Genomic DNA, 224382 nt, shown 5'->3' on the forward strand with positions numbered 1-224382 from the left:
TTCTGAAAAAAAAAAAAAAAAAAAAAGGAAGAGAAGGGGAGGGAAGGGAAGGGAAGGGAAGGAAAGGGAAAGGAAGGGAAGGGAAGGAAAAGGAAGGGAAGGGAAGGGAAGGGAAGGGAAGGGAAGGGAAGGAAAGGAAAGAGAAAGGAAGGGAAGGGAAGAAAACAAGAGAGGAGGGGAGGGGAGGGAAGGGAAGAGCATAACAGAAATTTGAAATCAAAATGCATTTGTTTTCAAGTTCCATTCCAGATAACAAATATTTGACCAATCAATTAATGCCTGCCTCTTACCACAGTTGAACACAGCACTGAGGTACTCGTAGATCCCTTACTGATTTTCAGAATTGAGTAAAGCAGGTAAGCTCTGAAAAAAGCGTGAACATTTTATCCCCATTGACAATCAAGAAACCACCCAATCTCCTGCCCACCGCCACTCTCAAGACCAGAATAAAATGGGTAGAAATTAGTCCTTTGCAAGCCACACAAGAATCGTGTGTTGTGTCTACAACCCTTGGCAACCTAAATGTGTAGCTCTCCAGCCCTGAATGCCTGGGCAACTTTTCCCCTGAAGCATAACCTAGAAATGCAGGCATGTCAGTTAAAAAGCAAACCAGCTAATGTAAGGGCTAGAGATAAAGAGTTGACATTTTCCAAACTCTCCATTCCCTCCTTGTGTAAAAAGCTCATGCTAGGGGCGCCTGGGTGGCGCAGTCGGTTAAGCGTCCGACTTCAGCCAGGTCACGATCTCGCGGTCCGGGAGTTCGAGCCCCGCGTCAGGCTCTGGGCTGATGGCTCAGAGCCTGGAGCCTGTTTCCGATTCTGTGTCTCCCTCTCTCTCTGCCCCTCCCCCGTTCATGCTCTGTCTCTCTCTGTCCCAAAAATAAATAAACGTTGAAAAAAAAATTAAAAAAAAAAAAAAAAAAAAAAAGCTCATGCTAGTTCTGAGGTGGGGTGACCCCGATCAGTACAACAGAGTGATGGCTGATCCCCCAAAGGTTCTGTGCAGTGCAGTGTCCTGGCAGCCTTCCTTTGAGACTCTGAAACTGATACCATGTTCTCGGGCCATACTTTAAATGTACACTATGGTCCTCTATAAGCCACCAGCACTCTGCACTGGGACGAAGCAAACACCTTCGAAGTGCGTTTTGAGTCAGAACCGTCATCTTTCCCCCGAGGACCTGACGGAGTAACTTAGCCCGTAATATTATATACGAAGCTTTGGAAAAGGGAGTCATGTTTTAGAGGTTGGCTTAGCCAACTCTAACTGACGGTACTCCTGAGCTTAAGGGAAGGGAAAATATTCCTTGGCAATTTCTACTTCTACATATCCCTGTTCCCCTTAAAAAAAAAAAAAAAAAAAATGAAGAAGGATGCAGGAGGATTTGTTTCAGATTTCCCTTTTCCTTACTTTCAGAGGAAACTGAAGTGTCCAGGCATCGTGTGATTCACTGACAAAACCTCAGCCCCATCTAGATTTCACCAGGATCCTAACTTTTTTAACCGGTGAGACTGCGCGGGAGTGTGCTCCAGTCTATGCAAATACACCCATTCCACCGTTTTCCTTGTGGTTGCTCTTTAAAGCCCTACGCTTCAGGAAAGGAGAGAGGAGAAGTCAAATGCCTTTTTAATGTGCGTGTCCCTGCAGAAACACAACGTGTGGGTGAGGTAATGAATCGTGGTGGGGGCTGGAGTCGGCATACACAGTGCAGCGAGGAAATAAATTAAGTTCATCTCCCTGGTCCTTCAGTGCCCACCGTCCTGCTCCAAGGGTTCTAAGCAACCGGCTAAAGCAATGAGGTACGAAGGAGCAGCATCCCCAGGGGCTCGTCCGAGTGTCTTCCTTCCCAACTACAGGAGGATGAACACGTGCAAAGCACGGCACACACAGGGCAGCATCCGGGGGAGCCCAGCCATCTACACCAATGAGGTCTTGAGGCAGGACAACACTTGAGGCTCGGAAGGCACGTCTCAAGGAGGGCCGCGGGGTAAGGCCGTCCTGACAGAGGCTCCGGTGTCATGGATGTTACTCCGGTCGGTCTTTGTTCCCACAGAGTCCACCGAAGGGAGGGCAAGTACTGGTGTCCTCTTGGCTCTCCTTCCCCTTTTTCACAGTCGTGTGAGGTCTTCTGGAGAATTCCCACCCCCTTCCCTTGCCGGAGGCCCCTCGGCTGGTTCTATTTTGGTATCAAGTCCAAAAGTGGAATTTAGCCTTCCAGGGGAATAGTCATTTCTTTTTAAATCTGCAAGGAAAGCAATTAAGACAGTTATAGGGGGACCCTCGAGAAGGTAGTGTTCACACAGATGGATTGAACTTCAGGTCTGGCCACGTGCTCAGAAAGGACCCTGCCTCCTCAGGTCACAGATACGTGAAACTCACACCCTCCACCATGTCCAAACCACCCCCCCTCCCGCCGTGTCCACGTGTCAATCTAACTCCCCAGTGCTGTCGTAGGTTTGCGTTCACTGGGGCAAGTGAAGAAAGATTTGGTTGCTGGATTCAATATGCAGCACCCTAGAAGGCACGGCCTGGATGGAGTTAAGCGAGGCCAACCTGGAAACAGGGCATTTTCACTGCTGAATGGTGTGCAGGACCAGGGAGCTCAGCCAAAAAGGTAGATTTGAGATTTCAGTGCTCGGTGTTCTACGACAAAGCTGTGTGTAGGTTTGATGCTGCCTGGGAAGGCTTCATCCAGTTACTGGATCCTATGCTCCCTAGAGCCTCCTTCTTCCATTTGAAAAAGAAATTATTGGGGCGCCTCGGTGGCTCAGGCGGTTGAGCATCCGACTTCGGCTCAGGTCATGATCTCACGGTGTGTGAGTTCGAGCCCCGCGTCAAGCTCTGTGCTGACAGCTTGGAGGAGCCTGGAGCCTGCTTCCGATTCTGGGTCTCCCTCTCTCTCTGCCCCTCCCCCACTCGTGCTCTGTCTCAAAAATAAATGTTAAAAAAAAAAAAAGAAAAGGAAATTATCAAAAGAAAGCACTGATAGGAGTGTAATCTTGGGGAGAAGCTTATGGAGAAGGGTGGGCTTTTGGTGTTTATGTAGCATTTACTGCTGTATTGATTAAGATTAACCTTAAATATGTACTCCTTACTTTCCTTTTTAATGTTATATGGGGATTATCTGGACATAAAATGAATACGTATTTTAGTTTATTGATAACCAGCACTTATGGAACATATGCGTATATTACTTTGATTCTCACATCAATTTTATGAGCTATGTGCTATTATACTCAGTTTATGGATGAGAAAATCAAGGCCCAAGGTCACATAGCTAGTAAAAAGCATTACTGGAATATGAGCTCAACCTATCTGGCTCTGAATTCTATGCTCTTACATACTATCTTAAATTACTTTTCCTTTAAAAAAAAAAAATAAATCATAATCAAGGCCAAAGAAAAATCACCTGTAATTCTATTTCCCTAACTAAGACTTTTTTATACTCATATTACCAAATGTCTGAATACATGAGGGTACTCCTTATTTCCACTGAAATGTGTTAACTAAGGTTTTGAAAGAAAACAAATATTAAGCCTAGAATTGGAAGAATTACTGAATGACTCAAAACCCACCATGGTGGGTTTAAAAAAAAAAACAATCTCAACCTTAATCATGCAGAAGAGCCAACTGGACTCAAGGACAGAAGCAGTGAGTTACGTCTCTGGTCTCCTGTTCTCTTAGCCGATCAGATGCAGTCCCTGTGTCTGCCAGAGAGAGGAGGCCACTGGGGAGCGTGGCCACCATGCTGTGAACTGATCTCTTTGCTCAAGTCTGCCGTGTGGCAGACAGAATCCCAGGCAGCTACAAGATGAGAGTGAGAGCCCCCCTCCCTGCTGTTCCAGTCTGATCTCTCCCCCCACCCAACCATCCATCACCCCTGGCTGCCAGGCTATTTCCCACTGGAACTAGAAGCCTGATCCCAATCCCAGTCTTCTGCCATGCCATGCCATGCCTACACGAGCTTCTCAACCTCCTACCTCTATCTCCAATGAGATTACAAGTTGCCCTTCTTTGTTGTAAATTGACACCTACTCCACCCTAAGCTACGATGGATGATGATGATCTTTTACCAATTTCCAATTCAGGGCATGCTCACTTATTCTAAGGCAGAAAGGACTACTCTGCTTAAAATATGTGAGATGGCAGTCTAAGGACAAGTTTGGTATGACCTAAGGAAAAGAGGGAACAAGCTGAGACAGACATGAAGCATCCCTTCTGAGATCAAAGAAAAGAATTCGACAGAGTAGGACTGCCAGTCTGGAGGACACAGACCTCCTGCTGCTTGCTTTTCTGTTAAGAATATTTTTCTATGGAGACTATGTCAGTTTTGGACAAAGTGTGCCATATTATCAAATCAAATTTTTAAAAATACACATTGCAATATATGTTTAACGTGGCCGGTTTTTGTAGTGAAAAGCACTATTTTAATTGACAGCTGTTGTTTCCCTAGATACTCCACGGTCCCGAGCGTCCAATGGGTAAATAAGGATTGAAATCCTGTGGACACCACACAGGACTCAAAGAGGGAGGGGCTGGGGGAGACCTGCCTCAGTTCAATTTTACCCCAATTAAGTTGGTAAACCTTTCCCCTTGGAGAGACTGTGACAAGTATTGGGCCCAATGTTGTTTTATCACATTTTGGCAGAACCTGAAGTAAATCCCTGTCCTTTTAATCCCTTCAGAGACTTGAAAAATTTGCAGTCAGAAAGTCAGGACTCGACTGTGAATGAGATAAAAATGTGATTGAGATTTTCAACTCCATCCCAGGTTACAAAGGATGTTGTTCTAGGAGAGATTTACTAAGAGAGAAATAGAATTGTTCGGAGCATACCCGGGAGTTTGAGCTTCCGGCAGCAGGAGTTGCAACGATGTTTTGCAATGAAGTTTCTAATTGCATCTTCCCCTAAATTGGCTGGTCCAAACACCATTCCTCTTGATCTAGAGGAAATATCAGAATATCAATGAGATCACAGTGAAGGAAAAGGGCTCAGCTAGGATTCTCTGAGATACCGAACAGTATCCCGTAGTAACCCAGTAAACTTGAAGGAGCCAACAAAGAATAGAGCACTTTGGGGAAGCAACAATGTTAGGTTTGCAAATTTAAAATTCAAATGCACTTAAATCTTTGTACCCAACTCCAAGACCTACTGTGAAACTCATTTCAACGCTAATCTGATAGAAGAAGAGTGAATTTTCTACGTACAGCATTAAAACAAAATACAGTGACACCCTTTTTTAATGCCTATGGGGTGAGAGTGAGTGACATTCATGACCAAATGTTCTACTCAAATACTCGAAAGGTGAGGTACAAAGTAAAATAAACGTACTATGGGAACACACCTTCTGAAAAGATCCAAAAACATTGTTTCAAACCCAAATGCTTTGCTGAAAATAGTTGATATCCTCAAAAATAAATGCCTGACAAGACCCTACTTCCAGCACTCACGGCACTTCGGACAGATGGATTTTATCCTGCAAACTGCTATAGCTGGGCTCTTTGTGGAAAGACAAGACCACGGGAGGCACTGACTTTGTGGAAGTAAACTACGTACGCTAATTGTAGGTGACAAAATTACAGACAGAACCAGCGTAGATGAGGCACCTTCTGAATACTCCATAGAGCAGATCCCTGGCAGATTCCAGCCTCAAAGTTTGTCCATGATAAGGTCACAGACAACGATTTCTTTAGGTGGATGCTCTGCACACCGTGAAATAGAGTACACCAGGAGCACATCCAAAGCAACTTTAGGGAAGCTAACACTTTAATGACATGCAGAGTGGAAACGGCACATTTTAAAATCTGAACTCAATTACCACTCTTAAATACCACGTCTTAAGGAAAAAAGAAAAGCAAACTATCACAAAAGGAAACAATAAACTGCGCTTCTAAGGAATGTGGTTTTTCAAAAAGGGACGTGGTGTAAAAAAACTTTTTTTTCCATCTGAGTATTGAAACATTTATCTCAATTTCCACTTCCTTTTGGCAGAACAACAGTAGCTGCTCTGAAGATGTGCCAAGCTCAGAATGAGGGCTGATGTCAGTTTGATCTCAGATTGCCTCGTTGCTCTGAGGCTGGGAGGTGGGGGAAATCTCTTGGGAAGACAACGTGAACAGACACCCAGGATTAACTTTCCTGGTCACTCGATCACCCTCACAAAGTGCGGCTCTGGTGGTATTTACCCGGCTGCGTAAGCTACCTCTAGTTAACTATTCCTCTTTTTCAGTACATCTGGTGAAATCAAATGTGGGAGAAAAAAAAAAGAAAAAGTAGAATCGCTCGATATTTTGCACCAAATCTCTTACGATGCCAATAGAGTGAAAAATGAAAGTGTTATTTCAGTCATTCCTCGTATATTCTGTCAAGCGGGACCCTGTTGGGAATACTTCATTCTTGGATTCCTTACTGCCATTCCTTTCCTCCCAGGAAAGCAGAACACACCCCCGCCCACTTAGGGATGTAACATTGATTCTCAGATAAAAGCTTTAAGCTAAACAATTTCCCTCGATGAGCTTTGTGAAAGTTAATGCAAAAGAATCAAAGTTACTCTAAAATGCCTGTATGAGGGGTCTGGCCACTCTCTGTACAGAGGAGAGGGAAAGGGGGTCGTAGAAACATTCACATGCATCTGTTGCATGTACAATTCTACCGCATGCCGACAGCCTTGAGGTCTTGGCAAAGTTTAAAGACAGCAGCAACAACAACAAACTGTTTTCCAGATCTTTCACAGCCCAGCAAAAGCAAGTGGTAGTTTGGTTCCACAAGCGAGAGAATGCCAATTAGCACCATGTACACACAGATTTAGTAAAGAACATCTAATGACCACCGTCGTCATTTCAGACTTGTCAAATGCCCCAAGCCATCAAGGCAGTGAGTAGAAAACAATCCCTAACTGCCAATGACTGAGGCAGCCTCCAGCGAGGCTTGGTGACCCCAGGAAGCACACCAAGTGGCCAGACAGGCTTCGGGGGAGAAGCCCCCTGACTGTGCCCTCACATGCGCAAGTCTGGCGAGAGAGCAGAGACAAGAGGCACTCTAGAGTAGAAGCCGTACCCCAAAAAATCTTCTCCTTTGGTAGAGGGTTTTCCCCTTTCATTGGCCCCTCATCCTCGTAGGCAAGTTAAGCGTCTTCACCAGGCTTTAGCTTTCTCACTTGGGAACGGGAAGGAGGACGCCTACTTCCAAGGTTGTTGTGAAGGGCAAAGCAAGCGTCACGTGAAGGCACTTGCTTCCACAGGCACTTCTCAAACTTCCAGTTCCACCAAGTCGCCTGCAGATCTTGTCAAGGTTCAGACTCTGATTCGGTAGCTCTAGGGAGGGTCGTGAGGGTTTGCATGTCTGACCACCACCCAGGTGCTGCTGTCACTGGGCTGTGGCAGGTTGGTCACACAAGGCGCTCAAAAACGTGTGCCTCGTTGAACCAATTACACGCGACCTGCCACCACTGTGAGAAAATAGTTACCTTCACCAGGAAAACCCACTGCACCCAAAATGAGGTAACCCCACCAAACCAGGCAGGCTACAGTGACACCATCCGATCAGTTTCCAAAGGTCCTACCTTCAAGTCATAAACAATAGAGTCTGCCGTAAGACAAGAGGTCCCTACCCTTGGTTGCCCAGCAGAATCACATAGGTGACTTCTCAAAAAATACAAACATCAGGACTCCATCCCCATAAATTTTGATTTGATACTCATTGTGAGAAGCATTTTTTTTTTTTTTTTTTTAGTTTCCTAGGTGACCTTAATAGAAACCGAGACCCCCTGGCCTACAGAATGCAATTAAATACTCAACTGTCAAGTGGGATAATGTAAGCTTCTTAAATTCTAGAAGATGGAAATATTCAGGTCACTTTAAATGACATACATATCAAGGTCAAAAATGTAATAGATGATGAAGTATACATAAACTTGGTTCATTCTTTATGCAAAAAGTTTTTCACTGCAAACTTATCAAGGAAGTACTATGTATGTACAAGGTCCGTACTCTAAACCCTTGGGCACACGGTGCTATGGAAGAAATAATATCTGCTAAAATAAAAAATAATAAAGGCTTTATCTGTACCCTAAAGGTTACAATATGCATTCTATGCTCAAATATCATAGAAACTGTATGCATAGGAGCATTATGGATGACCTTTATCTTCTCTAACTCACCTAGTCCAAAGAAATAGCTAAAACACTTTTAGATGAACCTCTTGGCATAGATGCCTACACATGAGAATATATTTAGAGTAAATAGTTGAGGGGGAAAAAAATAGCGCATTAAAGCAACGAATGTTTACAATATGAGTGTTATGGGAGAGAGGTAAAAATTTCAGGTGTTATTGTATGAAGACTGACCACATAGATCATTTCATATCTATTTTCTACAACCCAGGGGCCAAGTACAGACATTTAGGACAACTGAGAGGTCAAGCTACCATATGCTAGCAGTTCTCAAAGTGTCGTCTCCAGGCCAGCAGCATCAGAATCGTCTGGAAACTTGTTACCTTATTTGACCTCCCCCCAAACCCACTGAATCACAACCAGCTCTCCTGGTGATTGATTGTGAGGGAAGCTCATGTTTGGGAAGCACTGTTGTCGGCCATTTTGATCAGTCCTTAACCATTTTGATCAAAGTCCCTTTGATCACCTTTAACAGAAGAATAAAACCTCAGACCCTCCGCTGCCAAACTTTCCCCAAAGCCTACTTCCGGGATCAAATGCCCATGGGAATTCAAAGGACAGGCAGATGACTCATTCTTCTGTGGAATTTAAACTGCATCCCTGAATTTAGTCAGGCAGTCTGATGCTTCATATTTAAGCCCTGTTTTCTTGGCCTCTTGTAGATTTGCTGTGACTGAACAGCACACTCGATGCCTTTCAATTTATAGGCATGTGATCGAAGACGTGAGATGTAGTGACTCCAATGAGAAGACAACAACGAAATCTTTGCTTCTCCTATAACACTAACTGTTTTCATGTCAAAGCCTATAGAAGCTGAACCTACCCATATTTCTCTTTTGTTTGGGCCACCAGAAAACTCAGAGTTAAATTTGCATTGGTTACGGCATTGGTCTTTATATTTTCCATTTATGTGTATTAACTCCAAATTTCATCTTATTTCCATATGTTCTTTTTGTTCCCATTTCCTAAGTTCTGCATTAAAAAAAAAAAATCTTATGGTATTAGACAGAGGTAGATATAGATAGATATATATCCAATACAGATATCCAGCTTCTATGAAAACATAAGCTGCCTCAAAATCTTTCTAGGAGCTAGGCAAGAAATATAAATGTTTAAAAATTATTTTGATAAAACCATATACAATGTGTTAAGTGCGATTTTCAAAATGAGAACATCATAAATTAACTTACTGTTTGTCTTCAGGTTTTATAACAGATGGATCAGTCAAATTTTCCCCAACACCTCCAAAGAAAAAAGAAAATGCATTTAGCAAATGGGGATTTCACTTCCTCAGAAACTCAAGAAAACAATAACCAGAATCTTAATTTCTTTCTTTAAACTTGCATTCACCCTGTAGTAAGTTCAACATTATGTGAATTAAATGTACCATAAAAACTGTCCAGGTGGGCTTGAAAATTTTAGTAAATTCACTGTCTCCCGCAACGCCCTCTGTTATGCTATTATAAACTTTGAGGCCACAAATGAATGTCTTAGCAGTGTGTTCACAGTTACTGATGGTGGTATCCATCATTCATTTACCATTTGTCTATACTAGACATTCTAATTATATTTTCTCTAATTCTCAGCTACCATAAAGGGAAAGCATGAGCATCCTCACAGCCTCATTTTGCCAATGAGTACATTGATGTTCGAGACGATGAAGCAATTTGTCAGAGTCTGCACAGTTCATGAGTGATGATGACAGGATTCGAACTGAGCTAAAGCCTGTGTCCCTCACATGAGGCCACGGTCTCTGTAGGAGGAGTCCGTCAGTGCTCGGCAGGGCACCAGGTGCTGTGTGGTTCTGCAGATACAACCACTGCTCCAACAAAGGCACCCGTTAAATGCCATATACGCAGCATTTATATCCAGTAGAATATACATGCTCCCAAATTCTTGATCTGGATGCTGGTTACACATATGTCTCAGTTGTGAAAATTCCTTGGAAGATACGCTTATGTCGTGTGCACTTTTCTGAAATGGTTTTCTTCAGTAAAATTTACTTTTTAAAAAACTGACACCAAAGCATAAAAGGATAGCATAAGTGTAATTTCGAGCTAACACTGATCAAAACGGCAATTGACACTCAGAGTGACTCTGTTACAAAATGGGTGAGGGGGCGCCTGGGTGGCTCAGATGGTTAAGTGTCCAACTTCGGCTCAGGTCGTGATCTCGTGGTTCATGGGTTCAAGCCCCATGTCGGGCTCTGTGCTGACAGCCCGGAGCCTGGAACCTGCTTCAGATTCTGTGCCTCCCTCTCTCTCTCCCCCTCCCCCACTCACACTCTGTGTCTCTCTCTCTCTCTCTCAAAATAATAAACATTAAAAAAAAATTTTAAAGGGTGACGGAGATGTTTCTGATGGTAGTAATATTTGCCATGCTGGGTATGTTTTACCATATGTTAAATCTTTCACAAGAAAATGTAACCCTTATAGTTTATAGGTCTTTCCTCCAAGAAACTGACTTCCTCAGGAAAATAACCTGTTTTTGCAGTTTCCAAGCATTTTTGTGTCAGGACCCTCTTTGCCAGACTAGGGAAACAAAACGGATTCCCTTCTCAGAATAACGTTTTAAAATGCATAATTTAAATACATAAGATTAGGGGCGCCTGGGTGGCGCAGTCGGTTAAGCGTCCGACTTCAGCCAGGTCACGATCTCGCGGTCCGTGAGTTCGAGCCCCACGTCGGGCTCTGGGCTGATGGCTCAGAGCCTGGAGCCTGTTTCCGATTCTGTGTCTCCCTCTCTCTCTGCCCCTCCCCCGTTCATGCTCTGTCTCTCTCTGTCCCAAAAATAAATAAACGTTGAAAAAAAAAAATAAATACATAAGATTACAGAGGAAACCAATGACACTGAAATACAGTCATCAAAATATCTGTTTAAATTATACTGCAATACATGTGCTTCTTTATTAACACATTAAATAACAGAATCTAGTGCAAGTCTATAACTACCGTAACATCAAGTAATACATAGTAGAACAGTGTTTTGAGATATCTGCCAACATCATAAAGTGCTATGTTAATATCGGTAATTGCGATTGCAAACAGTCATGGGTACTCCTAATACCACTGTGGTTTGTGGTCTCCATTATAATCAAAGGAAATGATGAATTTCAGTTGTAGGTTAGTGAAAATAATAGTGTAATTTGTTGTCTCATCAAAGTTCACAGACCCTCTGAATTTTCTTTAAGAGCCTCTGGCTTAGAATCTCTTTGTACACTGGTTTTGTACAGGGAAAGTAACAGTAAGGCTGAAACTCAGGCTCAAGGGGAAGTGTGTAAAATGTGATTTGCTCGGTCTTTGTTCTTTTTAAAGAAAAAGTCATAGGAAGCTCTTTATACCTTTTCTTATTATAGATACAAGAACGAACAGCCTAGAGAGGCCCTGCTTTTCTAATGATGTAGTACATCAACAGAACAACAGACAGAAAGTGCGAATACCATCAACAGAGACTAAAGGCTACAGATCCCTTTTCATGTTTAAGCTCAGACCTAACTTTAAGCCTGAACCTTTCTAGCAATGACGAAAGCTTTAGGCTGATGGCTGAGGAAACTGTAAATTTAAGCTGGGAATATGCAGAGTACTTAAAGAGGTCATACAGATGGGAGAAAAGGAGGTTTATAGGGGAGAAAACGTCTTATCAAAATCACATCGGCTCCCGTTTACTTTAAACCTTGTTGCGTGTTAGATAGGCAGGAGTCAAAGGGATTGGGTCCCACTCATGGGCTCTGTCGTCTTCTAGTTATGTGACCTGAACACCTTCTCTAATCTCTCTGAATCTCAATGTTCTCATCTGAAAGTGTGCGGAATAATGGGCCTCATCTTATACACTTACTGAGGATTCAGTAAACTATTGTATACAAGCTGCTTAGCAAAGTGACCCAGAGAAAGCTAAAACATGCCAACTGCTATTTTTATTATCTTTTTTCTATCAAGACCTCTTGTGAAGTAAAACTGTATTTTCTTACCACTGGTAAAATCATGTTCTGATTATCTCATTTACCTAATGAATAAATCCCACAAGGAGAATGAGAGTGGAATTTCCACAAACCTTTATAACCCTAAACCCAGTCTGATGATTCAAAGTGTAACTACTAAATACATACTTTGGGGCCTTCCAATGGCAGAAGGAACGTTCTAGTGAGTGAGAAAATATGGAAGAAAGCTAGCCATTTCAACGTCCAAAAATCCCAATCGCACGTGTTTACCGAACTTTAATAGGGTAAATGCCCATGTGCACGTAGTACGCAGCATGGCCTTGTGAGAAACCCAGACATGTACATTCTGATCCCAACCACGTTGGGATACATTGGTGAGCTTCTACATCTTGGAAATAAGTTACCTTCTTTGTAACAGCAGGATTCATTATGACAGTGTTAATGTAAGTGCTTACTCTGGAAAGTGCTTTGCTGAATATAAAAACCTATACTTCCAAAGTTCTTTGAAAAATATAATGAGCTTTAAAAAAAGAATGCTCTAGACCACTGTAATTTGAAGTATCATTGTTTGTCATTGCCATTGCTGGGGATTAAATGTTGGATTTCACATCTAATGATGATGAGGCAGGCCTTCATATGTAGGATTTTTAAATGGAAAGAAACTGGAAAACTACAGTATAATTGCAAGTGATCAGAAATTGGTCAAGCCTTGGGCCACCTGGGTGGCTCAGTCGGCTGGCCGTCTGACTTTGGCTCAGGACATGATCTCACGGTTCATGAGTTTGAGCTCCACATTGGGCTCACTGCTATCAAACCTATCAGCACAGAGCCAGCTTCAGATCCTCTGTCTCCCTCTCTCTTTCCCTCCTCTGCTTGCACTCTCCCAAAAATAAATAAATATTAGAAGGAAGGAAGGAAGGAAAGAAAGAAAGAAAGAAAGAAAGAAAGAAAGAAAGAAAGAAAGAAAAAGAAAAAGAAATTGGTCAAGCCTTTCCTTAGAGTTCAGCATCCAAGCCCAGTGTGGCAACTCCTGGGTTAGTGATTGGCACTCCTTTGGAAGAAAGTAGAAAAAGAAGAGAAAAAGAAAAACTGCCAGAGTGTTCCTCATTCCTTCTTTCTCCCAAAGCAATAGGGAGCCACAGCAAGCTGATGACAATTCACTTCCATTTAAAAAAATTTTTTTTATGTTTATTTATTTTTGAAACAGAGAAACAGAGCATGAGTGGGGAAGGGGCAGAGAGAGAGGGAGACACAGAACCCGAAGCAGACTCCAGGCTCCGAGCTGTCAGCTCGAGTCCACCAATCATGAGATCATGACCTGAGCCGAAGTCAGACACTTAACCAACTGAGCCACCCAGACGCCCTGATTCGCTTCCATTTTAAAAAGCCAAACAGAGATTTGGAGTGCCTGGGTAGCTCAGTCGGTTAAGCGTCCGAATCTTGATTTTCGGCTCAGGTCATGATCTCACGGCTGGTGAGTCATTGGGCTCCATGCTAACAGCACAGAGCCTGCTTGGGATTCTCTGTCTCTGCACACACACTCATGCATACACTCTCTATCAAAAAAAAAAAAAAAAAAACATAAGTAGGAAATAAATAAATAAACAAATAAATAAGTATAAAGAGTCACACAGAGATTACTACTAACAACAATAAATGACATTACTGAGGACTCACTATGTGTCAAGAACTTGCCTCATTTCAGCTCCTTAACATAAGGGATTAACAATGAGTTAAGTGCATGATATTATCTCTCCCATTACAAATGAGGAAAGTGGGACTCAAGGTGGCTGCCCCCTGGTCACACAGCTAATTCATGGTGAAGCCAGGAGTCAGACCCTAACACTGTCGACCTAGGGCTCTTTCTCCAAACTGCTGCCAGTAGGTCTCTCAATCTCTACCCACTCCGAACCCATCTGAACAAGGTACCGTCATCTCTCCAAAGACTACAATACTAACCAATCAAATACGAAACTGAACCAAAAACCATTAAGGTATTCTAAGAATACATATATTCTCCCCATTTCTCCTTTCCAACTTGGTGTGGATTAAATATCGTAATGCATGAAGTCTTTACCCAAGTGCCTGACGGAAAATAAATACTTAATAGATGTCAGCTGCTGGTAGTAGTAATGTAACTGCTTATAGTTACTATTATAGGACTCATATTCTTCCATAAATTCAGGCCTCCCCAACTGACCAAAACTCTCCAATAAGTATCTCAATTTCTTCATGCTTGTTCTATGATGTCCACTCTCCTCTTCTTTGAAGGTCAGTGTTTTGACATCGTTTATTTGGAGTGGCCTAGTTCTGCAATTCACATAATTGCCCAGTAAAAGAATAAAGTTAATTCCATTTCCCCCCCAAGACTATCAACGCAGCATTTGTTCTGTTTAATGTCACTTTGGATTACTTAGAGACATAAAAATCCCCAAACATAAACATCATTAAAGAAAAACCTATTCAAGTGGAATACAAAACACACTAAAGAGTCATCATTAATTCCTTAAAGTTTTTCTTTGGTTGTTTTTTTTTGTTGTTTGTTTGTTTTTGTTTTTTCTTTTTAAACAACTCCACCCAAAACTCAAAGCAGAGACACTCAAATACAGATGAAAACAATCAACCTCTCTTCAACATGAGCTACAAAAGCAGATGCCTTGGGCACCAGCATGCTGAGTTTACATGGATCACGTACTTGCTGGTTTAAAAGCTGAATCATGTTGACTGTTTTAACTTTTGTTTATATTGCTTCCTAAAATATTGTGTTTGAGGGTTAGAAATATAACTCAACTCTGCAAACAGTACAGATCTGAAAAGACAGCAGGACTTATGTGTACTTTAAAAAGTCTATACACATCCTTGAGCACATGGTACAAATTTCAATCAAAATGTATTGGATGTTGCTCACGATGCCTCAGGATTATTTATCTTGACTGTGCCCAGCCTCCAAGCCTGGCTTCCGGTGCAGAATCCCAGGATTGGAGAGGTGGGGAAGTCAGAGAGCACAAGAGGGATAAGCCCAATCTGTTTCAATGAACCATAACATGGTTATGTCCTCTGAAACTCGTAAAGAAACAAAAGACAGTACCATGAGAAGAAAAGAACATAGATGGTCAAAACAGCTTCAGTCTGCATCCTGGCTCCCTCTTTAGGAGCTGTGCAACTTTGCGCAAGTTATTTAAACTTTTTGGGCCTATCAGGTCATGATCTCACAGTTTGTGAGTTCAAGCCCCACGTCAGGCTCTGCGACGGCAGCACAGAGCCTGCTTAGGATTCTCTCTCCCTCTCTGTGCCCTTCCCCACTTATGCTGTCTCTAACTCTCTCAAAATAAATAAGTAAAAACTTAACATTTATAAACCTCCTGGGCCTAAATTCCCCATAATATCTACCTTGAGGTGCTGCTTCTAGGATTAAGTCAGATAACTTCTATGAAATTTCCTGGACTAAATCCCCTATTTAAAACCAAAGCCCCAGTGAGTGAGCCCAAGGACTAAACTTTGACCTTAATACATATTTTGTTCTGTGTCTGCAAGGAAAGCCTGCTGGAAATACTCAGTTTTGTGCTGCAGGATTTTAAGTCACACGGGAGGTTGACAGTGGAGAGACTCGCTGATCAGAGGCTTCCATGAAATATGAGTGTACTGTGTCGCCTCTCTCAGACTGAGTTTGCACTTTCATGAACTGTCATATCAAGGTACACAGCAAAGAGAGCAAGGGAAACTATAAACTACTAAAGCATTGAGCTCAAAATCATGAAAAATGCCCCCAGAAATTACTTTCCTGTGTGTATAAACACACGTCTAAGTGCTGTTGTGAATGTTAAGTCCCAGCCACAAAGCCATAAAACTAGAAAATCTGGTACAAAATTCATTCCCCATTGAGATCAAAGTTTCAGACGTACTTAAATTTTAGGCAGCTAATCACCAGCCTATATTTTTCTCTGGAGCTAAATGGGAAGCAACATAGTAGGGGCTCATGATCACCACTGTCCAAAGTCTCTGAAATAAATGGTCCTACCTCCCTTCAAAGCCAGGTAGGGCAACTCAATACATTGTCCATCCCGGTTCTTGCAAGATTTCTCGGGACCCCTGCCTGGTTTCTCACTCTTTGCACAGTTTCACAAATAATAAATACACTCAGAAAATTGATATCATCTTTCAGTGTTCAAATCAAGGGGAAGAAAGCATACACTATCAGGGAATGTCTCCACATTCCCTGACCTTAACTGTGGCTTTGAGCAAAGAAAGAGCCAGGGTCAAATGTAGCTGACAACGACATGCAGAAAGGATCCCTGGTCAATGGTTCCTGAACTGTGCCTCATGCTTGTTTTATCAAGTCCTCAGCGATCAATCACCTTGCAGATCTAAAACCAGCAGCTCTCCCCGGGTATACTCATAGGTCCAGTGAGAGAAAGCCAACAACAGCTCCTCCAATGTGTTGCTGGGGGCAATTTCATCACCATTGTTATTGTTGTACTTCCGGAACTCTCCCGTCATATACTTCTCAATGGTCAACCACTGGTTAGCCGAATGGCAGTAGATTAAGAAAACTTCCAGAAACCTGTGAGAGTGAAAAGGAGGCCAGTGAGTCCCCACAAGGCAGCAAAGGTGAAACTCACGTTACCAGTCAGCAGCAGGGAAGATTATCTAACTCTCACTCGAGGCAGCCTCAATGAACATGCCCTTGCCTTTCTGTGGCAGGGACAGAATGCAAAGATTGAGAGATTTTCCCATGCCGACCGACCTCTCTTCTCTTTGAGGAAACCTTCCAAATCCCTTATGAGTACTGGACTCAACTTTTTTTCTTGCCATGCTCTATAGAGGTCCTTATAAATGAAACAATAAAACTTGACCATAATCCCCAGCACTGAATTATGATCTGTCTCGCTAACGCAAGCGTCTTGAGACACTCAAGCAAAAGTAACAAGAGTTCATTCTCATAAAGTTCCCTAATTTCTCTAAGATATTAGGGGAAGAAACTGCTTAAAATAGAAAGGTTTTTCCTCCATAATGTTCCCGGACCTTAGTAACGACATCTAGGGTAGCCCTGTTTCATGTAACTGAGAAGTTAGTCATGGTCTCTGCCTGAACTTCTCTCTTCCACTCACATAACTTCAGTGTTTCAGCCAAGATATTCCTGGGACACCTAACTTTCTTTTTACCAGTCTCTGGGACTGTGGAAGGAATAACCCAAAAAGAAGATTGTGGAGAACTACCCTGTGGGTCTGGCATTTCTCATGACTAACAGGGCTCAGAAGAAATTGAGAGAAGTTCCTATTTAAAATGAAGGACTGGGGCGCCCTTATTCCCTATACTCACCTTGGCGTGTAGGGAATGGTTTGTGGTTTCACTTGGTTGAAAGTATAGATAAGCTTTTGAGCAGCTCTTTGTTGTTGAATTTCCTACAAAATTGGGAGCAATGACAAAAACATTAGTTTGCTATCATATGCATGCTGATCAATGATCACAGAAACACTCAAGGCCTCCCCAGTGTGATTTTTAGCCTCATTCAGCTCTGACCGCACTCTATTGCAAAAGGAAAAGCTCTACAAAACAAAAATAATGAAATGCCACCACTTCCAGAACAGAACAGGCTATCCTCTGGGTTGAGGATAACGGTCTCCAATCAGGATGTAGCCAGAACGCCACTCTTTGACCTATCCAGCTGGGCTCTGGGTCTCGGACTTACCCTGAGGCAAAGATGAAGCACAGTACTCTCCTGGAAGATTCTGTGCCATGACCGCACAACCTCAGGTAGAAAGGACTTCACGATGAAAACCTGCCCTGGCCGGAGAACATCATCCTCGGACCAGGTGCTGACGACCCTCATGGCTTTGCGGAGCCCGCCGCCCATCTCCTCTCGGGACAGCACCTGGATCATTGCGGCTCTCCCTCGCTGGGACCAAGAAGACATGCTTTTCCCAAGATTCAAAGGGGAACTCTCCTCCAGCCTGTAGACAGTTACCTCTTCTCCTGCTACAAAAAGAAGTACAGGTGAGAAGTTCAATGGTAGCTCATGTCTGACAGGGACGGCGTCCCAAATAACAACTCAGAATTCATTCCGTTTCCCAATGAACAGAACAGAATGGGAATTTCACCTCTGCAGGAACAAGTACAGAACAGAAGCATGGATTTTGGCCACATTATTGTCTCATAAAGGACAGGGGTAGAGAGAGGGAGGGAGGAGGAAGGGACAAAGCATCAGCTGATATATAAGAATTAAATTGTTCTTATTATAAACTATAACCAGACAAAACGAAAATCAAAGTAGCAGAGCTATGCTTCTTTTGTTAAATACAAATACTTCCAAAGAGATAGTTTAATCCTGTGTTTTCATTACCATCCCCTTTAAAGCCTTATTAGATTTTTTTCCCTAATTCCCCCTTCCATGACATTTTAATACTAAAAATACACTGTGTGTATGTACATGTACTGATACATGCATGTACTGTACGTGTGTGTGTGTGTATATAATGGCATGTACATACAATATATACATAGAAATATACATATATATATATATATATATATATATATATATACATACATACATACATATACAGATATAGAGATAGAGATACCTGTGCTTTATACATAAAAAGAAGTTTCTGCTCCCTTAGGGGTGATATTACCCCCACTGAGAACTCATGGTTTAAACACAGCTAGAGTTAGCACCAAGGTCATATTCCCAGAGCCTCCCCCTCCTTCCTTTGTGCCCTTAGACAAGTTCCTGAAAGCCTCACTTTCCTCAGCAGTAAAATGAAGGTGAAAATAATGCTCACCTCACTGGGTGGCTGTAAAGATTAAATATGTTAACTTCACTAACGTAAACTAGAACCTCAGATACCAACTCAAGCCCACTTAATAGATTTTAGACACAAAATGCTCTTTATAACCGCTAGATAACTTCCACTTTTAATGGAAGCTAATACAGTGTTCCTGTATTAGGAGTCCTAGACTCCACCTAATACAGTGTTTAATGCTTCATAACAGAAGGAACATATTCTAGACACAGTTTCTGCCCAACCTGTGTTTGATTTTCTCCTTATACCTCTGCTTTAAATGCCCATTTTGTTTTGTTTTGTTTGTTGCTAACACGATACTGACTTACCAAGAAAGGAATCTATTTACTCACTCTTGCATTGAATTGCTTACCAAAAAGATATGTCTAGGTAATTCTTATTCAATACTCAATAAATAATTCAAATACTTATTGTTGGTACCCAGATAAATGCCACTGACGGTCTCTTTAGACTTCTAAATACTTAAATACTTAGAGGATTTAGAGCAGAGCTCCTAAGTTGCAGAACTAGCCATGGAGTCACGAGGAAGGAGAAGGCTTTTGCGTCCCTGATCAGAAGCCACCTGATCTGTCCCCATATGAAGAGAACTAAGATCTAGGACAGAGTTGTTACATCGTCAGCTGGCTGGACAGCAAGACTCGTGGTAGTCTTGGCTTAATGCGAGCTTGTTTTTCCTTACTACTTCAGCCTTTAAAAGTGACATTTACTCTCTGAGCTAAGAGCAATTAGTTTACATGAAACAAAACAAACAAAAAAACAATACACAAAGCATTTCCCTTCAGATGCCTGTTAGTTTTTACCGTATTGACATTTATCTCTTTCTTCTGTGTTTATTACACATGGTTGGATGGTTCTTTTCTCTCCTACTTCCAGCCTTACATCAGTGAATGCCAGGTGCAACATTATTGCTTTTTTCCCAACTGCTGTTCATTATCGGTCCCATCCCTACAGCATTAGATTTTGACCCTAGATGCTGGCTAGGCAGTTAACAAGAATTTCCATTTTAGGAAATTAGTCCCACTAAACCGCAACCACTAGCAAAGCAAAATCTTCAGCTAAAACGATGCAAAATGGTTTCTGCTTCTCAGATGTTATGCCTCTGCCCTGGCACGGCCTCAAGAAGGTAGAAATGGCACTCACCAAACAGTTGGATTGGTGTAAATGGTATAGTCTGAGAAAGCCTCATTAAATTATTCCTTTCAATGGCTGCAAACAAAAAGAGATTTACTATTTTAAGTATGCGTCAGTGGATTGAATGCACAGCAAGCCTCCCCCACATCAATCTACTCATATAACACAGAAAATGTTCATTTCAGAGACCCCTCACTTTTGCTTTCATCAAAAATATTATCCACAACCCAGTTTTAAAAAGAAACTATGCCTTCAACAGGAAGTATACCCCAGTCTTACGAACTATATGAGATTACATAACATCGTCCGAGGTAGGGCTATCACTTCCACTCTCCCGAACATCAAATCAGAGACTAATCCATACATATGTGGAACTTTCCTTTAGAGAGCAGTCTGTGGTCTTCCTTCTCTGGTCGGTCTTTTCCAGAGCAAATCTAATGCACAGTGGACTGTGGGGACATCTACTGTTGACTTTGCACAGTTCACCTTCTTTTCCCAGAGAGAACTGAAGACCAGTTTTAATTAGAAGCAAGTGATCTGCATTTTCCTGTTAAGAGCCGTATCCTAACAGATCAGAGTCAATATGAGTTCCAGTATTCTTCACCAGACTTTCTAGAGTTGACAGCTGGAGTCAAAATATTGGATTATTACTGCTGAGTTGAAAGACCCAGTTATAAGAGCCTAGAATGTGGAGTCTGGAATCCACTGAAACACTATTCACTACAGAGGAGAATTTAGGAAAAGGCAGTCTATTAGTGGACCTTGAACACATGACCTTGATATGATAGTAACGGTAACTGTCACACCAATAAACTCTCACTCATGTGCTGAGCTGTGTAAAAAAGACTGTGTAAAAGGCTTGCCTGTGTATCATCTCATCCAATGCTGACAGCAATGACACGCAGAAGACCAACCAATGGCACAAGTCCAGTTGGTTGTTACATCGCTTTGCATTTCAAAGTGTTTCCCTCTTAATTCTTACTAGCCCTTTGGCAGATTGTTCCTCAGGAAGGGCAAGTACAATTACTCCCACTCTGAAAGAAAGACAACTGAAGCACTGTGAAGCAATGTTGCTTATGAGAGTCAAGACCCTTGACATCTTGTTTAATAACATCCTTGTAAGGTGTCTTTGTTGAACTTACTCAGTGGGGTTGGCATTCATTCAGTGGTTATGTTCACTTGAGAGCCAGGGAGGGTATAAAATCCTCCTTCAAAGAGCTAGTTTTAGGCCCCATCCAAAATATGGAGATCTCTGGCTTCGGACTTGTAAGGACTTTTTAAATCTCAAGGTCACCCTTCTCCTTCACCATTTGGAACTTGCAAATACAGACAAAAATGCTTTTTAATTCCATATTCTCTTAAATCCTAACAACTTGTTTTCCCAAGTAAATGGCAAGATAAGAAAGCTGAATGCTCTTCTCATGAGAATGAATAACATCTTGTTGGGAGTCGTATCAATACTTCAAAATTCATCAATACTCCTGTTCATGAGTGCAGAATCACAGACGTTTAGCTCAGTTGATATGTCTAGGTGCACGTGTCCTACCTGAATAATGATGGTGAGGCTCTTGAGGGCTTTTTAAGGAGGCTGAGATTTCTGAAATTGTAGAGAAGATTGGCATTTTAATTACGTGGCTGGTGATAAATACATGCTTATGAATATATTGCCTTCAGAGTTATTATTGAACAGGTTAATCACAATGGCTTCTCAGTCTTTGAGAAAGATGGCCTAATATCCTTTAACCACGTTATTGGGCATGGTATCCTGACAGCTTCCAATCATCAATGTAATATCTCCAAACATGTTTATATAGGGAATTGGAGAAAGACAGGTAATATTAGCCTCAAAGATGTATTTCCTCTGAACCAATTACACCTCTGGGTTGTGGAAGACACTCAGCTGCCCATCACACTTCATGACATCCCCAGAGCACAATTCTCTGAGCTCCCACCAAGACGCAGTGCCCATATAAAGACATTATTAATACCAAGTTATTAGCAGTCCACTTCACTGACCTAAAATGACAACAAACTGATGAAAACAAATTAAGAGGCATACACCAGAAACAAAGAAGTGGGCGGAGAACACGATGCCAAGGGACTTCTTTGTTGGGAACACCTCCCGCAAGTTTAACTGGTTCCCTTCTACCTTCTCAAGTCCTAAATTACAAGGCTCTAGAGAAATCCTTTGCAACAGTTTTGCCATTTCATAAAATTAAAATTAAACTGGAGAACTTCAGTCTCACGGTGGCAACTTCTTTATACCTAGTAGAGTAAGCAGCATAATGAGCCCAATTTCACAGATCTCTCTGGCTTCTTGTTGCTGGATAAGGAAAGGAACAAAAATCCCTTCCTTTGGGGGTGCTTAGTAAAAAGTAACATCAGCAAAGAAAAGACTTTCTTTCTTTCTCAGTTCACTCAATAATAAAAATTAAAAAGTGTTCAGCTGCCACTATAGGTCACGCTGGGCAAGACAGATGTGAATAAGTTATAGCTTCTGCCCTTGAAAAAAGAAACTGAAATACTGAGAGCAAAAGACATGTAAACTATGGTCACAACACGGTTGGCTAATTAACGTAATAGAGGTGTATACAGAGACTTATGGAACCTTCATAGACAAGCAGTGTGATACTCTTTTTTTTTTTTTTTGGGACAGAGAGACAGAGAAGGAATGCAAGTTGGGGAGAGGGGCAGAGGGAGAGAGAGAGCAAATCACACTCAGCACAGAGCCCGATGCGGGCTTGATCCCACAACCCTGAGACCATGACCTGAGCCAAAATCAGAAGTCAGACACTCAAGCGACTGAGCCACCCAGGAGCTCCTCGATGTGATATTCTTTTTTTTTTTATTTAATTTTTAAATTTATTTTGAGAGGGAGAGAGCACACACGAGTGAGGGAGGGACAGAGAGAGAGAGAGAGAGAGAGAGAGAGAGAGAATCCCAAGCAGGCTCCACACTATCAGCACGGGGCCCTTTGCAGGGCTTGAACTCACAAACCATAAGGCAATGACCTGGGCTGAAACCAAGTCAGACACTTAACTGACTGAGCCACCCAGGCATGCCAATGTGATATTCTTCAAGAGTATGGACATCTGAATCTGAGAAAGCTGAGTTTCAGTTCTGGCTCCACCATTTAAGGAACTGTGGGAAGGAACTGTTCACATTCATTCAAAACATATTTATTCCACACCTACCATGTGCTTGAGAGAGGAGCAATAAAAACAAAAACAAAAACAAAAACAAAAAAAACCAGAAACAAAAACAAAAGAAAAAGAAAAAACAGGTAAAATCTCTGGCTACATTCTAGTAAAAGGAAAATAAATAAACAAGTAAATACATAGTGCATACAGTATTACATATATTCAAGCTACAGGGTTAGAAAGTGTGGGAGACAGGGAGGCTATTATTTTAAGGGTGGCAAAGGCAAGGCCTCTGTGATAAGGTAAAATGTGAGCAGAGACGTGAAGGAAGAGAGGGATAGTCATATGGCAAAACGAAAAATATTCCAGGTAGAGGCGACAGCAAGTGCAAATGCCCAGAGGCAGGACCATAGAGAGTGTGGCCAGAGTGGACTGTGCCAAAAGGAAACGGGTTTGGAGAGTGGGAGGAGGGGCAGCAGATCAGTAGGGCCTTGTAGAGCCTGTTTGGACTTCGAGTTTACAGAGTGTGATGAGATGCCATTGGAGCAGAAGAGTGACTTGATTAGAATCTCAGTTTAAAAGGGTTATTCTGGCTACACTCTGGAAATTGACTGTCAGAGAGCAATAGTTTGGAGGCCATCCTGTAACCCAGGATCAAGAAGAAGAGTGGTACGTGGGGGTAGCAAAGTGATCAGATTCTTGATACACTTTGAGGGATGGGTTGGAAGCGGGGATGTGGGAAAACAGGAGTGAAATATGATGGCGAGACTTTGACCTCAGCAACTGGAAGGACGGAGTTGTCATTTCCAGAGATGAGTGAGGAAGGAGAGGGTACATTTTGCCTGAGATGTCTTCTAGACACTCAAGTGGAGGGATGCATGGGAAGGTGGTCATATTCTATGTGGCAGAAATGTTGACCTAAAGAATGAACTTGAGCCTGGAAATTTGGATGAGGGCCAGGCTGTCGAAAGCACTGAGAAGGACTAAGGAATTTGCAGCCAATCCTGTAGGTAACAGGAAGTCCCTGGAAGCTTCGATATAAGTGACGGTTCATCTTTCAGAAGGTAATTCCAGGGTGAACACGGGAAGGTGCAAAGGGAGAGAAACCACCAGAATGCTAACATGAAATAAAGGGCAAAACTTTTTCACTTCGGAAAATAAATGTTGGAGGCTGTAAGGCAGAAGCAGTGGGGTAGGGCAAAACAGACACCTTCTAAGGATGGGGGGCGGGGGGTGGGGGTAGTACGGAGTTAGAAAACAAAGTTGATGGCTAAGAGGAGTGGGCTGGGAAAGGCAGTATACATGAGTAAGAGGCCCAGTGTGGGCAAAGGATGAGGAAGTGATCGGAAACGCCAGGCAACAAAGTAATACAATTAATAGCCCAGGAAGAACAGCCTCCAAGAAACTTTGAAAATGGATAAAATGGTCAACATCAAATGCTACAAGTTCCATGAAGACTAAAAAAAAAAAAGGTTGTGTGATTTGGCATCTAGAACGCAGCTTCAGTAGAGTGGTGGGGACAGGCACTATGCAGAGCAGATGCTAATGCTTTCTCATTAATTTCGAGGTGGATAGGAGTGGCAGTTTGGAAGCTCGGTAACATCGAGAAAGCAGTTATGGTTTCTTTGGTACAGAAAATGACTTAAATATGTATGCAGTTGAAGGAGAAGGAAGCAACTGCAAGAGCTACTGAAAACCAGAGAAAGTGGGATGGAACAAGGCCGTGGAAGAGAAGGAACCCCATCTGCATCAAGGTCAAGAACATGGAAAGGAGCTTGTAGGCTGTGGTGAAGTTTGAGAACAGCCTTGAGAGTGGGTTTGCTAGGGAGTTGTCTCCCATGACCTAGCCCTACGCAGCCACTTGGGGCACAGAGTCCTACAGGAACCATACGGAAAGGGTATCCACATATAAGATGAATAGCTCTTAATGAGCTATATGTAAAAGCTCATTAATTGACAGGAAGAGTTGTTGAACAGTTGAAATGAGCTCAGTGGAAACACTCTCACTCACAGAGGAAATTGTTAAATCACTGTCAAAAATAGGCAGTTCAAAAGAAAACTTTAAACCATACATCAATCCTGATTTATGTGGAGAAAGACAATCAACTTTCTACTTTTCTACTGAACTTTCTACTTCGTGTAATAGGCAAAATCATAAATAGAACTTCAGGAACTACAAAAATCTCAGCAGGGCAGTGAACTTCACCATGAATAAAATGAAAAATAACATGTTTAAATTACAAAAACTTACTGTCAACTCCATTTGAACTTCTCAACCTGTTTGAAAAATGAAAATTGTTTAGATAATTCTTTAAATCTGTCAATGACCAGAAAAAGGAAAAGTATGTGCAACAGTAACAATGCAGAGTCTATATGTCTATATATATGTATGTGTGTGTGTGTGTATTTTCTTTGAAAGAAGTGTCGTTTGACCCCTATCTCTATCAATAGAGAAATGGTTTGCAACCCTACGATTATTTTCATAGAAAAATGAATACCACATATGTGTGTGATTCATTTACTGCACACGCTCTAAGCTAACCAATATAAGACTTCACTGTGTTTGTGTTGTTCTGGATCAATTAAACTAAAGGGTTCCTGAACTATGCAAAGCAGATGCCTACAAATGAGTCTGTGAGTGTCTCCGGACAAGCCTACAAATCAGTTTCATTAGCCCACGTGGCCTCTAAATGTTCATGGACTGAAATTAACTCTCTGTAAATTGTTACTTGCCCTGCTCAAGTGCACAAGTGGCCACAGGCAAGTCTGAATAGACGCATTCAAAGAATATCTCCAGTATTGAAGGTCCTTAGGGAAGAAAGTACAATTACAATTATTGTTTAATTTCATGCTGCAATAACCCAGTACTCTGCATGAGCACAAACTACTGAACCTCTGGGAGGAGAAAGTCGTGTGCACTTGGAGTCTAGAGGCAGACTTGCACAAAGAGACCTTGATGGCAGTTCCAGAAAAAAAGGCCATCTCAAATAGCGCTGGCTGAAAACTGCAAGTCACATTCCAGTGCTTAGGATCAACTGGCCTTCACACGTTAGATGGTTTAGAATTCTGTTCCCCCAGCTGTACAGACAATTTGATGATGTAACTAGAGAAGTCCAGAAAACACTACAAATGAAATACAATAATTTTGCTTGGCTGGTTTTCAAACTTTATTTCTCGGAATAAATAAAACTCCAGGAAAATACTCAAGCCTACACCCATGTGACTTCTCTATCTCCTCTCTCTCTCTCTCTCTCTCTCTTTCTCTCTCTCTCTCTCCCGACCCCTATCTTCCCTTTGCTACGTCTCCATCCTTCTCAAAGAGTTACTGCTTTGATAGACACTTAGGATGTTCATGAGAAACCAAAAATAAAAATGATAAACCTCATAAACTAAAATTAACAATCTGAAAAAAAAAATCTAAAGAGAAAACTACCAGGTTTTCAGTCTTTTTCTTTAGGCCAGACAGATTTGTCCTTACTCTTGAACGCAAATTTCACAATCTTATCTGTCAGAGAAGTTAGGATACTCATTATTCTGCGTGTGCTTTTTTTGACACTGAAAAGGCAAATGTTTAATCTGCTGTGGTAATATGTGTTTCATTATATTCTTAAAAGGCACTGAGGTGAGATCTTAGTGCCAGAAATGGGAAAACTTGAGAATAAGTGATTTTCCTTCTTGCTACCAAGAGAAAAATACTATCATTGCAAACACGTTTTTCCCCCTCTTTTCCTGACCCGATGAAACCTTTGTTCCCAATCATGTTAAAGAAAAAAGAAGCCAAAGATGCTTTAAAAACATACATTTAGAAATACTCACAGGGATTTCCTATTGAAGCTGGTGCTCCTGGAGTTCCACAAGGAGTTTTTGCTCAGATCCTGAGTGGAAGGGAAAGGTCATTGCACATTCACCCAGCATTCTCCTACCCCAAGCTTCTGATAATACATTTGCAATACACATGCCTTGGAGGGCATAGTTCTTTACCGCCCCCCCCCATTCTCTAGCTCAATACTTCCCTTTTCTGGATGCACTAAATTCAAGTTAGAAAGATGCATAATGTTAGCACAATATCTGAATAACTCAATGTGTTGACTGACTTAAGCAGAATGAAATTATGTTTGTGGGGACATCGTAGAGAGAACGTAATGTATTAAAGGTTTTCACAGGAATGAGAGTGAATAGTCAATGACGTGGAAGAAGGAGCGAAGGTTGAAGTTGACAAGAAACGTCAGTCATTACATCATTATGTCTTCTATCAGGATATTATTGTTTCAGTTGATGATTATTTAGAATAACATTACCTTGAATTTAATCATTCTATTTTCTACTTAGATTCATCTATTACTTCTTGAAACCTGGTACGCTCCAGGCATTACTCTAGGTGTTTCCACTGGTGTTATTTTTGTTATCCACTGCCAATAATCTCATAAGAATGGCATTAACCCCATTTTAGAGACATAGCTAACAGAGCTCAGAGGTTAATTAATATACGTAGCTCTGAAACCCAGGAAGTAGCAAAGTAGGATTTGATATGGCAGACATGTTCTTGCCTCCAATCACCTACCTCCAAGCAGTCTTACATTTTATTTTCAAAACCTTCTACAAATTACATTCATGAGCTCATTAGCATACATTCCTACAGGTATTGTGGATACGGTTCCCAAGTTCATAGAAATAACATGCAAACCAAGAGCAAAATTAGATTTCTTGCATTAGTCTAACGAGATCACACTTCCCACATGGTGGATGGTAGTAAAACAGAAACATATCTGCAGATGTGAGAAACACAAGACCACAATCAGAGAACCTCAGTGTTGGAGAAAGACAAAGGGCCCTTTACCCCTCAACACCCAAATCCCCCCCCCACCCCCGCCCCAACACATCTGCAAAAATGTTTGCTCAGCCTGGTTGACTAACCACACTCAGTAAGGAACTTACTGCTTCCAGAAATAAACCATTCCATCCTTAGAAAGCTCCAATTGCTAAAAATTCCTCCTCAGAGTGGGCTGAAATCTGCCTCCCGGTACCTTCTATATGTTGACTCTAGCTCCACCTTTTAAAGCGTATTGAAAATACCTTATTTTTCTTCCACGTGGCAACATTCATGTATTTCAAAACAATTACAAAAATTCCTGAATTATTTATCTTTCATGTTAAAAACGCCCCGGATAAATTACTGGATGGACAGATATATTGAATGGAGAAGAAGGAAAGAATGGCAGGGGTTGGGGGCAGAGTGAACAACCTGAGCATATATTCAAAGCAAAGATTTAAATGTAATACCAGTAAAAAGAGGAAGCCAATTATGGGGCATAAAGGTAAAACAGACACAGTCAAGGAGTTAGAGAGCGTGTGCACACATTTTTTTAAATATCGAATAAGATGTTTTTACCTCTTGAGACTGCTTTAGATAATCACTGATTTGTACAGCATGCCGTTCAATTTCTTTAGTTTTCATTTTCTGATATATAGGGGGTTCTAGACCTTGTTAAAAGGAAGAAAAAAATAGAGAATACATCAAAATGTGTTACATTCAAATTACATCCCTAAATAGAAAGATCTGAACATAGTACGTTCATCTAAATTTGAACATGTTTTTTTTTCTCTATTTAGCAAGTGTTACCAAGATTCTTTTGTCCCTTTTTTCTCAAATGGTTGAAAGCTATATATTCTACAGTATTTCTATTTGTCAGTAGTTTCTTTTACATTTATAATAATGTATGCTCTCTATCAAAGTCAAGAATTAAATGATCCATGACTTGTCCTCCTACAAAATAAAACCTTTAGCAATTTGTTTTAAAACTCACCTTCTCCTGTGCCCTATTGTCCATGCTTTATTTAAAACACATGGAATTTTCATTCCAAATTGTTAGGAATCCTTCCTTAACAACTGCATCAAGCATCATAGTAGGCTACTTAAAAAAATAAAATGAAACAAAAACAAAAGATAGCAAAGAATGCCAGCAGATAGGTTTAATTATCATCTCTCTCTTAAAAACACATTACAAGGATCATTATTGTCATTATGTTTTACACTGATACCTGCAGAGTCACTGGCATATAGTAGGTATCCAATAATAATTTAATTATTGGATTGGATTAATTCTGAGAATAATGCTTGGGAGTCCCTCGCTAAATGTAGGGGAAAACAGTTGTAATTTTCTCCCCTAATGATTTTATGCTGAAAATACACAAACACACACACACACACACACACACACACACACACACACACAGTACAAAAAACCCATTGGAAAAAAATCATAAAATGTCATACGTGATATTTTTGTAATATCATAAAATTATGATCAATATGGTTTCAATGTATTAGAATACATTAAAATTAAAATACCTATAGGAAAAGTTAAAAATAGACTTTTCATTTTCATAGCTAAATTCCTCAGAACTTTTCTTTTTGTATTTAACGAGAGCTTGTATTTAAAGAGAGCTGACAGGGTATCACCCAACCCTCAATTTTTTTTTAATTCTTTTTCAATTAATGCTTAACACGGACACATTTCAAAAAAAAAAGAAAAGATTCTTAATTCAGATTAACCAAATCTCAGTAAACGTCAGATTAACTAGACACACGGACTCAGCCTATTTCCCTACATCTTGTCTTCCTTTCTGATCACTGGACTCGAGATTCTTTTCCAGAACCCTCCTGCTACCTGCATCTTTCTCTAGTTGAAATTCAATGGAAATAACTTAAATAACTTGGGGAGGGGAGTGAGTGGAATGGGTGGGGGCTGGGGGTGATCCCAAGGTTCAGACTTCCGGCTGTAATAAAAGTAAGCCCTGGGGAGGTAGTGTGTAGTGTGGTGACGGTAGTTAACAATACTGTATTGTGTATTTGAAAGTTGCTGAGAGAAGAGATCTTAAAAAGTTCTCATTACAAGGAAAACAAGTGTAACTATGTAAAGTAATATTAATTCAACTTGTTGTAGTGAACATTTCACAATATATATGTATGCCAAATCATCACATTGTACACATAAAACGAATACAATGTTACATAGGTCAATTACATCTGAATGAAAAAAGAACTTGAATAATTTAAGAAAGATATATAATAATTTAAATATCGGTTAGACTATTCATAAAAAGTATAATATATAATAAATATAAAATATTTTATTTTGCATACTACATATATAATATCAAGTAAGATACATATATAATATCAAATATATATATATTTTTTGAGTCATATCTGTAGATGAAGGGAGTTCTGAATAATTTCTAATATGTCTTTCAGCTGGAGTCCACTTGATTCTCAGTGAGTTAGTAGACAATTGAGTATTTTAAAATATAAACCAAGGTTTCTCATCCACTAGTATTTGGGGTTGGATGATTCCTTGTCAGGAGCAGAGAGACTGTCCCATGCATTGTAGGATTTTTAGCAGCATCCCTGGCCTCTACCCACCAGATGTCAAGAGTACCTGCACCTTCCTTACTGGTGACAACCAAAAATATCCTTAGACATTGTCAAATGTCCCAGGGAAGAGAGGTAGGAGGTATAGAAAATAGCCCCATGGTTGAAAACAACTAACCATAGGACAAAGCAAGGTTTTTAAAGAAGCATAATAACAAAGATTTCAAGACAGTATCTATTTGTACCTTAAGTTTAGTCTTTCAAGTAATTTTAAATCTGTATGGGGGCGCCTGGGTGGCGCAGTCGGTTAAGCGTCCGACTTCAGCCAGGTCACGATCTTGCGGTCCGTGAGATCGAGCCCCGCGTCGGGCTCTGGGCTGATGGCTCAGAGCCTGGAGCCTGTTTCCGATTCTGTGTCTCCCTCTCTCTCTGCCCCTCCCCCGTTCATGCTCTGTCTCTCTCTGTCCCAAAAATAAATAAACGTTGAAAAAAAAAAAATTTAAATCTGTATGAGTCCTGGGTCACATGGTTCCTTCTGTTTAAAAATTAGTAAAAGGGAGTGTGAGGAAGGTGGTAGCAGAGTAGGAGGACCCTAGGCTCGCCTCTTCCCACGGACACAACTAGATAACTACCAAATCACCCTAAATACCCCAGAAATTGACCCGAAGACCATCAGAACAAACTCCATAACTAAAGGTGCAGAAGATGCCACATCAAAGAAGATATTTGCACACCCATGTTCGTAACAGCATTATTCACAGTAGCTAAGAGGTGGGAACAACCCACGTGTCCATTGATGGATGAATGGATAAACAAAATATGGGTAACAACTGCATGTCATCTTGCCATGGTAGCCATGGAGGTGCCCCACAAAGATCTTGGGAGCCCTGTGTTGAACACGACAGAGCTACAACATGGTGGGACCCGGGTCCCTGCATCCCTACACGGAAGGCTGCCTGTCAAACATTAGCACCGGGCTTTGCTTAAAAAAGAATAAACCTCAGGGGCGCCTGGGTGGCGCAGTCGGTTAGGCGTCCGACTTCAGCCAGGTCACGATCTCGCGGTCCGTGAGTTCGAGCCCCGCATCAGGCTCTGGGCTGATGGCTCAGAGCCTGGAGCCTGTTTCCGATTCTGTGTCTCCCTCTCTCTCTGCCCCTCCCCCGTTCATGCTCTGTCTCTCTCTGTCCCAAAAATGAATAAACGTTGAAAAAAAATTAAAAAAAAAAAAAAAAAAAAAGAATAAACCTCAAATGTGTGAAAGAATTAATAAGGCTCTCTTATTGTGTAATGCAAGAAGTTCCAAGTTCTGATCATTGCTACCAATTCTGTTCATAATCTGCCCTCATTTTACCTGTCCAGCCTTATTTCACATTCTCTGCCTGCCTCATAGTTTTCATTTGTAGCCTGTTGATTCATCTTTTCTCCTCTACAAACACCATTAAGAGATACTTGCCCATGGACTAAATGCTGTATGACAGGAATAATAATAAGTCATCCCACTGAGTTCTGTGCAAGGGTCCATATCAACCTCTCATGAACCTGAAGAATTTATAACATTAGACAACCCCCACTCCATACAGCAGACTGAAGTACAGTCTTTGAGCCAGGTTTAACAGCTCTGAGTATGAGACTATCTACTCCTTAATTTTTCTTTTCTGGATCGCAACAACTATTCCATTAAATGAATGGAAATTTTGTCCTTTTCATAAAAGTTAAAAATCACAAAGAGCTATTCTCCTAAATGGGTGTTGCCACCCTCTCATTCTCTCATCTCCACTTAGAAGAACATTAGGGACCACCACTGGTCTGCAGGTAGTATGAGGAAACTCCTACTAGAGTCAAGACTGTTACATACTTATCTGACTATATTTGGACACCGTAAGCCAGTTCTTGCCGCACTCCTCTTCTTCTGAGACGTTACTTTCTCCTGGCTCGGAATTCAACTGGTCGTTTGGGGAGCAGGTATCGACCATTATGACCTGGAGGGAAAGACACTTGTTGGAACATAGTGACATTAATCTGAAAACACTTTGATTCATTAATGTGACTCAGAGAGGTACTATGGTGAGCAGCAGTGGTTGTTAACATTGGCTTCACATTTTAGAATCACCTGGAAATCTTTGAAAACTCCTATCAGCCATGCTGGCAGGACATAAGCACCCATGTAATTACTATTTGTGGCCATGACAGAGAACTGGGGCGGGGGGGGGGGGGGGGGGAGGGCAGCAGTTGTCAAACTTGAGTGTAAATCAGAATCACTCAAGCCTATGCTAAACCACAGATCACTGGGTCCTACCTCCAAGATCTGTGATTCAGTAGGTCTAGAGGGAGAAAGAATTTGAATGTCTGATAAGTTTCCAGGTAACGCTAATACTGCTGATAGGAGACCACAATTTGAGAACCACTGGCACAGAGCAAAAAAATAATAAATAAAATAAAATAATAAAATAAAACAAAATAAAATAAAATAAGGCTTGGATCTAAAAAGAGCTTGTGTTGGAACACTAGATTTGTCACTTAGCAGTTTTGTGAACCTGAAGGGTGCCTGGCTGGCTCAGTCAGTAGAGAGTCCATTACATGAACTTGGACAAATGTCTGTGAGTCCCATTCCCTTTGTCATTAAAATAACAAGTAGCCAAGAGGCGCCTGGGTGGCTCAGTCGGTTAAGCATCTGACTTCGGCTCAGGTCATGATCTCATGGTTCATAGTTTCGAGCCCCACATCAGGCTCTGTGCTGACAGCTCAGAGCCTGGAGCCTGCTTCAGTTTCTATGTCTCCCTCTCTCTCTGCCCCTCCCCTGCTCATGCTCTGTCTCATTCTCTCTCTCCCTCTCCCTCCCTCTCTCTCTCTCTGTCAAAAATAAATAAAACATTTAAAATAAATTAAAAAAAAAAAAATAACAGGTAGCCAACAATAGTGGCTGCCTTATGTACTAACCAGAGACAGAGAAGAAATGAGGTATATTGACAAAATACAAAGAAATAAACAAATGCAAGTTATTAGTACCTGAGCCCAGTTGCAATTTCCAGTTAAATTCTGGTCATTTTAATCATTGCAAAAAATAAATCTACCAAATTCATATTTCATAAGATTCCAGCAACTCATAGCATTTTCCCTGAAAGAAGAGTCATCTTTACCAAGCTAAGTCTCTCCCTGCAAAAGGTAATTTTACATAATTGTCTTTATACTTATCTCTTTGCTTTAGCTTCTCATTCTAAAAAGAGCCTAGGTGCTTTTAAAAATGCATCCAGATTATTATACAGAAAAATGAGGCAGAACATTAAGATCAGGAAAGGTGAAGTCCTATGGAATGCTAACTCAGAAGTAAGACTTCCTAATAATAAAAAGATTCACTAATAAAATGTGAAAATGTGAACATAACATATTGGAATTTGTGGGATATAGTTAAAACAATGGTTAAAGGGGATTTTATACCACTAAGTACCTGTATTAAAAGACAGTCTCAAATCAATGACCAAAGCTTCTTTCTTAACAAACTAGGGGGGAAAAAAAAGCAAATTACACCCAAATTAAACAGAACAAAAATAATAATAAAGAGCAGAAATCAATGGAATAGTAGTCAGAGACAATCAATGAAAACAAGAACTGGTTCTTTGAAAAGATCAATAAAGCAGATAAACCAGTAGCCAGACTGATCATGAAATGAAAAGAGAAAAACACAAATTTCAAATATGACAAATGAGAGAAGCGATGTCACTACGGACCTCCTAGACAATAAAGGGATAATGAAAAAATATTATAATACTATAATGCCAATAAATTCAACAACTTAGATGAGATGGACAAATTCCTTGAAAGAGACAAACAAATAAAGCAAACTCCAGATGAATCAGATAGCCTGAATAGCCCTCTATAACAGAAATTGAATTTGTAGCTAAAATCTTTCCCACAAAGATGGTTTCATTGGTTAATTCTACCAAATAATAAAAGTTGAAATAGTATCAATTCTATACAAACTCACCTAGAAAACTGAAGAGAGAATACTTCCCAACTCAGTCAGTAAGCCCAGCATCACCCTGATACCAAAACCAAAGACATTACAAGAAAAGAGACCTAGAGACAAATATTCTTCAAGAATACAGATGCAAGAAAATCTTATTAAGATTTTAGCAAAATATAGCATACAAAAAAGATAATACATCATGATCAAGCAGGGTTCATCACAGCCAGGTTGATTTAATATTCTAAATAGTAATTCTATGTTATAAAATTAATCAATATAATTAATTATATTAACATAATAAGAAGGTAAAACCATCTGTTTATATAAATAGGTGCAGAAAAAGCACTTGACAAACGCTGAGATCTACTAACATAAAAATTCTCAGAAAACAAGGTGCAGAAGGGAATTCGTTAACTTGATAAAGGGCATCTACATAAAAAGCTACAGCTAACACTGTATGTACTAATAAAAGCCAAATGTTTTCCCACTAAGAGCAGAGACAAGGAATGGACTCTGCTTTTACCACTTTTATTCAGTCTATAACTAGAGATTCTAGCCAGTGTAATAAGGCACGAAAAATAAATAAAACACATCCTGATTTGAAAGAAAAGTAAAACAATCTTCATTTGTACACAACGTGATCATTTATATAGAAAAGTCTGCAGAAGCAACAAATCTACTCAAATTAATAAGCTTAGCAAGATTGTAAGATAAAATAAATATTTTAAAAGTATATTTGTATATACCACCACCAAATAATCAGAAATTATTTTTTATAATTTCATTAATAATAAAATAAAAAATATTAAGTACTTATGGATACATTTTAAAAAATATGTGCAAGAACTGTACACCCAAAACTATAAAATGCTGCCAAGAGAGATTAAGGAATATCTAAGTAAATAGACATATCATGCTCATAGATCAGAAAAGTCATTACTGTTAAGATGCCAATTCTCCCCAAGATGATTCACAGAAATTCTACTCTCCCCAACAAGTTTCTCTGTAAAAATTGTCAAGCTGATTCTAAGTATATGTGGAAATACAAAGAAACTAGAATAGCCAACAAACAAACAAACAAAACCTTTGAAAAGGAAGAAAAACTTCAGCAGACCTATACTATATGATTTCAATATTTAATATAAAATTATAGTATTCAATATACTATAATATTATCATAAAGATAGACATATAGGTAAATGGAACAGAATATATCCAGAAATAGATCTACACATATTATGAACACACATGGCCAATTAATTTTTGACAAAGGTGTCAAGGCAACCCAATAGGAAAAATATAATCTTTTTACCCGAAAATACTAGAAAAAATTGATATTCGCGTTCAAGGAAGGAAGGGAAGAAAGAAGAGACAAAGAAAGAAAGGGGGGGAGAAAAAGGAAAAAAGGGAGGAACCTCAATCCTTACCTATCACCATATACAAAAATTAACTCAAAGTGGGCTAGAACTTAATATAAGAGCAAAAACTATGAAACTTCTAGAAGAAAACATGAGAGAAAATCTTAGTGATCTTGGGTTTTGCAAATTTTCTTAAACATGATGCAAAAAGTATGGACTGAAAAAAACAAGCAAGAGACTTCATTAAAATAAAAAATGTATGCACTTCAAAGTACATTTATGAAAAAGCAAAAGGCAAGCCACCAAGAGAAAATATTTATAAAACATATATCCAACAACGGGCTTATATCTAGAAAAAAACTCTGACAACTGAATAATAAGACAACCCAATTTTTTTTCAGTGAACTCTACGTCCAAGGTGGGGCTTGAACTCATGACCCCCCAAGATCAAGAGTTGCATGCTCTACTGACTGAGCCAGCCAGGTGCCCCTCAACAATCCAATTTTTTTTTTTTTAATTTTTTTTTTCAACGTTTATTTATTTTTGGGACAGAGAGAGACAGAGCATGAACGGGAGAGGGGCAGAGAGAGAGGGAGACACAGAATCAGAAACAGGCTCCAGGCTCTGAGCCATCAGCCCAGAGCCCGACGCGGGGCTCGAACTCACGGACCGCAAGATCGTGACCTGGCTGAAGTCGGACGCTTAACCGACTGCGCCACCCAGGCGCCCCAACAATCCAATTTTTTAAGTAGCATATTTAAACAGACAGGTGACCAAAAAAAGATATACGGATGTCAAATAAGCATGTGGAAAGATACTTTGCAGCACTAGTCGCCACAGAAATGCAAATGAAATCACTGTAAGATACCATTACACAGCCACCATGACGGCTAAAATTAAAAAGACGGGGCATACTAAGGATTGGTGAGAATGTGCCCCACCGAAACACTCATAAACTACTCCTCAGAAACTGGTGGGAATGTAAAATGGCACAGCCACTTGGAAAAGCAGTTTGGAAGTTTCTTCTAAAATTAAACAAATACTCACCATATGACTCTGACATTCCACTCCTAAATATTTACCAAAGAGAAACTGAGACATATGTCCACACAAAGACTTGTGCACAAATGTTCATAACAGCTTTGTTTGGAATAGCCAAAAACTGAAAATAACACAAGTGTCCTTCAGCATGTGAGCTGATAAATGAGCTGTGGCATTTCCACTCTGATGACTCTTAAATCTTCACTCCTTCCAGTACAGTGCTATTTTCTAGCGTGCCTGGCACTTTACAATAAAGAGAAACCAAAAAAAGATAGGCTACTACCTCTGCTGCCAATAACATGAAAGACACTTACTGGCACCTGTAGCCCTTGTGTTTTCTTCTTTTTCTTTGACAACCTCCTATCCTTGATTAGCATTTTTGTCCTGATCCATGCTGACTGCCTGATCTCTGAGGATCTTGAAAGATCTGTAAAGGAAAGCATTTGCATGAAAAAGTTTAAGAAGATTGTACAGGGAGCCATTTGGTTTTACCGACAGCTGAGAATGGGGAGAATGAGAATGTAGTTAAAGATCATCGACCTTTAAAACATAATAGCCATGAACACAATTTAATAGTTTATTTTTTAACAAAAATAAAATCACTTACTTTTAATCCTACAGATCTTCAGTTTCTCCTCCTTGTGGAATCTCAAACTATGACTCCGAGTGAAGGGCCTATCTCTGCGGAAAGGATTGATCCAAAAGGATGTGTTTGGCGGCAGCCATGGTCCCACTTCTGAGCAATCGCTACTCTGGGCCAAGCTTGATGAGTTATCAGACAGGGATCTGACCCGGATCTGCTTCTGGCATTGGTCATTCTCCTCACCGCTACAAGTGGAGGCCAAGCAGGTTTGCCATTTTTTCTTGATGCTAAACACACCAGTTTCATCACCTTCTGAAAATGCCCAGTTCACATATCCACCTCCAACTTGCATGCTTTCGGCTTGAGAAGGGAGGGAGGTCACTTGCGTGGGTGCTGGTGTGCAAATCAAAGTGGGTAGAACTTGCTCCCCCTTGTCTTCTCTGGCTGGTGTGTGAGCAATTGACTCGTACTGTTCCTTGGGTTCAGCCACTGAGCCCTGAGCTGAGATACCTGGGGTCTGCCAAGTCAGATGAACAGGGACCTCATTCTGGGCGACCTGTTCAGTTGCCATCACATCTATACCTGCTTCCATAGATGGTCTGAACAGGGGCAAGTCAATTTCCTCAGAAAAAGGAACTTGCTTTAGATAAGAGGGGACCAGAAGAAACTGGCCATGCTTTGGGTGTGTTTGTGTGTAAAGGGACACTCCAGAAGCAACTACACTAGTTTCTGTGTCTTGCTTTTCCTGCTCATCTCTTACATTTGAAGCCTTTCTCTGAATGTCTGTAATCTCAAGAAGGGGTCCCCTCTGTACTCTTAGGGTGTGCTGACCTCTGGCCAGGCTCCGCAGCAAAGAAGGAGGCATGCTATAATACTGATATTTCTTCTCCCCAGAGATCTCCATGCTGCCTAGAACCCCTGCACAGATGACATTGCTCCAGCTGTGGGGAAGTTTTCTGCAAGTAGAATGCTTTCTGTTGGCCAGGAGAGCCTCATCCTCTTGTAAGGTGTCAACAGCAGAAAGGACTTTTAGGGTATCCACCGTTAGGGCAGAGAGGTCCTGCAGGTGCCCCACTTGGCTGTCCAAGGACAGTAAGGAGTCCTTTATAAAAGACACTTTTTCGTTCATTTCTTTCAGCTGGAAGTACATCTCTGTAACCCTGATGGTAAAGGGAGGGAGAAAACCAATAAACGCATTAAGCTAAGAAGAACTTTCCTTGTTCTTCTCCCATCCTACGGCCAGCCTTAGGAGGCTCCTCAGCCTAAGCTGCTTCCCCAAGTTAGGTGAGTCTTCTGCCTTCTCATCCCAGGTGATCTCCCCCCCTCCTATAATTCCCACTATCTCCCCAATGAGGAAACACTACAAATCTGTATTTCTAGCCCTTATTTCTAACATTTCAGAACCACATTTCCAGCTAGTTATCCCTCCAATTGTTCTATCCATCAGCCCTATTGTATTCATTAATATATTCATTAATTTGCATGACAAACATCTGAATATCTCCTACTGACAAGCCCTATGTTACTTCGGATACAGAAAAAAGATCTTGAGGAAGAAGCCAGAATGAGAGGAACAGAATAATCAAGTGTGTAATTAGAAAAAAAAATTATAGATCTTAAACAACAACAACAATGAAAATCCAAGTCTACAGTTCAAATAGGCTTCCCAAGCTGCAAGCAAAACCCATTCTAAGAGACCTACATTCAGAGAAAGCCTCAGCCAAATTTTTAAAATTATTTTGAAAACTTTAACCCAACATTATGATGTCTAGCCGTGGATTCATGTAAAAGCAGCACAAGACATTTTCAGCTGAAGAGTCAAAAGTAAATTGCAAATAGAATCTAATTAAATGTATGAATTGACTTAGAGGCAGAGAGAACGAATGAAGGAAATGTTGGTTAGTATTATCTGTATATTTATAAATACCTCCAAATGGGGATGGGTTTTACTCTGTGCCCCCAGAAAGAGATATGTTGATGTCCTAATGTCCCAGTAACTTGTAGATTGGGACTTTATTTGGAAACATGGTCTTTACAGAGATAATCAAGTTGAATTGAGGTCATTACAGTAGGCCCTAAGCCACTATGGCTGGTGTCCGTATAAAAGGGAAATCTGGACACAGTGAGAAGATGATGTGAATATACACAGGGAGAAAGCCACCTTAGGACTTCAGTGATGCATCTACAAGCCCAGGAATACCAAGGATTGACAGTAAACACCAGAAGCTAGAAGAGGCAAGGAAGGACTCTCCACTAGAGGCATCAGAGCTAGCATGGCCCTACCCCTACCAACTTCTTGATTTTGGACTTGTAACCTCCAGAGTGGTGAGACAACAAATTTCTGCTGTTATAAGACACCCAATTTTTGGTACTTCATTATGGCAGCTTAGGAAACTACTTACATCTTTCTAAGCTTAACAATTAATACAATAAATTACAAAATGTATCAGACTTGGTTACAAAAAATAAACTCCTACACATAAAAATATAACACTTTAAAATAAATGGTAAGTTGGAGATTATTCTAACAAATATGATGAGGTGTTTGTATCCTTCAATAAATCAAAACTTTTACGAATTGTTATGGAGAAAAAATTAAGAAGAATCCAAAGGATGTGAACAGACAATTCACAAAAGACAAAATATAAAAGATAAGGAAATATGGTAAAATATTCACACTCATTAGGTATGCAGAGAAATGGAAATGAAAACAACGATGAGCTCATGTACACTGTAACAACATTTTTTTAGCCTCGCAAATGATTAAAATAACTCTATGGGGACAAGGATGCCACACTGGGCCAATTAGGCAATGTACATAAAGAGGCTATAATTTCACTGTGCTAAAGGTGATAGAGATATTCTTTACATTACGAGATAGAATATCATGCAGCTGTTAAAATCATGTTTACATTGTTAATAGTAATTTCCTTTGGCTATTTCTGATGGTAGGCATGGGGATGGGATGTTGCTATGTTCTGTTGTACACTTTTAAATTTGATATAAACACTTTGTAAGTCAAGCGAAAGTAAATGTAAAATTATGTTTATACATAACGTTTTTACTTATTGAAGAACCGTTTTGGATGTGTAAGGGGGGAAGGGAGTAAAATACAAACTTGTATGATTTTATTTATTTACTTACTTACTTATTTATTTACTTATTTATTTATTTATTTATTTTAAGTTTCTTTGTTTTTGAGAGACAGAGCGTGAGGTGGGGGAGGGGCAAAGAGAGAGGGAGACCCAGAATCCGAAGCAGGCTCCAGCCTCTGAGCTGTCAGCACAGAGCCCGATGTGAGGCTCCCTCGAATTGCAAGATCATGACCTGAGCCAAAGTCGGTCACTTAACTGACTGAGCCACCCAGGTGCCCCCAAACTTGTATAATTTTAACTAAAAAAAAAAAAAAAAAGTATATATACACATACATACACACATACATATATGACAAAATGGAAAAAAGAACAACATTTTCAGAGTGGGCTCTGGCTTATGACATATTTTCTTTCTTTTCTTTCCCCGTTTTATTCTTTTATTTGGATAAGCGAATATTCTGAGCAAATTCCCTATAATGAAAATCTTTGATAAACAGAAATAAAATAGTGGTGCTTGAGTGGCTCAGTTGGCTAAGTGTCTGACCCCTGATATTGGCTTAGGTCATGATCTCATGGTCATGAGATCAAGTCCCATGTCAGCCTCCATACTGGGCATGGAGCCTCCTTAAGATTCTCTCTCTCCCTCTGTCCTTCCCTGACTCATAATCAATCTCTCTCTCTCTCTCAATCTCAATCAATCAATAAAGTTAAAGAAAAAAAAAAAAACCAGCAAGGGAGGGAATCTTATCCAATTTCATGGCTGACATGACCATATGCATGAATTAAAAATGATCCCCAGGAGGGACACCTGGGTGGCTCAGCCACTTAAGCATCTGACTCTTGATCTCAGCTCAGGTCATGATCTCATGATTCATGAGATCAATTCCTGCACCTGTTATCAGCACAGAGCCTGCCTGGGATTCTCTCTCTCTCTCTCTCTCTACCTCTCTCTCTCTCTCTCTCTCTCTCTCTCCCTGCATCTTTCTCTCTCTCCTTCTCAAAATAAATAAATAAACTTAAAAAAAAATGATCCCCAGTCTTATGTGGGGACTGGAAGAAGCAGTGATTATACTATGGAGAATTTAGCATTCGGGTGCAACAAGCACTTGCCAAAATAGTGTGAGACTTTCCCTGTCTAGAATGTACCTCAAGTCACATGGATCGAGACATCCTCCACTTCTTTCTGGGAGCTTGGCAGATAGGAATTAAACAATAAAGAGGGTGGTATTTTCTGTGTTTATTATATGTGGGTGGACCCCTCTCTTTCTTACTTCTGCCATAGAATTCAAATTCTGTAACTCAATAGAGGCTTAATAAATGCTTCCTGACCCTCTGGAGCCTGCAAAACTAGAATTGGCAGGGATGATGACGGAAAGAGCACAAAATATATGTATATCCCTTTCCAAATATGCTTAATTAGAGCCTCTCCATCTAGTGCACTGTTTCATCTAATTCAAAAACAGTACAGTCTGAACAGCAGTAATGGAGGCTCATTAAGTTCCATTAGCAGCAGTCCCATCGAATGGATACAATAGAAGCCAGCAACTATTCACAGCAACAGGTAACATGCTACAATAGAGACCTGTTAGACAAATAACCTGGTCGCCCTCACGTCGGGTCCTCTTGCTTTTATGGGCACTGTTTACTTCAAAGCATTATGTCCTGTGAAACATATTTTGATTATATTCCTCAGCCACCAACTGCATTAATTTAATCTAAACTTTCAGTCGTTCTTACGTGTAACATAAATTCTTATAAGTTTCGTTTCCCCTGTGCAAGGGTTTTTTTTTTTTAATATAAAATTTATTGCCAAATTTTTTCCCATACAACACCCAGTGCTCATCCCAACAGGTGCCCTCCTCAGTGCCCATCACCCACCCTCCCCTGCCTCCCACCCCCCATCAACCCTCAGTTTATTCTCAGTTTTTAAAAGTCTCTTATGGTTTGGCTCTCTCCCTCTCTAACTTTTTATTTTTTTCCTTCCCCAAGGGAAGGCCGGTATGGTTATTGTTTAACTGTGGGTCTTTGAACAAGATGTTTTAAAATAAGGTTATAAGAAGTATAATTATAACCATCATGATAATCGTTAATATTCGCTGAGTGCTCACTATGTGCCAGGCACTTTACAAAGACTCTACATAATTATTTTATTTAATCTGCATAACAACCCTATAATGTAGGCATTACTTTTATCCTTTTCATAAAAGAGGTTGAGCCGGTCAAATGGTTGGGGATAGAGGGAGGCTTCAAACCCAGACGGCCTGACTCCACATCCAGTGGCATTAACCCCTGCACTCTGGCACCTCTGGGCAACTCATCGGGGATCTAGACAAAGTTCTCACAGGGGCCTCTGAGGCCTAGGAAGGGTTAAACAAATTACACCAAAGTTTCCCACGCTGGGAGGTATTCACAAATGTTCCTCAGTAAGGTTTCACAGCAAAATAATGACAGGACCTGCTTAAGTGATAACTCTACTGAGTCACAATGTGACTTGTTTTAAAATGCAGCCCTTCCAGGTAAGATGGTGGAGTCGTAGGAAGGACCCTCTGCTTGCCTTGTGCCTCAAATACAGCTAGCTAAATATCAAATCATTCTGAACACCCAGCAAATCTATCTGAGGAGCAAAAGAGGCCACATCATGGAAGGCAGGAGGGACAGAGACACGATTTGGGGGAGAAAAGAACTGCCAGCGCTGCAGAGGGAAGGGAGTTGCGGTCAGGGACGGGAGATAGAAAGAGAGAGAAAGAGACTAGAACACAGGGCATTGCACCAGAAAAACATGTCCCCATAACCACTGATGGGGAAAGCAAGAGAGGCTGATTATCACAAGTTTTTACAAGGCAGCGGAGCTCAGTCTGAAGTTTGAGAAGTCTGTGGCATGGCCAGGGTGGAGCTCCCCATAACCACTGATGGGGAAACCACTGATGGGGAAACCACTCTGGCAGGAACAGAGGTGCTCCCGTGGAGGAGGGCAGAGGCCCGAAGCAGACAGTGGTTTCTGAGTATCCCCTGGGTCACCCTGGGAGAGAAAGTCCCCCTTCGTCGAGTGCATTTGGGAGAGGCAGCACTGCCTCTCTGGGAACGAAAGAGCCAGGAGGCACCACCGAGCCGCCCTGCTCATCGGCATACGAGCAGAGATGCCTGCCTGACCCGGATGCCGCCTTTTTGCTGCACTTTACCACAGACCCCAAGCCCCTGCATGTTCAAGGAACTGCCCTTCTGGGACAAACCGGCACCTGCCAGGGTGCAGCAAGAGCCCCCCCCTCCCCACCCCATTATCAAGGTGGGTCCCTGCCGTGCCAGGTCTCTAACAGTTGGATTTCTGAAACCCAAGCAGCAAGCCTGAATTAAACACAGGAGCACTGTGCTGCCACATGGGCAGATGGGCTCAGACACAGACAGGGTGAAGGCAGGGATCTGACAGAAGCCTGGGGTAAAAGAGGGGAGATGGTTAAGTCTTCTGGGAGGGATTCCTGAACAGCAGCAGGCACGAACTCCCCTCTGGGGTGAAAGCAGGCTGATGCCACTGTTCACTCCTCCCATCAGCATGGACAGACTTCGGAGACGCAAAACCCACGGTGGAGGCTTGAGCCTTGCTTACGTGAAGCCCCGCCCCCTGCACTCTGCAGGTGCTTCCGAGCTAGGGCAAGTGTGCCCGTGAGGCAGAGCAGCAGCGGGCCCCTCCCCCAGAAGACCAGCACAAACCTCCCACATGCACCAAGTCTACTTGCCAGAAAGTGCTGCAACGTTTCAGCAACAGGGGAAATAGGATCTAGCTTCTTTTAACAAGGAGACCAAAACACACCTAGTTAAAACCTGGAGCACAATGGACAAGGTGGTAATACTTCCTACTGCAGACAAGAAGAAACTCTGCAGAAGACTGACCTGAGGGAAAGAGCAGCCAAAACACAGCAGCAGAGTGCACACAGCATACGCCAAAAACACTTCCTAATGCCCCAGGCCCTGGGCAGTACATGACCTCTCCTTAATATAGCCATTATTTTCAGGAGCAGGAAACATAACAGGCTTTTCTAACACACAGAAGACAGACAAAATGCCAAGATGGAGGAATTCATCCCAAAAGAAAGAACAAGAAGAGGTCATGGCCAGGGATCTAATCAAAACAGATATAAGGAATATGCTTGAGCCAGAATTTAAAACAATCATAAGGATACTAGCCAGCCTTGAAAAAAGCATGGAGAACACCAGGGAGTCCCTTACCACAGAGATAAAAGACCTAAACACTAGTCAGACTGACTGGATGTACTGACAATAAGAATGGAAGAAGCAGAGGAACGAATACAGGATAGAGAAGATACGATTATGGAAAATAATGAAGCTGAAAAGGAGAGGGAAAAAAACAACACTGAATCACAAATGTAGATCTAGGGAACTCAGTGACTCCATTAAGCATAATCGCATTTGTATCATAGCAGTCCCAGAAAAAGAGAGGGAAAAAAAAATCAGGGAAGGAAACAGACATCCAAATCTAGGAGGCAAAAAGAACTCCCATCAAAATCAACAAAAGCAGGCCAACACCAAGATATTTCATAGGAAAATTTTTAAAATACAGAGATAAGGAAAGAATCCTGAAAGCAGCAAAGGAAAAGAAGTCCCTAACCTACAAGGGAAGACAAACCAGGCTTGTCGCAGATCTCACCACAGAAACTTGGTAGGCTAGAACGCAGTGGCAAGATATATTCAATGTGCTGAATGGAAAAATATACAGCCAAGAATACTTTATCCAGCAAGGCTGTCATTCAGAATAGAAGGAGACATAAAAAGAGTTTCCCAGAAAAACAAAAAGTTTGTGACTACTAAACCAGCCCTGCAAGAAATAAAAGCGGGGGGTGGGGAGGGGATGCCAGGATGACTGTTGGTTAAACCTCCAACTCTTGATCTCAGCTCAGGTCATGATCTCATGATTCGTGAGATCGAGCCCCATGCCGGGCTCTACACTGACTGCATGGAGCCTGCTTGGGAATCTCTCTGTGCCTCTTTCCCTGCCCCTACCCTGCTCATGCCTTCTCTCTCTCTCTCAAAATAAAAAAAATAAACTTCAAAGAAATATTAAAGAGGACTCTGAGTGGGAAAGAAAGACAAAAAACAACAAAGACTAGAAAGGAACAGAGAACATCTCCAGAAACACCGACTTTACAGGTAATACAACGGCACCAAATTCATATCTATTAATAATCACTCTGAATGTAAATGCGCTAAGTGCTCCAATCAAAAGAGACAGAGTATCAGAATGGATTAAAAAAAAAGCGCCTACAAAAGACTCATTTTAGACCTAAAGGCACCTGCAGATGGAGAACCAATTTATCACGCTAATCGACGTCAAAAGAAAACTAGAGTAGTGATACTTCTATCTGATGAACTAGATTTTAAACCAAAGACTGGACAAAAGATATGGAAGGGCACTATATCATAATAAAGGGGTCTATCCAACAAGAAGATCTAACCATTGTAAATATTTATGCCCCAACTTGGAAGAACCCAAATACATAAATCAATTAGTAACAAACATAAAGAAACTCATTGATAATAATACAAGAAAATTTGTAAAATACAGAGATAAGGAAAGAATCCTGAGAGCAGCAAGGGAAAAGAAGTCCCTAACCTACAAAGGAAGACAAATCAGGCTTGCAGCAGATCTCACCACAGAAACTTGGTAGGAAAATCTGGGACTTAAGGGAAAATTAGGGACTTTAACACCCCACTTACAGCAATGGACAGATCATCTAGCAGAAAATCAACTAGGAAACAATGGCTTTGAATGACACACTGGACCAGATGGACTTAACAGATATATTCAGAACATTTCCTCCTAAAGCAACAGAATATACATTCGTTCCAAGTGTCCATGGAACATTCTCCAGAATATATCACATACTGACTCACAAATAAGGCTTCAACAAGTACAAAAAGACTGAAATCATGCCTTGCATATTTTCAGACCACAATGCTATGAAACTTAACATGAACCACAAGAAAAAATTTGGAAAGACCAAAAATACATGGAAGTTAAAGAACATCCTACTAAAGAATGAATGGGTTAACCAGGAAAGTAAAGAAGAAATTAAAAAAAAATACATAGAAGCAAACAAAAATGAAAACACAACAGTCCAAATCCTTTGGGATGCAGCAAAAATGGTCATAAGAGGGAATTATATAGCAATACAGGTCCTCCTCAAGAATAAAGAAAAGTCTTAAATTTTAATACTCAACATAACCTTACACATAAAGGAGCCAGAAAAGGAATAGCAAATAAAGTCTAAAGCCACCAGAAGAAGGAAAATATAAATATTTGAGCAGAAATAAATTATATAGAAACACACAAACAAACAAAATAACCAGTAGAACAGATGGATAAAACTAGGAGCTGGTGGTTCTTTGAAGGAATTAATAAAATTGATAAATCCCTAGCAAAATTTATCACAAGAAAAGAGAAAGGACCCAAATAAACAAAATCATGAATGAAAGAGGAGAGATCACAACCAATACCACAGAAATACAAAGAGTTATAGGAGAATACTATGAACCAACAAATTGGGCAATCTAAATTCCTAGAAATATATAAACTATCAAAACTGAAACAGGAAAAAATAGAACATTTGAACAGACCCAAAACCAGCAAAGAAATTGAGTCAACAATCAAAAATCTCCCAACAAACAAAAGTCCAAGGCCACATGGCTTCCCGGAGGAATTCTACCAAACATTTGAAGAAGAGTTAATACCTATTCTTCTCAAATTGTTCCAAAAAATAGAAATAGAAGTAAAACTTCCAAAATCATTCTATGAGGCCAGCATTACTTTGATCCCAAAACCAGACAAAGTTCCCACTAAAAAAGGAGAATTACAGAACAAAGAGGTGAAGATTCTCAACAAGATACTAGCAAATTGAATCCAACAGTACATTAAAAGAATTATTCACCACAATTAAGTGGCATTTATTCCTAGACCACAAGGGTGGTTCAACATTCATAAGTCAGTCAACAGGATACACCACATTAATATTCTGTAAATAGATGCAGAAAAAGCATTTGACAAAATACAGCATCCATTCTTGATAAAAACCCTCAGCAAAATAGGGATAGAGGCAACATACCTCAGCATCATAAAGGGCATATACAAAGACCCACAGCTAATAATATCCTCAGTGGGGAAAAACCGAGATCTTTTCCTCTATGGTCAGGAACAAGACAGGGATGTCCACTCTCACCATTGTTATTTAACACAGTAGTGGAAGTCCTAACTTCAGCAGTCAGACAACAAAAAGAAATAAAAGGCACCTAAATTGGCAAGGAAGAAGTCAAACTCTCACTCTTCACAGATGACATGATACTCTATGTAGACACATGAAAGACTCCTCCAAAAAAAACCTGCTAGAACTGATACATGAATTCAGCAGACACACAGGATATGAAATCAACATACAGAAGTCTGTTGCATTTCTATACACCAATAATGAAGCAACAGAAAGAAAAATCATGGAATGGATCCCATTTACAATTACACCAAAAATCATAAGATACCTAGGAATAAACCTAACCACAGAGGTAAAAGATCTGTACTCTGAAAATCATACAATACTTATGAAAGAAGCTGAAGAACACACAAACAACTGGAAAAATGTTCCATGCTCATAGATTGGAAGAACAAACATAGCTAAAATGTCTATACTACCCAAAGCAATCTACACATTTAATACAATTCCTATCAAACATCACTGGCATTTCTCACAGAGCTAAAGCATACAATCCTAAAATTTGTATGGAACCACAAAAGACCCTGAATAGTCAAAGCAATCCTGAAAAAGAAAGCCAAGCTGGAGGCATCATAATTCCAGATTTCAAGCTACATTACAAAGCTGTAGTGATCAAGACAGGATGGCACTGGCACAACAACAGACACATAGATCAATGGAACAGAATAGAAAACCCAGAATGGACTCACAGCTATAAAGTCATCCAATCTTTGACAAAGCAGGAAAGACTATCCAATGGAAAAAAAGAGAGTCTCTTCAACGAATGGCACCGGGAAGACTGGGGCAACAAGCAGAAGAATGAAATTGGACCACTTTCTTACACCACACACAAAAATGAATTCAAAATGGATGAAAGATGTAAATGTGAGACAGGAAACCATCAAAATCCTAGAGGAGAAAACAGACAGCAACCTCTTTGACATCAACCGTATCAACTTCTTATTAGACACATCTCCTGAGGTAATGGAAGCAAAAGCAAAAACAAACTATTGGGACTTCAAGATAAAAGGCTTCTGCACAGCGAAGGAAACAATCAATAAAATTAAAAGGCAACCTACAGAATGGAGAAGATATTTGCAAATGATATGTCTGACAAAGGGTTAATATCCAAAAATCTACAAAGAACTTATCAAACTTAACACCCAAAAAACAAATAATCCAATTAAGAAATGGCCAGAAGACATGAATAGACATTTTTCTAAAGAAGACATCCAGATGGCTAACAGACACATGAAAAGATGCTCAACATCACTCATCATCAGGGAAATACAAGTCAAAACTACAATGAGCTACCACCTCACACCTGCCAGAATTGCTAAAGTTAACAACACAGGAAATAACAGATGTTGGCAAGGATGTGGAGAAAATGGAACCCTCGAACACTGTTGGTGGGAATGCAAACTGGTGCAGCCACTCTGAAAATTAGTATGAATGTTCCTCAAAAAGTTAAAAATAGAACTACCCTATGACCCAGCAATTGCACTACTAGCTATTCACCCTAAGGATACAAAAATACTGATTTGGAGGGGCTGTGCCCCGATGTTTACAGCAGCATTACCAACAATAGCCAAACTATGGAAGGAGCCCAAATGTGCATCAAACGATGATAGATAATGAAGACGTGGAATATATATACAATGAAATATTACTCAGCCATCAAAAAGAATGAAATTTTGCCATTTGCCATGATGTGGATGGCAAATAAATCAGAGAAAGATAAATACCATACGATTTCACTCATATGTGAAATTTAAGAATCAAAGCAGATGAACATAGAAAAAAAGGAAGGCAAACCATAAGAGACTTTTAACTGTAGAGAACTACTGAGGGTTACTGGAAGGGAGGTGGGCAGGGGATGGGCTAAATGGGTGACAGGCATTAAAGGAGGGTACTTGTGATGAGCACTGGGTATTATACGTAAGTGATGAATCACTGATTTCTACTCCTGAAACCGGTATTACCTTATACAAAATCTAAACAAAAACTTAAAAAAAAAAAAACAAAATAAAATGTAGTATTTCCCAAATATAACATGCTTAATATGGAAAAATACCCAATTAACTAGTACCCCATAGAACAGAGAGAGGGAAGTGCTGGTTTATAGCACTAGGGTCAAAAATAACCAGTTTTCCAGTAAAGGAAGACATAAAACAGCCCTTAATACTTCTCTTTTTCTAGTATCACAACTCACTGAATTCTGTAAGTAGATAGATAGGTGATCTCTTCTTTATGGGTAAGGGCCCATGCAAATCCCCTCCTAATCTCATTTCCTTCCCTCTTCAAACTATTGGCTCGGCTACCTCGGGAAAGTATTCTTCCCTCTCTCCCATACCTCTGTGGCAAGCTCCCCAGGGGCTACCTCAACAAGGCCAGCCATGTAAACAAGGGCTGGTGAGGCAGCTCTGTCAACAGGGAAAATCGGTGGATGATGTTCTGAAAAACCGGGCCTCCATAATCGAATTCTAGAGCCCATGGAAGCCTCTGGAATAGTTTTCAGAAGCCACATACCCATCTAGCTTCTAATCCTTCTCTATGCAAATCTCAAGGGAAATAACCAAGAAGCATATAATGGTACATGATGACTAATGGTGTTACGCTTACTTCCACCTCCACCACCACCACCATCATTGAATTACTTGTTCATAAGTGTCTGCTTCTCAGGTTTTCACGCCATATTCATTTGGCTCACAACACTACCATTTCCTAGTTGTCCCTATTCTCCTCTGATAGATTCTGGCTCGTTTTCTCCATGAGCTCCTATTCCTTGGTCCATTATACAGCTGTCAGGACCCCCCTGATGGAACCACCCTCACCCCCCTGAGTTTCCTTACTTTTCTTGCTTCCTGGGCATACTCACTTCCTCGGTCATGGTTTTATTTTCTCACAAGGGGCAGGTGACTCCCAAATCTCCCTGTCCAGTTCAGTCTTTACCCCAAGACTTCCTACCCTCACATCTAAAACCTCCCAGAAATCTCTGGCTAAATGTGCCGTAAGAATCCACAAAACTGAAACTTGACAAAGCTAAAGCTAAAACTCAACAAAGCTAAAACTCATCACTTGCCCCCTCCCCGTGTCTTTTGCACATTTTTTTTTTCAATCATGGTGGTGCCACCTTTCACCTAATTACCCCCGCTACAGATCTGAGAGTCATCCTCGACTCCACCCTCTCCCTTGGCTGCATGTCCAATCCCTAACTCCCCTCATCAACTGCCCTGTCTAAACGTGTCTTCGTTCATCCCTTCTGCTACAGTCTGAATGTTTGTGTGTCCCTGAGATTCAGGTTGACATTCTAACCCCCAAAGTGATGATATTAGTAGGTAGGGCCTTTGGGAGGTGATTAGGTCAGGAAGGTGGAACCCTCATGAATGGAATTTGTGGCTTTATAAAAGAGAACCCACAGAGCTCCCTCACCCCCGCCACCATGTGAGGATACAACATGGAGTCTACAACCCAGAAGGGGACTGTCACCCATACCGTGCTGGCACGCCGATCTTGGACAGCCTCCAGAACTGTAAGCAGTAACTTTCTGCTGCTTACAAGCCACCCAGCCTATAGTACTTCACTATACAGTCTGAACAGACTGAGACACCTCCTTTCAACCCCATCGTGGCTACTTTGACTAGCCCTTGGGACTCATCCTCCTGCTGCATCAGTCTCTCAAATGGCCTCCATATTTCCAATTCTGACACCTTAAATCCACACTGTAACTGAGGGAATCTGCCTAGAAAGTAAATCTGCCCATATCCGACCACCTAAAAATCCTTCCTTAGTTTATAGTATAAAGTAAGGGACTCTCCATGACCTTGTCCTCATTCATAGCCTAGGGCAGTGAGGTCATCTTATCTATTTATTCCCCTTTGAAGGTTTAAAAGAAAAGATGTATTTATTTTTTTTATATGAAATTTATTGTCAGATTGGTTTCCATACAACACCCAGTGCTCATCCCAACAGGCGCCCTCCTCAATGCCCATCACCCACTTTTCCCTCCCACCCACCCCCCCCCATCGACCCTCAGTTTGTTCTCAGTTTTTAAGAGTCTCTTATGGTTTGGCTCCCTCCCTCTCTAACTTTTTTGTTCTTCCCCTCCCCCATGGTCTTCTGTTAAGATGTATTTTTTTTTAATTTTTTTTTTTACATTTATTTATTTTTGAGAAACAGAGTGAGACAAAGTGTGAGCGGGGTAGGGGCAGAGAGAGAAGGAGACACAGAATCTGAAGCAGGCTCCAGGCTCTGAGCAAGAGGTCAGCACAGAGCCCAACGCGGGGCTCAAACCCACAAACTGTGAGATCATGACCTGAGCCGAAGTCGGAGGCTCAACCGACTGAGCCACCCAGGTGCCCCTGTTAAGATGTATTTAAAAAGAAGTCACATTCATAGCTTTTTAGAGCCTTTCTAAAAATGTTTATTTATTTTTGACACGGAGAGAGACAGAGTGTGAGCAGGGCAGGGGCAGAGAGAGAGGGAGACACAGAATCCGAAGCAGGCTCCAAGGCCCGAGCTGTCAGCATCGATGCCGACACGGGGCTTGAACCCACAAAGTGTGAGATCATGACCTGAGCTGAAGTCAGATGCTTGAGCCATCTGAGCACCCCAGAGCCTGTTTTTACTTGCATCATACCCTTACTATTGACCAGCACTCTGCCACACAGTCCATCATTCCTCAACACCTCTAAGGGCTATATCTGTTTTTGTGTACATCTTGCAAATAAGAAAACAAAGACCCAGAGTAAATTGGCCCAAGTACATAGAGCTAGTAAATAGCAGATGCAGGCCTTCATCCTGGCTCTATAAACTCCTATCTGGGTATGTGTCTCCTGGAAGACTGAGAGCCAGGCTGGCCCATGGAATTCAGTGAGCATATCGATAACGGAGGCAGAATGTGAAGAAGATGAACAAGGTAAGAGAAGGTCATCGAGCTCTGGCCTAAAGATATTATTTAAGGAAAATAAAATTTTGTGGGCTCAAAAACCAATTCTATTTGATATTTTGTTCTCAATATAAAATGTGGTCTGAAATTCAATCAGCCACCTAAGTACATATCTACATAATATGGTATCATTTGAAAAGTGCAGAAAAGGGCATCTGGGTGGCTCAGTTGATTGAGCATCTGACTTCAGCTCACGACATCAGGTCATGATCTCATGGTTTGTGAGTTCTAGCCCCACGCTGGGCTCTGTGCTGACAGCTCGGAGCCTGGAGCCTGCTTCATATTCTATGTCTCCCTCTCTCTGCCCCTCCCCAGCTCACTCTCTGTCTCTATCTCTCAAAAAATTAATAAACATTAAAAAAAAAGTGCAGAAATATCCATAGTGAACCATTTACAGAGTTCTTTGTGTAATTCAATTAAGGATTCACTATCTATCCATTTGGATATCAGAAAAAAATACATGCATTATTAGGTATAACATTTTATTTTGGGGAATCTGGGTGGCTCAGTTGGTTGAGCGTCAACTGAGTTCAGTTCAGTTCAGGTCATGATCTCTCAGTTCGTGAGTTTGAGCCCCGCATCGGGCTCTGTGCTGACTGCTAACAGCCTGAAGCCTGCTTTGGATTCTGTGTCCCCATCTCTCTGCCCCTTCCCCACTCATGTTCTGTTGCTCTCTGTCTCTCAATAAACATTAAAAAAAATATTTTTTAAACATTTTATTTTTTAACTGTTTGTTTAGTTTTTGAGAGAGGGAGAGAGAAAATGAGCAGGGAGGGGCAGACAGAGAGGGAGAGAGAATCCCAAGCAGGCTTCATGCTGTCAGCGCAGAGCTCAACGTGGGGCTTAAACCCACAAACCGTGAGATTGTGACCTGGACCAAAATCAAAAGTCAGATGCTTAACTGACTGAGTCACCCAGGTGCCCCAGGTATAACATTTTATAGCCAGGTCCGTGTATATTTGAAAATGAAGGAATGCCTTTAATTTCTGTCAATTTGCTTCTGGTTACAAAAACAATTCTGTGTTTAAAAAAAAAATGCATATAACAATGCAGTCTTCCATATTTTAACACAATGCCATGTACGCACAATTATCAGTACAGCCATGATGGCTTTGATCCCAGTTTCTGAATATGTTCACTTTCTCCAATACATTTTCTCTTTCCTCAAATCTCTCAGTGGCCTCCTGCACTGACCCCCCAAATCACACATACCCACAGGCACCATCAGATGGTGCCCTGGCCTCGACAGCTGTGTGCCCGCATCCTCCTGAACACTGGCTGTACTCTCTCCAGGTGCCCTGTTTGAGGCAGATGCCCAGGGCCTGCAGTAAACCGTTCCTCGGGGACTGCACTTGAGCAAATCACCTCCTCCCTCCTGTTTCTGCAGCTTCTCCCTTGCTGGTGAATCATTTCCAGGACCAAACGCGTTTATTTTGTTATCTCCATGTGAAAGCAACACAAGAGAACCTCACCTGTCCTCATCTCCCCAGGGCAACCAGGACGCAGCCCTCGACCTTCTCCAGTCCTACCTGCTGCTTATGGACGCACCTTGCTGCCTCAGGCATCTGCATTTGCTGTTCCTTCGATCAGGCGTGCCATCCCACTGGATGTCTCTGCCTGGCCCTCCCCTCTCTGTTCCCCCCTCTGCGACTCCGCAGTGACCTCCCTGCCCCAGACTACCCCAAGGAGTCCAACCCAACCCCCAACTCTGGCAGACCCCTCCCCAACATCATTTTCTATTCCCTTACGCAACTTTATTTTCTTCATCGCTATTTAACTGACATCGAATTACATATTTGTATGTGTTTCCTTGTTTGTTATGTGTCCTCCACCCCCGCCCTCTTACTGGTCTGTCTGCACACACTAGAACACAAGTCCTACAAAGGCAGGGACTCTTGTCTCTTATTCATCATTTATCACTGGTGAATGGAAGAGCGTCTGGAACACACATAGTAGGTCCTCAATGAATACACATCAATTCCATAAATATTATACACTGACAAAAAAAAATTTTAGAGAATCTAAACTTCTGGGTTTTAAAAATACATCTTTCTACTTCTTTGGACATTTTAGTAGAATCAGGCTTGGGGAGCTGGAAAAAACATGTATCTTTTACCTTTCTGAGGTTACTCGGATTCGTTCCTCACAGCTGTAATTCAGTCTTTCCATCTTTTCGTGGAAGTATATTTCCACACACTGTTCTTCAAAGTCATGAAGTCTCTTCAGATCCTCCTCACTCAGGTAGAGTTCTGTGTAAATAAGTATGGCACATTAAAAAAAAAATCATAATTTGCCTTTACCAGGAAGCTGATACTGAGTAGGCGGGGCTTTTCTTCCACTTGTGTTGAAAACTCTATGAACTGGAGCTCGCGCGATAAAACTTTGCTGCTCTATCACACCAAATTCTTAATATTAACGGAGAGGCAGTGTGTAGAAACAAATAGAAACACCAGATTGGATCTTGCTATTTGTTGTATAAATAGGCATGGGAATTTGAACAGGACTCATGTGGAACAGACACTCTGTTCAATATGCTCATAGGTTAGAATGTCTCTACCCATTTACAAAAATCTGCTACATTTATATGCATATGGGTAAAGAATCTGGTTGCCTCCCTCTCCTCTGCCAACTGTTTTGTCTATCAAAATGACAATAAGTAACCTGTAGGTTAAAATCAAGGTTAGATGAAGTCCAAGACTGTTAAATTAATCCAGCAAGTTTAATCCATTAAACTTGTTAAACTTGTTAAATTAATCCATCAAGAAAGTTTCATGTTGTTACACTGAGTTTGTACAACATGGTTTGAACTGCATAAGTTCACTTACACGTGGGTTTTTTTTCTCAGTAAAGAGTAAATACTATTTTTTGGCAAATACTGTAAATGTTTCTCTCCCGTAAGATTTTCTTAATAACCTTTTCCTTTCTCCAGCTTGCTTTATTATAAGTCTCAGTATACAGCACATATAATATCCACGGTATGTGTTAATTAACTATGTTATAAGGCTTCTGGTCAACAATAGGCTATCAGTAAAGTTTGGGGGGAGTCAAAAGTTATATACTGATTTTTGACCATGCAGGGGGCTGACATCCCAACCCCAATGTTGTTCACGGGGAAATGGCACTAAGTTACTCTACTAGAAACAGAAACATTATTGCCAGTCAGTGGCTGAGGCTGTCCACCTTCCTTGACATAATTATAATTAACTCACAAAAAGACACATCGCTTCATGATATTATGAAACAATTCTGTGTCAGACTTTGATGATCACATTCCATCTACCACCTTGGCTCTCACTCTGATCTAACAGAAAAATACATTAGCTCTTGAGCAGGTTTCTAATACTTGGAAAATATATAAATGGTGTCGCAAAAAGGGTAAAAATTGGTGCATTCTCTTCCTTCAGTGGTATCACTTAACTTAGGGAAAAAAATAGAGTTCCCTCAAACTTATTAGAAATGCAAACATCCCATTATTTTCCAATAAAATAGGCAAAAATATTGATTTTATGGCATGAAAGAATCTCTCAGAACTAAAAAAAAAAAAAAATCCAGTATCCTCACTCACAAACTCTAAATGCCTGTTTGCATCAAAGAATCTCTTAAGAATGAGGAACTTTACAGTTGTTATGATTTAATCTTTCTGTGGATTCCTAAGAGCAAACAACCCAAGGACCAATCCCAGTGACAGCTGCAGCCTGCATGTGTGGAGCGTTCTTGTGACTCTCCGCCAGGTGGCACTGCAGCCCCAAATGCAAACGATCTTCAAAACAGGATGGGAAGAAGTTTCAGAAAAATTCAAGAATTTTCCGGAACTCAGAATGAACACACCTCCATGCTTCGGCAAATTTACTTTCGTTATATACCGGAATCACCCTATAAGCCCAGATGAAGGCAAGCCCCAAATGTGGCCAAACCCCAGGCAATTCCAGGATCTCTCAGGTGGTCCACATTCTACTGTTAACTTGCAGCAGGTTCACGGACAGGCCTGGGACGGCTCTCTGTTAGAAGCCTAAAGTTTAGAGTATAGTTAGAAACCTTTAAATTAACTTCATTTGTGCTTTGGCTTCCTTATAAAGGCTGAATCTCTTGGGGGGCAGCGGATGGAAAAGAAAAATAAATCTCCGAAGTGACTCAAGAGGAGAAAAATACTTCACTGAGCCAATTACCAGCAAGAAGAAAAGCATATCATCCTATCAACCTTGTAATGACACCTGTCCTCCTAAAAGCCCATAGAAATGTATAAATAGTGCGCAATCCATTATCTGAAACTCCTGGAACCAAGTGTGTTTTAGAATTCAGAATTTTCCTTTTCTCGATTTAGAAAGGTAATACAGTACATGTACCATAAATGCAGTAAAATACCTAACTGAGGCTAGGGCAGTACCCGAAAATCCAACACATTATTTCTGCAGCAAAATCAATGAATATTCACACTACAAGGGATAAAGACAATAAATGGTTTCACATTAGTTCCATCAGCCTCTTTTATCCCAATGAGTCTCTAACTTAAGAAGGGGAAAAAAAAGCTTTCCATTTTCAGGTGTATTTTGGGTTTAGGGATTGATATAAAGGATTGTGGATTTATGCCACCCATTTCCTTTATATTCAGGGACTATCTAAAAATGGGCATGGCACCAATTGTGAAATTGCTTGAAAGGAACTACCAAAAGATCTGCAAAACCACAATAAGAAATGTTCTATTATAACAGTTAGTGTGACAGTCATATCGTGCAGGTTAAGATACGAATCAGCAGGGGCGCCTGGGTGGCGCAGTCGGTTAAGCGTCCGACTTCAGCCAGGTCATGATCTCGCGGTCCGTGAGTTCGAGCCCCGCGTCAGGCTCTGGGCTGAGGGCTCAGAGCCTGGAGCCTGTTTCCGATTCTGTGTCTCCCTCTCTCTCTGCCCCTCCCCCGTTCATGCTCTGTCTCTCTCTGTCCCAAAAATAAATAAAAACGTGGAAAAAAAAAAATTTAAAAAAAAAAAAAAAAAAAGATACGAATCAGCAAAATTAACCAGGAGATTCTCAAAATATGTAGACTTAAGCACTGCAAAATAAATAAATACATAAATATATAAGAAAAGTAAAGAAAAATATAAAAATGAGAATCCACATTTCTGCATCCTGAATTGTTCTTGAAAAACGAAACATTCATACAGAATCACCTCCATTCTCAGTAGATTAGAGAACCAGAGAATCAGGACTCTGGTTAACAAGTGAAGCTGTCTTATCTCTTCCCCTTACTCCACAAGACCTTTTGTAATCCCTTTCTATGTCAATCCTGTCTTCCACAACAAGGAAATGAGTCTGGGTCACTGTGACTACTCCCTAGGAGTTATTCTAATGCCCTTCCACGTAAGCAGAGAAAACAAGGTTTTCTAGGCGACAGAAAGCCTTTGCACACTTACGGGGAAATTTTGTCCCTACCTATTTCTTTCTTTCGAAGTATCGGTTAATCTTGGCAAACGTACTACAACCACATGATGGAATCAATGTATTTACTCAGATGCAGGTCCTCTATTTACTTAGACCCAAGTCCTTAGCAGACACTCGATCATCAGTGAAGTCCTAGAGCCTTCCATCCTGTGCCCGGAATTTAACTGACAATGTTCCAGCGTGTCTTCACGTTGGATCTCCACTCTTACTCTCATCCTAGTGCCCCACCGATGAAAACTTACTTAATCCAACATCACCCTCGTCTTGGTCATTTGGAGCTCGATGATGGCAAAGACGGCGAAGGAGGAGTCCCACATGGCTCAGCAGGATGAAAGGTGGTGGCAGCCAAGGCTTCTTGTGATAAGTCATGATGTAGCGATAGCGATTGTACTTCCATAGTTTATTGGAAATGGATTTCATATCCACGTAAACATTACTGCAAGTTGTAGTTAAGACAGGGATAACTTTTTAATATGGCATCCTGAAACATCACAGATCCTTTCTCTACTTTCCAACTTTTTGATTGGTTCACCTGACCTTCCCAGCCTTAGCCAATAAAAATAATATCCATTGCCTTTGTGATTCTTCTTCCACCCAAAAAGATACATTAATCACCTTCTACAGTAAAATATGCTAATCAGAATAAACAAAAAATAGGAATGACAATCAGAGAGAAAATGCTAATGTTTTAAATGCAATGAACAGAAACTGAAACTTTACACTATTCTTGGTACACCATCTCTTCTCACATAAGAAGCTCTTTTCAGTCCATAATTCACCATTCACAGTAACTACTGTTAATGTTTCTCTCTATTATCAGCCTTATGAAGAGATTCTCCTCATGTCAAACATGAGAACTGATAGAATAATCCTAGTTAAAACACACCCAAAGGAAAGAATGGTAATGAAGAAGCGACAGGGAAGAAAAATGAATTCACCCTAAAATAATCAATAAGGGCACCTTCTATGTAGAAACTAAACAAAATTACTTAGATTAACTTTACAATGAAGGTAATCCCTTATCAATAGGCTACCTTAGATGATCCCTTTTACATTAATTTTCATATGTAGATACTAGGGTAAATACTGATATTATAGAACTGTCCATGAAGTTGTGGTAGGTGGTACACTTACTCCAAAACACCATATCATCCCTAATTACTTAACTTTAAGTCTATAACACGATAAGTGCAGGGAGAGGACACAATGGAATGTCTATCTTAACATTCTGCTCAGGCTAATATAAAGTTTGGCTTTTATAGAGAAAGATGGCAAAGTGGCACTTGAGTAGGACAGGAGAAATTGGCCAGTAAAAAGACAGGCAGCCCTAAATGTGAGCGATCATAAAAAGAAGGAACCAGAACTATCCTGGAGAAAGCCAGCTCAGAATAAGAGGGAGGGGGAAGCTTCACAGAATCCATAAAGTGGATGATGGAAAGAAAGAAAACTGGGTTTGGCAGAAGAGACTCATAAATATGGAGAACAAACTGAGGGATGCTGGAGGGGCTGTGGGAGGGGGGATGGGCTAAATGGGTAAGGGGCATTAAGGAATCTGCTCCTGAAATCATTGTTTCACTATATGCTAACTAAATTGGATGTGAATTTTTAAAAATAAAAAATAAAATTAAAAAAAAAAGAAAGAAAGAAAACTGGGTTTGCTTTGGTTTTGTGAGAAGGGGGTGGGTACAGAGAGAATCCTAAGCAGGCTCTGTTCTCAGTGCGGAACCCGATGTGGGGCTCAATCTCACGACCATGAGATCATGGCCTGAACTGAAATCAAGAGTCGGACACTTAACTAATTGAGCCATCCAGGTGCCCCAAAAGATAGAAAACTGGGTCTTAACATAGTTCTCAAAGTGTGGTCTGAACCACAGCATTAGCATCACCTGAGGACATGTCAAAAATGTAAATTCATGGGCCCTAGCCCAGAACTACTGAATCAGAAACTCTAGCAGAGACGTAACATCAATCTGTGTCTCAGCAAGCCCTCCAGGTGATTCTCCTGCACCATCAGGTTTGAGAACCACCAGGATTAAATGCCAGTCACTCCAAGTGTAACTACAGCCCGTCCACCAGCAGGTGGCAATCTTCACAGTGTATTTCAGGGTGGTGGGGGGGGGGGGAGGGGTTGTTTGTCTGTTTTTGTTTTTTTGTTTTTTGTTTTTGTTTTTGTTTTTTGTAATTCTTGCTATGAAGAATTTAGAATGGGCACCTGGACAAGTAGTCATATCTGGGGTTTCTCAGCTCATTGGTCCTCAGGCTGTCCATCTCTAGAGAGAGACAACTGTCTATGTGAGGATTTCTCAACCTCTCTTTTGACACCTGCCATTTTTGAGAAGCAAAAATCTCATACCCACTCTAAATATTATTTGAAATGTCATAAATAATAGCTATACTAACTAAACACCAGGATATGTTAGACATTTATAAAATGGTGGGACTAAAAGAGATGACAGTTACATAAGCTTGTAACAAACAGAAAGGTACATCTTCCCATATATTTGCAACAACAGTCATTTTTTTAGTATTCTGATTTATTTTGCTCCCCTCCAGCCCTTTGCTTCCCTATTTTCTTCACTTATATTCCACTACATTGGTTTCTCTTCTTTTATATTGCCCTCTTCAGTGGGGTAATCAATGAATAAAATACTAAGCATACTGCCTGGCATAAACGAGGCATTCAAAAAATACTAGTTTCCTCCCATCACTTCACCTGATTTCTTTTAACCATTGAACAAATATATTTATGCACTCTTTTTGGTACTTGGGAAAATTTTTTCAGCAAAAAAGACAATACGATATCTTGTCCTTGAGGCACTTATATTCCAGTAGACAAAAAAGACAAACAGGAAAAAAAAACATATAAAATATAAAACTTGTATATACACAAGTGGGTACAAAGAAAGAAGAATAAGGGGGACCAGGCAAAGAGATGGCTGAAGGAAAGGGTGGTGCGCTTTCAAATGCCATCCTTAAGTTAGGTCTAATTAAAAAGGGAACATTTGAGCACAGGCTTGAAGGGGGTGAGGGAATGGGTCCCACTGATACCTGAAGGAAGAGCACTCCAGGCAGAGGGAACAGCAACTGCAAACACACCTGTGCTGGTTGAAAACCTATGGGTGTGTATTGGGGGGGGGGGGGGGGCGGGCAGTGTGGTTGGAGGGGAAAGGGTTAAGGGAAGAGTAGTGTGATGTGTGATTTTAAAAGCAGCAGGAAAACCAACTCACCAGGGCTCTCTAGGTCATGGTAGGAATTGTGAAATGGGGAACCATTGAGGGTTTGGAGCAGAGTAGTGACACCATCTGACAGATGTCTTTGAAGAGTCATTAGGGACAACTGTTGATAAAAGTATATAGGAGCCAAAGACAGAAGCAGAGAAATAAGTAGGAGGCTCTCCGGTAGCAGTGGGGTGGTAAGAGGTGGTTGGATTGATGATCTATTTGAAGGCAGAGTCAACAGGAGTCCCTGGCAGTTTAGAGGTAGAGACACAAGTAGCATTAAGAATGACTCCAAGGCTTTTGATCTGAACAACTGGGGAAATGGAGATTTGATGGAAACTTGTGGTCTTCTCCCTAGATTTGAGAAAGATGACAAGTAGAATGAGTACATGCTGGCAAAGAGAGGAGATCAGGTGGACACTTAGAATTTTTAGAATTCTATTATACATCCAACCGGTAGCAGATAAGGGGGCAGTTGGAGCTGTAAGACTGCAGTTCAAGGAAGAGATTCGGGCTGGAGATACAAATTGGAATTTGTCAGCATTACAGGAAACTGACCAAGATCACCAAACGAAATGTAAATAAAAGATGAGCAAGGTCTGGGCCCAGGGAAGTTCCAAGGTTAAAAGGTTGAGGAGAAGGAGATGATCCAGAAAAGTAGACCGAGAAGAAATGAAAAGGGAGAAAGAGGAAGCAAAGAGGAAGACATACTGGAGCCAAGTAACAAAAAGTCATCAAGAAGCCCTCAGTCAGCTTTTAATCTCAGCAACAGTTATTCTTCCACGATTCCGACTTACTACTTTACTACAATGCATGATCTCCTTCCATTCTGCTTTTATTACTCTCTCCATTTATTGTTGTTTTTTTTTTTTTCCTTTTCTTGTGCTCTCTTCCCTTCCTACCAGTAATTTCATGCCCATGTTTTAAAACCATAATGAAAAGGGGGAGAAAATGGCACACACAAAAACCAAAGGTTACATACCCAAAATATGAGAATCTACTCAAAACAACTGCCCCCATTTTGATTTAAATAAAATAACCATATTTAACTAAAATAACCTACTTGAAAAAAGCAATCAACAGGTTCACCATGATGATATACTGCACGAAGAGGTAGACAGCTTGGAGGAACGGAGTAAGAAAAGAACCAGGAGGGCAAGACGGATGGCTTGCACAAACTACAAATAAAGAATTTAACAGAATGAGAGATAAGATGAATCACAGTCCTATGGTTCTACACAAATATTTATCACATTAACTTAGCAGAATACCATAAATTTTTGACATCTTTAAGATCCAGATGAATATTTTCCAGATTGTTTTTTTACTCTGAGTATCTACAAAGGTTTGATTTCTGAACGATGCCAAAATCCCCAACACACCATCTATATCTGAAGCATAGACTTCACCATATATCATCCAGTATGGCTCAAATACAATATCTCGAGCAAGGCTCCAAGATGGCAGTTGCTTTGGTGAAAGAATGGCCTTGCGTGCCACTCCAAAGCTCAGCAGGACGATGGCCATCATGATCACAATGTAGAACATGTTTGCGGTCTGCAAAATAACACAGCACAACCAGAACTTTACCTCTGATTTTAAATTTAGAACAAATCAAACACCAGCAGCATTCATAATCACACCTCCCAGTATTAAGACTGTCTAGTCATTGACCAAAATGCCGTAGTCCATGACTAGCTGGGTTTCCTTTGGCTAAACCATTTCCTTCTCTCTGCCACAACATGTTTCATGTCAATGTCTGTCTAAAAACATAGATGTGTTGAGGGTGAAGAATCTGTGCTTAAACAAAAAATAGGGAGTATTCAAATTGGTCAAAGGAGTCCTTATCCCTAAGGTTATCTTCAGGAATCGATTAGAGACTGAGAAATGGATCAGGTCATGTTCACTTCACTTACTAAATGTACATCAGTTCAACCCTTTTGTTCACTTATTTCATGAGTATTTCATGAGCTCCTCTGAATTTCTTAGCCTCCCTTCCACAAAGCTGGTACCATATGACCTATTCTAACCGATAGCCTGTGGAGTGGCGGTCAGTTATTTTAATTCCTGCCCAGAACAGTTAAAAGCTGTTAAACTTTCTCCATCCCTCTCATTCCCCACCACAGGAGACCTTGGAATCCATGTTATGTTGACATGGCACTGTCACGAGATAAAAGGATTCTGGATCCCTGAGTTATAGGGTAGAGCTCAGCCCCCATGAACACTCATTAAACTTTGCATTAGGGAGAAATAACTTGTGCTGTCACCGAGATGTATCAGTTACCTCAGCACAACCTATCTGATAAGTATCAAAGCCACCAAGACCAGAGAACATTTCTGGTTTAAAAATATAAAGAAAAAAATTTTTTAAATAAAAGTGTAAAGAAAGGAAAATCTGTCTTTGGAGTTCTAGAGGTTCTCCCTCTTCTGTTCTCCTTTGTTCAAGCACTACCCTTCTCTCTCCAGAACTTGACCCTTCCCTGCCAGTGAGTATTCCAGAAGGAAAAGCCAAAGATGATCTGGAGAGTACTTCCTAGAGGGTGGGTCTCAGGTCCCTAAGCCAGTTGGAGAAGGCTAACCCAACTGCACAGCAGGCTCAGATGACAGAGCCGGATGGTCCAGATTTGAAACCTGACTGCCCTACTTATGCCCTGGGGAAATTTACTTAACCTCCATTTCCGTGTATGAAAAATATGGACAACAGTAACAGTGCCTATCTTATAATGTTATTTTGAAGATTAAATGAGTTAATAGGTACAAGTACTTAGAACATAGTGTAGCCCATAACGCGTACTACTTAAGGCTTGGCTGGGGGTGAGGAGATAAAAAGATACATTGAAAGTGTTAGCAGAAAATATTACTGGTGGTAGCCTCACACAAATCTGACCTTCGAGAATCACTGTGCTCAGAGACACATTTGATTCAATCATATCTTCTGGCCATAACCAAAAGGCTAATAAGTGGAGTCTCCTAATCAACCACCCAATATACTCTGCAAGGACATTTGTTAAATATGAGTTTGTGGTTATAAAGAAAGCAGGGACAACATGAGCTCAATGTCTGTGCTTCTATAAACAATTCTAAAGATTAAACTACTGGATGTGAACCATGAAAGTAGGTAAAGTCATTAAAAAGGACCCCAGAACACACAAACAGATCGTACTCACCATTTTTGCAATCATGGTCACATATGGACCTACGTGTTGATTCACGGCAAAGAAGTCCAGGAGCCGTGAGAACCAGAATATGATGTCTATGCAGTAGATGAGTCTTCCCGCTGTGTGCAAAGGAGGGTCGCCCCACCGAAGGCCAAAACCAACTGAAAACAGGCCAATAGCCACAGTTTCTATTAGGTTCCAGTACTCACTAATCCACACCTTCACCTTTTGAGTAAACTTCCCAGGTTCTGAAATACAGACCTAAAAGAAGAAAGAAAGAGGGAAATTTAAAGAATGGAGTGTGACCCAAGGGGTTCATAATACTGTTCTTTGGTACATCAACTGCTAGCTTAGAGAATAATTTGAACCCCACCAAACCTTAGATCACAAGGGTATTTTAGAGCCTTCAGTTATCCTTGGCCAATGAATTATTAAAACTATTCTATAAATGTGTTTTAATGTCACCAGCTATTTGAAAAACAAACCAGAAAAAAACAAAAAAGAATATGTTTTCCTAGCTTTCATTAATCCTAAGCTAACACAGGGGGCCACCAAGACATTTAAAAACTCAGTATTACCGTGGATCTATTACAGCTACCTTTCTGTTTTCATGAGGGAGAGCCAGTACAGAGGAAACTGGTTTGAAACCAAGGAATCCTGTAATTGAGTCCTGCTACCACTACTTAGTGAGTCGTTGACACATCACTAAGAATGCCACACTAGAAGTCACTAGTATAAGAAATTACCCCTGCAAAAGAATATTAGACAAATTCAAACGTAAAGTCATAAACTTATTTTTCCCGAAGCATAAAAAATGGTGGCATTCAGAGGTTTTTCTCCTGAATTGTTTTCTATAAACTCCACGATACTGACTAGCAGGCGATACAGGTATAATTACTAAGAATACATTCACTTAGTATACAGTGTTCATCATATTAGCTCCAGGACAAAATGAATGTATGTGAATGCATATAGATAGAGACACATATACACTGACATGTAAAACAAAGTTATAGCTGCATATGATTATAGTTAAAACTGCATGAATGTTACCTCTGGGTTTTTTTTTAAGCGACTCGCTTGCAAAACCAAAAATGAAAGTTTTGTTTTGTCTTTTGGACTACTTGCCTCAGGGATTCTCAGTTTCAATTTTCAAAGGTGTTTAGGAAAATAATTCAAAAGCCATCAATGAATTCTTTCCTTATTGCACAACTCTGGCCACTTATTTGCCTACTGTAAAATGAGGCTGACAAGGTACAGTAATGGTAGGCTATAAAAATCAATCTAATTAAAAAGAAAAAAACCTTCTGGGAAATCAAACAGTTGGAGGGTCTAACAACAATTAGATAGCCTCACTCTAAGACGGATAAACACACCTGGACGTCTTTAAAAATAACTGCTTTCAAAGAGCAGCAACCAGCAGTAAGTCTTTGGCAAGGATTAAGGGTTGAGATCAGAGATCTTCCCCTAAATACCCTTTCTATCCCAAGAAAATCAGGATCAGCATTGCCTGTCTCGCCCCCACCCTTGCTGTATCTGTCCGTTTTCATCACGAGCCCAAAACACCTCTTCCTAGAGGTGGAGAAGACAAAGGTAGAAGGGACAACTCACCTCCCTGACCTTCTCAATGGCATTGGTGAAGATATAAATGATAACAAGCCACTCTTGCACGCTGGGCTGGGGCTGCATCTCCACCAACACAGTGTAAGTGAACAGCATGAGGAATGCCAAATATGCCATCTATGAGGGGGACACACATTCCCTGGACATGAGTGAGAGTCGTAATGGAGAATGCCAAGTAGACACAAACCAAGCCAAGGAGAGACACAAAGGAACTTCAACATGATAACATGGAAATATAACTTCCGTTTACGCAGAACCTGATTTCAAGGAAAGTACAAGAATGTACAGTTTTCTATGCCAGAATTAATGAAAGCAATGAAGACCGCTGTTCCCAAATGCATGGAATGGGGCACTGTCTCATCTTGTTGGCTCCTGACCAGAATTTCTGGAACCCGGCCCATGCCGACATGGACATCATCAGGCTAACGACAAACCGAGAGAGAATCATACACTTTCCCCTCCCTGTAAGCATAGAAGACACGTGCCCCAAGTACACCAAGGAGCAGTATCAGCAGGTGTCTATTTTCGAATGTAATAAAATGTGACATTAGCTTCTGCTGGGAGTTTTATTTTATGTTGATAAAAACATCCTGGTTAGCGGGAAAGTATCGTCCAACTGTGAGTCCTTGTAGTGAAAGACTGTTCACATTTTTATCTTCAGCACTCAAACTAACACATGGTAGACATTCAAGAAATGCATGTTTCATTTTTAACTATATATATTAAACCTAGATTTCCAATATCTTCAAAAAATTAAGACACACTAAGCACACACATATATAGACACATAGGGACTAATAGCTTTGTAATCTTTTCCAACGTTCTTATTATCTTAAGATATATTCCCAGAAGTAGAATCACTGGGCATACACATTTAAACCCGTGACAATGCTACTAAATTGCCTATCAGAAAGGCTTTACCAGTTTCCATAATCACCAACAATGCATCAGACCGTGCAGTTCTTTTAATGGCTTCAGTGGCAATACATAGTGCTAGCTGATCGACAGATGTATTAAAGTCCCAGATCAATAGCGAGGGACATGTGTGTGTGTGCGTGTGTGTGTGTGTGTGTGTGTGTGCGTGTGTGTGCGCTCATTTTCATTCTCAAGGAAGTGAATCATATTACTTTAACCTGAATCTCTATTTTCAGATCGTTCTGAGCTCTACCTAAGCTTGGTACATTACCCTCCCAGTAGAGTTCTACACAGAGAATGGCCAAAACCCCTTCTAACTACACAGTAGTCATTGTATATACCATGTGTGGTATTTGGGGAAGGCATGGTGGGTATTGCTGCCTATGAGATAAAGAGTTTAGAAAAGCAAGCACATAAGAAAGTTAAGGTAAATTCTGTTAATTCTATATTTCTCAAAGTTTATTCCTCAAAGTCTAAGCATGTTTGATGACCACTTAGACACATAATTTAAATAAATTTGTTCTATCAAGTAATCTTCTTTTTTTTTCCTTTTTGTCATTGGCTTCATGATGACCAAACACTAAATCACCATAGATATTGGTAACATTGCCCCCTGATACTTTCTTTCTTTGCAACTCTTAAAAGATCCAAAAATGTTACATTTTTTCTTCTTCATCATCACATTTATAACAAGATACTGCTTCAGTAAAACACGCACATCATAACCGAGCCATGTGACATCAAGTCAAGAACGTCTGTGTTCACTGCTAACACTGTCCATTATGGGGGGGCAGACCCAGGTGGCTAATTTGTTCCATTTGTTTGTTAACTATGTGTTGTTGCTGTTCTCTTTGCTTAGCTTTACTCCTGTCCCTAAGAGTTCATCGGCTGGAGATTTCCAAGAACAGAAATACTTGAATACTTTTTCCTCAATGACATGACTATGGCTAAAAGTCTCTCAAAGCTACTATCAGAGACTTTGGGATATTTTGTTACACATTCACAAAAAATGGTGAAACCTCATCATTTGAAGGAAGATTTGATTTTTGAAAGCGGAACTATGTACATATTTAATACGTATATGAAATACACGTTTGGATGGGCAAGTAAATATTTTGCAATGTAACACATTTAGATAAGTGTCCTTTTATAATCGCACTTCAAATGTTTTAGAAATACACAATTTGGCCAGGAGCAATTTAAAGTATAAGTAAGCATTAGAAAAATAAATGTTATTAAATAAATGTGAAAAGCACTCATTACATTTAAAGTGCAGTTAATGATTTCTCTGTATCACTACTATCAATATTAAATGTATTATTTATTTATAAAATTAACTTCTGCAATGTCATTGTCCTCCAAGGTGGAGGGGGGTGTCAGAAGAGGAAAATGAAATGAAATGAAATGAAATGAAATGAAGTGAAATGAAATGAAATGAAATGAAATGAAATGAAATGAAGTGAAGTGAAATGAAATGAAATGAAATGAAATAAAATAAAATAAAATAAAATAAAAAAAGTTTTATTATTCTCTCTGTATTTATAATCATATGTGATTGAAGACAAAAAGCAAACACTTTGCATTTTTTGTTCATATTACACATTACACCTACAAATAAAAAATCAACTCAACTGCTTGATTTCTTTGCCCAAGATGAGAAAAGGATCTATAGCCATCACTTAATTCTACAGCCACTACTGTTAATTGGCTGTTCCACAAAGTTTCACAGGCTCAGTCCCAGCAGAGCTAATAGGAAGCGCTCAGGAAAGAAGAAAATTCTTGTTCTTTTACTCCCATAGTAAGAGAGATTTGCTACAACCTGTCCTCACCTCCCTCCAATCTTCTCTCCTACCTCCTCTGTGATTCCCCTCATTTTTTTTTCTTATCGCATTTCTACATTTTATCACAAGTTGGCAAACCAGGCATATCATTATCAAAATCATCATTAACTATTGACCATCATGAAGCCTATTTTTAATTGCTGCAATGAGACCAACCGTATAAAACCAAAACTTGACAATTGGAGCATTGTAGAACTCATAGATTTTCCTGGTCCACGGGAGGCTTTGGGGACCACTCTTTAAATCAAAGTGCTGATTTTCATCTAGTTTCTCATCAGGGCCTCTCTCCAAATCACGGTCTTTCTGCAAAATAAATAATCATTTATTGTCAGAGCCTTAACTAAAATACTGATATTTGCAAACATCCAAAATATATAACTATTTATGAATATAATACATTAGAAATTAATTGGGCACCCACCTGCCAAATTATAATCTTAGTCTTGCGAGGAAAGAAAACTACATGTATTGCATAAATCTCTGACTTTTGGGGAAGGAGCCCAAGAGATCTCTGAAATGCAAGCCAAGCATCCGATAATGAAACCTAGTCAGACCAAGAGTAGTTCCAAGGGTTTAAAAGTGGTCCCTGCTCCTATTCTGCTTAACCTCCTTTGTCAGTATTTTGAAACCTAAAGATATCGTAACATTCCCCTGAAATCATTAACAGATAATACAACTATCTCCATAATAGAGGAAGACAAAATAGACACCTATCGATGATGTATTTCCCAAGTCCTAGGAAAGTTGGGCACAGCATGAGTTTTAGAATTTTGGCTTTGATAGCAGACATGTAGCCCTCATTGATGGCAGGGGTGCTGTGCCTAAAGTCCATGGACTCTCTGAGCTTCCAGGGTTCTTGAATCCTCCTGCAACTATACGCCAGTATTTGTGTTGTACATGCAAATATTTCCAAGGAAAGCATCAAATCTTTCACCAGTTTCTTACAACAGATGTGTCAGTCCAAAGGGGTTAACCCTTGTAGGTGACAAGCAATAATCATCTGTGTGGCAGACAAGGGGATGTATGACCGTGACTACACAGGTGTGCACACAGGATAAAAGCCTTGTAAAAAGTGGGGGGAAAGAACTGAAAAGAAAAGAAAGTATTACTTGTAGCCTGGTTGTTTTGGGGAAGAGGGAACTTAGGAATGGTAAAAGAGAAGCAAAGAGATGTCACCCTACTCCACAAAGCTCTGTGTGGTCCTAATTTTTAAACAGGAAATGCATTCCTTTTGTGACCTTAAAAATATTAAATGAGGGGCGCCTGGGTGGCGCAGTCGGTTAAGCGTCCGACTTCAGCCAGGTCACGATCTTGCGGTCCGTGAGTTCGAGCCCCGCGTCAGGCTCTGGGCTGATGGCTCAGAGCCTGGAGCCTGTTTCCGATTCTGTGTCTCCCTCTCTCTCTGCCCCTCCCCCATTCATGCTCTGTCTCTCTCTCTGTCCCAAAAATAAATAAACATTGAAAAAAAATTAAAAAAAAAAATTAAATGAAAAGAAAGCAATGTTCTCTGATGCTTCTTTGACAAGTACGTTTCTCATCCTATCCACCAAAGATCTCTCTCTAGTTGTCACACCTGCAAGACTGGTATGATTTTACAAGACAAGGAATAAACGAAGTGTTGCTTGAAATGTCCATAAAATTGAGAAAATGTCATTTTTGAGGCTTCTGGCTTCTAGACAGGTTATCTCAGTGTCTGATTGATGGCTGTCATTCACATCACTTTGGGCAATGAAATTGGGGTTGTGACTTAAAAGTATAGGAACTGATCTGGTTCCTAACAGGTTTGGACCAGCCCAGAGTTAAAATAGCTTAGAACCAATAAGAAAAGTCATCATTTACTGTGATTTTAATGACATCAGTACCACTTTAAGAAGACCCCAGAAAGCAATTTAAGTAATGACTTTGTGAGTAAATAATCTCTCTTATTATTTTTTTCTAGGAATTTCTCATTAGGTCTTACTTACTCTTGACAATTTGGTATGTGTTATAAAGCCCTAATTGGGCCTCTCTCTAAGTTGAATTCAAAGACACCCAACTACCATGAGGAAGACAATGTGAGAATATAAATTCAGATTCAGGACTTTCCTTCCCGCACCCTTATAGGAAGGTAAACATAAAAATGTTTCACTTAGCTAACTTTTTTTCTATTCAAATCTCAATATCATCAATCAAATGGTCTCTCTCTCTCTCTCTCTCTCCCCCTTCCTCTCCCCCTTTCCTCTCCCCTCTCCCCTGTCCTCTCTCCCTCCTCTTTCTTTTTCTCTCAAAGGAATCTGCTATCGGCAGGCACACAGGATAAAATTATAACTACAACAATCAACTCTACTAAAATTCATACCTATTTTCCATTATATTACTATCATCTTCCCCACTTAATGATGGTCTGATCAAACACATTATTGTTCAACTTTTGAAAACATTTTTTCATTGTAGTTTATCAACATGTGTAAGAACTCCTCCTTCTCCTTCCAAACCTGCTCCTTTTCCAAATATTCCCATATCCTTTCAAGATGCCCTCGTTTTAACCATCAACTTCTTGGTCGTATTTGCTACCTCCCTTTCATTCATGCCCCATGTTCAAACTCTATTTGATTCTTCACTTAAGATTTCTCTTTTCCTCTCTATGCCCATTGCTACTAACTCTAGCCAAAGCCCGAAATCCTCCTCATCTGGATGGTTACACCAGGCTATGTTCTCCGTTTTCAGCCTATCTTCTTGCCACGTCATCCTCTACGCTGGAGGCAGAATAATTTTCCTAATGGTCAGAGCATCTTGCTACCGTATCACATACATCCACGGGGTCTCCATTACCTACAGAAAAAATACCACATTCCCTCATAGGATATACAAGAGTCTCCATGATCTAGCCTCAATCTACTTTCCCAGCCATACCCACAAATATTTCCTCCTTGTCCCATATCCACTATAACCTGGACTCTAGCCAAGCCAAGGAACATATGATGTTTGACATATGCCTTGCAATTCCTGCCTCTGGGCCCCTACCTACTATCTGCCCTTCCACAGAAATGCTATTTCCACATAAGACCATCTTAACCACTACCTCATTCATGAAGCTGCCACCAATCTCCAATCCTCACTGACTGACACCAGATGAGAAGAATCTTCTTCTTCTAGTTAAGGCATTCTGCCATCTTGCTATAATTTGTTCCTAAGAAAGCTCCTGTCATCAAAAGTCATGCTTTCAAAGGGCTAGCAGCTAGATAAATTAAACTTCTGATGGCAAAGTTATTTTACCTGTAGAGACTTCAGTAAGGACTTTTATAAAACCTCATGAAGCAGATGCAGTGGGTGAATCTACACAGCTTCAGAACAATGGGCTTCCTTTTCCTATTACCGTGGTACTTTCGTTATATTCATTATCACCCACTATTACCACAAGGACAAACTACAAAGACCTGCTAAAAGAGCATCTACCTGTCTTCACTTTTCTCCCAAAATATAGAATACAAATTGTGTTCTTCAACTTATCAAGCATATTATATTTAATCAGCATTGTGAAATCTTACCGTCTCATCAAATGCTGACTCTCTGCTTAGCAAAATTCCAAACACAAAGCAGGTAATCAAAAACTATTGCTATAGTTAAATTCATAGACAAGAGAACATTGTTACTATGATTATAATCCATTCAGAACAGGACAAATTGAAACATTTTTTAAAAAATGCTTTAAATTGAATAATGCTGAGGTATCGCAGGTACTCTGCCTGATTATAAGCCCCATGGTGGCAGAAGCCACCATGCAGTGTCCCCAGAACATTGTATCTTATCTGGCACATGGGAGGTGGCCATTAAATATTAATTTAATTGATAAATTGATATGGCCATGTCCAAAGCATCCAGGTGGGCAATTGTTATAAACAGAACCGCTACAGTACAGCTAAAGTTTAATTTTTCAGGGAATTGTGAGAACGTACCATATTTTTCAACGTTAAGAGTATAGTTAATTGCCACTTAAGGAAGGACTTCCTACTCTAAAAGTTCCCCTTTCAGAATGACTGCTTGGTGGAATGCTCCAGCTATCTACAATGCCTTAAGTGTTTGTGGGAGCTTAGCTTTCCGTGAAACCTGTAAGAGCCAAAAGTGAAGTTACATCCACTTGCAAAGTACTATTTGCTACCAACTGCCAACATATTTATACACTTGTTTATAGATAAGTAGGTGGGTGGATGGATGGATAGATAGATAGATAGATAGGTAGATAAGCAGCTTTCTCCATTGTTCACTTCAATAAACTAACTCAGTGTGAACATATAAATGAGCAAATTCAAACAAAATATCTCACATATGACGACTTCATTCTATTTCTAAAGGTGTTAAGCCAACACTGCATTTCTTATCTTCCCTTAAAAAGACACTTGAAATGGTCTGTGCTTAGTAACCATATCATCCAGCCAGTACAGTCACAATTGCGACAACCTGATTGCCCAGCTTGGCAAGATAATTGCTCATGCATTCATTCCACAGAGGTTAGAATGCACCTGTCATCTTATACTCTGAGAACCCCAGATAAAACATCAGTCTTAGCAAAGTGAGGATGGAAGGAAGGGAGAGAGGGTAGAGGAGAGGAATACATATATACCCAAACAGGCATGAGAGTCAAAATATTTAACAACTGATCTGATAGGGGCATTAACCAATCAGAATGGATGCTCACCCAATCAAAACAGACGTCAGCCATACCCACTAATTATAATTATTTTGAATTTAATACTTATTGAATACATTTTTAGATACTATAACAAATACTTCACAAGTGCAAAAGCATATCCAAAAAAGATGCTAACTAAAGATGCCTCATTAAAATATTAAGTACCACAGAAGACGGTCACTGCACCTACAGTAATAAGTTTATAAGTAATGATCCAAGTTGAGACAAAAAAGCAAAAAATACGTGCACAGACAGAATACTGGGGACTTTCCAATGAAGACAGGTTGCAAGAGCAGTAGCTCAAGTTACTCAGGAAAGCATATACAGCTGGGAACTCATGTAAAATTAGTTGGTCACTGGATATAACAAATGTAAAAAAAATTGTGCAGTGAAACAGTAAAGATAATGCAAATTCTAAACCTGCATCTTAACAAATAAAGATTTTTAAGGATATGAGGCATTCCTCATTGTAACTTTAGAGAAACAGTAACTCTATTTATTCTACTTGTCACAAGGGAAAATGAAAAGTGAAGCAGCCATCAAGGCAGAATAAAGACTTTATTTCCCAAAGAAATGGGATATTTTGCTTAATCATATATGGGAGTTAATTAGACATATCATACATGCTATGCCTGATCATAGATAATATGACTAAGATTGTTAAATAAGTTGTTTCCTAAACAAATTTTGGGAATGTGTACATTTGTGCAGGTGTATGAAAATGTGTACGAATGCATATGAAAGCTTAGTTCCTGGGGATATTGTACTAACCGTATAAGCACTTTCTTTGGCATTGCTGGCGTTCTGGTCACCATAATACCACGCAAACTGGAAGTCCTGGGATTGGGGAACATGTGACATCTCTGCTTTGCTTTTAAATTCCAATGACAAAATGGTGGGTGGAAAAAGAATACTTATGATGATCTTTGAAAGAAAATAAAGCAAAATAAACAGTAAGAGTTACACAAGTCACAAGTATTAGCCAAGTAACAAAATGAAGATTTTCACGTACATATAGTGTCAGACCTATCCCCAATTCAGTTGATAACCTGATTCGACATGTACTTGTTGACTCAATTCCAATTCTAGAAGTGTCTCTCTCAGAAATACTCATAAATACAAGTGCATGTGTATAGGGATGATTGTTGCAGGGTTATGTGTAATAGCAAAAAACCTATGTCAACCTGGGGTACCTGGGTGGCTCAGTCAGTTGAGCGTCTAACTCTTGATTTTGGCTCAGGTCATGATTTCACGATTCATGGGATTGAGCCCCGTGTCGAGCTCTACACTGACAGTACAGAGTTTTCTTGGGATTCTCTCTCTCCCTACCTCGCTCTGCCCCCTCTCCCCTGTCAAGTAAATAAACAAACTTAGAAAAAAGTCTATGTCAACCTAAATATCCATCTCCAAAGGGATAGCTGGTGTAGGACAACCTAAGAGTGGAATATTATGCAATCATTAAAAAGATAAAGGCAATTTTTAATATAATGAAAAGATATCCAAGTTATATTGTTATGTGAATAAAAGAAAACTATATAATAACATATATAGTGTGCTCCCATTACTGTGCAAAAAGAAAATTAAAAATTAAAGAAGATACGTACATACACATATATGCATTTAAAGGCTTAAAAATATGTATACTACACTGTAATTATTTATCCATAGGAGCAGGCAGTGAGAAGTATTATTTTTCAGTAAGCATGAGCATATTGCTTTCATAACCTTTCAATGCCATTAAGTAGTTATCCCGTAAAACACATTAAAATGTATTCATATTATGAAATCAAGAATATAAAAACATACCAAGTGCCACCTTCTGGTGGATTCACCTCACATCCTACACAAATATTTTCTTTGCCAGTAAATCCCAAAGAAGGTATACATCCAGATATCCATAGTTCCTTCATTATTATTGCTATTATTCATGTATTTATGGGCTATTCAAAAGATTTTTTTTATTCAAAAGATTATTTTATGTTCAATTTATATGGCTTTTAAGAATAAATAGTGTAGGAGATATACTAAATGTTGTACAACTCAACTTCTTGAGCACTACTTTTCTTTCAAGCTAAAATCAGGCCTTAGTTCTCTGGGATTCGGTGAACAAAAATACGATTAACCCTGACTGCACACCATTCATGATTAAATAAACTGAAGTCATATCCTGGTCAACTTTCACTGCTGAAATGACTTTTTGTTGTATTTTAAAGCCTGATCTCCTATAAGAAGTTTTTCAGGACCGTCCCAGTTTTGACAGGGTTTTGTTTGTGTGAACAGTATATGCTTTCTCTTCAGATATGGAACCCAAAATACACACAGTCTTCTAGGTCTGGAAACATCATAGTTACCAGGCACAATGATGACATTACACTAATTAATTCCTAACCCACTTCCTGAAAAGACTCCACTTGTCCCTTGCAGGACAACTGCCTCATGAAACACTACTCAAGGATAGCGATATCCCATTCCCAAGGGATCAGTTGGAGCCTATCACCCTATAAGTATTTAAATGAGTTTTCTCTTCCACCAGACCCTATAAGGTCTTCCTCCAGTCTTCATCCACTTGGAATTAGTCTAACCAGGACACCTTACAATTATTTGCAAATGTGTTCTCAAAACTCACAAGCCAAACACTGGGGAATCAGGATCTACACAGGGAGAGCAATTTCCTGCAGCTCAGAGATTTTAAGTAGCTAATTCAGACTTCTTTCTCGACTCACTGTGTTTTGGGGCAAAACATTCAGTCTTGTTTCACTTAGGTCTCTTGGTTGATACAAGGTATATGAGGAGCAAAAATGTTATTAAGTTCTCAGTAAAAAGGATTTCTAGTAAACTAAACTATGTACAGGACACAGCCATGGGGAAAATTACTGCTCAAACTTGCAGCCATCTTACCCCATCTCATTCTCTACACATTTAAAAACAGTTATTGCCAGAGATTGTGTAGCTAGAGGTGGACCCATTCATGTCTCTGCTTCATCATTTCCAAAGTTGAAATCAAAACAGATCAAAGGAGAACTTCTAGAAACAGCTGTTATTTAATATTTTTAAAAGAGGAATCTATGTGAAATAAGTTTTGATTCAATTTTTCTTATTTTTGCAATCTCATTGGTGGAATTGAAATGTGCAAGTTCTTTTATTTATTTTATATATTATGCCTTTTATTTCTTTGTGTTTTCTATAGTGTGTCCAACAAAAACTATTTTTAAGAAAGTCGTCCTATTTGGGACACAAATTTTTAAGAACTGCAGGAAAAATAAAATAATATACAGTCTTAATGTATCTCTTAATTCTCATGTTTTATCCCTTTTAATTCAGTTTCTATAAGCATAAGGACTTTATAAGCTTGACCATAACCTAAAGCTTTAGATTTGATGTCAAAAGTCTCATGTTTTTAGTAGTTAACTAAATTACTCTTGATAATTCAAGATGAGAGGTGAGGCCAAGCTGTAATGGGTAGAAGAATCTGGAAATGGGTGAACAAATGTGTTTGAGGGCAGCTTTATAAAATAAGCATTTAAGGGACACCTGCGTGGCTCAGTCAGGTAAGTGTCCTACTCTTGAATCTCGGCTCAGGTCATGAACTCCCAGTTGGTGAGACAGAGCCCCACATCAGGCTCTGCACTGACAGTGTGGAGCCTGCCTGGGTTCCCTCTGTCCCTCTCTCTCTGCTCCTCCCCCATTCATACTCATTCTCTCCGTCTCTCAAAATAAATAAATAAACTTAAAAAAAAATAAAATAAAATAAGCATTATTCCCTAAAGCATCACATTGGATGAAGAGAACAGAAGTTGTTGGTTTTATTTTTTATTTTTTTTTTTTTTAATTTTTTTTTTTTTTTTTTTTTTAACGTTTATTTATTTTTGAGACAGAGAGAGACAGAGCATGAACGGGGGAGGAGCAGAGAGGGAGACACAGAATCGGAAGCAGGCTCCAGGCTCTGGGCCATCAGCCCAGAGCCCGACGCGGGGCTCGAACTCACGGACCGTGAGATCGTGACCTGAGCCGAAGTCGGACGCTCAACCGACTGAGCCACCCAGGCGCCCCAGTTGTTGGTTTTATTTAGTTTATTGTTGGTTAATATTCTTAAGATGAAAAAAACTTCACTAAAAAGGCTCATTTAGTTCTGTTATAATTATCAGAGGTAATGGAGTTTACTAAGAATGAAATCTTGTATGGGAATGCAAGCTGGTACAGCCACTCTGGAAAACAGTATGGAGGTTCCTCAAAAAACTAAAAATAGAACTACCCTACGACCCAGCAATTGCACTACTAGGCATTTATCCACGGTATACAGGTGTGGTGTTTCAAAGGGACACATGCACCCCCATGTTTGTAGCAGCACAATCAACAATAGCCAAAGTATGGAAAGAGCCCAAATGTCCATCGATGGATGAATGGATAAAGCAGATGTGGTATATATATACAACGGAGTATTACTTGGCAATCAAAAAGAGTGAAATCTTGCCACTTGCAACTGCATGGATGGAACTGGAGGGTATTATGCTAAGTGAAATTAGTCAGAGAAAGACAAAAATCATTTGACTTCACTCATATGAGGACTTTAAGAGACAAAACAGATGAACATAAGGGAAGGGAAGCAAAAATAATATAAAAACAGGGAGGGGGGCAAAACAGAAGAGACTCATAAATCTGGAGAACAAACTGAAGGTTACTGGAGGGGTTGTGGGAGAGAGGATGGGCTAAATGGGTAAGGGGCGCTAAGGAATCTACTCCTGAAATCATTGTCGCACCATATGCTAATTTGGATGTAAATTTTAAAAAATAAAAAAATAAAAATAAAAAAAAAAAAGAGAATGAAATCTTGTATATGTTTGTATATGCTTCCAACTTCTAACCACCTTCACAAGAGAATGCCTTTTGATGGACAGAGCTGGTACAATCATCCCCATTTTTAAAAAAGAAATCGGGAGATAAAGTAGTGTTAGAGGCTCCCCTGGGAAGATCCCGGCTCATCTGTGAGAGCCGAAGATAGTAACTGGCTTTCCTGAATATACTCTTCCACAACAAGGGAAAAATGAAGTCCAGAATACAGACCTTCAGAGTAAACCAATATTAAATTCTATATAGCAAGTAAATACATCTTTTTTTTTTTAAGTATACTTATTTATTAATGAGAGAGAGAATGAATGAGCAGGGGAGGGGCAAGAAGAGAGGGAGAGAGAGAAACCCAAGCACTGACAACACAGAGCCCATCGTGGGGCTCCATCCCACGAACTATGAGGCCATGACCTGAGCCAAAATCAAGAGTTGGATGCTTAACCAACTGGGCCACCCAGGCGCCCCAAATACACCTTTTTCTTTCAATTCAAGTACAGCTGACCCACAAGGTTACATTAGTTTCGGGTGTACAGAACAGAGACTTGAGACCTCTATGCTTGCACTGTGCTCCCCACAAGTGTAGCTACCGTCTGTCTCTACACAACACGACCACAGCACCACTGACCACATTCCTTGTGCTGCGCCGTTCATCCCTGTGGCTTACTCATTCCATAACTAGAAGCCTGTGCCTGCCTCTCCCCTTCACCCATTTTGCCCATCCCCCCAGCCTCCTCCCCTTTGGCAACCACCAGTGCGTTCTCTGTGAGTCAATGTACCTTTAGCCAAGCATGTTTCCTCATTTTCAGGCGCCCAGTCCACATGTCTGTCAGCAGCATCTGGGTGCAAGTATGTGAAACGAAGGGCCGCAACCTTCCAGACACGGCCAGCTTCAGACAGGTGGAATCGCTCCAGTTCTTGAGTTCGCAGGTCAGCAGTTTCATGGCCATTCTTTCATTCTGCTTGAATGCCTTCTCCAACACATCCAGGGCAAGCTGGCCAAACTGTCTGTAATGACACACAGTTAGTGGCAAAAAAAAAAATATATATATATAGGTGAGAGTCCCAGTAACATTCAAAACGATGAGACAGGAGACTCAGGAAAGACCGATGCAAAAGAATGAACAGCAACAGAATAACCTCAGATTGCAGAAGCTATTTGAAAGTGATTGCTGCTCAGATGAATGGTTCTCCCTTTCCAGAATTTGGTTTACACCAGGCATGGCTGAGCTATCTATTCATGGGGAGAAGCCTGTCTACACTACAAACCAGGCTATATATAGCTTGGTTTGGGGCTCTCTGACAAGACCTACTAAAGAATTTTTTTACAGAAAAGACTGTTCAATACTGAACTAGCGATTAAGGAAAATCATGGGGTCACCCTTTTTTTCCTTAACATTTTAGAAAATAAATAGATGACTTGAGTAAGAAGCTAGACTTGGAGACATTTTTGGGGATGTTGTTTACTCTAAGAAGCAGACCCTGCTATTCTCTCGGAATCTTTTTTTTTATTATTTTTAAAAACTGTGTATATATTTTGAGAGAGAGAACAGGGGATGGGCAGAGAGAGAGGGAAAGAGAGAGAATCCCAAGCAGGCTCCGAGCTGTCAGAACAGAGCCTGACTCAGGGCTCAAATTGAGCCTTCCAGGTGCCCCTCTCTGGAACTTTTATTTTATTTTATTTTAAGTTTATTTATTTTGAGAGAGAAAGAGAAAGAGCGAGCAGGAGAGGCGCAGAGAGGGAGAGAGAGAATCCCAAGCAGGCTCCATGCTGTCAGCACAGAGCCTGATGTGGGACTCAAACCCACAAACTGTGAGATCATGACCTGAGCCAAAATCAAAAGTCTGACACTTAATCGACTGAGCTATCCAGGCGCTCCTCTCTGAAACCTAAAAGTCACAATTACACATTAGTTTCCATTAACTCTAGCCCCTCTTCTTTCCTCACTATTATAATGCTTCAGTAATAAAAAAAAAAAAAATCAAAACTATTTCTAACTTTTCTGTCTTTTGCCATCATGCTCTGGTTCTTTGACACACAACACATTTATTTGTTTTCCTGCCTGAAAGGTACTACAAGTAAACAACAAGTTTTCACTTAACTTAGTATCAAAGAGTTTGAGAGTTCAAAATCATTAACTGAACATTCTATGTGAGGAAACTAGAGTCCTGAAATCTGGCCAACTAATCACCCAATTAGTAAACAGCTGGACTAAGACCAAAACCCAGCTCTCCTAATTTGAGGACCAACTCTCGACTCTCTTCTGCTTGTTCCACAAAGCACCCTGAAATACCTAAAGACCCTTATTTACAGGAGAGCCCAGGAAATGCACGGCAACAAGTCCATGCGTCTTACAAGTTCTAAGTTGAGGGAGATAAAAGTGTCTAACCATTCTAAGAACTGTCGATGTTTAGTATGAAGTGAAGAGAGAACTCCTACTTTGAGTAATTTTTCAACTCTTCTGAGGCATCATCCACCATGTTGCTCTCCTTAGCTTCATGGGCCATGGCTCGGTAGAGTTTACAAGCAATCACTGCCTTGACCGTGGCCTCCTCTCCGTGCTGCCAGAAGAACATGGCCATCTTCTGTCTTTTCATTAGCACAGCCCAAACCAGTAGGTCATTGTAAGGGTAAATAAAGCCAGTAGACTCAGGGTCATCTGATATATTTTGCTCTTCTTTTGACTTCTTCCTTGATTTATGAAGGACTACAGACTTTTCCTGTTGGAAAATAAAATATAAATGGAGTCCCAAATACTCAGATGCATGATATTTGACCTAATGAAACATATCAGGTATCCTAAGAATATTTTTTAAATCATTGACAAGAGATGGAAATAACAATGGAGCTTTATAAACCAGAAATCAAAATTTTGGTCTTTTAGGTGATCTATTTCTCATTGTGTCTGACAGATCCAGGGTCTAAAAGCTGAGATACCTTGTGTTTATTTAGCACAACTTAAAACACTACGCCTTTGGGATAGACCCAATAACTATATGACAATTTTTAATTTCCCCAGGAAATAGGTCAAAATAACATACTGGATAAATGAGAACTATTCAATTACTCTAACCTTACTTTATAAATCGATTCATTATCTTTCCCTTAGAAAAATGTCACTAGTATTGACAACACGTATCCAAACTGGTTTTAAGTTTCCTTTCCTTTATTCTGATTATATTCCTCTAGTAATAGTAATATGTAATAATGAAATACTATTCTCTACCTGGTAAGCTAACACTTCACAGCTCATCAGAAATGCCACTCCCTAACTCCCCCATGTGCTTCTATATCACTATGTGCGTATTTCTATTTCAATATTTATCATGCTGCAATACTATATTACTTCGGGGAGAGTGGGATCATTTCTCAGTCATCTTTATATCTTCTCCACCCATCTGCATCCCAAATTCCACCAAGCACCCAAAGTAATGCCTGCTAAATAACAAGATTCAATGATCATTCTTTTTGATAAAAGGGGGTAAGAGAGAAAACTATAAGCTTCCTCTATTTCTATAAATAAAAGGAATTTGTATTCATTGATGGTGATCAAGGGTAATTTTATAAACTATCCATTCATCCTAGGAGCTATGGAAAGCAAACCTCTTTGAGCCAACATAGGAATCATGTATACAGAAACTCGAGCAAAAGCACGTAGCCCCGAGGAAAGTGAACTAAGGGAATGCGAGGAGCAGTGGAATAGCAACGTTGCTCACAGCGCTCAGTTGTTGTTGGAAGAGGCAGTGGCACCCACCTTCCTATGGTACTTGCAAATGGTCTACTGGTGCCTCCCCGTCTCCAACTTTAAATGAAGAAATGGTCTAATCTGCAGGAACAATTTTATTTTCAAGTCTAAAAGTAAATAAGTAGTGGGGCACCTGGCTGATCTCAGGGTTGTGAGTTCAAACCTCACATCGGGCAGAGAGATTACTTTAAAAAAAAGTTTCAGGGGTGTCTGGGTGGCTCAGTTGGTTGAGTGTCCAACTCTTGATCTCAGCTCAGGTCGTGATTCCAGGGTCATGGGATCCAGCCCGTGTCAGGCTCTGTGCTGAGTGTGGAGCCTGCTTGGGATTCTTTCTTTCTCTTTCTCTTTCTCTCTCTCTCCCTCTCTCTCTAAAAAATAAAAAAAAAAATTTTTTTTTAATTTCTAAAACTAAATAAGTGGTACCTTGAATTTGTAAGGCTGGGCGGTTCTAATGAACTGGGAGTGCAGAGTGCTTTCTGCGGATTCCTTTCTATTTCCTGAGGGACGTCTTCGGTGCAGAGGGGGCTGGGAACGGCTTTCAGCAAAACTGGTCACTTGCTGGCATATGTTATTTTGTTTTTCAAACAAAACAAAAAGGGAAATTAATAATATTATTATGGTGACAATGAACATTTCATTTCTAGACAATAATGAAAACAAAATATTATATTGTATCAGGTATCCTACCAAGTATCCAATGGTTCTGTCTCTAGCCCATAATTAGAATTAATTACTCACCCCACAAAAGCCTCTCATGATCACCTCCTTATTAAGCACACTGTTATTTCCTAACGTCTGAGAGAACATACTCTTTTGTTCCCTATTATATATCTGCATTCCTTCTCTATGTGGAAATTCCATTAAAAATCAATGGATGTTCTATACCTGGAATGAGTTCAGAAGAGGCAATAAAGATTCACAGTTCTGATAAGAGAAAGTTCCCACTCACAAACAACTCCAAGGTTAAGTTAGAAAGTTATGGAACTTCTCCAGATATTATGAATCACCACTGCAATTCCAGTGATTAGACCCAATAACAACATAATTTGTTGCTTATCAGCATGAAGCTTTCATCAATGAGAAACCAAAAGAAGCATTCTTAAAGGGGCTGATACAAACTATGGCCTTTGAGCTACTTTATTTATTTATTTATTTATTTATTTATTTATCTATCTATCTATCTATTTAAGTTTACATTCTACAGATATAAATTAGAGAAATGATGGGATCTGGACTTCTAAAAAATACTCAAATTATTATCATTATCATTGTGATACAGAATTAATAGCATTGTCAGTAGTAATCATAATGACTATTATTATTCATACTCTATACCCTCCATATACTAGGAATATGTGCTTTCAGGTGTTACTTTATTTAATCCTTTTGATGAACTTATGAAAGAGATGTTCTATTATTATTCCCATTTTATAGATAAGGAAAATGACACACAGAAAGGTTAAGTTTCTCACTCAAGATTTCACATGGAGCAAAACTAATCCTCTGTCCCAAATCTCTCTGACTCCAAACCATGTGTTTGTAAGTGCTACAATCTAACTTACCATCAGAATTTACTAATAAGTCTACTCCTTCACCAGAAAACAGTCAGAGAAATGGGTAGTAATTTCATAGCATTTCAAAAGGAAAAACCACTAGGGGTACTTGCCTAGCGAGTTCCCTGCTGGGCTACAGCGAGGCCACAGTCAGTCCTCATACCTGTCCCAGGGAACCTCACAGCAAGGAATACTTAGTTCAAGTGAAGGAGCTCATATGTCAAGTGCATCCCTATGCCTTTGAAATCTCAGGGAAGATTATTTTCTCTGTGAGATTTGAGTTTCTTTTTGTTTTGCTCTTTTATTTCTTACAGACAAGTTGGGCTTTCACTTTACCTGATTCTTTATAAATAAAGGTGGCCTCATATTCTGGACTCTTCCTGTGAGCCCACCCCAAACCTCCTTTCTAGTCTCATCCTGCACAACCTGTCAGCACGGCACCAGCAGCAAAGGCCTCCTTGCCACTGCAGAAACATATCCTTGTGTCCACAGCACTGTGCCTGTCACTGCCCCAGAATGCCCCGGACCACCTTTTCTAACACTTCCATTAACCTCTAAGAAGAAAGGCTCTCTTCAGTCTACTGGTTAATAACAGCGATTTTAAGAAACCAGCAATGTTTTCTCTGCTAATCAACCAGGCAGCAACTCTAACTTTGCATTCCTAGACTTTCGAAAACATGATGGAAAATAAAGTATGTACAGTGTGTGTTTTTACCTAGTACACTCTGCATGCATTTTCCAATATAACCCTTACACACCTGTGCCAAGATTGTGGTTTCCAGACTACGGACTACTAGGAGTTCACAGATGTAAGCCCAGTAAGCCTTTCCCTTCTATACTTCCAAAAGGAGAGAAAAGAACTGGTCATCCCCCCCTCAAATCTTTCTCAACACATTACTTCTATGGCAGTACATCACCTATTGTATCCTCTTCCATATTATGGCTAGTTATTCATAAATCTGTTTCCTCTGAGAGTTTCTGAACTCCTGATCTTTATGTCCAACCTAGACCAGCACTGTCATTGACACGTAGCAGAGACTCAGTGAATGTCCATAAACACAGATGTCCGTTTTAGAAGCTATTCCCATCTGAACTTCCGAAGCCATTTTTCGAAACGTGTAACTCCTAGTTATCATCCCCAATTTTTACTCAGGTACTTACCAATTGTGGCACCTTACGTTTTCTGTAGAGGTTGTTGTAGAGGGCTCTGAAACTTTTTCTAGTGTAGCTGCTGCGATAAGCTCCACCAATGAGGTATTCGATGACCAATCCAATGTCGATCAGTGTTATTCTGTAGCCTGAGAGAAGGGCATGCTGAAACAAAACCATGTAATGGACTGTAACTTTCAGTGCCTTTTTTTGGTCTGGTTTGCCATCTGTTAGAACATAACCCAGTCAAGTGCAAAGAGGCAGACTCACGCTTTTCAATCATCTTTACAAATTGATCGATTAATGTGACCAACTATTGATACAGTCTGCTTGTTCAGATGGAAAAACGAATTTGGCCTTAATGTGTTTTTAGTTTCACAGACATCAAATGTGTGCTTATATTTGCTCATTCAACTCTCTTTTTTTTTCTCTCTCTCATGCATACACATACTTTATAATAAAATACACTTAAATATAGTATAAAAGATTGTTTTTAACGGGAAATTATGGATCTACTATAGCAGAAGTCAAATCACTGGAGGTTATCACCAAAATGTGCCAGTTTGACATATTATTTTGAATAAAAGTTACTTAAGAGACAGCCTGTGCCAGAAAACACTCAGACTGACTCTGTCCCCTTGAAAGCAGGAAATAACTCTCCCTGTAAAAGGTACCCTCCCTGTACCACGAGATCAAGAGACATCCTTTTCACCAGAGATGAGAAATTTAGAGTGGAGAAGGCTGAATAAACAACCTTGTTACTTTTTACTAATTTACTCCCCCTGCCAAATTCTGTTTAGAACTCCTTACTAACCGAAGCTCCCAAAGTTAACTTCTCTTTGTCCTGTCAATTCCTCACAGATGTATTGTCTCTTTGTCTGAAAAGTATAAAAACTGCCTGCCTTGGTCATTTCTTGAGGTCTCAATTTCATTATTGGGTCTCTGTGTGCACACAATAAAACTTTGGGTGTTTTTTTTTCCTGCTAATCTGTCTCATGCAAAATTTAATTCTTAGTCCAGCTGGAAGAACCTTGGACTGAGGAAAATTTCTTCCTCCCCCTCAATATACTGAATGTAGGTGACCCAAAATCTTTCACCTCTCCATTGAAATGGCTATAGCCCTCTGCACTCTGTGGACTATATCACGCACAACATGAGAATATGGAAGGAAGCAGAGCAAATAGAAATAAGGAACATGGAACGACAGAACGAAGTAAGATATCAAAACATGAAGCTACCAAAACACATGTAATGGTGAGCAGGAGGGCTAAGCAGCAGATTTCCACGTACATGGGTCTTGGTCTAAATGAAGATTACTTTGACCACTTAAAACCCAGCTTACTACCTCTTCGTAACTGGTACTCTCAACTACCATTCACGGTACATTTTTTAAATTAAAGGATAATTGACAAACACTATCCTATTTGTTTCAGGTACATATCAAAGTGATTTCATATTTTTATACATTATGACATGGTCCCCATGATAAGTCTAGTGATCACCTGTTGCCATAAAAAGTTAGTACCATACCGTTGACTATATTCCCTATGCTGTACATTACATCCCCAGGACGTATTTATTGTATTAATCTCCTTCACCTATTGAGCCCACCATCCAACTCTGGCCCTCTCCAGGAATCAACAATTTGATCTCTGAATCTGCGAGTCTGTTTCTGTTTGATTACTAGAGTCCACATCTAAGTGAAATCACACAGCATTTGTCTTTCTCTATCCAACTTATTTCAACATTTTTAAGGCACACATGGTGCTGAACAAGATCTTTGAAACAAACAGATTATGAACAACATTCACAAAGCTTTGAACAAGAAATAAGGCTTTATATACATATATATATTTGCTTATTTATAAATAAATGCAATAAATAATATAAATATGTATTTACATATTTCACATATGAATGAATGTAAATAATTTCTTTTTCATATCCATAATTTACTTTTTGCAAGGAATACCAAAACTAATGCTCTTAGTTGCTCCTAGTTAAAAGCATATTTAACTTATTCCATTCCTTTTTCTTTCACTTACTGTAATAGAATCAAAGTTCAAGGAAATAATCTACGGAGAATTATTTTGATCCAGCAGAAATCACGCAAACTAAATTTATATCACCACGGACTCTTTTGCTTACGTCTAACTTTGCCAACTACACGTCTTCCTCCGCCAAGGCTCTCCCACCAAGTCAACATAGCCCGAAAGCCTGGACACTCTCCATCAAGAAAACCAGACTTCAGAGAAATGAGGGAAGTACTTTTAAAGTGTGCCAGGGATGGATTTTAATCATGGGGACAAAAAAAAAGAGTCTCTCCTAATTTTCTGCAGATGTGAATAAAAGATCTTGGTGATTAAAAGAGAAGGAATTAGGGGGCGCCTGGGGGGCTCAGTCGGTTAAGTGTCCGACTTCAGCTCAGGTCACCATCTCGCGGTCCGTGAGTTCGAGCTCCGCGTCAGTCTCTGGGCTGATGGCTCAAAGCCTGGAGCCTGCTTCCGATTCTGTGTCTCCCTCTCTCTCTGCCCCTCCCCCATTCATGCTCTGTCTCTCTCTGTCCCCAAAATAAATAAACATTAAAAAAAAATTTTTTTTTTTAAAAAAAGAGAAGGAATTAAGGCATAAAACTCTGTTAAAGTGGGAAGGTTTGGGGGCTCCTGGGTGGCTCAGTCAGTTAAGCATCCAACTTTGGCTCAGGTCATGATCTTGCGGTTCATGAGTTTGGTCCTGCCTGGGCTCTGTGCTGACAGCTCAGAGGCTGGAGCCTGCTTCGGATTCTGTGTCTCCCTCTCTCTCTGCCCCTCCCCCGCTTGTACTCTGTCTCTCTCTCTCTCTCTCTCTCTCTCTCTCTCTCTCTTTCAAAAATAAATAAAACATTAAAAAACAAAAAAGTTGGGAAGGTTTGGTAACTAACAGATGATTTTATTTGAAGTCTGACCCAACTCAGAGTTCAATGCGAACACTACAAGCAGAATATGAGCAAGGGTATAGAGCAGTGTGATTCCTCCTGGCTCCGTAGAACAATGTGTAGGCTTACAAAAGAAGATAGGGACCCCAAGCTATCGCTTATAGTCAAAAACAATAACAAAACAATGCAAAGCACATATTAGTCCTCCGATAAAAACAACTGGACAAGGACAAAATTTCTTTATTTTCAGCAAATATTATCATCATTGGCAATACTGTTGTATCATGTTGAGCTAATGTTCTGATTGAAAGTTTTATATGTCTCCGGTTCATATTTTATCAGAGAAAATAATTATTAGTGCCACTTACTTGGTAGATCAAATCCTTAAAAACATAAAATAAATTATAAGGAAAAAAAACCTTCCGAGTATTGTTTGGTGATGAAATTATTCAGAGGCGGAGGCAAAGAGGGTAGGTAATTCACTAGAAAATCCAAATGTACACTTTACAGGGCAAAATCTGGCAATACCTCAATCACAAAGCTAAGGCAATACACAAAGAAATCTGCCCGCATTCGTAATTAAGTTACCTGCTTTACATCTCGGACGAGATGATGCAAGAGCATATTGGTGGGTCCTTGCTTCTGTCATAAAGAAGAAAAGAAAAAAATGATTCCTTTTAATTACCACGTGCAAGGGGAAAAAATATTTTATTTCAGAATGTACAAATAACCCAGAATACTGACAATTTTCTTCAACCTCTTTAGTAATGAAGCTCACCCCAATTAATTATTAGAAAGGTACTCCCTAAGAGAAGACATAATTAGATTGAAATACTTTTCAAAGCAAGATGTATTTTTTTTTTAATTTTTTTAACGTTTGTTTATTTTGAGAGAGAGAGAGAGAAAGAGACAGAGACAGAGTGTGAGCAGGGAAGGGGCAGGGACAGAGGGAGACACAGAATCTGAAGCAGGCTGCAGGCTCTGAGCGGTCAGCACAGAGCCCGACGCGGGGCTCCAACCCACTAACCGTTGAGACCATGACCTGAACTGAGGTCAGGGGCTTCACAGACTGGGCCACCCAGGTGCCCCCAAGATGTATTTTAAAGAGATATATACGTAGATAGTAAAAACGGAATTAACCTTATTTTTTTCAAGAGATAAAAATAAATTTTAAATAGTTTATAGCTCTCCTTTATCATATATAAACTACACAATTACAAACCCCATCCATCACACAATTACATTCCATCAACAAATACTTATTGAATGCTTACCACACTCAGGCAAGTTTTGAGGGAGTCAGTGAGGAATAGAAGTACTTTCTTCATAGTGTTTACAGTCTAATTGAAGAGAGTGGGGACTTACATGAGAAAATAACCTAAACTACCAAGACTGTGTGTGTTCAAAAAGAGTTGCAAAAAATATGTACCATAAGGTCAGATTTACTGTGGACTGGAATATTCAAAAAGGCAGGCCTTGAATAGGGCTTTGAAGAAAGGGTGAGATTCAAAGGCCAAGAAAGGACATTTCAAGAAGGGTGCTTGGCTTGAGCGAATGGTGTTTTTACAGTGAGTAAGCTGGTCTATGTTCAATAAAGGGTTTGCATAGGAAAGTTGCAGGAACAGACTTTTAACGGTGGCCTTAGGTTGAGATGCCTCCAACAACTCAATAAAAGCAATTTGTCCTTATTCACATTATTGGCTTTAATTATGGTCTTACTGTGGTATTTTCTTAGATGAGTTTATATTTCTATTCAGTGTAATTAATTAAAATAAAAAACACAGAAATGACTATAGGATAAAATAGATTTGGTAAGAATGTTTGCCCTTTGGTTGAGAAATCTCTAATTTATCTTTGTACGTGAATATTCAAGGAGACGAACATTTAATATTCATTTAGCTTAAGCTAAAGCTTAAGCTAATTAATAAATAAAGCCTAAGGGAGGTGGTTGATGGGATGTTCCAATACTCACTGTATTATAGAGCTCTTCCAGTCGGGGGATGGTAAGAAAGCGATGGAGGTTCACTCCATATTCTATTAGGAGCTTCACAAAATCCACTCGATCCATCACCAAAGCATCTAACATTGCTTGCTCCAGTGTGCCAGGCTTCGGAAGGTAGAAATACATAAGAGACATAGAGATAATTAAGAAAGCAGAAACTTGAAAAAGTAGAAATAACTAAAGAATTACATATATTTGATCTCAATACAGACACAACAATCATAAAATACAATCGTAGAAGAAATGTTCAGGACCTGAGTGAAGAAATAATAAAAAGTGAACTTGAAGGCACAAAAGACACCTTAAATAAATCTGTTCTGGTTCCAGAAGACTGATAATTGTAAACATCCCAAATTAATGTGTAGGTTTAATGCAATTCTAATAAAACAAAAACCAAGGTTATTTTTTTGTTGTTGTGTTCACTTGGCATGTTTTCATTTAAACTACACTGGTATCTGAATACAAATGGCAAATTAAAAACACTCATTTAATTTTATTCTGGCCTAAAACTTTATTAAAATTATAGCAAAATAATTTTTCTTAAAGAAATTAATCCACAAGAACACAGAGGTCCAGAGAATAACATTTTGGAAGTCGGAAAGGAGATGGTCAAGTGGTACTTGACTTAGCAGTCCCCAGAATCCCCCAAGGTAAAAGTCCCCAGAAATCGAAACTGGGAAAAGCCAAGAACCAAACAGATCTCTGCCACAAAATCCTGGCAGCTCCAGGATGACATCGATGTACAAATAGTGAATTACTAATGTTGAGACTTTCCCAATCCTCTTCCCCTGTCTGACTTCCATTAACACTAGCAACAAGGCTTTTACCTTATCCAGGCAGGGGTCTGGAGGATTCTTTTCTGGTAAAGGAACTAAGAGAAAAGGCAGGAATATGCTGTCATCTCAGGTCCCCCAACAAACGGCGTCCAGATCACTCCACCGTGAAGCTCAAAACTACAGCTAAGCTTCACCTAGATGCTCAGAATTTCTAAAGAGCTTTCTCTCCTCCACTCTTAAATAAAAAGCCCAGAAAAGACACACCACAAAACATCAATCAGTAAGAATCAGACAATGCAGGAAGAAGAAAACCTCAAACAAAAACAAAAACAAAAACAAAAAAAACCTATCAATATCCTCAGGGAAATAAGATACTACATTCAGGATGCTTTAAAAAAAAAAAAAGGCAAAGAACAAATTTGCTCCTAGAAATTAATAGTATGCTACCAGAAACAAAAAGCTCCACATAAGGCATGAAAAGGAAAATTGAGGAAATCTAGCAAAGGAAAGATATAGAAGATAAAAGGGAAAAGATAAGATTAGAGGAGCAGTCCATAGGTCCAACATTTAAATGCTATGAATTCCAGAAGGAGAACCCAGAAAAAACAGGAAGCAAATTCCCCAGCATGGAAACATGTGATTGCTAAGTTGAAAGCATCTGCCCAGCATTATGGATATCCAGACTCACAGCAGCACGCATCATTGTGAAATCGGAAAACACTAGAAAGATATTTTTTTGAACTTCCAGAGAGGAAATGAAATGGTGACAAAGGAGCAGAAAACAGAAAGATTTTTATTCTCAATAGCAATGTTGAATGCTGGAAGCTAAGCATTCAAAATGAGTTCTGGTCTTTAATTAAAATATCTCCAAACATGTGAGTTCTCAAAATGTTTCTCTCCCATGTTCCCTTTCTCAGAAAGCTACTGAAGGATGCACCCCATTAAAATAAAGCAGCAAGCCCAACAAGAGGAAGGCACAGGATACAGAGAACAGGTGCTCCGCTACAGGAGAGAGGCAAAGGGAATCTCCACTATGATGAAGGTAGATTCCAGCACGACAGCCCAGAACCAGGAACAGCAGGCAACCAGTCCAGATTGTAGCAGTGAGGACAGCACCACAGAGAGAAATGTTGAGAGGTCTCTAAAATAGATGAATCAGAAAAGAGCAATATGATTTGTTATTTAGAAATATGGAGATTTTGAAATATCAGTACAATCAAAAAACGTCAAAAATACTTGGGTCTCCTGGGCAGCAGGCCAAAGAACTACTGTGTTTCTTGTTGTTGTTGTTTGTTGTTGTTATTGTTTTAGTGCCTTTTAGTACCATTAGATGTTTTAAAAATGGGGCACCTGGGTAGCTCAGGTAGTTACGCGTCTGACTCTTGATTTTGGCTCAGGTCATGATCTCACTGTTGGCAGGATCAAGCCCCGCACTGGGCTTTGTGCCGACAGTGTAGAGCCTGCTTGGGGCTCCCTCTCTCTCTCCTTCTCTTTCTGACCCTCCCCTGCTCATGCACACGTGAGCACATTCTCCCTCACGTGCTCTCCCTCCTCCCTCTCTCTCTCAAAAAAGAAAAAAATGTTTTAAATAATGTGCATGTATTAGTTTGACTGAAAAATAATATACCAATGGTATGGTCACAACTGCAAGTCTTAAAAACGAAATGTTAATAGTGATTATCATTAGCACTATGGATAATCTTTCTTCTTTCACTTTTTCGCTGTTTTCACTTATTTCTATTGTGAGTACATTTTAATTCAAAAATAAGGAAAACTTCAAGTTTGAAATCACAATATAAAAATCTAGCCATAGAAAAAATAAATAAAATATGCTTCCATTCTTTCTTTCTCCCAACTTGGTTTGCCAGTTTCAATCAGGCTGCAGAGCCTGAGGGGGAAAGACATGTTTTTAGGGGGACAAAGTTGATGAGAAAAATGTCTCCGGTATCCTGGGGACCCAGCTATTGCAATGCTACCTCCACACCCCTCCCAAACCAATCTTTCTCTCCTCCATTTTTTTTTTTTTTGTCCCTCCCTTACAAGCCAAATATTTTTCCCAAATAACTTCATTCTCACTATACCTTCCAATGTTGTCCATAAGTTAGGATATGTTTCTTGGCAATGTCCATTCTGTCCCAAGCCATTGCCAGATTTAATTGTTCTGATGCTGCTAAATTTGTGCCTAGGGTAAAGAAGGGAATAAGCATAGATCCTATTTAAAATATCCACATAAAAAAACACTGAGTTCCACGGAACGTGAGAAGAGGAAACGAGGAAGACATGTAACCCTCGTCAGACACTCACCTTTTAGCAGAGCCGTTAGGATTACTAAATCAAGGTCTGGTGACTCCTCAGAATCAGCATCAAATATCGTCATCTATAGCAGTTGAAACACAGAAAGCCACACATTTTGGGAACTCATAAAGAAATGGTTTCAAAAAGTACCCACAAAATGCATTCTAGAGCTAATGACTTGAGCAAAACATTAATGTAAAAAACCACATAGGGTTAATCTCCTTGATTTGTTACTTTCCCTTTTTACTCATAGAAAACTTTTTAAATAGGGTAATAGAGAATTGTGGAAGCTCAAGGGAAAAAAAAAACGTAAAAATTCCATGTATCCTACAGGAAACACATGAAAAAACATGACTACACTAAATTTACTATGGATACACTATAATGAAAAGAAACTCAGTGTCAATTCCTTTAAAAAAAATTTTTTTTTAATGTTTATTTATTTTTGAGAGAGAGAGAAAGACAGAGTGCAAGCAGGGGAGGGGCAGAGACAGAGGGAGAGACAGAATCTGAAGCAGAGTCCAGGCTCTGAGCCATCAACACAGAGCCCAATGTGGGGCTCAAACCCATGAACTGTGAGATCATGACCTGAGCCAAAGTCAGACACTTAACCAACCGAGCCACCCAGGAGCCCCTCGGTGTCAATTCCTAATGCGAAAAAAAAAAAAAAAAAAAAATCATTCCTTTTGAAGCGATACCATATGACATCCTTCTGTTCACGTAGCCTGAGAAACTAAAATTTTTGCTTTTTTCATGAGAAGTGAATCCTCAAGGATTTTTCATAAAATAAGTGAGGCAGTTACAATGCACCCAGTGAGTAACTACAATGGATGGGCACAGCCAGTCTTCACAATGTCAATGTCCAATGCATCCGGACATGAGACTGATTTTTTTAAGACAAATAAGGATTTTATTTATGATTATAAAAGGCTGGTTGCTGTTAAGGAATGTATCTCAAGCTTTCTAAATGCAAATATATTTTATATAGTAAAGGGAACTGTTTGGAAAAAAAAGAGCCAAGTCTGGCAAGCCCAGAAATGCCACCAACTAGTGAGTTTGAGGGAAATATCTACAGGCCACTGAACCTCAGGTTTCTCATCTACAAGGTGAGAGGAACCCACTAAATAATCTCTAAGGTCCTGTAAAGATAGAATAACAATGCTTCCACAATTCAGATGCTTCCACAATTCCCTCCAACTAACAGCCCCTTTATGTGCATGAATAAAATCAACTCTCAATTATGCAGGGGTCGAAGACCTAATTCCTAAGATGTGCAAACCCATCGCTGACTACTCTTGCCTCCTCTTTGATCGTTACGCTGTTTGTTACTCTCTTTGATGACAGGAAGACACAAATAGAAGGGTGATCTCTTTAAGGTGTCCTTTCCTTACTGAGTACTGTGGGAGATATCAAATGTAGTAGGCCACACACAAAATTTCAACTCTGAGCCCCATTTCAGTTCTATCATTCTATAACTGCTGACTCTGGGCAAATCACCTAAATTCTCTAGGTTTTAGCTTTGGCATCTCTGAAATTGGAATAAACAGTCACTGCCATATTGCATTCACTCATGGTTGTTATGTTTGTGGCTATTAGGTCAACTGACACCTTTAAAAGTGTTTTTCACATATGTTTATCCATGCTTTGTCCAGCCTGAATTTGTTCAATTTGTTTGTCTGAGGCCAGGTGCTTAAATATTACTAAAATCTTGTATGATTTGGCCTAACTTTTGAATTGTGGAAAGATCACTGTGAATCATGACATATTTGCATGTTTACTATACCTGTTGGCTTTATATCGTCTAAGTCATTGATAAAAATCTTGATCAAAGTACCCTAAAACACGAAAATCTTTTCACGAGTCTATATTATGTTTACAGTCCATAGTTTGTGGTCTCCATTTTCTGGCCCAGAGTAAATTCCCACATTTCCCATTGTTCAGTACATCCCCAAAGATCTCCTACATGATTTACTAGGATGTTATGATGCAGTCACCTAAGCCAGGAGAGAACACATGCTTTTACCCTCTGAAAATATTTATGTGTGATCATCACTAAATGTGCTCACTCTTCCGTAACACTGACATGTTGGTTTTTCTCCCAAGTGCAGTCTGAAATGTGAAGCATTGTAGGGAGGTGGGGAGGGCAGGGAGTAAAAAGCCAAGTTGACTCAAATAAGGGTGAAGTTCTCCAGATCTATATACAATCAAAGTAAAATTAAAAACTCCTTATTTTGGGGGCACTTTGCTGGCTCAGTTGGAAGAGCATGTGACTCTTGATCTTGGGGCCATGAGTTTGAGCCCCACACTAAGTGTAGAGATTACTTAAAAAAATAAATATTAAAATAAAATCTTAAAAAAAGAAAAAAAAACCCTTAGTTTTAAATTTTTTTTAGCGTTTATTTATTTTTGAGACAGAGAGAGACAGAGCATGAACGGGGAGGGTCAGAGAGAGGGAGACACAGAGTCCGAAACAGGCTCCAGGCTCTGAGCTGTCAGCACAGAGCCCGATGCGGGGCTCGAACTCACGGACCGCGAGATCATGACCTGAGCCGAAGTCGGCCGCTCAACCGACTGAGCCACCCAGGCGCCCCAAAAAAACCCTTAGTTTTAAATGTTGCGGAGGGGTGCCTGGGTGGCTCGATCAGATGAGCATCCGACTTCAGTTCAGGTCATGATCTCATGGTTTGTGGGTTCGAGTCCTGAGTCAGGCTGTGTGCTGACAGCATGGAACCTGCTTCAAATTCTTTCTGCCTCTCTCTCTCTGCCCCTCCCCAACCTGCTCACTCACGTACACACATGCACGCTCTCTCAAAAATAAATAAACGATAAAAAAAATAAAAGTTTTGGAAACAAATATTACAAATGATGCAAATTACCAGTTTTAAAGTTGGTAAAGTTATCAACTCATCATACTCACGGAATCCCTGTGCACCATACACTCCATGAGAATTTGAAAAAGGTGCTTGGACTGCTTAAGACTAAAGTTGAAAGTGCTCTGAATCATGCAGATGATCTCCTCCTTTACCTGAGGACGTAGGGTCCTGGGAAGAGAGAGAAATGGTAATGCCTTGGCACAACACAGAGAAGAGAACGAGCCAAACACTTCAGTGCAGGAACCCTTGTCTGTCCCATCCGACTGAAAACGTTTCTGGAGATGCTTCTGCTGTGAGAGCAAATGAGGAGGAAGCAAAAGGAAGCAGGGCACCTGGAGAGGCTGAATTTGAAAGTGAGCGTGAACAGATCTGCCATGATCCTGGAAAGAATGCACTCCAGGACAAGGTTCTCGAGCTGACAGATTTCCAGGGGACTGTGCATCGCCAGAAACTGCAGGCATCATATCTCAAAGAATCCGACACTCCAGAAGGTTTAAGAAGCACACATTTAGGAAAGAGACACACGGGAAAGAATAAGAACAGGGTCAAAGCGTAGAAGTAGAGGCTAGGGGCTGAGGGGAGAGAGGGAGTGTAAGGAAAGGGTCGTCAGAGCATTTATACCATAAGCAGTGAATGCACATTTACTGCGTAAACTGGTGGGGCCAACATTTAGTTCATAGGCATTATAGTTACTTACACAGAAGAAATATAATGCTTTTGAAATTGGAAAAATCACACCGGATATAGGCATGGCTAGAGAAAAACTACCTTTTTATTTGAAAAGGCTAAAGAGTTAAAGCCTCAAATAAATATAACATGTTATATAAATGCCAGGATGCCGATTTCCCCCAATTCCTGCTATTTTTACTAATGGCAAATGAATCTGAAGGTGATCGGGGGGCCAGCACTGGTCTCCTCAGTCACCATAGGGTTTTCTCAGCTATCAAGGCCAACTGCAGGAGCGTCTCCTCTCTCAACAACACCCCCCACCCCCACCCCCACCGGGATGCTTTTTCCCTTGAAGCTCAGACAGGGTTCAAGAGCCCCTGATAGAGGCAGGACCATTCTTGAGCTAAAAAAAGAGCAACTTGCATCAGGGGAGAGCATTTTGGCATTAATTAATACACAAAAAAATCACTGGAAAGTTAATTCCAGTCTCAGCCTCTGCCCCCAAGGATATCTGGCCCACAGAAAAGCAGAGCTTAAAGAACTAAAACGGAGGAATAAACAGCAGTCACCGTGGCTTAAAAACTGAGGAGTCAGCAACTCACCCTTCGTCTGCTAAATGTTTGTGGGTGAAGGCCAGGAGGTCGGCCGCCCTGCCTGTGCCTTCACACACCACCACCGGGTCTTTGTCTTTCACAGTCTCCCACACCGCGAGGATGACATTGGGACCTCCTTCCACCACCAGCCCCACCACGGGCACGCCTTGTCTTGAACCTGTTTCAGATGACAGGCAACACCAAACTGTTACAAAGAACTCCTATCTTGGCCAGGCATCCATTTTCCTTTCCCCGACACCAGTCTTTCAATTACCACATAAACCTTTTACTTACACTCACCCCTCTTTCTTCCTGGACTCACCCAGGCTTGCTTAGTTCAAGACCAAGCCAGAAGCTTGGACTGTCAATAAAGTCACTTAAATGTGGTGAGAGCATCTTCAAGCTTTCCCCCGTTAAAAAGGTACCTAAAGGTTTTCACTAATTACAAAAAAAAAAACAAAAAAAAAAACAAAAAAAAACTTTTTAAGTTTTTTTTATTTTAAGAGACATAGAGAGCAAGGGAGGGGCAGAGAGAGAGAATCCCAATCAGGTTCCTCACTGTCGGCAACAAGCCTGATGTAGGGCTCAAACTCACAAACCATGAGATCATGACCTGAACTGAAGTCAGATGCTTAACCAACTGAGCCACCCAGGCGCCCCTAATTTAAAAAATAATTTTTTTAAGTAGTCTTCAAGAAATTTCAACTTCTCATTGTGGAAACTTCAAACATATCTTGAAAAAAACCCAGAAATATAATGGATCCCAATGTATCTATCACTCACCTCCAAAAAAGATCAAAATTTGCCAGGTCAATCAACTTCTAATGATGATTATTTCTAAGTACAAGATGGGATGGGTAACTCTCAAAGACTTTTATATTTCAACATATTTTATTCTTTAAATGTATTCCACTGTTAAAATTTCTTATCACTAGGATATACTATTTTATTTTTTATTAAAGGAAGGAAGACCAAAAAAAAAAAAAAAGAAAGAAACAAAGACAGTGCAGTCATTCTTTGTGAGAAGATATTAAGTGAAAAACAGTTACAGAATGATGTATATAGTACAATCCTTTTTATAGTTTTAAAACCACATACATGAATATATATTTTATATATGTTTGCATTATATATATGCTTGTATGATATATATGTCTATAAGTATATATCCATATATCTCTACATATATATGACCAGAAACTCTGGAAGGGTACACATCAAACTATTATTAATGAAGAAGGGAGGGGAGGATTTGGGGAAATGTTGAAAAAGAACCATTAATCATGGGGGCGCCTGGGTGGCTCAGTCCGTTGAGCGTCCGACTTTGGCTCAGGTCATGATCTCACAGTTCATGAGTTTAAGCCCCACGCCGGGCTCTGTGCTGACAGCTCAGAGCCTGGAGCCTGCTTCAGAGTCTGTGTCTCCCTCTCTCTCTGCCTCTCCCCCACTCATACTCTTTCTCTCTCTCTCTCTCTCTCTCTCTCTCTCTCTCTCTCTCTCCCTCTCTCCAAAATAAATAAACATGAGTAAAATTAAAAAAATAAAGAACCATTAATCATGAATTATTGAAATCTATGGAAAAAACTTTTGTGAGAGCATCTCTTATATCCTATATAATGAAACACGATACAGCCATTAAAGATGTGCTAAGCTATTCTAATTTCTTTTAATGTTTATTTTTGAGAGAGACAGAGAGACAGAGCACGAGCAGGGGAGGGGCAGAGAAAGAGGGTGACACAGAACCCGAAGCAGGGTCCAGGTTCCAAGCTGTCTGCACAGAGCCCAATGTGGGGCTCGAACTCACAGACAGTGAGATCATGACCTGAGCCGAAGTCAGATGCTTAACCAACTGAGCCACCCAGGTGCCCCTAAGCTATCCTTATTGATGTAGAAATGCATCCAAGTTGAAAAGCATGTATATTATATGAATCTAGTGTGTGTTTAAAAAATGTTGCTCTGGGTGTGTGTGTAGAATATTTCTAAAAGTATATATATGATAAAGTTGACAATGGTGAGGTTTTTATTGTGAGAATATGGAAAACCCTTCCTTTTCTCATGTGCTATCTTTGCTTTATCTGAATATGAGAATATATAGTACTTTTATCATCAGGAAAAAAAATCAACAAGGGGAAAGAGGGAATTCAATTTCTACTGGGTATATCTTTCTTGAAGCAATAACTATTTCCCACAAAAATAAAAATATTTATGATTGCTTCCTACCAAAAGGATCTCACTGATGCTAATTCAACTTGTTAAAAAAAGAAAAAAATTGTCATGTTCTTGCTGAGAAATCTCACTAGAGAGCTGCCTCTATTCTTGGATCCCAGAGTTAGGCAAGAATACAATATCATGCCTCCAAATTAAAAGCTCCTGGAATGGACATTCCAGGAAAGCATGCTATTCCATTGAGAGTTGGACTATGAAGAGACACAAAGGCATCTGATCCTATGCTTTCTATCCTCGGAGGCTTAGGAACTGACACTGGCCACGTTTCAAATGGCTGAATCCAGGAATTCCTAGAGCAACTTTATGATGTCAGGTTTTTTTGGTTTTTTGTTTTTTATTTTTTGGATTTTTTGTAAGTACTCTTGGCCAGGATCAAGGGTTTGCCAGGGACTCTAAGAAGTCCAGCTGAAAAGAAATAAAAGAAATCAGCAAAATATGTAAGTATTATTCCATCCAAATAAATCTCTTTTTAAGCAATACAAATATGGTAGGAAGTAGTGAACATGATGGGTATGAAAATCAGCTTTGATACATAAGAATTTTGGGTCTGTTGGAGACTTTGATTTTTTGTCTTCCTCCCTCCCTCCCTTCCTTCCTTCATTAATCCTTTTTCTTCCCCTTCTTCTCTCTTCTTCCTTCCTTCTCTCCTTCCTTCCTTTCCTGTGAGTGTGTGTGTGTGTGCGTGTGCGTGTGTATGTGTGTGTGTGTGTAGGTGGCTTACTGTTTTTGCTCCTTCATATTGGTTTCCCTTAGAATAATAAATGTTACCAATCCACTGAAATGGACTCCACATTCTTTCTCTATACGCAGTGAAACTCTCCAAATAAATCCTAAGTTTCAAGACCTTTGAAAACAGAAATGTTCCTTGACCCCATATGTAAGCTTCAGGTTGTATGCATTCATCCACAAATGGATCAGAATAAGAAAGACAAGACTTTGCTCTCCTGGGGCACACATTATGATGCTGTAGGAACCCCCTGAGCAATTTCTATGGTGAGCATAGATCAAGAGAGGCAACAGGACATTTCAGGGAATTGATATTTGTGACCCCAAAAGGAACCCTCCCTGCAGGAACTGTTCTTCAGGGCCAGTCTCTGACCTGTCATCTCCTCTATGGGTCTTCTTTCCCCCCACCCACATCTACTCTGCAGAGGACCTGACCCTCTCTCCCCACTTCCTGACTTAAATGAGCCTCCAAGTTTCATTCACACTAAGCACAAAGTGACTGGCAACAGTTCCCAGCGTCCCTCCCACACAGAACCCCACCCCAACAAGGAGATTACCTGTATCAAAGAGGAATAAAAGGAAAGTTAAAAACAGACATTTATTAAGGGCATACTATACAGCCAACACTATTCTAGGCACATCAAACATACATTATCTCAATTCTCACAACAAAAGGTAGAGGCAGACAGTTCCTTCCCTTTTATATTAAGAACACAGTTTAAGGGCACCTGGGTGGCTCAAATGGCTAAGTATCCAACTTATGATTTCAGCTCCGGTCATGATCTCAGGGTTGTGAGATTAAGCCCTGCATCAGGTTCCGCAAGACAGCACGGAGCCTGCTTGGTATTCTCGCTCTCCCTCTCTCTGCCCCTCCCCTACTCATGCTCGCTCTCTCTTTCTCTCTCTCTCAAAATAAATTAACTAAAAAAAAAGAAAACAGTTTAACAGACGTAAACTCCATCAGCCAAGGTCACAGGCAGTAGATGACAGAACTTTGGGAGGACATTTAGAGTTTCCAACCAAAAGTCGAAGGTTGAAGAGGACTTGAGCCTCCCAAGGGCCTTTGCTCTCTGGTCTTCTTCCTCAAGGGTGAGAGTATTTTGTGAAAGATTCAACTCATGGAAAGAGACAGAGGCCCACTTTCTACTGCCTTGGATGAAAAGTCTCCATTTCTCCAGGCAGCACCTACCTTTCAACCTCTCCACCCAAGGATGTTTGCTGATTCTGACCCTTTCCTTTCTTCTCCTTCCTATAGATACTATTAAAAAAGAGACAACAGGCCCAAAATGGAGTCCCTTGTGCTAAGCTCCAAATCAACAAATGAAGATTTAATACCTAATTGCAGTTGCAGCTTCTCCCAGGAATGTAACCTTTAACCAGTCATTCTGGAATTACATAGTTGGCACTAGGGAGGTAATTGGCCTGGTAGGACCCCCACACCCACCCCACCTTCCCTCTAAGGAAAGTGACCTTGCCCAGAACAATCCATCCTTGTTAGAATAACTCCCTTGCCACACCAACTTTTGCCTATAAAAGTCTTCCATTCTGTCCAGCTCCTTGGAATTCCTTTCTACCTGCTAGATGGGATGCTGTCCAACCGATGAATCACTGAATAAGGCCAATAAGATCTTTAAATTTACTCAGTTGAATTTTGTTTTTAAACACTACCAAAATGGCCATCTCAAAGCATCCTTGGAAGCATGACACAACACTGATACCTTCAAAGGTCCCTATCATTGTTGTTTACTTGTTACACCCATTTTTAAAAATTTTATTTAAATCCAAGTTAGTTAACATATCGTATAATTATGGTTTCAGGAGTAGAACTCAGTGCTTCATAACTTCCATGTATCACCCAGTGCTCATCCCAACAAGTGCCCTCCTTAATGCCCATCACCCATTTAGCCCATCTCCCCATCCAACACCCTACCAGCAACCCTCAGTTTGTTCTGTGTATTTAAGAATCTCTTATGGTTTGCCTCCCTCTCTGTTTGTATCTTATTTTTCCTTCCCTTTCCCTATATTCATCTGTTTAGTTTCTTAAATTCCACATATGAGTGAAATCATATGGTATTTATTTATCTTTCTCTGACCGACTTACTTCACTTAGCATAATACACTCTAGTTCCATCCACGTTGTTGTTGCAAATGGCAAGATTCCATGCTTTTGATCACTGAGTAATATCCCATTGTGTGTGTGTGTGTGTGTGTGTGTGTGTGTGTGTGTGTGTGTGTATACACACATATATATATATATGTGTGTATATATATATATATATATATATATATATATATATATATATATACCACATCTTCTTTATCCATTCATCAGTCAATGGACATTTGGGATCTACTCAGTATTTATCCAAAGGATACAAAAATGCTGATTCTAAGGGGCACATGCACCCCAATGTTTATAGCAGCACTATCAACAATAGCCAAAGTATGCAAAGGTCCCTATTTCTAAAAGCTCTGTTTGCTTTTAACCCTTCCCTGTCTAGGGGACATCACCACATATGAAATGCCATCCTCCCTGATGATCAAATTCATACCCCCACTCTTCTCAGTCCAGTCTAGTTACTGGTCTTTAGTCATTCCCATTCTGGTAACAATACTCCCACTACCCAACCATCCTCCACCTACCCAACCCTACAGTATGCTGGAGGCTCTGCTAAAGTCTCCACTGTTCCAGTCCTCTCCTGACTATGCTGTCTCCAAGACTTCTTCCCCTCTCCTGCCATCCACAAGTCCGCACCACCTCACATCCTGCTTTCTTCTGGCTGTGGGTTCACTCGTGTTAATTTAGGCAGAGACCAGCTTGGACCTCTCCACTCCATATGGATGACAAAGGAGTGCCTTTCTCCATAGCAGCGCCCCAGCCAGGCCCTGGTGGCTGAGCCTCTGTGGTACTCACGGCTATGTATTTTCTGTAGAGAGAGGTACTTTTCCAGGTTCCTCCTGAGATTCATCTCATTTCCATACTTGCCCACAGTCCCATCATCGGACAAGATGAAGTGGGAGTGCATGCTGTTGAGTGTGGTGAGCTTGCTGAGGGGGTTGCCCAGAGTCTGGTACAGGCACACCACCTGGAAGACAAGAGAGGGTTAGAGTCCGAGGTCCTTCCCTGGGCTCAACTGCTCCAAAGGGCTGCCCATGCACCATGCAGTTCCTGCCAAGGCTAATAAGTGCCACTTGCTACCTAGAGAGGTGTATCTCAGGCTATCCGCAGTGAAGAACTAACTTTTTTTTTTAATCTCCCATTTTTTATGGATCGCTATGTGGTCCTACTATGTGTAACCAGTATGCGGCTCATACTACATGAGACTCACAACACAAGGACACAAGTTCAACAACCCTTGCACGCACTGTGCTCAGAAAGACAAGTCCACCGGCCATATACTTAGGTGTCACAGCACTACCACATTGCTAAAAATGGTTCTAAATATTTATTTTTAATTTCTGTACTTACCTTGTCTCAGATTGTAATAAAAGAGTTCAAGGACATACAGTAATATACAGACTACACTGCTATCCAGAAAATATGCCTTTCAATAGATCTATTCCAAAATAATTTTTTGACACTGCTTTTTTTTTTCTAGTATTGAAATGAAGAGTGACAGCCAACCAACCAAATGGAGATCCATCCACTCAATATAAGACATCCCGATCTTCATCAATATTTGTGGATTCTTCCTTAAGCCACTCCAATTCTCATTTGTTTTTAGAGACGAAAAGTACACTATTTGGAGTAAGAGGGCCCAGGCTCTTCTACTTCCTAACTTTAACTCTGGGTAACTCCTGCCTCCTTTCTCAGGCTTACTTGCCTCACGTCTAAGGGAGAAAGATAATTCTTACACCAGAGGGTTGCTGTGAGGCTTAAAAGAAATAATGAGGTAAAAAAACACTATAAATTTTACCAACATTAGTCTTTAAAAGTTACCTAAAAAACAATACACATTTTACCAACATTAGTCTTTAAAAGTTACCTTTATAATTCCTAACAGTGATACAGATGACAGAAATCAAGAAGAAAATAACTAATAGATTTAATACATCTAAAGTATCTTATCATAACATTAATATCATTTTTTATAAGAGCAAAACAAAATGGATAATAGAAGAATGGTTAAATTATAGTACTATTAAAGTACTACAGTACAGTAGAGCATTGTTAGGCATGAAAAATCAGAATGCACCTTTTACCCCTAGAATGCGGTCTTTTACTATAATTTCCCACTAAAAGCAACCAGCCATTTCTCTAGGAGCAAAACAATATACACAATTAGCCTGGAACAGTTTTTTGTTGTTTTTTTTTTTTTTTTTTTTCAGAGTAAAACACAAGGAAGCAAGGAAAAACAACTAGAATTGTGTTAAAAGGACTCAAGAGATAACTTGAAAAGTTTCCACTGGCCAAAACGGGATGAGTTGAGCATAATTAAGAGTAATAACTAGATGGAATAATGACTTGAAACATATTTGATATGTTTCAAAAAAAAAATCTCATTGTTCACCTTGGAGAATGGTAGATAACCAATTCATTGCTTTGAAAGCTGGAAAATAAAGAGAGAATCAAACATTGTGTCCTTTCCCATACAACAGTACCACAAAGTAAACTAAATGGCCGATGAGAAAATGTTTTCTTTATAGAGTGTTTAAGCTAATAAATAAAGAACACAATAATTTCATATCAGTATTTGCAACTCTGTTGAGGTCATGAATCTAGTCAATGACATTATAAAAAGAAAAACAATCATATGTTATGAGGGGGAAGGACAGACACATCTCTTATGGCATAAACTTGCACAAAAAGAACTTGTATCTAATCATACCTTTGGATCAAACTACCAACTTAAAGAAGAGATGAGACAGAGAAATAGGCTAAACCCTACTATAACAGGCTAAATTTGCCAAATCCAAACTATGGGAAACTCTTTAGGACAAATGACCTAGTTTCTTTTTTTATTTTTAAGTTTATTTATTTATTTTGAGAGACAGAGCATGCATGGGAGGGGCAGAGACAGAGAGAGAGAGAGAAAGAGAGAGAGAGAGAGAGAGAGAGAGAGAGAGAGAGAGAGAGAGAGAGAATCCCAAGCAGGCTCCACACTTTCAGCACAGGGCCCAACTCAGGGCCTGATTTCACGAACTGTGAGATCATAACCTAAGATGAAGCCAAGAGTCGGATGCTTACCCGACTGAGCCACCCAGGTGTCCCGTGACCCAGTTTCTTTAACAAGCAAATTGCACCCCCCCCAAAAAAAAGAGATGGGGGGAAAATCCATAGATCAAAAACGACTGAAAATAAGTGACTCAGGAGACATATCAACCCATCACATTGTAGGGAACTTTTCTGGATGATGAAATCAAACAACTAAAAAATATGACACAATCAGAATGTTGAACGTGGACTGGCTAGTTGTTGATATTCAGAAATTAACTATTAATTTTTTTAGGTATGAAAATGGTAATGTGGTTATATATATTTTTAATTGTCCATATATTTTAGGATGCCTACTTTTTGGTACTTAGAAATACCAAATTATTGGTAAATTAATTGGTTAATTAGAAATACTGGTAAAATATTTACCAATGATGTTATTTCATATCTGGAATTTGCTTTAAAATATTGGAGTGGGGAATGGATAAGGAATAGATGAAACAAAACTGGCTCTGGGCTCATAACTGTTGAAGCTGGGAGATAGGGACATAGGAGTTCATTATTTTCACAACTCTACTCCTTAGTATGTTTGACATTTTCCAAAATGAAAGTTAAGATAAACCATATACATGTCTATATTAATTTACATAGAGAAGTAATTATGTTAAATAATTAAGCTAAATACCAGATTCATATCAGTGGGTTTCTGTTACTACTTTTTTTCATACAAACTCTTTCTTATTATGCATACGTACACATACATAGTAAAAATTCTGGAATGACACACCCCAAAATGTTAATAGTGGTTATCTTTCCTTTTCACATCTTTTGTAATACCTGAGACTTTTATCAGAAATATACACTACTCACAAACAGACTTAGACAAGTTCCTTCCCTTTAGAAAAACAGATGGGACCAAAGAACCAATACACAGGATAAAGCAGAGTAGTACAAGATAAGGAAAGAGCAGGTTCACGTCATGAATGTTATCACACGCACGCCTGTGCAAGAAACTCGGCTATTACTCTGAACCAGATAGGAGTCACTGAAGTGTTTTTCACAGAGAAGTGGCACGATCTGATTTGTATTTTGGAAGCATCATCCTGGCTACTGTGTTGAGATTAGATTGCAGTGAGAGACAAGGATGAGAGAAGGGAAAGCTATTACTACAGTCATCCAGGAGACAGGAAAGGGGGCTGCTCGGTAACAGTGGAGGTAACAGAAGAGTTCAGATTCTGGATATATTTCTATATTTAAGTAAAGCTAAAAAGGGGGGGTGGGTGCCTGGGTGGCGCATTCAGTTGAGTGTCTGACTTGATTTGAGCTCAGGTCATGATCCCAGGGTTCTGAGATCAAGCCCCGTTTCTGGCTCTGCGCTGAGCACAGAGCCTGCTTAAGATTCTCTCTGCCTTTCCCTCTGCCCCTCCCCTGCTCACATGCGCAGGCACTCTCTCTCTCTCTTTCTGTAGAAAGAAAGAAAGAGAGAGAGAGAGAGAGAGAGAGAAAGAAAGAGAAAGAAAGAAAGAAAGAAAGAAAGAAAGAAAGAAAGAAAGAAAGAAAGAGAGAGAGAAAAAAGAAAGAGAGAGAGAAAGAAAAGAAAGAAAGAAAAGAAAGAAAGAAAGAAAGAAAGAAAGAAAGAAAGAAAGAAAGAAAGAAAGAAAGAAAAAGAAAAAGTGAAGCTGAGGTAATTTACTGATGGATTAGGTTGAGTTGTGAGACAGAGATCATTCTAGGATTAGTCTAAGGCTTTTGGCTTGAACAAGTGTAAGGATGGGATCATTACTTTCTAAGATGGGGCAAGTAGGAAGACCAAAGTTGGTTTGAGGAATATTACATTTGAGATGGCGTTTAGATATTCAGGTGGTGCTAAGTTGGCAATTGGATACACGTTCATCCCCTTCTGTTGTGAATGGGTTGTCTACTCACATCTTTTCCAATAAGATCTCTCTGGTTCTCAATGACACCCCAAGGAGGGATTCCAACTGTCCAGATTTTTCTCAAGGACCGGAAGGAATGGGCTTTCAGGGCATCCCCAACATGTTTGGACACACCTATGAACAATCAGTTTAAAAGTCAAACTTTTATGCACAAATCATGCAAAACACTGTGACTGCAAGAAAGAGACAAATGGCAGATATATGCAAAAGAACATTCGAAGGGAAAGTTGTGGCGCAGTGGAATTAATTTCTGATATCTTGGCTTCCTCTACTCTCTCTTAACACCTCTTTCTCCTATCACTGACCTCTTTACCTGAATAATTCTCCTCTCCCTTTGGGTAAGTTTTGCTTACAACCTCAGTTCTTCCCCTATTTTTGATTGACCAGAAAGTCTTACGAGACCATCATGAATGTTCTAAATGTTTTTTTTTTTTTCTGTAACCTTCTCAACTGTCCCAGCAAAACATCCTGCAGATGTGTCCCTTGCTTCACTGAAGCAAATTAATTTAATAGCTTATATACATAAGTATGCCAGCACGAATGCATTCATACTTGCCCTTCTGGAATTAATAATAACAATAACTATAAGGGCCAACACTTACTGAACTCTTACAATGCACCAGGTACTTTTAAAGTGTTTTCCATGTATTCACACTTTAAGTAGAAACTTCAGTCTATTTTATAGGCAAGAATTGAATCATAAAGAAGTTAAATAATTTGCCCAAGGTTATAGAGCTGGTAATTTGTAGAGCTAGGATTCCCACCCAAAATATCGGACTTTTCTTTTTTAAACAGACTTTGTTTTTTAAAGCAGTTTTAGGTTCACAGCAAAATTGAGCCAGTGGTACAGATTTCCCATGTACCCCCCCACCCCTACACACCCACAACCCCTGACCACTATCAACATTGCCCATCAGAGTGGTACATTTGTACCACTGATGAACCTATACTGACACGTGATTATCACTCAAAGACCACAGTTTACATCAGGGATTGGTGCTGTAGATTCCATAGTTTGAACAAATACACAACGATATATTTCCATCATTATAGTATCAGACAGAACAGCGTCACTGCCCTAAAAATTGTCTGCATTCCACTTATTCATTCCCCCCGCCATAACCCCTTGCAACCACCGATCTTTATACTGTCTCCAGTTTTGCCTTTTGCAGAATGTCTTAAAGTGAGAATCACATGGTATGTAGCCTTTGACATTGACTTAATCTGCCTTTTAATTACAATGCTGTGCCACTTACTCTTCCTATATATATAGTTTTGACCCTATATGTGTCATTAGCACAGAAACAAACAAACACTCTACATATGTACACATCTGATGCACAGTACCTAACCATTTCTCCCTCTCTCTTTCTGGCATCTTCCCCTCCAACCTCTTTTACTTCTCCCAGAGTCATTTTCTAGAATCCAGGTTCTGGATGTATATCACCATCAACTGTGCAGTCAACTCTGCAGTAGGGTTTTGGATCCCATAGGTTTGGCATGGGTTATCAGCATTGTGGTGCTGCTGGTTGTATTTCCACATCCCACAGGTGGTTCTAGTACAGATTGTCTATTGAGACTCTCTGTAAAAGCCAGACCTGACTATATTATTTCCTATTCATTCTCCTGTTCAAATTCCTTTGAGAGCCCTCTGCTCTCAGCCCATCAGCATGGCATCTAGTATGGCTCCAGTCTCCCTGGTTGTCCCTGTCCTCTGCCACAAGGCATACCCAGCCTGTAGCCTTATCACCTCTTTCTGCATGTGCCTTAAACTCCAGCTGTGTGCCTGGCCCTGAACGGCCACCTCTGCCTAGGATGCTCCTTCCTACTCTTCCCTCAAGGTCAAAACCAAGTGCTATATCCTTGTCTATGCCTTCTCAGGTGCCCTCAGTTGGAACTGGAATGCGTCTTCCTCTTCCCTGTACTCCCAAATATATATATATTATATAATTTATATATAGCATAGTATATATACAAGGAGATTCTTGTAGCTTGTGGCCTTCAATTGAATGCCAAAATTCAATTAAATGTCAAAAATTCACGCCAGATAATGTTTAACTACAGTAGAAGCAGCTCAAGAATAGGCAGAAGCTGGAAGGAAACCTTCTCAAATTTGAATGTACGTAAGAATCATCTGAGGATATTGTCAAAATGGAGAGTGGCAGTCCTGCGGGTCTGGGGAGGTATCTGAGATCTGCGTTCCCAACAAGCTCCCTGGTGGTCCTGATGCTGCTCTTCATGGATCCTTCCCTGAGCAGTCAGGCCTTAAGGAGCTGTGGTTGAATTGGGGCCGACCCTGATTATTGCGTAAGAAAGCTCCAAGCGTGTCTCGTTTCTCAGTTCTTTTGTTCATCTGAACGAATTCAATAGTCTTCACATTATCACATTTGTGTTCCTTAACTGGCCCTAACCTGAAATGTTTTTAAAAAACAAACCAGGGGCGCCTGGGTGGCGCAGTCGGTTAAGCGTCCGACTTCAGCCAGGTCACGATCTCGCGGTCTGTGAGTTCGAGCCCCGCGTCGGGCTCTGGGCTGATGGCTCAGAGCCTGGAGCCTGCTTCCGATTCTGTGTCTCCCTCTCTCTCTGCCTCTCCCCCGTTCATGCTCTGTCTCTCTCTGTCCCAAAAATAAATAAACGTTGAAAAAAAAAAATTTTTTTAAAACAAACCAAAAAAGCAGTAAGTAAAATAAAGCACATGTTGTTAAAAAGGGAAACCACAGGCCCAAAATGGAATCACTTAGGCCAAGTTATCACACTGGGGCTTAGTACCTAACTGTAGTGCCAACCTCTCCCACCCTCGAAATGTAGTCTTAACCACTCAGTAAGAAAGTTTCTGATCAGCACCAATGAGGTAATCTGTCACAAGGACTCTCCCCCTCCCCTTCCCCGCCAAAGGAAGATGAGGTAATCTGCATGAAAGGACCCCCTCCCTTGCCCCCTGAGGTAAGGGGACCTAGCCTGCCACAGTCCTTTCTTTACTTTTGTTATTAACTTCCTTGCCCCACCCTCCTTCCTATAAAAACCTTCCACTTCATACATAGTCTCTGAGCAACTCGTTACTTGTGAAATGGGATGCTGCCCAATTCGTGAGTTGCTTAAGAAAGACAATTCGATCTTCAAATTTATGCAGTTGTATTTTTGTTGTCAAACTTGACCATGGGGAGTTTAGCTCTTGCCCATGGCTGCACACTACATACTTGCATGGATTCCGTGTCCTTTCAAACCTTACCATAGCCTCAAGTTCATGAAAAGACTATTTTGTTGAAGTTTACCCAAAGTTGTGGTAAAATAGCAGATGTTAACAATGGTGAAAACACATATTAGGAAAGGTCTATGATTCTTCTGGGGTTTTTTTTTGTTTTTGTTTTTGTTTTCCGGTCACTATGCTTTTTGTCTGACTCACGCTACCATATCCGCTGGGAGCACTGCAGAACACAGATTAGGTGCCATGCTGCCTGATTCAGTTAGAAAGAGGTATTTAAAAAAAAAAAAAAGAAAGAAGAAGAAGATGAAAAGAAAGAGAAACAGTGCACTTTACCAGTATTAATGCCTTCAGTTATTATCCATGCTCCTGTTGTCTCCGCAGCTTTGACCAAACCTTGGCTGAAGATCTCTTTAAGCTTAGACGGCATCCTGAAGTTCTGGATGCCCCCGTGGACAGAGATCACCAGTTTGGGCAGTTCCATCTTCCACTCTTTCAACATTAAATGTAACAGATGATCTGCCTTTGTATCATAAGATGTTCTAATATACTGGAAGATATGCATAGACACATGTACATAAAACAGTGAAAACTACATGCCGGGCAACAATAAGCACACAGCAGGGCGACTGGAATGGCCCAAACTTAAAAGGAAGTGTCTGGGATTTCTTTAAAAGTTCATCTTTGTACAATGTAAACATTTACTTTGAAAGGATCCCACACCCCGCTTTAAGTTCCTTCTGGGAATTACAAGTCACGGTAGGAAGGCTTCCTCTGGTTTTCAGGGTTGACCCACCAATGTCCTCTAGAAGATCTGGGATGAGGCAGAAATACTTCAAACTGGCAAAAACCACTACTCCAGGAAACCCATTTTAAAAAAAAGCATTTACACAGAGGTGAAATGGGGTTTTTCATACATGGTATGGCCTTTGATTTACTTGACTATTTCATAAGTTTGCATCATTTAAATTAAATTATGGTCTGGGAGCATGTACATTTAATTTATTGTCAATTTTATATTCTAAACATTTCCTTTATATATAATTATCTCTCTGAAAATGTCTTTTTCCAAAATAAATACTTTTCACAAAAGAATCACATCTTTGACTAGTCAGTGTAACCAAAAGAAGAGAGAATCTGAATCAGCAGGTAGGACCAGAATCATTTTGTGCTTTGCCTAAGATCATAGTGTATAACTGGTTCTCTTTTTCCGGCAGAAACAGCCACACACAGACTGTGAAAATCATATTGAGAGGGGTTTGCCATCCTCGAGCATAAGCCAGACAACAGCAAGAATAAGTCAGATTTATAGGAACGAGGGCACTAAGAAACCATGAATTAGAAAACTACACCAAAAAGAACCACAGGTGGAGATCTTCATCCATATGAAATAGAATTCTCACATTATCTTCCAGGATGTGATAGTGACTTAAAACAACTGTCCATTCATCTTCGAAATTCTTAAAACATAATCTCTTTATTAAAATGTTAGAATTTCTGAACATCGAGTTGGTACAGCTATCACAGAATGTAATAGAACCTAAGGATAATCAGGATTCAATTTACAGGTGAGGGAAATGAGTTGCCATGGCTTCTTACATATTCACATAGTAGGAAAAAATACAAGTTGACCTTTGTGAAATGGTTTGTGTTGCTCTGAAACATGAATAAAGGCAGAGGAGGCGGCTCTAATGTGGTTCACCTTTTCTCTACCTCAACTCTCCTGGGTGCCTCTCTCTTTCATCTAGAAGTCCTTTTAGTCCTAGCAGATATTTCTCCTAGAGATTTCAGATAAACAACCTTGATTAACTAAATTATCAGCACTGGAGTCTTTTCTTTCAAAGGCCAACCGAAGATGATGCCAAAGGTTAATGACTTACTTTCCCCCCCCCACCCCCTCCTTTATAACTAACTGGGCAGATTCTTACTGGCATAGATTCTTTTCAAATCCTCTGTGGAATGAGGTGGGCGGGATAAACTGGGAAAGGGAATGCAGTGGAGGGAGAAGAATAACCAGCTCTCACTGCTTTCCCGCCTCTTGCTGTAAACGTGAAGTGCAATTCTGGTATTAAATATGAAAGGTAGATTCTTCTCTTCTGAGAGATCACATAAAATGCATTCCAGGTACTTAGGATGTAATGAAGTCTAACGCTAAGCCTAAAATCTGTTAGTGATCAGGAGATCTGTTGAACCATATTTTCAGTTCTCCTAAATGTACCATACTCTCCCTTGGCCTTCCCACCAGCCCAGAGCGGTCTTACCCCTCTGCCTCACCAGATACCAAACACCTCACTCACCTTTCTGATATCAGCTTAGCTGTCCCTACTTCCAGATGGCTTCCTTCACACACACACACACACACACACACACACAGAAAAACAAGAGTTACCCTTTTCATTCTCTAGAAGAACCCTGTATTTCCATCCAGAGCATCCCTGCACCACCCCCCTCCCATGGAACAGATGCTCCCTGGGGCTTAGCAAAGTGGGAGCACCAATGAATATCTCCCAAATGGATGGAAAAAAATGAGTAAATCAAGGTGATTTGATTATGAATGAACATAAAAGCAAAAGGAGGTAGATTAAACTTAAGGGGACATTTATATAAGGGGTTCTATAAGAGTCAGCTTCCAGAAAGGATTGTAGAGGAGGATGAGTGCAGTTTTCCTACCAACTAAAGAAAACTTCAACATACAACACTAAACACAAGAGGATTAATAACTGGAAAAGTAGATTACTGTAAAACTCTATTATGAAACTTGATTGTGACTGCATCATTAAGAACTGTTGTTTCAAATTCATTCAACTGAAGGTCACACTCCAGGATACAGTTGATTCTAAGCTTTCCTGAGGTGGAAGCCCCTGCAGGTTCCCAAGGGAAATCTGCCTCTAATAAAACAGGTGATTAACAAGCACAAGGAAAAACACCTGAGAGATGCCTGACCTGTCAAAACTACGCAAATTACATGCAAACTCCATATTAGAACAGGAGAAAAACTGGCCTGGAAAGCCCAAGGACTATCATTCAGGGGGTACAGAGAAAAATTCCCCCACTTCCTCTCATGAGGACTTGGCAGGCATGAACAGCCCCAAGTTACCGGTAATTGCTATGGTCATGCTTCAGCTAAAGCCTGCTCTTTGGCAGGACTTTTCTCCATTCCTTAAAAACAGGGCAGTCCTTTCTCAAGCGCAATAAGCCATTCTCCTATGGGGAAGGCATAACCACGCTGAAAGAGGTCAAATAAAGACCTGGCCATACCACACCCTGGAAAGGTATAATGCCCTCAGACGTAAAGGAAAGAGAAGAGTCAGGTCATTTTTGGGAAGAGGTCAATACCATGGAACACTTTTGCAATAAAACCTGGTCATCTGATCATCTACACTTGGAGATACAATTGGGAGAAACATTTGGTGGTTACTTTCTGTTAAAAACTAGCAAAACGGGGTGCCCGGTGGCTGAGTCAGTTGAGCGTCTGACTTTGATTTTGGCTCAGGTCATGATCCCAGGGTCATGGGATCGAGCCCTATGTCAGGCTTCAGGCTAACTGTGCAGTCTGCTTAAGATTCTCTATCTCTCTCCCTCTGCCCCTCTCTCCCCTATTGTACTCTCTCTCTCTTAAACAACAACAACAACAACAACAACAAAGCTAGAAATAATGTGAGTTATTAGCTAACCTTGGAGTGGTGGGTATGCTCTCCGTCTTGAAAATTAATAGTGCCAAACGTATCTGTAGGGCTTTTCGTTGTGTGCTTTTCAACAGACCATTGCTCATTTTCATTACCATTGGCAGCTGAGATGGTCCAGGAATAATCTATCCCATGATGGTCTCCAATTAATCGCCCACAGTAACACCTTAAATATGGGATAAAAACCAGTTTCAGAATAGAAAACTACACAATATCAAAATAGAAAATAGATGTAATGTTTCTACATTTTTCTAGGTAATATATAGATGATACAAATGAACAATTTTTGAAATTCCACATTAATATTTTATATTAGATTTATATCACTAGATTGTCTTCTGAGTTTAGAAATACCCTCAGTGGTTCTCTCCCTTGGCTGCATATTAAAATCATTTGGGGAATGTTTTAAAAAAACACCAAAAGTCTTGTGCCCACCCATGTTCATTTAAGTATTCCAAATCATTATTCATAATCGCCAAGTGCCCACTGACAGATGAATAGCCAAACCAATGTGGCATATACATACAATGGAATATTACCTAGCCTTAAAAAGGGAAGAATCCTGGATATGCTTCAAAATGGTTAAACTTTGAGGATATTACGCTAAGTGAAATAAGCCAGTAGTAATACAACTGCTGTATGACTCCACTTATATGAGGTACGCAGAGTAGTCAAATCCACAGTGACAGAAAATAGAATGAATGGTGGCTGCCAGGGGCTGGGAGGAGTGGCCAATGGGGAATTATTGTTTAGTGGACACAGAGTTTCGTTTTACAAGATGAAAAAGTTCTGAAGATCTGTTGTACAACATAAATATACTTAACACTACTGAAATTGTTAGGATGGTAAAAAAAAAAAATCATATTGTATGCTTCAAATATGTGTAGTTTATGTTAATTATATCTCAACAAAGCTGTTAAGAAAAAAATGAGAGTGGAGGGGATAGCTAAATTGGCAAGGGGCATTAAGGAAGACACTTGTTGGGATGAGCACTGGGTGTCACACATAAGGGATGAATCACTGGACTCTACTCCTGAAGTCATTACTGCACTATACGCTAACTAACTTGGATGTAAATTAAAAAAAAAAAAAACAACGCTATCCTAAAAATTAAAAAAAAGAAAGAAATGAGGGGTGCCAGGGTGGCTCAGTCGGTTAAGTATCTGACTTGATTTTGGCTCAGGTCATGATCTCAGGGTTGTGAGATCGAGTCCCATGCCGGGCTCCTTTCTGGGAGTGGAGCTTGCTTAAGACTCTCTCTTTCTCTCCTTCTGCCCTTCCCCCATTTGCGTACGTGTGTGCTCTCTCTCAAAAAAAAAAAAAAAAAAGGGGCGCCTGGGTGGCGCAGTCGGTTAAGCGTCCGACTTCAGCCAGGTCACGATCTCGCGGCCCGTGAGTTCGAGCCCCGCGTCAGGCTCTGGACTGATGGCTCAGCCTGGAGCCTGTTGCCGATTCTGTGTCTCCCTCTCTCTCTGCCCCTCCCCCGTTCATGCTCTGTCTCTCTCTGTCCCAAAAATAAATAAATGTTGAAAAAAAAAATTTAAAAAAGAAAAAAAAAAAGAAAAAAAAAAACCTAAAAATCTCTAATATGCAATACTTAAGGAGAGTCAGAAGATGTCTTCACGTAAAACATAATATGCATATTGAAAGGAATATTAATCAATGCAAAAAAAGATTCAACCTCAGAGAAACATGTAAACATAGAGCTGCCACAAGAAAAGAGCCATGAATGAGCCTTGACTATAAATATAAATAATAAATTAATACTTGTAATATAAGGAAGGAAAAGTCAATAAATGTTCTTGCCAATAATTAGAAGGTGTGAAAACTATTTCAGATACATAACCATAATTTCTACAATGTAACAAAATAAACTAAGCAAATTAAAAGGTTAAATCTTTTTGAAACTAGAACTACATAAAAACTAACAAAATATAATAATAATCATATTGGTGAAAGGATGATAACCTTCTTGTGTTTCCCGAATTAGAAAACACCAGAAGGAAAATTTACAATTTGAGCACACAGAACTTGAAAACCTGAGGCAATGAAAAATCATATGTCTGCCGACCAAGAAAGTTATTTGCATCAAATGTGTCAGATCATATACCCATTGTACACAAAGAGGTTACTCAAATTTATAAGTGATTCTGGCTTTTCATGTGTGTGTGTGAAAAGCAACATAAAAATGTGTACAAGTTATAGGTCTCTGCTAAGCAAGAAAAGAGGATGATAAGGAGAAGTCAGAACAAGGAGTCAGAGGACCATTTTGGAGTTCTGCATGGAGGGGCTCTTGACTCAAAGGGTGGAGAAATACTCAAATGTATAAAATATACATAATAAGAATCTATCAAAGAGAAATGTATCACCTGGTCATCTTTTAGAACAAGGGTTAGTCTTCAAAATGAAAAAGGATTTTATTCATAAGCTGAATAATTTCACTGTGGCTTTTTCAAACCGGACATGAGTGAAGGCAAACCATCATTCACACCTGGAAAGATAAATCACTAACTTTTCATAGGACTATTCTTCAGTTTGAACCCACTTTGCTCTAAGTATTTTTCTAGTCTAACCCATTTGATTGGGTCAATGTAGTTTCATTCTAGTTTTTACCAGGTCATTAAATTATGGCAAGATGTTCTCATGGAAGAAACCAATTACCCCCAAATTTAAAAAAAAGCTTCCATAATCATCCTTTTAGTTAAAACTTTTAGAAGTCCTAAATTACATATCACTAACTAAAGACTTACCTTGAGAATCACCTTTGTAAAGGTGCTAAATGCCAATTCCTTTCCAAATTGCTTTTATACATTCTATAAAATACCCATCAAAATACTAAAAGAATTTTTCAGGGAATTTGACAAAGCAATTCTAACATTCATATGGATATGTAAATTGTTTAAAAGAGTAAAATGACTGAAAAAAAAAAAAAGAATAAAGCATAGCGGACTTGCCCTATCAGATATCAAGATATATTACAAAACTATAATAATGAAGCAGAGTGGCATTTACCAGGAACAGGAGAAGTAGGTCAATGACACTAAAATAAAATAAAATAAAATAAAATAAAATAAAATAAAATAAAATAAAATAAAATAAAATAAGATAAAATAGCTTAGAAACACAGCCATAGACATATGGGAATCTGTTATGTAACAGAGAAGATACCAGCAATGGCTAGGATAGACTGCTCAGTAACTGACATTGAGACATTTCATTCTCTTTATGAAAAAAATCAAACTAGGTCCTAGTTAGGTGCAAAAACTACAAGTTTCAACCATTTTTAATTTCTGGATAGTGTGAAGTAGATGTTTTCCCAGTATCATCCACATTAGTTATCTCTAAAGATTGTGAGGTTGGGAAAATATTGCCAGGGAGAGGTTCTGGAGAATAAAGTAGGAAACAGAAGGAGTAAATGAAGCCTTCCACTTCTTTTCAATATATTCTTGGGTTTTCCTTTCAATGTCAGCAAATTTGAAATAATTACTAAAAAGTAAAAATAATTTGAGGAAAGATAAAAGAGGTTAGCCAAATGGAAACTCTTCATCAGTGTTATGAACTGAACTGTGTCCCCCAAAATTCATAGGTTGAAGCCCTAATCCCCAATGTGACTGTATTTGGAGATAGGGCCTATAAGGCAGTACTAGTTTAAATGACGTCATAAGATAAATGTGAGACAGAAAACTGTCAAAACCTAGAGGTGAAAACAGGCAACAATCTCTTTGACCTCAGCCACAGCAATTTCCTGCTCGACATGTCTCTAAAGGCAAGGGAAATAAAAGCAAAAATGAAGTACTGGGACCTCATCAAGATAAAAAAAACTTCTACACTGTAAAGGAAAAAAAATCAACAAAACAGAAAGGCAACTGACGGAATGGGAGAAGATATCTGCAAATGACATATCGAGTAAAGGGCCAGTATGCAAAATCTATAAAAAATCTACCAAACTCAACACTTGAAAAACGAATAATCCAGTGAAGAAAAGGGCAGAAAACATGAATAGACACTTTTCCAAAGAAGACATCCAGATGGCCAACAGACACATGAAAAGATGTTCAACATAACTCATCATCAGGGAAATACAAATCAAAACCACAATGAGATACCATCCCACAACTGTCAGAATGGCTAACATTAACAACTCAGGAAACAACAGATGCTGGCATGGATGTGAAGAAACAGGAACCCTCTTGCACTGTTGCTGGGAATACAAACTGGTGCAGCTGCTTTGGAAAACAGTGTGGAGGTTCCTCAAAAAATTAAAAATAGAATTACCCTATGACCCAGCAATAGCATTACTAGATATTTATCCAAAGGATACAGGAGTGCTGTTTCGAACGGGCACATGCACCTCAATGTTTATAGCACCACTGTCAACAATAGCGAAATTATGGAAAGAGCCCAAATATCCATCAACTGATGAATGGATAAAGAAGATGAGGTTTATATATACAATGAAATACTACTTGGCAATGAGAAAGAATGAAATCCTGCCATTTGCAGCGACATGGATGGAACTGGAGGGTATTATGCTAAGTGAAATAAGTCAGAGAAAGACAGATATCCTATGTTTTCACTCATATGTGAAACTTGAGAAGCTTAACAGAAGACCATGGGGAAGAGAAGGGGGAAAAATAGTTTCAAACAGAGAGAGAGGCAAACCATAAGAGACTATTGAATAGAACAAACTGAGAGTTGATGGCGGGGGGGGGGGGAGTAGAGAGGGGGAAATGGGTGATGGGCATTGAGGAGGGCACTTGTTGGAATGAGCACTGGGTGTTGTATGTATGCGATGAACATGGGAATCTACCCCCAAACCAAGAGCACGCTGTGTACACTGTATGTTAGCTAACTTGACAATAAATTATATAAAGAATAAATAAATAAATAAATAAATAAATAATTCAACAGCAAAAAAATAAGTAAATAATAAGTGAGGTCATAAGAGTGGGACTCTAATCTGATAGGGATGGTGTCTCTGTAAGAAAAGAAAGAGACACAAGAGCTCTTTTCTCTGTCAGCGCACAGAGGAAAGGCCATGTGAAGACACAGTGGGAAGGTAGCTGCCTGCAGAGCAAGAAGAGACACCTCATCAGAAACCAGCTCTAATGGCATCTTGATCTTGGACTTGCATGGCTCTGAAATAATAAATTTTTATTGTTTAAACCACCCAATGTGTAGTACGCTGTTAGGGCAGCTTGAACAGACCAACACACCCAGCAAGCTTATACTTCCTCTCCTCCTACAGCCGTGGACCGTGTTTTCCTTTCCCCATAATTTGCTAATGAACTTGGGATTCTGGATTTTTTTCTTTTACAAAAATAAGTTTAACTCTGGGTCAATCCGTAATGTGAACTATGCTCAAAATTCAGGAAATTACATTTTCCTCCACTTACAAAGAAAAGGGTAAAACCCGTTATTAACAGATAGTTTAAAATGCAAATCACTGTTAACATTTGTATTCTGCTAAAGAGTTCATTTTGCCCATAAGCTTGGGTAATATTGTGATTTATAATAAATATATATTTGGTCTTTGTCCCCATTTATGGCACAGAGCCCCTAAAACCCTTGAAATTCCCTATGTGATAAGAAAGATAAGGATGCTGATAAGAAAGATAAAGATAAAGAAAGATAAAGATAAACCACCAATGGCCAATGATTCAACCAATCATGCTTATGAAATAAAGCCTCTATAAAAACCGAAAAGGATGGAATTCAGAGAACTTCGGGTTGGTGGTCATATGCAGGTGCTAGAAGACTGACTTGCTCAGAAAGAACAATCAAGCTCCTTGCCCCTTCCCACATACCTGGCCCTATGCACCTCTTCCATCTAGCTGTTTATCCTTCCTAATATCCTTTATAATAAGCTGGTAAACATAAGCCAATGTTTCTCTGAGTCTGGGAGCCTTGCTAGCAAATTAAATGACCCCGTGGAGATATCCTTGGGAATCTCTCATCTATAGCCTACCACTCAGAACCACAGGTGACAACTTGGACTTGGGGTTGGCACCCAAAGTGCGGGGAAGAAGAGCAGTCTTGTAGGACTGAGCTGTTCACCTACAGGATGTGACACTATCTCCAGAATTTAATTTCCTGGTGCTGTTGGAAAAAAACATACACATCAAAACCGGCGTCAGAATCAGAGCTTGGTCTGAGCACACATCACTTGAAAGTCATAGATCAAACACAGTGCACAAAGCATCTTCATTATCCAAGTAAAATATAACATAGTCAAATGAAAAGGTAATGCTTTACAAGTATTTCAACTGCTAGAAGCTCTTGCCAAACGCCCTTGCCATTTACATGTCTCAGTAATTCAAGTAATCTATTACATTCAAAAACTCGCTCTCCTTCAAAAACATCCCACATTTGTTTTTAAAACTTCCCTTGGAGAGGTAAACAGGATCCACCAATAAAGTCCTTTCACTGAGTCCATTCAAGATGTGAGAAAACTACCCCAATAAGTTTTACACAGAGTGCCTAAATATTAAAAGAAATCTTATTTCTCTAAGTCTTACCTGATTAAATTCTGGCAGACCTGGCATCCTGCGGTGCATCTAAATTAAAAAAAAAAAACAGCACAACCTCTGTTAGTTTAGTGATACATTTTGAAAGCACACTTAATGCACAGACCGCAAATATCTATTATTTTCCAAGGTCTAGCAAAATCAGCACATGCTAGTACTCATGTATCATTTCCCAAATATTCCCATTTGTCATTTGCCAGATATAATTAGACTGCAGCAACCATGACCTAATGAACAGAACACTGAAATTGAAACCTAAATACCTGGATTTAAATCTCATTGATTCAATGATTCCTCCAAGCCCCAGTTTTCACATCTGAAAATAACATCTGCCCCATAAGGTTATTAAGAGGATGACCTGAGATAATATATGTAATGTGTCTTAGAGTGGTGGCATTGCAGTATATATAATAATGGTAGCTATTATTATTATTATTACTCTATGAAGATAAGAGAATTCTTGAGAATTCTGAGAATTAAGAAAATGTATTTACATAGTACCAATATGTAAACATATATTTATAAATTATATATAATAATTATATATTACTTATATGCTGTATATTATATGATTTAGTAATATAATTATATGTAAATTTATATATAAACAACTTTAAAACCATAAAACACTGTCAAATCAAAAGACGGTTGGTGTGATTATAAGTATTACCCTTATTAATCTTTCTTTTTATAATTCAAAAAAGAACCTTCTGATGTTGGGGGATCATGGTGATCATCACTGATCATATTTTAGGTATAAAGAAGTTTCAATTAGAAGAGAGTACTAGTTAAAACAATGGAAGAAAATATAGTACTCATAGAATCAGGATCATTCTAAATTACTCAGAAACAAATATTTAGGCCCTGTCACTTCTTCCTGTCCTAGCCTTTTGGGACTGTCTTTTCTCAGAAGCTTCACTTCACCAGCAAATTAAAAATAAGAAGGAAAAAGACATTGTCATCAAGTCTATCAGATCAGTTTCTTATTAGGAATTACAAAAATAACAAACAAAAGATAAATTTTCATCTAAATTTAAAATCATGAACTATCACCTTTTTCTTGTGCACAGTCAGGAAGAAAACCTCATGAAAGATACAATTTTGAGATTCTTACTAGGATCTAAGAAAAAGGCTGGCAAACGAAGAACCATAATCATCCATTAATTTTTTTTCATAATTACACAAAATAGAGACTGCTTGTGGTAGATCTTGGACCATTCTATAATATGGAACTATTATATGAATTATAATAGCTATATAATAAATTATATATATATATATAAATTATATATAATAAATTATATGGAATATATGGAACTATAATATGATCATTGCTATTCTTCTTGAGTCTATGGGCTAATGGCCTATAGTTTATCACATTTCATTAACACGATGATTATGAAAATGATTTTCTATTTACAGAAGCAGAAGGAGTTGCCTGAGCTCAGTCTGCCTTCCATTGCGACCACCGTCACATCACAAGATGTCATAAAAGATGAAGGGAAAAAACAAGGTTACCTTGGCATTCTGTAAAACATTTTATAAGCAGGTAAAATGAGAACTTCCAATCACAAGGCTTACAGACCACAGGTAATTCAATGAGGGTGGGGCTAGTAAATATTTAACAAAGGCAAGGATCACTGTTTTAGTTGTCCCCAAAGATCAAGAATTTCATGCTACCCTTCATAAGCATACAACTGTGGTTTCTAAAATTAAATGAACATAAGGCCAAATGCTAAAAAGGATCTAAAAATAGAGTGCCCCCCCCCAATTAAAATATGGCTCTTCTATTTTCTTTTTCCTTTTAATTTCTACTCCCCAAGGGCAATGCCATCCAATCTTAATTTCATGAACCCAATTACCCTGGGGAATTTTCCATAGCCCTTTATTCTCCTATCTTTCACTGGCCGCTGTTTTGAACTTTGTTCTAAAAGTAGAGCTTCCAAAGGGTTCTCAAGAACTCAGCAAACTCAAGTCATTCCATTATGCCATCCACTACCCGCTCAAACAAAAAGTATATGGGGAAAACAGGGAACTCTGCATAATCTGAACACGGCGTCTTGAAATATCCCGAACTGTCACGATTTTCCATAAATGCTTGAGATGGGGATAAGGAACATTCACAATATTTTCAATATTCAGTATTCAGAAGCTGTAAATTGTTCATCCAAACCAGGTAGAATGGACACAGCACCAGATATTTTCCTCATTTCTTTTATTTTTATTTGTTTTTAAATTATTTTTTTTTTAATTTTTATTTATTTTGAGAGAGAGAAAGAGACAGAAAACTAACAAGTGGGGAAGGGGCAGAGACAAAGGGGGACAGAATATCCCAAGCAGGTTCCATGCAGACAGCAGAGAGCCTGATGTGGGGCTTGAACCCACGAACCGTGAGATCATGGCCTGAGCCAAAGGCGGTCACTTAACCAACTGAGCCACCCAGGCACCCCCTTAGGTTTTGAATTTTAATTTCAGTATAGTTAACATCCAGTATTCTATTAGTTTCAGGTGTACAATAGAGTGATTCAACAATGCTCTACAGTACTCAGTGTTCATCCTTAGTGCGCCCTTAATCCCCTTCACCATTTCACCCACCTCCTTCCACTAACCTTCAGATTATTCTCTGCAGTAAAGAGTCTATCTCTCAGTTTGTCTCCCTCTCCTTTTTTTGTCTTCCCCTTTGCTCATTTGTTTTGTTTCTTAAATTCCACAAATGAGTTAAATCATATGGTCTCTGTCTTTCCCTGACTGACTTACTTTGCTTAGCATGATGATCTCTAGCGCCATCATGTTTGTTGCAGGGGTTCCCCTAATTGCCATTATTTCACTAAGAGAAATAGAAGCATCAAAGAAATGACAACCGCCACGATAGTAACAGTGGCTCTATCAGGGTGATGTCATTATGATAAACTTTTTCTTCTTTATACTTCCCTCGGTCATTAAACAGATGTTTGTCAGGAGCGTACCAAGCAGCAGGCACGGTCAGAAGCAACTGGGGTTGGAGTAAGGTATGAAATCAACAAGGTCCCTGAGTTCCGCAGGTTGTCTACAATAATCATGTATTATTTTTATAGACAACGAAACAGGGGCGCCTGGGTAGCTTAATCAGTTAAGCATCTGACTTCAGCTCAGGTCATGATCTCACAGTTCATGGGTTTGAGCCCCACGTCGGGCTCTGTGCCGATGGCTCAGAGCCTGGAACCTGTTTCAGATTCTGTGCCTCCCTCTCTCTCTCTGCCCCTCCCCCGCTTGTGCTCTGTCTATCTCTCTCTCTCTCAAAAATAAATAAACACTGAAATAAATAAATATATAAAAAGAAACATTGATTAAAAATAAAGAAACGCTCACTTTACAGATATATATTATTGAATCCTCTAGACAAATCATATCTCTAAGTTTCCACAAACAGTCCTCAAAGTAGTATTGCTTTAAAATGGAAAATAGAATTAAAAATTGTACCTGTGAGGGTCTTTTGAGCTAGGTATGATTTTGCTACATTCTCTCTTGTTGAACACTCCTTCAATCCAGGATTTCTGGGACTGAAGAGAAAGTGTCGTTATTTTTCATATCATAATTATGTAAGAAAGCAGTGTAACTACAGTTCTGGCAGGCAAGATATATTTAAATATCATGGAGATGAATCAAAATGTCAAGACCAACCCCAAACAGACTAAGCATTTACTGGCTTCTATCACAGACAACACAGACACAAATAAACCAAATGCGAACACAAAAATAATCACAAATAGATCCATAATCTCATTTTCAGCAAAATGTCCATAAATGCACAAAACTCTAGGAAGGAAGTAATGTTATAACTGAAGCATCATTTTAATTCTGTTACAAGTCACTTTTAAATCTTGAACCATAGTGGGGCGCCTGGGTGGCACAGTCGGTTAAGCGTCCGACTTCAGCCAGGTCACGATCTCACGGTCCGTGAGTTCGAGCCCCACGTCAGGCTCTGGGCTGATGGCTCAGAGCCTGGAGCCTGTTTCCGATTCTGTGTCTCCCTCTCTCTCTGCCCCTCCCCCGTTCATGCTCTGTCTCTCTCTGTCCCAAAAATAAATAAACGTTGAAAAAAAAAATAAAAAATAAAAAATAAAAAAAAAAAAAAATCTTGAACCATAGTTCTATAGAGTGAATTTCAAGTTCTCAAACTTCAAAATTCTCACTCATAAAGTCCCACTTTGGTGAAGATTTCACAGGAAGCTGCAATCTCAGCAGGATTCTGTGAAAGGGCTTTAATCTCAAATGGGACTGGAGGATATGAATTGAGGAATCTCATGCACATGACCTCAGAAGAACAGAGCTTAAAAACTGAGACACTGACTCCCAGTAAATGCCTCACGTACAGAAGACTGAGACTTATCTCCTGACCAATGAACATCTGCCAAGAATCTCTCCTCATCCTCAAGCCAATGAACTTAATGACTTGGAGTCTGGCTGGACTTCTTCCTGTTTGCACTCCTTGCCCATAAATACAGACCACCCCAAGCCTTCCATGGACTCAGGTATAGCTTGCTACAGTGTGCTTCCTGAACTGCAATTCTCTTGCTCCTCCTGAATCAACTCAATTTCTGGTCATTAGGGCTTGCCCCAGTTTACCTCTCTATTTAGGTAGACAATTTGATTCACATTCTATAAGCATGGCTTACCCCTGACTGTGCCGCTTCATGTTGCACAGCCTACAACCGTCCTTAAATCCTAATGGGACATAGGTACTCGCTCAACTTCGTAATAAAATCTCTCCCATTCTACAAAACTCAACTCACAGCCATGCTCTCCCATGGGCCATATTATAAATCCAGAAGCAGAGGACACTGGAGCCACAATAGACCCCAGCCAATTGATGAGCTTGGCCTTCTCCTAATACGAAAATATTTTAGCTCATATCAACATATAAGTACATTACATAAAAATATAAACACATGCATTACCGCAGTGACAAAAGGGCAGTGGACGGGAATCTGCAAGGGGGCTTTTCAAACTCCATGTTACTGCCGCCCCCACCTCATTCTGACATCTGTTCTCATCCTACAGTTGCAGGAAATGCACAGCACCAGACAACAGGTGACAAATCCAGCTGTGCAACCTCATTCTCTGGGACTTTATCCTCACGTCCCAGATGCTCAGGACATGCCACCCTAAAACATGCTGCCTTGGTGTAGAAGTTCTTTTGAGCTGTAGGCACTTGGAAAACGGCAAGTACAGTGAGAGGCTTTCGCTGAACTCTCCCTATCTGCCTAAAGATGGATCTTCCACAGGAACTCAATTGTCATAAAGCCCTGGGAGTTTCATCAACCAGGAAGGATTGACTCTTATCTCAAGACAAGGGAGTAGAAGTCAACATCACACCCAGACAAACCTGGTCACAAACTATCATATCTCCCATCTATTCTTCTAAGGGCCCATTCATCTTTTCTACAAATCATTAACTCTCTCCTAAATTGCCTACACCCCCAACCCTTCCCCTATTGGGACAGTATATCAATTCTCAAATATCACCCTTTGTGGGGCATTTACTTTTGTTTTCCTGTCATCTCCCCATGCACCTATCAAAAATTAATAAATGTGCCTATCTTCTCTTCTGTCAGTTTATTACAGAGCCAGCCATCAAACCTAAGAGAGCAGGGGAAAAGTTTTCCTTCCCCCACAATTACAAATGAGGCATTTATGGACTCCCCTGTATACTTCAACATTAAACTCATGGATTTTGTTCAATATGCGCCAACCCTAAACATAACTGCTGACTACTGAATGGAACTGTATATAAGCAGAATCCAGATCTTGTTAAGCAAAAAGGAAGGGGGTGGGCATTGACTGACTGGTTCCTGCACATTTTAAACATATCTATAAACAAGGAAAACTTCCCAGATCAAGCCCAGGTCATCTTAAAATCATTCTACCCTCTTTTTTTTATTTTTAGACAGAGAGAGCATGAGAGCAGGGGAGAGGGACAGAAGGAGAGACATAATCTTAAGCAGGCTGCACACTCTGCAGAACAACCCTGGATTCATAACCTGAGCCAAAATCAAGAGTCAGACACTCAAGTGACTGAGCCACCCAGGTGCCCCCAAAATTATTCTACCTTCTTATCCCTTTTGCATAGTCAGCAGCTTTTTAAAAGCCATCCGCTAAATTGGTAGAGCACTAAAAACATAGAAACTTGGAAAAATTCAGAGTCACAGACCATGGAGTGAACTCAACAAAGTAATCTCAAAATCTATTTACTATAACAAGAAATGACACAATCTTTTGGAATTGGTAAGCCCTATTTCCACTACAAAAATTAACAATTTCATTTATTCATTCTGCAAGCATTTATTAAGTACCTAACTTTTGCAAAGTACTGAGAAGAGTGCTATAGGGAAGTCAGTAGGTTCTCAAAGAGCTCTTCATTCCAAATTGGTTCAACCAATATATCGGATAGGCCTCCAGGCTGCATGCTGTCAACTCTATGACAGGTAAGACAAGCTTTTTGCTCTGATGTAACTTGGAATAAAAAGGAGGAAATATAATAAGCTGGTATCGTTAAACTGCACGTTCACCAGTTAACTATTAAAAAGCGCTCCAAAAAGGGTCATTAATATAGGAAACTAGATATACAAATTAAGCAGGCTATGTTGTCATTCATTCTTTTTAAGAGACTAGATTAGGTATCTGACTGGTAGGCCTATCTGAGCAAATAAATTTCTTCATGCCTGTTTGGTCATATATTGAAAATGGAGATAATAATAATACCTCATAGCACTGTTGAAAGGAATAAATTAAAGCTTTAGAATTTTCCCTGGGACTTATTAAGGGTCTATTAAAGCTTAGCTATTATTATTGATATATATAAAAAAAAAATTAGCTTTTGGTTGGTAGCCAGGGAACTTAACTTTGATTTTTTTTTTTCTTCCATAGGAAAATACTTCCTGACCTCCAAATCTTCCTCCTGGGACATCTCATACTTAAAAGAAATGACTTCTCTGGGTCCACCTTCCCCACTAGACTCTTGCTCTCATGGGCCCCACTGACAGTCATTTCTGTTACCCCCGGGGCCCAACCCAGTGATTACTGGAATGAACAACACAACGAACACGCATAAACTAGAACTTCAGGAATCCATGAACATAATTTTCCCTTCAAAGGTGTAAACAGGAGACCTGTGCCATACCAAGAACATGGAAACTTTGTTCCTGCAATTCTCACGTCTAATCTCAAAACTATGGGAAAAGAAAATCAGGCCTAATTTGCAAGAGTTTCAAGCAATTCCCAGTTTCAAACTTTATCTTGTAATGATAGCCTTTTTAATACACTCTGCAGCACATACAGAAGAGGCTCTCACATTCAGATCAACAGAGAGTGGTTAGAAACCAAATGTTTGTTGGTTCTAATTCAATAGCCCAGATCCATTGAGGACAAATGTCCAACGTGGTGGCTTCTGCCACTTGGAGCAGCAAACTGTCATGGGCAGTAGTTGGGGGTGGAGACTATGCCATTTCTGCAGCTATCATGGCAGCCTACAGAGCTGGGTGTTTTGCTGAGATGATAGATAGACAGACAGGCAGACAGATAGATACTGAGGTGGGGGGCGGGGGTGTGTTTGTTGACTGACATTACTATCCGGAGGAGGGAAAGGCAGAGGACAAAAAAGGGAAACTGTTGGTCTCGGGTTCTGTGTTTGCCTCACTCTAAAACATAATCAGATTGTACATACAATCCCAGGCCTGAGGGGAGGGCGGCCAATAGCAAACAAAGGTCTAAAAACGAATCTCCCAACAGAAGCTATACAAACTAACTAATAATAAGCTTCTCAATCAATAAGCTATATGAATTCATCCTTGTCCTCAATGAAACTATTTCTACACTGGGGCTTTTCAGGCTCCGAGAGAATAAACAGATCCTCTCTCAGGGGAATCTCTGAGAGGGCATCATTTTAAAGATTGTATTTTTAAAGTGATCTCTGCATCCAACATGGGGCTTAGACTCACAATTTTGAGATCAAAAGTTGTATGCTCCACCGACTGAGCCAGCCAGGCACCCCTGAGAAGGCATAGTTTTAGACACATTCCTTAATTTAAAAAAAAAAAAAAAAATTCTGCAAATGATTGTTCTTTAAAATCCAGAGGGCTGTGCGATTGGGAGTGAAGGAGTACACAGATTACAGGTCATTTTTTTTTAAAAAACTCGGTTGTACTTTCAAAAAAATCTAATGTCTAACAAATGTTTTCCCAGGTGAAACTACAGGTTCCCATTTTTATGCTTCCCACACTATCTTTTTGTTTTTCTAATTCAAGTTAGTTAACATATACTGTAGTATTGGTTTCAGGAGTTGAATTTAGTGATTCATCACTTACATAGAACACCCAGTGCTCATCCCAAGTGCCCTCCTTAATGCCCATGACCCATTTAGTCTATCCCCCCACCCACCTCACCTCCAGCAACCCTCAGTTTGTTCTCTGTATTTAAGCATCTCTTATGGTTTGCCTCCCTCTGTTTTTATCTTATTTTTCCTTCCCTTTCCCTGTGTTCATCTGTCTAGTTTCTTAAATTCCACATATGAGTGAAATCATGATATTTGTCTTTCTCCAGCTTATTTCCCTTAGCATAATACACTCTAGTTCCATCCATGTTGTTGCAAATGGAAAGATTTCACTCTTTTTGATTGCAGAGTAATATTTTATTACACACACACACACACACACACACACACACACACACACCACGTCTTCTTTATCTGTTCATCAATCAATTTTTGCCCACACTATCTTATACATATCACAGCATGAACAATGCTTAATTAATTGCTCTTACTCAAGTCGTTTTTCTCTTAACATTATCGTAATCTACTTTAAGATAGAGTGTTAGCTTATTTATCTTGGAATCGACGACACACAGGAGGCACCAGAATGGACCAGAGAAATACTATTTTCAGACTCAAGACGGACATTTGATATTTCTTCTACATAGCTTCTCCTCTGGAGCAAGGGCCTCTTCAAGCCGAGGGACAGGCAGGTGGACTTCCACAGCGCACAATCTGTTGGCCCAGAGAAACTGCTTCACTGCAAAGCAAACCCATTCACTCGGAAGAGTCAGCTCAGGGCCTTCCACAGGGTTCTGTCCTCGTTCTACAGGGATGCTTCACAGGACTCACTTGATTGAAGATTAACAATCTTAGGCAAAGGGTGTGCAAACCTAAAAGAACCAAAACCCAAGGAGCTGGTTCGTCTACACTGCCACAAGTTGATCTCACTGGTTTCCAAGTAAATAATCTGTCCAGCAGGCAGCATTTAGGCATACTTCATAAAAGATAATCTTGCATGTTTTTTCTTTTGGGGTAGGAGAAAGTGAGTGCTACTTTTGTTGGTAATGATTTTTTTGGGTAACATCATTAAAAATGGAATGTCAACTGAATAACTCACAATTCCCTAGAATGCCAGTTCTCCTGTTTAGGTGAGAAATTTTGCCAACATTTTCATTTCCTGCCTTGTAGGGCAAAGGCATTTAGAACTTCAGAATGAACGTCTACATTATATAAACTCTTAAGTACATGAGTACAACATTTATGATTTCTCCACAGAGCCTAATGGGGCATTGGAAGAACTCAACAGTCACCAGCCAAGTAGAGTTTATCATAAATGTTCAGACTAAAATGATGTCTTACCCCAACCCTCTCCTTCCCAAATTGGTGAAAGTCCTCATTATGTCCTAAAACACAATTTCAAATAGCAGTGAGGAGACATTCTTTTCTCTGCTGTCACCCAGGCTTCAGCTTTATGCAGTCCCCTGGGGAATAAAACATGCTAAAAAAAAAAAGTTTGTAATCTCAGATCATGTTAAATCATTTTGATAAGAAAAGGGGGAAAGAAATGGGAAGTTCCTCTATGAGTATTCTTTACAACTGTCCCTGGATAGTAAAATACAGAAATTAACTGAATGCTGGGTCTATTTGTTATAAAACTACTCTAATCTGTTAAGATTTTCAAATTAAACAAAATCAGTCGTGGGGACCCTGGATGGCACAGTCGGTTAAGCATCCGACTTCAGCTCAGATCATGATCTCAGAGCCCATGTCGGGCTCTGTATTGATAGCTCAGAGCCTGGAGCCTGCTTCAGATTCTGTGTCTCCCTCTCTCTCTCTGCCCTTCCCCTGCTTGTGCTCTGTCTCTGTCTCTCTCTCTGTCTCTCTGTCTCTCTCAAAAAGTAAATAAGCATTTAAAAAAATGTTTTTAAATAAATCGATAAATAAAATCAGTCTTCTCCAATTTCCAAGTAGAAAATATCCATGAATTTGTTATCTGTGTACATAGATGGTCTTTATTTATGTTCCAAATATCCTGTTAAATTATCCACAACTTTACCAAAACTACAGCTGAGTGAACTACAGAGTCTAAAAATCCTTTTCTTGGGTGAAACTGTACTTTTTTCTTTCTTTTTTTTTTAGTGTCATTATTAGTGAAGTAGTCAAGTGTCATTATTAGTGAAGCTATCCTCTTAAATAATCGACTTTTAAGAAACCTACCATTCTCTGGAACAATAATGCTTTTATTTGGAATTCCAGGTTGAAGGCAATTTTATTGAGGTCATCCATAGAGAGGTTTATATATGTGCAGCACAGCAGAAAGAACACTGCAACAGGGTTTTACTTCTTGAATATCAGGAGACAAATACCACACGTCTAATTTGGAAAAAATGAAAATCTTCAGTGAAAGAATAAGAGAGAAAAGAAGAAAGACGAGAAGAAACAACAACAACAAAAAACTTAAGTGTGAGCGACTTCAATGCCATTCTACGCCCAGGAGTATACAAAGTTCAAGAGTGACAGTTCTCAGAACTTTGGGCCTTAGGACCCTTTCATAGTCATAGATATTAACAAAAAGCTCTCATTTATATGAGTGTATCTACCAATATTTATGAACTTAGGAAATCAGAACTGGGACTTTTTAAGACACTTATTTAGTTCATTTTATTTTATTTTTTTTTAATTTTTTTTTTCAACGTTTATTTATTTTTGGGAGAGAGAGAGACAGAGCATGAACGGGGGACGGGCAGAGAGAGAGGGAGACACAGAATTGGAAACAGGCTCCAGGCTCTGAGCCATCAGCCCAGAGCCTGACGCGGGGCTCAAACTCATGGACCGCGAGATCATGACCTGGCTGAAGTCGGACGCTTAACCAACTGCGCCACCCAGGCGCCCCTATTTAGTTCATTTTAAATACCAGTAGTAAACCTATCACACGTTAACATACTTTTCATGAAAAAAAATTTAAGATTCATAAAGATTTTAAAGAGAAGAGCGTTGTCTTATATTTTTACAAATCTCTTAATGTCTGACAAGACAGCTAGATTCTCATATCTGCCTCTATATTCAGTTTGTTGCAGTAAGTGGTTTGGGTTGAAGTATATAAAGAAAATTGGCCTCACACTGACATGTAATCGGAAAAGGAAGTAGTATTTTAATTGCCTTTTTAAATGTTTTTTTAATGTTTATTTATTTTTGTGAGAGACAGAGACAGAGTGTGAGTGGGGGGAGGGGCAGAGAGAGAGGAAGACACCGAATCCGAAGCAGGCTCCAGGCTCCGAGCTGTCAGCCCAGAGCCCGACACGGGGCTCAAACCCTCGAACCACAAGATCATGACCTGAGCCGAAGTCAGACACTTAACCAACTGAGCCACCCAGGTGCCCCAACTGCCTTTTTAGGTACTGTGAATTGATCATATAACCTTAGGAAAACTCCCCTGGACACTCATAAGAGAATGAGCAAAAAAGGCAAATGTCTTAGTACCATTATTTGATTTTGAGGATCCTTTGAAAGGGTCTCAAAGACACCCAGGAGTCCATGAACCACACATAGAAAACCATTGCCCCAAAGTGATCACATGTAGGCACGAGTGTGAGCCAGAGACAGGATCTACGGTTTCCTTACTGGCCTTAGGTCCCACATGATGTCTTAGTGTGTGTAGCTTATTCCAATTGCATTGTAGTATTTCAACATCCCCTATTTAATCTGTTGCCCAGCTGAAATGTTTTATTTCAACCTAGAGAAAAAAGCAATTAGAGATCAACTCTTCACATACGATACTTTATGAGCAATGTAGGGACTTTTGAAAGATAACTTTGACTGTATTCATTTCTAGCCTTAGGGATGACTTTAGCGCCTGCCAAATTCTCCATCCCAGAGATGTCACTGAAGCATGATAAATGGGGGATCATCAGCCCTTCAGAACCCATAGGTAGCATATATTCTAACAGTTTATCCATTCTTTCTTTGAAATATCAATACCTCTAAGAATAAGAGCTTCATTCATTCAAAAATACTTTGGTTCATAAATAAATTTTAAAAGGGGGTGGGGAGGTTGCCTGGGTGGTTCAGTTGGTGAAGCATCTGACTCTTGATTTTGGCTCAGATCATGATCTCACAGTTCATGGGACTGAGCCCCAAGTCGGGCTCTGAGCTGACAGCACAGAGGCTGCTTGGGATTGTCTCTCATTCCCTCTCTCTCTGCCCCTCCCCGGCTCATTCATTCTCTCTCTCTCTCTCTCTCTCTCTCTCTCTCTCTCAAATTAAATAAATAAACTTAAAAAAATACTTTGGTTGGCATATCTTATTCTTATAAAAATAAATAAAACTGTGTCCCAAAGACCAACACCAAAGGGGAAAAAAAAAAACCCTATGTTTATAAATAGATACCAAGTATGGCCCAAGACCAGACTATGGGACTCCTTGGAAAGAGAAACCCCTCTGCCTACGGATATTTGGGGAAGCCTTTAAGGAGGACATGAGACTTAGGAAAAGCCTTGAAAGATGACAAAGGTTTTGAGCAGTGGTGACAGAATTCCATGCTGGTTAGACATGCAGAGAATTCTGAGAATACTTACGGTAAAAGCCATGAGTTCCGTGGGGAGCAGAGAACAGAGAAGATGAAAGAGCCAAGTACCTCTGGAAATAACTAAACATATGGTGCAGAGTTCAGGGAATAAGGAACAAAGAGTTACCCATGCGGATAGTGATATGATACCTGAAGTAGAGAATGGAGAAAGTTTCTCTCTTCAGTAAAAAATCTGCATTATTACAAAAGCAGGACTATTCAAAGAAGAGCTAAGATGGGTTTAATCCTGACAAGAAAGTACGGAGAATGACGATTTTGTCCATGATCAGCGAACAGGTTGAGAGAGATGTAGGAACTAGGGTGCAAAGCAGGAGGCAGCTAGTGTAATACACCCTTGGGAGAAGCAACATTAGGAACAAGAGCCGCTAAATGAACCCTATAAAGCAACAGCCATCATTAGTGTAGCCTTCCCTAGACGTCAAAGGCCACACTAAGTGCTTTATGTGCCTTAGCTACCGTAATATCCACGTCTGTGTGACGGATACACTTATTGCCACCTTTTCATGGAGGAAGAGAGGGTTCTACCAAATACCAGAGCCAGAGATCTCTTGCAATATGTTTAAGAGACAAAACTGAAAGAAGCTTATTTCATGTTGAGAAAGCCTAGACCTTGTTTATAGATAAAAGAGAAGTCAATACAAAGAGAGAGAAGTTGTAAGAGAGAATGGAAATGACTTTAGAGACTGTGGTGGGGGGGGGGGGGTGGGAGGAGGTGAGGAACTGGTATGAACAGCTAAGAAGGAAGGCTTGGCCTTGAAGAAAATGCATCCTCTTCCGACAGAGGCAAGGAGAGGATGACAAACGTTTCCTTCTTGGTAATTCTGCCCAATACCCTATTACCTGTATGCTACAGAAGTCAGCCCATTTCACTCTGAAGGCTGCAAATCTCAGCATTCTCCTTTGGCCCTCTTTCCACGGGAGAAAAAGGAAGGAAGGAGATACACATGTGCAATCATAGTGCCCTTTCTTATCACCAGCTATTATACAACAGCACAATACACTATATGTTCTATAGATCAAAAAGCATAGGAGATACTCTCTCAACAGAGGATTCACCAAACTTAAGATAGATGGGGAAGATCAATTGGATCCCCCTGGATGCTCTACAGAGTAATGTGTCGCATGATATTCCAAGGATGTCCCCCAGTACACCAACCTAAAAATGTGTGCCTCAGAATATAGGGTCTACAGACATCTACACTAAGCAAGTAGGAATTTAGTGTAAAGGATAAGAGTAAATGTTAATTGGAGATCACTGGGCAGTCAGACTGACAGGGCAAGGTATAGTGACAGGAAAGGAAGCAGGGGGGAAAGGCAAGGTAAATGTCCTTTCTTTGCTAGCTTGTAAGATATCTCCATCAGTGAACTGGAGAAATCTTTATCTTCCTGGGTGATTGACCCCAGAGGTTGTTACAGCAACATCCAACTGTCCAGCTGTAAAAACGTTCATGAGCATTCCTTTAGCTGCACTTAGAAACAGGCACTCAACTTTCATTTAAAAAAATTTCACTGGAGCACCTGAGTGGCTCGGTCAGTTGAGCACCTGACTCTTGATTTCAGCTCAGGTCATGATCCCCGGGTCATGGGATCAAGTCTCGTGTCAGGCGCCAAGCTAAGCGTGGAGTCTGCTTGGACTTCTCTCTGTCCCTCTCTCTCTCTACCCCTCCCCTGCTTACATGCTCACTCTCTCTCTCTCTTTCTCTCTCTCTCTCTCTCTCAAAAATAAAATAAAATAGAATAAAATAAAATAACTTTTTACATAAATAGAGCCATATAACACACACCGTTCTTCACCTTGCTTTTTCTTCACTTATTAATAACTTGGACATCCTTATGTACTTGTACACATACGGTTGCCTTCATTCTTTTGGGGGCTGACCAGTATTCCTTTGCATGGAAGTCCCATAATTTATTTAGCTAAAATACGTACCGCATAGCTTTCATGTGCATGTATATCTATCTGTCAGAAATGTCAACATTTCTTCAAAAAATGTTTTTAATATTTATTTATTTATTGGAAGAGCACAAGTGGGGTAGGGGCGGGGTGGGGGGGGGACAAAGATCTGAAGCGGGCTCTGAGCTGATAGGCTGACAGCAGCGAGCCTGATGTGGGGCTTGAACTCACAAACCATGAGATCAGGACCTGAGCCAAAGTCGGACACTTAAACCGACTGAGCCACCCAGGAGCCCCGCTAGTAAAACTTTCTAAGTGAATTCAAATATTGCCACGTTGCCCTCCATAGAGGTTGTGCCAATTTATAAACAAAACGTATGAGTTACTAATAACTCTTAAATGTTAGCGAAAACACTGGGTATAATGCATTTTAATTGCTTTAGGGAACTATAGTATTTTTTATTATTAACACTCAACTTCCAAAAAATATTTGAAGTGACCAAATTGCTTCAATTTAAAAATAATCTAAAATAAAATAAAACACCTCTTGTTCCTCTTGTCTGAGGAACAAGAATCTCCTTAAGTGTCCAAAATGGCTTTAATGTTCAGAAGTGATAAAGTGTCTTTGGCAGAACTTTGCCAACGTGTGATATTAAGTAGCAGCAAGACAAATGAAGGCAAGAAGACTTCAACCAAAGAATCTCAGTGAAAAGACTACCAGTGTTCTAACCGTTACCTACGAAAGTCACATCTTCTTTGAGAAGTCATGGGTCATAGTAGAGAAAGAACAGAAGAAGCAAGTACAATACAGGGGTTGCCCATGGCAGTCTATTCATTGTATGTAACTCAGCCAACAGGGTAAATAAAACCCACCCTATTTACCTCACCAGGTTTAAAAGGTTAACAAAAGACCATCTGACTTCAAATTAATCTGTCTAAATCTGTACCCCTTGTGTCCCCCACCCAAGCCTATCCCTCACCCGTATTCCCAAAGGGCTCACCAGTTTACCCAGGTGTCCAAGTTTGAAACCAGAGCACCACGGTTAATTCTTCCCTATCCTTACTTCCCAGTCAGTCAACCACCAAGACCTATGGATTCTATTTCTTAAACATCTCTTGCATCGGCCCATGTCTCTCCATCTATATTGCCACTATCCGGAAGTCACCATGAATTGTTGACTCGATTGCCTCCCAACTGGTTTTTCTGCCTCCAGACTTCCCTTCTCCGATCCATTCTCTGCAGTAAAGCCTATAATCTTAAAGTGAAAAAGTAAACATGTCATTCTCACCTTAAAACTTTCAGGGGTTCCCCTGATGTCATCAGGATAGTTTAGAAGTCCATCACCAGGTGTACCGCCCACTGCCTACCACATCTGAGATGCTCCCTCTCTCATCTCATCCCTTGCCTCTCTCTACTTCAATTTCTATATTCCAAATATACTAAACAACTTTGTATTCTCTCAATTCACCTCCTGTTCACTCCATGCCCTTCTCTTCCTAGGATAGTCTCTACCCCCTCCTTTCTCCACCAAGATAGACATCATGAAAACCTTCTTAGAAACTCTTTTTCTGAATCTCTGAATCAAGATCTCCTTCCATGTGCCTCTGATCCTTCTGTGCTTACCCCCAGGCACTGTATAATCATGACCGATTTAGACTGACTACACTCAGCTCTGGAACACAGGGAACTGCCTTGTTCATTGTAGTATCTCCAGGGGTTACCTGAGTTCTGGGTACACATTTGAGTATTCTACCAGAGTTCCTTAAGTATATCCTGGGGACCAAAGGTAGTATATGAAAGGAAAAGAAAATATTTTGTGGCTCTATAAATACATGCAAATAGTGTGATTCTCCAGAAAAGATAAATCCATTATTATCCATTATTCTCCTAAATATATTTGACCAAGAATCATCTCTGAGAGAAATAGACACTCATTTGCACAGGGTGAAATTTTGGGAGATTCTTTTCCAAGAGATTTCTAACAGGTCTCAATTAAGAATGTTCCCTCCCCAAAATCATATATCTTAATGTAAGATTTTTGTCTTCATCTAAGATTTTCAACTTACTTTCTAAAAAACATCTTTCAAAATAAATAAATAAATAAATAAATAAATAAATAAATAAATAAATAAATAAGTAAATAAAAATAAAAAACATCTTTGAGATGTTTAATTTAAAAGATACAAATCTTTAAGATTTTTTATCCGAATTGAAGCTAAATGATGTCAGGTAGGGTACAAATCAGTTTTAGTTTTTTCGGTTTTGGGTTTGTTGTTGTTGTTGTTTCAGAAGAAAAGAATTCACATCCAGAATAACCAATTCCACTAAAATTCCAAAAGGAAAAAGGTGTCTTAATAAAATGAGTGTGGCCCAGGAAGCCGAGAATCACAAGTCAGCGGGATACCAAGAATCCTGTGAGTAACAGAGGGTGGCAGATGAGAAATCTCATTTGCTAGAGTAAAGTTTCCCGGCTTCTGTTTCTGGCTGTTACACTTGATTTTCAAAGTTCCAATGTTGTTTAGAAACTGACTGTTCTTTCAGTGCAATTCAGGAAGGAAAGGGGAACATAACTGCCACACAATGCCTTTCTCTAGATCATTGAGAAGCCAAACTACAGAGGAGATTCCCATTTTACTGAGTTTTCGTTATTAGGATGTTTCTTCTATATTTAATTTCTTCTGCTATTAAGATGAAAAGAAATATATCCATAAGGAAAAGACCCTGAAATGACTCAAAAAGGCAATTGTAAAAGAAGGACTAAACAAAAGAAAGGCAGCTTTTCTAAGAAATGTGTCACTCAAATGCTAACAGTATTTATATAATGCAATAGGTTGTATTATACAAAGAGGAACATTCCACTTTCGCCACCTCATGTCTCAAACTGACCAAGACTCTCTCCTTGACCAAATTTGATTCAGGCTATTTTTGACTTGAGTCCTTTTTCTGACGAGGCCCCAACTTTGGGCTCTGTTCTTGACCCATCTAGTTCATTTTCGCAAGAACCTGCTGAGTCAGTTAGTGAAAATCCCCCACCCTTGATATCTGATCACCCGGCCTGCCTTCAGCAAGAATCCTGTTGAGGTGGTCTAGCAAGAATCCTTCTGGCTGTGATCTTTTCTCTTGTAATTTCTTTCCCTCCCCTGACCTGACCTCCACCCCTCTCCTAGGCTATAAATACATAAATACACACACACACACACACACACACACACACACACACACACACGTAATATAAATCTCCGCTTGTTGTACTGAAAGTTGAGCCCCATCTCTCAGCCCTACTGCAAAACCCCCGTTGAATAGTCTTTCTTGCTGTCTTTAACAAGTGTTATGAAAAAATTTTCTTTAACAAAACCCAAGCCCCCTGCTCCCCACCCCTCCTCCCCACCCCCCCCCCGCCACGGCTGTCTGTAGATCAGAGAACAAAACTCATAAAACACTGGAATCCCAGTAACTCCCGAGACTCTCTGGTACACTGGACCTTACTTACAGAGCTTTTTCCTTCAACTAAACTGGAAGATAGACTCTGACATCAAGAAGACCCCACAGCGTAAGGGCACCTGGGTGGCTCAGTCAGTTAAGTGATCCATTTCAGCTCAGGTCATGATCTCACGGTTTGTGAGTTCAAGCCCCACATTGGGCTCTGCCCTGACAGCTCAGAGCCTGGAGCCTGCTTCGGATTCTCTGTCTCCCTCTCTCTCTGCCCCTCCCCGGCTCAGGCTCTGTGTCTCTCAAAAATAAACATTACAATAAGATAGATAGATAGATAGACAGATAGATAGATAGATAGATAGATAGATAGATAGATAGAAAGCTTAAATCTTAAGACTTTGGACCCTCTTCTCAGTTTTAATCCAACAATATCTACTTGCTTGAACTTCCTATCACAGAGCAAAACTGCCTGGCTGGAATCCTGAGTTCCTCTAGGCCAGGTAAGGACAAGGATTAGGAGGAGGGTGGGGTGGGGGAGGTGGTGCTTTGTTTTGTTTTTTTTAATTACTTTATAGGGGCGCCTGGGTGGTTCAGTCGGTTGAGCGTCTGACTTCAGCTCAGGTCATGATCTTGCAATCTGTGAGTTCAGGCCCACATCGGGCTCTGTGCTGACAGCTCGGAGCTTGCAGCCTGCTTCGCATTCTGTGTCTCCCTCTCTCTCTGCCCCTCCCCTGCTCATATTTTGCCTCTCTCTGTCTCTCATAAATAAATAAATGTTAAGAAAAATTTTTTTTTAAAATAAATAAAAATGGGGCGCCTGGGTGGCGCAGTCGGTTAAGCGTCCGACTTCAGCCAGGTCACGATCTCGCGGTCCGTGAGTTCGAGCCCCACATCAGGCTCTGGGCTGATGGCTCAGAGCCTGGAGCCTGTTTCAGATTCTGTGTCTCCCTCTCTCTCTGCCCCTCCCCCGTTCATGCTCTGTCTCTCTCTGTCCCAAAAATAAATAAACGTTGAAAAAAAAAATTAAAAAAAAAATAAAAAATAAATAAAAATAAATAAAAATAAAATAAAATAAAATCACTTTATAGCAGACACTGACAGTGGGGACACAATTTGGAGAGGAGTAACTGATCCAGGCCAAGGATCTATAAAGTACCTTAAGGACTTAAAATTCTTCTGGGAGTAAAATTCTCTTTCCCAAGATTATAAGATTTAATTTATAAAACCTCTTGAATCTTTAAAATATCAATGGAGGACATCTATTTTCCCCAGAAGGAAGAAAGATATTTCCATATTCCAAGACCAACCTGCTCCACTATAAGATAATATGCCTGGTTCCTTTTGTGAGATAATATTTAAAAAGCAGGTATCTTAGTCAATTTGGGCTACCATAAACAGAACACCATACACTGGGTGGTTTATACAACAAATGTTGATTTTTCACAGTTCTAGAGAATGGAAGTCCAAGATCAGGGTGCCCACATGGCCGAGTTCTGGTGAGAGCCATCTTCCTGGTTGACAGTGGTCACCTTCTCACTGTATTCTCACATGGCAGACAGAGATCATCTCTTTTATGTGTCTTCTTATAAGGGTACCAATCCCAGTCATGAAGGCTCCACCCTGAAGTTCTAATTACCTCCAGAAGGCTCCACCTCCAAATACTATCACATAGGAGGAGGTTAGGACACTAACATACCAATTTGGGGAGACACAAACACCCAGTCCACAGCATCAGCTGAATAATTTATTCAGCACTTTCTATGTGCCCACCTGCACAATAGGAAGCACTTTATGTTAACTTCCCAAGAAGATGTGGGAAGTAGGTCGGTTGTTAGTTCCACTTTACAAATGAAAACACTGAGTCGGAGACACTGAATGATTGCCCCAAAACACAATGGCTCATAAAAGTGACACTAGGATCCAAAGATGGGCAGTCTGACTCCAGGTCATGGCCTTAACAACTCCGTCCACCTCACTATCACTTACCTACGGAGTTCGTAGACCTACAGCAACCCCTCAAGTTAGATAGTGATTTATGGTTCACAAATCACTTGCCTGAACATCTGATCCTCATATGAATCCCACAAGGTCCCTAGTAGATAATATGAGTAAGATCAAGCATATGAAATGCCCAGAAAAACCCCTGCTACGTAGCATGTTTTTTATGGGTACCGTCAGATCCGTAGAGAAATATCAAGAGGGTCATGAACGCCTAGAAACTGTGCACAGCAGTCCTTCTTTGTCCATGGTTTCAGTTACCTGCAGTCAATCGCAGTCTAACAAATCATCAGAAGGTCAATAGGAGCCCAACACAATGTCACGATGCCTGTATCATTCATTTCCCTTCATCTCATATCATCACAAGAAGGGGGAGTACAGTACAATAAGATATTTGGAGACAGATCATATTCGCATAACTTTTATTAGAGTATATTGTTACAATTGTTTATTATTAGCTGTTGAGAGTCATCTCTTACTAGAGATGTCATCTCTTACTAGACCTCGTTTATAAGTAAAACTTTATCACAGGTATGTACATGTAGGAAAAAAACACTATGTATAGGATTTGATACTATCCAAAGTTTCAGGTGTTCGTTGGGGGGTCTTGGAACATGTCTCCTGCAGATAAGGGGGGTCCACCTGTACCACCTTTTGTGTGGATGTGAATATGCACATTTCCCAGGAGAAAATCTCAAGAGCTGGATCAAAAATAAGTGCCATACAAAAGATCTGAACAGACAGTTCTCCAAAGAAGACATACAAATGGCCAATAAACACATGAAAAGCCTCAGCATCATTAGTCATTAGGGAAACGCAACTCTAAACCACAACAGATACCTCTTCACACCCACTAGGACGACTATGATCAAGAAGACAAACAAAGTGTTGGCGAGTTGAAACTATCATATGCATTGCTGGGGAGAATGTAAAATGGCATGGTCTCTTTGGAAGCCAGTCTGGCTCTTCCTCAAAAGGCTAAACGTAGAATTACCAAGTCCACTTCTACATGCCCACCCAAAAGAAATGAAAATACATGTCCACACGAAAACCTGTATACAAATGTTCACCGCACCATTGTTCATAATGGCCCAAAATCAAAAGCAACCCAACTGTCTACCAACTGTTGAATGGACAAATGTGCTATATCCATACAATGGAATATTATTCAGCAATACAGAAAAAAAAAAAAATGAAGTAGTGATACATGCTACATGGATGAACTTTGAGAACCTTACAATAAAGGAAAGAAACCAGACAAAAAGGAATACATACTGTATTCCTGCATCATATTCCTGCATTATATAAAATGCCCAGAACAGGCAGATCTATAGTGGCAGAAAGTAGATCAGCGGTTGTCTAGGGCTGGTGGGGATAGAGGGACTGGGGGTTAACAGCTAAGGGGTGTGGGGTTTCTTTTAGGGATGATAAATATGTTCTAAAATTGACTGTGGTGATTAGATGTACAATTCTGTGAATATACTAAAAGCCGTTAAATTGTATACTTTGAATAGGTGAATTGGGGGTGCCTACCTGGCTCGGTTGGTAGAGCGTGCAACTCCTGATCTCAGAGTTGTGAGTTCGAGCCCCACATTGGGCATAGAGACTACTTATAAATACATAAATTAAATAAATAAAGTAATATGTGAATTACTCAAAAGTTTCTCAGTGGGGAGCAGCACAGGCAGAAAGACTGACCCATCACAGAAAAGTACAATGGTCCCTCTTTATCCATGGAGGATCCTGGACGCATGAAAGAGTGGATAGTATTGAGCACTAGGTATGCTACATTTTTTTCCTACATACACATACCTATGATAAAGTTTAATTTATAAATTCGGCACAACAATAATAATAAACAATTACAATAAATTATGTAAATGGGATCTCTCTCTGCCTCCGAACACCTTGTATTGTACTCATCCTTATGACCATGACGTGAGATAATAAAATGCCTGTGTGAAGAGATGAAGGGAGGTGAATGACGTAGGTCAGTGACATAGTGTGACGCTACATGACCTTGTGAGGAGCTGTTGAAGGAGGATCATCTGCTTCCAGACTGTGGTTGAACGAAACCGTAGAAAACAGAACCATAGATTAAGAAGGGACTACTATGTTCATATAAATAACAGCCCACAGGCAGAAAGCAAACCACAAATATGTGTCATTCAACCAATAAAATTTCTTCAAAAATCTTCACAAGCAACTACCAAAATGTAGAAATCAAGAGGTTTTACATTCAAGAAAGAATCTGGGGCACCTGGGTGGCTCGGTCAGTTGGACGTCCAACTCGATTTCGGCTGGGGTCATGATCTTGCCGTCAGGATCTCTCATAGGTGGGATCAGCTCCAAGTTGGGCTCTGCACTGACAGCATGGAGGCTACTTGGGATTCTCTCTCCCTCTCTCTCTGCCCTTTCCCCACTCAAGCACATGTGCGTGCACATGGGCTCTCTTTCTCTCAAAATTAACATAAAAAAAAAAAAAAGAATCTGTACATCTGTTCTTATATAACAAGGAGGGGGGCGGGGAGCAAAGCAGAATCTGGCAATACTAAGCTTGCATTGCAGCTTGGTGACAGTTGGGGCCAACGGTGGGCAGCCATTTTTAGTCAGGGCTCAGTAAACCTGAGTCCCCAGTAGGCCTGGTTTTGAGTTTGAATTTTGGAGCTCCTGATCTATTGCTTTCATTGCATTTTCAGAGGAATTTCTGCCTCAAAGCACATTCATAGCTCTTAGAAGGAGGTGGCCAGTGAATGGTAGCTATTTGCTTTATAGGTAAGGAAACTGAGGTAAGCTTGCCTAAGGCACAAGGGCATGCAGCCAGCAGTAAAACTACCTTTTCCAACTATTCCTTTTATTACTCTTCTCACCTTCCTGCTGATACTTCTAGAGACTTAATTACCGCATTATGTTCCTTTTTTGATTACAACTAAGGAAAATCAGTGATCAAGAACATGCCAGACATTCCAAAATGGCGTTATCAGGCTCTATGATCTAATCACAAGGAAAGTTTTGCCTGGCTCTAAGTATCTTTAGTTGGTGTGGGCAATTTGAGGGGCCCCTCCTGGCCTATATCCCAACACACTCCAATACTAGGGAAGATAAAAAGTATGCTAATCTTGCAGAGAAATAAAATCCCAAGAAAGCATATATTCTCCAAGGTCACTGCACACACCTGTTACGGAAAGGCCAAGTTTCTGATGGACAGACCCTGGACCAGATGGGCTGCTCACATCAAAAATGACCATTGTAAGAAGCTTTGAATCCGCAATCTGCAGAGTGAGGAGAGAACCTTGGTTGCCCATACTCATTCATTCCAGTAGGCTTGGAGTTTGCCTGGAAGAAACTTCTGTATGATGGCCATACGTAGTTTAGAGAAAAGGAGAATAGAGCATGATCAAATCCGCCAGGCTGATCTCTCTAGTCAACATGTATAGCACCGTGGCGGTTCTGGAATACCTGACCTTTACCCATTCCTAGTGTTTCAAGAACCAGAGCCAGCATAGCACAGAATCACTCCACAGAGGGCTGCAAAGCAAACGCTGGCAGGAAAAACGCAGGGAAGGCACCTGCCTGTGCTACCAAGTAAACTTCTTCGTTTCCAATCAAAATGCATCAGGAGGCCCTCAAGAGGCACATGCTTACAAACTCAGAAAAAGAACGCAACCTCCAAGCCAAACAAAACTACCACTTGTCACTGCTCCCTATTGCGTAACTGGTCACGGCACTCTGAGATAGTCTCAAGAGTTTATCTGTACTATAAATAACTGACGACCTCTTCCTCAGAGATATGGAACCACCATGGAAAGAAAAGGAAAGCAGCATTAGGCCACCCCAACAAGGCGACCTGCCAAACATTCTGGTGCTAAGCGCATCAAAAGAAAGTCCCCGGGGCAATCCATGGCCACCCCCTCGCATGCCCTAGAAAGCCGGGGATCCCAGGCAGCAGCTGAACCCAACTACAACTAGGTTCAGTCACCTTAATCAAGTGATAGGATGAACTCCATTATGGGGTTTATGTGAAAATCTATTTTTTTTGTTTAATTGTGGTAAAATACGTATTATGTGGAATTTGCCATCTTAACTATTTTTAAGTGTGTGGTTTAGTATTATTAAATATAGTCACATATTTGTGCAACCAATCTCCAGAACTTTTCATCCTGTAAAACTGAACCTTTACACCCGTTAACTCATTTCCCTCTTCCCCCAGCCTCTGACAACCTCCAGTCCACTTTTCCTTTCTTTGAACTGGACTAGTTTATATACATTATATAAGTGGAATCATATAATTTATAATTTGTCTTTGTCTTCTTATGACTGCCTATTTTAATTAGCATAACATCTTCAAGGTTCATCCATGTTTTAGCAGGTGTCAGATTTTTTTTTCCTTTTTAAGGCTAAATATTCCAGTGTGTGTGTGTGTGTGTGTGTGTGTGTGTGTGTGTGTGTGTAAACACATCACATTCTGTTTATCCATTCAGAAAATCTATCTCTATATCTCAGGAGTATGATGATGTTGCTCTGGTGACACACAGGTTATGAAGTTCAACTTATAACTGTCATGATTTTATATGCACAAGAGAGACAGGCAGAGACAGACACAGCCTTGACTATGCCATGTTCGTATTCCAGGAAAAGAACAACAAGCTAACCCAAGTGGCAGTGGAGCTAAATTCCAGCATCAAGAAACATCACACCATTCCTCTCCAGCTCAAAAATAAGTTTTGTTCACTGTATATTTCCAGGTTCTGGAACGGGTCTTAGCACATGGTTGGCACTCATAAATTTTTAAATATCTGTTGACTGAATGAATCCAGAAAAATGACTCAATGCTCCAAATCCAACAGTCGGAATGCCTCTGATTAGAGAGAGATGAGGTTGAGGGATAGAAAAAGAAACTTCTGTTTGAATTTCTTCTTTTTTAACATTTATTTACTTTTGAGAGACAGAAAGAGCGTGAGCATGGAAAGGGCAGAGAGAGAGGGAGACACAGAATCCGAAGCAGGCTCCAGGCCCTGAGCTGTCAGCACAGAGGCCGATGCGGGGCTTGAATTCACGTACTGCGAGATCATGACTTGAGCCGAAGTCGGACACTTAACCGACTGAGCCACCCAGGCTCCCTGTTTGAATTTCTATTGGTACTGTTTAAATTATTTACCACAAGAAATTATTTTTGCATTGTTAGTGGAATTTTTTTTTGAGGGCAAAAAATCTGAAAGGATAATTTGTCATTAAAAATACGTCAGTTCAGGGGCGCCTGGGTTCAGCCAGGTCACGATCTCGCGGTCCGTGAGTTCGAGCCCCGCGTCAGGCTCTGGGCTGATGGCTCAGAGCCTGGAGCCTGTTTCCGATTCTGTGTCTCCCTCTCTCTCTGCCCCTCCCCCGTTCATGCTCTGTCTCTCTCTGTCCCAAAAATAAAATAAACGTTGAAAAAAAAATTAAAAAAAAAAAAAAAAACGTCAGTTCAGGGGCCGCCTGGGTGGCTCAGTTGGTTGAGCATCAGACTTCAGCTGAGGTCATGATCTTACAGCTCATGAGTTCAAGCCCCACGTCAGGCTCTATGCCGACAGCTCGGAGCCTGGAGCCTGCTTCGGATTCTGTGCCTCCCTCTCTCTCTGCCCCAACCCACTCACATTCTGTCTCTGTCACCCTCAAAAACAAGTAAACATTAAAAAAAAAATTTTTTTTAAATACATCAGTTCAGTTCACTTTATGTGTACCCTTTCTCAGAGAGCTACTGGAATAAGTGCTCCAACAAAATGGTAGAAAAAATCAAGAAGACATGGGATAGAAGAAACAAGACCCATCATGACAGAGGCAAATTCTTAGTGTTGTAAAGCACCGCCCTGGGTTTAAAGCTGTTTTCCTCCCTCATTTTTCTCACCTGTAAACCAGTGAGTTAGGGTGGGGTGGGGGGAGGGGTGACGATAAACTTCATAGGGTTACTGCCAAGATGAGGTGATTAACAATTGCAAAGTTTTGCAACCGGCTAAGTGCATTGGGCGTTATTTTCTAAGTGCGTGGCATATGAAGCAGCTCATTTAATCTTCAAATTATAAACATTATCATCTCATTTTCCAGATGAGGAGACAGAAGCACACAGATTGAGTAACTTGCTCAGGATCCTAGTTAGTGGCGGAGCTGATACGCTAATTCAGGTGATCTGGCTCCAAAGACAGTGCTCCTAACAACCAGTCTGTACCGAAACGAATGAAACACGATGCGCTCAGTAGACGTTATGTGTATGTCTACACAGTGTGCGCCAGTCCGGACAAAGAAGGTAAGTGATAGCCACCTTGAGGTCTGGCTGCCTGAGGAGACCAAGGTCTCCACTCTTCTCCCTAGGTCCCCAAGCGCACTTCTTTCCCAAGGGTCCCCAGCGGCTGCGGGCGCCCTCCCTCTCCAAGCCCCCAGAATTCCAGCCCCGCTGCTGGCCAGGAGTGGAGAGGAGCCGGTCCGCAAGGCCCCAGACCGCGATCCCGGCGGCGCGAGGTCAGGGGCCCGAGTTTACCTTGACCTGCACTCTCATCGCTCCCGGACTCCCGCGCGGGGCCGCGCAGGGGCGCACACAGCACCTGGGCAACTTCTTCCGCGGGCTCCGGGAACCGCGGCGTCCGGCTGGGCCGGATCGCCGCCGGCCAGACGTGCCCCCCGGCCGCTCCGAGCTGCGCCCTCTCTCCTCCCTGCGTCCGGCTCACGCCACGTCCGGTCTCCTCTGCCACCGGCCCCGAGCGGAACCAGAGAACGCGTCCCTACCGCCCTGAGCTGAACCCCGTGCCCCGTTAGGTTTCCGCTCTGACACCACCTCTGCGCTGGCCCCATCCCAGCTTCTGGACTGGCGACTGCGGGACCAGCCCTTTAGTGGGTGCCCTGCATTGGCCAAAACCTCAGAGATGATAATCAGCTTCTGGTGGAGACCCGAGGGCTAGGGAGAGCAGGTATTTCGTAAGTCCTAGCTATTCTAGATCCGAGTTAGATACTTTTGCGACTGGCCCCACCCACAGCCGCCCAGGGCCCTGGGTGCAGATCAGGTGAGTGGCCTAAGGCTCTTTTGCCCCACCAAGCCTGGGCTGCCCTGCCTACCTGTGAGCGCTCCACAGCCCGTCGGGCTTTCATCCTTGACTTGCAGGCCCCGCTAGCAAAGCCTTATCTGAGCTTCTGACTTGTGGAGTCAGATCTGGGCTCCACCTCCACTCGCTGCCTTTTACAGCCCTGTAGATTTGTCATGATACTTTTTCCCCTCAGTTACCGCCTGTGTAGGAAAGATGTGTGTGGACCTTACCTAAATGAAAAGAGTATAGTGAGGGTCAAATGGAATGTTCAGCAACAGACAGATTTGTGGTATTGCATTGTTCTTGTTGAGTCACTGTGGTGGGGGGAGGACACGAGACATTTACCCTTATAGCACTTTTACTATGGAGGAGTTAGTGGGTATGCCAAGGGACCCCTTGGCACCTGAGTTTACTTATCTATGCCGTGGGAATGACAGCAAATAAACCCACCTTCCTCAGAGGTTCTACTGAGCAAAAGAAATCCACAAAGGGCCAATACAAATGCTTTCCTGGTTTGGGTGTATTTTCAGTGCATTCTCCTAGCTAGGAGTCTTGATTAAGGCTGGGTCTGTGACTATGAGTGGATCCCAGTATGCTGGCAGAAGTCATTCTCACTTGTAATTAATTACAAGTGTTGTAATTAACAATGCTAGCTATTCATCCCTGATTATTGACTTCAGATTAGGGGCGCCTACCATTTTAGTCCATTCTGAATTTCTGCCCAGGGAGCTCACATTTGCAGACATGGGTTCCCCCCAATTTCTCAGTGTGGTTTTAACAAACATTTGTTTATTAGAAAACTTGAACCTCTCATATGTGTAGTAACATTTTGTTTTCCTATTAACACATTCAATCTTTCCTCTCCTTGACCCATCTCCTTCAAACTGTTAATGATCTGTAAGCAGTTAGCAGGTTCAGAAGCTCCCACCTAAGGCAGTTAAGCATGTCTTGATTGGTGTTCCTCCATGTATGTCCCCTGTTAGGTCTCTAGGGACTGGAGCTCTCAGAAATCTGCAGACCTGCCAAGAAGACTGGACATTTGAGATCCAAGGTTCTTCGGAATCTTGGTGCACTGTGATCACTATCTTCTTGTTTAATCTTTGGTACATTCACATGTTGGTATGGTTATATGTTCGTTTCAGATCAAGCTACAAGGCACAAAGTCTAAAATACCACAGCCATACCAGGATATACCAGGGCAATTCCAGGGCGTATGGCATCTGATGGGCTAGTTTACAAGCTGCCTTCAGTTCCCAAGCTGGATCCGAAACACCTGAGCCATCGGTGAAAACTGCAGATTCCCAGGGCCCCACCCACCCCTCCCAGACCACTTGTATTGGAATCTCTGGGGTGGGGCCGGGGAATCTGCATCTTTTACAAGCACCTTGATCAACTTAAAGGCTTATCTATAGACTTCTTCTGGCCATAAATATACCTATGCCCAGAGACTAGCTATGAAATTTAAACTTTAGAATGTTCATTAGTAGTCTAGTGTGGCTTGTGATTCAGGCCAAAAAATATTTCCTGAACACAGACTGTTTGTCAGGTATCCTGCTGGGTGTTGGGAAAACAAAGATGAATAAGACATTGTCCAGTCTGCAAGGAGTTTGAGTTTGTAGGAGGAGGAACAATAAAAAATGAAACAGTACCTGGGGCACCATTGGTAACCCTCGTCAACAGAAACAGCGTTGTATTTTCTCATTTGTTGCCCTCCCTTAGACTTTTCTTCTTTTGCCCATTCTTAACTCCTAGGTCTTCAGCTTTGTCAGACCTCCCTTTTTTATCCTAGACCTTGTAAATGTTTGATTCTTGACCCAACATGGTTTTAAAGTCAATATGAGATTTCAGAATGGAAAGGAACAGCTGATTTTTCAGCAGAGAAAAATGGGTATGACAACATTTTTTTTTTTTTTTTTAATGTGTGAAGATCTTAATGAGTCCCGGTAATTGGAAGCCACTAAGGGGTAGCTTCTAAGATACGCGTTCTTCTCTTGAAGAGAATTGCTTCAAGCTTGGAATTGTTTTGGTTGGGTTTCCTTTATTTGGACAGGAGTGAGGGTTGTTGGGGTTTTTGCAAAGTAATACTTCCCAGCCTCTCTGGACAGCCAATGGGGAGAAAATGAGGGGAAAAAAAAAAAAAAAAAAAAAAAAAAAACTCTGTGCCTTTACACCAAGAAGAGACAGCACCATGGGAAACCTCTTGCCCAATGCATCAGGGCATATGATCACCTCTAGTTTGTGGTCACCACTTTCCTTTCTGAAGCATAAAGGAAACAAAACAAATGCCATGGTATTCTGAAGGGGGTAGTGAAAACTATGATAAGCCTACTGTGTGGTGTTCCACAAGTGGGGAAAGTTTAAAGGAATGGGTTATGAATTGAAGAAGTCAGATGAAGGTGTATGGCCAGTAATGAAGGATGAAATTCAGCTCTCCAAGTCCATTCCTGTGTAACTGTCTCTGTTTTTAGACGTTCCTATTCAAAACCAAGGGTTTGAGTTTGAATTTCACGCACTTATTTTCCCAAACGGCTACAAATCAAATTTCCTATTTTTAAAGCGTTTATTTGCTTATTTCGATAGAGCATGAGCATGGGGGAGGAGCAGAGAGAGAAAGGGAGAAAGAGAATCCCAAGCAGGCTCCACACTGTCAGCACAGAGTCCAACACGGGGCTCAACCTCACGATCGTTAGTTCATGACCTAAGCCAAAATTGACAGTCGGATGCTCAACTGACTGAGCCACCCAGGTGCCCCAAATTTCCTTTTGAAAGGAAGCAATCTATTTTCTTCTGCTTACTGAATAAATTTCTCTCTTATTCAGTGCTTCTAAAGGGAATCTGCTCCCAATTTATTTCTCTATTTGCTATGAAAATGGATTATTTCTCCTATTACATAACCAAAGATTAAATTATTAATGGCTGGCAAGGTGAAATAGGAACTCTAAAATACTTTTTGTGAAAGTTTAAAACAATGCCCTTTTTAAAAAAATTTTTTTTAAATGTTCATCTATTTTTGAGAGAGACAGAGACAGAGCATGATCAGGGGAGGCACAGAGAGAGAGACGGAGACACAGAATCCTAAGCAGGCTCCAGGCTCTGAGCTGTCAGCACAGCGCCCAATGTGGGGCTTGGACCCACGAGCCGTGAGATCATGACCAAAGTCAGATGCTTAACCGACTGAGCCACACAGGCGCCCCAAAACGATACCCTTTTTGAAGGCATTTTAGCATTCCTGATTGAAGGCATGTCCTTTTCCATCACAGTGCCCATCTTAGGGTTTCATACTTCAGAAATACTCAAAGATGTGTATATAAGGATATATGTAGTAGCACTTTCTATAATGAATAAAGATTGCTAACAACTCACAACAACTCACACAATGTCGTGAACATTGAAATAAACTGTGGTGAGTCCATGCCGTGAAACACCATGCAGCTTTCAAAAGAATGAGTTAGATCTAAATGTACAGATAATAGAAAGGGAAAACAGCAACTAGTAAAAGTAAGTATCATTCCACTTTTTTTTTTTTTTAATTTTTTTTCAACGTTTATTTATTTTTGGGACAGAGAGAGACAGAGCATGAACGGGGGAGGGGCAGAGAGAGAGGGAGACACAGAATCGGAAACAGGCTCCAGGCTCTGAGCCATCAGCCCAGAGCCTGACGCGGGGCTCGAACTCACGGACCGCGAGATCGTGACCTGGCTGAAGTCGGACGCTTAACCGACTGCGCCACCCAGGCGCCCCATCATTCCACTTTTTAAGATTTCTATGTGTAGACTGGAATATGCACAGGAAAGTTCTAGAAGAATATAGCCAAACTGTTAACAAGGGAAGGCAAACTTACATTAAAAAATTATTCAGTGCTTATCTGAAGTTCAAATTTAACTGGACATCCTATCACACAAGGTTGTTGCATCAGCCCACTTTGGTAGCTTCAAGCAGCTGTGGGTGCTCTTTTAAAGTGTGTATTACAGGGGCACCTGGGTGGCTCAGTTGGTTAAACGTCCAACTTCGGCTCAGGTCATGATCTCGCAGTTTGTGAGTTAGAGGCCCTGGTCAGACTCTGTGCTGACAGCTCAGAACCTGGAGCCTGCCTCAGATTCTGTGTCTGCTTCTCTCTCTGCCTCTCCCCTGCTCATGCTCTCTCTCTCTCTCTCTCTCTGTGTCTCAAAAATAAATAAAACATTTAAAAAAAAAAGAGTCTTTAAAAAAAATAAATAATAAAGTGTGCATTATAGATGATGACACCAAAACCTAAGCTCCACCAGAACTGTACCTTCACATTCAACTCTGAATGATTACTGGAGGGAGGATAAGACAGGTCTTAAAACTGGTTGAGCACTTGTAACAAATTGCCGGGCCAGCTGAATCTGGTCGATGGCCACAAACTCCTTCCATCCCAGCACACACCTCTTTGCGATGTGACTCTGCGACAGCCCCCACCCCTACCCCACCCCCCATGCAGTGGCTCCATTTCTTCTCCACAGCCCTCAATCCGAACTAAACTTGTGGCCAATAAAATATGGCCACAGGGACAGGGCTTAAATTCCTGAGTCTAGGCCCCAAGCAGCCCTGAAAGCTTCGGTCTTCACCCCCTGGGCACCTTACCCTAGCCCACCATCCTGGGAAGAAAGACCACGTGGAGAGACGAGCCAACCCTCAGAATTACGTGGCATTATCATCCGATGCTATTTTAAGCCACTAAATTTGGGGGTTATTCATTGTGAGGCAATGCGTAACTCAGTTTATTTTCTCATTCTTTTCCACACAGAATCTCTGTGAGGATTCACTGAAGGTCAGAAATCTTCACTGTGAGTCTCACCGGTTTCTCAACTTGTAAGGTGTGAGGCCAATGAAAATTTGAACACAGGTCTATGGGGCTGTAAAGATCTACTGTTTTGTTTTGTTTTGTTTTGTTTTCTTTTTTACATACACCTTGAACATAATGAGCGTTCATTAAAAATTTAGTTGGATAACTAACTGTATGAGTCAGAGATTGGTTTTTATTACTTGCATACATCAGAACCAAGAATATATTTATTTGACAGGAAATGTCTACCAGTACTAACATTTTAACCTTTAATCCTTTCCTCTTGATTAAGTTACTTGGAAGAAAAAACAAAAAACCCCAAACCCACTATTCAACCTGTTATGTTTTCCCTGAAAGGGGAGCCACAGCTGCTCATCCATGGAACAAGTATTCTGGTAGCTTAAGGAATTTCACTATTGCATTTTAGGTGAGAAAACTGAAAGACAGAAAATATGTGGCTTAAGTGGAAGAAACCAACCTACTGAACCCTCCACACCTGACTCATTTATATAGCGCTGCCTTTTTTCTTTTCAACTTATTTCTAAGTGAATAGAACCTCACAGAAAGTTATAAAAATCCTATGTATGTAATCCCTTGAACTAAAACGAGAGCCTTTTAGGGGTGCCTGGGTGGCTCAGTCAGTTAAGTATCCAACTCTTGATTTTGGCTCAAGTCACAATCTCATGGATGTGGTATGAAGCTTTGGGTTGGGCGTGGAGCCTGCTTAAGATTCTCTCTCCCCCTGCCCCTCCCCTGCTCGTGCCTGGGCACTCTCTCTCTCAAATAAATAAATAATGAGAGTCTTTTAAAAGCATTTTTTTAAATTTATTTTTTAGTGTTTATTTTTGAAAGAGAGACAGAGCACAAGCAGGGGTGGGGCAGAGAGAGAGGGAGACACAGAATCCAAAGCAGTCTCAAGGCTCTGAGCTGTCAGCACAGAGCCCAACATGGGGCTCGAACTCACAGACCGTGAGATCATGACCTGAGCCGAAGTCAGCCGCTTAACAGACTGAGCCACCCAAGCGCCCCTAAAAGCATTTTGACTTAATGTATTTTAAGTATTCCTTCTGAGATATTCTTCGCATTATCAATGTGTGCCATGAACAAAGGAGGGAAGAAATGGCTACTTATTGGGCACTCACTGTGGGCTGGGTACTTTGTTATATACCTTATTTTTATTTAAGACATTATTAACCATCATTCTATACAATAACTGAGCCAAAAAAGGTCAAAACTTGCCCAGAGTCACGGGCTGAGTAGAAAAACTGGAATTCCGGGGACAGTCTGTCTGATTCTGAGGCCCACAGCGTCTTCATCCTGCCGGAGGTCCTCTCCAGAATAATCTCAAATTCATTTACTACTGAGGTCTCATTTTGCTATTATTTATTTCGTTTTCATGTCCCTTCAGTGAAGTTATTTATAAACGCTGAGCGAAGACCCATTTTTCTTCCAGCCAGCTTTCAGGGCAGTAGTAGGTCTACACAGCCAAAGCAACTGCAGGCTTCCAGTGCCGACGAGGCCTCTACATCCTTCTCTACACAAATTGCGTATGATTTACTTAATGAGAAAGATGCCCGGGCATTTCTGTAATATCCTTGAAGGTATGATAACTCAAACTTTTCTGAGATAAGGTCATTATGTTTAGATATTAAATCTGGAATTGCTGTAATCCAAGCACAAAATTTATCTGGCCATTTTAAGTAAATAAATCCTGAGGGTTGGCTGTGTGGTTCTGAAGGTTGGCTGGTCTCTCTCTACATGGTCTTTCCTCCCAGGATGGTGGTTTGGGTAGCGTTACATGAGGGGGAGGGTCGAGGCTGCAAGGTCACTTGAGGCCTAGACTCAGGAACTTCACAGCTCTGGTGAAATGGAGACTGTGTTACTCACCTAAGAGTAAAATGCTGTCATAGAAGGCTTTACAACCCTGGGACCCAGAAAGATCACATCTAGAACTCTTGCCCCCAAAAACACCTTATGTATGACGCTAATTCACATAACAAGATATTCGTATCAAAATTATATAGTACATTAGGAATTAGCTTAAAGGCTATTATTAGAGAAGTAATAAATTATTATATGGGCAATATGTACCTGTTGAAAAATACTAACAAAGAAGATTCCAAAGGAAAGCCGAGAAGGAAGTTAGAAGGGAGTATATACTGTATGAGTACAACTATGTAAAAAACTACGTAGACAAAAAATTAGAAATGGCTCCTTTTTGTTTTTTCCAAGTATTCTGTAATGCGATCTTATTATTTTTGTAATTTTTAAAATTCATTAAAAGTGAAAATCTCACATATCTTGGAATGACTTATGGGATTACCTGAAATTCCCATTTTGTACTCTTTCTCATCATTTATTGCCTCTGATGAATAAAATGTGAATCACTCATTTCCCAGACCCTTTGGGCCCAAAGTTCAGAACCAGTGCTATTATTTTTTTATATTTTATGATTTATCTATTACCCTCAATAGCCTGGTGCTTCTTAACCTCACAGGCTAGTATAATTTTGTTCAGGCTACAGCTGTTTAACTGAACACAAAACCCTGATGCCAACTTCTTCTTTGCCAAGGAAACTATTGCATCAATACTGACGGAGATCAAGATCAATAATGAAAGAGCAACAACATAAGAATGAAAACATTTCTATGTGAATTTCAGCAGGAACCCACATATTATCATGATGTATGAAGTTTCCCATTCGCCTTTCACAGTAAGGACACACAGGTACAGATTATACTTTGCAAGAACGTGAAGGTCTGAGATTTCTATACCTAAGCCTCTAATACCTAAGTCAAGCAAAGTGTATATTCCTTTCCCTGACTTTTCTTCCACATACTATTTTGCAAGTATAAGTGATCAATTCGATATGCTATTTCTTGAACGTGCCCCAAAACTTTGGTCACTATAGACACTTTGAACTAACTCAAGGTAGTTCCTCCACAGAGCTCAGAATTCATCATATTTATTATTCTGTGAACCATAAAATCCCTGTGGAGAAGGGGGAAGGAAAAAAATAGCTTTCATTTCATAAGTAAAGAAAGTCAGGACTCATAGCAGAGAATTACCCGCTAAGGTGCTAAAATCTGGCCAGCCTATCCGTGGCTCCTCCCAGACAGGGCATCCCACAGCTCGGTAGGCGCTCTAGTTAACTGTCACTTGAAGATCCCTCTGTCACCAGTGTCCAATCTTTATTGCCCATCTGGAAAGAGGACTCTTGGAGCACAAATAATGCTCCCCAAAAAGTCCCTATTTCTCTACTGATCCTTCATTTTTTAAATTCTCTCTTATCCATCTTATTCAAACCTAATAGATGTGCCTCCTGATCATGATGTGTGCCAGGAGGACAGTGCCCACCAACATTCCAGATGTTAACTTCTCTACTATTGTGGCACTCTTGCCAATTTCCTACCATCCCTTCTGTTATTAGTTGAAATTGTGGCCCCCGTAAAAAGGTATGTTGGAATCCTAACCCCCAGCACCTCAGAATGTGACCTTTTTTGGAGACAGGATTTTTTCAGAGGTAACAATTTAAAATGAGGCCGTTAAGTTAGACTCTAATCGAATATGGTGTGGTGTCCTTATGAAGAGGGGAGATGTGGACATGTGCAGAGTCACACAAAGATGGGAGAAGATAACCCTCTACCAGCCAAGGACAGGGGCCTGGAATAGATCCTTCCCTCACAGCTCTCGGAAGACCCAACCCTGCCGATGCCTCGATTTTCAACTTCTGACTTCCAGAACTACGAGACAATAAAATATCCATTGTTTAAGCCATCCGTTTATGGCAGCCACACAAACCAATATGCTTTCCTACCATTAAGATTCATGACAGGGGCACCTGGGTGGCTCAGTCGGTTAAGCGACTGACTTCGGCTCAGGCCACGATCTCATGGTTTGTGGGTTTGAGCCCCGCGTCAGGTTTTATGCTGACAGCTCAGAGCCTGGAGCCTGCTTCGGATTCTGTGTCTCCCTCTCTCTCTGCCCCTTCCCCACTCATGCTCTGTCTCAGAAATAAATAAACATTAAAAAAAATTAAAAAAAGAAAAGATTCATGACAATCCTCCCTAAATCTGGCCTTTTAACGAGGGGTGTCATTACTCCCTGTTGCCCTAACATAGACCCAGATAGTACGTCTAGCCCAGGCATAAATATGAATAGCACCCTTTTTTATTCTCAAAAGAGCCCATGTTTATGCAATCATCCCACCTACACCACTCACAATCCTTCCTATAACCCACTTCCCTTCAGCCATGACGTTCTTCGCAATCACTGTGGCCTCTGAATATTACAGACTTCCCTTCGTGCAACAACAAAGGATATTCATTTAATAGCCTTCATCAATTTTTGTTTTGTTTTGACTAGACTGTTCACCGTGTAAAGATAGGAATTGCTTCTTCCCCGTTGCCTGACCTCGCATTTACATGGCCGAGCATGCAAGAAATGTTTATTCAACCCAATTAAATGGAAGTAAGAGCTTTATTATCTATACCTCTTTGGTAAGCATCATACTTGCTCCAAATTACCCTCTCTTACTTTAAAAGTTACCAAGAAACGGATGTAAACTGCTAAGTATATGCTATGGGGCTCAGGGATTCTCATTAAAAAAGTATGAAGAATAAGCAAGTTGAAACATTTTAGCTTTTAATGGCATTAGTATGCTTAGGCCAGCATGACTGTATCGACAGAGGAAAGCCGGACTTGTACAAGTGTTAGTATCATATCTCCATAAAATATTGTGCGAAGTTGTCATAGCGTAACGGAAATCAAAAACCACAAAAGGAGAAGATGATTGCTGCAAATAATGCATCTCCTCATTGAAATGAGCAGAGATTAGAAGACACACACTTTCCTGTGGACTGTCAGCTAGATCTAAAGAGACAGGCACACTTATTTATAGACTTAAAAGTCCCAACTAGGACAGCATCGAGAAGACACAAGCCCGATTGCCGCTCCTTGAGGCTGTATGCAGAAATAGAAAAGGATCTGTAATCATGGTCATGGGACCCAGTCAGTATCAGGACCACCCAAGAAAACAAGAGTACTTCAGGAGGCTGTTACTTCAGGAGTACTCCAGAGATGTCTGGACACTTGGCCTCTTTCTTCCCCGGTTAGAGTGAGCACTTAGCGATAGCAGGTTTCGTTCTGAAGAACTAAAAGAGCAGGATGTCGGTCAACACTGCCTGAACGGAAGTGCAAGGCTCCCAGTGTAACTTCTTCCAGAAGGGTGGTGTAAACCCGGGGATTATAGGGCTTGTGGCCCAGAAGGGACCGGGCTCCTTTCTTGACTCTGTCCACAGGTGTCAAGGGCGGCTTTGTATTTCAGTAGGAAAACCAAAGAGAGGGTGGCCCCTGTCATTTCTCTGGGTAGACACCTCTTCTCCAAAGTTCTGAATCATGGAGGCACTTGGGTGTGTTCGGAGCTCCTCCCCGATGCTGCTGGAGCTAGAAACGGCATTGCCTCTTTCTTTTGTAATGGTTTCAATTACACCAAATGCAATCTGTAATTCAAGTGTCGACCCACTGAACTGTCAGTTCCATACGAGACGACACAGGAAGTGCAAGATGGAGAGCTGATGAGGAGAACTAGGGACGCCTGGGTGGCTCAGTCGGTTAAGCCTCCAACTCTCGGTTTAGGCTTCGGTCATGATCTCATGGTTTGTGAGTTCGAGCTCCACATCGGGTTCTGCACGGACAGTGCAGAGACTGCTTGGGATTCTCTCTCTCCCTCTCTCTATGCCCCTCCCCAACTAGGGCTCACTCTCTCTCTCTCTCTCAAAATAAATGAATAAACATTTTAAAAAGGGGGGAGGGGCGTTCCCTTTAACATCACCCACTGCACACAGTGGCAGAGTGTGGCTACAAAACGGGACCTGTTAAGAGAAGAATCCGTCTGATACAGCAGAGAATCCCTCTCCCTGACTCCCAGGGAGCACACAACCACCATGTGCAGCAATGACAGACACTGCTCCGAATAAGGACTATTTCCATCCTGAGTGACACAGGTCAGGAGAGAGGCCAGGAACCCATCACCTCTGTACCTCGGTCTCCATGGGAAAATCGGTTCTGGGTTCCAGACCGCTTCTTTACAAACCAGCTCACACAGCGGATGACTTCTAGGAGGGAGACTGCCTGCGTTTGGACCCGCGGGTAAGAGCACAGCAGGAAGTGCTCGGGGAGCATTTGTGAAGAGGAAGCAGCAAGCCCGCTGGGGCGGGCGAGGTAAGGGGGGCAGGCGGTGAGTGTTCAAAGGGGCATGTGGCATACCTACACACTGGAAGGAAAGAGAACGAGGACATCTCTGCAAAGGAACTGCCCTGTGAGGTTTTGGTTCTTCCAGTTTTTCCTCATTCCTCTTGTCTTTTGAAATTCATTTATCAAAGCTCAGTTCCACAGGAGTATGCGCACAGAAAACCGGAAAGGATCTGTAGATTGTCCCAATGTGGATATGCCGGTTTTGATATTGTACGACAGACAGTCGTGTAAGCTGTTACCATTAGGGGAAGCTCGGCGAAGGGCGCACGAGGCCTCTCTGTGCTATTCTTGCTACTTCCCGTGAATCCATAATTATGTCAAAAGAAAGAGAGACGTTCACCTCCAGAGGTTTCTGCAGCACAGCCTTGCCCAACAACCTGACTCACACACCTGCCGACTGCCTTGGCTTGCTGTCCCTTCACATAATTTCCTAACTGCATCTTGCCTGTTTTCTAACTTTGTGCCACACCGCTTAGCATCCGCGTCTGTTTACGCTTGTATTACTTACGTTACCGTGTGCTTACACGCAATGAGACAAACACACACAGGTGGATGCAACACTATTCCGTTCGCTGTTTCTTACGTGCGTCTATCGTGAATCCCCAGCAAAACTGTAAGCTCTCTCACCTCCTTCCTTGGCACACCGTGGCACTGCCCACTGTTAACTGCAGGGCAGGTACTCGATAGATATTACGTAAGAGCGACTGAAAAGGCAAAAAGTGTTAAAGAAAATAAAGAGAGAGTTAAAATACCTGACCAACTTTTTTTTTTTTTTTTTTTGAAGAATACGATTTGATGCCCAGAAAACATTTACCAGACCAAGATTAGAGTTTAGAGGCACATCTGTCTCCTTTAATCCTAGTTATCGCCATGACCAGGCGGTTATCAACCGAGAAGCACAAAGGTTAATCACACGTGTGTTGTTTGGACCCTTGCCATAGAATACCCCTGAATTCATTGAGGGAAATGCTGAAGGAGCACTTTGCTAACTCCAGAATCCACCCTTCCCTTGGGGTTATCTTGTCTGAATCAAATGGTGAGCAGGTTTGTTTGTTTAAGCCGAAACCTTGAGTTTAAAAAAAGAAGAAAGAAAGAAAGAAAGAAAGAAAGAAAGAAAGAAAGAAAGAAAGAAAGAAAGAAAGAAAGAAAGAAAGAAAGAAAGAAGGAAAAGGACAAGTAAATTTAAAGTTTTATGAAAAATGTGTGCCTTACAAAATCAATATGAGCAGTATCTCCAAATTGGGGAAACTAGGAACACATCTACTGACTTTATTTAATAGAGTATATTCTGAGAAAAGGTACCTGCTTATTTAAACTATTTACAGGTTAAAATATATTGGTTGCAGCCTAGAAAGAGGGACTGACGTTATCACTTTTATCTAATTTGGCCCTATGGGATAGGGAACAGTCTATAATAATACAGTCAGTGAAATAAACAAAGAACAGAACATGTGCATGGCATTCTTCTTTTTTTTTTTTTTTTTTTTTTAGAGAGAGTGAGTGTGAGTGAGAGAAAGGCACAGAGAGAGAGAGAGAGAGAGAGAGAGAATTTCAAGCGGGCTCCATGCTCAGCACAGAGCCTGACGTGGGGCTTGATTCCACGATCCTGGGATCACAATCTGTGCCAAAATCAAGAGTCGATGCTCAACTGACTGAGCCCCCCAGGCGCCCCACATTTCTTTATAATTTAACAACCAAGAATGCTCTCCTAGCTGCTATAGTCTTGCTCATTTTTTTTTTGTTTTGTTTTTTATGTTACCTTTCATATACATGTTCTTCCTCCATTCCTTTCTTTCCTTACACTTTTTCTATTGAACAACACAGGCCGTTTGGCCTACAGAGATTTCCCCTGGTCTGGATGGTGCTGACTGCACACTCTCGGAATAGTTCAACATGCTCCTCCTATCGCTTTCCCTGCAAACTGAGAGTTGAATCCAGAGGCCTGAGCAGACTCACGCTCAGTCCCTTTGGCAAGATGCAGGCGGTGGTGTGTTCTTTCCACATACGTCTGATTTTTGTTCTTCATTGTCAGCAGCGCTTCATGCCTGGTGCCTAAATTCGTTAATTTGTTGGGGGTTGTAACATGGTTCATATTCCAACCCTATCATTTCATTTCATTAGCTGGACTGTCCTCACTGTCTCTGTGCACACAGGGAAGTCAGACTGTAAGCAGCCCCATGGAGAGGCCTACATGGTGAAGAACGTGAGCATCCTGCCAAGAGCCACGTGAGGTAATTTCTGATGTGGATCTTCTCTGCCCAGATGCAAGCAAACATATCTGCAGTGCACAGCCCAACTGCAATCTCATTCGTGACTCTGAACAACTAGATAAGCCACTCTTGGACTCCTGACTCTCAGAAACTGTGATGTGACGGGTCTGGCTTCAAGCAAAACTTCGGGACAACTTGTTACACAGCACCAGATAACTCATTTGCAATCCACTGCAATTCTTATCATTATTGAAACTCAATTTGTCCCATCTCTGGTCAGTGAGGGCCTCTTCAAATTATCTCTTGAGTTATTTGAGACCATTCTAATAGTCTTTGATAGCTCCAAAATTAGAATCACCTATTTCTCTAAGAAGTCCTGGTTTATTTCACTGGGAACAGTCTTGAGGAAGACCACGGTCTGGGGTGCCACAGGAGCTTTTTGGTCATTATTTCTAGAACTTTTCAGTAGAGAAATAAAATATCTTATGAGTTCATATTGAAATTATAATTCAAATTCAGGTGAAACATGTTTTATTTAATTTCTTTATATTAAATCTGTATTCTTTTGAACTACACGAAGAATCCTGGTTCTCAAGGACAGAGGCAATAAAATTAAATATCCATTAATTTTTCATTGCTTTATCCCACATAAACACAGCAGTCTTAGGAAAACAATTCTTTTTTTTAATGTTTATTTACTTTTGAGATTGAGAGAGAGAGAGAGAGAGAGAGCATGAGTGGGAGAGGGGCAGAGAGAGAAGGAAACACAGAATCCAAAGCAGGCTCCTGGCTCTGAGCTGTCAGCACAAAGCCCAATGCACGGCTCAAACTCACAGACCATGAGATCATGACCTGAGCCACTTAACTGACTGAGCCACCCAGGCACCCCATCAGGAAAACAATTCTAATACTACAACCAATCATTATTATTTCTGAAAAAAAAATTTTTTGCACATGCTACTGTAATTCTTCCCCTTTTAAATAGTTGTACTATGTCTACATTCTCAGATCACGTAGCCATTACATACTATACTCTCTCTTTTTAATGCTCATTTATTGTTAGATCTACAGATAACCACACAGTACATTTAATGCCACCACCAGTACTCATGGTGATGTCTCACATCATTATGGTTAAGTTGCTCTTTAGTAGTACTCAGGTAAAGCTCATAAAGACAATATTCTCTAAGTCTTTGCATGTTGCTTCATACTTGAAGGCCAGTTTTGTTGGATAGAAAAGCCTCAGCTCACAGGTGCTTTCACCAAGTATCTGAAAAAATGTTACTGCATTTTTTTCTGGCACAGGTTATTGCTGTCAAAATGTCTGAAGATAGTATGATTTTCTTTCTCTTGTACATCACATGGGTTTTTTTTTCTAGATGACCAAAGGGTTTTTGGGTTTTTGTTTTTGTTTTCCTTTTAAGTTCAGCAATTTTACCATAATAATACTGGGACATAGTTATTCTAGATCAGTGTTCTCAGATACTCAATGTGCCCTTTCGGTACATACTTCAATTTTTTTTTTTTTTTTAGTTTCAGGAAATGTTTTAAAAATTATACTTTTTAATATTTGTTCTGTTCTCTGTTCAGGAACTCCTATGAACCATGTGGCAAGTCATCTCTGTCTATCCTCAATGTTTGCTTTTTTTAGCCCTCAAATTCTGTTTTCTCCCTTTTCCTTTTTCTATTTTTTCTCCTATTCTTCTATTTTTATTAAAACATTATTTGCTGTTTATATACTCTCTTATATCTTCTAGTTTAGTCATTACAAGTTTTTATTATTTTATTCTAATTCTTTTTTGAGTCCTGCCACCTCGTTTCTGAATTTTTCTATTTCTGATTTATATTGCTCTTTCATGCTTGTGTTATTTCCTTATTGTCTATTAGTCTGTTTTGAAATAGTTACAGTGTTTATGTTTTTAAAAATAGTTTATTTATTTATTTTGAGAGAGACAAAGTACTTGTGGGGAAGGGGCAGAGAAAGAGAGAGAATCCCAAGCAGGCTCCATGCTGTCAGCACAAAGCCCATGCAAGGCTCGAACTTATGAAACCCTGAGATCATGACCTGAGCCAAAATCAAGACACTTAACTGACTGAGCCACCCACTTCTTATCTATTTTTTTACTCATACTTTCTGATATGCTTTCATTGTCTAGGGATGTTATTCTGACCCTTATTCTCTTTATTTCTTATTGCAATTTTGTGTGACACTTGAACTCAATACTTTGCTGTTGCTCATTTTATGTAAGTTAATTTTCCTGAGATTTTAGAAGGAGGAGAAGTTGGGATAGTTTTTAAGTTTCCACAGAGCTCGCTCTCTTATGTGTCATGCGCAGAAATACAGTGAGTCCTTTCTGAGATTTCCTGGCTCTCCTCCCATCTTTTTTTTGTTTTCTTTTGTTTTTCAAACCCTTGTGTCGAGGGCTGACTTTCAATAGATCGCAGCGAGGCTCTCCTCCCATCTTCCACTTTTATCTGGATCTTCCTCTTTTATCTTTTATCTTTCCTCTTCCTCTGGTTTCTCTGTTTGCTCAATTTTGATTTCACTCCCAATAGTTTTCCCCCCATTTGGACCCATCTGGAAAGAAACTGTAGAGGGTCCATTTCAAGAGTTCACAGGGGTGGACTATGCCAGACCTTACCACAAGGCCACTCACCATCTCTCACTAGTGTAGGCCAAGTCCCTCTTGGTTTTAGTTGCTGTTCTCAGATTAACCCACCACACTTTTCAGTGAATGTCTGTTGGCTCCTTTGGGTTTCACCGGTTCGTAGTCCATCTGCCACCCCATTGCCTCTGCTATCTCCCACATAGATACATAGATGATGATAATATACACAGTCTGTGGTTGTTGGCGATTCTCTCCACCTGGTTGTATTTGGGGTTTCCTAGTGCTAACTTGTATTCAATTTGGTATTTATTCTGCTTGGTGTTCTCTGAGTTCCTGAATCTGTGGTTTGGTATTTGTCATGAATTTGAGGAAATTCCCGGTCATTACTGCTTCAAATATTTCTGTGTCCTTCCCCCCTTCCCTCTTCTCCTTCTGGTATTGCCATTACATGTATGTCACATGTTTTGTACCTGTCCCAGAGAACTGGATATCTGTTTCTTTTTCATTCTTTTTCTCTCTTTGCACTTCAGAAGTTTCTAGTGACATTTCTTCAAAGAATAGCTGTTAACTCTGTTAGGCTTTGTTCTTATTGTGGCATTGGGAGTGGCAACTTCTAATCCCCTTACATGCTGGAATAGAGACTGAAGTCTACTGAGTTTTGTTGCAAATGCTGTTCAAGCGTTTTTAGTTTTGCCACATATTTTATATGTGGGGATTTGGGAGGATCTAAAAACTAAACAGCCACTACTCTATCTTCTCAAAATCAGAAATAATGTTTAGTAATACTAAAGTAAGAGGTATTCAGCAAAGTGATTCAACTCTACAACATAAGTCAATTTTCTTGGTTGAAAAAAATGACTTAATAAGCACCCAATTGTAAATTAACAACAACAACCATAACAACAAGAATTCCCTTAGAAATAAATGGAAAAATATTTACAAAAACAGGTAATTCATAGGGAAAAAAACCCAAACAGAAGTATCAAGCAAAAATTTGAAACTCCTTCATAAAGTTACACTAACTAAAACAGCAACGAAATATCAATTTTTAATTGTTAGACTAGCAAAAATTAGAAAGCTGGGTAACACTAAGTATTAGTAGGGTTGTAGTTTATAGAAACATAGTGCAATGCTTTATGGGGCAGGGAGGGAACATGTGCATAAAACCATTCTGCAGTGGAACCTGGTACTCCTGAGTCAAATTAAATAGATGTATACCCTGTGATCCAGCAATGGCATTCCTGGAGATTTATCCCAAATAAATTCCCATACTAGGTATAGGAGGGAACAATGCAAGCATGTTCATCATAACTTGTAGTGAGAGGGGTTTGGAGGTGGTGTTAGTTTCCATCACTGGAGGTGTAAATCGGTGAAATGTGCTAAATTTACTTCCTGAAGCATTGTGTAGCAATCAGAAACAATACATCTATACCATTGCAATATGTAGAGATCTTAAACACCTTAATGCTTTGTAAAGAAGGTAAGATACAGGTTGAGATTCATAACATATCGCCTCATATATAAATGTTTTCAATACATGCAAAAAACGAAGAAAATACACGTTTTTCAAAAACAGACACAAGAAGAGGACGCACATTAACCACATTAGAACCACTGCTGTGGTTGTGAAGGGGAATGGCCATGGGCAATGAGAATAGTTAGGAATAAATGCATAAGTAAATAAACAAGTGAATACATAAAAACAAGAGCAGTATCTCACACAGATCAGTGAGCAAGTGCCCTAAACTGAGACGTCAATGAACTCATTTCTCCACATCAAGTATTTTTCGCTCAAAACTTACACTTTTTGAGAACCCCTCTAATTACAAAGTACTAATTATTTTCCTATCCTATTAGCATCTCTTCCAATTATTTTCTCTTCTCTTTACTCTGTGTTCTGACTTCCCTTTTTGGCAACATTTCCAACCTCATAATTTTTATTCATCTCACTCATTCAGGTATTCAAGTGTCAACTCAAATATTAAGTAAATGTATTATTCTGGGTACTAAGAGGATATGAAGGAAACCTCTCATGCTCTGTCTTTCCGGGAACCCACATTCATTTTTTTTTTTTAATTTTTTTAATGTTTATTTTGAGAAAGAGAGAGACAGAGTGTGAAAGCAGAAGGAGCAGAGAGAGAGACACACACACATAGAATCTGAAGCAGGCTCCAGGCTCCGAGCTGTCAGCACAGAGCCCGATGTGGGGCTTGAACCCATGAACCATGAGATCATGACCTGAGCTGAAGTCGGATGTTTAACCCACTGAGCCACCCAGGTGCCCCATCTGGGAACCCACATTCTAATGGATGCAAAGCACTAGCCTATGAAATGGCTTAAACCAGCCCAAGGCAGCACTGGTTTAGTGTCTGAAAAGTGAGAGATGGATGTGAATATGTGATGGAATCCAGAGATGAGACATCATTGAGGCTCAAGGTGGGGGGAAAAATCTGCCTGAAAGGTCATAGTTGTGTTGGATCTTATAGGATGAGTGGTATAGATTAGAGAGAAAGGAGAGGACATCCTGAGTGGGGAGCATATCTTTTTTACAAGGCATGGAGTTAAGACTGAATGAAGCCAAGTCAGCAAGCATCAAACTAGACACTGGGAACAGAGGTAAGAAAGTAAGGGTAATACAAGTGAATCAGCAGGGAACAAGTTGTAGAGGACTTGAAGGACTTTCTTGCCAAGAAATCTTGATCTTATCCCGTGGACATCAGGAAGCTTCTGGAGATATTTGAGTCAGGCATTGGATAGAGTTTTCCTTTTTATTTACTATATCCAGCCTCCTACCAAATCCTGCTGAGGCTCACAGTGCTATTTCTGTCCAGTCCCGGGGAGGCAGACCTTGTGGTAGGTCTCCACGGCAGGTCCACTGAACTCCTACAAACGTGCTTTCTTTGCTGCCCCCACCCCCCTTTCACTTCTCCCACTTCTTCAGCTTCGTAACCTGACCTCATCCTATCAGATATTGGGTCATGTGTGTTCTCCTGGCATCCCATGGTTGCTTCTACCATATTAAATGATTCCTTAGTTCATTCAACAGATGCTTACCGATCCCATCCTGCCTGCCAGGCACTCTGCTAGAAGCTGAGTGATAAGCTAAAACAGAACTAAAACCTGCTCTCATGTAGCCTAGAGGCAGAGAGAAAAGTTATCATATCTCAGTATCCTATTTTTCACTGTAGAATTTATTACACTGTATGCCAACTGCCTCTTAGACTACGAGTTCAGGGTATCTGGCACTTCGTAAATGCTCAATAAACGTTAACCGATTGAATGAATGGGTAGATGCTTGGAGAACCCTGCTCATACGGCAATAAGAATTATCAGTTCTGGATCGATAATGGCAATCTCACCCCTCCTCAGAACTGCTGATCACATACAAATGTAAACTCTAGATCACAGGTCAGCGGACTTCTCCTGCCAAGTGCTAGGTAGTAAATACATTAGGCTCTATAAGCCATATGGTATCTGTCACAACTGCTCAGCTCTGCTATCGGAGCACAAAAGCAGACGTAGACTCTACGTAAACAGTGAGTGTGGCTGCGTCCCAATAAGAAGTTTATAAAGGCAGCTGTAGGCTGGATTTGGCCCATGGGCCCTAGTCTGCCAAACCATGATACAGAAATGTCACCTCTGTTGATTTTTCAAAACTGCCTTCATGCCTGTTCCATATATTAATTTAGTTGTTACATCCAACATCTCAGCTTCCATTCTTTTTTTTTTTTTTTTTACAGTTTACTTATTTTTGAGAGAGAAAAAGAGAGTGCACAAGTGGGGTATGGACAGAGAGAGAGGGGAGAGAGAATCCCAAGCAGGCTCTGCACTGTCAGCACAAAGCCTGATGTGGGGCTCAAACTCACAAACCATGAGATCGCAACCTGAGCCAAAACCAAGAGTCGGATGCTTAACCAACTGAGCCACCCATGTGCCCCCTGAGTTTACCTTTAAACACCCATCAGACATTTGCAATTGTAGTGTTATGAAAGAATGTGCAATTTGGAGCCAAACAGACCTATTTTACTCTATGGTTGGCCTTTTGGTAAGTTTTATCTTTTTGAGCCTCTGTTTCCTCACTATAAATACACTCTTCTAATCCTGACTATGAAGATCAAGTGAGAAATGTATATTGAGAACTGATTGTGATGCCTAACACACGGTAGCCAGTTCACAAATCCCACCCCCCCACCCCCCCCACCCCACCCTCTGTGCTTGGTCACGTTCTTTTTTCCTCCTGTAAATCCCATAATCAGATTAGCTATTGAGGATCTACTACATTCAAGGCACACTTTCAGGTACTTCTAAAACTCCTCTAAATCCTCCCTGATATCTCTCTTGATCACTGTTTCTCAAACTTGGCTATAACACAGTTTACTTGGGAGCCTAAAAGTACTGATGCCTGGGCCCTGACTGTAGATATAACTGTTATAAAGAGTGGCATGGGCATCAGAATCATCCCTGGATAATTTCAATATGGAACCAATCTGAGAGTCATTGCTCTGCACTCAGATTCTGGCTTTAATCAATTCAGAGAGCTCCTCCCTCTATCTTTCCATCTGCCTCCCTTAAACAGTTAATAACTGCACATTTTTGCAGAGCTAGAATTGACTGGTTCTTGCATCTGTTACTTACTTGTATTTGTATATAGTCATTTAGGGAGAGCAGAAAAGAAAAGAATGATATATAATCATCTTCCTTTGTCTTTGACCTTTGCTATTTAACTACCAGACATCCAATCCCCTTTCCTATGGCAACAGCCTTGATTTTTATTTGGGGCTCCACTTCTCCCCCACCCTCAGTCCACCTGGTCTGCTTGAGGCTTTACCCTTAGCCCTGGAAACTCCTGAAGCTCATGAAAGCGGAACATGAACTCTCCTGGCTACGGTTAGTGTTGGTTGACTCTGACTGTCATGACTTAGTTTTCTAGGTAGGACTGCTGAAGCGAAGACATCTTTTCTGCTGGACTGGATCTGAAAGAATGTGTTCGTATAGATTTGGGTGGCTATTTTACAATCTCAAAGATAAAGTCTGAGAACAGAACAAGACAGAGACAGAGATGTCATTTTGAGCAAGAGTGTCTAACTATTTCTAAGTGTTTAGCTAAGTCTAAGCCAGGTGCACTATTAAACTGCCATGGGAAGCCAATAAATTTCCTTTCTCTTCCACTCCTGCCAGTTTAGTCAGGTGGTGTATTATCAGCAACCAAAAGAATCCCGAACAGATTGTCTCCTCCCGTCTCCCTCAGAACAAGATCTAATCGCCTGTTTATCTGCAGAGATTATGTGCCAGGATCAAGCCTGGTCATTCATTCAACAAACATGCACTGGGTGCCTACTGTATACAATGCTTGGCTTACAAGTAAGGGTTACAGTAGCCCTCCATCATTAAGAACTGCACACGTTTCTGGAAAGAATATCCAGCAACAAAACTATCCCCCTACTATCAGTGAGGCCCTGTGCTAAGTATTGAGGACAGAAAAGATCATAAGACAGAGTCCGTATTCCAGGGTTTATAATCAAATTGGAAAGATGGCATGTGCATAAGAAGATAAGCAGCACTCTGGGATGCGAGGTGCACAGACTCCTGAGCGCAGACATCAAACCCAAAGTAAGAAATGTAGGCAGAAAATCTTAAGTGAGCACAGGGACCACAACATTTTCATTTTCCTTTGAACCAAAATTAGCTAGGAAAAGGAAGGAAAGTATTGCAAAAAGTAGGAAAGAAGAGTATCGGAGGCTTTGAATGTTGTTCTAAATCACTTTTTATACTTAAAAATTAAGGTATTTTGTGAATCTTATTTGCTCGTAAATTAACCATGCCAGTTTTAAATGATTTACGGGCACCTGGGTGGCTCAGTCGGTTAAGCAGCCGACTTTGGCTCAGGTCACAGTCTCGCGGTTTGTGACCTGGAGCCCCATGTCAGGCTCCATGATGGGCTCTGTGCTGACAGCTCAGAGCCTGGAGCCTGCTTCCGATTCTGTCTCCCTCTCTCTCTGCCCCTCCCCTGCTCATGCTCTGTCTCTCTCTCTCTCAAAAATAAACATTAAATAATTTAAATATTATAGAAATCTCTTCATTCATTCATTCATTCCACACTATTTATTGCATGCCTATTATGTACCAGAAACAATTATATACACTAGGGTTTTAGGAGTAAATAAAACAATATCCCCACCACTTACCTTCTAATGACTACAGAGTAGAAAGAAAACTTTTGCATTCAGCTCCCCAAAAGTAGCCAGTGTAAACAGTTTGGTGAATATCACTACAGATTTGTAAATGTAGATACTGGTATTTATTTGCACACACAAAAAATGAAAATATCCTGTACTTACTTACTATTTTTTAGAAACTTGCTTTTTTTTTTATTAACTTAGCAATATGAATTGGACTGGTTTCATGTTAATAAATACAGATTTTTTCATTCTTTTTCATGGGTTCTGTCCTATTCCAGTGATTTCACCACTATCCTATTCATGAACATTTGGCTGCTCTCAGGTTTTCACAGTGATAAGCAATGCTATAAACATGTGTGTTATCCCAATAATTTTTGGAACACTCAGAAAAATGTTCATTAGTGTTCTCAGAAACGGAACAGCTTGAATCACAGAGGCAAAGATGTGAATTAAATTATTTTTCAAGTACTAACCCTATCTTCTACTTCCTTTTTAATTCATCACTGATGTATCATGTACATAAGATTTTATACAAGTGACTGGAAAATACCTTCTAAAACCCATTAATGTAAGTGCAGACAGAATAAAAAAAAGCGGGTGGGGAGAAATCATCATTAGCTCTTTCCACAAAATCTTCTATGTGCCCAGGACTGTTCTGGGTCTTGAAGAAATCTATTTTTACTGAACAGTCCCACAAACATTCCATCAACGTAGAAAGACATTTCAGTAACAGTTCAATTAACCAAACAAGCTGTTTAATTAATAAAAATATTTTTTTTCAAGAAGCAACTGAAGCAATTTTGTTTGGCATGCATGCTTAATTGTGTGTTTTAATTTCTTGGTTTTGGCCCGTGATCACTTAAAAACAATCATCAAGCAAATCTGAATGGTTAACTGTAATTGGAAGAGTACGCCTTTTGCATTTTATGGTGTATAAAATCTAGCAAAGAAGAAAATAAACACAAGAGCAACAAAGAGGTTCATTCACTTACCCTCTTCATAACCACAGCCAGGGTAAACTTCACTCAGCCTTCGGCCATTGAATTTTATCCTGAAGTTTCCATCTACCGCACAATCAGATAAACTCCAGCTCGTGGGAGCAACTAATGGAAACAGTGCCGTAAAAGGAACGGCTGCACAAATTTCCATGTGCTTAACCTGGAAGGGAGAAATTGCGGTGTGAATGGAGTAAAAAGTGTTGAGCTGTTTTTAAACCAGAGGGGGTGATTTCACTTTTAGCAGGAACTTGTGACTAAGATTGCCGGTCGGGAAATGATTAACACTCCTGTCGTCATCTGCTTCAGCTCCCCAGCTGCAGGAAATCGACTGAGGCAACCTTATCAATCCTGGGCTTTTGTGGCCTGAATACACTGTCCTCCTGCACGGGCAGTCCGTGCGCTGCCTTCAACGTTAGCGTGAAGTTATATAACATGAAAATGCGTTTAGAACCGCTGCCAACTTTGTGAGTGGTTATTTTCATGAAAGTAGAGAAAGGGTTGATTTTTATTTTTCATTTCGGTGTCCCCCCTCCAAAGATGGATTATTATTTAGATCCTTTTTCTTAAAATTCCGAAGATTTATAGGAAGCATTAGGAGGGTCTCTGGGTTCCCTCTGCCTTGTTTTTTCCCCAACCATGCTTGAGTCTAAAAACTTCAGTGCCCCTTTTGAACTGCCATTTCTCACTTTTCTGGAAACTGGGGGCTTGGAAAAACGAGAAAGAACTAATCAATATGTGTGCATACGTTGGAGGCACTAGAAAGTAATCAAAGGATTACTCTTTTTTAGATGGTTGCTATAAAGACCAACTAGTATGTGATCAGTCCTTCATAAATGCTTCTAGAAGAAGCAGGGGGAAAAAAAATCTCACCCAGATATGAGAAAGAAATGGCAGAGATTTATTTAGATAAACTGTGCCTTATCTTGTGAACAGGAGCCTGATATATCTGCAAACACGTTTCTTTTAGTGGAATTGTGCTCCACCAACCGGGCAAAGTAGATGAGGCATTTCCTGTCAAGGGGCTGAGGAAAGCCCAAACTGGGTCTTAAATACAGTGCTGAAGAGAGAGCTTGAGAGCTAGCTGTCCGTTGTGTTTATTATGCTATAAACTTCATTTTCCTCATAGCCCTTAGATTGCTGACTTAGAAGCAGATTGATGACTCAGAGTTCTTATCACCCTTCCGGAGGTATTTTCTACGAATTGCCAAGCTCTTTTTAGGAACTCAGTTGCATCACCATGCCACCCCATCCCACCCCCGCCACCAAAGAAAGCAAGTGTGAACAGTTTCAATGCTGTAAAACCATTCCAAATAAATTCAAGGAGTTTCTCCCTCTGCATCCATGCATTGCTTTGTCTCTGAAATTTAGCAAGTGCTCTAAGTGAATTTCACATATTCTTTGCATGCCTAAAATGATGAGCATTTTAAAGTCCTTATTATTACACCCTCATTTCCTTTTGTTGAGCTACAACAAATAGCTGAGAAGTTGGAGAAAAATGCCAAGCATACACACACACACACACACACACACACACACAGAGTCACACGCACAAGCTTTAAGTCACCTTCCTTGTTTGTCATTGTTCACAGTGCCTGGCACATAGTAAGCACTGAATACTCATTTGCCGAAAAAGAAAAAAAAAATCCAAATCTTCCAGAACTGAGTTTCTTAACCTAGATTTTAAGGGAATCAAGAGCTCTCTGAACCCTAAATTGTATGTGAAATTTATGATTATGTGCATTTTTCTAGGGAAAAGGCTGGTAGGGTCCATGAGATCCTTAATGTGTCAATGACACACACAGAAAAGGGCAAGAACCACCACCCCAGAGGAGTATTAAAAATACAAAGGCTCAAAAAAAAAAAAAAAAAAAAAAAGGAAAGAAATGTAGTCTCCAGGGGTGGGCTTGTGAAGTAGACTCTATAGAGTTGGAGTGAGATTTTTCAGGAAAGGATTATACTATCTCCATAATATGGCAGAAACCAATATTAACTGTTTTGAGGGACATTCAATATCACTACCTCTTTTTTATTACAAATATTACAAGGTTACTATTATTTTAGAGTAATAAACACAAATGGACAGACGACCATAGTGCAGGCTCAAGTGAGTCAGATCAGTTAATGACAGCCATATATATACATGGTGTTGTAAGGTAATTAGACACAAATGATAAGAAAACGCAAGTGCCTGAAACCAATGTTACTTTTATGTGGTCAGAACAAATTTCTCTCTTTTCATTCTTTAATTTGTAATAGCTGCAATAACCCTAATACCAGCCATAAGCATCATGCATGCTTATGAGGGGATGCTACCTGAGTCCGGCCTGAGATGATTTCATCCTTACCCAGACCCAGGAGTTGGTGCTGGGTTGCAGAGGAGTCCCAAGGAAATGAACTCTGCATATCTGGCATTGGGCAGAGAGAAGGAATCCCATCTAGGATCCAAAGAAATAGGGAAGGCAATGGGAATGCAAGCCGGTGCAGCCACTCTGAAAAACGGTATAGAGGTTCCTCAAAAAACTAAAGATAGAACTACCCTATGACCTAGCAATTGCACGACTAGGCATTTATCCACGGGATATAGGTGTGCTGTTTCAAAGGGGCACATGCACCCCCATGTTTATAGCAGCACTATCAACAATAGCCAAAGTATGGAAAGAGCCCAAATGTCCATTGATGGATGAATGGATAAAGAAGATGTGGTGTATATGTATATATATGTATGTATATATATATATATATATATATATATATATATATATATATGTATATATATATATATATATATATATATATATATATATATTGGAGTATTACTCAGCATTCAAAAAGAATGAAATCTTGCCATTTGCAATTACGTGGATGGAACTGGAGGGTATTATGCTCAGTGAAATTAGTCAGTCACAGAAAGAAAAATATCATATGACTTCACTCATATGAGGACTTTAAGAGACAAAGGAGATGAACATGAGGGAAGGGAAACAAAAAATAATATAAAAACAGGGAGGGGGACAAAACAGAAGAGACTCATAAATATGGAGAACAAACAGAGGGTTACTGGAAGGCATATGGGAGGGGAGGGATGGGCTAAATGGGTAAGGGGCATTAAAGAATCTACTCCTGAAATCATCGTTGCACTACATGCTAACTAATTTGGATGTAAATTTAAAAAAATAAAATAAAAATAAATAAATAAATAACACTGAAAGAAAGAAAGAAAGAAAGAAAGAAAGAAAGAAAGAAAGAAAGAAAGAAAGAAATAGGGAAGGCAAGATACCAGGTTAGGGAATGAAGGCCCAGGGCTGTCAACTGCTCAGGCAGGGAATGTCTTACACCGGAAGAACACACACGGCCCCATATACCGCTGCAACAGCTGGGCAACCCACAGATCTCTGTGGTAACTGGGCATCTGGAGGGCAGGAACCATCCCTTCTCCCACAGCCTCCCTCCCTTTCTAGAAAGACTCCATAGGTTTACCAACCTCCACCCTACCCCAAATTCCTTCCACTGGAAAGAAAGCAAATACAATCCCTCCCAAACAAATGCTTTGGAGGAGAGAGCATGTATGAGCAGCCTAACCACCATCATTTCGCAAGCACCTATTAAACACCATGTGTTTGCTCTGTATTCATTTTCTCCATTTATTTCTCACAACAACACTATAATAGACACTATAATTATTGACATTTAACAGACCAAATCTTCTTAAATGCAAAGTAGTGCAACTTGGAAAGAAGTATCCTGGAGCTCTCTAATTTTCATTACAATATTTTTATCTTTAACTTCTGTTTATTCTCATTTAGTGTCAACCTTTCTTTCTTCATTTCTGAAGAAATACTACACTTGCTGCCTACCTGGTCTCTTATCCTCCAGAGTCCACACTTGATTCAACTGCATACACACACATTCCCTCAAGTGTAAGCATAAGGTGGGCCAGTTTAGACTCATCACCACTGCAAGAAGCTAGATAGACAACAATAAACAGTTTTCTGCTTCTTAGAAAAATGTGGAAGTTGTAAACACTTTAATATTCATGCTTTTTTCATATTTTCAACCACATTTTCTTTTTTAAAGGAAGTTCTTTTTGAGAGGAAGATATATTTTGGCATATTTAGTCTTTGAGAAGCCAGTGAATAAAACACTGTCAAATGTTTACTTCGAGTAAATAAAATCTGTTATGACTATGATTCTGATGGAATGCATCACATGAGTGATACATGAGCAATTTTTACTGCAAAGGCAGCTCTTGGAGCATTCTTTTGACTTGGCATCACTGAGTGACATTTGGGCTGATGAGGCTAAAGTTCTTGGTCACCTGACGGTCATTTACACAGGGCTGATTGTTTCTGGAGCCATTAGTGCTCCATAACAAAGGAGTCACTCTTGATAAAGGAGCAAAGATGAGCTAAAACGAACAAGCAAACAAACAACAAACAACAACAGATCTTTTCCACTAAATGACCAGCAATTAAAACAATAAAATAAGAGCCATAGTAAAAGTGTGTGCTAGTTAGCAAAATGTGACAAAAAATTCTGATCAGGTTTTTCAAAAAGACCATCCAGAAATATAACTTGTCTGAAGTTTGACTTTCACTTGGAGCTTTGCAAATCCTAGAACCATGCATATATCTATATAATATGTTGATGGGTTACAAAAAAAAAAAAAAGCTAGTATGAATCATGCATATTTAACTGTGCAGTTGTCAATAAGGGTGTGCTGTCAGATAACTACCTGTTGTGGTTATCTTGTCTGCCTTTCTGGTGGTTGGGGCATCTCTAAGGGTGAAGATCATGTCTCCTGACCACCCGCCCTCTCTCTAAGCCTCTGGCTTTCATTCCTGTAAAATCATTCTTTGAAATACACCAATAGTTCGATTTGACTTTTGCTAAGATCCATCTTCTTTCATTTCTCCTAACCTCCATGGGCCTGTGGCCAAATAGGAACTCTCTCCCCGCCCTTGGTTTTAGAGATGTTACACTCTCTTCACTCCTCTGAGACTGCCCTTTTTCTGCTTCCTATCCTTTCTAAAAGAGGTGCTGGTTCTAGATATGTGGCCACAGTCTTCTTTCTGTCTTCTCCCCCCAAATCTCAATCACTCCCATTGCTTCAGTGGGCACCTCCAGGCAAACGACTCCAAAACTAGTATGTCAGCTCCAAGTTTTCCCCATCCAGACATTCCAGACAACCTACAGAACATTTGCAGCCACCACCAAGTTCTGTCCACTAAGTTGAAACTTGCTTTGACCTCATCCTCACAATCCCTGTTCTCACTCTCTTTTTCCGGTAATGATCCAATTATTCTCTTACCAAGGTGTGAAACTTCAGTGTCACATTTTACCTAACTCTGTCTCATGGTCCCTTCCCACTCACCAGTATATGTAATCGTTGCCTAAGTTTTATAGGCTTTTTCCTTCATTAAAAAACTCCTGTCTCCCATCCAAATCGGCCAGGAGGAGGTCAAACTTTCACTCTTCACAGATGACATGATACTCTATGGAAAACCCAAAAGAGTCCACCAAAAAACTGCTAGAAATGATCCATGAATTCAGCAAAGTGGCAGGATATAAAATCAATGCACAGAAATCGGTTGCATTCCTATACACCAACAATGAAGCAACAGAAAGAGAAATCAAGGAATCGATCCCATTTACAGTTGCACCAAAAACCACAAAATACCTAGGAATAAATCTAACCAAAGAGGTGAAAAATCTATACACTGAAAACTATAGAAAGCTTACGAAAGAAATTGAAGAAGACACCAAAAAAACATGGAAAAATATTCCATGCTCTTGAATAGGAAGAACACATATTGTTAAAATGCCAATACTATCCAAAGCAATCTACATATTCAATGCAATTCCTATCAAAATAACACCAGCATTCTTCACAGAGCTAGAACAAACTATCCTAAAATTTGTATGGAACCAGAAAAGACCCCAAATAGTCAAAGCAATCTTGAAAAAGAACACCAAAGCAGGAGGCATCACAATCCCGGACTTCAAGCTGTATTACAAAGCTGTAATCATAAAGACAGTATGGTACTGGCACAAGAACAGACACTCAGATCAATGGAACAGAATAGAGAACCCAGAAATGGACTCACAAACATATGGCCAACTAATCTTTGCCAAAGCAGGAAAGAATATCTAATGGAATAAAGACAGTCTCTTCAGCAAGTGGTACTGGGAAAACTGAACAGCGACATGCAGAAAAATGAACCTGGACCACTTTCTTACACCAGACACAAAAATAAACTCAAAATGGATGAAAGGCCTAAACATAAGACAGGAAGCCATCAAAATCCTCGAGGAAAAAGCAGGCAAAAAACTCTAGGACCTTGGCCGCAGCAGCATCTTACTCAACAGGTCTCTGGAGACAAAGGAAACAAAAGCAAAAATGAACTATTAGGACTTCATCAAAATAAAATGTTTCTGCACAGCAAAGGAAACAATCAGCAAAACTAAAAGGCAACCAACAGAATGGGAGAAGATATTTGCAAACGACATCTCAGATAAAGGTATGTATAAATAGTGTCCAAAATCTATAAAGAACTTAACAAACTCAACACCCAAAAAACAAATAATCAAGTGAAGAAATGGGCAAAAGACATGAATAGACACTTCTGCAAAGGAGACATCCAAATGGCCAACTGACACATGAAAAAATGCTCAACATCACTCATCATCAGGGAAATACAAATCAAAACCACCATGAGATACCACCTCACACCTGTCAGCATGGCTAATATTAACAACTCAGGCAACAACAGATGTTGGCGAGGATGCAGAGAAAGAGGATCTCTTTTGCACTGTTGGTGGGAATGCAAACTGGTGCAGCCACTCTGGAAAACAGTATGGAGGTCCTCAAAAAACTAAAAATAGAACTCCTCTACGACCCAGCAATTGCACTACTAGGTATTTATCCAAGGAACACAGGTGTGCTGTTTTGAAGGGACACATGCACCCCCATGTTTATAGAAGCACTATCAACAATAGCCAAAGTATGGAAAGAGCCCAAATGTCCATCGATGGATGAATGGATAAAGAAGATGTGGTGTGTGTGTGTGTGTATATATGTATACACACACACACATATATATATATATATATATATATATATATATATATACACATATACATATGTATATATATGTGTGTATATATGTGTGTATATATATGTGTATATATATACATATATATATATATATATATATATATATATATATATATATACACACACACACACACACATACATACAATGGAGTATTACTTGGCAAACAAAAAGGATGAAATCTTGCCATTTGCAACTACGTGGATGGAACTGGAGGGTATTATGCTAAGCGAAATCAGTCAGTCAGAAAAAGACAAATATCATATGACTTCACTCATATGAGGACTTTAAGATACAAAACAGATGAACATAAGGGAAGGAAAGCAAAAATAATATAAAAACAGGGAGGGGGCAAAACATAAGAGACTCTTAAATATGGAGAACAAACTGAGGGTTACTGGAGGGGTTCTGGGAGGGGGGATAGGCTAAATGGGTAAGGGGCATTAAGGAATCTACTCCTGAAATCATTGTTGAACTATACGCTAACTAACTTGAATGTAAATTTAAAAAATAAATAAAAATCAAAAAAATAAAAATATAAAAAAAAATAAAATTATAGGATTAAAAAAAAAAAACTCTTGCCTCCATTCCTTCTTAAAAATGAGTTTTCCTTCCTACTGTTATTGTCTTACTTCAGCCATTCGGTCCTAAACTTCTGGGTTATTGTAATTTCCTCCTGTTTGGTACCCCTCTCTCTTCTCTGTTCATTTGCTACCAAATAACAATTCCTTAGAACACCATTTCAATGATATTCTTTCCTGATCAATGAGTTTCAACAACAATATCTCTTATTAGAGTTTGAGACCAAGGCTTTTCAAGCTTTAATGTACAAGTGAATCACTTGAGGCTCCTCCTAAAATACAGATTCAGCTGGTCTGGGGAGGGGCCTGAGAGTCTGCATTTCTAGGTCCCAGGTGATGTTGATGCTGCTGGTTTGCTTGTGTTAAGAGTTTAGGACCTGGGCGCCTGGGTGGCTCAGACGGTCAAGCGTCTGACTCTTGGTTTCAGCTCAAGTCATGGTCTCAGGGTTTCATGAGTTCCAGCTCCATGTCAGGCTCTGTGCTATCAGCACAGAATGGGATTCTCTTTCTCCCTCTCTCTGCCCCTCCCCTGCTCACACTGTCTCTGTCTGTCTTAAAATAAATAAATGACCTTAAAAAAAAAGCTCTTTAAAAAAAGATAGGGGCGCCTGGTTGGCTCAGGCGGTTAAGCATCCGACTTAAGCTCAGGTCATGATCTCACAGTTCATTGGTTCGGGCCCCGCATGGGGCTCTGTGCCGACAGCTGGGAGCCTGGAGCCTGCTTCAGATTCTGTGTCTCCTTTTCTCTCTAACCCTCCCCCACTGGTGCTCTGTCTCTGTCTCAAAAATAAATAATAAACATTAGTAAAAAAACTTTTAAAAGATAAAAAAAAAAAGGGTTTATGATTTGGGTCAAGTTCAAGTCTCAGTCTCCTCACCTGCCAAATGGGGAGACTAATTAGCTAATAACAAACCACCCTGCCCGTATTTCTGCTCCAATCAATAAAATAGAGTGATTTTGTTAATATGTAAGTCCAATCATGTCCCTCCTCTGATCAAAGACCTCAATGCCTTCTGTCTCAGAGGCAACAAGAAAGTCCTTATAGTTGCCTGCAAGATCAGACCCAGCCTTGTCTCCACGACTGTATCTCCTTGCACTCTCCCTCTAGCCAGACTGCCTTCCTTGTTTTCAGAAGACCAAAAAGTTTCTTCTTGTAGGCTTTTACTCTTGCCTTTTCTTCTGCCTGGGTTACTCTTCCTCTTGCTCTCCCTTTAAACCTGGACTCAGAGGTCATTTTCTCAGCGGTATCTTCCTTTGCACACTATCTAAAATTGTGAACATCCCTCCTTCATCACCAGCTCCTTATATCCCCTTCCTTGTTTTATTTTTCTCAGCAACATTTATCCATTATCTAGTAAGCCACATGTTTTGCTTGTAAAACGTAAGCTCCAGGAGGGCATAGATTCTTGCCTGTTTTATTAAGCCATTCATTGATACATGTCTGTTTCTTTTGACTGATCCCCAACACCTAGAAAAGTGCCTGGTATATAATAGATATAAATAAATATTTATTAATTGAGTGAGGAATGAATGAATGAATGAATGACCTAACTCTAGGGTTATTACAAAGATAAATAAGATCACACACATAAAGCATTTAACACAGTGCTTGACTGATTTCATAAAAACAGAAAAGAATGGTGGTTGCCAGGGACTAGGGAGAGGGAAAGTCAAAGGGCACAAGTTTTCAGTTATGAGAAGAAAAAGTTCTGAAGATCTGATTTGCAACATGGTGGTGACTGTAGTTAATAATACAATAATGTACACTTGAAAGGGGTAGAGGGTAGAGCGAAAAAAGAATTAACTGTGTCAGGTAATAAATATGTTGATTATCTTGATCTTGCAATCATTCTACTATACACATATATACCAAATCATCATGTTGTATAGTTTAAATACATATAATTATGCTTGTTAATTATTCCTTAAAAAGTGTACTGCAATTTCTTCTATTAAATTCAAGAAAAACTGCTTGTAATGCCTTTCATGATGCAAGTTTATAAAACTACTTCTATCTTTCTTCTATACACTATGTTCCATTCATCTGTTCCCCTGTCCATCAAGAGGTGCTTAGATATGATTCTCAGTGTTACCAAACATTACTTCTGAGTGATAGTGATGACACTTTTCACATTCTACTTTGCATTTATTTGTATTGCTTAAATATTTATGACTATGCTTCTTTTTATTAAAGTCAAAGCAATTATATTTTTAAATATTGGGGAATTTTAAGCTCACAGAAAGGTCACAAAAGAGCATGTTAAAACGATTCAAGAGTAGACACTCAAGAGCTTGGAGGAGTTAAGATGGCAGAGAAGTAGGGGACCTGGATTTTCCTGGTCCCTCAAACACAGTTGTATTGGGGTCAGCACACTGAGAAAACCCAAGGGATCAATCTGCAGGGAGGTAGAAGGATGTCCACAGTTGGAAGGAGACAGCTTGGAGGGATTTAGGTGCATGCACGTGAACTGGGGGAGATAAAAGACCAGAGCTGTGGAGACGAGGGAAGCCTTTGTGTGGAGAGACAAAAGGCAGAGAAAGACAGAGGGGTTGTGAAAGTGTGGCCTAGGGTTAGCACAAGAGGAAAACCACTCAGGACCATGGACTGGGGAAGCTGAAGTACTGAGCATCCCAGTGCATTTTTGCAAACAGCCTTTGGAGCTGAAACTCAGAGGTTTTGGAAGTGCGTGACTTTCTCCAGAGCGGAGCGTTGGTGCATATTCCTGGGCAGGAGGGAGCCAGCCCCCGAGAGCATGGTGTGGTGTCATGGTCTCTGGGGTGCACTGGGAAAGAACAGTCCCCTTCCCAGAGTACTTTGGGAAGAAGACCCTCCAGGTGCTAGCCAAAGGCCTTTCATCAGCAAAGGGGAGAGGCTCCAGTCTGGAGGAAGGGAATAGATCCACAAAGGGCTGGGTCCTTTAAGACATAGGGTTTTGAATCCCAGCTGAGCGCCAAGGGGAAGGCTCAGGAGACCTGTGGTGCAGGGCAAGCTGACCACCCTCACTATTCTGAGGGCTGCCTGAACAGCATGGGTTGAGAACCCCGATTGGGGAGGAGAAACTGGGGTGATGCCTCTTCCCCACACACACACCAACAGGGTGGGACTTCTGAGAGCAGCACAGTTGTCCCCAGTGAAGGTGGGACCACTTACACCTACCCCGCCCCTCGGTGCCTGGCAACTGCTAATCTAACGGAGCAAGACTGAGTCTGACCCAAGGCAGCTGGCCTCTCCTCCAGACCAGCACAGCCACCACCTCCAGGCACCAACAGACATTTTTTTTTTCTTTTCTCTCTCTTTCCTCCCTCTTTTTATTTTTTTCTTTTGGAATCAGGCTCATTGTGTCTGACTTGTTTTTTGTCATTTCTTCTTATATGTACATATATGTACTTTTTGGCCAGGCTTTTTTATTCTATTCTTTTTCCATCTTTTCTCTTTTCTTCTGCTTGTTTCTTCTTTCTTTTCCTCTCTCTTTCGTTGTAATGAGCCTTATAGTTTTTTGATTCTCTGTTTGGTTTTCCTTTCTCACCTATCTTTTTTCTCTTTTTACGGGATCAGGCTTCCCCCACCCTCTTTTTTTTCCAGGGTTACTCCGACAAACAAGTCAAAGCACACCTAGTTCAAGGTCCAAACACTGCCCACTGCAAGCTAAGAGGAGCTCTGCAGAGGACTCACCAGTGGGATAGAGCAGCCAAAACACAACAACAGAGTACAGCCAACATACACCAAAAACACTTCCTGGAGTGCCAGGCCCTGGACAGTGTATGACCCCTTTTTAATATAGTAGTACTTGAGAGTGCAGGTCACATAACAAGCTTTTAAAACACCCAAAAGATAGAAACTTAGCCGAAATGACAAGATGGAGGAATTCTCCCCAAAAGAAAGGCGAAGAAGAAATCACAGCCAGAGACTTGCTCAAAAGAACAAGAGATATAAATAATATATTTGAACAAGAATTTAGAACAACATTCATAAGACTAATAGCTTGGCTTGAAAAAAGCATATAAGACACCAGAGAAACCCTTGTTGCAGAGATCAAAGACCTAAGGACTAGTCGGGATGAATTTAAAAATGCTGTGTCTGAGATGCAAAATAAACTAGATACAGTGACAGTGAGGATTAAAGAACCAGAGGAGAGGGTAGGTCAAATAGAAGATAAAATTATGGGAATAATGAAGCTGAAAAAGAGGGAAAGGATAGTACTAGATCATGAGAGGAGAATTAGAGAATTAAGTGATTCCATGAAACAAAACAATATCCATATCATAGTCGTCCCAGAAGAAAAGAGTGAGAAAAAGGGGCAGAAGGTTTCTTGGACAAATTATAGCTGAGACCTTCCCTAATCTGGGGGGGGGGGGGGGGAGGGTGGAAATAGGCATCTAAGTCCAAGAGATACAGAGAACTGCCTTCAATATCAACAATAATAGGTCAATACCGTGGCACCTGGGTGGCTCAGTCAGTTGAGTGTCTGACTCTTGATCTTGGGTCAGGTCATGATCTCATGGTTCATGAGTTCGAGCCTTGCATCAGGCTCTGTGCTGACAGCAAGGAGCATGCTTAGGATTTTCTCTCTTCCCTGTCTCTCTGCCCCTACCCCACCTGTGCTCTCTCTCAAAATAAATAAACTTTAAAAATTAAAAAAAAAAAAAGGTCAACACCATGATATATCATAGTGAAACTTGTAAAATACAAAGATAAAGAGAGAATTCTGAAAGCAGCTAGGGACAAATGGTCCTTAACCTACACACGCAGATACATAAGTTCAGTGGCACACCTGTCCACTGTAATGTGGCAGGCCATAAGGCGGTGGCAGGAAATATTCAATGTGTTCAATAGGAAGCAAGTGAGGTTGTCATTCAGAATAGGAGAAAGACTTTCCCAGACATATTAAAACTAAAAGAGTCCGTGACCATTAAACCAACCCTGCAAGAAATCCTAAGGGGACTCTGTGAATACAAAGCAGCAAAGACTACAAAGGACCAGAGGACATTATCACAAACATGAAATCTAGAGATAACACAATGGTACTAAATTCATATCTTTCAATAATCACTCTGAATGTAAATGGACTAAATGCCCCAATCAAAAGACACAGGTTATCAGAATGGATAAAAAAAATAAGATCCATCTATATGCTGCCTACAAGAGACTCATTTTAGATCTGAAGACACCTGTAGATTGAAAGTGAGGGGATGGAGAGCCATCTATCATGCTACTGGACATCAAAAGAAAGCCAGAGTAGCCATACTTATATCAGACAAATTGATTTTAAAACAAAGATTGTAACAAGAGATGAAGAAGGGCATTACATCATATTTAAGAGGTCTATCCATCAAGAAGAGCTAACAGTTGTAAATATTTATGCCCCCAATTTGATATACCCAAATATATAAATCACAAACATAAGCAAATTTATTGACAATAATACCATAATTATAGGAGACTTTAATACTCCGCTTATGGGGCGCGTGGGTGGCCCAGTCGGTTAAGCGTCCGACTTTGGCTCAGGTCATGATCTCGCGGTATGTGAGTTCAAGCCCCGCGTCAGGCTCTGTGCTGATGGCTCAGAGCCTGGAGCCTGTTTCAGATTCTGTGTCTTCCTCTCTCTCTGACCCTCCCCCATTCATGCTCTGTCTCTCTCTGTCTCAAAAATAAATAAACATTAAAAATTAAGGGGCGCCTGGGTGGCGCAGTCGGTTAAGCGTCCGACTTCAGCCAGGTCATGATCTCGCGGTCCGTGAGTTCGAGCCCCGCGTCGGGCTCTGGGCTGATGGCTCAGAGCCTGGAGCCTGTTTCCGATTCTGTGTCTCCCTCTCTCTGCCCCTCCCCCGTTCATGCTCTGTCTCTCTCTGTCCCAAAAATAAATAAACGTTGAAAAAAAAAATTAAAAAAAAAATACTCCACTTACAACAAAGGACAAATAATCTAAGCACAAAATTAACAAGTAAACAACAGCTCTCAATGACACACTGGAACAGGTGGACTTAACAGATATATCCAGAACATTTCATCCTAAAGCAGCAGAATACACATTCTTCTCAAGTACACATGGGACATTCTCCAGAATAGATCACATATTGGACCACCAAATCAGCCCTCAACAGGTACAAAAATACTGAGATCATACCATGCATATTTTCAGATCACAACACCATGAAACTTGAAATTGACCATAAAAAAATTGGAAAGCCCTCAAATACATGGAGGTTAAAGAACAGCCCACTAAAGAATGAATGGGTTAACCAGGAAATTAAATTGGAAATTAAAAAATACCTGGAAGCAAATGAAAATTAAAACAAGACAGCTCAATCCCTTTGGGATGCAGCAAAGGTAGCCCTAAGAGAAAAATACATTGCAATTCAGGCCTATCTCAAAAATCAAGAAAGGTCCCAAATACACAACCTAACCTTACACCTAAAGAATCCAGAAAATGAGCAGCAAATAAAGCCCAAAGGCAGCAGAAGAGGGGAAATAATAAATATTAGAGCAGAAATGAATAATATAGAATCAAAAAAAAAAAAAAACAAAATCAGTAGAACAGATCAATGAAACTAAGAGCTGATTTCTTGAAAGAATAAACAAAATTGATAAATTCCTAGCTAGACTTCTCAAAAAGCAGACTCAAATAGATAAAATCACAAACAAAAGGGGAGAGATCACAACCAACAACACAGAAATACAGTTATAAGAGAATACTCTGAAAAATTATATGTCAACAAACTGGACAATCTGGAAGAAGTAGACAAATTCCTAGACAGTCACACACTACCAAAATTCAAACAGGAAGAAATAGAAAATTTGAACAGGCCCATAACCAGCAAAGAAATAGAATCAGTTATTGGGGCGCCTGGGTGGCTCAGTCAGTTGAGCATCCGACTTTGGTTCAGGTCATGATCTCACAGTTTGTGGGTTTGAGCCCCACATCGGGCTCTGTGCTGACAGCTCAGAGCCTGGAGCCTGCTTCGGATTCTGTATCTCCCTCTTTCTCTGCCCCTCCCCTGCTCATGCTCTGTCTCTCTTTCTCTCTGTCAAAAATAAATAAACATTTAAAAAATTAAAAAAAAAAGAAAGAAATCGAATCAGTTCTCAAAAATCTCCCAACAAATAAGAGTCCTGGGCCAGATGGCTTCCCAGGGGAATTCTATCAGACATTTAAAGAAGAGGTAATACCTATTCTCCTCAAAGTGTTCCAAAAAACGGCAATGGAAGGAAAACTTCCAAACTCATTCTATGAAGCCAGCATTACCTTGATTCTAAAACCCAACAAAGACCCCACTAGAAAAGGAGAATTACTGGTCAATATCCCTGATAAACCTGAATGCAAATTAAAAATGTGCGAATAAAAAATAAAAACTATATATATATATACATATATATATACACATATATATATAGTCATATTCATGTATTACTTTGATTAATTGAAGAAATAATGATAAATTCAAATATATAACTATGGATCAAAAAACAAGCTAAAGTATTACCGTGGTTGTCTTTGGGAAAAGGATTTTAATTGTTTGTTTATATTTTTGTGCCTTCATGCACTTCCAAAACGGGAACATATTATTTATACAATCAGGAAAAGAATATACATTGTTTAATTTAAGGTTCTGGTTCAAGATGGTGACATAGGTAGATCCTGAATTCACTTACTCCCACAGAGCCTAAAGCTGCATATGGAAATATTTCCTCTTAAAAACCTTAAAGGCTGGTTGAGTAATAACTACACATCAGCCTAATTAGAAGAAAACCACCTCAGAGCAGGTAGGAGAGGCTGGAACACAATCTTCAAGAAGACCCACAACCAGGAAGGAACTCAAAACCCAAGAGCTTCTCCCTGAGGAGCAAAGGGCTTAAACCCTCTATTGGACACTTCAACCTTTTTTTTTTTTTTTTAATATTTATTTACTTTTAAGTGTGTGTGTGGGGGGGGGGGAGGAGAGAGAGAGAGAGAGGTGGGGGGAGGCGCAGAGAGAGAGGGGGGAACCAGAGGATCCAAAGTGGGCTCCGTGCTGACAGCAGCAAGCCCGATGTGGGGCTCAAACTCATGCACTGTGAGACCACGACCAGAGCCAAAGTCAGACGCTCAACCGACTAAGCCACCCAGGTGCCCGTAGACACTCTAACTTTTAAAACCTGCACCTAAGAGATGAGCCACCAAATATCTAACTTTGAAAATCAATGGGACGCATGCCCTGAGACTCACAAGACTGAAATGATCTGAGAAACACCCCTTAAAGGGCTTGTGTGCTCAGACTTGGGTGCACCTGCCCCAGGGCCCAGCTCAGAGCAGCAGACCATACCCAGACTCAAAGTGAAGAAGGGACACCTGCTTATGTTGAAGCATTGGTCTGAGGGGCATCTGACACATATCTAGGAGCTTGCAGAACACTATCCAGGGATGGAGACTGGAAAGCACAATCTTCACGTTCTCCCTTTGCCATGCTCCAAAGCACCCGTATTTCATGCAAGGGAGCTTTTACAGGCATCTGGTGGCCTGATTTGTGCAGCTGCTGCCTAGAGGATGCCTCTTGATCTCCTGGCTCTGGAGGCCAGGGGAGTTTGTGGTCCCATGGGACTGTAATAATTGGTATCGCCCAGAAAGGAGCTCAAACCTCTGTCTGGCTCCCTAATTTTTGTGACTGCTTCTAGGGGACACTTCTGTATCACCTGACTCTGGTGGCCACTGCGGCTTACACTCATGAATCCCACGGATGTAACCAACAGAAAAAGCGTTCTTAAACAGCTTCCATCTCCAGGACAGAGCAAGAGGCAATAGACCCAGGAGCTCAGTCTTTCCACGTAGGAGACCTAGGTAATAATGATCATGACTGCGGTCTGAGGTGCAGGGTTCTAATTAAACATGCATCTTGGGACTGACTGGAATCCTTTCCAGAGACCTCAGAGGGCAGGTACTATATTCATGCTCACCTGCTGACATACTCTGGAACACCACTGTCTCCTGAAGGGCAGCTTTACACATACCTATCTGTTGCACTGGTTTTTGTTGCTGCCACTGCGGGGACACCCCTTGACCACCTAACTCTAGTGGCTTGCAGTCCTAGGTCCCGCTGAACTATGGAAAACAGAAAGACGGCTCTTGGCCAACTACTGCTCCCCAAGGTACCACACGGATTGCAGGCTGAGGCACACCCCTCCCCCCAATCTTTCTGTGAGGGAGGCCCCTATGATTGTCCTGGAGCTTTGGCCTGAGGAGCACACTTCAGGTTTAGCCCACATTTAGTGGCCCATCGAGTTGCTCTCAAAGAACGTAGGCCGTGGATGCCACCTTAGTGCTCTCCCTTTGCCTCGTTCCAGCTTGTCAGTATCTCCCAGAAAAGAGCTTATACACTCACCTGAAGCCCTGACTTTTGTGCATGCTGCCCAGTGGACACCTCTAGATCCCCTGGCCCTGGTGACAAATGGGGCTTATGTTTGTGGTCCCATAGGACTGCATATAGTTGCATAGTTGTAAAAGCTGATACCTGAGGATCTGGCTTTCAGTTGGCCTGAATCTAGGTGCTAAGACCTTTGGGACAATGACAGGTCTTGGCACATCCTGAACTAGTGGGAGCTATTAAAAATATAATAGGCTGCTTGGACAAGTACAAAGGTTTAAAAGACAACCAAGAGCTGATGCAGGGCTCAATAACAAGGTTCATCTCCTACATGAGGCCACTTCTTCAAGACTGGGAGAAGTGGTTGCTTCATCTGCTATAGAAACCAACACAGAGAGTAAAGCAAAATAAAGAAACAGAGAAATATGTTCCAAATGAAAAATCAAAATAAAACCTCAGGGGGAAAAAAAAGCTTAAAGAAACAGAGATAAATAATTTACCCAATAAAGAGTTCAGAATAATGGTCATAAGGATACTCACTGAATTTGGGAGAAGAATGGAACACAGTGAGAACTTCAACAAAGAGATTTAAAAAATAATAAGAAAATTCTAAATAGAAGTCACAGAGCAGAAGAATACAGTAACTGAAATGAAAAATACAACAGAGAGGTTCAACAACAAACAAGATGATGCAGAAGAAAAGATTAGTTAACTAGAAGGAAATCAATCAGAGCAGTGAAATCAAAAAAGAATTTTCAAAGTGAAGGTAGCTTAAGGGACTTCTAGGACAACATCAAGTAGACTAACATTCACATTATAGGAGTCCCAGAAAGAACAGAGAGAGAAAAGGGGGCAGAAATCTTATTTGAAGAAATAATGGCATAAACCTTGTCTAACCTGGGTGAGGAAACAGACATCCTGATCCAGGAAGCCCAGAAAATTCCAAATAAGAGGGGCACAAAGAAATCCACACCAAGACACATTTTAATTAAAATGACGAAAGTTAAAGACAAAGAGAGAATATTAAAAGAAGCAAGAAGGAAAAAGCCTCTTACCTACAAGAAACCCCCATAAGACTGTAAGTAGATTTTCAGCAACAACGTTGCAGGCCTGAAGGGAGTGGTATGACATATTCAAAGTGCTGAAGGAAAAAAATTTCCAACCAAGAATACTATGCCCAGCACAGTTATCATTCAGAAGTGAAGGTGAGATAAAAATTTTCCAGACAAGTAAAAACTAAAGTTCATCACCACTACACTGGCCTTACAGGAACGGATAAAGAGACTTCTTTAAGCTAAAAAGAAAGGGCACCAATTTGTAACAAGAACACATATGAAAGAATGAAGTTCACTGGAAAGATAAATATATAGTAAAGGTAATTGCTTAATCACTTACAAAGCTAACATGAAGGTTATAAAACAAAAGTACTAAAAGCTATGATTATAATAATTCAGTAAGGGATACATAAGACATAAAGATGTAAAATGTAACATTAAAAATATAATACATGAAAAAATATATAATACATGGTGGGGGGAATAATAATGTTGAGCTTTCCATTGGGATCAAACTCAAGTTGTTATCAGCTTCAAATAGACTGTTTCATTTATTTTTTAATGTTTATTTATTTTTGAGAGAGACAGAGGTGTGAGCAGGGGTGGTGGAGTAGGGGGTGCAGAGAGAGAGGGAGACAGAATCTGAGGCTCCAGGCTCTTCACTGTCAGCACAGAGCTTGCCGTGAGGCTTGAACTCACAGGCTGTGAGATCATGACCTGAGCCAAAGTTGGATGGTTAACTGACTGAGCCACCCAGGTGCCCCTAAAATAGACTGTTTTAGATTTAAGTTGCTATATATAAGTCTCATGGTAACCACAAAAGAAAACCAATAGCAAACACACAAAAGAGAAAGAAAAAGGAATACAAGCATACCACTAAAGTAAGTCAACAAACCGCAAAGGAAGAGAACAAGAGAAGAAAAGACTAAAGAGGGACTACAAAAACAGCCAGAAAACAACTAACCAAATGATGAGTTTAGTCCATTTACATTTAAAGCCACCATTGATAGATAAAAGTACATACCTATCAATAATGACTTTAAATGTAAATGGACTAAATTCTACTATCAAAAGACATAAAGTGTGCTGAATAGATATAAAAACAGGACCCATCTCTATGCTGCCTAGAAGAAACTCACATTTATTTATTTATTTATTTATTTATTTATTTATTTATTTATTTATATTTTGAGAGAGCATGAGTGGGGGAGGGACAGAGAGAGAGAGGGAAAGAGAGAATTCCAATTCCAAGAATTGAGGCTTGATCTCACAATCATGAGATCATGACCCAAGCTAAAATCAGGAGTCAGACACTTAACTAATTATACCACCTAGGTGCCCCGAGACTCACTTTAGATGTAAGAACAGACACAGACTAAAAGTGAAGGGATGGAGGGGCGCCTGGGTGGTTTAGTTGAGCGTCGGACTTCAGCTCAGGTCATGGTCTCAAGGTTCGTGAGTTTGAGCCCTGTGTTGGGCTCTGCGTTGACAGCTCAGCGCCTGGAGCCTGCTTCATATTCTGTGTCTCCCTCTATGTCTGTCCCTCCCCTCCTCACAGTCTGTCTCTCTTTCTGTCAAAAATAAATATACATTAAAATTTTTTTAAATAAAAGTGAAGAGATGAAAAAAGATATTCCATGCAAATGGAAACCAAAAGAAAGCTGGAGCACCTACACTTTTATCAGAAAAAAATAGACTTTAAAATAAAGACTGTAATTAGAGACAAAGAAAGGCATTACATAATGATAAAGAGTCAATCCAATAAGAAAATATAACATGTATAAATATTTACACACCCAACATAGGAAAACCTAAGTATATAAAATGAATATTATGAGACTTAAGAGAAGTAGACAGCAATAAAATGATAGTAGGGAATTTAATACTCCACTTACATCAGTGCATAGATCATTCAGACAGAAAACCAATAAGGAAACATTGGCCTTAAATGACACGCTAGACCAGATGGACTTAACAGATACTTATAGAGCATTCCATCCAAAAACAACAGAATACATATTCTTCTCAAGTGCATCTGGAACATTTTTCAAGATAGATCATATGTTAGGCCACAAAACAAGTATTTTTTTTAAGTATTTTTTTTATTTTTATTTTTAATTATTTTTTTAATGTTTATTTATTTTTGAGAAAAAGAGCACAAGCAGGGGAGGAACAGAGAGAGGAGACAGAGGATCTGAAGCAGGCTCTGTGCTGACAGCAGACAGCCCGATGTGGGGCTCGAACTCATGAACTGTGAGACCATGGCCTAAGCCAAGGTCAGACACTTATCTGACTGAGCCACCTAGGAGCCCCAAAACAAGTCTTAATAAATTTAAGAGGATTGGAATCATATGAAGCATCTTTTCTGGCCACAATGGTATGAAACTAGAAATTAATTACATGAAGAAAAATTAAATATACACAAATATATGGAGGTTAAACAACATGCTACTGAATAACCAACGGGTCATTGAGGAAATCAAAGGAGATATCAAAAACAACTTCAGACAGATGAAAATAGAAATCTAACATACTAAAATTTATGGGATATAGCAAGAGCAGTTCTAAGAGGGAAGTTGAAAGCAATAAATGCCCACCCTCAAGAAACAGAAAAAGCTCTCAAATAAACAACCTAACTCTCTGCCTCAAGAAACTAGAGAAAAAAAGAACAAATAAAGCTCAAAGTTAAGAGAAGGAAGGACATGACAAAGATTAGAGCAGAAATAAATGAAACAAAGACTAAAAAGACAACAGAAAAGATCCAGGAAATTAAGAGCTAGTTCTTTGAAAGGATAAATCTTTGACAAATCATTAGCTAGACTCACCAAGAAAGAAGTGAGTCAGAAATGAAAGATGTTGCAACTGACACTAGAGAAATACATAGAATCATAACAGACTGGTATGAACAATTATATGCCAACAAATTGAATAACCTAGAAGAAATAGATAAATTTCTACATACAGTCTACCAACACTGAATACTGATGAAATAGAAAAATCTGAACAGATCAATTATTATCAAGGAGATTGAATCAGTAATCACAAACCTCACAACAAATTCCAGGACCAGACGACTTCACAGGTGAATTCTACCAAATTTGCAAGGAAGAATTGAGACCAATCCTTGTCAAATCTTCCAAAAAATAGAATAGGAGGGAACTCTTCCTAACTCATTTTATGAGGCCAGTAGCACCCTGATACCAAAACCAGACAAGGATGCCAGAAGAAAAGAAAATTACAGGTCAATATCCCTAATGAACACAGATGGGAAAATCCTCAATCAAACATTAGCCAAGAGCATTCACAAATACATTAAAAGAATCATGCACCATGATGAAGTAGGATTTATTCCAAGGATGCAAGGATGGTTCAACATCCACAAATTAGTCAGTGTCATACATCACGGCCAACTATATAGCCATCTGAATAGATGCAGAAAAAGCATTTGGTAAAATTCAACCAACATTTATAAAAAAAAAAAAAAAACTCTCAACAAAGTTGGCATAAGAGGGAATGTACCTCAATATGATAAAGCTAACTCCATACTCAGTGGCAAAAAGCTGAAAGCTTGTCCTTAAAGACCAGGAACAATACAAGACATTCCATTACTCACAGATGGAAATAACTAATATTGTTAAAATGTCCCTACTCTGCAAAGCAATATACAGATTCAATACAATCCCTATCAAAATTAGAATGGCATTATTCACAGAAATAGAAACCATAAAAGACCCTGAACAGCCAAAGCAAACTTGAGAAAGAAAAACAAAGCTGGAGACATCATGCATCCTGATCTCAAATTATATTACAAAGCTATAATAATTAAAACAGTGTGGTAATGGCACACAGAGATCAATAGAATAGAGAGCCCCAAAATAAACCCATGCATATATGGTTAATTAACTTACAAGAAAGGAGCCACAAATATTCAATGGGAAAAGAGAAGTGTCTTCAATAAATGGTACTGGGAAAACTGAACAGCGAAATGCAAAAGGATGAAGTTGAACCACTATCTTCTACTACACACAAAAATTAACTCACAATGGATTAAAGACTAGAGGCACCTGGCTGGCTCAGTTGGTAGGGCACGCAACTATTGATTGTGAGGTTAATGGTTCAAGCCCCACACTGGCAGTACCATTTGCTTTTAAAAAGTTGTGAAAAATGGATTAAGACTTGAAAATAGACCTAAAACTATAAAAATCCTAGAATAAAACCTAAGTGGCAAAATGCTTGACATAGGTCTTGGCAATAATTTTTTGAATCTGACACGAAAAACAAAAGCAACAAAAGCAAAAATAAACAAGTGAGACCACATCAGACTAAAAAGCTTTTGACAGTAAAGAAAACCATCAACAGGGGCGCCTGGGTGGCGCAGTCGGTTAGGCGTCGGACTTCAGCCAGGTCACGATCTCGCGGTCCGTGAGTTCAAGCCCCGCATCGGGCTCTGGGCTGATGGCTCAGAGCCTGGAGCCTGTTTCCGATTCTGTGTCTCCCTCTCTCTCTGCCCCTCCCCCGTTCATGCTCTGTCTCTCTCTGTCCCAAAAATAAATAAACGTTGAAAAAAAAAAATTAAAAAAAAAAAAAGAAAACCATCAACAAAATGAAAAGGCAACCTATCGATTGGAAGAAAATATTTACAAATCATATATCTGATAAGAGGCTTATAACTAAAATATATAAATAACACAAGCAACATAATGGCAAAAAAAAGTCCAATTAAAACTTGGGCAGATCTGTGGGAATGCAAGCTGGTGCAGTCACTCTGGAGAACAGTATGGAGGTTCGTCAACAACAACTACCCTATGACCCAGCAATTGCACTACTAGGCATTTATCCACGGGATACAGGTGTGCTGTTTCGAAGGGACACATGCACCCCCGTGTTTATAGCAGCACTATCAACAATAGCCAAAGTATGGAAAGAGCCCAAATGTCCATTGATGGGTGAATGGATAAAGAAGATGTGGTGTGTGTGTGTGTGTGTGTGTGTGTGCGCGCACACACACACACACACCATGGAGTGTTACTCGGCAATCAAAAAGAATGAAATCTTGCCATTTGCAACTACATGGATGGAACTGGAGGGTATTACACTAAGTAAAAGTAGTCAGAGAAAGACAAAAATCATATGACTTCACTCATATGAGGACTTTAAGAGACAAAACAGATGAACAGAAGGGAAGGGAAGCAAAAATAATATAAAAACAGGGAAGGGGACAAAACAGAAGAGACTCATAAATATGGAGAACAAACTGAGGGTTACTGGAGGGGTTGTGGGAGGGGGGATGGGCTAAATGGGTAAGGGGCACAAAGGAATCTACTCCTGAAATCATTGCTGCACCATATGCTAACTAATTTGGGTGTAAATTTAAAAAAAAAAAAAAATTGGGCAGATCCGAATAGACATTTTTCCAAAGAAGGCATATCTTGGCCAACAGGTGCATGAAAAGAGGCTCTATAACATTAATCACCAGAAATAACAAGTGTTGGCAAGGATGTGGAGAAAGGGAAACCCCTGTGCACTGCTGATGGGAATATAAGTTGGTACAGATACTATGGAAAAAAGTATTAAATATTAATATTATATATTAAAATAGACCTACATATGATCCAGTTATTTCACTTCTGGGTGTTTATCCAAACAAGATAAAAACACTAACTCAAAAAGGTATATGCAACTCCATGTTCATTTCAGCATTCCTTATCAATAGCCAAGATATGGAAATATCTTTTTTTAAACTATTTTTTATGTTTATTTATTTATTTTGAGAAAGAAAGAGAGCCAGGGAGGGTCGGAGAGAGAGGGAGGGAGAGAATCCCAAGCAGACTCAGTGCTGTCAGCACAGAGCCGGGCGCGGGGCTCCATCTCACGAACTGTGAGATGGTGACCTGAGCCGAAATCAAGAGTCGGCTGCTTGACCGACTGAGCCACCCAAGCACCCTGATATGGAAACAATCTAAATCTCCATCAATGACTGAATGAATAAAGAAGCTGGAATATTATCCAGTCACAAAATTTGTAACAACATGGATAGACCTTATGAGAATTATGCTTAAGTGAACTAAGTCAAATCAGAAAAAGATAATTACTGTGTCATCTCTCTTACATTTGGAATCTATAAATTAAATAAATAATAAATTAGCAAACCAAGCTCACAGATACAGAGAAGAGATTGGTGGCCGCCAGAGGTGGTGAGCGAGGGGTGGGAGAAATAGGGAAAAAAACTAATTGATGGATTTAGTCATGTACTGCACTAATACCTTTGCCTGCAAGACTTCACAGGTGCTTGTTCAACAATGGAACACAGGAGTCAAATAACGCCTGTAAAGCTGAGGGCTGGAATGACATTAGACATTATTGGATACACCCACATTTTTGCACCTGCGGTTTTATAAGCTCAAGTTAGAAAACCTATCACATTAATAAAAATAAAAATATTGTCTTCAAATTTTAACAAGCATAACAGAATTATGTAACAATTCCCTTTGTAATTATAATAATTACCACCTTTCTTCTAAAGGGTAAACTAACATATTTTAAAGAGGTGATTAAAAATATAGAGCCACTTTTATGGAGAGCAATACTCTTTAAAAAATTCCAAGTGTTCAAGAGACTCATTAAGCCTCAGAAAAACTCAAATAAAATATTCAACATCATTCTAACTTAGACTAAGCACCAAAACAAAACAAAAATCATAATTAGCTTAATACAGGTACAAAAGAGTAATGTTTATATCTATCCCACTTAGTTCAGCAGATCAGAAAGGAGTATGTATTTTTTTTAAATATATTATCCTTTTCTTTTTTTTCAAGTTGTTATTTGAATTCCAGTTAGTTAACATACTGTGTAATATCAGTTACAGGTGTACAAATAGTGTTTCAACACTTCCATACGATACCCAGAGCTCATCACAAGTGTCCTCCTCAGTCCCCATCACCTACCTAAACCATCCCCCCACCCACCTCCCTTCTGGTGACTATCAGTTTGTTCTCTGCAGTTAAGAATCTGTTTCTTGGTTTAGCATTCTCTCTCTCTCTCTTCTCCCTTTTGCTCATTTGTTTCTTAAATTCCACATGTGAGTGAAATCATATGGTATTTGTCATTCTCTACTTATTCACTTAGCATACATAATACTCTGTAGCTCCATCCATGTCATTGCATATGGCAAGATTTCATTCATTTCATTCATTTTTTATGTCTGTATTTGTATTCTTCTCTCCTAAAATTTTCACGTGTTTCTTATTGGTTATATTTTTCTTTTGAGAAATTCTAGGTTTTCATTGACTTCAGTTTCCTTATAGAGAAGTTTTGATAGGTGCTTTAAAATTTTGGGTAATTCTAATATTTGGGTCACCTTGAAATTGACATCTCTTGATTTTCTTTGAAAACAGGTCACCTTTCACTGACTGTTTGCATGCTGACTATTGCGTTTCCTTTTAAAACTGGCCATCCTGTTTTTATTCTTTGCATGTCAAGTATTTTGGATTGTGTCTTGAATAATTACCTTGTGAGATTATGGGTCTTGTCAAAATCTTCTAGAGGATGTTGATTTTTTTTTTTAAGTAGATATTCAACACAGTTAGGTTCAGACCGTAAGTACTGTCTCTTCTTCTGTGGGCATGGGTTCTAAGGTCAGCTCAGTTTTCAAATCATTGGCTATGCTGCTTCGGGCATGTCCCAAGTGTGCAACACTCAGACATTTGTGAGGGATTTGAGCATAAGTTTATACTGTGGTTTAGTTCTTAAAGTCTTTGCTATATGGCTCTCAATCTGTCCCTTGCATGTGTCCCTCAAGAATAAGCCCAGGACTGAGGCACCAGGGTGGCTCAGTTAGTTAAATATTTGACTTTGGCTCAGGTCATGATCTTGTGCTTTGTGAGTTCAAGACCCACGTCAGGCTCTGGGCTGACTGCCCAGAGCCTGGAGCCTGCTTTGGATTCTGTGTGTCTCTCTCTCTGCCCCTCCCCTGCTTGTTCTCTCTCTCTCTCTCTCTCTCTCTCTCTCAAAAATAAAGATTAAAAAAATAAAACAAGTAAGAAGGAATAAGCCCAGGACTAGTGCCAGTTTATACACAGAATTAAGGGATCACTTACCCAGCTCTCTCATCCCCAGAATTCACTCTTGCTCAGATCAGCTTCCTTTCCTGCTCTTCTGGCCAAAAAGGTAGGTTTCTTTCAGTGTTTGGGCTGCCCGTGTTGACCGGTGGAGTTCTGCTGGGTGTTCACTCTTGGTTCAAAGCTGGGAGAGAAGGCAAAAAATAAAACCATAAAACTTTACTCTGTATGAGTCGATTTGCCAAGTTGGACTTCCATTCCATATTCGGTAATGCTTTCATTTAGGTTCTAGAGGCCAGAGGTGTATTTTAGTTGGGCTCTCAGTTGTAATTATTGGAAGACAGAGTTTGATTAGCTGTCTGAAAGTCCTATTTTTTTTAAGCATTTTCCCATATCATTAAAACTCTTAGCAATACCAATTTATGATTTCATTCTATTATATCATGTATATTTTAATTATCCATCAATTTTCTTAAGTTATTTTTTTTTAATTTGTAATATTTTACTATTACAGTGATGTGTGAATTTGCATCTAGTTTTCTGATTATCCCTTTAGGATATATTTTTGGATACAGAATGAAAACTAGTTCAAAGATTATGATAAGGCTCTTAAAGCATATTGCCAAACTGCTTTTCAGACAGGCTTTACTAAAAATAAAACATGATCTGCAACTTTTGCCAATTTATATAGAGAAATAGATTCTTAAAATTTGAGATCACAATTAAACAAAAATGTTTTTTTATTCTCATGTTTTTCTTTTGTAAACTAGTTTTTCTATGTCCATTACCCATTTATTAGAACCATAGTTTTCTAATAAATTTGTATGAGTTATAAATATATAAAGAAGAAATTATATGTGTATCTGCCCATTAGTGCAAGAAAACAAAAACAAAAACAAGAAAACACACACACACACACACACACACACACACACACACACACAAGAACAAGCCAGAAACTAATGAAATTGTTTATTTACAGAGGTAAAGGGAACAAAGTAGGGAAAACAGGGGAATGAATGGAGGAGAAGAGTTAGGGTGAATGACACTTCTCTGATTATACATTTTTGTGTAGTTCTGACTTGAAGAACCATGTCAATGTTTTACAAACTTTAAAACATTACATGGGGAGTCAAAACTGATATATAAACAGAAACAAATGAACCCAACTGTATTGCAAGTAAATAACCAACCTAAGTAACTTTAGGGAACAATATATTAATTGAATAGCCAAAGGCTAAACACAAAAAGAAGTATATACATTAGCAGGCATGTTGGTGCAGTAGTGTATTTGAGGATTGAGCAAACAAATAAACAGGGGATATGAGGTCTACTTTTCAAAGGAGTTAAAAATAAGGGATGTCTGGGTGGCTTACTCAGGTGTCTGACTCTGGGTTTCCACTCAGGTCTCGAGCCCATTGGATTCTCTCTCCCACTCTCTCTTCCCCTCCCCCTCCCCCTTTCACGCATATGTGTGCCCACACTCTCTTCTCTCAAAATAAATAAATTTTAAGAAAATTTTTTAATGTTGATTTACTTTTGAGAGAGAGAGAGAGAGAGAGACAGAGTGCGAGTGGGGGAAGGGCAGAGAGAGGGGGAGACACAGCATCCAAAGCAGGCTCCAGACCCTGAGCTGTTAGCAGAGCCCGACGCAGGGCTCGAACCCACAAACCACGAGATCATGACCTGAGCCGAAGTCGGACGCTTAACTGACTGAGCCACCTAAGTGTCCCTCAAAATAAATAAACTCAAACAAAAAAATAATAATAATAATAAGAGGGGAAGTTATAATGGACACTGTGGTGTTGGATTGGGATTGGAAGTGTCAGCACGAACTCTTTTTTTTTTTTAAGTATATATACAGATATAGACACAAGTATACTGACAGATGGAGAAATGCATATAGTTGTATACACATATATTTTGTAGTTTTGTCAGCTGAGAGGATCGAGAAGCAGTGATACTCCGCACCGGTGAGCAATGTTGCACCCACGTCTTCATTTCTAAGTACCATTCTCTAATAACAGAACCAGGACCGTTTGGAGAAATGATTCCCAGACTAGAGTGAAGACATCACAAGAGAAATGTTTGTGACGGAACATCTGCGTGAGAAGGGATGGAAATGCTAAAAATGATAGTCTCTATTAGTTTTCTATTGCTGCATAACAAAGTACCACAAATTTAGCATTTAAAAAAAAACAACAAAAACCTATCAATTAGTTCACAGTTCTGTAGGTCAGAAGTCCCACTTGGCAGGGAAGGATCTCTGTTCAAGAGTGCCACAAAGCTGAAATCAGGGTGTCAGCCAGGCTTTGTTCCTCTCTGAAAACTCCGGGAAGGCACCCACTTCCACCTTCATTCAAGTTGTTGGCTCAATTCAGATCTTTGAGGTTGTAGGACTGAGGTCACGGTTTCCCTGCTGGCTGGCTGCCAGGACTCACTCTCATCCCCTAGAGGCTACTCTTAGGTTCTTGTCAGATGGGTCCCTTCATCTTCAAAGCCAGGAGGATTGTTCTTATATTCAATCCCTCCCACATTTTGCGCTTGACTTCTGTCTCTGACCCCTTCACCCATATTTTTAAAGGGCTCGCGTGATTAAGTCCCATTCACCTGGGTCATTTCATCTTATGATGAACTGGTTTGGGACTTTACTTACATTTGCAAAATTCCTCACAGTAGTACCTAAATTAGTGTTTGATCAAATGACTGGATGATACACTGTCTGGGAATCTTTGGGCCCACTTTAGAATTCTCTCTACCACAGGGTGTATCAAAAAGACACAACATACAGCAATAAGTAAATATAAATTACTAGAACGCTATTGTTTAGATTTGTGGACTCCAGACAATTGTTGAAATTCTTTAAAAGTGACGTTAGTGTTGGCCTCAATTTCAGGTATTGTCAGAGATCACTAATAGATTTATCTGTCTACCTACCAAAAAAGATGGCAAAAATGTGCATTTCATGTCCTATGAGGAAGAGACATGTATATTTATTGCCCATTATGGGTTCTGCACGGCCACTGTGTCATTTCATCCCCATTCTGTTCCTCTAGGTGGGTATTCGTGTCCCCATTTTCTGAAGAGGATGTCAGGGCTCAGGTTGTTCAGTGAAAAACACAGTGGTGCACACGGGGCATAATTTCCATCCATTAACCTTGTAAATGCAGAAGTGCATTGCCAAGATTAACCAGTACTCACACAATAAATAGTATGTTAAAAAATGGGGAAGGGCACAAGAGCTAACTCAAAGGGCCCCCCAGTGGCCAAATCTGTTGGGATAATTTCTACAACAAAATAACACATTTATAACTCATAGAATAAAATATATGCCCGTAAGTCTATCCTGATATAAATCACTGAATGAAACATGAGGGTGAAAGGAAAGCTCTTGCTTTATAGAATTCCAATGGATAGATGTAGAAGGGATAATGGAAAGAGAAAGTTACCACTTGACATACACCAGACCAAAAATCTTTCATGTAAAGAATCATCAACAGATCCGATAATTTATGGGCAGACTGTGATGATAAATGGGATATTTACATAGTCTCAGAAGTAGCTTCCCAGAAGATAACTATTATGTAGGAGAAGATATTAACTTTCTAACACAGAAACCTGGCAGACACCCCCTTTTCCAAGAAATCAAAGTTATAATCACCAATGACAAGACAAGGTGAAGGGCAGTGCCTTCCAGTGTGATGTGCTGAGGATACATCATTTCTCTGGAGTTCTCACCAAAGATGGCTGCCTATGAGACATACCAGACGAACCAAAATTGCGGGCTACCCTATGAAATAACTGCTCAGTACTCTGCACAAAGTGCTAAGGTCATGAAAGGCAAAGAAATTCCAAGGAATCTTTTTAAAGGAGGCTGAGGAGATACTACCACTAAATAGAACATGTGACCCTGGATTGAATCCTGGGCCAGAAAAAGGTTAGCGGGATGATGGTAAAATGTGAATAGTCTATAAATTCTGTACATTTTTTACTTCTATCTTTTAAGAACTGTCGGAAGTCACTCTTTCCGCGTCCTCATAATAGCATTATAGAATTATATTAACTTTAATTTCCTCATTTTCATAATTGTACTGTGGTAAGATGTTATACTAGGGAATCTGGGTGAAGTGTATATAACCTGAAAAAAAAAATCTACCTTTAAATTTTCATCTTAATTTACCCACCATGCAATTTTGCCAAATTATCTGGAGTTAATAAAAACTTTTTTCTAAAAGGATGTAGTTATTTCAAATCTGTTCTCTCTCTATATACATATACATGTATGGGTATGTATGTATACATCTTTACATATAAATTCATATTTTACATATTAAACATGTTGAAATGCTTGAAGTATATATATACCTGTATAAAAATGTTCGGCCTTCGGGGCGCCTGGGTGGCTCAGTTGGTTGGGCATCTGACTTCAGCTCAGGTCATGATCTCGCAGTTTGTGGGTTTGGGCCCAACGTTGGGCTCTGGGCTGACAGCTCAGAGCCTGGAGCCTGCTTCAGATTTTGTGTCTCCCTCTCTCTCTGCCCCTCCCCAGCTTGGACTCTGTCTTTCTCTCTCTCTTTCAAAAATAAACACTAAAAAAAAAAAATTTTTTTTTTAAATGTTCAGCCTTCAACATATTGACAGCAAATATTTTCCTTGAATCTCTTTACATTAGTTTTGTATGTTGACACATAATGCTCAAAAAAGTTGTCTGAGCTACTCATTTTCTAAGTAAGTTTTACACCTATGGTAGGGCTTGAACCACAACCCTGGGATCAAGAGTCACATAGCTCTACCAACGGAGTCAGCCAGGACCCCCTGTCTGAGGTACACTTTGAATCTCCCATTCACAAACCTGCAATGTAACATCCTGTGAAACTTCTCATTAAAGTAAATGACCACTTCCTGTAGTTCATTAGCTGGACTTGTCTCAGTTTTTATGTTTCCAGCGTTTTACTATTTGATCTCTGCAACACATCTTTTGTATGCACTTCTTCGGTAGAATGCCTAGCTTTGTAAGATATGTTTCTAGAAAACTGCTGGCATTAACTTTCCTGTCAATAGGTAAGATCACGAATTCGCTTGTGCAATTTCTATGGACTATCTATTATGTGACACACACTGTTCTGGGCACCAGGAAGAGTAGTGAACAAAAATGGACACCTTCCTTACGCTCAGGCCACACAGAAAGGGAAGAAAGTTTACCATTTTCCTTTTTTCCACAGTAATTTAACTGCTTCCTGCACTAGCTTGCCATGCTTACGATCTCAATTCCAATTCTTACCGTGAAACTTCTAGTGGCAATTTAAAGTAGAATGAAGCATAACTACAAAAAGCACATTTATTCTAATTACTGTTTTGTACCTACAATAAGGTTATTATGAGAATTAAACAAGATGTGGGTGAAGTGCTTAGGCCATTGCTTGACAATACACATAGCCTCTTTTGAGGTAGATACTATTTATTGTTTCTCATTTTACAGTTAAGGAACCTAGGGCTTGGCGATGAAAAATAACTCGCTTAGCGTTACATAGGTAGAAAGTGGCAGTACAAGCCTTTGAACGAGGTCTGACTCCAAAGGCTTAACTTTTAACCACAATACATGTCTTTTGTTCTAGGATATTCTTATTAATGTCAACTCATACTTAAATCCCACAGTACACACAAAACGTTCTCTTTCTTTCTCTCATTGGCATTTATCATTCTTTCTCAATTTGGGATCTACTGTCATTAACAACAAAAAAATATACAAGGACGGGTTACTCTATTACAAAGCCAACATTCTGGATGTAGTACAAAAGTTAATTAACTTAATCATTGATACTCAACTCAAACACAAACTGCTTACTTTATTTTTTTAACAATGAAATAGTAATAACAACACAATAAGTTACTTGTAACAAATCCATCAGTAGAGTGAAATAAAAACAAAGCTAATTAAGAGGTGCTGTTTCACATCAAATGTTATCTCCTTTAAACAGGAAAAACTACCATCAGTTTAGTGGTTCTCAAAGCTGTCGGCATATTAGGATTGGGGAAAAGGAGGAGGATTGGTGCCTAAAAAAATAGCTATACCCAAGGCCCGTCTCAGACAGTTAAACGGGAACCTCTTGAGTGCTACTCAGGCAAAGATTTCTGAAGTGTTGCCAGTGTTGAGAACTGTAAGTCTGAAGCAATAAGCAATAAAAACCGTGCCCTCAAAGCAACTCAAAGCCAAGAAATTAATACCACTAAATTTCTTTCCTCTTAACCTGGGAAAAGGGGGAGGGAAGAACCTCTTCACTTCTCATTGTTCTCTATCGATTTTTGATTCCCCAGAGTAGAGTTAAACAAATATCAAATACTGGAAGCTATGCAAACATGCTCCCCAAATTGACATTCTATGTTACGCTTTACATTTAGAAAGTTCTTTTAAAACTATACCACCTTTAAGAGTCCCCCGCACTTTAAGTTTGCATAGATGTTTAAGTCAGTTATTTGTTCAACTAAGAAGAGGCGATACGATGTACTAGAAAGCATTTTATTAATAACAGGTAAAAAACAATATTCATTTCATGTACCACAAATTAATTTTTTGGTACAGACAAGAGGAACATTTGAGCGTTTCCCACCTGTTTCTAAAACGGTCAGAATTCTTTTTTAGAAGACCAATATTTTCAAATTTAGAATCTAAACATAAATTTTTCTTTGAGAGTACATATATAAAATACTTCCCCTCTAACTGCACTAGATCCTTGACAAATCCCTCTTGGGAGTTTCAGTAGTGACCACAGGCATTCATCTTTAAAACAACTCTTCCTCATTTTTCAGGTTTGGGAATGGTATCGCATCAAGTATGGAAAATAACTTTTCTCCTTAAGAATATGCAAATTCACTTAAGAGAGGTCGCCTCAAAGGCCGAAGCCGAAAGACCTATTCTTCAGGCGCTTGTGTCAGGACTCCATGTCGATCTCAACCACTTCGCTCTTGCCCTGAAGCCTTGCTTCCCGCAGGCTGCCTTCGCTGATGTCTTCGAGGTCTGCCAGATCAATAGGTGGCAGGGGATTCCTCCAGTACTGGAAGGTGTTATACTGCCAGAATTCTTCACTGAGCTTTAGGGAAAAAAGAAAGAGATGAAAGGACAGCATCGGTGTATGAAAAAGTTACTTTTTTCCCCCCAGGAAACAAATTTTGTTTTAAAGGCAAACTCACATGAAGTTTTGGGGTCTTTTACTTCGCATCTTCAACAAATGTACATTTTTAATTCTGCCTAATCAAAGTACTTCATGGGCTCAGTCAACTCTGTGCATTTTCATACTCATGGATTTGTGAAAATATTTTGTTAGTAGTTTAACTTTAAAAGAATGTCTTCCAAGAGCATCTTCTTGATAATTGTCTTCCATTTTTCAACCAAAGAAAATGTTGGAAAATGTCATAATTTTTTTTCTTTCTCTTTTTTTAAATCATTTGAAAAAAATTTTTTTCATAAATTTATTTTTATCTTTCAGTGAGGAACACAACTTGTTTTAAAAATACAAATATACCTTAAAACTTATTTTTTCATCTTTCCCCTGAGGCTTGGTATTTTAAGTGATTGACTTTACATAGGCTAAAATATTTTGAAAACTTGCCAAGAAGTTTTAGATTATAAACATGCTAAATAAGAAAATCTTAAACTGATTATTTTATCAAAGATACAAGATTTGGTGCAAGGCAGGACTTTTTAATTTTAATGTTATTTTATAAAGAGAGAGAGAGTGGGGGGAGAGAGGCAAAGAGATAGAGAGAGCATCTTAAGGAGGTTCCACACTCAGTCCAAAGCCTGATGTGGGGCTTGATCCCAAGACCCTGGCATGCTGACCTGAGCCAAAATCAAGAGTCAGATGTTCAATGGACTGAGCCACCCAGACGCCCCGAAGGCATGACTTTTAAATCAATAAATCCACGCTGATAAATCCAAGTTGAGAGCTGGCTCCTTTAAAATTCAACAAATTGAATGGCTATAAAATTGTTTCAAGTAACTATGAAGTGAAGCTGACATTCCGATGAAGTTCAAGATTGACACAAAATGTAAAAAGCATCCCCAAAATACATTGTGCAAGGAAGCAGCACTGGAATTATATACAGGCTTCCATGGTGAACATTTTGAAGGTTAACACTGTGCCCAGATGAATATTTATATATCTATTCTACCAGGTTGTGTTTTTACTTTAGGCTCATGCTTGTTGTAACAGCACTAACCAACAGAAGTATGAGAGCCACATAAGTAATTTTAAAAAGTAAAAAAGAAGGTAAAATTCTCTTAACAATATTTTATTTGACCTTATATATCCAAAATATTATTATTTCAATGTGTAGTCAGTATGTTTAAAAATGAATACGATATTTCACGTTCTTTTTGTCATACTAAGTTTTCACAATCTGGTGAGTATTTTATACTTACAGCACTATTCAGACTAGCCACATTTCAATGCTTGATAGCCACATGTGGCTAGTTACTTTACTGGACCACGCAGGCCTAAAAGGAAATCTTAGACACTAAAACTTAGAGAATTAAGAGTGTCTTTGGAATTTCTTTACACTGGGATTAAAAAAAAAAAAAAAATTGCAGTAATTCAAAGGATGCTCCCCCCCCCCAATTCATTTTGATACACAAACAGAGTTAAAAAACAAGGGTTGTTTTGCCTTTTTGAAAAAAATCTACCATCCAAATTACCTACTTATAAACATGGGCCCAAAAAAGATCTTTTAAGGACATCAGTGTAACCTACTAGCGGACAGCACAAACTTTGCCACCAGACAGACCTGGGTTTGCAAGATAACTCCACCATCCACTAACTCTGACTTTGACCGAAGTCTGTTTCCTCATGGGTGAAATGCAGGACTCATTTTCAAATTAAGGGCTAGTACTGTAATAGCTCAACATGGCTACATATTGTATCCCAAAAAATCTATGAATCATTCATTACTGTCTTCTAAGAAGAGGAAAAAAACATTTCTGCTTACTTTCCATTAAAAGTAGCTACCAGTGAGGATCAGCACAGACAGAGCAAATGAATCTGCACGAAGTGACACTATCATGAGAAAACACAAATATTTAATGAAGTAATATCTGGTTTTTACTTCTCTGGTTAAAAAAACCAAAACTAAACAAAAAAACACCTAGGAAAAAAGCCAACACAACAAAAAAACATGAGACAACTCAAAAAATACTGAGGTTCTAGGACAGAAAAAAGGTATCTTTATTCTGCCTAAATTAAATCTTCAATGTAGAAAGGACATATTTGAGAAAACTTTTCCTAAATAAGATCCCAAGGGTGAAGGTAGGGACTTCCGCTCTACTCTGAGTGCTAGGAACCAGGGAGACATTTACTGCATGAATTGAAAAGCCTTTTTAACTTCTCCATGTTTCTGTTATACCGTGTATCTTGGTAATTAGCTGTAAATCCCTTAAAAGACAAACAAAAACAAAAACAAAAAAACAAAAAACCTGCATCTTTAGAAGCAGGAAGGAAAGAGAGGAACTGGAGAAAACATGTCCCTCTCTTAAATTTGCAGAAGACAAGAAGCTCATGGAACAGAACTAACAAAAGGAAGAAACACGAGGCTTTAGCCAAAAGAAAAGGGAACAGGGTTTGTCTTGAAGAAGGTACCCCATGGCCAAGCTCAGTCCTTGCCATGGGCCTGTAGTGACTGGGAAGCAAAGAGCTGTCAGCTGTAGTCATCGCTGTAGAAGATACAGCTGTGTCTAAGAGATTCTAAGGTGAGTCAGCCTACTCAAAAATTTTCCTCTACCCATAATTTCCCTATTTCCTTCTTATCAATCTGTGGCATACTTCACTGAGTATACTCTGGTAGGGAAGACACCCCTATATACGGGTGGGGTACCAAAATGGTCCGAAGAGTAAAAGTTTTCAAACTACACACTACTTACCCTCAGATCAAATAGATCTGGGTAATTATCATCCTGGGTTTGTTTTCTTAGATTTTGCCATTGGCAACACACACAATACAACTGGAAACTCTAATTATTCTGTTTTCAAAACATAAGTGCTATCATTCAGTTTTAAGTAAGCGGATTTTGAATATCCAAAAGCAATCTAAAGAAAAAAGTCTAAAAAAAAACCTCCTAAACCTCATGTTCTCTAAATTCCAAGAAAACTGGGGATGGGAATATTTACAATTTAGAATTTCAACCAGAAATGTCCATTATTATCTGAAGGATGATTTCTCACAACCAGAGAAAAAGTTCTTTCCCAACTATAAAATTCTCATTATTTTATTAGGTTTTTCCACCAAGAAGGCATGCCAAAGGAACCTCAATTCACCTTTTTTTTTTTTTTTTCCAGCAAAGACATTTGGTTAATTCTGCAAGAGATACTGAACACAATGGAAAAAGGTGAGGTGAATACTATGATGTAGTGCTTGAAAAGAGTTTGGTGAATTCTAAGCCTTACATTTGGTACTTCTATTCCCAAAGCTCCTGGTAAATCAATCCAGAACTGCCAAAATGCAGCCCGAATTCCTAAGTATAAACCAAAGCAGTCTCATAAATATGTAATGCAGGCCACAAGCACAATTTAAATTTTTCTAGTGGTTGTATTAAAAAAGTGAAACAGGTAAATTTTAATACATTTTATCCAATCCAGTATCTTCAAGTCCTTTCAATGTGCAATCAATATAAAAATTTTTGAGATCTTCGAAATCTAGAGTGTTTTTTTACACTTAACAGCACACATCAATTTGGATCAGTCACATTTCAAGGGTTCAGCTGTCTCACACGGTGAACTTCGAGACAAATCAAATCTCAGGCTCAGAGATGGGGCAGGCTCGTTTCCCAAAGAATAGGAACTCTTATATATGATCCTCATGTACGTTTTACTCTAGGGCCCAAATTAATTTTCAACAATGATCCTTTTTTTAAAAATCCGATTTAACACTGAGTTTTTAAATGCCAGTTCCCAAGGCAGGGAGGCCCTTCCTCTCTACCACAAGCGCTGTACTATGCCTACAGACCATCCAACTGATGACGACCACATTGGTCACCCTCCTTAGAAAGAAATCTACCACGAATTCTAGAAGAAATCATCATTAAGCCAAGGAAGGCGCGCTACCCTTTCTCCATTTGTCGTTGAGCTGACCTATCGCGGTCCACGGTCAAGGTCTTCATCAGGCTCTAGTCCGTCGTGACCCACGCTCCTGCTTCCCTCTTCCACACCACAGGCACTAAAGGTGCAAGCCCACACGACTCTCCCAAAACGCTGCCAAGGGGCCAAGGGCTCTGAGGCCCTTGGTGGGTAGTCTGGGAGTCCACGTCCTTCCTGCCCTAGGGTTCCCGGCTTTTCGCCTTTTGGGGCTTCTTGATGAACACGAGTCAAGAGGGGAACAATCTGTTTCTTCCCGGGGCGTGCCATGGCTGCGTAAAGGGTGAGCCCCTCTCTCCTCATCCCTCCCGCCCTCTGGAGCGCTCAGCCGGTCCCCAGCCCCTACCTGGCGCGGTGCGGCCCCCCAGTCTCCCCGTGGGGGCTCCGTGCGCCCCGCCCCGTCGTCGCCACCGCCCCTCGGGGGCCGGGCGCCCCGGGGCTCCTCCCCCGGCCCGCGGGGCCGCACGGGAGGCTGCAGCAACTGCGGCTCGCCCGTCTCCAGGCCTTGGCCCTCACGCTCCACGCCGCCCGGAACGCTGGTGTCCCCGCCGTCGCGGCGCTTGCTGGGCGAAGCTGAAGCCTCAGTCATAGCCCCCGCGTCGATTTTGCGCTTTCGGGGCGGTTCCGGGACGCCGACGGGCTGCCCGGGATGCGAGGCCCCCGGCGGCGGGATCCAGAGCGGCGGCGGCTCCTCGGGGAAGTCGCAGAGCAGGAGCCGCTTCCAAGGCACGTGGAACGTCAGCGGCTCGGCCGCACGCCGCTTGGCCATGGGCCCCGGAGCCTCGGGCGGAGCCCGCCCGGCGCGGGAGGCCGAGCGCGGAGAGCTCCGGGGGCGGAGGGCGAGGGCGGAGCGCGCGACTGGGGGCGAGGACCTGCTCCGGGCGAGCCGGCGGCGGGCAGGTGGGGCGTGCGGAGGGGGCGGGGCGGCCGGGCCCAGCGCAGCCCGCGAGCTGCCCTCGCGGCCGCCGCGGTGCTGCCGGACGTTGGAGAGCAACCGCGAAGCGGCGGAGATTCGAACCTGCGCACAAATGTGCGCGCGCGTACTCGCGCCTGCCTGGCGGAGCCGCTGGTTGGTGGAGGCTCGCGGGGCGCGCTCCCGAACGCCCCCGCGGCCGGAAGTGCGCGCCCCGGGGGGAGGCGGGAAGGCGGCCGCGGCTTTATTAAAGGCCCAGCGGCGGTGTCCGCGGAGGGCGTGACCTTGGTTCCTCTTAGGTGGGGCGTGGTTCTGCAAATCCCGAACTCGGTAAAGCGGGGTAGGTTCAAGACCTTTAAGACGTATTTGTTGGTATTCCCTTCCTGGAGTCATGGCTTCGGGGACTCCTCCAGGAGGTTAAAATCGCCTCCAGGAGGTACAGACTTTTAGCAAACTTGTGTTAGGAGGCTGGCGCCACGTTAAGTGATTTTTGGAGGCGGACGCCGCTTGACAGCGGTCGGGCAGAGGGAAGTGGCCCAAGCCAACGCGCAAAAACAAAGCAGAACAAAACCCAACGAAGTGTGTATTTTTCAGTGGCTGTCCTGGAAAGTGAAGTAAGGCACCACATTCTTCGAAGCTGTTCTGATTAAAAATTCATTGATGAAGTTGTTGAGGAGATGTGCCGCTCACCTAAAATAGCTCACCCTAGAGCCCAAGCCTGGAGCACAGCTCTTTGCTTTTCCAACCGAAGCCTAAAATTATTTGGCTCTTAAAATGATGTGGGTAGCGCACAGTTCTCTTGTTACTCCGCGCGATGTTTCGAAGTGAGATTCCAAGACCTTCCTCGCAGCAGAAGTTGTAACCAAGCAAAGTGAGGGAGCTGAGAGCAGCGCGTTTACTATGGCTTGTATTTTAGTGGTTGAGAAAGAGTAAAACAATGTGAGGAAGAAAACCGTGCATAAGTGTTTTGAGGGGAGAAGCTACATGATCTTTTAGAGAAAGTGCAAGGAAGATAATTGTACTCTAACTGGTAAGTGAGGAGGGATCATAAGGAGACCTGAGGGCCAAACACAAGCTAGCATAGGTCACACACATCTCCCCCCTCCCCCACCCAGGTGGGATAAGTATGACATTCCTCAGGCACTCCTGGCTGCCCAAGTACAAAGGAAAGGACAGAAAGCAAACGGTTAAACTGAGAGCGTCTCCAGCAGTTTACAAATATCTTAGTAAATTGCAGGAAAAAGGTAATCTTAGCAATAGCCTAATCTCCAGAAACTGTCGTTTCCGGGGCCCCAACATCACCCTGCCCTCCATGGTGATGTGGGGAAACAAAGACGAGAAGGAAATGGCAAATAAAATGGAATTTCCTTATAACCTGTAGCCCATTGACAAATACTTGAAGCAGGCAGAGTTTTCTCCAGGAGCTCTTAACGTGTTAATGTTAATGATTTGCTAGAGGCGAAAACAACCTTAGCTTGACAATAGTTAGGCCTCCAGTAATCTGTGAGTGTTTAGCATATGGAAATCTCTTGAAGAAACTTCTGTCTTGACTTTACCTCCCCAGCCCCATAGTGTGTAACTCTTCACAACCCCAGTGCAGCTCTTTCTGCCCATGGGTCCTGTCCCCGTGCTTTAATAAAATCATCTTTTTGCACCAAAGACATCTCCAAGAATTTTTTCTTGGCTATCAGCTCCCAACCTCACCATTCCCCTAGAGCCCCATCAGAAAGTACTTAACCTATATATTATTTACCCCATGTCCTTAAGCCTCAAGGTTGTGACGAGATAAGCAATGACTCGCTTTTTTTTTTTTTAATGTGTATTTAGTTTTGGCAGAGAGAAGGCAGCGGATCAGAAGCAGAATCCCTGCTGACAAGCAGAGAACCTGATGCAGGGCTCAAACCCACAGACTGAGATCATGACCTGAGCTGAAGTCGGATGCTTAACCTACTGAGCCACCTAGGTGCCCTGGCAACTACTTAGTTAATATGTACAGAAATGTTAACAAGTTAGGGTGTTAAACAATAGCTTTTCAGTGTGATCTTTCCATTCCTTCTTTGAAATTGATAACCTATCTGTCTCAAAGATCAGATAACACCTATCTGATACAAAGGAGCTTCATTTTATTGAAAAGGTTTTGACGGTTGCCTGCCCACAAAAGTGCAGTTTAGCTAATACAGGTTCTTTGCTTCGTGGTCCTCACCACAGGCTCTGTGTTTTTCTAAATTGTGGAATAGATCATATATACAAAAGGTGGCGTAAAACACATGCAGTTAAAAGAATGATAATAAGCTGTCCAGCACCCAGTTTCATGTATAGAATATTGCTTGGACCAGAACATGTCAAGGTCCCTACATGCCTGTCCCGCTGACACCTTTCTCCCTTTCCTCCCTCTACGCCAGGTAATTGCTGTTTTGAATTTTGAATTGACCATCTCTTTGCTTTACTTTGTAATTTTCCCATCTGTGTTTGTGTTCTTAAATAACATTTTTAATTTTTGCTGGCTTTTTAACACTTAAGCGAGCCCTAATTGACATAAAATAAAATGCATATATTTCAAATGTTTGCTGAGTTTTTGTGTGAAACCATAGCCACAGTTAAGATAATGCACATGTCCATCACCCCCAAAAGTTTCCATTGACCCTTTCGTAATTCCTCCCTCCTCCCCAGGGGAATGTAACCACTACTTTACTTTCTGTCATTGTAGATTAATTTGCATTTTTCTAGAGTTTTACATAAATGGAATCATATGGTATGTACTGTTTTTGTTTGGCTTCCTTCGGCACAATTATTCTGAGATTCATTCATGTTATCAGATATTCATTCCCTTTTTTTTTTTTTACCCAGTACTTTTCCATTATGTGGGTATAGCACAGTTTGTGTCTCCATTCACCTGATGATGAACATGTGGTTGCTACCAGTTTGGGGCTATGCAGATAAAGCTGCTGAGAACATGTGTGTATTAGGCTTCGTACGCACACAGGCATTCTCTTCTCTTGAAAAGAGTATATGAGAGTTCCAGTTCCTACCCATGCCCTCCAACAATTAGTATGGCCAGACTTTAATTTTAGTCTTTCTAAATAGGTATCTCGTGTATGTATCTCGTTGTAGTTTTAATTTACATTTCCCTAATGACTAATGATGTTGAGCGTCTTTTAAGTGGTTATTTGCTATCTGTATCTCTTCTTTGTAAAATATTCAGATCTTTTGCCCACTTAAAATATGGAGTTGTTTGCTTTCCTGTTTTCCTTATTTTATATGTTTATGCATGTAATTGTATTTCATTCATTTATATTGAGTATGGTATTCCATCAGATGAATCCACTCTCCCCTCCCCCCACCCCAGACAGAACGCATGCTCAAGTTGGGGAGGGGCCGAGGGAGGGAGAGGGAGAATTTTAAGCCGGGTCTACGTCCAGTGCGGAGCCCAATGTGGGGGGCTCTATCTCACAAACTGAGATCATGACCTGAGCCAAAATCAAGAGTCGGGCACTGAACCAGACTGATGAGCCACCCAGGCACCAAGGATGAATCCACTCTATCGATAAACATTTTGAGTGTTTTTATTTTTTGCAGTTAGAAATAGTGTGCTGTGAACATACTTGTTCATGATTTTTTTTTAATTGAAGTATAATTGACATACCATATCCTGTTTTCAGGTGTATATCCTAGCGATTCGATAGTTTTATATATTATGAAATGATCCCCGTGGTAAGTCTGGTTACTGTCACCATACAAAGTAATTACAAAATTATTGGCTGTATTCCCTGTGCTGTACCCTATATTCCCTGATTTCTTTTTTGATCTATGGATTATTTGTGTTAACTTTCCAAGTCTCAGAGGTTTTCCAAGATATCTTTTCCTTATTGGTTTCTAGTTTTAATTCCTTTCTCATTTAATACATCATCTGTGTGTTTTTAATACGTTTAAATTTGTTGAGATATATTTTAGGACACAACATATAAATTATCATGGTGCATGTACATGTGCTCTTGAAAAAGAACATATATCGCGCAGGCATTGGGCATAGTGCTCTATAAATGCCACTTAGGTTAAGGTGTTTGATAGTGTTTCTCAGATATTATATGTCTGAACAGATTTGGGGTTTTTTTGTTTGTTTTGGGGGTGCTTTTTGATCTCAATGTTCTATTAATTGCTAAGAAATAGGTATTAAAATGCCCAACTATCACAGTAGATTTTTATGTTTCTCCCTTTAGTTCTATCAGTTTTTGTCTATATATTTTGAAGCCCTGTTATTAGGCACACACATACTATGATTGTTTTGTCTCTGATGCATTAACCCTTTGTTCTTAATGAAATATCCCTATCTCTGGTAATGCTCTTCATGTTGGAGTCATCTTACTATGATTTTATAGCCATTGCAGCCCTCTTATGCGTACTATTTGCATGGTACATCTTTTCTTTCCATCCATTTACTTTCAGTTTATCTGCATCTTATCTCTGGGAGACAACATATATAGTTAGATCTTGCTTTTCTGACATGCTGACAGTTTCTGTATTTTAATTGGAATGTTTAATGCTTTAACACTTGATATAAATTATTGCTATGACTGGATTTAGGTCTGGTCCCTTTCTTTTTTGACTGTGTACCTCCTTTCCAGACCTCTTTTGGATTAACTCAATATTGTTTTGAATTTGATTTTAATTTAATCTATCAACATTTCAGCTCTACCTCTTTGTATGAATTTTCTAAGATGATTTTTCTTTTATTTATTTCAAGAGAGAGCATGCTCAAGACGAATGGGGGAGGAGCAGAGAGCGTGAGAGAATCCCAAGCAGGCTCCGCACATCAGCACAGAGCCCAACACGGGGCTCAATGTCACGATGAACCATGAGATCATGACCTGAGCCAAAATCAAGAGTCAGACACTTGGGGTGCCTGGGTGGCTCAGTCGGTTAAGCGTCCGAGTTCGGCTCAGGTCATGGTCTCACAGTTTGTGAGTTCGAGCCCCGCGTCGGGCTCTGTGCTGACAGCTCAGAGCGTGGAACCTGCTTCAGATTCTGTGTCTCCCTCTCTCTCTCCCTCTCTCTCCCCTGCTCACGCTCAGTCTCCCAATAATAAATAAACATTAAAAAAAAAACTAAAAAAAAAAAAAAAAAAGACTTAACCGACAAAGCCACCCAGCACCCCTCTTTATATGAATTTTCCATGGTTGCTCTAAGGATTGCAGTATACATCTTTAACTTTTCACAATTTACTTACAGCCAACACTGTACCACTTCATGTAAAGCAGAAATCTCGCAACCCTTCACTCCCTTCCTCACCCTGTCCAGGTGCACTTTCATATTGACCCAATAGGATCTTCTTTCTCTCCTATTCTATGAACAGCTCTCTGATTTCTTTCCCCAGCACTTCTTCTGGATAATGACTCAGAACTCATCACTAGTAACAGCAAAGCAACGAAGAAGGAAACTTTTCTTAGTGTGTTCTTGGTAAAGTAGGGATGCACACTCACAAACTTACTCTGCTTATCTTGAAATCGGCCTGTTTCAGACTGATTAAAGCCTTACAGTGGTTTAGGGTGGGGAAGTGGTTTAAAATTTTTTAGCAGCTATGTATTTGCCAGACCTCCTAACAACATATCTCATTTAAAACTCTGTGGCAAATATTATTGCCAATTTAACAGATAAACCTCACCCCAGAGCATTAGACCCTTGGCCACTTCCCAATGAGTCCAGCCCTGACCACCCTATTTGAAAGTGGAGCTGGCTCAGCACTGCCCGAGACTCTTGAAGTTCCCTTTGCCTGATTTTTATTTTCCCATAGCACATATCACCTTTCAATCTATTACATAATTCGCTTATTTATTATTCTTATTGTGTCCCTCTCTAGAAAGTAAGCTCCTTGAGGGTAGGATTCTTTGGGGTTTTTTTCACTTCTGATATACTCAAGTGCTTGGCACAGTGCCTGGCTTGTATCAGGTGCTCAGTACTTCTTTGTTGAACAAATGACTATGCTTCGTTTTCACTTGGATGTTTCACAGGCATCTCCTAGTCCATCCTCGTGTGCCCTGTATCCCATCATTCATCCAACCAGGAACTCGTATCAGAAGTATAACTGTGCCCCTTCACAAACTTATGCTCACTCATTAACTTATTCTTTGAAAACTAGCATCTGCTATAGCAGGGAAAATTCTAGAGTTACAACAGTAAACAAAACATCTCTGTCTTGTGACTCCCCCACTGACACTTGCATCGAGGGAGATAGACAACAAACAAGTGCCTATGTCAAGTGCTGAGGAAAAGCAGCAGATTAAGAAGGATGGGGGAGGTTGTATTAGGTTGTCAAGGAGGGTGTCTCAGATAAGACTTATGAGCAGGGACCTGAGGAAAATCAGGGGGTGAGCTGAGTATGTATGGCGACTGATTGTAGGCAGAGGTAGTAACAAATGCAAATGTGCCAAAGCAAGAGCATGCCTGGCATGAGCTTGGGACAGCAAAAAAAAAAAAGCCAGCGTGGCCTTTTCTCCCTTAGTGTTTCATTCTAGTATCCATTGCTATGATTTCAAGCTAACCTTTTCTCCTCTCATGCCTTTTCTGCTGTTAATCTCATACACTGTATTTTTCATTCCAATGCACTTAGCATCTCCAGAAGTTCAGTGTAAGTCTCACACACATCTCAGTAACTTTGAACACATGGAACCGTTATACTGTTTTAATGTCCTCTGTTAATTCTAACATCTGTGTTGGTTCTGGGTTGGTCTCCATTGGTTGATCTTTTCTCTATGGGTGTTGTCTTGTTCTTTGTATATGTGGTGATTCTTTTTTTTTTTTTTTTAATATTTTTATTTATTTTTGATAGAGCGCAAGCAGGGTAGGAGCAGAGAGAGAGACACACAGAATGTGAAGCAGGCTCCAGGCTCTGAGCTGTCAGCACAGAACCCGACGCGGGGCTCGAACTCACCAACTGTGAGATCATGACCTGAGCCAAAGTCAGACGCTCAACCCACGGAGCCACCCAGGCGCCCCTATACGTGGTAATTCTTAATTGGACACCAGGTATTACGAGTTTTACTTTCCTGGTGCTTCATTCTCTGGCCTTGGGTAGTTATCTCACACACATGTACTGATCAGTACTCTAGGGGACTGTGCTCAGATCTTCAGAGGTTCTCTGTATGTGGTTTTCTCCTGTCGGGTACTCAGTCCCGCAAACTCTAGCCGTCTTGATTTCCCTGGATTGTCACCTGCATGCCCTCAGTTCAGGCACACTGCCAGGCTTGCTTCCTGTCTCTCAGAAACCACTGTCCTTTGTTGGCAGTTGTCTTATATGTTGTGTCCAGGTTTGGGGTTGTTTTAGGTGGGAGGATAAATGTAGTCTATTATTCCATCTTGCCTGGAAGCCGAAAATGCCTTACTATAAGAGTTCACTTTGACTTTAAGGTCATATTGTGTGTGACTTTTAACTTTGAGATATGCCTGTTTCCTCATTTGTTGTAGATTGTATTTATTCATTATATATTAGTATCTTATATATTAATGTCTATTAATACATAATTAACATATTTATAATGTATGAAAGGAGAGTCATCAACCTTGTAATATGCAAACCACTGACTATGACATACCTGATTTTTTTCAAGAAAGAACTCAACTAGTGTAAAGAAATTGTATAAATTTTCCCAGAGACTAGAAAAATACCAGTTTTCCTCTTTGTATTAATTAGGTTATGTATAAGAAAATGAAGATGATGGCAGGAACACTTGAAAAATGAAATGTGGATCCTTGATTGTATCTGTACGTTGTGTTTGAGAAGTTCTGGTTTTCCTTCAGGTCTCAGCTCAAATATCATTTCTTTAGGGAAGTCTTCTCCAAGTCAGCACGTCCCTACTGCTCAGTTCTTACAATTATGTAATTACTTGGGTTTTTAGTTTCGGTTTCGGTTTTGTAATTACTTGTTTGACATCTTTTTCTGTTATGGAAGCTCCGGTGTGAGAAACTATCTTTTGACCTCTGAATCCCCAGGATCAAGCCATTCCAGACACAATGCAGGTTCTCAATAAATGTGAGGTGAATGAAAAAGTTGAAGACCACACAGTAAATAGTGAGGCTGGGATACTGACCAGGTCTATCTATCTCCATTCTATTTCCTCTTTACCGGGCAGCCTGTGATAGTGAAGAGCAAAAACAGAAAAATCAAACGAGAAAGCAAAAAAACAAAAAGCCCACAAAAAAAAAACATCGCATATTTCAAAGGATTTTAATGCAGTTTTCAACATCAGATTATTCATTTAAATGTTTAATAATAGGTTGTATTGGTGAAGATATTGAGAAACAGATACGCTCCTTGTTTTCAAGTGTAACCTTTTAAGAGAGCCATCTGACATCTGTGAAAATTTAAAAATGCACTGCCACCTTCAGGAATTTACACCAGATGTATAAATGTGTCCAGAGAATAGACACAAAGCCGGTATGTACTAGGCTATTCCTTGTAATATAGTGCTGAGTAGCAAAAAGTTAAAAACAACCTAAATGTTACTCGGTAGCATTGCATGTAAGTGTGTGTGTGTGTATTATACATACAGACATGCAGATTTTATTAAATGGAGTAAATTTATACGTATCGATAGAGAACAATTGGCAAAATGTATTAAGTCAAAAAATATATATGTATATGTATATAGGCCAAAACCAAGGAAACAGTAGAGGATGTACATATATGTGCACACATGTATATTTGCATTTTTTTGGTATTACACAAAATGTTCCTGGGACAAGATTGTTAACAGTCAGTTGGGTGGGATATTAGGAAACATGGGTAGAGGGCATATGGGACACATCTTTGGGCCACCTCAGATTATTTTAGTGTCAATGATACTTGTGTGGGTTACAAGTTCCTTTATGCCAACAGTTAAAAGCTTGTGACCTCTGTAATCTTCTGTTGGGAGTCAATTTTCCATTTTTTTTTTTTCTTCCATTTCAGCATATTTCACAAGCAGAAGTACTGGCTAACTGTATTCCTGATTATCTTTTCTTGGATACGTGTACAGAGAACAGGCTTGGAAGAGAGAGACAGTGTCTCCTTCTAGAACAAAGGGCAGGTTTTGTTTACTGTCTAGCATAGTATCTTCTCCTAGGGCAAAAAGTCAGCCACACTTACTGCTAGCCCACCCTAAAAGAATAAGGTTTCTTAAGCTCAAAGTTCTCTGATGCAACCCAACGCTTGTGCAGGTGTCACCTAGAACTCTCTTGTGTCCCTCTATGTGATTTGGGTCTCAGGGTACTGTGCAAAATTAATACTCTGGCTAGTGCTATTGCTGTGAGTTATAAACTCTCCTTTGACTTTGATGTAGGAGTTTTGTGTCAAAAGTGGCTGCTTTATAAGCTGCTTAGAAATCTGCAAAAAGTTTTCATTCTTGGCGATTGTGGATTAGCCTCTCAGTTTGGAAGAATTGGGAGTCTCTTACACAAAGGATGTTTGTGCACATAAGATTTTTTTTTTCATGGCCTTCCATTGGATGCTCCAGACAAAGACTTGGGGCAGGGCAGGAGGCTGGAAGGGACAGACATTGTTTCTTTGTGGGGAAGAGTAGAAGCAAACCCCCCGCCTCAGGGGAGGGATAGGAAGAAGTCTCTCATCCCTAGGACAAGAGCAAAGATCCTTGGAGGAAAAGTAGAAGCAAAAATCAGGATATTCCTGCTTAAGACCAACCACAAACACATGGGAAGAGGATGGGAATGCTGAGGAAAAACCCACGGACGAGGCCTGGGTGACAGAGCCTGCCTAAGAATGAGGCAACACTACGACAAGAATTCCTGTTTTCCCTACCATGAACTTAGCACAGACTCACAAGGACCAGTAGTCTACCCCTGGGGAAGAGGCTGGAGCATGTAGTGAAAATTCCTTTATGGCACAGGCACGCAGACACAGCTGAATGCTAGAGAGCATGCAAGAACACTGGGAAAAGCCCTCTGGTATCCTGTCCTCTACTCTAAATGCAAGGTAACAACAGGTAACCGCTAGCAGAGGTTGAAGCCTGTGATGCAGTGCAGATATAATGCAAACCCAACTCAACTTCTTGTGACACTGATTTGGCCTCCCACACCAGCCTACCAGGCATATAGTCATACCCACGCATAAATACTGTTTATCTTGGTTTGTCGTTTTCTACACAGCAAATGGAATTCAATACTATGAGACTCAGAAAGAAAGCAATAGGAGAAAATAAGCAAACAAAAACCTTGTCAAGAGATGAAGCAAAGCAATTAACAGAACTAGACTCAGAGGCGACCAGGATATTGGGGTTATCGCTCTTTATTAGTCAAATTCTTATATTAAAGGATACAGTGGAAAAAGCAGACACCATGTGTTGAGTCACAGGGAATTTCAGCAGAGAGATGGAAATTAAAGATAAATGGAAATGCTTGAAATAAAAAAGCATAACTTGAAAATTCTTAACAGGCTTATTATTAGAATGGACACGGACGAAGGAAGTTTTAAGGAACTTGAAGTAGAAGAAATATTGTGTCTGAAATATAAAGAAAAAAATAAAGAGTAAAAACTAAATAAAAACAAGAAACCACCACAACAGCAGCTCCAAGAATTGCGGGACAATAACAAGCAACCTAATGTACCTGCAAAAGCGGTCCCAGGAAGAGAAGGGGGAAGAAGAAATATTTGAAGAGGTAGGAATTTTCCAGAAATAGTAACATCAACCACAGATATGACAAACAGGATAAATTCCAAAAACAAACCAGAAAAACCACACATGCTTAGACACATCATAGTCAAAGTACTGAAAATTGAAGAGGGAATATTGAAAGCCAGAGGAAAAAACACATTCAGAGAGACAAAAATAAGAATTCTAGCAGAGTACTCATCAAAACAATGGAATGACATTTTTTTTTTTTTTTTGGAGTGACATCTTAAAAAAAATTTTTTTAATGTTTATTTTTGAGAGAGAGACAGAACATGAGCAGGGGAGGGGCAGAGAGAGGGAGAGAGGATCCCAAGCAGGTTCCGTGCTATCAGCACACAGCCCAGTGCGGGGCTTGAACTTGTGAACTGTGAGATTGTAACCTGAGCCGGTCAGACGCTCAACTGACTGAGCCACACCGGTGGCCCAAGAAGTGATGTCTTTAAAGAATAAATGTCAATCCAGAATTCTGTATTCAGTAAATCTTTTAAAAAATGAAACTAAAACAAAGGACTTTTCAGAAAAAAATCTAAGAATTCGGTGCCAGCAGACCTGATATGAGAAATGTTAAAGGAGGTTCTTCAGGTTCCAGGTGGAAACTTGGTACACACTAAAAAATGAGCATTTTGTCACAAATTACCCCAAAACTCCGTGACTTAAGCCAACAAACATTTTCTCGGTCGTGGGTCAGGAGTTCTAACATCAGCTTAGCTGGGGAGTTCAGGGTTGCCGACCAGGGTTGCCCGTGTGGCTGCAGTCAAGATGTTGGCTGGGGCTGCAGCCGTTAGAAGGCCTGACTGGAGCTGGATGAGCCACCACCAGTACATGTGACTGTTTCGAGAAGGCCTCAGTTACTCACCTGGTGGGATTCTCCACAGGGCTATTTGAATGTCCTCACGACCTGTCTTACCTCCCCTAATGCAAGTGATCACAGAGAAAAATGGAAGCTACAATGTCTTTTATGACCTGCAAAATGTTTCACATTCTTGGCAGTTGTGGTTACCATCTCAGTTTGGAAGAGCTGGGAGTCTCAGACACAAGGGTTTTTTTCATGGCCTTCCATTGGGGGCTCAAAGTAAGAACTTGGAGCAGGGGACTTCTACCACACACACACACACACACACACACACACACGCAGCATAGCCGCTGCTGCTGAGGGGAGCTGACATAAATCTCACGTCTCTACCTCAGTCTGTTCATTAGAACTGTGTCACTACAGTCCACACTTGAAGAGGGAGAGGAATGAGGCTGCACCAAAGGGAGGAGTATCCAAGAGTCTGGAGAGATTTTTTAAAGCACCACCCATTAGAAGCTATAAAAATGAAGATAAACATAAAATATATTTGTTATTTTTATTGCTTTAAAAGAATTCAGTTAAAGCAAAAATAGTAACAATGTATTCTGGGGTTTATTATGCACATTAAAATGCATGACAATACCATGAATAATGGAAGAGAAGAATTGTAAGTATATTTTAAGAGTTGTAATTGTTACTAACAACTATACATCTAGTGGTGTAATACTTTGAAGGCAGACTGTAACAAGCTAGCAATATATATTGGAAGCCCTACGAGAAACCACTGAAACTTTTTTTTGGTAAAGAGCTATAACTAATAAAAGCCAGTAGTGGAGATGAAATCAAGTAAATAGTCCAAAAATAGATGAGAAAAGAGGGGGAACAGGGAAGAAATGGAACAAGTAGAAAACTAGCAAGATGGTAGGTTTAAATTCACTCCTATCAATAATTAAGATGAGGGGAACCTGGGTGGCTCAGTCGGTTAATCATCCGACTTCAGCTCAGGTCATGATCTCATGGTCCGTGAGTTCGAGTCCCGCGTCGGGCTCTGTGCTGACAGCTCAGAACCTGGAACCTGCTTCGGATTCTGTGTCTCCCTCTCTCTCTGCCCCTCCCCTCCCCATGCTCTGTCTCTCTCTGTCTCAAAGATAAATAAAAACATTAAAAAAAAAATTTTTTTTAAATAATTAAGATGAAAATGGTTTAAACACCCAATGAAAAGATACCTCCCTCCCCCCCAAATCAGATTGAAAAAGAGGGCAAGACCTTTTATATACTGTAAGAAACCCACTTTAGATACAAATCATAAAGTTTAAAAGTAGAAGGCATTTTTAAAAGTGCGTGCAAAACCCTGCAAACTTCAAACAAGGTGTACATATAACAGAATCATGCCAACGTCCATTTCACAGTTTTGGCCAATGTCTTAGACGACATGAAATGTTATTGGGGGAGGGAAGCTGGGTGAAGGGTACCCAGGAACTCTACTTTTGTGTAACTTCTCATGTCATCTGTCAGCAGCCGTGAAACCGGAATAGGCTTACCCATTTGTAAACAAGGTAAAACCAAATCCCGGACTCGGCAGTTTTGTGGACAGGTCTGGGATGCTGACAGGCATGGTGTTCCAGATCAGGAAGGCAGAGGTCCTACAGGCCAGTTCAGGAACACGAGTATTCCTGGGAGACAGCAGCAAATGCTCTTGCCTAAGTGGTTAACGCGGAAACAAAGTAATGAGCTCCCTACGTCCCACTAACGATGATGAACAGCTAGATGTGGGATTGACGTCGGTCTGGCAACGCAAATTTGCTCCCTCTTCTGGGCAGGATGAGATAGGGATGTTACCACAGCAGAGCAGCAAGCCCCATGGCCCGAGCAGGAAGGCAACAGGGCTAGGAATGCTACGGAAGGAAAGGAGTCCTCGAAACTGAGATTAACGTTGTCAGTGATGAGGACTTTGCTATTTGATAGAGCGCTCTGGGTGACCTGAAAACAGAAGTCCATTTGGTTGAAATGGAGTGTGGGTGGCCCCTCGGAGGCGAGGAAAGCCTTGCCTGTTAGCGCCAAGTCTCAGCCAAACCTGGCAGAGAGTGAAGATGGGGCTCTGGGTGCCAGGGTGGCCAAAGCTGGAAGACTGCATGCAGCACAAAGGCGTGTGCGTGAGCAGGAAGTAAAGGGCCCCCGAGGATGGGCGCTCACTGGGTGCAGGGAGCACTTGGGGGAGGAAGCAGCAGCGGTGCTCAAGCATGATCTGCAGCTAGAGGTTAATGGAGAAAATCCAGATTCCCCCTTCCCCCTCCCCACCATTGCTCCCACTGTCCCCATGGACAAGCCTCCTCCATCTCCCAGCTGGGGGTGACTTGGTCTCTTGGCATCTGTGCTGTAGCCCCTGATACGTGGGTTAAACTTCTCGGTCTGTGATCCTATTGAGAAACAAAGACACTTGAATTCAACTGATGGGTTGGACAAGGCTGGTAGTGGGGAAGGAAGCTGAAATTGTTAGGGACCCCTCTGAGCCAGAGAGAGCAGTCCCCAAGTGCTGAAATAGGTTAATATAAGAGGCCGAAATGAAACTTACGGTCAAGCCTCTGATCACTTCAATAGTAAAAGCGACAGACTAAATCAGATGAAGCGTAGGTTCCTCTACAAAGGCTCCTGAAGGCTTGTAGACCTGGGGGGTGGGGAGGGGGTGAAGTGAAAGAGGAGGAGGGCCTGAGAGTGGAAAAAGTCCGGAGAGGGAGGAAAGGTGTCCTCAAGTTAACCCCCTTCCCTCCTATGAGCAGGTGTCAGTAAAGGCACCTGAGGAATGCTTCTCCTGAAGCCCGTGACAAAGAAGCTCTGAATAGAAGCACTGGGCTACGTAGGACTGCGGCTGTGAATAAAAGCCTGTGTGCTTGGGGCGCCTGGGGGACTCCGTGGGTTAAGCGTCCGACTCAGCTCAGGTCATGATCTCGCGGTTCGTGAGTTCAAGCCCCGCGTCGGAGCCCGGAGCTTGCTTCGGATTCTGTGTCTCCCCTTCTCTCTGCCCCTCCCCTGCTCTCGCCCTGTCTCTGTCTCTCAATAAATAAACGTTTAAAAAAATAAAAAATAAAAGCCCGTGTCCTTGACTGCAGGTCCCACTAGAGACTGCTGTGCGTTAGCTGTGCACCAAGTCTGGTAAGTGGAGGGCAGCTTTCTTCCATGAGCCTGCCAGGTAATTACCTATGTTCAGGCCTGAAAAAAAAAAAAAATCATAGTTTTTTTTGTTTTTTTTTACCTGGAGTCAGAGATCTCAAAAATAACCTCTCACTGAGGCGCTCTGGACCAATTCGATAAACGTATCACGGATCTGATGTATTACATGCCTGCAGTAAGTGTCACGTTCAAGGACTACTGCATGGACTGTCCCCTCCTGGGTGGTCCCACAGAAATAATACTAAACTCCAAGACGGAAGCCACAGCTTCAAAGATCTAACGGCTGCCCAAATTCTCACAGGCCACAGCCAGGCACTACAACAGGATTAAGTACCTGACCATCACCAGACATGCCTTGGTACAAAAGAAGGAAGCTATTAATCTGCTACTAAGCTTTTGGGACTGAACGCATGGCGTATGGTGGCCCTAGGCCTCTTCGGTTTCACATTCTCATCTGCAGGTGGGTCGGTTCGGACTTGCTGACTGACAAGGTGAAAAATACCCAACGGGAATTACAAGTCAAATAAATAGCATATTCAAGAGTGCAGCTGGCCTGGCCCTAGCAGCTTTTTGGTGCCATGATAAGATGGCAGCTGTTCCTTTGGGAGTCAACTTTATGCCCCCACTCTGCCACCTAAAGCAAAGCCGCTGGTTCAGTGGGGCTCTCGACTCACCGGCGTTCCTGAACTCCTGGACCCAGAGCACTGGCTAAGTGGACACCTAGTGGGGTCCATCGGGCTGCAGCTGTTCAGCCTCAGTGC

General features: G+C 40.4%; 3 protein-coding genes and 3 long non-coding RNA genes across 7 annotated transcripts; 2 read left to right on the forward strand and 4 right to left on the reverse strand.

Annotated features, from left to right (window-relative positions):
• Positions 1 to 1379: 1379 nt before the first annotated feature.
• Positions 1380 to 89936, reverse strand: TRPM6 (transient receptor potential cation channel subfamily M member 6). The gene is made up of 28 exons (XM_045469692.1): positions 89819 to 89936; positions 88439 to 88492; positions 84949 to 85085; positions 82658 to 82792; positions 80929 to 81209; positions 79268 to 79496; positions 74418 to 74570; positions 69134 to 69280; positions 66210 to 66338; positions 64608 to 64859; positions 62823 to 62997; positions 62504 to 62618; positions 58465 to 58658; positions 54905 to 55037; positions 37520 to 38655; positions 37227 to 37339; positions 32405 to 32528; positions 28567 to 28658; positions 26994 to 27052; positions 25429 to 25454; positions 21584 to 21634; positions 20047 to 20112; positions 17793 to 18079; positions 17423 to 17505; positions 16459 to 16664; positions 9357 to 9408; positions 4832 to 4938; positions 1380 to 2239 (listed from the first exon to the last, which is right to left on the reverse strand). Exons 1-28 carry the CDS (start codon positions 89934 to 89936, stop codon positions 2106 to 2108), a joined length of 4788 nt encoding a protein of 1595 aa, XP_045325648.1. The 3' UTR covers positions 1380 to 2105.
• A 1464-nt stretch (positions 89937 to 91400) lies between these two features.
• LOC123593813 (transient receptor potential cation channel subfamily M member 6-like) lies at positions 91401 to 148734 on the reverse strand. 2 transcript variants are annotated; one of them, XM_045470336.1, is made up of 12 exons: positions 147801 to 148734; positions 123977 to 124056; positions 120509 to 120547; positions 113979 to 114156; positions 110641 to 110854; positions 107092 to 107216; positions 102925 to 103096; positions 97068 to 97236; positions 95841 to 95964; positions 92933 to 93005; positions 92710 to 92810; positions 91401 to 91769 (listed from the first exon to the last, which is right to left on the reverse strand). In XM_045470336.1, exons 1-12 carry the CDS (start codon positions 147831 to 147833, stop codon positions 91542 to 91544), a joined length of 1536 nt encoding a protein of 511 aa, XP_045326292.1. In that variant the 5' UTR covers positions 147834 to 148734; the 3' UTR covers positions 91401 to 91541. The 2 variants fall into 2 exon arrangements, with proteins under 2 accessions (XP_045326292.1, XP_045326293.1); XM_045470337.1 differs by lacking the exons at positions 91401 to 91769; positions 92710 to 92810; positions 92933 to 93005; positions 95841 to 95964 and having other exon boundaries at positions 97064 to 97236; positions 147801 to 148730.
• Positions 146359 to 156166, forward strand: LOC123593815. The gene is made up of 4 exons (XR_006710552.1): positions 146359 to 146997; positions 152538 to 152577; positions 155149 to 155303; positions 155890 to 156166. It is a non-coding gene; the product is annotated as an uncharacterized LOC123593815 (long non-coding RNA).
• A 2154-nt stretch (positions 156167 to 158320) lies between these two features.
• LOC123593814 lies at positions 158321 to 174175 on the reverse strand. The gene is made up of 3 exons (XR_006710551.1): positions 174163 to 174175; positions 168902 to 168906; positions 158321 to 160146 (listed from the first exon to the last, which is right to left on the reverse strand). It is a non-coding gene; the product is annotated as an uncharacterized LOC123593814 (long non-coding RNA).
• A 16774-nt stretch (positions 174176 to 190949) lies between these two features.
• Positions 190950 to 191320, forward strand: LOC123593816. Its single transcript, XR_006710553.1, has 2 exons — positions 190950 to 190992; positions 191234 to 191320. It is a non-coding gene; the product is annotated as an uncharacterized LOC123593816 (long non-coding RNA).
• Positions 191321 to 202795: 11475 nt separating this feature from the next.
• On the reverse strand, positions 202796 to 208877 carry CD4H9orf40 (chromosome D4 C9orf40 homolog). The gene is made up of 2 exons (XM_045468220.1): positions 208436 to 208877; positions 202796 to 204057 (listed from the first exon to the last, which is right to left on the reverse strand). The coding sequence occupies exons 1-2, from the start codon at positions 208856 to 208858 to the stop codon at positions 203899 to 203901; spliced, it is 582 nt and encodes a 193-aa protein (XP_045324176.1). The 5' UTR covers positions 208859 to 208877; the 3' UTR covers positions 202796 to 203898.
• Between the last annotated feature and the right edge of the window lie 15505 nt (positions 208878 to 224382).

The sequence above is a fragment of the Leopardus geoffroyi genome, chromosome D4, assembly GCF_018350155.1.
Source record: "Leopardus geoffroyi isolate Oge1 chromosome D4, O.geoffroyi_Oge1_pat1.0, whole genome shotgun sequence".
Taxonomy (NCBI): Eukaryota; Metazoa; Chordata; class Mammalia; order Carnivora; family Felidae; genus Leopardus; species Leopardus geoffroyi.

Coding starts and splice junctions, on each gene's coding strand:
- TRPM6 (XM_045469692.1), bottom strand. CDS start 89,936: ATGTTAGATGCTTTGGTGATGGATCGAGTGGATTTTGTGAAGCTCCTA. Junction 20,113..21,583: donor GCCTCACCATCATTATTCAG/GTAGGACACGTG, acceptor TTTTGTTTGCAG/CCATTGAAAGGAATAATTTA. Junction 9,409..16,458: donor GCTGGTTTTAGATCTGCAAG/GTGATTGATCGC, acceptor TTTTCTTTGGAG/GTGTTGGGGAAAATTTGACT.
- LOC123593813 (XM_045470336.1), bottom strand. CDS start 147,833: ATGAAAGCCCGACGGGCTGTGGAGCGCTCACAG. Junction 93,006..95,840: donor GTATGGTGCACAGGGATTCC/GTGAGTATGATG, acceptor CAACTGCTATAG/ATGACGATATTTGATGCTGA. Junction 92,811..92,932: donor CCTAACGGCTCTGCTAAAAG/GTGAGTGTCTGA, acceptor TCTTTACCCTAG/GCACAAATTTAGCAGCATCA.
- CD4H9orf40 (XM_045468220.1), bottom strand. CDS start 208,858: ATGGCCAAGCGGCGTGCGGCCGAGCCGCTGACGTTCCACGTGCCTTGG. Junction 204,058..208,435: donor GGGGGGCCGCACCGCGCCAG/GTAGGGGCTGGG, acceptor TTTTCCCTAAAG/CTCAGTGAAGAATTCTGGCA.